Source organism: Haemaphysalis longicornis, unplaced genomic scaffold, assembly GCF_048455015.1.
Source record: "Haemaphysalis longicornis isolate Haplotype H1 unplaced genomic scaffold, Haemaphysalis longicornis Haplotype H1 scaffold_7, whole genome shotgun sequence".
NCBI lineage: Eukaryota > Metazoa > Arthropoda > Arachnida > Ixodida > Ixodidae > Haemaphysalis > Haemaphysalis longicornis.
This window is the reverse complement of record NW_027526422.1, coordinates 37,103,076-37,391,433: the sequence shown is the minus strand read 5'-3', so window position 1 is coordinate 37,391,433 and position 288,358 is coordinate 37,103,076. Positions and strand designations below refer to the sequence as shown.

At 48.6% G+C, this 288,358-nt stretch overlaps 1 protein-coding gene and 1 non-coding gene across 3 annotated transcripts; both read left to right on the top strand.

The window, feature by feature from the left end:
* The first annotated feature begins 107,444 nt into the window (after positions 1 to 107,444).
* Positions 107,445 to 272,167, top strand: LOC144147403 (lachesin-like). 2 transcript variants are annotated; one of them, XM_077679527.1, is made up of 9 exons: positions 107,445 to 107,851; positions 226,712 to 226,839; positions 236,322 to 236,529; positions 253,206 to 253,385; positions 256,673 to 256,801; positions 259,793 to 260,080; positions 262,575 to 262,658; positions 268,895 to 268,966; positions 271,949 to 272,167. In XM_077679527.1, exons 1-9 carry the CDS (start codon positions 107,770 to 107,772, stop codon positions 272,035 to 272,037), a joined length of 1,260 nt encoding a protein of 419 aa, XP_077535653.1. In that variant the 5' UTR covers positions 107,445 to 107,769; the 3' UTR covers positions 272,038 to 272,167. The 2 variants fall into 2 exon arrangements, with proteins under 2 accessions (XP_077535653.1, XP_077535654.1); XM_077679528.1 differs by lacking the exons at positions 107,445 to 107,851; positions 226,712 to 226,839 and adding an exon at positions 227,695 to 227,885.
* Positions 200,439 to 200,510, top strand: Trnar-ucu (transfer RNA arginine (anticodon UCU)). The gene has a single exon. It is a non-coding gene; the product is annotated as a tRNA-Arg (tRNA).
* Positions 272,168 to 288,358: the final 16,191 nt, after the last annotated feature.

Sequence of the window (288,358 nt, the reverse complement as noted above, 5' to 3'; positions counted from 1 at the left end):
CTATGCCAGCCGTGGTCTGTCGAAGGAGGAGAAAAACTATTCTGCCTCTGAGAAAGAGTGCCTGGCTATTATATGGGCGATTTCAAAATTTCGCCCATACGTGTATGGAAGGCCATTCAAGGTTGTAACAGACCACCATGCGCTGTGTTGGCTCGCCAATTTGAAGGACCCCTCTGGACGTCTTGGGCGGTGGAGCTTGCGCCTGCAGGAGTTCGACGTTACAGTCGTTTATAAATCCGGCAGGAAACACTCCGACGCCGACTGCCTGTCCCGCGCCCCCGTCGACCCACCACCACAAGACTCTGATGAAGACAGCGCGTTCTTCGGGATCGTGACGGAGAGCGACCTAGCCGCCCAGCAGCGTGCCGACCCCGGCTTACGCGTCATAATCGAGTACCTCGAGGGATGCAACGTTGCCGTTCCTAGGACCTTCAAACGCAGCTTACCAGCATTCAGCCTGAGAAACTCCGTCCTTGTGAAGAAGAATTTCAGCCCCGGAACAAGAGCGAATTACCTTCTTGTCATCCCCGCGGACCTTCGTGACGAAATTTTGGAAGCGTGCCACGACGACCCGTCTTCCGGACATCTGGGCACAGCCCGCACTATTGGAAAAATCAAGGCGAGGTACTACTGGCCCGGCCTTACCTCTGACGTCACTCACTACGTCCGGAGCTGCCGTGACTGCCAGCGACGAAAAACGCCGCCGACAAGACCCGCCGGACTTCTGCAACCGATCGCCGTCCCATCGAGACCATTTCAACAGATTGGAATGGATCTTTTAGGCCCGTTCCCTACGTCACGATCACAGAACAAGTGGATTATCGTAGCGACAGACTACATGACGCGCTACGCAGAGACCGCCGCTCTTCCGAGGGGGACTGCACAAGAAGTGGCGAAGTTCTTTATAAGCCAAGTTGTGCTGCGACATGGAGCCCCGGAAGTCCTAATCACATACCGCGGAACGGCATTTACTGCGGAGCTGATGCAAGGAGTATTACGCTACAGCAACACGGATCACCGAAGAACGACGGCGTACCACCCCCAAACGAACGGACTAACAGAACGTCTGAACAAGACAATCGCAGATATGCTGTCAATGTACGTTGACGTTGAACATAAGACTTGGGACGAAGTGCTCCCGTATGTCACGTTTGCGTACAACACGGCTATCCAGGAGACGACACAGCTGACGCCGTTCGAGCTTGTCTACGGTAGAAGGCCGACTACGATGCTCGACGCCATGCTTCCGCACGTAGAAGACGACGACCTCAACACCGACGTCCACGGATATCTTCAACGTGCGGAGGAGGCCCGCCAGCTCGCTCGAGTTCGTATAACGGACCAGCAGCTGGTGGATGCGGGCCGCTACAACCTCCGACGCCGAGACGCCGAGTACCAACCAGGGGATCGTGTGTGGGTTTGGACTCCCATCCGACGACGCGGACTCAGTGAGAAGCTCCTGCGACGGTATTTCGGACCCTACCAGATTCTACGACGTGTTGGCCAACTTACCTACGAAGTGATCCCCGATGGTGACTCCGGCACATCACGACGACGCACACGGCCTGAAGTCGTCCACGTGGTTCGCTTAAAACCTTTCTACGGACGATAACGAACTTTTATTTTCATTTGTTCGGACTGTCGCTTATGTTAGCATCGGGTCGATGCACTCTTAGAGGGGGGGTAATGCCGCGAACCATACATTGGGTTTGTTTATTTGTGTTTTGCTTTTACCGCCCGGCTGCGCCGGTCTGTGTTATCTCTGCGCCAAGGGAAGCGCGTGTTCCATTCTTTCTTTCTGTACTGCATGTGTTATCTGTTGTGATAGGGAGTGCATTCAGATCTAAACGTGAACAACCCAGAATAATCTTCTTGGATCTACTATGTTCTCGATGCGAATCGACGTTTCGAGAAGCACGCGCGCCTAAAGATAAAAAGCCTGCAGTGCGGACGCCGGGGCATTCGATTCTGCGACGCTCGCTGACGCAAGTCACTTTGTTGACCACTGCTTCGCCGCCTCTGTATTCTTTTAAGTTGTTAGGGGAGCACAAGTTCGCTCCAATAAACTTGTTTCTCCTGCAAGACAACTGCGTCGTCCTTGGCTTCGTGACAATATTAAGTTCTGGTGGTCTTTTTACTTGTCGAAGAAGGTAGAGTGCGGGTCAAGAGATGTGGCCAATTAGAAAATTTCTGCAGGTGGTCTGTGAATCGGCAATAAAAGTAAGCAATTCCTCGCCAGTTGTGGCAGTAAGAGTGATGGAAAACTCCTCAGCAGTCTCGATGGAAGTGGTGAGACTGGTCGCTGCTGCCAGTTCTGTGCCTTGCGTGTTAACGACACAGGCTGCATATGCTTTCTAATGAGGGATTCTGTGTATCGAGTGCATGGTAAGGGGTGATTGTTCTTATGAATTAAGCGCGCTCGTGCCGTGCTCCGTTATTTGTTGAAAACCGGGTGCATATTTCGGGGGTAGGAATGCTACGCGGATATACTGTCGTATGCCTGATGGGATTCGGATCTTCTCATCTTGTGGTGGGACGCTGTAGTGCAGACGGACAAGTGTTGCTCTTCCCTTGGGCGTGAGATTGAGTCGTTGTATCTGATATGCCTGGTTGGCCTCTTGTATTTCTTCGCAGATGTTGTAGACCCCTAGATGCAGAAGTTCCTTGGTTACCGTGCTGACTGGGAGCAGCCCCATAACGGTTTTGCAGGCTTGTCGTATGGTGGCGTCGAGCTTCCGTATTTCTTGGGGTCTGAGGGTCAAATATGGCGTGCCATACGCTCCCCTGTTGATGAGAACGGCTTGAACCAGAGTCCGAAGCGACGATTGGAGACGCGATGGATGATGTGACTGAGTTGGTTGATCGTGCGCTGTAAGTGCGGTAGGTCTTGTAAGCCAGATCGGTCTTTAGGTATTATGAGGCCAACCATCAGAAGATGGGGACATTCGGAGCAGGGTGATTATTTATATGCATTTCTGGTTCTGGTATTCCGTGCGCGATCTTGCGGGTAGTTTTCTTTCTGAGCGTAAGTAAACCGGACTTTTCGGGGGTGCACTCCAGTCCTCTGAATTGGAGATATCGTTGGGCGGTGTTGATTGCCATTTAAAGTGCGTCTTCCTGATCTCCGATTGATCCAGTGGGTGTCCATAGCATGAGGTCGTCCACGTAGGAACCGTATCGGAGATGCGGAATATCTTGCAGCCGGAGGGGGGGGGGGGGATCCTTCATGGCAACGTTAAAGAGCAAGGGCGAAATAACCGAGCCTTGAGGCGTTCCTTTGGGAATTGCTGGAAAAGTGGCAGATCGGAAATGGCCGATGCGCACAGTGGCGGTTCGGTTGGTAAGAAATGTCGCGACGTAGTTGTAAATTCTGTGCCCGCAGTTGGTCCTTCTGATTGACGAAGATATCGTCTACGTAGCAGAGCTAAACCTGCGCTCAATCGGAGAAGACTCTTAAAGAGTTGTTTCGAGTTCTCTTACACAAGTATCCCTGTGCGTCGAGGCACAAGTGGCAGTACTCAGTAAAGTCAAATACGCTTCTGGGGGATGTCGGGGCGGATTTGCTTTTGGGTATTTTGGTAACATATCGACTACCTTAATGAGACTGGTGGTTGTGTAGGGGGCAGCAACGCCAAGTGCAACTAGTAGAGCGTCATTAGGTACTCCTAAGCCCTTCTTATCGTCCCGATTATACGGAGAAAATGGGGTTTTCTAGAAACGAATGACAAAGAAGGGACGCAATATTTGACCGGTAATGGTTCGGAAATATTGACAGTGCTTCAGTAGGCGGGCTGCTTCTGGAAACTATAATTCTAAAATTCATAAAGTTCGTGCTGGAGCACTGTTCAAAGCCTGTACTGTTGTGTAACCGGTGGTTTGTAATAATGACCGGCCTAGTGAATGTTTATCGATTTTCGTGAACCATTACCGGTCTAATATTCCGCCCCTTATTCCTTCATTTATTCAAGACAGCGCGCATTTTCTCCGTAAAGTCCAAACGTTACATAACGTGACACGTGCACGTTGAGCAAAGGAAGGTTTGCAGGTTGCCCGCAGTGGAGTTACCGTATAAACTCGAAAGTTTGTCGAGAATTCCTTTTAAAACTATGCTTACAACGTGTGTTGTCGGTCGCAGGGCATCACGCGGTGTCGTCTCATTTAGAACAATTGGTTGGAATTACCAAGAAAAAACACTACGGGAAAACTGAACAGATTACTCGAAGCTGCACTTTGCAGGCTACGGATAGGACACACACGAGGATCACATTCTTACCTTTTAAACGGGACACAAACACCACAGCGTATAAGATGTGGACGACGGCTTACTGTTCTCCACGACCTTGTCGAATGCACAGAACACGATGTTTACAGACGCAAACATTTCCCAGAACTCTACAAATACCACATACTACTACACCTAGCAAACTTCATTGCAGACAAATCCACCTTTGCATGCATTCGCGTTATAGAATACTTATGTAATGTCGTTTTTATTACAAACTCTTTTCTATCGCATATAATCATTATAGCGATACTCTCAGGTGGGGTACCTGCAAGAAAAACCTATTAACTGCATTTCCATTAACCATCACTAGTTATTTAACAAGATGGCCTTGTACACTAATCATTTGCTTCTTGCTAACTATCAAACAAAAAACACACCTTGTGTGAATTGTGACCTTTCCCCTTCTCCTCCCCCTCCTCATGGGCACTTCCCCGCAGGGCCTCATGGCCTCTCGTCTTTAATAAAGTGTTTGACTTACGCACTTCGAAATCAATAATGTGACCACTACAAAACCCTGATACTTGACGCTCATTGACCAAGTAGTCCTTGCGCAAGTAAGCAACACAGATCAACAATATTCTTCCAAGTAAATCTGGATAGTCGTGTATAACTCCTTCCCTATCTACTGCGAAATAATTCATCACCTGGGGCAGACAAATGCCGCAAAGATTAAGTTTTAAACTGCAATAAAGCTCAGTCCGTGGCAGGCTCTGCGAATAGTGTCTTTCAGTTTTTTTCGACCCAGCTGATTTTGGAAATTTATTCGGGGTATTTTTGACATCCGTTTCCTGAACAAGTTGCGTTGCTTATAGCTTGTATAATGCGCACGAGCGTTCAGATAAAATTTCTGCTTATCATGTTTGCCGCCCCGCTAACGAACTTGGATGACGAAAGATAGTGTAAGCATTTTAAAACAAGACCCGAAAGAAAAAGGTAAAAGAAGAATTTAGACGCCACGTTTCCCAGAAAATATTCATCCGTATTATTTTTATTTTACTTTTCGTTCACTGTATTTTTTTTCGGTGCTAAAAACGGATAAATCTTAGCATAACGCTAGGTAAGACAGCGACGAGCCCCGTGAAAGCAGCCAATTAGAGCCCGATTAACACGGCTGGTCACAACATCATGCAGGGGTGCACTATCTGCTAATTGGGGATTTAAGTGGCTGCAGATATTAATTTTGTCTTTTAATTGATTAAGAGTAAATGAACGAAACTGAGACACGTGTTCTGCAATCGTTGCATCGATCGCCTTTCGCTTCTGCTTCCAGCAAAAGTTTTACTCGTATTTCAAATTCTGCTCTGCTCTCTAGATAAATTACCTACGTGGCACGGAGTTATCAACTAATGAAATAGTTATAGTTAAAACCTGGCCTCAAAAATTCGATATAGCGATTTTTTTTATTTCAAGAGTGATTTATGCTTGTTCGAGCCACTTGACGTTCAGTTTGTCGAGCGCTCGATTTGATTGGAGCCTTTGCAGTATTGGCATTGCATTGATTCCAGCCTTTGCAACAATGGCCACCGGCTTAGGGTGTTTATGCAATAATGTTGAAGTCACAACGTCGCTACGTCGTATTAACTTTGTTTCAAGCGAACCCCTTCTTGCTGTGCCCAAAGTTTTTCTTGCTTTCTTGCCCACATCTATTAACTACACTTTTATAGAGCTTCTCCCACCAAAGAAAAATCAGAATAGCCTCTTCTTTCTAAATAGCTTTCCGACGGCCTGCCTAGGGGAGATTGACCGCCTCTTCGAAACGGTTAAACAACGCACGAGGGGTCATGCTTTGGTAATAACAGGAGATTTTAATGCGCCACACACAGCTTGGGGATATCATAGGGACAACAAAAAAGGGCAACAACTCTACGATGCCATTAGAGGTAATAGCTTGCACTTGTGCAATGCCCCGGACCGGCTCAGGAATAGTGTCTCTCGAGACACTACCACAGATCTTACTTTAACACACGGAGGTAAAGATCCAACATAGGAATGTCTCTTTGAAACGCTGGGCAGTGACCATCCCTATATTCAATTGCAAATTTCGAGCTATCGCACAGAATCACAAAAGATCGGCACTGCCCGCATGACTGATTGGCAGAAATTCCGCGAATAACCGGTCTCATTCAAGACATCGAAGAATGGGCACAGAGAATGTTAGAAATTTTCCAAAAACAAACGAAAGTATTGCCTCTCACGCAAGATTTCCCCACTGTAGATGCCCACCTCTTACATCTGTGGGAGGCCCGAAGAGGGCTAACTAAGCGATGGAGGAAGCACAAAACAAATCGAAAAATACGTATCAGAATAGCTAAATTAACGCAGGATGCAGCTGAGTACGCTAAAACACTAAGCCAACAAAACTGGGCTCAATTATGTACGCAATTTCAGGGTACACTAGGTACCCGTAGAACATGACATCTCCTTCAATCCCTCATGGGAAAACAAGGAATCTAAATCATCCATAGCCCATATCGCTTACATCCTGCGTGGGAAAATTATTTGAACATATGGTACAAAATAGTCTCTCCCCATTCATTGAAGATCATGGCCATTTTCCAAACACTATGTATGGGTTTCGCCCACGCCTATCCACTCGGGACGTACTCACTCAAATTAAAGAAGACATTCTTGACTGGCTTCCCAAGAACCATAAGCGCTGCATCCTGGCTCTAGACATAAAAGGTGCTTTCGATAACATCAGTCACCACGCTATCCTTAAGGACCTTTCATCCATTGGTTGTGGGCAGAGAGTGTACAATTACGTCGCAGCCTTCCTCACGAAACTCACCGGGGTCATTGGAATTGGACAATTGCGGTCTGCCCCTTTCAAGGCGATCGCTCGTGGTACCTCACAGGGGCCAGTCATCTTACCACTTTTGTTCAACCTTGCCATGAAGGACCTCCCATCATTATTGCAAGATATCCCCCACCTTTGTCTCGCCATCTACGCAGATGATCTCACCTTTTGGACCCCTACAGGATCCATGGGTGAGCAACAAGAAGCACTTCAAGCCGCTATAGACAAGTCGCAAAGATACCTTCGAGAACGAGATCTTCAATGTGCCCCAGAGAAATCGGCACTTTTGACACTTAGGGCTGGTACCCCGAAACAAAACAAGTCCACCGTCCCAGACACGGACCTATTCATAAATGAGTAACCCGTCCCAACTGTGCCGCAGTTGAGAATTCTTGGACTTGCCCTCAAAAATGGCTCTGGGCTCCACACAATGACTCCCCTCCAGAAGATTGTCAACCAGCTGACACACATAATGCAGCGCGTCAAACATCGTCGATATGGTTATACGATCCCACCGGTTAAAGATAAGAAAACAAGCACACCTTTGAAAATTCGAATACGAGTGGCCCCAATACCAAGAGATATGCATGCGGAGTAAAAGGCCAGAAGAATCGCCCCAGCACGACCCATGTCCACCAGATATGCAAACGACCTAAATACCTGTTATGTGGACGCATCCCGTTATCCGCACCATCCCACCCACGTAACTTGTGTACTGAATGGACGGGGCCAAGAAATCACATCCTCCACAGTCAATATCACCGCAATTGATACTGCCGAAGAAGCCGCGAAAGCCCACGCCTCATCACTGCCCAATACCCAACCACCATACCTACCGACTCTCAGGCAGCGTGCAGAAATTACTTACAAGGTCGAATTTCTAAAACGGCACTTTGTCTTCTTTTAACAAGACGGAGCATTCCCGAAGTTTATATAGTTTGGGTGCCAGGACACGAATCCCTTGAGGGAAATGAGGCGGCTCACGCCACTGCCCTCACCACCTCTTCCACCTAGTGACCTAACCCGCAACCTCTCTTGCGCTACACAGATATCTTGGCGGACTACCGACACAAACGTCAAATTTTCCCAATTCCACACCACCAACTCACAAGGGATGAAGCAACAAAGTTCAGACGACTTCAAACTAACACGTATCCACACCGTACCCTTCTTCATGCAATTTATCCGACAGACTATCCAGCCACCTGCAGCTACTGCCCAGAGCTCGGTACCCTATACCATCAGGTGTGGAAGTGCCAAAAGACACCGGACCTGCAACCAATCCCCAATCCCTCCATACAACAGTGGACGGGGCGGTTGACCAGCAAGGACCCTACGTTCCAGCTTGACCTGGTGCAAAGGGCCCGCGCAGCCAGCCGCAGCCACGGGATCCCGGACTAGGGATCCCCTCCACCGGGCGAGTGCCTTAACAACTGCACCTGTTGTTGTTAATAAAGATTTCTTTCATTCATTCATTTATTAAATGCAGAGCATTTCTTTAACTCACGATGTCACCCGGCGTTGGTGTGCCTCGGCGTCCGCAACAGCCGTTCCAGGTGCGCCCTCTCCCCCACTCCTCCTTTCCCGCATCACGCTACCCTCCTCGCTCTCAACAACAGGTCCGCACCCCTCCCCCTACACTATATAAAAAAATAATACTTACCGGCGCCTGTTTTCGATCCCACGACCCTGCGGGCGGAACGCAAGGTACATGGTGCTCTACCCACTGCGCCACAAAGCCGACACAGAATGGAAAGCTACGAACGCGCCTTATATCCTTGACTCATTCAAACTACGTCAAGAAGCTGCTGATACAACGCATTAACTACCACCAACTCCCCAAACACTAAACGTTAACGCAATACACCCACCCCCCATGCGACGCATTTACTCGAGTCCCCCTCGCGGGGAGATGGGCCCTTTTGTTGTTCCATCCGTCCGTTTGTCCGTACTTTCTTCCAATAAGTTGTTCCTTCTGTAGCTGATTCGTTTGTTCGTTCACTTCTTGGGTCGTTGTTTTGAGGATTTGGGTATTCTTTTGTTTTATCGTACGCCCATTTGCTATTTTGTTCTTTCGTTTGCTCGTTTGGCTCCTTATTCGTTGATTCGCTTCTTAGCTCGTTTTTTTTTTTGCAATTCGGGTATTCTTTTGTTGTATCGTCTGCCCATTTGCTATTTTGTTCGTTCGTTTGTTCGTTCGACTCTTTATTCGTTCATTCGCTTCTTGGCTCGTTCTTTTGCGAATTTGGTTATTCTTTTGTTGTATCGTCTGCCAATTTGCTGTTTTGTTCGTTCGTTCGTTCGTTTGGCACTTTATTCATTCGTTCATTTCTTGGTTCGTTTGTTTTTCCCTTCGTTTGTTTGTTCGTTCGTTCGTCCCTTCACTCGTTTGTTCTTTTGTTCCTTCATTTGTTCGTTCGTTCCTCCATACGTTCATTCGTTCGTTCGTTCGTTCGTTCGTCCGTCCGTCCGTCCGTCCGTTCATCCGTACGTCCGTCCGTTCGTTCGTTCGTTCATCCGTCCATTTGTTCGTTCGTCCGTTTGTTCGTCCGTCCGTTCGTTTATCCGTCCGTCCGTCCACCCGTTCGTTCGTCCGTCCGTCCGTCCGTCCGTGTGTCCGTCCGTCCGTTCGCTCGTTCGTTAGCTCGTTCGTTCGTTCGTTCGTTCGTTCGTTCGTTCGTTTGTTCGTCCGTCCGTCCGTCCGTCCGTCCGTCAGTCCGTCCCTCCGTTCGTTCGTTCGTTCGTTCGTTCGTCCCGTCATTCGTTCGTTCGCCCCTACGTTCGTTCATTCCTCGTGCGTTCGTTTGCTTGTCCCTCGCGTGTCAGGCGCATGTGATATTCTATTCTACTTTCCCACTTCCCCGGCCGCTCCTCCCCGTCCCGCAAACCACAAGTGTAATCGGGCGTGGCGGACCTTGTTCGGAGAAAACGACCCGCAATGAGAGCTGAACGGCTCGAAAGTACAAAGAGGCAGGAAACGAAGGCTGCCGCCGGAGCAAGCGCGGAGGTGAGAGAAAAGGCGTTGAGGGAAAGCGGTGGCTGGGGCGATGGCGTGCCACGGTCACATTCTCCCGAGCGTCCCACTTAACGACCGCCGAGGCGCCGAAGAAGCGAGTGCAGCGCCACCTTAAGCGCGAGTCACTCTAGCGCGCCGGTAAGCGACGGTCACCAGCGTGCCAGCCGCGTCGCGCGCCTGGCTACAACCCCGGACACGTCAAAAAGCTTCACCATGGCCTTATTAAGGTACAAAGTGCGTCAAGCTTACCGTTGTAAAATATGACCGGAATAATAAAAAGGGGACAACTAAAATGCGTCTAAGTATACAACCACTTGGGGATAAAAAATAGAAACAAAAACGGGGCCAACGGCCACTGCTCAGGCTTTCCTCGTGTCTAGAAGGTGTTTCTCGTGTCCGTCGCGGTCCGAACGAGAGGGGGAGGTGGACCTCAATTAGCAGGACGAAAAGAAGAGCGGTGTGCTGTGGCGCTTTCTAAATACGGAGCAAGAAAGTACAAATTGGCGGGCAATGGGCGGCCTGCCCCCTCCGTCATTATTCGATAATTATCGCGCTCGCCGGGCGCCCTATCCGGTCCACATCACGTCCTCGTTTGTCGCCCCAGTGTACGGACGAAGATCGCGTGACGCGTGCCTCCTTCGGCATCTTGCGGGTCACACTGCGGAGTCGAGCCGACGCTTCGAGAGAGCGGGGGGCCCCTGTCCTTTCGGGTGAACAGCGCGTGGTTGCCAAAGAACTCCTAGTTCCTGTTGTGTACGAAACTGGACATCCTTGTTTCTGTCCAGCGTTCTCTTCTTGTAAGCTTCTTAACCTGGGCTTGGTAAGATGCGGCATAACTAACAGCCTATAATCGTTCTCTTGGGTGTCACGGCTGCTCTCCCGTGGTGGTTGGGTGGTGCCCTCAATTTATACCACTCAGTATTCACTTAAACGTCGGTCCAACACCGCTTCGAAGTCTGCTAGGCTTTTTCACTCATCTTGCTCTGCAGGCAGTTGCATAGCACATTTCTCCATATCTACCCATTGCTCCTCGTCGTTTCTGTGCGCATCGAGTTCTTGAACATCACCGCCATCATCTTCATCACGTCATCAACTGGCGTAGCAGGTTAGGCATTTTAGACCGGCTAACATCACCATACTTCATTAAAGATCGTTATCTCTCTCTCTCTCTATCTCGTCTACAGTCAGTGAGTGCTGCATAGTATTGTCTGATTGTCGAAGTCCCACGAAGAGTGTTTTTCCTCCCACACTGTGCTTAACCTGACGTAACTACGACGGTAGCACTTTCCCACTGCAAAAGGTGTCGCTGATTCGCAGTTTAGATCTTGGTGACAGTTTAAGGGCCCCACATTTTATCTGCGACGTGACTTTAATATCATGTGCGGCTTCGCGAAGTAAAACCTCACTTATCTGCTTGCTTAACTTAGCCAAACTAGCTTTGCGATCTCCATTGTGTATATAGTGCACGTGGTGAGAGTCGACTTCTGCAACTTCTGTCCCTGGAAAGCGTAAGTAAGGTGCCCAGTAAAGTGGCCTCGAACTTTTGGCACCGTGGTGCATAATCGCCCCTGTTGCAGTTTGTTCGTTCAGCCCCTGCAAATAAAACGACACAATTGGATTACAATACTTTTACGAAGCCAAAATTCCTTGAGAAATTTTGCGAGGCGGGGACAGGAAATATTTCGCCAAAAATTGTCCTTTTCGCTCCATAATAATTATTTACGGCAAAAATTTGATGGCCTAAAACCCCCTCCACCCCTTGGCTGCTTTCACCCTATTCTGTCACTAAACTTTGAGTAACCAGCTTGTCGTGATGCTAAATCCGGCATTGCTAGTTTCAAATCTCTCTCTCTCTCTCTCTCTCACCTCTTCCGTGGCAGATTTCCTATTTTAATTTTAAATGCGAAAGCATTAAATGGCCATTGAACAAACGAACCGCAATCGGCATCCGTAACAGCTAAACGGCAGCTCGAAGACATGTCTTTGACTTGTTTCATGTTGTGAGACGTTCCATACATACCAAGGGTTTTAAATTCGGCAGTAGTGAAAGGTGGCCATGTGGACAGATGTCCGCGCAAGTCTGACTCTCAGAGTTTGTTCTTACATCGCTGGAGTTGACGATTAGGTTGTAGGCGGTCGTATTAGTAATGGATGCATTGCTGTAGTCCGTTAAGTCAGCGAGTCCTTGACATTCAGGAATTTCGTGGTGCCTTACAGTTCACATTCCTGCAACCGTTGCAGGTCTCTGGGAAGGTTCAAGAGTTCGGCTTCCTTTACGAAGCCGCGTGTGTTGCCTCCGTCGAATCCACCCTGGGAACGACCAACATTCGCTCCCATACGACGCAGACCTGCAGAGGCGGAGAAGCGCGGGAACCATATTAAACGAAATGTAATTAACGTCGGTGGGAGAATTAGAGGAAATATCCAACGCTTCGACATTAAAGAGCTGGTATGCAGTACAAAAGACGCACTTGTCTCACACCCGCAGCGTGCTCGCCTCATCTTTTGAAGCTCACACAGTAAAGAGCTCCGGTTTTCGGGTATCACCTTTGCATTAGCTGGCACGGCTTGTTTCCATTTTCACAATTAGTTCGTGATTTCTTTGCTAACCTGCGTCGTATCGCTCACTGCCCTTGACTGTTCTAATAAGCGTCAAATGAGTTGCAGAGAACATCTACTTTTATGTCATTAGACGTGAGACAGAGAGAGAGAGAGAGAATTGCTTTATTGAGGTAAGGAGGCCAGATGCCCTGGGGGGAGAGAGGTAAAAAGGTAGGGGAAAGAGCAGTTCAGCCGGTGCTCCCTGTTCACACAGTTCTCTTTCTCTGCATATTAATGCAAATTCTCGCTGTTCATGTGCGGTTCACAGTTCACTAGCTTGTTTTCTTCTCACTTTTCGCACATAAACCAGGCAGATGGAGCGTGCTTGGTGCACTCTAGGGGAGTCGGACAAACTGCTACACCATTTTAAAGAGACCATTCTCAAGAGCGCATTCAGTAATCATTTCAAGGGTTGGTGGATCTTCCCGCACCCGGCGTATGTGTTCAGATTCGGATGTAGGTACCGGGCCAATGGCTAAAAGCTGCGCACGGCCTCTGTCGAAGGCGGGGCAGAGCCAGATTATTACTTTGTTGTCGAGAGAGTGAGAGTTTTGGAACGTAGCTAGTGCATTCACCATTTATTCTCTTCAAGCACCGAAGGGCAACTGAGAGAGCGAAATCTTCGAAGTGATTGCTTTGCATTCTTCTGCAAAGGACGCTTTTTAATATGTTTCACATTACCAGTGATGGCCGTGGGATGACTCTGGTTTGGCACCGGAAACCGACTGCCACTATGTTTGAAGATGGTTCTGGCGTGCCAACAACATTAGTCATCAACGGTGACGGAAAACAACGGCTCGTCTGCGCGACCATTAGCGTCAAGCGTACGGCAGCTTCTCGATGCTGCGTCACCGTTTCCTGTTATCGGCGTTGGCGTACTTACTGGGAATCTTGATGAGTATGGTTGATACCCACGATAACCCCGGACGGCTAGCGCCCCCTGTAAAACCGCTCAACGAGGTGGCAACGTTCTAGCGTTAAAACTAACTTATACTTCCTGTCCCCCAAAAAATCGCTCAGGAAAGATGCAGCCGTCTTGACGTCGAACATATGTCCTTTGCACTCTGATGCCTTACCTCATCGCGCGCTTACGGCCAGCGCGGCCACCGTCAAGGTATCCCCCAAGGTTGTACTCTACGCCCCCGCTTTTTTTCGCCGAAAGAGGCGACGTGTTCATGTAGCTGCGCAAGCCTTGGCTCTGCACTGCAGCAGACTCAGCACGCGTGGCCGCTCGCGTCCGTCCGCGCGCCACTTGGTTGCTTGATTCCCGGCGTGGCACAGGTCGATCGCTAATTGGGTAAACCTGATTCGCGTCGAAGGTGACAGTCGATTCAAAGCACTGCTCTTTGGAGAGCGCCGCGCTCACCGTCAGCGACGCATCGATCCCAACAGGGCAGCTCGAATCGAATTAGCGCCACGCGTCCCCTTCGCTCCGCCACAACCCCGGCGGAAAGCAGCGTCGACGCAGCTGTGCTTTTGTCCCTTCGCGAGCGTGGAGAACTAATTGGGCCGGCGGCCCGACCGCGCCAGACGCACTCGGTGCGTCACGCGCGTAAGAAAGGGCCACATACATAACTCTTCCTCCCAGCCTATGCTCGCCAGCCGTCAATATTGTACAGAAGCTTTTTCGCGGTGTTCTGCGAAACGGGCCCTTCGATAAAAATGGCTTGATTGCGTGCGAGCGAAAACAATTGTGAGTCGTTGCTTTTGATTGTGCATTGTAAGAACTACCGGAGACACCTCGCCTGAAATAATTGGCGTCTAGGTGGGCCAATATGCCGATTACACAAACATATACTTCTGTCTCGTAGCTTGTTTTGTTTTTTAGGTCGCTCCCAGAGTTTTCGCGATCACCACCCTCCGCGGATACTACATACGTTTGTGGAGCTGAAAATTCTCACAATGAGGGACACATAAAACGTTGTATTAGGCTTGGCATTTTTTCGCAATTACGAAAAAGAAAATAAACTCGTACTGGTCGCATGAAAGTTAATTGATGAGCTAGAGCGGTAAGTTAGCGTAAGTATTACTTTTTCTGACGAAAGCTGATTGCCAAATCATTTCAATAATAGCTTGCCATCATTCTTAATTTTGTAAGTCGGTTATCTATAACCTTACAAGTGACTAGGGGTATCTCTTGTTGTGTTGAACGTAATTTGGTAGGGCATACTACAAAAGGGGTGCGTTGAAATAGCTAGTCCCCTTCGATCTAACATTTTCGTACGCGTACGCTACATGCACACCTGGTGCCGTTATCTCGTTAGATTACTCGACTATTTCTAAATTACAGCGCGCGACAGATGAACAAAGCTGCACAATTCAAACATCCCAGGAACAGAGATGTAGGCCGACTTACTTGTACAGCACTGTAGCAATGTCCACTGGGCGGATCATCATTCGTTTTTCGGAAGTAGTTCCTCGCTGGAAATCAGGTTAAAATCAATTTTATGGGCGCTCAAATTCCTCGTGTATTTCAATGACTAGGCAAGAGAGATCAGTATCACCAAAAGTGGGCGTTGGTGCGTTTGTCCGTAACCAATTCGATCAGACGAATACATTTTTTGCATTGTTCGGGAACCCGAAAAGATTCACCGTGGCTCGCCTCCGTTTCTGCAAACACATTTTGTCCCGGTTATACTTTGTGGTTCTGAAGGTATCAGAAAATTTCATTACCGCGTAGGCTCGATGGTATTCCTTCCTGTAAAGCTTGCTTTGCGGCATTATTACTCTCAGTGCGGAAAAGCTACCGTCAAAAGCCGTAAGGGGGTCAATACCTGGATTTTCGCCATCACTGCTTCAAGGCGCTAGAAAACATCCATGCGATGGGTAACGAGATTGCTGGCACCATCCAGCTACGACTAGATAACGAGTAAGCCCAGGTGTCAGGGTGAAAACCTTTGGATGGAATCGACTGGCAAGGCCTTTTAGTAGTCTTTTAGCGTTTTTAGCTCCGCGGTCCTAAGGTGGTAGTCGTTAAATGCTTTTCGCATTTTTATTTATATGAGTTGCCTACGTTGGTGGGAACACCAACGCAGGCAACACATGTGTGGTTTTATTTCCAGAACAGGGCAGCACAGGATTCGCGAAAGTTTACAATGAGAGGTTTAGTGTGAGTGAGTGAATGGGTGAGTGAGTGAGGGAGTGTTGTTTTGTGAATGGGTAAGTGAGTGAGTGCGTGCCTGATTGAGTGAGTTAGTGAGTGAGTGAGTGAGTGAGTGAGTGAGTGAGTGAGTGAGTGAGTGAGTGAGTGAGTGAGTGAGGGAGTGAATGAGTGAGTGCATGAGTGCGTAAGTTAGTGAGTAGTTGGGTTGGTAGATGAGTGAGTGAGTGAGTGAGTGAGTGAGTGAGTGAGTGAGTGAGTGAGTGAGTGAGTGAGGGTGGGCTGGTGGAAAGACCAGCAAGAGAACAAGAGAGTTTCGTCAAGCGCACCTCGTCTCGCTAATGCAATCAACCTGGAAATGACACACTTCTCCCTACCTGCAGTTATTACCCCAGGCCCGTATTGCGCCCGAATGAATGGACGGGAAAGCTTTTGCCTGCGAAAAGTACTTTTGTAATGAAAAAACGTAGCCACAGGCGCGCTAGACCGGACGTACTCCATCGCAGGTTTTTCTGGCACAACACAGCTGGAGGCGTTCAATTAACCTGCCCATTGAAACGGAGCGGGTCGTACGTGATTTCTCAGTTCAGCTATGTCGGCACGTGTGACTACTATGAGGGCATGACAATCGAGAAATATCACCACTCGCAAAAGAAAACAATAAAAATAGCCACAATACCGAGTTTGTCGCTATTTGACCTGCAGGGGGCTGTGGTGCCCACGTGGGGACACGTGGTCGTCAGCTCTTTCGTTCTTTCTTCACCGCCTTTTCGTTATTTCAACCGCCGGAAAATTCAGCCACTCAGTTTCTTTTTTTCTTAATGAGTACGTGTCTTCATAAAAATGTTACGCTGTATTACTTCCTTTATGTAGAAATCAATTTAAATTTTATCCTGGTGTTTTTTTCTCTCTTTGCGCTTCCAATAAGCAAACTCTTTCCCTCGTGGTTACTTTCTTCTCAACGTGACGGCGAACAAAGACGAAAAAAGAGCCTAGTAGTTGGGGAATCTTACCGCACTGTCAAGGATGCTGCGCTAAGCAATCATCTGTTGTACGCGAACTGCTGGCAGACTGTCTAACTGTGAACTGCTGGCACACGCTCTAACCGTCGCGTTTATGCTTCAACGAAACATCAAAGGGACCCCGCAACACTTATTACTGGCTATTCGGATAGCCATTGGCGTCTAAGTCGATTGACCCCAAATGTCCTCCGCCAAGAATTTATGCAATCTGGTCGGTATCACTGGAGTAATACAAGATCAGTACTCGCATTCGTCGCATCATTCGCCGCTTCTGCTCTGCTCAATCTTGCACTACCGTGACGACGGAAGCGTGCAATCGCCCGGGGAGCTTCAGTAGGGGGCGCCCTGGGCGAGTGTCCGCCAACAGAGCCGTTTTCCCCGTCGCAGCGTTGAAGTAAGCGGTGAACCTCTGCGTTTTTTTTTTTTTTCGTGTATTGACCTGGCATTGCAACCTCGACTGGAGGAGATGACAACACAAATGGGTTCTGACCTTTACGCGTACACGAAGTGTCAGAAAGCCGCCAAAAGAAACGACGGGGAGCAACGCGGTGTCACCCGACCACTGCAGCGACGTGAGGGGGTTCGTATCCTACGAGCGATTCCAAATAGCCAAATATAAAGCAGGCGGTCGAGCATAGAAATCCTTTTTCAGCCTGTATGCATGTTTTGTCTACGCGGTACGGTTAGCCAGGCATGGTGGCAACGCAGTGGAACTTCAGGCTTTTTTCTCACTCCCCGTAACGAAAGCTCCAGTTGCCGGATTCGGGGTCTACACGTAATGATTGCCAGTGCGCTCTCTGGGGTAGGGCTTTATTATTTTTCTTTGCAACAACAAACCCTTCGATCGCGGCTGACTTATCTGGTTTCTTTATTCCTAGCCTAATCATCGCGAGATAGCGGTGAAGGCGGCAGCAAACCGGCCGCGATGAAACAGCACCCACGCGCTTGTCACCAGCCGATTTTGTTACTAGCAAAAAAAAAAAAGGAAGAAGAAAAAGAAAAAGAACGAACGAGCTATACGCACCACATTGCGTGACTGTCGGCTCGTGAGCCAGAGCGAGCACGAATGAAAATGCAGGCGAGTCACAGCGCATCTCCGAATTACAAATCCATCCCACCTATGCTTCCAGATGTCAGTGTGCTTTCACCGGCCGCAGCGAGATAAGTTCAGCGTTGTTTCACAGCTCCGACGACTGTCAGTCGTACTGAAACCACACGAGATTGATTGATTCAAACCTTTACTGAAGGATAGGGGCAGTAGCAAAGGTCTTCGTCACACAATTGAATGACCATTCTTTGAGCACTCATTTTGCGTCCGTGATGTTAATAAGGCTCTTCTCTGGATTGGTAGTCACCCCCAGTCTACACTAATCTCGCAAGGCCACTGCGTATACCATAATTGCCTAGTGCTTGCAGAAAATCCATGTCCTGATTTGGAGCCTGTAGAGTGTCCGTGTCTGGAGGGACGTGAGGGAACGAGTTCTGTCTGTGGAGCACGAAATGACTGCACACCCACGTGATGTGGTGAAGGTCAGACGATAAGTTTTGTTGGCAATAATGGCAATACGGGGGTGGGTGCCCATTCTGATGGTACCATTTCCTCGTAACAGAGGGCATGTAGGCACTGTTGGTGATACTTTTGTTAATGAATACCTTGGCAACCCTGGGTATTTGAAGGCTCTGTGGAAGATATTCTTTTGGAGTTTGACGTAATAGGGTCATCTTGCGTTGAACACGCCGAGCATCCAGTTCCAGACGTGGGTTCGTGCAAGGCACGACGGCAGAAGGGGAGGGAGGTAATGAAGCGCTCTCCCTATCAGCATCATGTGCTGCTTGGTTCCCCGACCGGAAATCCGTCCAGGCGTATAGTTACACCATTTACAAGAAAAAAAAAAACATTTCCTTTGCCTTTTAAAGAGAAGCTTTCTTGCTATAATTGATGGCGGCGTCGTAACCAAAACGCACTGCAGAAAAGCCACCTTTACACAACCAGAAGGCTCATGACAGTGATGAAACGAGAAAAAAAAAAAAAAAAAAAACCTTCCCGGGGTGGGAATCGAAGCTAGGTGGCTTGCGTTATGGCGCCATCCTGACACGGTCAACGACTGGAGGGAGGAGGGGAGAGGCTCAGGTTTCTCGCGAGGGATTCTTTTGCTGTCGTCCGTGTTTGGGCTTTGCCTCACAGGCAGTTTGCACCTTAATCGTCGGCGCTTGAACTTTGATTGCAGCGGCTTTGACTTCGGCACTTCGCCATTTGATTTTCGCGTGCGAGAAATCTTCGCGTTTCAACCATCGTCGCCCTTAGATGGCAGAAATTTTAGCTTTTTTATATTTTTTCTTGCAAATACTTCGACTACTGGGAAATAAAAACAATAAATGTGTTCTTTCAGTTATGAGCTCATTTTGGGAAGTTGTGACGTTAACTTTCTACATCCAATAGAACACCTGGAGGGTCGCCCTTACAGCTTTGACAGGTGCGGCCAATTTCGGGAAGTAAAGGGCGCGTTTAATTTTCGGGCATATTTTACATCAATAATTAAGTTTCCCGCCAACATAGATGTGTAACATGAGGGCCCGATCTTCCTGGGCGGTAATTAACCGGTACCGCAGGGAAATCGGGAGTGTTCAAGAAGAGTTTCAAGAACGTTTAAGGCCACACGCGCCCGCTGATAAGAACGGTGGCTGGTATAGCGAGACGCACCATGATGATATCCTGAGCGACAGTGGACTTAGCCGTGCCAGGTTTAAATGATGCACTCAAAAGTACGTTATTTAATTTTAATAATTTGAATAATTTCAATAATTTCAATGTGCCTTGTGTGTTTCTTGAAATGCCCTGCAATTCTGTATTTAAATTTTGTACCTGATTCTGTGGTTAACAATGTAATAAGTTTATTTTAAATAACTATTCAACTTTTTAGGATGTTGAAATAGTGCTTGCATATTGCATGCCTGTTTGAATTATTATAGTGAGTTCGGCGCTGAAAAATTCGACGTTTCTATAATGTTAATCTTTGGTATGAGTAATGTGAAAGACCTTGTATAAGTTCGCACTGGCTGACTCCCTACTGATGCTTCCTTTAACGGGGAACGTAGTCTCCCTGGAAAGGCGTTTTGCATCCCATCCCCGTAAGACCAAATAAAAAATACAAGCCCGACATATGTTGCAATACTTCGTCGTTAGAAGTGATTACGTGACACTCAATTTTTTCGAAGAAAGCGCTGCGTCTGGATTGGTAACGAAGTATTACAACAATTGCGCACATTTCGACACAAAGTGTTCGTACTCGACTTTCTCTGCGTGTACAACGCCAGACATTTTTTCATTGATTTGATAGGCAAATACATGTTTATAAAAATTCGTTACCGCAAAATAATTAATGAGGCAGTGTTTTTATGCTGCTGTTTGTGAATCTCTTTTCGTACAAAGACGCGTCTGCGTGGCGCAAAACTGTTCTTCTTCTATCTCTTCACGAAATCTACAAACTATATCTTTAGGGAACCATATCCTATTCACCATTTCAAGTGACTGAACCTTGACCTGTGCTATTTTTTTCGATTATTTGCTCCCTCCCTCCCTGTCCCTCTCCTTACCCGCCAGGGCATTCATGCCCCCTCTGACAATAAAGCTATTCTTCCTCCTCATTAACTCTCCCAACTTTACAAACGAACAGCTTTTCATAATTAGCAAGGGATGGCCAATCGATTGACTTTGTAAAGAGAGCCAATTGCCAAAAACCCCAAGGTTGGCATATGTGAAGCAGTTTGTACCTTCTCCGTGCGAAGAAGTGAATCTCTAAATGTTTGATAGCAAAGAAACAAACAAAAAGGCTTGCGCACCATGCGGAATCTGAACTTACAAAGTACGCATAGCGTGTCCGATGCTCTAGCAATCCAGCTATTGGAGCGACAGTATTCATTTACGTTTTCTAGTTCTGATACAGCCCACCTACAGTGGCCTCTATAGCTCATTCGGTAGAGCATCGGGTACCTTGGTAGAGCTAATTCACAACTCGAAATTGATGGAGCGAACGCACGCGCGCTCACACGCGCATGCATGCCGGTGTATGGGTTTGTGAGTGCGTGCGTAAACTTTCAACAACGTGCACGTGACATCGCCTTAATCCTTTTGCGCGAAAAGAGGGAAGAAGCAGCGTCTTCAAAACAACAGGCCGCACCACCGATCTTTCAATACGCGAGCTTCCCCCCAAGTTCGGGGACCAGCTTCTCATTGTACTCGTCGTCTCTCCTCCCGCAAGTGCGTCAAAAAGAGACGCCCAGGGGATGTGGCGGCGCGCGTGTTCACTAACGCGATTAAGCGACGCGATGCTCTCGGCGTCGTTCCCGCGCGGGCATCGTCTGAAGGATCTCCTCGACACGAGTAAGAACGCGCTCGTTTCCCCGGCGAATAAACGCTGACGCGGGCCACTGCAATTACGCGACGCTCGAGGACAGAGCCTCGGCCGCCGCACTGGTTTGCATAATCCTGTCTTAAATGGGCGCTGCGGGGATGAGCGCCGTGCGTGAACGGAGCCTGGGCTGTTGTGCCTCCTGTTTTTGTCTCAAGGAAAACAAAAAAAAGGGTAAAGTTTCGGAAACGGGTGGTTCTCGCGTGGGTTTAGTTTCACTGCTATTTATAGCAATAACCGAACGACAATGAGCTTTCAGTATGCGTTGTGGCTGAATGCTTTTTTTGCCTGCTTATACGCAAAGTCCGAACTCCTGCCGTTGTACTAAGAACGTGCGGAGAGAATGCAGCGTTGTCAGAAAAGCAGCTTAACGAATTACGGGACACACTAGACGTTAAACTAAAAAAAAAAAGGCAGACTTAAGTTAAACAAATAAGCTATTCGAAGAAAATGTCCCTTCTGTACTCTTTTTTTTTTACCTTTCATTTACCAGCGTACAAAAACTATGAAAAATGCCTTAGCCATCGTTCGAGGGACATGGTTTAGTTTAATGAATTGGCTAATACACTCAAACAGCGTTATAAAGAAGTTGAAGGGGAGAGGTAATAATTTCGTTATACCCATTATTTCGCTATATCAATTATAACAGTTTACGGACGGCAATGTATGCTCAGTTGGGTGCACAACTATAAGCATGCAAAGAAGGAAACCGCCTCGCGATCGACTGTACCGCTACGTGAGCACGCATGCGACGAAAATTAAATAGAAGACAAACATTTTCTTTTTCAATGCGTACACTGCTTGTTTTATTGTCCGCTAGACATAGCTGAAAAAAGTCCGAGGTGCTCCTTTGTCTCGGACATCGCAAGCGAAATACTTCCTTTTCAGTGGTGGCCACAGCGTTGATGCCGTTTTCGCCGTTGCCATAGGCGCCGAAGAAACGACGAAGGTGGTCAACCGCATGGAGTGCCTGCGACGACGTGGGCACGTCGAACGTGTGTGCATGGGAGACCACGGAGTATTCGTCGTCACATGGTGATATCTGCGACAATAGCGTCGTCGATCGGCTGATCCGTAGTGACCGCGTCGGCATCGGCGTTGACCTAATCCCACAAAAAAATCCCGGGTCACCTCCACTAACGTGAAACCTGGGGAGGGGCGAAGCATGCAGTGTGTAAGCGTATTCTTGTTGCCTTGGCCTTTTTGCCAACGGAGATGAAACCGTTGGGGGTAGAGGTATACAGCTTTGCTGTAAAAGTCTCTTGTCTTGAAAGCACGATGCTCCCTAGCGCGAGGCGTAAATGACTGTCCCGGTGTTTTTTTTTTTTTAGTACGCGTTACGTTCTAGCGCGAGGCGTAAACGGGTTTCCTAGTGTTTTAGTACCTTGATTACATGATACGAACGACGATTACGACGATGACGACAGGAGACGCCAACAACCCCAGCCCCTAAGGGGCCTCGCTCCTAAAAGTCATCTGCTGCAACAACACCGGCGTCACCCGCCCGTCCACTAACTCGGCCCCGCATGGCTGAGCGATGAGGGTGGCTCACTCAGCCGCGCGTGCGCGGGAGTTTTAAAACAGCCGCGCAGAACGAGTGTCGAACTCCACAGAATACTTCAAGCACAGTGGTCGGGTTTTTGGGGAGCAGGGAGAGACTAATATTGTAAATTATATCCACTGACAGGCCAATTTTACTTCGTTACAACGACGTTTCCAATGTGTGGGTCTCTATGGAGATTTCAAGGAGAATTTCATTTACTTCGTTATGTCCCGTAACGTTATAACGAGGTTTGAGACGTCTTAAGCTGGAAGTGTTATAATGCAAGCACAAAACTGTGCTACAGTGCGAACATAGTGTTACAGTGCGAACATAGGTACTGTGGGAACCTAAGAGCTTTCGTTTTCTAGCGTGCAAGTCAGTGCAAGCTTGTGGGATAGCGTCACGCAGCGCAGCAAACTAAACGGGGACGATGGAGGCATCGGTTAAAACAGACGTGTCTTCGCAATTGTCTGCACCAAGCTAGAAAAAAAAAAGGCAAATTTCGCTCGTATGCAAAGTCCATGGTCAAAATTTGACACCCACTTGAAATGCAGCCGTACCGTTACAAAGGAAAGCTTTGCGGCTTTCTCAGAAGCATCTAAGTTGAAGAAAAATTCGTCCTGGTCTAGGGTTTGAATTCGGGATCACTGCCTGCCTAGGGCAGTCGCTTTACTCACTGAACGAACCAGGAGGCAAGCCGTTTTTATCGCGAGAGAGAATTGATCGACCACTCGAATTGAAGGATCAGCGTTGGATCAGAGTGAGGGATCAGTGTCAATTTGAGACCACTAACCCCTCACGTTTTTTGCGCAAGGCGAAAATCGGCCCTGAAGCGGACTGAGTGGCCCCAAACGGTGTAGCCAAGTTTTACCTCTGGTAAGATTTCCCGCGATTCCGGCAGCGTATCGTTAGAAAAACGCTTGATAGCGCCGTCCAGTGCCCTCGTATTCCCTTACTCGAGAAACGGAGTATTTGTAGTTGGTTGGTTGCGGGAGCAAATATAGCCAACCGTACCTAAATTCTGCTCATATCTCAGCTGCCTGTCAACCTCTCGTAAAATTTATAGGCATTTTCTGGGGAGGGGGGGGGGGGGGGGGGTTTCTTTTTCCATGCCAGGATTTCTGTACTCTGAAGAAGCCGTTCCGTTTTGATGGCAGCGGAGAGCGCTGACTGTCCTCATCCAGAAATGAAACCACCCCTCTGAAATGATTATAGAGGAAAGCCTATTCCCACAGCACCTTCTTTCAGGCTGTATACCACACACAATAGCCCTCCTTGCCATGTTTGTCCAAGACAAGGCACCCTGTGCCACCTAGTATGGCAGTGCCAAAAAATTGAGACCCCCTCCCCTATACTCTTTCCCCTTTATCAAAGTTAGAATCAGAAGAGTGTTTTATTTGTTCATTAATGAAATGTACATGTGACAATGCAGAAATAGTTCCCAGTACCAAAGGCTGAAAGGGGAACTCCAGTAAGAATTGACATAAAAAATCACACTATGCCTTGCAAGAAGCAGCGAATGTAATGTCTTGAATCATCACCATTGAATATCTTAAAGGCAGTGAATAATAGATATAGCGTTGCTTAACCCGGACTTTGGATCCCAGCAATTCTTAGGCAAGAGGACTGTGACAACAAGCCACAACCTGAGTATCCTTAAGGTCCCTAAAATTACTGAGGTAACGCCAACTGCTCCCTCCTTCTCCGCTGCCCTCCTCTTTTTTCTTTACCCTCACCCGCAGCGCCGCGGTCCCTTGAACTCCGCGGTGGTGCCGCCATTTTTGTTGGCTGCTTCAGAGCAGACGCGCTCGCAACACTTCGGGCCGCTCGCTGCAGTTTTTCGTGCAGTTTGTTCTTGTTTTCGCGCCGCAATCGCTCTTTGGTAGCATTTATAGGATTTCTAGAGACCCGTTTTACCAACATGATCTGAGTGAGGGTGTTTTGCTTTATATTTTTGTCTACAAGGGGATATTTGCGGGGTGGATGCCGCTGGCGCATACGCACAGCGCGGTTTTTGTTTACGTGTGCGGCATGCTGTAACATCTCAGGGTAGCTCGTGAATGCGAAAGGATCGAGCGTAGAGATTTCAAACTGCTCTGTTACGGTAGTTCCCTTTTGCATTCGCGTGACTGTGGTTGTGCAATCACTGCACAGAGGGCTTGCGCACGGTTCGCGGCAGTATACAGAGCGCTTCATTCGCAAATGCCGTCGTCCGAGCGCTGCGCTGCCGTCCTTGCATTCGCCTTTCTTGCGATGGTTGTGAATCATTAGCGGCGTTCACTCTGCGCCCGCTTTTACTAACGACCTACATCCTACCTTAATTCCGCGCAGCTTCGAGTGCTTTGCCGTTTTTGTAGAAATGTTTCCTTCACCTTCATGTCATAATAGGCTGCTGTGAGTAGATTAAAAACATACACATGCTGTTGTGCGTGTGTGCACGTACAGCTACGTGAAAAGTCCCTGCTTCCCCGACTTCGCAGCCGGTTACACTAAACTGCGCTTGCGGCCATACGTTCATGTGCGAACCGAGTGAAAAACGCAGGCTTGTAATTCTGGGAATAGGCGCCGGAGAAGACTGGGATCAATCGATCGGGCAAACTGAAATTACAGATTTGTGGCCTCTGATTTCTCATACGAACCAGAGATCGAGTCCCTCTAGGTACAAATTATGTAACTAATTACTAGAGTTAATTAATCTTGCAATACGTTTTTTTACCGGGCGCGGTCGTTTACAGCCATTATTAATGGAGGAGCCTGGACAGAGTTGTTTTGTGTTGGGATATATTCTGGCATATCTGTACATTGCACTAACACAGGAATACAGCCGAAAGAAATGCGAAAGAGAACCAATGTCACGATGATTATCAAGAGAAAAAAATGACAAAAATAAATGAAACAAATGAAAAACGACAAATGACAAATGAAAATATCACAAAAATGAGTTGGTGCCACCAAATAGATATTTTATTGTAACAATCGTCCGTAATGACGTCGTGCAGGTGGCTTGTGCTGCTGACGTGGCTTCATGTGAGAAAAATGCTGGGAGTGGCTTAAACGTTTAAACCACACCGTTTAAACACGGTGTGGTTTAAGCGTAAGTTGTTTTAAAACACGTTGCATTTCTAACTGAACCCGTGTAATAACCTGCTTGCGATCAATAGTGGCGAGGCTTTATGATTCCATCAGTTTCCTCTCCTCGGGCACAGGCACGTGCTATTTTCTTTTAAAATCCTAAAGATTAAATTATAAATCATGTTTTGAACGGAGCGCAACTTCGGCGGTTAATGCGTGCTAATGGCACACACAACAGGGCGTTCGTTTTCCGATGCCTCGCGCTATGGAACGCCCCGGGCTTCAAATACACGTGGAGCCTGGGGAGTTTTTACACGAGAACATAGGTAAAAAAGCACGAAACTGTGGCCATACAAAGTTTCGCTTTATAAGGAAGGAAACAAAATGAAAGCAGTGCATGAGCAAGTCACTTAGTTTAAATTACTATCTCCTCCGCCGAAGGGAGAAAGAGGAACCAGAATTCCGTCATCTGTGCTGTGGGATAAATCCGCCTCGATTCATACTACTGCTCTCCTAACCTTCTCTTTCCCCACACGTCTTAGTTCAAGATCACCGAGTCTATGTCTGATAGAATTACCCATTTGCAAAATACGTTTGGTTATCATCACTCTGTCGTTACAAGACTAGCTTCCTGGGTACAGTTTTGCGTTAACGTATGTGCCCTCACCAATACAAGAGTCATGTTTTATGAGCGGAGAGTTAAGAAAAACTGCTTTATTAGCTTTAACCACCTGCGCCCTAGCCTAATCCTGGTGGCGTCGCTTATAACGCACTTACCTCTATTGATTGATTGATTGATTGATTGATTGATTGATTGATTGATTGATTGATTGATTGATTGATTGATTGATTGATTGATTGATTGATTGATTGATTGTGGGGTTTAACGCGCCGACACAACGCAGGCGATGAGGCGCACCGTAGTGGAGGGCTCCGGATTAATTTTGACCACCAGGGGATCTTTAACGTGCGCCGAAATCTCGTACACACGGGCGTTTTTGCTTTTCGCCTCCATCAGAAAAGCGGCCGCCGCGGCCGGGAATCGAACCCGCGACCTCGTGCTTACCTCTATCACACGCACGACTCGAACGGCACTGACAGCGTACGCTAAGGCTTTAGAATTCCGCTGTCTGCTGACACCAACGTCAAACAAAGTTTTACTGCTCGAGTTACAGGTACGTCCCAAGCGGGCTCGATTACACTGTAATGAGTAGGATGTTCGAGCGTATTTTCTTCACCATGCATAAATTTTGTAATGAAGCTTTCGACTGCCGACTGTTAAGCGCCACTTACACGTCGTTTGTGGGTTGAGACAAAAGCGCGCGTAAATTTCACACATTGCCTGTTTTCGAGACATCTTAAACCGCCTAAAGCGGTAAAATCTCCGTTGGCGGTGGTTGCTGACCGAATAAAAGAAAAACAAAATCATGGCGAAACAGACAAAGAATCAACGACTTTCAACAAGGTAGTGAATTCCAAGCTCAAGGGTTGCCTTAGCAATTGCAGCTTTGGTGTTCATTTAAACTTCAATCACACGATTGAGCGACAACAGAAGCTGGGACTGACCTTTGTTATGTGAACGCTCTCAAACCTATTTTGAAGCTGGCCATTCTGGGAATGCTCCCGAAATGCGGTAACTACGTTTAAGGCTTCAGGTCACCAGCAGACGGCCGTACAGTTCTTTAATGCAATCGTATGCGTCATCGCAAACCGGCAGAGCCAGCACGTAAGTAGCAGAAATTCTTCAGGTCGTCAGCACACAGAAGCACACAGAGTATGATCACATTTCAACCACACAAACTGGTATATAGCTGGAACCACCCAAGTCATCGTCACACACCCGCATCGTTATAATTACAGTTAAACCTGGATATAACGAAGATGACAGAAATTCGCATTTTTTCGTTACATTTAGGCTTTTATTACATGCAGAGAAGGCTCGCGGAACTGAAGCAGAAACGAAACCAATATGCTAGGCATCAGTGATGCTTAACTCACCCTTTTACAAAGATATATTTTACTCTGTAAAACTGCGTGATTTGCGCTTGCTGCTACATCATCATCATCATCATCATCATCATCATAATCATAATCCTATCTACGCCCACTGCAGGGCAAAGGCCTCTGCCTTTATTCTCCAATTACCTCGGTCCTGTGCCAACTGTGACCAATTTATCCCCGCAAACTTCTTGATCTCATCTGCCCATCTAACTTTCTGCCGCCCCCTGCAACGCTTGCCATCTCTAGGGATCCACTCTGTTACCCTTAATGACCAGCGGTTATCTTGCCTTCGCATTACATGCCCTGCCCACGTCCATTTCTTTTTCTTAATCTCTACTAATATGTACTTAACACGTGTTTGTTCCTTGACCCACTCCGCTCTCTTCTTGTCCCTTAATGTTACACCTATCATTTTCCGCTCCATTGCACGCTGAGTCGTTCTCAATTTAAGTTGAACCCTCTTAGTGAGCCTCCAGGTTTCTGCCCCGTAGGTGAGTACCGCTAAGATGCAGCTGTCATACACTTTCTTCTTCAGCGACAATGGTAGGCTGCTATTCATTATCTGAGAATGTCTGCCATATGCACCCCGCCCCATTCTTATCCTTCTAATTATCTCTGCCTCATGGTTGCGATCTGGGGTCACAACTTGGCCTAAGTAGATATATTCGCTTAGCACTTCCACTGCCTCGCCACCTATCTCAAACCGCTGTGCTGTGCCAAGGCTATTGATCATTACTTTAGTTTTCTGCATAATTTTCAGGCCCACGGTTCTACTGTTTGTCTAGTGCGGTAAGCATGCTATGCAATTCGTCCCCCGAGTTACTTAGCAAGGCAACGTCATCAGCAAATCTGAGGTTACTGAGGTATTCTCCATTAACCCTTACTCCCACCTGTTCCCAATCCAACGTTCTGAATACTTCTTGTAAACATGCTGTGAATAACATTGGAGAGATTGTGTCTGCATGTCTGACGCCCTTCCTTATAGGTATTTTACTGCTCTTCTTATGGAGGATGATGGTAGCTGTGAACCCATTGTAGATATCCTCTAGTATTCTTACATAATGCTCATCTGCCCCCTGGTTCCGTAATGCCTGAATGACTGCTAGTGTTTCGACCGAGTCAAATGCTTTCTCATAATCTATGAAGGCTATATGTAGGGGTTCAGTATACTCAGCGCACTTCTCTATCACCTGATTGATCGTGTGAATATGGTCCATTGTTGAATAACCTTTACGGAACCCTGCTTGTTCTTTAGGTTGACTGAAATCTAAGTTTGCAGAAATTCTGTTAGCGATTACCTTGGTAAGTACCTTGTAGACGACTGACAGTAAGTTGATCGGCCTGTAATTTTTCAAGTCATTCATGTCGCCTTTCTTATGGATTAGGATGATGTTCGCGTTCTTCCAAGAGTCCGGTACCATTGCGGTTATTAGGAATTGCGTATACAGGTTTGCCAGTTTTTCAAGTACAATTTCTCCGCCATCCTTCAAGAGGTCTGCTGTTATCTGATCCGCACCAGGTGCTTTGCCCCCTTTCATTTCTTTCAAAGCGTTCCTTACTTCTTCGGTCGTTACTGGTGGGATGTCTATCTCCTCTGAACTACTGTCTCGTTCGGCATTATCCTGGATGTCCCGGTTACTGTACAGGTCCCTATAGAACACCTTGGCCACTGTGACTATTTCATCCCTATTTGTGATGACATTGCCTTGCTTATCTTTAAGTGCATACATCTGATTTTTCTCCGCGCCAAGACGCCTCTTCACTGCTTTCAGGCTACCTCCGTTCTTTACAGCGTATTCGATCCTCTCCATATCATACTTCCGTATGTCAGCTGTCTTGCGCTTATTGATTAACTTCGAAAGCTCCGCTAGTTCTATTCTGTCAGCTGCGGTAGAGATTGTCATGGTTTGCCGTTTCCTAATTAGATCTTTCGTATCCTATGAAAGTTTACCAGTATCCTATCTAGCCATAGTGCCCCCGACTTCCACTGCACACTCCGTGATAATGAGTGTAAGGTTGTCGCTGGCTTCCTGTGTCGTAAGCTCGGCTTCATCATTAAGAGCTGAATATCGGTTCTGCAGCGCGATCCTGAATTCTTCTGCTTTACGTCTTACTGTTAGCTCATTTATCGGCTTCTTCCGTACTAGCTTGTTGCGGTCCCTCCTCAAATCTAGCCTAATTCGATATCTTACCATACGGTGGTCACTACACCTTACCCTTCCGAGCACTTCCACATCCTGCACGACGCCAGGGTTATCGCATAATACGAAGTCTATTTCATTTTTATGCTCCCCATTCGGGCTCCTCCAGGTCCACTTCCGACTCTCCCGTTTACAGAAGAAAGTATTCATAATGCGTAGGTTATTCCGTTCTGCAAACTCAACTAGTAGGTCCCCCCTGCTATTTCTACAGCCCAGACCATAGTTCCCAACTGCCTTGTCTCCAGCCTGATTCTTGCCTACTTTAGCATTGAAGTCCCCCATAACTACGGTATACTGTGTTTTTACTTTGGCCATTGCCCATTCCACATCTTCATAGAAGCGTTCCACTACTTGGTCGTCGTGGCTGGATATGGGCGAGTAGCCCTGCACCACCTTGAGCTTGTACCTCTTATTGAGCCTAATTACAAGACCTGCTGCCCTTTCGTTATTGCTATAGTATTCTTCTATGTTGCCAGCTATGCTTTTATTGACTAGAAATCCCACTCCCAGTTCTCTTCTGTCCTCTAGACCCCGGTAACATAGGACGTGTCCATTTTTCAGCACCGTAAATGCTTCGCCTGCCCTCCTAACCTCACTAAGCCCTATTACATCCCATTTAATGCCCTCTAATTCCTCGAAAAACACCTCTAGACTCGCTTCGCTAGATAAGGTTCGCGCGTTAAACGTTGCCAGGTTCAGATTCCATTGGCGGCCTGTCCGGATCCAGGGATTCTTAGCACCCTCTGCTGCGTCACAGGTCTGACCGCCGCCGTGGTCAGTTGCTTCGCAGCCGCTGGAGACTGAGGGCCGAGGGTTAATTGGCGTATTCATGGGAGGTTGTGGCCGTTACTACACCAGGGTGGCCAATCCTGCTCTGGTGAGGGAGTGCATTACCGGCAATGGTCGCCGGGGTCAGGCCGCACCCCAAGCCCCTTTGCGCAATTCCATCAAAACGCGGATTTTTTTTTTTATCCGGTGGGAATTGTTTGGCACCGGGATTCGAACCATGGTCCTTCTGCGCGTGAGGCGGATGCTCTACCTCTACGCCATCGCCGCCATGGCTGCTACTACACGACCCCCGAATTCACAAACGTAACTGAGTATCACTTTTGCTTTTTGATACTTTTCAGTGCCTTAAAACGCGTTTGAAAAACCAAACTTGTGCTGAAAGGGCACCTTTTTGCAAACTTCTTGCTCTTTTCTGCGGTCAAAATTGTTGAAGAGATGCTACCAGTACCTGGGACACTGTACCGAGAGGTAACGTTCTTCTTTCTCGCCGGGGGAGACGGCATTTAAAAGTGCGAGCTTGTCTTGAAAAGACAAATCTTTTCGTGTTCAGGCAGCAGAAATCATCCACGAATCTATACTACAGATATCAGGGTACACACGCGACTACACGCCGACAGGCAGGCCTAGCACCTAACCGACACCGCACTCACACGTGGAAACGCACGAGAGATTGCGGTGCGGGCGAAATTCGTAAATTAGTGCGTTTCGCCAGCCTATTTTTCAGAAAAAGGGCAAGAAACCTTGACTGATCAGCGTAGCGAATTCGTTACATAGAGGTTAACCGTCGCAACTCCTTCGTTACATAGACGTCGCAAACATGTGGGCTTGAATAAAGATGGAAATGGGGAATTGAAAAACTTCGTTAAAGCCAGGAATTCGTTACATAAAGGTTTGTTACATCCAGGTTTAACGGTACGAGGTCATATCACGGCGCGCAAAAGCAGTGGGTTTAATCGAAATTCGGCTGAACAAGCAGGTATGTAGCTGGAAGCTGCCGCGTGTTCGAGCAGACCAGCCTCGAGAGGCTCGCACAACCAGTGGCCCGACTTTGATTTCTTTCTTGGCCTGCAGCAACCGGCTACGTCTCTCTCGCTCGCGGATGCAAGGCGACGCGGTACTTGCGGCGTTGCGCGCGGCCGGCGCTGCGCTAAGCAGGTTCTCCGCGGGGGCGCTAACAAGCGCCACGGCGGCGCAGGTGCTCTAAGCCGATGATGAGCGCACTCATGAACCGGAAGGCGCAGCCATGTGTGCGCCGCTCATTTCCGCACACGCCGCGCCTCCTAAGACGCAAAATGATCTTCCGCCCCAACAAGTCCGTGGCGGCCCACTCGAGGGGAAGTAAGTGCGAGACAAGAAGAATGCGGCGCCGCTGGGGCGTCGTCGTCTTCGTTGCCCGGATTGGCTGGCCTAAACACGATGAACAAGATTGCACCCGCCTCTCCCCCACCCCCTTCCTTAACCCCGCTTTAGAACGGCTGCTACTTGTAGATCGCCACCTACAGTCACAAGGCCTTGTATTCTTCGCTTTAAGATCTTCCACAACCCGCATGGACTTGGCTGCCCGCAGAGATCGCGTGAAAACACGTCCTAAATGAAAATACGTAAAACACGTCGCGATGGTTTTGAAAAAAAAAGATGGTAGTAAGAAGGGTGCCAGCCCGCGCTTTCTCGACAAGGGTTACGTTGCAGGTCTTGCCCATCTTTCTCTTGTCGCACACATTCACGCGTGTCGCACGGTGTCCCAAACTTGCACAAGAATTCGGGGCGCCAAGCAACGGTTCTCTTTTGAGGGAAAGCCACGGGGCGAGCGGCCCGTGTCGGGCATCCTTCTGTGTGCGCACGGACACGCACGCTTTTGTGTGCGAGACGAGCTTTCTAAGGGTTGAGGCTGTAGATACTTTTACGAGCGGCGTGCACAAGACCTTCAGGTTACATGGAGATTGGGAAAATTGAAGTAATTAAACTCGTCGGAGCATAAATTTCGAGCAGGGAAGACGCTGATGTAAGGGCCGTACAAAAAAGAGGCGTTTACTTTGTAGCCTTGGCATGGGAACTCGATACTAGTGGTGCTGTTCTATCTGTTCACCCTGTTAGTGAGCGTTTCAATGTCTCACTGCCGGAGCAAGGACGAAGAAGGCGCAAGATAGAAGCTACTGAGGCGACAGTCAACTTTATCACCACTGTCCAAGCTGTGTTATATCACAGTTTCTCTAAACGAAATTAAATTTGCCGAAACGTGTGGTTTGTAAGCATCCTAGGAACCAAAATGGAACCTCGCGAAGTGCGCTTCTGAAGTAAGCAGTTTTATGATCCCAAATACGGCGCAGTTCAAAGCCTATAGCAGTTGACTTCCCTGCTTAATCATGTACTGTTCATCAGGATGTGAGTCTGGCTTGAAATTTGATCGGATCGAAGAGTACTCATGAACTGGTGCGCTTGCTTGCAAAACGGGGCTGTCATACACCGTGATTAAAAGGACAGTGGATTGTCCACAGTGGGCTTCGTGGCAATAGTGCAGGCTGCACCACGATGACGCAATTTGTTGGCTTTGCGGTAAAGCTACTTTGCAAGCTGGGACCGCATTCTGTGGAAACTTTGCTAACAGAAGGGAGGAGACGTGTGATTTTGCTCATGGTGCATTTTCCCGAGATATGTGTTTCCCAACGCGCCGACCCGTCCCCAAAACCTAACCGCAGCGATAATAGGATGGATAAATGCGAGCTAAGGCTGAATCTCAAAAGAGAAAGAAAGAAACTCGGGAAAACTAAGGGACCCCGTATGGAGTCAGTTAGAGCCAGATTGCAGGAGTTTAAAATAACTCTTCAAAACAAATTCGCGCTTCTGAACGCAGATCAACTTGCGATGTCCCACTAGTAACTATAGAGGAATTTGGAAAGGCTCTCAAAGGCACGAAAATAGGAAAAGCTGCAGGTTTTCACGGCATAACCGTGGATCTTATGAAGCAGGGAGGACATATAGTACTGGAAAAGCTTGATGTACTAGCTATTTGCGGAATGGTTGAAGACTCCAAAAGTGCCCATAGCCTGAGAAAGCACCAACAAACATTATTATGATTCATAAGAAGGGAGATCCCAAAGAGCACTAGAACTACTGAACCATCAGCCTACTCTCAGTTGTTTACAAGCTGTTCACCAAAGTTATAGTTAGCCGCATAGGTGACCGCCTAGGTTTCCAACACCTCCGAGAGCAGGCTGGGTTTAGAAAAGGCTCAACCATGGCTCAACCATGGATCACATCCATGCCGTCAATCAAGGGATAGAAAAATCCGCAGAGATAGTGTTTGGTTCCGTACTCACCGAAGCGGTGTTAGAAGCACTAAAAGACCACGAAACAGAGGAAACCTACGTAAGACTTCTAGAAGACATATACAAGGAATGCACGGGCAGCATAACCCTCCACAAGTAAAGCGATAAATTTCCGAACCGAAAGGGAGTAAGACAGGGAGCTACCATCTTGCCAAAACTATTTACAGCATGTCTGGAGGAGATGTTTAGAAAGCTTGAGTGGTGAAACATAGGATTAAGGATAATTGGGGAGTACTTGAGCCATTTGAGGTTCGCGGACGATATGACATAGTCTTGCTGAGTGGGACGGCAGAACACATGCTAACAATGCTTGAGAACTGCAATCAGAAAGCACGGCTGCGGGGCTAAAAATAAACATGAATAAATCTAAAGTAATGTGGAATAAGCATACGAAAAACGACCTCTTTAGCTTAGGAAACGAGATACCCCTACAACGAGAGAGAAATCCGGCGCAGAATAGGTACGGGTTGGTGAGCGCTCGGCAAGCACTCCCAAATAATCGAAAGTAAGCTATATCTGTAACTGAAAAGGAAAATTTACAACCATTGCATACTGCGGGTGATGACATACGGAGCTGAAACTTGGCAACTTACTAAACAACTAGAAAGCAAACTTCGGTCGACTCAACGGGCCATGGAATGAATAATGTTAGGAATAACAGTCAGGGACAGGAACCGAGCTACCTGAATGAGAGAACAAACCAGAGTAGAAAATATCCTAGCTCAAATAAAGAAAACGAAATGGACTTGGGCTGGCCATGTGGTGAGACGAACCGACAACCGGTGGACAATTAGGGAAACAGAGTGAATACCAAGAAATGGGTCCAGAAGGAGGGGAAGGCCGTTAATCCGATGGAGAGATGAAATAGAGAAATTCAGGGGTAAACTGTGGACTCGTGCAGCGCAGGACAGGAGGTCAGTGGGAGATGCTTTCGTCCTGCAGTGGACCTGAGCAGGCTGATGATGATCATGATGCCTATGATGATTATGGTGATGGTGATGATCTCTTTCGAACTGTATCCTTACCGCGGCTTTTTAACATAGTACCCAACCACGGCATTGAAATGAGGCACAACTGCAGCCAACAGGAATTATACTATCACAATTCTCAAATCCCTCAGACGTTCGATCCTGCTGGCGGTTACCTTAGAGAAATCAGCACTGATTTATGACTGGCTCTACGGGGTAATCCTGAGTACGAGTGTTGATTTTCATCGCACGAGGGCTAATGAGGGCTCTACTGAACCCCCTAGAAGCTCTTTTGTCTGCCGGCTTTAAACGCCTACGTGCTTCTAAGTGGCAACAAAAATAAGACACAGGTGACATTCGTTGTCCCTGTTATAGCCCTAAATGAAGCGTAATTCAGTTCCGTAGAGTCTGCTCAACTCTAATGTAATATAAAGTAATAACATTTAATATATTCAATCAAATCTTCACAAACCTAAATAAATGTAACAATACAAAGTCATTTGTACTAATCTAATATATGAGACTTATTAGCAAAAATAAATCGAATAAGATGAGCATAATGAAGAAATAGGAACGCACTGAAAGATTTTCTTTGACGGCGCACTCAATGCCTCTAAAACCAAGTTACTGGAGATAAATCGAATAATATGAAGCTCACTCGAAATTGATAATGCACAGACTTTGTTCTCTGAAGAAGCACTTAGTACGACTTCACTAATTAGCTATTTCCTCTTCATATAAAAATTATTAACTGGTACAAAGGTTGCCACACTTTAGGTAAGTCCAAGTAATTGCTATGGCCACGTGCCATTTAGGACGCAAGCTTAAAGCGAGCACTACGAGGTTCTTGCACTTATAAAAGATTCCGAGGATGTTGAAGTAGTTATGAGTTGTGACTGAAAAAGCATTAATGTCTAATTGAACGCCGCTGAGTGCTGTGTTGAATTTTTCGCTGAGGGTAAAGTTCTCGAGTTTCTTGCCGTCTACACCAGTGTACTGGTGTAAACGGCAAACGTTTGCTACTTTCGAGGTTGCGGCCGCCGACGAGTTGGATGCCTCAAGGGCGAAACACACGAGCGAAAGACAACGCGTCTGCGCACACGTCTCCCGCTCCGGGAACCGGTTTGGATGCCGGAACACCCCTGGGACCCGCATGCGCCCAAACGCCTGAATATTTTGCCGCGCCGCGTCGGAAACCGGATCACTCGGACGCACATGTGTCCATCGCGGTATGCTACGTATAGGTGACCGGTAAAAAGCGCAAAGGCTTGTGGGTATACATTGTTTTTTTTTTTGCGGATTGCCGCCACTTCCGGTTCAGAAACTCTCCTGGCCTCCCGTATACGCCGTCGGCTTTCACGCGCGTGTGTGCTTGTTGTTTATCTGTTTCCACCGGGGAAAAAAAGTCCATGCATCGGGAATTCCATAAATAACAACGATTGACCCTACTAGGGGTTTATCTGACAGGTATGCACCTTGTGACAAATAAACAACACGCACACACGTGCCTGAAAGCCACCGGCGTACGGGAGGGCAGGAGAGATCTCGAACCAGAAGTCGCGGGAGCAGACGACGTACCCTTGAGCTTTTGCACTTTTTACCGGTCACCTATTGCCACTCTGAGTGCCTGGATAGCGTGTGACTGTTGCACCGCTGGGTGAGGCGTGTGAGTAGGGTGGAACGCTGGACGTCGGACGCTGGACGCTGTCCTTCTCGCTCAATGAGCCATTTAATGGTTTAGCATTAAAAATAAGAACCCTACAAGCGTTGATTCATTGACCAATAAAAAACATTTTATTAGGAATTCACTCAGCAACGCTGGTAGGGAGCAGGCCAGAAGTTTCCCGGCAATTGGGCGACTTCTATGCTTTCCCCTTCTAACCTCCCACTGCCACTTAATTTACGCTACCGATTTGAAATACGCTGTGCAGATCTATGAAGATGAGGAGTAACAGCGTTGAGAGGACGGAATTTTATGTTTCATTTGCGGAGGAACGACAACAGGAATGGCAGCATTTTACAGTTATGTCACAAATCAACCCTTTCATACACTGACTGGGCACAGCAGGTTTTGGGAATTTAAAGCTTGCGGACAAGGCTGAATCTCACACAGTTCGCTTGCGTGCCTTGTTTTTGCCACATCCACACGTTTCATTGAATCCCGCGCATGCTTTTAGCTGAACTTTCTTTTTTGCCAAATGCCGGCGGGTGAACACCTTACGTTCTAAGGAACTGTTGTGAGCTGGGGACACGTTCGAAATGCACCGACGTGAAACGCACTACACGAAATCCCTACTTGTTTGTTACTCATCACATATGATTGACGCGCGAACACGAAAATATGAACTATAACGTGCGAAATTCGGTTATAGTTAGTGAATGTTAAATGATGACGGTGTCTGGTCGTGCGTAGGAAATTATATTATTGTACTTCATTTGCTCTTTGAGCCGTGCGATAATTTGAACGACATGAAAAGAAACCACGCATTCCGTGTGTTCTTGTTCGAATGTTCTTATTGCGCTTCACTTGTACAGGACTGTGCACACCCGCACTTCGCTCGCTCCACATGTGAGTAGACACACCTTGCGAAGTCCTGAAGCTACGACATCGTTTCCAGTCAAGGTTGCCTGGTATGGCGATCTGTCGCCAAGCTGACGACTTTTCGAGACTCGTGGCGACAGAAAATTCGGTGTGGCGAGTTGGCTACTTTCTGCCTTCTTTGGAAATAGATGATTTTATCTATTTTCGGGCCGACACCCCACATTCCATGAAAAGTGTCCTATATGATTTTTCAGTGCATTTCAGCCGTCGAGACAAACTGAACAAACAGAACATAACAAACCTTCAGGCAGATGACGGTGACCTGGAACAGTTTAGAATAGGCTCGAACGAATCAGTCGCTCAAACACCACCGTACAGCTCTACTTACTGGCACAAATCGAAATTTGCGTTGCTCCTTTTAGTATTTTAGTATCCGGCATGTGATGTCGTATGAATTGCGTCAAAGCCTTTAAGAAACACCGTATTTTAAAGTGCAATGCTTCAGAAGGTATTGGGAGCCCGAGATTTCATGCAGAGCACTCTAAGAAAAAAGGGTGAGGTTGAGGTAGTTTCTCCCTTAAGGGTGAAACAGGAATGTATCATATTGCTCCCTAAGAGGTAGAAAGATTCTCCCTTTAAGAGGGAGGAGCGCGTTTCTACCCCTAGGAGTGGAGGAAGATTTCCCCCTTTCGTGAGCTAATGGAGGAGCGTTCCTCCCCTGGCAGCGTCACCCAAGCAAGGCTTGTCATGCGAGAAAGGCCTAGCGAGCTGATCGGTTTGAGGATCGAGGAAGTACAAATACGTAGGTTACTGTGGTTGTGTGCGCTTAAAATGCGCTAAAATAACCAAGAAATTACCTACCGAGCACCAGAACTGCGGTTAGCAAGCGATGTCGCCAATCGTATATGCGCGGCTTCTTGCATTCGTCTAGCTGCGCGCCCCGCCTACGCGTTCAGAGCGAACGCGCCGCCGTAAACATAGTAGAAGTCATACCGATTGCTTTCAAAATGCCGCCTTTATTGCCGAAAGGCTCGTAACCCCGCCGTTCACCGCACACGAGATCACAAGCATCCAATGCGACCGTTTGAGAACAACCAGTTGTTGTTAGTCGTCTTACCTTGCTACAACCGATGCACCAAAACGCGGATCGTCTGCAATCGTAAATCTCAGCGCAAAGGCAATGCAGGCAACCCGAAAAACGTATCCGTCGCTGTCGCATCCTCGACAATGCTCGCCCTCTAGCGTGCTCGAAGTAAAGCCATCGTAAATGTTTTAAAATTACTGATAGATAGATGACGCAAAAAAAAGTAGGGGTGGGGAAGGGCAGCTACTAAGCATCGCCATCAGTGGGCACTTACATCAAGGCGTTTCCTTGGTTTCCTTTATAGATAACGTATGTTAATATAGCCAACATCACGGAGGCGCAAGTGGGCGGGCACATATTGGGAAGAAACGTAGCACAACACGGCGACATACACTTCATTAAAGGCACTGCCAACGCACAATACACGCAACACACAACATCGCAAGCATAATACACGGATACACCACCACATAGAGTACACTGCTAACATGTTCGCATGATCACAAGCCACAACTAAACATTGAAACGGCGACAAAGTATTTATAACCCTGATCGCCGAGAATGAAGGTAGGAACAGTGAGATCGTTGCTTGTTTCGATAACCCACGGCAGTGCGTAAGCTTTAGGTGGGTTTTGTTATTTCATCAAATGTAACCCGTGCAATTGCAAACTTTTATTAATTTGAGGTTTTGTAAGAAGCAGTAAAATAGCTCAAAGAAGAAAAAAAAAAACGTTTCACGAAACAGTACGGCAGGGATGCTCGGGTAATGACACTCATTGCCTTGCCTTCGCTCTTTTAGCGTAGAGCGCACAACTGGTCTGGCAACCATTCAGCCAAAATGTTACCGAATGGGGGCCTTTTGTTGTTGGTAACTGATGCGTCAATATGCTGCGGTCCATGCTCGTTGACGAAAAAAGGGGGCAGTTTGCTATCATCGCTGACCTCTTTTACCCTTGGGCGTCAGTATAAAACGTCCACAAATGCAGTGGTAACGTTGAACAGGGCGCAGGCGAGTCGCCCACAGCAAGCATGCAGCGGTGCCCCCAGAATGTGCTTCAAACACACGGCTGGGGAGCCGTGCGTTAGCGTAGCGGGCACATGGTAATGATAAAAAAGAAAGACAGTGAGAAAACAAGCAAGCAGCACACCGCAACGGAGGTGTTGCTCATAGTCGTCGTATGCGCCCGATCGGCGAAAGCCACAGTGCAACAATGAACGGTTTCGTTTTCGGCGTCGGCGCCGACAGCAGATTGCAGACGACAGGGGAGAATATTTCCTCCCCCGTTTCGGTGTTTCGTAGAGGCCGTACAGAGGGCGCTACGTGTAATTAGCTAAAGGGAGAAGCTCGCTGGTCCGGGGGAGAAAACCCTCGATTTCCTCCCTTTTTCTACCCTTTTTTCTTACAGTGTTTACGTGCGCCGAAATCTCGTACACACGGGCGTTTTTGCTTTTCGCCTCCACCAGAAAAACCCGCGACCTCGTGCTCAGCAGCGCAGTGCCTTAGCCACTGAGCCACCGCGGCGGGTGGGTGACTTTTTTAAAGACGATAGTCTTTCTTGGGCTACTTAAACCCAGAAATTTTGGTCTGTCTGTATGTCTGTATGTCTGTCTGTCTGTCTGTGACTCGATTCAGCCACCCGGCCAAAGCAAAACAATGCCAGCGCAATAGTCTTATATAGTCACAGCTAAATCTACCCGTCTATGTCCGGTGTAATGTTCATACTTGTCAACATTGTTGAAGAAGAACAAGACATTACGCCAATATGAGACAACAAATCAATACAGAAGTGATATTTGCAGTGTTCCTTTATAAAAAAATCAAACATGCTTGACTTTTGTGAAATTAAATACTTCATCAACTGCAGAAAAAGAATTCACTCCGCCGTCGCCTGCTGTCGCCCGCGCCACTATAGCTTCTGGCACCATTTTAAGAAATCAACCGGCAACAGTTACGCAATGTTCCACTAGATAGTTTCCACGTTCTGCTTGCAACGCACGTGGAGTAGGGAAATGCGGTTCTATAAACGTGTAAGTAGGGCGCCTCGATTAACGCGCGTCTTCGCCGTACGGCAGCGTTCGCATCGAGACACCCGGTTTGGGGCAGCGGAACGCGGGAAATTTAAAATGATTTAGGCAAACCTTTGGCGTCTTTACATTGGGAGAGCGCGATGCAAGAGGAACAACATGAGAGGTGAGCGGGAAAACGAAGGGAGGCATTTACTTCGCAAAAGCGGATAAAGACTATCGTCTTTTGACGGCATTTGCAACGAAAGGAGCGGCCAATTTTTTTTAGTACGCGTTGCGTTAGAGAGCAAGGCGTAAACGAGATTTCCGGTGTTTTGGTATCGTGACTACATGAGACGACGATTACGACGATGACGACGACGACAGGAGACGCCAACAGTCCCAGCCTCTAAGGGGCTTCACCCCTAGAAGTACTTCTATCATCATCTTGCTGAAAGTGGCTACTTTTCTGGCTTTTTCAAACATTCAATTCAAGGTGGTGGCTTTTTTGGCTACTTTCGTTAATTTCCCGGAGTCATTTTCTTCTGAGGACTTGGCAACCCTGTTTCCAGTGTGCGGCTACGCCGTCCATTTAGCGTTTATAATCAAGTGGAGGTCTTCCTACACCCCCACCAGGCGACGAAGTCCTGTAAACGCCCGTTTCAGGGAGCGCCTATATATAGGTGCTATCAAGGACGCAACCCGCACAAGGACGTTCCCTCAAACATTGCTTTAAATCTGCTCAGCTTCCGATCGTGTCGCCGCGGTTGGTTTTACTCGGCGTCAGCGCTGACCCGCGGCGACGCCAGGCGAAGGTGTTTTTCTTTTCGTCTTCTTTGGCGGCGGCGGCAGGCGGTGGTCGGAAAGCTGCGGTCGATGCTATCTGCAAAGGAGCAGCTCGAATACATTAGGTGTCCGCAAAGAGAGAGCGAGACCTTAGTAACGGGAGATGGTTTTTTTCCCCCTACGCGGCCACGCTCATCCATTATGCAGGCGGGTCATTTAGAAAACGGAGAAGCGGTCCGAACGATTTCGTCTCTCCGGGTTATCAAGGCGACGCTAACAGGCGGCCCCGCAATTTTAAGGGTGCGCCCCGATCGGGGAGAGGGGCGAGGGGGGAGGCCTCGTCCCGAAACTCGCTCGAGTGCCGTTACCCCGGCGCCGCTGCCTGTCTCACGCTACCTACGTCGCGCCCCTTCACGAGTACGGGAACCGTGCCTCCCCGTCTCCCTCCGTCCCGTGGCCTGCTTTCGAGAGAGAACTGCCGGGACCACGGCTCGTCTGGCCGGCCCGCGTCCTCACTTTGCCGCGACGCAATAGTATTGTCTAGCGTCACTAAATAAGCTACTCTTAGAATACCGCCACTTCGTGCACCCGGAAGCGCCTGGGGGCCATTTTGTTTCTGGCTTGCAGTGTTTCCATCTCTCCCAACGAAACTGCCGCCGGTTGCGACTGGCATCGTGTGACCGGCCGCTCTAGCGTCCGCGCAGCAGAGAGAGAGAGAGGGGGGGGGGGGAAGGCGCCCAGAAACAAAATGGCTGTGCCCATATGTAAACAAATATCACCACGTGGTGCCGACCGACCAAGCAAAATCCTGGCGGCACATAACAATGAGAGAAAAGATTGCCGATACTCTAAAAGCCTTTATTTAGTGACGCTAGCATTGTCGAAGGCGCGGAGTATAGGTGACCGGTAAAAAGCGCAAAGGCACTTCCGGTTCGAGATCTCTCCTGCCCTCCCGTACGCCGAAGGCTTTCAGGCGCGTGTGCGCGTGTTGTTTCTTTGTCACGGGGTGCTTACCTCTCAGAAAAACCCCTAGTAGGGTCAATAGTTGTTATTTATGGAATTCCCGAATAATTGGCGTTTTTCCCCGGTGGAAACAGAACAAGCACACATGCGCGCGAAAGCCGACGGCGTACGGGAGGCCAGGAGAGATCTCGAACCGGAAGTGGCGGCGCTCCGCGGGAGAAAACAATGTACCCATGAGCCTCTGCGCTTTTTTACCGGTCACCTATATAACTGGCCCCTCGCGGGGTTGCATTCGACGTTTCCGCCGGCGTTGTTTCCCCTATTCAAAACCAGTCCTGCGGCCTTCAAGTTTTCAAGCCTTCAAGCACGTCTTTTCCCAGGGAAAACGCGTGCGGAAAGGCGTCGTTCGCCGCACATGTGTTTGGCGTGGTCATCTCAGATAACTTTTAAAGACTCGGAGGTGGCTCGCCAGGAGGCCGCGTGAAGTTTCAGAGCTCTGCGACCCTGTCGCTACCTTAATTACCTTCCAGTTGGTCCGCCGCGATGAGACGTTGTGTCCTAATTAAATGGGTGAAGGTCACTAATACTTGCGCTGCTGAACGCGAAGTCATGAATCGATTTATTGTTCCACACAACGCTTGCTGCTAATTGAAAAACATCAGGTTGTAAACATTATTCCCGAGCCATTCATTCGGGGGGCCTCAGATATGTTTCCGCACGTGTTGCAGCTGTTTGCCAGCCGAGAAGCAGCAAAAAAAGAAAAAGAAAAGAATCCCCTGAATGACATGATTTCTTGAATTTTTGTAAGTTCGTTGCCTACAAAAAAGCTTGAACTACAAAACGAAAGAAACAAAGAAACACCCGTTCGCAGCATGTACTTTTCGCGATGAAGAAGGCAGGGCCACGACACACCACGCAAACATTAGTGCAAGTCGAAGTGTGCTGTAGAGCACCTATTAAGCTTCCTCGCCACCACGCCAGGCTTATTCTTTATGTTAATTTATTGAAGATAAGTGTGTTTATTGGGGAGCCATTCAGCTCAACAACCTCTTCCCCAAGACTGTCCCATTCTAAGTGATTGCGTGACATCTACGTTAAGAACCTTTCACTGTATACAGTATAGCCACTCGTTATTCATATATTAGCAATGGTCGACATTGTTTCGTTTCTTTTTCTGCTTTTTTAAACCTACGATCACGAATTATTCGCAATTATAACGAAAAAAAATTGATAAAGTACATCGGCTTTTTAAATTTCAGCGAATATTATGGTCCTACAGGAGCAAGAAGTGAATTGAAACACTAAATTCGAGAAATAAAAAAGCACGATTCCAATGGCTCGTCGAAGTATACACGCATCGGGTACCGCAGTAGTTGCATAACGGCTACGTAGCACTCTTCCAACAAGGCTTCGTCGTCAGGCTAATTTAAAGGTTTCGAGCTATTTGGCAGGCGTCAGCTGACTGGGCCATAACGTTCTCCGACATTTCTTACCTGAACTCTTTTTCTTCCTTTGTGTCTTTGCTGCCTTACATCATCTCAGCACACGACAGCCGAAAAGTCGGAAACAGCGGAGGATACAACTCGGGGAGAAAATTTAGTTGGATAAAGAACTTTCTGATCTACTGATACTTGCGCTGAAATTTTAGCACAGTTGCTGAGATGGAAGAAAGGAATGTTTTCACACGCATCTGCTACTGTTGAAGTCTGCCATTTCAACTTCCGCGCTGGCTGTCACTGTCACTGCCTTTTGCGTTCATGACAACATTTTAAGTTAAGCTATCGGTCAAACGTAGCATGATGCTGCCGGCGTCACGCCCTGAGCTATACACTGAAAGTCAATAGTTTTCGCCACGGCTGATGTCGCGAAAGAAGTCTAGCAGGAAACAGAACACAATTCTTTTGAGCACCCAACTTACCTTTAGAAAGTTGGCGACCAACTATGAAATATTCGAGACTTTAAGCTGCCCGAGACCGCGAAACGAGGATCTGTTAGTTCAAAGTAATGTTTCGGAAACGTCGTGACTAAGAGAAACGAACACCAGGGGCGCAGGGAAAGGGGGGGGGGGAGGGTACACGTTCTAGATTGACTCTGAACAGCCGACTTGTGATCTCGTCTGGAACTGTGGAGAGAATAGGCGTCTACGCTTCTCAGGTCCTTCGTTACTACCGATTGCCGAGACGAATGCAGAGCTATATACGTTGAAGGGGTCGCCTCAAAGGCCATTGGTGCTCGTTACACCGGCCCCATACCGTCACAGCAAACGTCTCAGTACTGCCTTTGCATCCAACGAGAGGCTAAAATTCTCATGAAGACAAAAACTATCCCAAAGTTTCAGCACTGCATAAAGTTCAATGGATTGCACTTGCGCTCCAATAAAATGCTACAAGAGAGAGAGAGAGAGTAAACTTTATTCAGTTTGCAGGATGTGTTGCCTAGTCGTCGCCCGTGAGCCCTTGGGCTCTGGCAGCGTCCTGTAGGATATGTAGGAAGCTCATACTAACGCGTCACACTTGAAAGTAGCGAAGCTGTACGCTACTTTCACAACCATCGCGGCGGTTTGAAGCCCATGGTTGCAGCTGATTTTCCTTCTTCTTTGCTGCCATAGCGACCTTTACTCCATCATTGTTGGTGTATGCGTGTGAGCTTCCTTCCCTTTTTAGATGCGAAGGCATCTCATTCACTCGCCTTGTCCCTGCATCCGGCGTCGTCGTCGGCGTCCACCCCTCCCCCATTCTCCTCGCCGCGCCAGCTGCGCTCTCCGCCGCTCACCCCCTCTCCTCTCCGATAGCGAGCACTCTCTTGCGAGGGGCATTGGATTGGATTCGATTGGATTAGCTTGGCTTGGCTTGGCTTGGCTTGGATTGGATTGGATTTGATTTGGATTGGATTGGATTAAAGTGGATTGTGTTGCATTGTGTTAAGTCATAGCCGCGGCAGACGCACTGGCGCCGGCGCGTCCCCTCATCGTTATGCGCGCTATAAAACGCGGTGCCTTCGCCGCTCCGCTCCATCGTTCCAGCGCCGTTCTTCCGCTGTCCAACGCTGCAACGTGAACCCCCTATGCGTCGCATCTACACAGGGGTTCCCGCGAGGGGAGGTGGGAGTTTTTTTTGGAAGTCATAATCATTGGACATCACCTTGGAGGGGGCGTACGCTATGGCATGTCTCTCATTCCGACCAAGTGTAGCCATGATTGCGGCGAACGCTACAGTCTTTCTCGTTCCGAGCAAGTGTTGCCACGGTTACGGCAAACGTTGGAGTTACTTTTTTTTGTGGCCAATCTTGGGCAATCTCCCTAAGTGGGTATGCTTGCCTTGACAAACATTCGCCGGGGACGCTGGGTGGTCTCCGCGGGACACACGCACACGAGCGATGGGCATATTCTTGATTTTTTACCTGCCGGGTGGTCGCCGCAATCTCGGCCATTCTCCCTATTGGGTATGCTTGGGTTGACCAACGCGCGCCGGGAACGCTGGGCGGTCGTCGCGAGGCACGCTCTAACGTGCGCTCGGCATATTCTTGGTATTTTTACCAGCGGAAACGCAAAGTAACGATTTGCTAAGCAGCTTCGCTGTGAAAGCAAAAGCAGACCGTGCAGAAGCAGTAAAAGAGTTACAAGAGACGCCCCCCGGGAGTTTTTTCAACAGACGCGAAGTATTTAATTAATCAAACGCGTGAATACACTTTCCGCGAGCAATTGTTAATCTTGTATGACAGAACAAGCATCTATATAGTGTTAGTTTATTTTCACGAGCTTCACGTCGAGGCGTCCTCGGGCCATGCAAGCGAAAAAAGGGCGCATGGTCAAGCAGAATATAGTCAAACGGGGCATAGACTGTAGCTGCCGAAAACAACAAGTCCGAAAAGAAAATGACGTCTCTGAGGAGACCGACTCCCTAGAGAACTTTGTCGCAGTCCAATAGAAACTTCGAACACCTTTTAAAGACACTCTGGACCTTTGATAAAGAATCACACTCACACTGATAGGAATTATGACTGCTGCAATGGAGGAACGAGAAACGTGTGATGCGGGACAGGTGTTAACCCCAACATTCGTTATTAGAAATCGCATCATAAAATGTGTGGCTTCGGGGCAGACAAAAAACCCATCCACATTGAAAGACTCAGCAAACCAGGAAATAAAGAACCACACAACCAAAGCCGATAAACTTGGATGGAATGCTTGAACGCTTCAATTTAGCCCCTTACCGCAAAACGAGGACATTCATGAATTCCTTCGTGAACAGAGAGAGAGAGAGAGAGAGAGAGAGAGAGAGAGAGAGAGAGAGAGAGAGAGAGAGAGAGAGAGAGAGAGAGAGAGAGAGGTCTTTCATGAAACTGCCGAGGTTAGCCTGGCATAGACGCCTGAGTTGCTATGCCAGATGGTTCAAAAATTGATGATACTGAAAGGTAAGGTTACGACGATGAGGATGACTCGCTTGGTTGGTTAGAGCTTTTAATAGGCACTGGTCCAGTCCTGTACTTCTGAGGAAAGTCAGCGGAGCTTTGTTCGCACGGAAAACTCGCCTAAAGCACGACCAGGGGCCCAAAACGTCGCTCAATTGCAATCTGTACGCCGAAAACTGCGCACTATCGCACAGGAACAAGTGACATAATTCGCATGCTCCTCAAAGAAATCACCTGCGGCTTGTTAGGGAGATGATGATCATGGATGGATGCACACCACTTCTCACATGTTTATCGTGGTCGGTATGATTTGCCACGTCTTCTGAAATAATATATCTGCAGCGAGGTTCAGTTAGGTACACACGTTTTTAAAATGTAGAGCTGGAGATTCCACTAAAAGGTTTTGGCCCTGAGGATCTAACGAAACGTATTTCATGCCATGCCTGCATGGCGGAAATGTGTAAAGCGAGTATAGAGCCCCCTCAAAGCAAGCAGACGAGACGTCCGTTTGCCCGAAACGGAGTAAGTGAAGCCGATCTAGCCAAAGCGTACCGCCTTGAGGCCGATTACGGGAAGGAAGAGAGGAAGCAGATCAGATACGTTTCTTCGTAAGCTTGACGCGCCCCTGTTTCCAGCGCTGATTTGGCTGACCAAATGACTGAAAAGACGAGGAAAAAAATCAAAAGATAAAAGCATGTGGGGACGAGCACCACACTTCTACGGAGTAGCATCCCATGGCCACTCGCAGCTGTGCCTCACTTAAAGCAAACGGGTGAAGTAAGAAAAAAAAGAGAAAACTATAAACTGCTCGAAGCGCCAAGGACTGATGCCGAGAGTCAATCTCCGATGCTTTCAGTGACAACGTTAAAAAAAAAGAGAAAGGAGCAGAGCAGCGGGAAATTTTTTTCCGCGCCAAAGATGGAAACGTGGGTCGTGAAGGCGACCCCTCTCTATCACTCGAATAAATGCATCTCCAAGTAGGCTCCCCCTCTCCCAACTCTTCTTTTAGGCCCACGGAACAGCAAGAGAAGCAGTCGCAGCCGTAATGGGGAAAAGCGCAGAGGAGGGAATGGCGCTCATGCCGGTGGCATCTGGTCAAGTGACCGACGACTCGACTGACAGGCGCGCTTACGGGGGGGGCCCTTATCGAAGGCCCCATCTCCATTCCCAGTCGGCGCTGGGACTATACCGGACCGCGGCCCGTTTCAGACGCTGTCGCTTTCACGAGCATCTCTTTTTGGCGGGGTTTCAGACGACGCGGCGTGTCTTGAAAGATGTGTGTTTACGCGCGTGCTTGAGCTTCCGTCCGAGCGTGGGGCTGTCATCCTGGCAGTACTGCGAGTGGCTCGCAGCCTGATCCCGTGTTTTTGCACTCGGGGGCTACAAGAGTGCTCGGAAAGCAAGATAACGTGGTCGTCAGTGGAAGGCCTCTCTATCCGCGTCATGCTTTCACGCAAGGGAGCAGTAGCGAGAGAGAGAGAGAGAGAGAGAGAGAGAGAGAGAGAGAGAGAGAGAGAGAGAGAGAGAGAGAGAGAGAGAGAGAGAGAGAGAGAGAGAGAGAGAGAGAGAGAGAGAGAGAGAGAGAGAGGTGGACACTCGGTATAACCTGCGGGATCAACACTTAAAAAGCAGGTCCGCCTAAAAAACAGGTTCGTAACACTTAAAGGCCGGTTTACTCCTGTCGCTGTCTTAGATTCATCGAGAGCCATACAAAAAGTGGATGGTTTGAGTAGGTATGGCGTTATGCAGCGGACTCCTGCATGATGCAGGAATCTAGCACATGAACTCCCCTCGAAATTAGTCAGGCGTTTGTTGCGGGCTGGTGCTTAATCCCGTCAGCACCCTTACGTCGCTTGGATACTTTTTTTTTCGAAAGCTCATATAACTCGCCTACCAAATATTTGATTTGGCCCCAACGCTTTGTGGAACTTCGTTTGTGAACTGAGCAGAATAAGCGTAGTGCAGTCCGCGTGGGTCGTGTTAACGGGGATCAGATTAGCGCATCGACCCGTAAGTCTGGCGTATTTGTCACCCGTTTCTCGAATGCAGCTAGATATGCAGGAGCGAAACAACCTGCCCAGCTCAGACAGTCTGCCACTCGCAACGATATGGGAAATTGATCCTTATTCTTGTAGAAATGGGGCAGACCTAATGCACAGCCATTCGTAAAGCTTTGTAATGACCGAGACGATTGGCCAAGAGCTCAGACTCGTTTCACTTGGAAGTAGTCATCGATCACATTTGCTCAGAGTGGTACCATCAAACCAGGAGCACTGCACGGTGAAGGAAGTATGACGGAGAGTTCTACAAAATACAAGTTTGATTCATTAAAAGACTTCTTTATCCCGGTAACAACAGTATTAGTTTTATCGCAAACTTCAAACACATAATGGAGATATCAAAGAAAACATGTGACGCAGTGGCTACTCTCCAGCTACTTTTTGGCAACTTATGTATGACGTTACACAGTCTTGTTTGTGCGATTGGCAGCCGTCAACCTAAACCATCGCCAAGGCACACGACTGGGAAATTGTGGTGGGGCTGCTGGTTTCGTTTTACCGCATCACTCGAAGGCCAACGTAAAATTAACACACTGTTAAAATGTTTTTAGAGCGGGCCCATATGACGTCACTTCTGTCATTAACACGTCGCTGTAGCGCGAAATTTGAATGATTTTCAATGCACCTTGAGTGTTCTCGATTATGGGATAAGGAGCTGAGTAATGTACTGAAGGCCAGTAGTTTTAAGTTAAACAAAGTTATATTTTGTCATCATGGTTCGCAAACCTTTTTTTTATATGAAACGGCTGGCCTGACAAGATCTTCAGGGTCACGAAATGTGAAATACAGGTTATTGTGGAGACAAGAAAATAAAAATCTGGTTGGCTGATAGGAGACGGATGAGTTTACCAGACTGACAAAGGAGGTTGAAGAAACAAAAAAAAAAAAAAACGTGCTGAGCATGAGGTCGCGGGTTCGATTCCCGGCCGCGACGGCCGCTTTTCTGACGGAGGCGAAAAGCAAAAACGCCCGTGTGTACGAGATTTCGGCGCACGTTAAAGATCCCCAGGTGGTCAAAATTAATCCAGCGCCCTCCACTACGGCGCGCCTCATCGCCTGCGTTGCGTCGGCGCGTTAAAACCCTACAACCAAATCAAACAAACAAAAAAACGTAAAACACGGCAAAGAGTCAGTTAATGAATGGTCGAAGTACGCGATGTCGATAGGTCAACTTGAGTTATGGAAAGTCTGGGAGGATGCGAGGGTTAATAAACCACTTATCGGTAGTATCGTCTTGTCCTATCACAGTTGTAGAAAGTATTAACTCGCCTGTTTTAACCTACCCGGTGGAGAGCGATGGGTGGTAGGTGGGGACGCACCCTTTATCAGACGAGGAAGGTTAAGAGAGGACGTTTTACGGAAGCAGCACAGTCATTCAATCCTCTGCTCCACATTATTGTTGGGAGCAGGTCCCTTTAAGCAGACCTGAAAACTGGGACTTCCCCGAGGTATCTCCAATAAATCTCTAGCGTACCACATAAGGAGCAACAACGGGTGACATTTAGATCTAAAGTACGGTGAACCAGGGAGGAGGGAGGAGGCCTATAATGATGAAGAGAAGTAATCCTGGCAGCGAGCTTGTCTTGCTACTCCACATGAACATGAGAGGTGCGAAAATGAGCCAAGGAAGCGAAGACACAAAAACTCATACAAACACACTAACAAACGCAAATAAGCCCACCGAAACCGACAATCGCAGAAACACACCCCCACAGCACACGCACAGTAGTAAAGTTTAAGCGAACGTTCAAGGGGTTTCGTGCAGGCCGGAGTTACGGAGAAATGACACCAAGGCCCTTGTATTCCGTGTTACCGCGGCAGTTGACTGATGACGTCTTAAAGTGTCAGTGCTGCATCAGCACGCAGTACCAAAGTTCTCTCCAAGGTTAGACGTGGGGTGTCACAACGGGGACACACACGCAGTACATGTTCAGTGTCCTCACAAACACTGAAAGCGCGTCTTGTGCAAGTTAAGGCACTTACCAGTCAATGTGAGCACAATAAAGTTCTCCTGCTGACCTGAACTTTCCATGGGCCTCAAGTTGCACCGCAGACAACGGTACATTTTAGATCCTGAAAGGGGCGGAGTTGGGCATGGTGGAAGCCTCCTTAATTTCTGATCCCCCCAAAGGTTTGAGAAGTAACCTGTACCGCATGCTACAGGTGCCCTATAGGGACAAGCCCCAGTTGTCTACAAGCGCGTAAAGGGGCATTTTTTTGTTCAAGTATTTTTTTTTCCTGAATTCCGCCTTCAACTGGGAGTCCTCGATGAAAGTTTGTAACAACTTTTTTGGGTAGCATGCGCGCATGAACGCCACTGCTGTCCAATGCACGCCCCTGTTCACTCTTCTAATGCTTCCATTTGCGCTGACTAGCTTTTCTTCGTTGAGTGATACTTCGATATCGTTTGGCGGGCATGGATGAGCGAGCGGCAAAGAAATAAACTATTAGATAGTTCAATTCCGAAACGCACATTGCGCGCCAATTTCTCTCGGCTGTATGGAACGCTGCACAGAACTTTGACGTAGAACTCGGCGTTCTACGCAAGCCTGGCCGAGATCGAAATGTTTAACGAACCGAGATGGACAGCCGCCTCTGCTACCGCAGGGGTTGTCGGGGCAGTGTATACTACACGGCTTATTCTTCAGCCGTCCGTAACCATGTCAACAGCGGCGTAAAATTGCTGCATTGCCGAGATTGTTTGACCGGAAATGACGACAGCCGTTGCCTGCAGGCGGAGGTTCTCGTCGTAAAAGCAGAGTTACGCAACGAGGCGTGTGACGAGAAGAGTGGCCAGTGCTTCGATATGGTTACCGTATTTTCTCAGATATAACTCAGTTCCGAAAACATGTTGGCCCCGTTACGTTCTGCGACTACGAAGATAGATCATTGCCACTTCCAAAGCAGTGTTTAGTGCGGCCGCGCGAGCGAGTGTAGCCTTAGCAGGACCACGAAAATGGCTCATTGAATGTAACACACCTTAAGTCATACCGCACTTTTTTTTTTGAAGTGAAAGCTTTCTTAGTGGGACCAATGGCGTCCTGTCAGAAAACTAATGCATTTCCCCATAGACTGGTTGGTCGACCGAAAAGCTCTAGCAAGATCTCTGTACACACGGCGCGTGCGTGAAACCGAGCTTCCATTGTGTCAAAACGGTTACATGAAAATCGCGAAAAAGGAAGGCTTCTAGATAAGACAATACACACGTCGACCGTAAAGAAGTACAATATAGTGCACCTTTATCTCATAAACCATGTACTATCGGTAAATATTAATAGCGGAGCTGTTGTTACTGGCCGTGGGTTCATAGTTGCACAAAAAAAATGCCAACAAAGTACCGAGCGCTCGTGAGGGCGTGCCTCGCGGAAACCGCCGAGCGTCCTTGGCACGCGCAGTGGCTTTAGCAAAAAAAAAAAATACTGGCAAAAACCCCCAGGAGCGAGAAAATGGAGAGCGCTCATAAGCGTGGGCCTCACCGCGACCGCCGAGTCCTTGGCTCGCACAGTGCCTTAAAGGGAAGCTGAAGCGCTTTCCGAAAAATTTGAGTTAGATTAACAGTTATATAGTTTCTTGCGCGCTGATTCCGAATATCACATTGAAATTTATCGTACATGAGTCCAAGTGGCATTTATCTTGCAAAAAGCGCGGCCCCGTTTGAAAGACGCGCGCTTTTCGTCTTTTCACGCCCCTGATTGGTTGCGCCCGTCATGACGTCAAAGGAGGACACCCTTCGGCCGCGCGGGTTGTCGGAAGCATTGCGAACGATCGCACGGTTGCCTTTGCGGCAATTTAGCTTGCAGTTTAATTTTCGCACATGACTGTAAGTTTGTTTTATAATTTCCCGTGCTGTTGGTTCAATTATCTTGGAGCCTAAATTTGCTTTACACGACAGAGAACCCCAAAGCAGTGACTGTGACGTCGACTAGTGGGTTCCATCAAAATATTTTTGAATTGGGCAACCAGCATAGGGGGATTTTATACCTTATGTTAATATTAGGTACTGCCTTAACTGTTTCTTGTTATACACAAAACCATTTATGCCGAAGATTAATGGGCGTTTTATAAACAATCTACCAGCGAAAAGCACGCACGTGCACTGCGCGAAAAAATAACGTTCATGCGCTGTAAACGTATATGCGAGACACATCTTGCTGGTAAACGCATAAACCAACAAGCAGACTCTGCTTCCGCATTTCCTTTGTTCGTTGTCGCCCACACCAGCCCCGTTACGCATCCCCGTATACAGACCCAGACGAGCGCGCCATTTCGGCAGCGGCACTACGGCGCCTCCGCGATTGCTAGCTGCACTTCGATGAGTGGCGTCTTACTGCTTCACATGCATTTATTCTGAAAACACTGCAACATACTAGTGGCTGCTCAGCATTATTGGCTGTAGTAGACTTGATTTTCGCTTGTGCGTTGCGCATTCTGCTACAATATTACGGCCACCTCGTTATAATTAACAGACCAGTCGGACAAGGCAGTTACGTTGTAGTTACGTTACTTTAGGTAACAATCACCAAACGTTTGTGATAATGAATCGTTGGCGTGTTTCAGCATTTCTAGATTTAAGCATTTACCGCGCTAGTCGGACAGAGGCCGTATATTTACTCTTCGCTCCTAATTTTTTTAGTATCATCATTATATATATCATCGACTATCACTGGAGCACACTTGAGGTTCAGTGATAACAAGTGCTTGCCAAGTTATAATATGCAGCCACACGGAATCTTGGGCAAAAAATTAGGCCCCCGCAGTCAACACAAATTATGGTACGGTGGTGGTTCGGAGTGGTGTTTTTTTTTAATTCCAGACAAACATCACCTTATCGTGACATGTATACTTGCAAAATAAGTAATCTGCTTGTCTTGGTTCTTTTACTTTGTAGGAATACTGTTTACCTCTTAGCCGGGAGAGAACTTCTATAAGGATTGCCCCTTGTTTTAGTTTCGCCAAAAAATTGTTTTTTTGAACACTGTCCTGAGCCCATAGGGAAAGAAAACCGACGGGTTTAACGAAACAAGTATTTCCTGAACAAATGTGACTTGGTTTCTGGAATGGAACGAAACATCCCCGGCCAAAGTACAACAGTATTCCCCATCCTTCCTAAATCTAGAATCTAATGTGAACATTCACGTCCGTCGCATCAAAAAAAAAAAAAAAAACCGTATTGGAGCTGTTTACAAAGTATTTAACGTAGTGTAGTATATTCTCTGTCATCAAGCACAGCCACCTCGGCTGTCGCTCCCGTATGTTATCAAGCATCCCGGCGTGGCATTATTCTGTTAAGGAATACGGCATGATAACGTATGCCTCATTTGGCGTTCGTGCATACTTTTTCAACACGAAAATTGTACAAATGAGTGCTATCAACCACAACAACAACAAGTATCATTCACAAGGAAACACGGCGAAAAGAGCATGGCCGAGGCGGCCGATCCGGCCGGAAGTCCAGGTATGACGTTTTTCAGCCGGTTTTCGCCCGCGCTCTTCGGTCTTCCGGCATCTCGCGGCGAGATGGGGGCGGGGCATCGGGCCATTTTTGTTTGCTCATTGCGTCGCTTCTATTGCATGTATTGCGAAAATATTTTGTGCACATGAACTATTCAATGTGTACTTGCTGCTAGTCAACTTTTCTTTTAATTCTAAAACCGCTTCACCTTCCCTTTAAGGAAAAAAAAAGAGAGAACTTTAGTGCTGTCATCAAGCGCTGCCGCGCATGTGACAAAAACAAACTCTAGCGCTAATGCTAAACATGAAAGGTCACCCGGCTTGGGAGAGGTCACCGCGGCCGTCGCATTCTCTAGAAACTATTTGGGGTAATTGCAGACATGGCTACGAGTATGCCAATCCTTCCCGAGACGACTTTCAAATGCCACCACCGCTGCCTCAACTCGATGACGAAGAGCTGGTGGAACCTGAAGTCTAGAATGCTGAGGATGACTTTGCATCTACCACTCACCGCGAAGTATACGACGACCTCTTCGATGCGTATGACAACGATTACTAGCACGGCAACTGTGCAAATAAACAATGGTAGTGAATCTTAACTATGTGCCCAGCAATGCTCACCTACTACAGCTTCGCCATTCAAGCCTTGCTCGTGAAGGCAAGCTTGCCTGGATTTTTTTAGATCGTTCGTAGATGCATTTACTTTACGGAAAATCGTTGCATGGTTTCGTTCTTTGTTTGCGATTTGGCTCTTTGAAGGTTTGACGATCGATTGAACGCACTTTTAGCCTTCGCGACTCTGCCAACTTTTTTTGGAAGGGATGGTAAAATTTCTCGCGGTTTTTTCAGTTCTCTGGTTTTTTTCACGCAACATATTTATGAACACGATAAATGAAGCTGAAGCGTCTGTGGCAACGCGTAATGCGCATGCAGACATCCCGCCCAATGGTTTGTTTATGCAGAATAACCAGTGGGAGGGGCAAAGTCGGCAAAGCATTGGCTCCGAAACCTAGGGGATTCAGGTTCGAAGCCGCCCCGACAGTGTTTTAAGAGGATCGCACAGACAAATGAGAAATCCAGGTTTAGGCTGCTAGGGCTTTCCCACTAAAATCTTCACGCAAGTTCCGTCATAGCCCGATAGGAGCGGAATGAAAGTTGCACTATGCCGGTGACACTCGGACACCCGGTTCCGGTAATGGGCAAACTCTGCATGAAAACCGCGATACAAATTTCAAAGTACGCGCCCGAGGGGATTTTACAAAACAAACAAACGAACAAACAAACAAACATACAAACAAGCAAGTAAACAAACAAACGAACAAACAAACTAACTAACAACTAACTAACAAACAAACTAACTAACAAACAAACAAACTAACTAACAAATAGTGGTTGCCTTAAAAATCGTCCTCCAATTCACCAATAGCAACATGTCTTCTGGAATCGTAAATACGAAATTCATCAGCCATTCCCCTCTGTTTGGGTGGTTCACCAGCAAAGCTCCTCGGTTTAGCAGACCGCGGACAATCTGGGACTGATAATTGAGGAGTCCCTGCATTGGCGACACGACGGTACGACAGTACGGCTATATTTACATCGCAGTTTAGATGAAGCTTTCCTGGTCGCAGCGTCGTCGCCGTCTCGACGCCGTTGTTGCACCCAGGGTAACGAGACCGCACTTCCTCCCACGCCTCCGAATCGGCGTGACTTTACGCTCGCGTTCGTGTCGCGGCCACGTTTTGCTTCCCGGGTGGGCCCGCCGGTGACGGTTACATTCGGCGGCACGGGCGCGCTCTCGTACTCTCACCGCCGCGTCGGCGACGCGATGGCGACTGTCGCATTTCCGCTGCTGCTCGCAGCGTCGTTCCCCGTACCAACGGCGATCCGCTGCGAGAGTGTTCTGGTCGAACACGTGGCCATAGCGTGCTTCACCACGAGAGGCCGCTACGGTCCCTTTTCCCTTAGTGCTTTGGTGCCCCTCGCACTCACTTTCTTTCGCGCATGCGCATTCCATGGTTCGGATGTTTTTGCTCGCGCACACGCAGGCGGTTTTCCCTAGCCATAGACAGATACAGCTGTAAACGTTTTTGAAGAAATTTTACCGAAACTCACATTAGCGTATGCATCACCACCCTTAGTTACACGCATACCAAAAAAAAGAGAAAGAAAACGGCACATGTGTTGCGCTTGTACAGCTTTTAAACCAAACTTTGTAGCATTCGAAACAAAAAGAAATCATGCATAGTTGCCATTACGAATACCTATCCACTGCAATGCTGACGTGGAGACTGCAATTAACTTTAAAGGGGTCCTGAAAGGTGTTTTGAGATCCGTAAATGAACAAGCGCAATCGCTACATTTGGTGGGCAACGTCATTTGTGCAAAGTATGAAATCTTTACGCGATCCGCCGCTGTGGCTCAGTGCATGGCTATGGCGTTGTGCTGCTGAGCGCGAGGACGCGGGTTCGATTCCCGGCCGTGGCGGCCGCTTTTCTGATGGAGGCGAAAAGCAAAAACGCCCGTGTGTACGACATTTCGGCGCACGTTAAAGATCCCCAGGTGGTCAAAATTAATCCGGAGCGCTCCACTACGGCGCGCGTCATCGCCTGCATTGCGTCGGCGCGTTAAACCCTACAAACAAAAAATCAATTTTTACGTGCAGCGGAAAGCTCAGAGTTTCGTTGAAAAACTTGTTGCCGCGTTCCGACCCTTTCCTGTGTGTTTTTTGGGCTCCGCCATCTTTCCGGCACGTACGTCATCGATTCTCCCACGTGAGTCACGAAGCAGAAATCTTGCAATTGGACGGCTTTTTCTCTCACTTCCGTCGAAGAGAAGCGTCGTCTGCTGAGCGTCGACGGCTCGCGGCGGCGCCTTTGGTTAATTAGCGCCTCCTGCATCGCGCTTAACGCTCTCGCGTTCGTTCATATTTATCTTTTTTAATGTATTACCATGCTTCCCGAATTAAGCCGCGTTGGCTAGGCCGACACGACGACGACACGACGACAACGCCGACCTGCAAGTTGGCAGACTGCATTGTCACACAATGGAGATGGTGACATGAACACGTCGGCCGATCGAAAGTCCGCGTGGTGTGACTGGCTCGCTGACGGAAGACGCCGACAATACCAATCGACCGAACGGTAGTCGGGAATCGATCGTGAAGCGGAAACTGCATGCGCCCTGACAACACTCATGCTGTAATGAGTGCGGCCCTGTTCTGTTAGTTCTTAGAGTGTTGTAAACATAGTAAGGTCCATGAAGCTCATGCAACTCATCATTAGCGCTAATGCGATCCGCATTTCGGCTTACAACGTTTCGGCCGTTCACTTTGGCGACAATTCGTTTCCCGGAGTTGCAAACTGCATATTCGTGTGCGACCAGCAATGCTTATAGAAAACATAAGCTCATGTAAGAGCAGGAGAGGAGTCACGGAAAGTTTGTGAGGTAATAGAATCAATATCGACAAAAGTTTTTATCGTAAAACGTAAAACCAAAGCACGGCGAGCACTATTCCCGCAGGGCAAAATTGCAGTCGCAGCCGAAACAGTCCTGTTGCTGGAGGTCAGATATGGTGGTAGCTTCACGGAACATTACTGCACGAGTGTTATTAAAGAAATGTTCAGAAATGAAGCAGAAAACATTGAAATGAAGCAGAAAACATTGATGTGACGCAACGGGTGGGTCTCCATCTAGTATACAGGTTATGTCAGCACAACTGCCCATTGTGCCGTGGCGCAGTGGGCTAAAGAATTGCTGATCGATTGATTGATTGAGGGGTTTAACGCGCCGACGCAACGCAGGCGATGAGGCGCGCCGTAGTAGAGGGCTCCGGATTAATTTTGACCACCTGGGGATCTTTAACGTGCGCCAGAATCTCGTACACACGGGCGGTTTTGCTTGGCTAAAGACTTGCGCTCACTCGGGCAAAGTCGCGGGTTCCAATCTCCACATGGCGTTTTTTTTTCTTTTTTTTTGTGTGTGGTTGTTTAATACCTGTGCTACACGAGCGTTGGGAAGGACATTTTAGTCGAATTACCTTTGAAATTTCAAATGCCATTCTAACTGGAAGGAGTTCTGTCGGTCTACACGACCATTCTCAAAGGCAGTTGAAAGTTTCCGTGTTCGCCCGCCATGTTTCAGTGTCGCCACTGCTGCCATGTTTCGTTCTCGGCGAAAATTTAATTTTAGAGTTAAAATAGGTAATTATTAGTGATCAAATTGATCACGATCTACAATCGCGCACAAAACATGCACAAGGCAGCCAGTTTCTTTTTGTATTTTTTCGCACTGCCAGTGTTGAGAGTACGAAGTTACCTCGTAATCGCAGAGCGAGTGATAGAGAACGAAAACAAGTGAAAAATTATGAAGATCTTGCACTTCAAACACCAAGTTTTACTCGTAAGTAATTGTTTTTGTTATTACGGCTTGGAGAAACTGAGCCCGAGGGTACGACCGTTCGTGTTTCAAAGGCCTTTCTTTGAGACTCTCAAAGGTCAGTTGTCATGCTCCTTTGACTCAAATGCCGTTTTAACAAAATGCCTTTGAAAAACGTCGTGTAGCAGGGCAAAGCTGTCATTTGAGTCAAATGAGATTCGACTCGAAGGCCTTCGAAATGCTCGTGTAGCACGGGTATAAGTGGCATGGTTTGCGTATCGCATTCGCGAATCCAAAAACAAAACTTTTCGGTTGAACTGTCGAACTACAATATCAAACGCCAATGCATCGTTTCAGTCAATGGCACAATTTGCTCATTTTAAACTCGTGCTTTGTATATAGAAAAAAAAGGAAGTTTTACTTTCAGAGTAAGAAATACTGATGTGTGGGTTTTGCGCAATTGGTATGTCTTTATATAGAATAAGCAGTTTCCTTCCAGGCGAGCGCCAGGATTGCCCATGGACTTCCGGACTAGGAAGGCACACCAGAATTTATTTTGCTTATTGAAGTTTCTTATTCCACTTAAGCAAGACAACAGGTGTGCTTGGGCAGGGGGGGGGGGGGGGGATAATGGGGCCGCGGCCAGCAACCAAACCCTCCACATATCGCAATTGGCAGCACTGAGCACGTAACAAAATGAACGAAGAGCCTTTATAGAGAGAAAAGGGCCCCAGGCCCCGAATCGAAAAAGCGAGGGCGGAATGTTTGTTTTGTGCAATCAAATGTAGGGTCGTAAAAAGGGCAGGCGCCACCCCAAAGCTCACACCACTCTTCCAAAACCACTCGTAATATCGGTTACGGTGTACTTGTCTAGTAGTTGATATACACTGGGTTGGCGTAGAAGTTTCCCGAGAAGTTGTTTGGGGGGAGGGGGGGGGAGTGGCGAGGGAGGCGGAGGGGAAATTGAATGCACGACGCACCCTAAAAATAGTCCCATACTGTGCAACCTTTCAGTTGCTTTTTTTGTTACGGTTATAAATGCTTAGAACCGATTGTAATAACGGAATAGAATATTACTATTTCCTGTGTACGCGGAAGTATGGCGTCACCCCGACATGACCGATCTCGATATTGGCGCGAACGAGTGGCCCAATTAGCAATATATAAACCGAGGTCGCTTAGGAACGCATGTACGTGCTCACTCAAGCAAATTTTGAGGCGATTGTTTAGTCTTTCGATCACATATTTTAGACTCCCATGGACAACACAAGTCGTCGCTGCGTACGCGCGATTACAGGATCCTTCTCTTTTCGCGCGATCTTTTTGCTCGGTGTGGAAGCGTGATAGCCCCGCCTCATTCCTTCTGTCAACTTTCCCAGCCATGAGAGGAGCGCGGGATTCATAAGCAAAATGATAAAAATAAACAAACGGTGCGATACGGAACGCAGAAAGGCAGACGGCCCCGTCCCAAAGCGATGCTGCGGCGCAGAACATCGCAGCAGCAGACGACGCCCGCAACCGTTTGTTCTTGCAGACGTCGCCAAGAGGCGAGGCATCATGGGCAATCATGTTCACGTGGTGCGAGGAGGTGGACGACACGAGGGAGAATCGCGGCGCGGGAGAAAATGCCATGTTTTGGTTTTCAAATCTCCACAGATCTCATCGTTTTAACTAAGTTCTTGATGGAGGTGATTACCAGAACATTGAATTACTTGAAAATGTGAAGACGCATGTATCGGCAAAACTTCTTTCAGGGCCCCTTTAATCGGCGTGTGCGTGTGGTGGTGTTTGACAGCAGACGACCATAGCGCACTGAAAGTGCCAGATACTTTCTTACAGCGAAGCTGTCCATGGGTAGGATCCAGCAGATTATCTCCGACAACATAGCGATGTAGACCGGAATCGCACACGAGCTTTGCGCCACCTCTAGGTATCCACTCAAATTTGCGGCATCGTAAAACTGTGTGCCAAATTTTTAGTGTATCAAAAAAGTGACAAAAGACATATACACAGGTACTGCGGCCTTATTATTTTGATATAAATATCATAGCCTTATCTTGCCCCTGAAAAATGTCCTTCTAGCAATACGTTTGTGTTCAGAGGGGAAGCCAACTTTCAGGGTAACGGTGTCAGCTTGGTTTTTGTAAGCTGGCCTATCCACATCTTGGGGTTGCACAGTAAAGCCAGGCCACCTACGGAAGCAGTATGATTACAGAAAACGGCGCTAACTCTTGTGTTATCTAAATTATACCGAAACCAATTATACGACACTTAGCTGCTGAGGCGGCTCTATCACCACACCGAGTTTCGTTAAGTACTTGTCAAAACTAGTTATTTCAGAATGAAGTTGCAGAAGTCAAGGAATTACGGTCTGCTGTAATGCAGGCCAACTGCGGAAGGAGCATCGAAACTATTCGTAAACAAATTATATGACAATTAGCCGATAATACGAGTATACCATTCCACACGGCAGCATCGCTGGTCATCCTTCTCCTCATAGTGGAAGGGCACGGAAGTATTGCTGCTTTCTCGCCGTGCTTAAAAAAAACAGTCCGCAATGGAAGGTGTTCCGTAAATAAGTTGCGCCTGGAGGAAATTCCGGGAAAACTGGTTTTTGCAGAACGGATCGCCTTCCGTTGGGGACCATTTTTGAAGCACGTTGGGAGAAGAAAACGGGATTTTAGTTTTTCGGGCTTATTCCTAATAAGCCTCTCTATTTGTCTCTCTCTGACATGCGTTCAGTCCACTAAACGGGAGTAGGGAAAACCACACAGCAGTTGCAACTCTGCCTTCACGTGAGCCCGCAGTCCACCCGCCTACTTAGTCGGTCACGGTGCTCGCTCACGCGCGGCCACTTTCACCGAAGACGGCTTCGGCGGAGGAGGATCTGCGCGGCAATCGTTCCCAAGGCGCTAAAATTAGCCAGTCGCTGTTGAGCTAACGGCAGTCGTTAATTTTCGCCGCCGTCCTCGCAGCGAGTGGAGCCGTTAAACGCGCCTCCTTCACAGTGGCCACGGATCGGGCGCCGTGTTGAGCGTGCCGCCTCAACAGCGCCGGCACCGCCCCGTATACGCAACGCGGTCTCTGTTCTGCGTGTGCGTGCGTTTTTCCCGTGCGCGCGTGCCCCGCCGCTGCCCTTCCCGACGTGATTGCGGTCACGTTTTACAGTTTCAGGATCCTCTAACCCGCGACGAGCGAGCCCTTTCCGTCCGCCCTCCAGCCGCAGCAGCGCGCCGGACAACCCGATAATTATTTTGATAGCGAGCGCTCGCCACCGCGACCTGACTTATATACCTCCCCGTCCGCGGACACCACCTCGCGTCGCTTCGTGGAACGGCGGCAGAAGCCCCCTCGTTTTCAGCCGACGATACCGCGCGACTCGAAACCTGCGGCAACGGAGCGACGGCTAGTTCCGCGCGGTTATTTGTCCATCTGTCGTGTTACGTGTCCGGCTGCCATTACGCTAATCGCGACGGAAAAGCGCGCGGAGCTCATCAAGTGGTGGCGCGTCGGCGCGGCCACGACGATTTCCGCGCGTGCCGCAAGGCAGTGCTCTGTCGCCGCCGCTGTTCCTGCGTGCACTGCGGAGCTTGATTCCCCGGCGACCGCGTTGATAAGCCAGTTACCGGCCGCGGTAATGCAATGGTCGCGCTTGGTGAGCCGCCCTTCGGAAGCTGACCGCTTTCGCCGCCCCTCCTCCTCGGCTGCCCGTGTTTGCGAGAACATTTATCTCGCGGCCTGCCTTTCCAGCTGTCCCGGGAAGGCCTGCGGCCTGGCCTGTTGGTCAACTTGCGTTGGAACGCTCGCATAATACCGGTGCTGTTGGTTGCGACAGCGATGGTTATTTTCTACCTGTATAGAAGTCTTCTTCACGACTCGAGGTTTGCAATGTTTTAATAGTTATAGTTGGCCGGAGACGCGACACGCACCAAATGTGAGTGCACTTTCGCCAACTTCACTTGGTGTTAAAAGTCAAAGTGCACCCTAAACTGCCGAGAGAATGAAATGACAGTGTAGACCTGCGAGATGTGGGAGAAAGCCTTGATATGCTGCACGGCTTCGAAGATCAGGTACGCCTGATCTGGAGGGCTGCTGATGTGGCCTGAGCTCAAAGCATCCTGGAATGAGGACGCCTCCTTGAAGCCCTTTCCAAATTTAAAGGACACGTTTATTCTCTCTCTCTCTCTCGTTGTGAGTGTCCGTGTTCCTGAGCCATGTGCAATTATAAATCGGGCACTTCAGTGTGCTTAACTGGTTTGAAGGCGAAAGACTAGCGATTATCAAAGGCTTCCTTACTGCTACATCGTATTTGCGTCTCCTTTTGAACTTCCGTTGTTTCGTCTCCCGACGCGAATCACTCCGACAGACAGAATGGCCGCAATTCACGCCGCAGCTTCCCCACAGTCAAAACTCTCCTCCGCCGGCGCCTGTTCTGCTCACGTGCCGTGACGTTACCCTATGGCGTCGCATGCATCAGGCTAACCCTTGTTCCCTCCTCGTGCAGGGTGCCAAATTATCGCCGTTAACGCATTTTACTCCTGCTCTTGTGAGCTGTTTTCAAATCCCACATGACACAAATGTGTTTACAATTATTTTCTCTTCACAGCGGGGGTCATATTGGTACCACTTGTGTTGGCGACGGCGGTCACTCTTGCATTTCAGGAAACATACAAGGTTTTCGCCTTGATAAAAATGCTCAAAGATGACAAAGAAAAACTGTGATGATGAAACGAGAAATTGCCCGGAACTCATACACAATGCTATCGCGACAATTTCGCGTTATTTAATTACTATGTTCGTGTAAACTTTCTTGTACGTAGTTCGTTACAGGCTAATAAATTTGGTGGACGACACTGGAGAAGAGCTGTGTTCAACCAACTTCGACTATAGAAACAATTTTGGTGTTTGGTGACACCGACAAGGGTACTTGTAATTTCTACACTGAGGTAGACTGACGCAGCTAACTTGAATTTGGTCAACGAACGCACTTTGAGTTCGGCGTCCCTCGCCGCCCGACAAAGGGAACGCCGAGCACAGAGAGAGAAGAGAGAGAAATAAACTTTATTGCGATACGTAGTTAGGAGGGGGAGGTGACCGGTAGTTGCAGTTTGCCGGTGACCAAGGCAGCCCGTTCCGTCAGACTTGTTTGCATCTGCGGGTCGGAGCTACCCAGCGCCGCCTCTCATTGCTCGATGGTACGGATTAATGGGAAGGGGTCGTTGTTGCATGCCCACATGGTATGGATGATGGTGTCTTTCAAGCCACATGCGGGGCAGTTGGGGGACTGATACAGTGTTGGATGAATTAGGTGCAGTTTGGCGCGACAGGGTAAAGTGTTTGTTTGAATGAGGCGCCATAAGCGTTCTTCAGAGTGAGAGAGGGTAGGATGAGCCGGCGGGAATATGCGGCGGGCGAGGCGGTAATGCTGAGTTATTTCCCGATAGCTAAGCAAGCTGTCTCGGGCTGATCGGGCTCCGTGTAAGGGTATGAGGCTTGGGCCTGCTCGGACAGTGAGTTCTCGAGCTGCTTTGTTGGCTGCCTCGTTGCCCCCCAGCCCTGTATGGGCAGGAGTCCAGATCAGCTCCACGGGGTCGGTAGGGGGATTTTGAACAAGAATTTGGAGCGCCTGGGGAGAGATGGTACCCCTGGCAAAGTTTTGAATGGCCGTTTTCGAATCAGAGATGATAATTGTGGGGGTTGGCCGTTGCGTTAGTGCTAGGGCGATTGCCGCTTCCTCCGCCGTTGCCGGATGACGGGTGCGTATTGTGAGGGAGGTGAGGGGTGGGGAGGTAGGGCTGAATATTGCTGTGACAGCGTACGCGTCGTGATGTCTATAGTCTGCTGCGTCTACGTAGAGGGTGCTCGGCTTAATAGAATATTTCTCAGTCAAGGCCCGTGCTCGCTGTTCCCTGCGTGCTTTGTTGTGCACTGGGTGCATATTGCGTGGGAGAGGGCGGATGCAGAGGTGCGCATGAATGCTTGGAGGAATGGGGACTTTGGGATCAGTGATTATCGGAGCTCGCAGATTTAATCTATGCATGATCTGTCGACCAGTGATATTAGTCGTAGTGCCTGTTCCGTTCATTCTCTGAAGCCACCGTAGGACAATAAAGGCGATGGAGGCTATAATCCGCCAAAACACGAGGATATTACGCCACGTAACCCGGAATTCAGCTCTTCTATACACTAATTTCCTCTCCATACCATGGCCCTGTGTGCATTTCTTGCGGCTACATCGTGCTGCATTGGCCTATGCGGCACCGCTGTTCAGAACGTGGTCTCTGATCCAGTCACTGAGGTAGTTCCCAAGTATTCACAGTGCTGGACAGAGTTCTGTAGCGAAGAGAAGTGCGGCAGCAGACGACGCGCTCAAAACGCTCCCGACTGGAGCTCCACTCACCGACGCTCCGGTGTCCTTCCTCGCAATGCGTGTTATTACTCGTACGGCATTCTTTTTCTTGCGGCCTTGATTATTAAAAGGCTTCACATTCCGACAGCGACAGAACAACTTCGCCTTGCAGCTCTCTTTCTTGGTCATGCCACAGTATTTCGCTCCGTGACCTTGATTGACAGGCTTCACAGACAACAGACACGATCTTACAAGTTGGGCACTACCGTTCTCGCTTTAAAAAAATCACGAAGGGTGCGGCAGTTTATCTCAACCAATCAATAAATTAATCACGTAAAAGCGTCCGTTTAGCTCCTCTCTCACTCACTCGCTCGCTCGCTCGCTCGCTCGCTCACTCACTCACTCACTCACTCACTCACTCACTCACTCACTCACTCACTCACTCACTCACTCACTCACTCACTCACTCACTCACTCACTCACTCACTCACTCACTCACTCACTCACTCACTCACTCACTCACTCACTCACTCACTCACTCACTCACTCACTCACTCACTCACTCACTCACTCACTCACTCACTCACTCACTCACTCACTCACTCACTCACTCACTCACTCACTCACTCACTCACTCACTCACTCACTCACTCACTCACTCACTCACTCACTCACTGTGAGGCGGATGGGGGACAAACAACATAAAGTGCGGTGACAGCTATGATTTGCCACTTTATTTTGCTCAAACAAATAATGTCTTGGCGTCGAGTCATACTTCTCCTCATGCAATCGGATACAACGACTTGTGTAGCTCCGGTGGCTCTATCAAGACAGGAGGAAACGGTGAAATATGTGATATTGAGTTTCACTATTTACAAAACGACTCCTAGCACGGTGACATGGTGTGATTTATTGTTCCATTGGGCCTCTTCGATTATCAGTCCCGGATCGTTCGCGGAGTGCTCGGCGCTCGTTTTTCACGTGTATTCTTATAGGACCTTCAGAGCGAAGACAGTTCCCGGAATACCCACCAAGCGTCCAAGACAGGCAAATCGAGGAGGCCCATTGTAGAACACTCGGCTGTGATCCGACGCCACTAATGAAGGTAAATTTAAAGCTGTCAACACGTAGTCATATACTAAAAAAAAAGAAAACTTGCAGGTTGATGGCGCTTTCCATCAAGTGGCAAAAATGCCTCCTCACATTTTCACCGTGCTTTGCAGCAAAACATACCTTCTTTTTGCCTGCTTTCAGCCTTAAATAAAGCTACCATGGCTGCAACCACAACTCGCACCGACCTCTTTAATAATAGAAAGAACAATATATCGCTGGCAAGCGTCGCGCCCCATTCATGCCTCCCCGCGTGCGTTGACTGATGCGTGTCATCTCTGCGCCACGATCGTTTTTAGAAGCCTACTCTCCATTTTGCAATAAGCTCCTCTGATTCATTCCTTCGGTGGCACCGGTTGAAACGCGCAGATGCCACGCAACCTAATGCAGCAGCTCCGGTTCGCAGATGAAGATTGGGAACTCCTACGCGCCGAAAGAAAAAGGACATCCAACAGCTCCACTTTGGCGTCTGGGGACAATAATGGAAAGTAACGCGTATATTTAAACTTTTAGCTGTCGGTCTTCATCGGCGGCGAGGGAGGCTGCAGGAAAAAGGGCGTACGTGACGCGTGCCTTTTAATCTTGTAGATGGAGCGGCGGGAAGCCGCGTGGCAGGGGAAAAAAAGGCAAACGCCGCTCCCCCCGGGGGGAAAGGAGTGAAATATGACCGCGGCCTAACAATGGCCTCGCGTCGTGTATGGACGCCCGGCGCGCGACGCGTCTCGGCCCAAACCGCGCAGCGCAATCCGCGGCCGCTCCTCGCGCACCGCCGATGCTCCTCCGAGCCCACCTGGAATCGATGCCCCGAGATCCACTCCGGCCACGTCCGACCCGCTGCCCCGAATGAAATGCCACTCCCGGCAAAGCGTTCCCGTGCTCGAGATGGGCGATTCTCTTCAAGCTACACCTGACCAGAAGGCCTGCTCGCCCCCTCCTACGCTTCAACTTTTGTCGACAGCTCATTGGTCCCCTCGAATGTATTCCCGGGATATCTCGCGGTGTCGGCGAATGAGAAGAACGTCAAGCCTGTCATTTGTCATGTTGCGACCATGCAACGCTGCGGCATTCTTCTCTAGGCGGTGTCGGTCTGTGACGGACGATCCGGTGGGCGGATGGCTCGATTCGGAACAGAATGCGTGAAGCACGGAGCGGTTTTCGGGAGCGCCGCAGGTTCCGTGTAAACAAAAACGGTTACTGAATGGCGTCACGAAGTAGATCACTGGCCCCATTGGTGAACGGCAGCGCATAAGCTTGCTCACGTGCAGAATATCGCCGTCGTGCACGACTGAGGCCTGATGCGACCGATCTTGAAGGAATACGAGGGTCCGAAGCATGTCCATTGCTATATATATTCAGAGTGCGTGCGTGCGAGCGGGTGTGTATGAATGTGTACGAGTTCTTTGTTTTTGCTTCATGCTTTATGGGATCAAAACAAAACAAAAAAAAATTCAGCGAGTCTAGACCGGCTGCAGGAAGTGTTCAAACATACTTAAATAAGGCAAGGTGACCCAAAAAAAGGGGCTTGATTTAGGTGTTCAAACGGCATCGTCGTGAATGGCGCGGTTTTATGCTAAAAGAATTCACCAACCCTTCCTTGAGAAAGTTAAGAGAAACGCGAAAGTTTTATCACGTCAAAACCTACTCTCAAAGTGCGTCAAACCTTCGCTGAAAGTGCGCCAAATCGATTGCCAAACTTTCAAAGACGCAAACCGCCAACGAAGAATGAACCCATGGAGGCAACGATTTTTCGCTCACTAAGTAAACGCATCAACGAACGACCTAAATGTATACCGATTCGTAGTGTATGAAATTATGAGATAAAGGTACACTATTGTACCTTTGCATGAGAGGAGATACACTATTGGTACACTATTGTACCTTTGCATTGTAACAGCATGAAAGGAGAGCGGGAAAGCAAAGGGGGGGCATTTCTTTGGCAAATGTCTACATAGACTATCGTCTTTTGACGACATTTGCAACGAAAGGAGCAGATACACGGCCTTTTTTTTTTTTTTTTTTACAGGGCGTCGTCGGACCCACTATGGAAGCTTTCGCTTTGCACCAGACGGACCAAATGAACCAGACAGACGCGTAAAGAGTCTGTCTGGTTCATTTGGAAAAATATGTCTTATCAAGCGGCGACTTTATAGTTCACCGCATTTTAAAATAGACGAACAATACGTGAATTTGACAGCTGCACCCATCTTTCCTTCTCTGACTTCGAATATGCCTAAACAGAAAAAAAAAGTCTGACTGCAACGATGCCGTAATTAGGGAAAAAATTTAGCTGCGTATGAGCGGGCGAGGATTGCCACCAGAAGCCATGGTACCCCACAATAAGGACGCCTTCCGCATGGCAAGTCCCGTAACAACCGCTGATTGCTCGTTTATATAGAGATATATTTAGCCAACCAGTTTTGCTATACAGAAAAAAAGTAAGTATTATCTCCAAATTCATCTGACGTACACGCGAGCACGACAACGACGAAAAAAGCCCGCCACCTTGTTGCTCGTCCTGTGCGCCGAAAATGCTACTAACTGTGCTTATTTCAACAACATTTATTCTTGGAGAATGATTATAAAGCAAGCGCGCTCTTTTCGCCCATTCCTCGTATGTATCGCCGTGACTTGACCGAATAATACGGGAAGTGAGTGAACAAGCCGTACTAAGGTGAATTTCGATTCATCCCGGATTCCACTGGTTTTGTTTCCTGCACAGTGTAACATACCTTGGTACTGAGCTCTTTTTTTCTGTACCTATCATCACTTGAATCATTCCTTTCTTTAAAGCTGGTGGGCCCTGGAGGAATTGTAAACAAACAAACCAACAAACAAGCAAGCAAGCAAAACAAACAAATGAACGAACGAATGAACGAACAGACAAGCAAGCAATCAAACAAACAAACAAACAAACAAACAAACAAACAAACAAACAAACAAACAAACAAACAAACAAACAAACAAACAAACAAACAAACAAACAAACAAACAAACAAACAAACAAATAAATAAATAAATAAATACGGGTGCTCGTAAGCCTCTTCTTATGATGTGATAATGCATGAATATCGCCTCTCGCTCAGTAATGTCAGCGGTTGTTCTACATTTTCTTCGTTATCCTTTTCCTTTTCCCTTGCACACTTTTCTTCCCCTCTTTGTCACTGTGAATAACAGCCTTGAAAATCTCCCTTGTTACCTATAGTTAGGATTAACGTCGAATAACCTTAGCGTTACTGTCGTTGAGCGCTACGATCCGTCAAGCAAAGTCAAAATCATTGTACACGTTAGGCCCCAAAGCGTGATGTCAGCCATGACGTCAGTGGGCCATCGCATCCCCCCTCCCCCCCCCCCCTTCTCCGCGGCTCCTCGCTCAATACTCAGTACCTTTAATTCGAGTTTTTACTTCAACCGCATGACGTGCCACCGCGCATGCCCACGTCCGCAGACAATTACAATTTTGACGGAAGCCGCTTCACTTCTTGGCTATTCGAATCTCAGCAACTGAGCCAAGTAATACTTGAGCGATGCTCACATGTCATAAATACATGAACAAAGGCTAACTTATAATGCTGCATTCGCGAATCCTCGCCGGACGAGTTGAAACTGGCGTAGTGGCGACCCCATGCCCCAAAGCTGTTTTTCTTCTAAAGAAATAAAATCATTGTCTGCGTAGTTTATGACGTGTATTCGTAAGCTTCGAGTACATTTCCGACATACGGAATACACTGCATATCTGGAAGCGATGCAGTGCTACGCGCGTCTTGCTTGCTTCCTTGTAGGTTGTGTATTAGCGGGCAGAACAGTTTTTCTTTAGAATTAAGAATTCAGCACACGCGCGGCGAGTCGAGTTTCGACACGGCGCTGACGGGACTACCAGCGTGCTGCTGCGACGGGAACCCAATCCAGGGGAGATTGGAGGCCGCGGCTACGACGCAACAGGAGTCGCTGCCGAGTTGCGTGCCTGGCGACGCTGCCGCGGGGAGAAAAAAAAAAGGGAGAGTAAAAAGAAAACAACGGTCCGGCAGAATTGGTCGTCTGTGAGCGGCAATTCTTGTGCGGCCGATTCCGAACTGCGGCACGGACGAAGCGGCGCATCTCAAATTTCGTCGCGTTGAGGAACGTGATTGCGTTTCTGCTGATATGAACCTGAACGGCCGTTTCTTTTGTTTCCCCTTTCTCCGCTCTCATGTAGCCCTGCGCACCGAGTTTCTTCGGCCTTCTTTTCCCCTTGTCCGTTTGTTTCTGCTGATCTCGTATTGCTGCTGCGGAAAGAGTCAACGCCGTGGCGAGGGACAAGTCTTCCAGGCAATCGCCAATAAGACGACGTGGATCTACCGCGATTCTGCCGATTTATTTATTCGTGTGATGGTCGAAGTAAGAAAACTAGCTACGCAGTGAATCACTTTGGACTTTACAAGAGGCTAGTGCTATTTGGCATAACGGCTTCGAAGTTCCTTTTCGCTCTGCCATTTGCACTAAAAAGAAGCATACTTTTGTCCGGCTGCTGTTATGTTGCAGCTTGTGTGGGCGCCCGGTTCGTTAAGAAGAAAGAATAAAAAAGACAGGACAGACAAACCTGGCAAAATATTATTAACGTAGCAGAACTAGAAAAAAAGTCTTGACTCGCTTAGAACAAGCTTAGAATGGAGAAGACTGATATGACAAAAAAGTATGGTCTCCGAAAGCCAGATCAAGGCCCAACCAGCTTGCAGACAGGCTTGGCTTGCAGACAGGCTGGAGAGCTGTGGATACCGCAGAAAGTGGAGAACACCCGACCCTCGAACACTCGACTCAAAAAAAAAAAAAATAGCAGTGGCTTAGCTCGACTATGCCAGGATATACGTAGCGTGAGCTAAGGTTCAGCTGGTTATTCTTAGGTTTCCTGGTTGTCTAATCCAATCCGATTTGATTCGATCCGACCCGATTCGATCCGATCCGATCCGATCCGATCCAATCGCGGCGGTGGCTCCGGTGAGCGAGCTGTGCGCCGTGAGACGTCACTGCTCCTCGCGCATGCGCAGCACAGCTCTCCAGGAGCCACGCGAAACTGCTCAACCTCGGCCAGTGTAGCTCACGCTAGAAAAAAGAGATCGGGTTGTTTCTTGTACTCTCAGCATTACTTTCTGGTGTGTGCTCCTAGTAATTAATGCTAATGTCCGTGTCGTTTGTGGATATCTTCCAAGGTGGACACTTGCTTTTAAGTGCGCGGTGTATAGCGGTGTGGACGGGTTTTACCAAGCCTTTTCGCAGTGTGCCTCAAGAAATGTTGCATGCCAGTTTGTGAAGCGTTTTACTTTGTATTCACACTTATCCTGCCGTTGTGCGAAGGTTTTTCGCATGTTATGCCTTGTACTGGCACACCGCTATTTGTGATTTGTGCAGGAAATGAACCATACGCATAGCAGGAGCTATCCACCAGGAAACGGAGAAATTGACTTTGGTCGTTAAAATGGCGTCCTGCAAACGTTTGTCACTGCAGTGGACGACTATAGGTCACTATTTGCGACTGCTTCGGCGGAACGTGTTACAGGATCCAAGTGCCTCAGCGCTGAGCTTCTGCTCAGGAAGTACCTCTCGCAGCACCGAGAGACGAGGCCTTGTCTCTGGCTGCGCGTTACACAGCACAGCAGGCACACACACGCACGAGCGCTCGGCGTTTTCTCGGTTTTTTAACTGCTGGGCGGTCCCCGCATTCTTGGCCAATCTCCCTGAGTGGGTATGCTTGGATTGACAAACGTGCACAAGGTACGCTGGACGGTCGTCGCGAGGCAAGCGCATACGAGCGCTAGGCATTTTCTTGGTTTTGTTAACTGCCGGGTGGTCGCCGCGAGGCCCGCGCTCACGTGCACATGCTCGGCAATTCCTTGGTATTTTCAACTGATTTTAAGTGCGAATGCACTTCTTAAGCGAGCCTGAATCGTCCGCCGCCGTAGTCCGCATAGCAACAGCTGCGGGTGCGCGCGCTCCTCGTCTTCACTAGCAACGGGGGGAGATGGGCGCGCGCTGCCTGGCCGCTGACATGGCACATACCCACGGGGGGGGATTGGCCAGGAATCGGGCGTGAGAAGGGCTAGTGCACCCGCTTAAAGGAGTACTGACACGAAATTTCAAAGCTGAGATCCGCTCTAGCAATCAAGTACAACGACAACACAAATAGGTGTCTGTGAATAAATGCATCTTTCTTTCTTTGTAGTTGTGTGTGTGTGTGTGATCTCTCTTTCGCGAACATTACCGAACCGCGCAAATTCAACTCGTGCATTCGCACTTTCACATTCTTCCCCTCGGGGAAATGCGGGGAATTTTTTTTTTTGCTAAACAGCTTCGCTGTTAAAATGGGCGAATCTTGCACTAAGTCGCGCAAGGCTTGAACCGTAGCGAAGCTGCAGGATTTATTTCTACGTGAGCACTGAAGGAGACACACCACAGTGCCTTTGTACAAGTTTGCAATTGTTTGTTTACATGTTCCGTCATCGCTTTGCACAGTGCTAATAGTAGTCATCGTCATGTGCATAGATATTATCGTGTTCCTGATGCCAAGCATTACATGCCCGGTGGCGGTTGATGACAGCTGTGGCGCAGCGACGGAGCGTACGTTCACAACGTATGCGCGGCGTTCCTGGAGTGGCGTCGAAGTTCCATGGAACAAGTGTTGCGCCAGCTGTGGCCCTGTTGGTTGCTAGGCAATGCGAGGTGCTCCTTGGGACTTTCGCCAGTTTCTTTTCTTTTCTTTTTTTTTTTTTTGCCACAGCCCCTGCGCGTGCCGGGGACGGTCGGCGGTCACGGCGAGGCACGCGCTCACGAGTGCTCGGCATTTTATTGGGAATTTTAACGCGTTACGAGACACAGGTTACGCCCGGCTACAACAGCTGCGCTGTTAAAAAACCTATTTTACAGCTTAAGGCCGCGTATAATGGTAGTTGCTGACCGACTTCGCCGAAGCGTCTGTCCTGTCTTGTATAGTGCACAAAGAGCTCCCAACATACTAATCCATAGAAGGAACACCAAGAATGACGAATAAAATACGTACGCAACAGTTGATCGTTGCGTGCAACTGGTTCTTTGCGGCCCAAACAATTTAATACAGCCACCTGGGGCCTGCCTATGTGCAGAACTGAAAGCGAGTAAAATCAAATTGTCGCCCCCTCAACTTAGGCAAGAACACGGTGAAGACACTCATGAGTTGACACAGGCGTGCGAATTGTCAAATTCGTCTTTCTTCCTTCTATCAGTGTTGAGAGCCTGACGCAGCAGCATAGTTTGTGCCGTTCCATAAGAGGCAGCGATGCCAGGAAGAAGAATGGGTCATACGAATTTTATTTTTTTGCGGTCCCTTATGTTCCTTTAACGTGCGAGCTCAAACACCCTTCCTTAGAGCATCGCTTATCGAAAATTGATAAGGGCAGCACCCGTTCTTCCTTTCCTTTCGTCTGTTCTCTTCAGAGAAGGAGGATAGTGTTGTGAACATTGCTTTTGTTTGAACGAACTCTAAGCTTTTGGAGGAAAAGCGCTCGAGGGCGCTGCGTTGGAGGTAACCGTCGTCAAGTGCATTCAAACCCCACAGTATAAAAAAAAAATTGACGGAGTGAGGAAAAGCGAGGGAAGATAAGCACTTTTCTAAATTTTGCAAAAAGTCAGAACTAAAGTGCGCAAAATTAGCGCTTGGTGGAAACATATTATATTTCACAAAATCCGATACATATCTTTGGCTACTGCTCTTGCGTAGAGGAGGTTCGTGGAAGGAACGTAGCTGTATGCGTATGTATGAGGTTGTTATTGCTTTGACTAACATGTTACTCAAGAAAACATAGTTTCAGATGTTTTCTTCAAGGTTGTGTAGAATAAGACTATGCTGAATTAAAGAGGAAATAAAGTACACTTGAGACATACCGCCATCTGTTTTCTGCGTTTACTCCAAATTCCCGCCCTCCTTCCTAGCCTCAAGAGTCAGTTTTAAATGGAGAGCGTCTTGAATTTTCCGGTATGGTATACGGATGCTTGTAAGAACTATAATGAACGACGCGATAGAAGCAAAGCCGATTATGCATGCGGTATCTGCTGCGCATAGCTGAAGAATGCGAATAGGAGCTAAAAATTTTATACTTAGCACACAATTCGATTTTTCGGGTGTTTTGGGGCACCGAAGCTGCACCTGGGTCAGAAGGCGCGTCGTAGTGGAGGCTTCCAGATTAGTTTTGGGGACATGGGCATCTTTACGGGCGCTGAAGCCTCAACATTTGGACGTTTTTGCTTTTCCTCAATTGAAAAAGCAGCAGCCGCGGCCTGGAATCAAACCCGCGTCCTCGGGCTCAGCAGCACAACCCTTTAGCCACTGAGCCACCACGGTGAGCCCTAATAGGGCTCTCCTACCAATGCACCTTCTTTTGCGATGATTCAAGCCTTCCGAAATTGCGATCTCAGTTTTCATTTGTGGAGCATATGTAAAATTTCAGATTCTCGCGACATTTCAGTACTTTTTCTGAGATGTGTTGTGTCATCTGTTCCTACAAAATAGAGTAAGACGCATTAGGTGTTGTCAGTTGATTCCAAAATTAAAATGGCGTACACTCCTTGTTTAAATTTGACTATGGCTCGCCAATATTTGATTCGAAATGCCATCAAGAGATAACAAAAGGGCTACGAACAAGGAAACTTTGAAGAAAGCTAGAAACTACAAACAAGCGTATAAAAACACCTCTAACAGCCTTTCTATGCGAAGAAACCCAGCGCAAACAAAAACTTGTGGTGACCAAGGAACCAGCGCTTTGCACGGTTCGTGGTTTATCCCTCCGTTCTAATACTCGCTACTTGTCCCCCTAATCAGAATACAGATATCCCGAGGAAACGTCGAGCTGCTTGGACAGCGCTGTCACAGGGAAACGCGAGCAAGGCGTGCATCTATCGAACTTGTTGCGCGTGCTAACACGACACAGCCAAGCATCGCGGTAACGGAATGTCGATACGTATACCGGAAGTGGTGGCGGGGCCAGCGTGATCAGAAGTGGCGGCAGCTTTGGACGCGGACAAGCTATCATTCCGCCATCTATCGGAGTATCGATTTCTCGCAGAATCGGTGGCGCCTTGTCTTCCCGCAGCTGTGGCGGGTTTCGAAAAGCTTTCTTGGAGCAAAAATCTTGCGGGCACTGAAGAGTTTTACTTTTTTTCCCTCCCCTCGTGAGGCGCCAGCCCTGAAGTCAGCTGTCGCTACACCCGCTTCACGCATTAGGAGGCGCGCCTCGCCACGTATGGCGACAACAGCGCATGACTGTTTCTAGTACCGTTTGCGCAAGCTGCTATATTTTTAACCGTCCTGACGCGTGACGCTTGCTTAAGACTAAGAATACGTGGTATAAGCTGTGGTATTCTTAGAGCACAAACATACGTTGAAAAGCAAGAAAAAAAAGCAGTTTTACGGGTAATCGCTCTGATTAAGACACGGCAGAGAATGGAAAAAAAAACTGTGGTTGTTTCTTCTGTCATAGGAATCGGTAAAGCACGAAAGTGAAACGTGCAGCGAAATCTGCAGCTGAGCATGATTTGCGGGTCGGCAGCTGTCTCGTGGGTGTTCTTGGCGAGCGACGTCCTGCTTGCGGGTCGCTTCGGCAAAGGTGTACGGGCGTCATTTCCGTGACGGATATGCCATCAGTGAAATCTTGGTGTATCCCGGCATCAAACACTTTCCCGTTAAAATATATAACCCGAAAACGAACAACCCTAAGTATAACGTACTCTTTAGTACTAAAGGTTGCTTCTCCGCAATAAGACCTTGTGTGCAGGGGTGCACCCTTTACAGGCCGCTTGTTGCGTTGTACTGGCGTCATTTCCGTGACGGATATGACGTAAGTAAAATCTTCCTGAATCCCGGAATAAAACACTTTCGTGTTAAAATTGTTGGTCATTAAAACGGGAGTGACGAAACCCGGAATAAAAAAACGCAAGAGCCACATTTACTTTTGTGGGAGGAAACAGCGTAAAAAAAACCCACGACAGTGTTTGTTACCTGTTCATCTTGCTTTGTGGGAGTTTTTTTGAGGTCATGCCATACCCAACTTGACAAACCGCGGAAAATATAAGGTAATTAATGCACCATGAAGCAACGGATCGTTCATGCAGCGATTCTCGTGCTTTATACCCGTAAAATAACAAAACGATCTCTAGAACGGAAACTTTTCGCATAAGTTGCTTGACGGTATTTGTATACTAGTGAATAGTATGTAACGCTACCAGCATTCCGCAGTTGCATCCGTCCAGCGTCGACATGACTTCGAATCACTAAAGGTACAGCGAAATGGAATTCTTTCAGTTAAGCGCGTGGCAACCAGATCGCGCTACTCTCGTGAGTAGGGGCTCCAACACGGCCTCTCAAGCGCGCGTGAAAGCGTAACCATAAGGCGGGAGCCCAGTCGCTGCGTCTCTCCAAAGGAAAGCGCTCCAAGTGAAAAAAAGGGGGGCTGGCCACGCTATTGGCCCTTTTACCCAGTGCTGCCTGGGTCGACTCCCCGCCCCTGTCTTCTCCTTAGTGATAAAGTGCAACGGAACTCGCGGCACGTACGCCACACTTCGATTCATTTTTGTTCGCGCCTTTCCACGCGCTTATACATATTGAATACGGCGCTCCTGCGGCGTTCGCTCGAGATTAACCTCGCTGTCGCCATATCGCCGGGCTCGACAGCCGCGCGCCTTCCTCGAGGATAAAAAAGAGAGAGAGAGCTAAAATGCACGCCCTAGCGCTGGCACGCATATCTCCGGGTTCGAAATTTAATTTTCAGTTTGAGAAATGTTAATTTCAACTCAGGCCGAGTGCCTTTTCTACGGCTACCAGCGCTGCCTGTTTCTAGGAAGGCGATAGCTCCCGTTGCCGTTCGTGCCGCTAAGATGTGCGCCTTTGAACTGCGCTGGTTCGCCGCCGTCGCGTATTCGCCGCGTGTCAGAGTGCGGCCGATAAAAGCGGTGAGACGAAAGTCAGTCCTTGCGCCAGTGCGTCCGACGCGACCCCCAGGTTCCCACCTGCAAAATGAATTAGTCCATTCCGTTCAAGTGATGTCGCGGAACTCTTAGAAGCGTCTAAGAAGAACAGCGCACATGTACTAATTCGTTCCTACATGCGTACGTACATCCACACACACTCACATACATACGTACCATAAGGCATGTATGTATGTACCTTATATACCACATATATATATATATATATATATATATATATATATATATATTCTGACGAAGGCCGGTCCCCGGTCGAAACGTTAAAACCTGTCCTCTTTCGACGTGTTTCATTTTCTTCATTATACTTACCGGTGTCCAAGAAATTGTTTCCCGCTATATATATATATATATATATATATATATGTATGTATGGTATGTATGTATGGTACGTATGTATGTGAGTGTGTGTGGATGTACGTACGCATGTAGGAACGAATTAGTACATGTGCGCTGTTCTTCTTAGACGCTTCTAAGAGTTCCGCGACATCACTTGAACGGAATGGACTAATTCATTTTGCAGGTGGGAACCTGGGGGTCGCGTCGGACGCACTGGCGCAAGGACTGACTTTCGTCTCACCGCTTTTATCGGCCGCACTCTGACACGCGGCGAATACGCGACGGCGGCGAACCAGCGCACCAGACCGGTATTCTGGAGGTCGTGGGTTCGGATCCCACCTGGCGGGCATTTTTTCTTCACTTTCTTTCTTTCTTTCCAAATTCTTAATCTGTTTCAATAATCTACCACATCCTCCCCTTTGCTTTCCGAGGTTTTCTCGACTGCCAACCCTTATTTCTGTGTTATATATATATATATATATACGTATGTACCTTATATACCATAGGGTATGTATGTGACCATACATACATACATACATACATACATACATACATACATACATACATAAAGTACCTGCATACACCATAGCAGTTGCGCATCATTGTTATTTGTCCGTTGACAATCGATGCCCTTCCCAAGAGGGCACATCGATGTCGCGTCAGCCTGGTCCATTCTGTGCCTCCAAATATTCTTGTTTTACCCGTCAAACCGACCCTCTGTCTGCCTCTGTTCATCTTGTATCGTCCCTCGGATTGCATTATTGCTAGTACATCATATACTTGGCCTTTACTCTGCGTATCGTATCTCCTGGAGTATCCACACCGCTCGAAGCAATAGTGGCAACTTATGTTCTTCTACCCCAGAAGGCTCAACCTACCCTCCTCTCATTCCACCCAAAAGTCTTCTACGCCCTATGAAAACTACATTTTAAGCGGGCGACGGACTCTGGACCGCTGATTCGTTACAGACGGTTCATTGCACCCTCCCCTTCCCCCGTGCCGAATCCAATGCAGGCTTCTCAGAACAAGCACGGTATTCACAATGCAGTTTCTTCTTTTGTTCCAGTGAGAAAGAGGGAATGACTCCACGAACGCGTATATAGATTCCTTACAGTGTTTTCTTCTACCGAGGCTTGTATGGGTGCTTTCCAGTTTAAATTTTTGAGCAAGAGAGCTCGGGTTTTCATTTTGGACAGCTAATTGCCGGATGTGTTCCAATCTCTAACGGGTGCATGCAGCTTTTGGCCGTTCGAACGAACATCGCGCGAATTCGACCGATCAATAAGGGAAAGTTTTAAGACGAGTTCGTGGCTCTGTTTATATCCGGTTGCGCGCGCCGGCTCGGAGTGTAATAATGTATTCGGTTCTTCCTCCCGAAGGTTTACTCACTTTGTTTTTCCTCAACTCATGCAGTGCACCCTCGTTGGAACTTTGTCCCGTTTAACAGGAGTTTTATTTATCGACAGCACTTCCAGCTCAGAAGTCCCCCTGAAAAAAAACACCCCTGAAATTGTTGTTCCATTTACGCGGCAATTCCGCTACACCGACTTCCGCTTGAGTCATTTCCGTACAACGAGATTTCACTGAACTTTGAAGCCAAAAAAGCTACAAATTGCATGTCGAGGAAAAAGGCGGGAGATTTGACGACGGGCTCTTGCTGTCGTTAAATGTTTTCAGCCGTTCCAAGCCTTGGCCTGGCAGGTATACACCCCCCTAAGCTTGTCTCAAATGATAAATTCACAGTTACTCAAAAGTTGTATTATTAAACGATTCTGTCTTTCGCGGTCATACAGCGCAACAAGCATGGCTAGTATTTTTTTTAAGCCCCCTTAACAGAATAAAAAAGTGTGATTGCCCTAACGTCGACGGAAACAAACGCACACAAAGGGCTTAATGATTCTGAGAACGGCCACCGGTAAGTCGGGCTTTAGGTTGACTCATCAGGCCTGGAAAGCACTGCGCTAGAACAAGCAATCTCTTACACTAAACCTAATGAAACCAAAAGCATAATGTGGACGAGATGATACACAATACACGGAGTTTACAACGAGACAGGAGGACGAGTAAAAAAAAAAAAAAGATTGGCTCCAATCCACGCTGTGAAGGTTGTTGGAAAGCAAAGCTTTAAAGGACACCCGCAACAATTCCCCATGCGACGTCACTTGAATTCACACACGTGGCTCTACAAAGAGTGAAACCAAATATTCTGCCACCCGTTTCCTGGCATTCGCGGGGGCGGCGTCCCGAACTCAGCAGCGGCGTCGGACATGGCTGGGCTAGAGCGGCGGACGCCACCGCTGTAGCCCGGTCGGGAGTAGGGAGAAAGAAAACGGAGGGGAGCGTGTTTCGAAGGGTGAGACAGCGGAACCTAGCCATCCTGATGTGCTAGCTTGGGGCTACACCACCGCGCGACACAAGCGCACACACTGAAACAATTCGGCATGTGAGCGTAGTGATTCCCATTTATACCGGTTTAAACTAGTTAGTTTGGTAAGTTTGAGAAGTGCGAGAACGCTGAGGGAACTTTTATAATCGTTATTTCCCAGAACCAGTTGCTACTTTCGCCTTTTGCAATACCTCTTAAAATACAACCGAATTGGTATTTACCAATTTATAAAACGGAGTCCCATTCGTGGCAAGCAGTGCACAAAAGGTAGCGTTTCTCTAGTGGTCAGATGTCGGTATGTGGGCTCGACATTTTGTTTTCCCACCCTGCAAACCCATCCTTAACGTATGTTTACCGTACGACCACTTAATTCCGCCGGGTGCGGGTTACACTGGAGGTGCCGTCGAACAAGTTAATCGAGCCGTGCGAAGGCAGCATGCAAAGGACGTGAAGCTGCGCCAATATAGGCCCAAAACAACCGTCGCTAAAGCAGACAACAAAACCGTACCACAGACGCCGCCGCCGGTGATCAGGCACTCCGCACTTCCGCGCGGGGAACGCTGGGTAACTTCGCCGCGCCATCTACAGTGTGCTCCGTGAGTCAAACCCCTCCCCCCCTCACCCCGCCGCCGCCTCCGCCACGTTTGGAGTTTTTTGTACCGCACGCCACGAAAGAGCCGTTTGCTGGTAGAGCTGGAAAGCTTTGCTTTAAAAAGGAACACGTACAACACGATGCCCAACATTCAATTAGCCTTCAATGCAAAAATGGCATTGCTTGCAAACCATGTGATATCACACCTTACGTCAACAACGTAGAAACGCTATTTTGGAGAGTGTGCCGAGTGTTCTATGCGTACCATGTGCACCGGGACCCGACTAGGCATGCGGGCATGCGTTCCAGTAGGCTGGCCTACTTCCGCTGACGGGCGCCGTCTCTCGCCTTGCGCTCGCATTCGTTGCGCTTAGGGGTAGCCCGCCTCGCCTTGTCCGCGCGCGCATCCGCAATCCGGTTCCGTGCGTCACGTGTGTACGCACGGAACACACAGTACATACGGTAAGTAAAGACTGTCTATTTTTTTCCCCGGCAGCATTGCTGAAGGGGCACTGACACTGCTGTATACGCTGCCTGGCTGATAAAGTACGCTTCCAGAATTTCACATTCAAGCTTCTCGCTGGCTTCTTTCCTTACCGTGTCGGAGTTTTCATAAACGTAGAACAGGGGCACATTCACCGCGCCGAACCGTGATTTCAGGGAAGCTGTGACGTGCGTCATTCTGCCCGCTGACGTTATTGGCGCCGTGAGACGAACAAATGAAATCAGAGAGAAACAAACACGGAGTAGCAGAAACGAAGCCGGTTGATGCAATCCACACGAAAAAACATCGAAATTGAAAATATAGACGCAAATATGATACCGCAGTAAAGATGTTGTTGGTAAGCATCACCAGGCTTTCGCCTTCAAAAAAAGTAAGCAGACTTAAGTGCCCCGAGAAATTTTTTAAAGACAATAGTCTTTCTTGGGCTACTTAAACACAGAAATTTTGGTCTGTCTGTTGTATGGCCGTCTGTGACTTGATTCAGCCACCCGGCAAAAGTAAAACAGAAACTGCGCAATTGTCTTTAATACCCACAGCCAAATCCAAACGTCTAAGTCCGGTGTTAAGTTTCATACTTGTCAACATTATTGAACGAGAACAAGACATTACAGAAATTTGAGGCAGAAAATCAACACATGAGTGATATTTGCAGTGTTCTTTTAATACAAAAATGACGGATGCTTGGTTTTTGGATAACAAATGAAATTATGCATCAACTGCAGAAAACCGTCACCTGCTGTTGCCCACGCTACCTGGCGGCATGTAAAAAATCAAACGGGAAGAGCAACGAAAGGTTCCAGTAGATAGGTTCCATGTACCGCTTGGAATGCTTGTCGAGAAGGGCAACGTGGTTCTATAAACGTCGCAGTAGGGTGCCTCGATTTACGCGCGTTTCCGCCGTACGGCAGCGCTGGCATCACGGCATCCGACTTGGAGCAGTAGAACGCGGTAAATTTAAACTGACTTAAGCAAACCTGTAGCGTGTTACCTTGGGAGGAACGAGACGGGAGAGGAACAACATGAGAGGTGAGCGGGAAAGAGAAGGGAGGCATTTACTTGCCAGGGACACCAGTCGACTATCATCTTTCGTCGACTTTGCAACGAAAGGAGCAGATACGCCGCCATTTTTTTCTTCTATAATCCCCAGAAAGTACAGTGACATCCTCGCCCACTACCGCTTGGGACGAAGAACCTTTTCGCCTCCAAATCTAGGCATCTCTCGCGAAGACACGGTCATCTACAGAAAGCTACAAACTAACACATTTCTACATGGTGCATTACTACATTTAATGCATCCGACATTGTACACATGCTCTTGTAAATTCTGCGTAGAGCCATGCACTCTCTACCACATGGTATGGGAGTGCCGCAACACACCATCCCCTGCCCCAAATCCAAATCCTCCATTTGAGCAGTGGGAGGGTCGGTTGATCAGCTTTAACCTGGATCACCAACAACATCTGGTATACCGGGCGAGAAATCCCGCCAAGACCCAGGGCTTCCTGGACTAAGGAGGTCCCTCACCTGGCGGTCAACCCATAGAGCTTCTTACAATATACACTAGAGAGGAATCGGACGCTAGCGTCTATGCGGCTCACATCAAGGCCGTCTGTGTCGTCATGGACCGCCATTAGATCATGCGCTCGCCTAAATTTCATGATTGGCTTGGATTGAAACCTTTTAGTGACAGCAAATTTAAACAAAGTTCCACAAAAAAAAAACGCGAAAAATAGTGTGCAATTATGTAAGTGGAAAATAAAACAGGCTGTTTTAAAACTAAGAAATAAGGAGGTAAAGCATATTTTTGCTGGAACGTTTGTTCCTGCTATTTTGCAGGCCAAGGTGGTAATTACGAACAATGTTAATATTTGGGGAGGAAACTCATTATAGACTATTCTTTTAATAACTTTACCATTATTTCAAATAATAAGTTGTTTGAAGAGTTTGGAAAGGAGGAGGAGGAGGAATGCCTTTAATGAATGAAGAGAAGTCAGCCTGGCAGCGAGCTTGGCTTGCTACTCCACATGAACATGAGATGTGCGAAAGTGAAGGGAAACGAAAACACAAAAACTCACACAGACACTACAAAAGCAAATAAGCACACAAACTGACAAATGCAGGATCACGCACACGGCGCACAAACAGAAGTGAAGTTGAGGCACACATTCACAGAGTTTCGTTCAGGCCGGAGTCACGGAGAAATGACACCAAAGCCCGTGTACTCCGTGTTGCCGCGGCAGTTGAGTGCCAAGGACCAATGGCGTCAGAAAGCTTCAATGGTGCATCAGCACGCAGTCCCAAAGTTGCCTTCCAGGTTAGCCGCGGGGTGTCATAACGGGGACACACACACAGAACATGTTCTATGTCCTCACGGACACTGCATACTTGACAGTGAGGGGAGGCAACCCGGCGCGTCTTGTGCAGGTAGTGGCTGGTAAAAGCGACGTTGAGGCGAATGCGGTGAACGACTGCTTCGTCGCGCTTTCCCAGGCCACACGGCATTCGAAAAGTGCAGGCGGGATCGATTCTGTATAGTGGCTGATAATTTTTTGTCCTGTCCGTCCATGTGGAGAGTTGTGACTGCCGCGCCACGGAGTACGCAAGTGTCGCGGCGTCACGTCTAGAGAAAGGAATCGGGATGATGACACTAGATTGGGTGTGGGCCGCGCAAGCTGTTTCGTCGGCCACCACATTCCCATTCACCCCGCAATGTCCAGGTAGCCACTGTAACACTACCTCGTGAAGCATTCTGGCAGCTTGTGTATGCAGGGTGTGTATTTCGTGGGCCAGTTGCTCGCGCGGGAGTGATGCTAGTTGCTGTAGCGCCGCCCGTGAATCTGTGAAAATCACCCACACAGAAGCTTCTTGCCCAAGAATGTACTGCAAAGCGGAGCGCAAGGCAGCAAGTTCTGAGGTCGTCGACGTTGTTTTGTGGCTTAACCTGGCCGCAATTGTGGTGCGCGTTGATGGAACCCAGATTCCGACAGCAGATGATGTGGCCGTCACCGATCCATCAGTGTAGATATGCTTGTGGTTAGGGTAGCAATTCCACATGTGCTCTAGAGTGAAGTACTTTAGGGCTGGAATTGGCAACCTTGATTTACTGCTGATGCCCGGTATTGTGGTGACGATTCGCCAGGGGGAGTACAACCAGGGCGGGAGATGAAGCGGCGCAGGGCACTTCTGACACAAGGGTGGTAGAGTGTCTTGTACCTCTAAAGCAGAGCTAGAACTCAGCGGATGTCCATGGGCCCTAGTCGCCAGCCGCAGATGTAGGCGAAGCTGCTCCTCTTTCACCAGTACACTGGGTAAGAAGCGCCTAGACTCTCGTATGGTCCCCAGCGTAGAAGTTGTCTTCGGAAGACCCAGACAAAACCGCAGAGCTCGGGCCTGCATACTTTCTAACAGCCTTGTGTTGGTCTTGGAAAGAGGGCCGAGTACTGGGAGGCTGTATCGGAGCAGTCCTTCACAGAGTGCCGTGTAGAGACGTAGGAGGGGCCCAGCAGAACAACCTCCTGAGCCGCTGGTCAGCATGCGTAGCACCTGAGCAAAGGAGCCCAGTTTCTCCTTCAGGAGACGAACGTGGGGGGACCACGTCATCGACCTGTCAAGTGTTACGCCCAGGAATCGGTGTGAGTCCACAAAGGGTATGGGGACCCCTGCCGCTGAAAGATGATAGCGGGAGACATCACGCCTGGTGAAGGCTATTGCCGCACATTTCCTAGCCGATATTTCGAGGCCACGTCTCGTCAAGAAGTCCGCTATAGAATTGATGGCTTTTTGAAGGCGAGCTTGTAAAACTCGCCTGTTGCGGCCAGAGCTCCAGATGCAGATATCGTCAGCATAGAGCGATATTTCGACAGTGTGTGGCACGCACTTCTCAATTCCAATGAGGCTGATATTAAAGAGGGTTGGGCTTAAAATGCCGCCCTGTGGCACACCTCGCGTGACATTGTGAGGGGCTGTTTCGCCGTCTTTCGTGGACATAAAGACGGATCTGTCAGACAGATAATCGGATATCCACGCATACATGCGACCTCCGATGCCTACCGACTCCAATGCAGATCTTATTGCCTCATGTGCCACACAGTCAAAGGCTGCTTTAATGTCAATGAACACTGCTAGAGTGATGCGACGCTGGGCTTTCGCACTCTTAACGTCATTGACAAGGGCAAGCACGTTGTCGATGCTGCTGCGGGACTGTCTGAATCCAGTCATCTGTGGGGCATACACGTTCCGCTCTGTCAAGTCCCAGTCTAGGCGAGCAAGGACCATCTTCTCCATCAGCTTCCCCACGCAGCTCAGGAGTGCAATGGGGCGGTAAGACTCAATTTCCGTAGGGATTTTGCCGGGTTTGAGCACGGGAACAAGGCGACCGCGCTTCCAGCCCGGTTCGAGGCGGCCCGTTTCCCAGCTGTGGTTGTATGTGCCGAGAAGGAAGCGCTTAGCTTTGTCTCCAAGGTGTGACAAAGCTGCATAGCTTATGCCATCTGGGCCCGGTGCAGAAGCCTTGTTTACGGAAGACAAGGCAGCAAATAGTTCTGCCATTGTAAATGGCTTGTCCATGACGGTTACACTTGCAGAGGGCTGAGAGACATCGGTCAATCTGGCAGGTAAGACTGGAGCCGAGAAGGCTGTGACCTTGGCGCAGAAATCTTCAGCGACGTCTAGATCACGGCGGTTCTGTCGCAAAGCGATAGAGAGGAAAGGATGCAGAGCAGAAGGTGGTGCACGTAGGCTGCGTACTAAGCTCCAAATTCTCGTAAGAGGTTTTCGGGGGTCTAATTTTGAGCAGAACGACTGCCATTCCCGCTTAGCCAGTTTCTTCATATGTCGCTGTACGTGCCTCTGTGCTCGTCTAGCGGCTTGCATATCTTCAGATGTTCGTGTTTTGCGAGCACGCCTTTCAGCCCTGCGACGCACCGCGCGGAGCCTTTGGTACTCCGCATCGGCCACAGAGAACCTCGAGGGTATACGGAAAAACTTCATACAGGAGCTTCTCGCCCGTGTTATGGCGTCTATTAGGTCGCTGTACGATTCAAAATTCCCATCGAGCTCCTCAATAAGAGCAGAATACAGAGACCAATCCAGGCAACGAATTTCTCGATTGAAGGGCCCTCCACAGAGACCATCCAGCAAGATATATGTAGGCAGGTGATCGCTCCCATGTGACTCGATGTCGACGTACCACTGGGCCCTACGTGATAGTCCGAGGGAGACCATGGTGACATCTAGTGTGCTCGATACTGCGCCTCGGCTGAACGTGGGTTCACCGGTATTAATGACCGCCAAGCCGTTACGGCAAGCCGCATCGAAAAGGCGCCTGCCTCTAATTGTGGTCTTAATGCTGCCCCAGGAGGGATGGTGCGCGTTAAAATCTCCAGTTAGCACGTGCGGTGCCGGTGTCGTGCGTACAATGTGCTGCAGCCTATCCACGTTAAATGCAGCATCAGGTGGAATGTATGCCGCTATAAGGGTAAACTGCTGCGCAGAACTTTTAATAGTCGCTGTGACGTACTCGTTTGTGTCGTCTGGAGGCAAGGTATGCTCCATGTACGTCAGGTCGTTCCTGATCGCGAGCAGAACTCTTGAAAGAGCCTCACCTGTTCTAGACTGCAAAACAGTATAGCCAGAGAGCCGAATGTTTGCGCGTAACCGCGTCTCTGATATTGCGATAATTGGAAAGCGGTGTTGCTGTATGAACCGTCGGAAGTCCGGAAGGCGGCTCCGAAGACCGCATGCGTTCCATTGAAATACAGTGGCCTTGTTCCGTATTTCCAGAGTTTTTGGTGTCACAGCTCCTATCGCCATTGCGTGAGGAGAGGCAATACAAGGTCAATGATTGTGGAAGATTGTGCAGCGTGCCTATGAAAACGTCACCTTCATGGTGAACCGGTGCACCGACCGTCAGCTGCCGTTTAACACGAAAAAAGAAAACGCGGCGTTAAACAGTCGTGGACTAGGACAAGATAGGATAGATTCAGGCGCCCGTATATGTCGTATCTTGTCTTCGCCGAAGTACCTTTTGTTTATTTTTTCGTCGGCTACAAATTTTGCGGCTGCATATTACCCGCTCAGTCATACGTTCTTCGACTGCGGCATGACCAACGTCAGGTGCGATCACGCACTGCCTGCTGTTTCACTGAAGCCGGCTACCACGTGGCGCGTAGACGTGTTAATGCATAGTGAAGAAAGCAAATCCCCAAAACCGCTTAAGAATTCAATTGTCATGCCAAGCCCAAGCCAAAAAGGGGGTCTTCCCATAAACCCCCAAGACGACATGGATTACCAGGCGCAGTTTCCTCTCTAGTATACTTACTAAGAAACTGTATGGGTCAACCCAATAACATTGACTGCTCAAATAAATGTTTATTCTTCCTCCTCCTTTTGACAATATATGGCCACATTCAACTGGTCTGCTGCCGGCTGCCGTGACGTAACGTGCCGTGACGTGACGTCGGCTGCCGTGACGTAAGTCCGTCTTTAAAGGCTGATTAGGCGCGCACGCTCGCACCGGTTTGTTCGTAAATTCATGTCTGCTAGCACATACCTAACATCTGACAGAAGTACCCGGAAAATATGCTCCGCCATCGTTGTACGCGTGGCACATCACTCTGTGCTTATGATTTCGATTTAGCTGTTTCTGACCTAATTATGCATCATTACACTGGCTTTCAGTGTGGCAGGGATTTAAAAAATAACGGAAGCGTTTACAGACCGCGCAGCGAACGATGACGCCACAGAAACGGTTAGGTGGGCGAGCAGTCGCGAATTAGTTCCCACACGTAATAACGAGTAATTGGGGTCGAGAAGGGGCCATTTGCATATCAACTCCGAGAAGCGAAAATAAAAAAAGTTGAAAAGTCAGAAGTAGCGAGAACAGAAACACTTCGGCGGCTACATACTAAGCACCTTGTTCCCATGCTGCCCCGTTGCCGTTACATCCCCCCTTTTGTTTTTGGTAGTTTTTCCCCCTTTTTCAAAACCAAGCAAAAAGTCACCGTGCCTTGGAGCAGCGCATGCACTATTGGTGGGAGCGAACGTCATGAAGAGAACCGGCCGGCTAATCCCCTTCGCAAGCGATCAGCTGGCTGACTCAGCAGTGCCGGGAAGCCTGGTCTGGCGAGCCACGGGTCCGCGTCGCGGTTCCACGCTGGACACGTAGGCAGTCAGCGCTGCGGCCCGGCCAAGCCGCCTACACGTGTATTTTGCGCTTTGCTGCTTCAGCTTCTGGTTAAGCAGCTCGAAAAGGATGGAAAAAAAAAATCTAGTGGCGATGGGTGGAAATACGACCGAAGGTAACCACTGCGTGCATAACTTGAGCATGCAAAGACAGCGAGCGGTGCACTCTGGGGTGGTGGTGCCGGGACTTAAGGCATATAATAACCTTTTATTAAGGTGAGAGGTCAGTCTGACTAGTTTAAAGTGAATATGCTTGAAACTAGTGCAAGGACACAGACGCCGAAAAATGCAAACTCGAGCTCACGTAATTTTTTTCGCAATTGCTGACGGATGCCTGCACCCTTTCTTTTCGCTCATTTTTCAACACGGAGACACTGAACACGAGGTTACGCACTCTTCGTAGCTATGCCTGAAAATATTCTAGCTCTCTTCGCAGTAAATGCGGACAATGCAGGTGGCAGGGCAATGGTAGGTTTTTTGCTGGAGTTTCCATCTTCTACAGATTATGATTTTTAACACGAAAGTGTTGTATTCCCGGATACACAAAGATTTCAGTGAGTCATCTCCGTCACGAAAATGACGCCAGTACAACGAAGCAAGCGGCCTGTAAAGGGTGCACCGCTGCACACACGGTCTTCTTGCGCGGAATCAACCTTTAGTACTAAAGAGTACGTTATACTTGGGGTTGTTCGTTTTCGGGTTTCCTATTTTAACACGAAAGTGTTTTATGCCGGGATACACCAAGATTTTATGACGTCATATCTGTCACGGAAATGACGCCGCATCCAAAGAAGAATCTCTGAATCGACCGCGAGCTCCGACGAAAGCTGACTTCATTACCCAGTCCCCTTGAGTGGCAATAAACGTAAGAATGTTAGGCTATGTTCAGCCCTAACATTTGGCAATCTTAACGTTGACCCGCAACGTAAAACTTCACGCCAAGTACAGTTTTGGGTGGCGACATTGGACCTTGAATTGTAACGCTAGGCGTAACGTTGGTGCGTCGCACACCTAATGTGGATGTTAGGCCGCCGCATATCTGTGTTAGCGGCCATGTCACAAGTCGCAGCCAATGAGGACGATGGGCGGTTGCATAGCCGCTCCAGCAGCCAATGAGATTTTTTGGGGCAATTTATTCTTGGTACCACATCGTAGCCACGCCAGCGACGCATTTTCGTAGAACGGGGATGGCAGTGCTTTAGAAATAGTAATTAGCCAGAACCTAACCGCCTTTAAGCACAACGCAAAAAAAAAAACGGTTTCTGTGTAAGCATTGACTCGTGTCCTGACGGACCACTATATTTTGTTTGTTTAATTCTAACTGAATGGTGACGCGAGAATATGAAAGCAAACGCAAACCTGCGAAAAGAAAAGCGTCATGTCCTTAAAATCAGCTCACAATTCAGCAAGTGTGCACCCCGCACAGAGAAGATAAAATGTGTAGCCCTGCACAGAGTGGTGAAGACAAATCCCCGAGGGATTTCGGGATTCCGTTCACTTAGTCTCCACCGTGTTTTCTTACTCAGAAGCTCTGGGCTGTCCGTCTAACTCGACGTGACAGCCGCCCTTTGGCATACCCACCCCCTCGTGGGTGGAAATCCGTAATAAATATGCCCATTCTTTTCGAGACACATTTAGGGCCGAACGCCTACGGAGATTAGCATGCGCAATCCGAGTCTAGTGCTGCGATCAGAGAAGTCATGATTCATAGGCGTAGGACGAAACAAATTATCACGTTACGAAGGCCTGCGTGGGGGCTTTCGGCTGGCTACACTTGGACGTGGGGTATTCCAACGCTTCCGGGTTTTGCCGGAACGCGTTCATCGCGTATGGTGTGTGAGGAAGCGGCCGACTCGCCCGTATCTTGTCGCCGCCGTTGTCGTCGCCGAGAACGCGACGTCGGCGGCAGGCCTCTCGAAAGGCGTGCGTGCATGAGCGATGCCAGCGAGCGCCGTGCTCGCGTCGCGCCGACGGGTCCCGGCTGGCCGATGCTATCGGCGCATGACGGATGAAGCTGCAGCGCCCCGGGTGCCGAGCCGCCGCCCTTCGCGAGCCCGCTTCGGGGAGGGCCCGTCACATAATCGGCTGCTTGCAGGGGCTCAATTAGGATTATCAGCCATAACGAACCTGGGCAAACAGCGCTCCGATGCGAGCGGGCTTCGTGCGCGTGCCGGAGACTTCCCCCGCAGGGAGATGCTGCTGCTGTTGCTGCCGCCGCCGTCGCTGGAGCCGATAGCGGCATTGCCTTCGGGGGCACGCAGCTCGGAGTTCCAAACCTCGTGCCGGCTGCGGGAGTTCAAATGCCGCAGTCCTTGCTTTGGCGTTGTAGCCGACGCGGTGAGATGATGCGGGTCGGTGAATTGGATGCGCGAGAAAAAAAAATAAAAAATAAAAGTGGCTTAGCTCGGCTATGCCAGGATATACGTAGCGTGAGCTAAGGTTCAGCTGGTTATTCTTTGGTTACCTTGTTGTCTAGGATTAGCTGATTATCATGCTTGCTACTGCTAAAACGATTTCCAATCCAATCCAATCCAATCCAATCGCGGTGACGGCGATTCCGGCGCGCCAGCTGTGCGCCGTGATACGTCACTGCTGCTCGCGCATGCGCAGCACGGCTCTCCAGGAACCACGCGAAACTGCTCAACCTCGGCCATTGTAGCTCACGCTACAAAAAAAAAAAAAAAAAGCGGCACATGCAACGCAGAGTGAAGAGTCTTCGAGGAACGCGTGTTAAGATAAAAGCCTTGGTGAAAAATGAAAATATTGGTACAAAGCTGAGCTTTCTACTCGTGGTTAGGCCGAAGTAGGTCGGGGTTGTGACCCAGCTTGCGAGCGTCACAAAAACGTACACTTTGTGAACTGCAAGTGCCGTGTTTAATTACATTCTCTTTAGCGATAATGTGAGCGGCAAAGTATATAAGCGAAACACATTTTTAACGAGCCTTAGCCCGAAGAAGCGCACTTCCGATGTCTGCTTAAAGAAGGGATTCGGTGAAAGCGGAGATTGTACCGAACAGGGACGTAAATATTGTTGTTGTAAATGCTACCTTGTTAGCAGTCACAAAGTCAGGGGATGGTATTTTTAGACCGGATATTTTAGAACACATATTTCGCATCTCTGTCCCAGAGAAATTATACCTATAAACTCAATGGACACAGAGCAAGATATTAAGTTACGCAAATCATTATTGCTTGCCGCGATTTTTTCTCTCGCAACTCACGAAGAAAAACCGTGGCTGGCCTTTGTGCAAAAATTTTAGTGGTGTATGGGAGCTGAACATTATTTCAATACCACTCCGAAATCGACCAAGACTCCGGTGCACACCACAGGCTGAAATCCGCAAAATACAGGTTAAATTTTCACTTCATGCCCTTCCTACGACACTACCAGTTGTTTAACTTCCCCATAGTAAACCGTGAGAATCTTGCCCTCAGAGGTTACTCGCCATCACTCAAACTCCTGCAACAATAATCATCACTGACTGCCAAGATGCTTGTCGGAGTTTCCTAAGTGGTCAGGTGGCCCTCACTACGTGGAAGCTCCTCACTGAATAAGCCCCGATTGCAAGGTGGACCGGGACACATTTCACTAAAGGGCGATAACATAGACTAGCCTGCGAACTTTCCTCTCAGACCTCTGAGGAAACTCTTAATGTCGTTCCCCTCATTACTTTCCAAGATATTACGCAGAATAAGCGCTCCTCAAAATATAATTTTTCACCTCCTCCCCCGAAGCTTACAAAAAAATTATGGCTGATTTCTCTGTCATAGGAATCGGCAAAACACGAAAGGGAAATGTGCAGCGAAATCTGAAGCTGAGCATGATTTGCGGGTCGGTGGCTGTCTTGTGGGTGTGCTTGGTGAGCGACGCCCTGCTGGCGGGTCACTTCGGCAAAGGTGTACTGGCGTCATTTCCGTGACGGATATGACGTCAGTGAAATCTTCGGGTATCGCGGCATAAAACACTTTTATGCTAAAATATGAAACCCGAAAACGAACAACCTTAAGTATAACGTAATCTTTAGTAATAAAGGTTGCTTCCCCGCAAAAAGACCCTGTGTGCAGGTGTGCACCCTTTACAGACCGCTTGCTCTGTTGTACTGGCGTCATTTCCATGATGGATATGACGTCAGCGAAATCTTTGTGTATCCGGGAATAAAACACTTTCGAGTTAAAACCGAAATCATACTCCGGAAACTTGAGACAAATAAATTTCCTCAACCAACTGGGCAACACTGCACGTACACCGCTCAGATTCCTTCCAAATGTAAATTCTGCCCTCACCCATTTAGCCAATCATGTTAGTCTTAAAGGGTCATATAACCCAGCCCACCCACCTATTTCCACTCCATTTCACCAACGCCGGCTTGGATACCCAGAAACCCCTGGTCTCCAGTGCTGAGGCAGCAGGGTCGTCGCATGGTCTCCTGGAATGAGGGATCACTCCCACATCACTAGGCTTAACTTATTAAAGTTTTTTTTTACAATAACAGCAACGCTTTTAGAACAATACGCTGAGCATGGAAATGGTGGCTAAGGCGGGCTAGTAAAAGTAACCAAGGGAAAGAACTTTCAAGGTTTCACTTCATACACCGGTATTACTCGCAAAGTACACGTGTACAAACTGCAGTGTCTCTTTTCAGCCTACCTAAGGGGGAAAAGAAACAGGAACTGAAAACCCCGCCTTCCTTTCAGCGGGGAAGCACAAAAGGAGTCTACCCGCTTATTGATTAGCGCGAGACGGACGGGCGCACCGGCGAAGTTGCTCAATAATCTCCTGCAGCTTGTCGGGCGGATGATATCTCGGAGGAAACGAAGGCTCTCCTTTGACGATGCAGCAGCGTCTCGGGGAGAAACCTAGCGGAAAAGCTGCTTACCGATGGCGATGCAAACTTGTTTGGGGAGGGCGCCTTTCATGAAGCCCGCGCGCGGATCCCGTGCCCGCCCGAAGGGGTCTCCGGCCATATGAAGCCGCTCTGCCTTTACAGCTGAAGGTTGAATACACGAGCTATGTCATTTGTCGTAGGGCTCCGCTTCGTTTGCGAAATGATGCGGCAGGGCCGTCGTAGAAAATTCTAAGCGAAACTAAGAGCGTGTCAGCGCACTCCGAAAGAGCGGAAAGCGATTTTAATGGGAAGTGTTCTGCGCCTACTGTTTTCGGTTTTAAGGACCTGTCTGTATGACCAGCTCTCTTTGTAGCCTCGTGTCACCGACTGGCTTGTACAGGGTGAACCTCATAGAAAGGATATTGGGGCGGTGATGCAAGTATTAGTAAAAATTTGGAGGACGCTTAAGCCTCGCCTAAAATCGTGGAACGCAATAGCGCTATCGGGTCCCATTTGCACAACAAGGAAATTCAGAGCGGTGAAAACTGTCCTTTCCTGCTCGTATGCCATCTTTTGGGGCCACTTTTTGCGATATTGGCGCTTTCAGCAGGCGCCGCAAGGCGGCGCTACAACATTTTTCGCTTAGGGTCAACGCCACCGACGGCGCCTGCTTTTCTGAGACGCGGGGCTCCTGACGCTACGGGATACGCCACGACTACTCCCTTCACTCCTGCACGGGAATTCGCACTACTCGCACTACGACTTGATTCCTTCCCTTGTAAAAATTCTTGGATGCCTATTTCTGGATGGGTGCAAGGTGACAGCGACAAATTCCGTCTAGTCAAAGAATCCTTAGCATTTGATTATAATTATTAGAGATGAATTCTGGCAGTATTTTTTTTACTCTTTTCGCGAACGTGCTTTTATTAGTTTTTGCGTCTGTATAAGAATTTTGTGCCTGTTTTTTTTTTTTGAAGGTTTTGCCCTTTTCCGATTTTTTTTCTCTGGTTTCTTGCGTCTGCCTTGAAACGGCATCTCCAATTGGCTATGCACTTGGCTCATTAAACGCATTTGTTCGAACAGAAAATATAAGCTTTTTTAATGCTATAAAAATATGCTCGTACATGAGAACTTGGTTGCGCGTAAGCTTGGTTGCGTGGAAGCTAAGATATTTGAACAAAAAACTAAATTATCAACTTCCATGCCATATTCCCCCGTTGTGTACTAAAATATTTCGGGAGTGATGCGTGCACCAAGTGCATTCACCGAGATCATACACCCTCGACAAGAAAAAAATAGTACTTATAAAATATTGTTAATTTAAAACAGATATAAAATTAGAATTTTGTTGCATTTAGAAATGCTAAATGTGTATATGTATGAAAAAATTTTGCCTAAGAGCGAAAAAACGACTTAAAGTTTTCCTGTACCGCCAACTCCCTTTGAATCCTATCACACGAACGAGACAGAGAGAAAGAGAGCAGGTCCGTAGAAGAACGAGGAGGCGGGCAGTGCTTACTTAAGCGAACACGAGAATAGCAACGGTAAATACCCCGAGTGGCCTATCTGTTTGCACGACGGCGGCGGCGAGAGGCGCAGCCTCACGTGCAAGCGGAAAGCAATGAGCGTGGCTGGGCAAAGCCATAATCATACGGCCAGGTAATGGCCTTCCAGAGGGACCGTGTCTACAATGCGCCTCAGGTTGGCCCCAGCCGATCGGCTTTACGTGAGCGCATGATCGAACATGCTCACCGGAAGGCTTTCCGCACGGTCGCCGCGATCCGTTTCTATGCAGTTTCCGGCTATTCGCGTAGCCGGCCGCGGGCGGCTACAATTTGTGTGTCGCGTGATCCGAGGAAGAAAGCCAGCGAAAAGGGGCATTCGAAGCAACGTTTACCACTCATTTGGCTGAAAGGTGGTCTCGGAGTGCTAGCCAAAGGTTTGCAGAGGTCTCTGCTCTTTACACCCCCCCCCCCCCCCTCCCTCCCTTATGGTTCGGAGCTTCGACACTACTCCGGTTCGTTAAACTTAGGAGTGTGCTACGAAAACTCAATGGAGCTTCGTTGCAGATTTCTAAAGACACTTTGATTCGCAGTTAATTACATCATATGGAGCTATAACTTTGGATAATTTAGGAAAAGAATAGGGATGCCAGAAGTGACGTCGGATCGTCGCCAGTACGCTTGTTAGAGAATAAATGCTGATGCATATTAGTAAGGAATTGGTGTCACCAGTTTGAATGCAATGCAGCTTGGGGTTATTTCTCCTTATTCGGGACAGCAACACCAACGTTCCAATGTGACGCCGATTAATGTCACAGCTTTCTAAATTTAAGCTGCACTGGAACTTTGTGTGCCGAAAGACAGACGGCAGAATGGCCACATTTATTTGTGTTCGAGGTCCACATTACTTCATTGAGCCTGTTGCAAAAAAAAAAAAGTAAAATAGACAGAGCTTCTTTTCTCCTCATACGCTCGAAGACAAAATGAATGAACCGCAAGAAAAAGAAACTCCGGTAGTTGCTGGAATTGCTAGCGCTTCTTTTGGAAGCATTTGCGAAATGCTCCGTCCAAATACTGGCCCTGGGGCGTGTAAGTGGCGTCAAAATTATTTGCTTGAGAAACTAAAGCGTTTCAGTCACAAGTGCATTGCACATAACCTAGCTTGAAATCAAGCGTTTGCGTGTTTCGATAAGCGCTCATTTCATACCACAACGGATGCTCAACTTTGACGTTGACGCCTTTTTCTAAGGCTTCCACGTGCTTCAATCTATATGCACTCGTGCATATTATTTCAACAGGTATACCTTCCTACAACTAAGCACTCGACAGATATCGATAGCAAAAGGGCTCTGACAACTGTCGCGTTTCGTTCATTTTTAAAAAAGTAAGGAAAAAGAACGAAAGTTTTCAATCTTGCCGAAAGCACCGCCTATACAAAACACCCGCATGAACGTTCATTGCGGGAACACCTACCGTTATACGAAGGAAGGTGTTTTGCGCGCGCAGTCAAAAGCTGTGCTTTGTTGCTAGGAGATGCATGCGGGGCAGTCGTCAGTCCGGGTCAGGAAAATGGGAGGGGGGAGGGGGGGAGTTCACTGCTAAGTCTTGGCAGTGAAAGAAGACGAAAGGGGGAGGGGGTTGGCAAAGGTCGTGCGTGCCGTTCAAGCGTCCGATTGGCGGCGCCCCCCTCACCCGGCCGCTTCTGATACACCTGGTTATTATTTTCCCTCGATCGGGCTTTCCCCTTCGATGTCGGCTGCGCGTTCGTAAATTATTCCACGCGGTCCCCGCGTGCATGCGCCTGCACGCTCGGGGCCCGGAAACTTGGACGACGCCGAGGCGTCGTCGGCGGCAGCGTCCCGGGTAGGGGGCTCCTCGCCGCGCCCCGAGCTAAAGTCACCGCTGCCGCGACCGACCCGGGGGTTTCAGAAACGCCGCGATCGTTGCCGAACGCTAAATCGATGCTGCACCCCACAGGGAGGCGCTTTTGTTCCGTTATTGTTTCCTTTGAACGGTTGAGCCACTTCTGCGGGCGCTAGAAGAGCTTGAGCGCAAGAAGTTGAACGATCTCGCGCGGTTTGACACTTTCGAAATCAATCCTTTTATTTTGCGTCACTGATCTTTTCCGCATGGATAAGTCAGACACTATTTTGACGTTGATGTGACAGATTTTCCAAAATTTATTCTCCGAATTTCTGTGTGTTCCCGAACTCGTTATCCGTCCTATACCGTAGATACGCTACGTTTTTCCAAGGCGAAGTTACACGTGATGTTGCCGTTCATGTGACGATCTTATAAAATTTTAATCTGAAACTTTTGTGCGTGCCTGGACTCGCCATGAGTTACATCCTGTGTATACGATACATTGTTTGCAAGGCTAAGTTGCCGAAGATTTCGATGTTAATATGACGAATTTTTTAAAAGTTGGTCTGCGAGTTTTGTGTGTGTCCGGGCTCGCCTTGGGTCTTGTCTGGGGATACGGTGCACATAAGGCTGCGTACCGATGAACTTTCGCTGAAGCTGGTTTAGGCTAAGCTCTACAAAAGTAACGAAGTTACCATAAAGCCTCAGTTCATCATGCAAGCTATTAGACGTAATTTGTTTCTCTCATTATAGCGACTGCCATTTTCTTCCCGTATATGTCCCGGCCGTGATTGAGCTTGCTTTAGGATTCTGAAATCAACAAGCCGTTTTTTGTTAAGAAGCAGAACTGTATTTTTAATGTTTAGGAGAATTTTTTCATCCTCTTGCTTTGCGAGCCCACACTTTTCAAATGCAGTTCTTATCAGAATGCCACTTCGGGGAGTACGCGTGCCGAAACCTTGGAGATGAGTCAGTAGCAGCCGTTGTAAAATAATTTGTAAAGTAGGACGGCCCGAGTCCTAATTGAGAAAAGGAAGGTGGGAAGGGTAAGTGAGGCTCACTATAGAAGCTTTATGGGCAGTTGCCCAGGTAGTTTCGTTTTCGCCGCCATTTCTACAACGCGGTGACGTCGCCTGTCACGACGTAGCCAGGTCGGGCGTTATTGATGAAAACATTGGCTCCCAGAAACAGCCCTCTCGGTAGGGGCTCGTCGGCTTCGGGGATGACAGCTAGAAAGTTGTTTCGGCGATGTTGCTCCCTTTACATTCTTTTACATCCTGGGCTTTGTTGTCGAGCACCCGGGGCCGAGCAAGTTAGCTGGGGGCGGGAATTCAGTTGTCCTTGCTTTCCCGCATCTGGGCCCGCTGGTTATCGAGGTTGCCTTCGTGACCTTACACCCACTTGATGATGGTTGAGATGCCGGTGTCTCGGAACGTTCGCCAGTGCGCAATCTCATTTCATGCGCCATGGTGAAGCCCCCCCGCCACGGCTCTTAAAGACATGAACTGCCATGGTAGTATCCGCGTAGACGTTATTTTAGGGCGCAGCCCTTCGTCGCCCGTCCCGGGACTCAGCCGCGTCGCCATCGTCGTTACCGGAAGACGAATGCAAAACCGAAGAGTGAAAGAAAGCAAAGGAGGAGGCTGTCGCGAAATTGGGAGGGGAGTGCAGTTCGCCGCGGCGGCGCGAGGCGCTTCTTCGAAGTGTGCAGGCGGGGAGGGGGCAGTATGCTGTGCCAGCACGAGGCGCTAGACTTCGCGACGCTTGGCGAAAACGTGAGGGGAGTGTGCGCGTGACGATGATGTGCGTTCGCTTCCTAAGACGCAGTTCGAGGTCCCTTCCTGATACGCACATCGCGCCGCCGACGCAGAGGCTCACCATAGCTGCCGTCGAGAGAACACACGAGTGAGTGCTGCCTCAGCGCACTGCAGCCATCAGGAGCGAGTGCTGAACGGCCAGTGAGGCAACCGGTCGTACGTATCGTCAGCCGCTGCAGCTAAACGAGCTGCCAGAGCGGAGGCCCAGCACCGTCGACGCCAGAACCCCGAGTGAGTGCTGAACAATGAGCGAGGCAACCTGTGCATGTGCTTCGTCAGCCACTGCAAATACAAGTTTCCTGTAACCATACAAATATGTCCGTTTGAAATTTTTTGCCTCAACATATTTTGCACAGTCAAAACAGCTACGCAGCTGTGACCAAAATCGCATTAGGGGGTCGTCACTCCAGGGGGTCGGCCATTAACTTCCGCGCAAGTCGAGTGCCGCCCAGATTTGCACGAAGGCCTATTTCTGCTGCTGCAGGCTGTTGTCATAGTTGAAGAACGTGAGTGCCGTGCTTTCCCCCATTTTCACAATGAGCAGCGTTTCCCACTGCATAACTGCCAGAGCGCCAATACTTCGCCAATCACATAACAATCTGACTGCGCCTCCTTTCATGGACATTCAAGCATGTTCGTGCCCGCACCAGGCGTACTTCAAGAATTTGTGGTGGTTTTGAATACCGGGCATGGACGGGAGTCCAACTGAAGCTTTAATTGAGGATTAAATATAATGTCGGATTCGCATGTTTGCGTATACAGGACATTTTGTCTTTACTGCACTACATTTATATTTTATAAGTTTTCTAGTACTGTCCTGGCACTCCTAGGATTTATCGTGTCCTTACATGCATTGGCGCCCAAAGAAGTTTTTAATGGCGTGTCACCGAGCTCCCGAACAGCGTCTTGCCTGCTCCGAAGCGCGTGCTCTAGTGTCTCACTACTGCTTCGTCATCTTCGTGGCCGGCGGAGGCAGAGGGCTGAGAGAGAGAGAGAGAGAGAGAGAGAGAGAGAGAGAGAGAGAGAGAGTAAATATTTTATTTGTCGAGCAGAGGCTGATGAATGGGCCTCGTCCCGTGGAAGGCATCCCTAATCCCTAGTCCTGGATACCCTGACTTCGGCTGGCTGTCCTTGCTCGGGTCACCAGGCTGAGCTGGGTATCCGGGTCTGGGCTGGCCAGAGAAGCCCTCCGCTGCTCGTAGGGGGTTGGGAAGTGGTGGCAAGTGCGGAGTGCGTTGGCACGCCGATAGTACATGGTAGAGAGGTTCACAGAGGGAAAGGTGTTGGGTGGGGAAGATGAGGTGGAGACGGGTGGGATGTGGGTAGGTATTCGTTTGGAGCCGCCGCCAAGTTGTAGCGTCCTCTCTGGAGAGGCGCCAGTGTGGTGGTGGGAGGCGACGGCGAGTTCGCCTGTAATCAGCGAGGATCTCCGTGTAGCCACCCAGTGGGTGGGGTCGATCTTGAGGGGGTAAACATTGGCCACCGTCGGCAATGGCTCGGTGTATCAGATCGCGAGCCGCGGTGTGAGCCGCTTCATTGCCGGGGATGGCGGCGTTTCCAGGAGCCCAGACGATGCGGATGTCAGGGGTCGTTGAGCAGTTTTTAAGGATGTGAAGGGCTGATGAAGAAATTCGGCCAAACTGGTAGTTTCGGCAGGCTGTCTGCGAATCGGTGAGGATGGTGACTGGATCAGGAAATGGCGGCCAGGGCAATGGCTATAAGCGCGTTTACATGAATGCGACAGTAGCGTATCGCGTTGGTTCGTCAAATCGGGCGAATTAGACGCGTTTGCGTTTACATGCATGCGCATTGGAGACTAGCTTCCCTGTGTCATATCTGGAAGTTGTGGGGTCGCATTTCCGTCATTACCAGTTTCCGGTAGCGGGCAAGTTGCCTGTGTTCGTTTCGGCGTCTATCGCGGCTGAAGCGAAACCAGCGGGTCGTTCCCTAGTTCACCCGTTCAACTACGACGATCGCTGAGCTAAATGTGTACATTCCGCATGTCGTTCGCAAGAAATGGATACAGCAGGCAATCGTGAAGCGTTTACTTGCCCTCTTTAACGGTTCCCGCACACGGCGGACGCGCCTGCCAGCACGGCCCACAAAGCAGCTACAACCGGCGCAGACCACGCTAGCAACAGCTTGTCGCCACTCTTCCAAATAAACCTGATCGCGAAAAAAAAGTTCCACAAGCGAGAATGTAGATGCTAGTGTGGTGAAAAATTGAGCTAGGGATTATCAGCTCTGATTTTAAAAGCGGCGATCAGATCGCGGCGATCAGATCGAGTATATTTTTTTTGTATTTCTTGCGAACGCCAACCAACCAAACCCAATCTTTCAACAGCCCTGCGGTTAAAAGGTTTCAGCCCTGTGAAAATACGGATGCTGGCCTCTTAGTTTCGGTGTGAAACTGGTTATAGCCCAGACTTTGAGGTAAAGTATAGGGAAAACACGCATACACATACACATGTACACACACAATCGCAATACACATACACGCAGAGACGATCGTGGTATATATAAAACAGACACAGCATCCGCGATGCATAGCCTATGCTGAACGGCCGCGGAGGTTCTAGACCCGGCACCGCGGCGCGCGGTGCGGGGAGCGGCGGAAAGATGGCGCTACCTGCGCGGAAAAATCAAGATAGGCCACGGCAGATGTCTTGGACACCGATCGCTCGAACGGCAATTATTGCGGAAATAAAGCTTCACATACGAGAATGAGGATGGTAGTGTGGCATAAAAGTTCTGTTAAGGATCGTCATCCGCAGTTGTATAGACAGCAGCGATAAAATATCCGCCACGATGCTAAGCCTAAAGTTCCCAACACCCGAGCCGAGCCGAGAAATGCGATGCGACTGCCTGTACATTCGTTCGGGAAGTCGCATTTGTGTTCTCGATCTACCCTGGTTGAGCCCATCGGATGCGACGCGCCTTCCAAGCGAATTGTCTTCTTACATGCGATGAGATGCGGTATGGTAATACGACAAATCCAATGCGATACGCTACTGTCGCATCCATCTAAACGCGCTTTATTTCTTCGGCGACATCGATTGAGCTTGTGGTAGTAGTGGCGGCATTGACACATTGGCCAGAATGAGTAACTACACAGGCTACGTGGCTGGTGGGCCCAGAGAAAAGAAGGCCTGCGGCAAGTGTGGTCATGTAATACCATTTGTCACTGCGATAAATAAGAATTAAACCGAGAAAAAGAGCCCGGCAAAACTTGCCACGGTCTGATAGGCCATGGAAACGCCAACTCGAAAACCTCGCACCCCCGTGCCACTCAAGCTACTAAAGGGCGGAAAGCGTCTCCGGAGCGCGAACCGTATTTACAAGCTGCGCAGGTGGCCGCTGAGAAGCGGCGATATGACGCACGTCATAGACAATAGCCTCCTTGTGGTCAGGCGACTGGTGCAGCATAGGTCGCAGCTTCAGTTATTAGGTTTCAGAAGAAAAAAATTCTGGCGGAATAGCTTTAAGCGGTAATATAGTCGCTGAAGTGACAAAATGTGTTAACCCTCGTACAATCTTAATTCATTCCTTTTACCCGAGTATGTTGTCAAAAGCAAATACATTAAAACCTCGTTAATTCGATCTTGGTTAATTCGAACTTCCGGTTAATTCGAGCTCATGCCCCGGTCCAGGCACAGCCCTGTATATTTAAACGTGGGAAAGCTGGCGATAATTCGAACGCGTCGGTATCCAGAACGGTTAATTCGAACTGTGATCCCCTGGTTTCCATCGGTCTTGGCAGAAGTCGGCCCAGAGTGATTCATATCCAGACCAAACGAAATTTGCTAGAGATTCAAAACAACGAAACAGAAAAACAACAGCGTGGCGCGCGCACTACGCTCCTGCAACAGCTTATTTCGCGTCTACAGAGTGCGCCACGCCACCGGCGCCAGTGCCCCGGCGCATGCCATTACTATTTACGAAGCGTTATTTCCGAAATAACCTGGCACAAACGTGTAGTAGCGCCTAATTTGCGATAACGAGTCCAGAGGTGGCTGAGACAAAATGACCGCGGCCACAATTCATTCCGAGGCTACACCGTGAAATTCCGATCGCGGCGGCTGCGCAGTTTCTTCTCCGCGACCGATGACGCTAGCTTAACCTAGGTCAAGCGCCTGTGGCGTTATCGTGCCGCCCTAGGAAGCGCCGTTCCACCTCCTGTCTTGTTCTCTTCAACGCAAAAATTTGGGCTAGTTGGTGATACGACTTCGACATGGTAAAAAGCGCACTAGACGAGGACAGAAGAGTCACTCTCTCTTCTTCTGTCCCCATCTAGTACGCTTTTTACCATGTCGAAGTCTTGTTCTCATTCCGTGAGCAGGGCTGGGAGCACGTTCCCAGACGAACCGGCGGCCTCGCAAAAACTGATTCTGAGACACACCGATAGAGGGCGCAGTGGTGTGGCAGGAGCGGGTTCTTCTCCCTCCCGCTAGGGGAAGTAGCCTTCCACCGCTAAGGTTTAGCTGCCTCTTCCTTTGCGCGAACCGCAGAATTTACGGAGCGACGGTGCTGCCGTTGACGGGTGAGCGCCCATTGACGTTTGAGCCAACGCAAGGGAACCACAACTCAGCGGTTTCAGCAGATCCCACTCTGGCTGGAATTGGGTGTATTTTTATATTGCATCTTATGACACATACATCTTCCCTACTTATAAATTATCCGTGCATTCGCACATTTTTCTCTATAGTGGGCACTGTAACGCACACAAATAAATTATTCTCTCTGTCGCATTAATTAACTCTGCGTCAATAATTAAGACACAAAATTTAAGGTTTATTTTCTTTTATCGGTAATGTATTGTGACAGGAGATGGGTCGCACAGGCGCGCACACACAAGTACACGCACACACACACGCACTCACAGCGACAATGCTCCTAGACATGGCGGGTGACAGCTTCCTTCTTGCTTCGTTTCGTCCCCTCGCTTTGTTTCAGTTCCCTTTTTACCAAGATATCCTCTTTTTATCTCCTCCCCTGTGCTACAAGCCTCCTAACTGAATGAAAAATCAATCAATCAATCAATTTTTTTCGTCACAATTTATTCATTGTCTATTTTAAATAGCCATGCGAGTAATGGTTATATACTCATGCTTTTACTCAGGTGGGCCACAGGTTTTCTTCAAGGAAAATACCATTGAGGTGTATAAAGGGCGGTACCCGCGCACGTAGTTTGAAAACGAGTTCGGCTATACATTTACTTGCGATACGAGGCTCAAAGGCCATCTAACCACCGAGTGAGGCTTTTGAAAGAAAGATTCATAGCCGAAAAAAAAAAAAAAAGCTTCGCATTACAAATGGCTAACCGCAAGCCAAGGTTCACAGGAAATGGCCCACGAACACTGACTTGAAGCAAGATATACGGCTTAACGAACACTGCGAGTAATGTAACGAGAACATTCAAAAGAGCATTTTTTTTGTTTCTGCCGCACTGCACGACTGTCTAATAGAAAAAGCACGCTTTCAAAGATAATTTGGGAACTAAATAGGCAAGAGCTTAGCGATGTTACAGACGGGTCCGTTCATTAATGTTATAACAGAAAGATTCTAATTATAATTTAGTCACATATAAGCGATTAATTAATTAATTAATTAATTGAATAATTAATCGATGGTTGATTGATTGATTGATTGATTGATTGATTGATTGATTGATTGATTGATTGATTGATTGATTGATTGATTGATTGATTGATTGATTGATTGATTGATTGATTGATTGATTGATTGGGAGAATCCTCTTCGTAGCGGCGGGAAGATATGCGTCATCTCAGCATAGAAAAACTAATCTACGTATGTTATACGACTCCTTTATTTTGATCTACTTTTATTGGAAGAGAGAAATCGAATTTCATTAGTAACAAGTGACAGCTGTCTTATGCTATAATCCTAAGATATTAGCAAAGACACTTTGATTGCGCAGCTGCCTAAAAAAACTTGCTTATGAAACTTAGCTTACGAACAGTAACGTGAGCTGTGTAGCCGACAAAAACCAAGAAAAGAACAGTTTGTTTCTGCCGTAGTGCACTACTACTTCACAGGCAAAGCACGCTTTACAGGTCGCAGTCCACGGTCATATTCAGTGAGGTGCAGTCCGCAACGCACATCACAAAGAAAAGAGCAACTTCGTCTCTCCGCACTACGCATCTGTCTAACAGGCAGCGCTCGCTTTGCAGGGTGCAAACTGCAGTAATGTTCAGCAGTGATAGGTAGCGCTCACCGGACAAAAGAAATGACTAAGTGGGTAGCTACTGTGTTGCATGCCCGTTTTAAATGCGAAGCATGCTTTTAAAGCGGTCGTTTTACAACGCTAAAGTTATCTTAGGTGTATCAGTCAATGGCTACGACGAAGAAATGAATATAACTGTTTTTTAACAGTGAAGCTGTTTAGCAAATCGTAATTTTTCGTGTCCGCAGTTAAAAATACCAAGAAATTGCCAAGCGCACCCACGTGAACGCGCGCACGTGAACGCGGGCCTCCCGGCTACCGTACGGCAGGTAAAAAAAACCAAGAAAATGCCTACCACTCGTGTGTGCGTGCTTCGTGACGACCGCCCAGCGTCCCCTGCGCACGTTTGTCAAGCCAAGCATACCCACTGTGGGAGATTGGCCAATATTGGCAAAAAAAAAGTTCGCCGTAACCATGGAAACACTTGCTTGGAACGCGAAAGGCATGTTATAGCGTACGCCCCTCCAAGGTGATGCCCAATTATTATTACTTCCAAAAACAAAAGTATCTCACACTCATAGCAACAATGAGGGAGTGAATGTCGTTGCGGCAGCAAAGAAGCAAATCGGCTGCAATCGTGGACTTAACCGTCGTGACGGTCGTGAAAGTGGCGTACAGCTTCGCTACCTTCAAGTCTTACGCGTTAGTGTGAGCTTCCTTCCTTTTTTCTGAAGAAAGGCTTTACTAATCTATTCGAGCCGAGTTTCGCCGTCGCCAGCAATTGGGCCTTCGTTTGATCTGAGCCGCGCCGTAGTCTTGGCAACACGGCAGCCGCCGCCGCCTAGGACACCGGCTTGGCGCATGCGCTCTCCGCAGCTAGGTCGCTGACGACCACGTGACTCGCCGCGTGCCTGGCCTCTCTCTCTCTCTCTCTTCCGTCTCTACGGCCAATAACTGTGCCCGTAGACAAACCTGCGACCTTTCTCCCAGGTTTCTGAGGAAACACCAAGTCTCGTTCTCTTCTTAACATTCCAAGATATGCCCCAACATTAGCGCACTTCAAGACCGCAATTCCAATCTCCACAGCCGCAGCTTACTAAAAGAGAAGAAGTAATAGTCTGGAGACTTCGGATAGACACCTTTTCTCACCCAGCTTGGCTATACCCCACGGAATGCCTTGCCACATGCAAATTCTTCCCTAACCCGTGCAACCTCGTTCATATGACCTTGGGGTGCGCACGAAACCCAGCCTTCACACCTTTATCCTCCACCCTTTTTTTTTTTTGAGCTGTAGGAGAACCTGACGACCAGCGCCGGTTAGATGCTAGCAAATACCTAGTCTGAGACAGCATGGTCGTCCGATGGTATCCTGGAATGAGGGACCGCTCCCACATATTCAGGCGCACAATCCAGTTTTCCTCTCCCTCTCCCCATCCCCTCCCCTCTCCTCTCTCTCTCTCTCTCTCTCTCTCTCTCTCTCTCTCTCTCTCTCTCTCTCTCTCTCTCTCTCTCTCTCTCTCTCTCTCTCTCTCTCCCCATGGTTTGCCTATGCCTATTAAAAAAAACTTTAAGCACGACATTGGAAACTGTTGCCTTAAGTTATGGTAGCACTCTTGAAACAAAAACGTTTACCTTAAGGAAGAGAAATGCATTAGTGGTGACCAGTTCCCTTGATTCCATTTCTTTACATTTCAAATAGATGCTTTGCGATTCTTTGAATTCACCTTCATTTTTAGATGGGGTTTAATTGATGTCTACGAAAATTTTATATGGCATTATGATTTGGAATTTACTCAATGCTACCTGTGAGGTGGGTGGCGAACTGGGGTAAATATATCTGGCACATTTGCGGGAAATTACCCTTAAAAGAAAAAACCACTCTCCCCCCCTCCCCCCCCCCAAATGGCTTCTCGCAAGACTAAAATTCGAGATAACCAGCCACACTATAAAATATATGTAGGTGGATTTTATTAACCATAGGTTAGGGCGTGACTCGGCATTCATCAAAACGGCCTGCAACGGTTCGAGTTTTTTGAAAAACACTTCCACCTGCTCTGTTTACCGCAAGTGTGACGTCAGAGGTAGCCATAGCATTCTGTGAGGTCCCCGCTAAAACTCCAACTGTGAGGGAATTGTACAAGGGGTAGCTGATATCCACCGTCATGAAACTTCGGCTTTGATTTGTAATAGCATTATTTTTATTCTGTAATCCTTAAGTTTGTCGCAGTGTAATGTCTGAAGCCTAATTGGGGGGAAAGATACGTTTTCTTTAACATTTTCGTGTCAAATTAGGCATAAAAATGAACAAATATCCTGTTATAAACAACGGAAGTCCAATCTGATTTGCATCGTGCACTTGGACGTTAACGCATCCCAGCTCTCTTTGCACAAGCTTTATGCTGTACACGCAGGCTGTCTAGATTTCTCCTCGGTTTTGAAATCAATAGCTGATTGCATCTGCTGCACGCCTTTTCGGTGGTGTGTTCTGGCTGAGCTCTTTGTGTTGCTTTTGTTACCAGTGCATTTACCTAATTATGGGATCCAGAAGGCTACAAAAACCAGCGTGCGCGGTAAAATAACGAAAATGAAACGTTATTTGGGAGATAACACTGCAGGCATCTCGCCTAGAGCCACAGAACCTTGGCGGGCTTAATAGTTTTTTGCCTGCCGCTGTCTGGGCCTCCGCCCTACAGGCTGCCGCTTCCCAGGGACCCGGCGACGTGCCGCGGCCAAACAGCATGTTTCGGGAGCAACAGCCGTCGCTCATGTGGGCACAGTACCACGTGTTCCGCTTTCGAAAAACCAGCGTGCACGACGCTTTCTCGGCCGCTCAAAGTCACGTGACCTCCGTCTCGGCAAGGCCCCTCCCCCTCACGCTCTCGCGCCTGCGCCGTGACGCGCGCGCCAGGATTTGAAGGGGAAACACGAGAAAGGGAGAGAAGGTGTTTGCGGCGCCTCTCTCAAACGTCCCGGCTACCGAGCGCTCACAGCGCGTTTGACGCTCGACGCGCGCGCGTCGCCTCAACCCAGAGTCGCGTCCATCCTCGAGTTGACAGCCGGCCGGCCGGACACTCGGAGCCCGGACGTCCTCATGCCAGTGCACCCTCCACGAGTGCTCGTCCTCTTTGTGCGATGAATATGCTGGAGCTGCGGTGATGAGCTGAACGAACTCTTGTGGCACGTGCCTCGACGACCTACCTGAGAGCTCGGTTCAGCGATGCAGCACTTGCGGCAACGTGACTCGTCCTCGAACAAGCGCCGCTCTGCCGCGAGTCTCAACAGCTGGGGCTGAGGTGCCGTCACGAGCAACTCTGCAGTGGGACGATCGCCATGAACTGGATTAGACGGCGAACGTGGTGCGGCACTCTTTTCGCGTACGTCGCCGGGCTTGCCTTTGCTGGCGCACTGCGAGGTAAGAGAGCCTTGTTCGGACTAAACGACACCTGCATGGCGTTATTTCTGCACTGTCGGCTGTGCTAAGTCCTACTACGACTTTAAACCAATTTTAAAGCGCCCCTGCCATCGCTGCCATGTTCTCATGGTAAATAGGATGCCCCTACCAAGAGGCAGTTACAATACTATTAGTTAGAGACACGTTATATTGTCTGGCATTTAATATCTGAGGCCACAGCCATAAACAGCGTTTAATTTATTTATGCTCGAGTACGATTTCATGTTCCCTGTTAATCACTCCCCAGATTGTAGGAATGCAAAAAAGAACGGACAGTTATATCTAATTTTCTTCGAAATTTGACCCTCTCGAAGGCTTGGGTGGAACCATCACAAATTTATTTTTGCCCAACAGTGATGGGAAAATCACGCACTAGTGTGTCCGTAAGCGTTATTGAGGCCAATGTTTTCGTTTTGACGGCTCATATACTTTGAACATGTCCCCATAAAAGCGTAATTGGCGGTAATTTTAAACTACTTCTGAAATGCTCATGACAAACACTAAACATGTCCAAAATATTCAGGGAACACAGATCAAAAAAGACTCAGAGGAAACAAAATAATAAACGTATATAGTCTTACAAAGTCTTAACTGTGGTGCTCCCTTTTACGCGCGAGTCGAAATAGAAGTGAGAAGGGCATCGGAAAGCCGGCAAAGTTATACAATAATATAAGCGACTTACTTAGACCTTGGTGAGTAAAAAAATGGATCAAGCGTTAGAACCATATTTCGATTTTGTTCTCCTTTCTACGTGTTCCTTCGCTATCAAAATTAGAGCTACCTGATAAAAATCTTACGATACCTGACAACATGGTTTCTGAAGAACATTTATTTCTAACTTCTTCCTTTAATTGATGGCGGATGTCATAGATTCCTGATGAACCTGACAGCTATCGAACCCAACCAATTAAAACATGACTTGTCCTAAAAATAACAAGTTATTATAAAACACATTTTAGCCTGAACACGGTAATAATACATTTAAATTAAAGACTACATATTATGCGCAACGTTTCTACAAAATATTTCACACCAAGGCACTAAACGTTATTTACTATAGGCAGCCGAACAAGCGGTTTCCTTTTCTGGCCACCCACTGAAAGGCTAAGGCTAAACAAAAGAAAGTTTGTGTTCAAAATGTCAACACAAAAAGGAATAAAATGCAAAGAAATTACTAGAATAATCAAGCAGATGGCAATACATGACTTGTACGTGCATGTTTTGCGGTAAAAATAAAACGCAGAAACGAAAACAAGCGCTTGTGGCAATCCGGATAGAATAAGAAAAAATTCAGTGAAGTTTTTGCTGAAACAGGCCCCTCTTTCGCCAAAACACAGCGCACGCAAGAACACCGGAGTCGCTCCAGTTGCCGTACAATGTTTCTTTTTAATTGTACGTGTTTGCATCGAAGCGGCCAAGGCTGGGTTTAGTCATGTCGGAAAGCGTGATGTTCTGGTGCCGGGGGACCGGCTTCCCCATTTCTTTAAGTGAACGCTTAACAAAATAGCCTCAAAATTCAGGGGCTGCATTGACGCTCATGCTACGATGCAGAGTTTGCCGCGCTAGTACGACAAACAAAAATCATCGAATTCGTCGTGAGCTGTGACGTCGACATTTGATCCCATTCGACTGGCAGCCAGTGGAAACAACGTGGAAATATAGTCACTTGCAGAGCTTCTTAATAGTTCCCCTCGCCAATCAGTGTTGCATCACTGCCAACAATTCCTAAAATAAATTATCATTAACATGGGCTTGTGTATTTTCTGAAGAGCTGAAACGCACAACGGCATACGCTTTAAAAATACCGAAAATCATCCTCATAACGTGATGTTTGGCCCCAGTAAAACCAATACTGTAGCGGCCTGCACCCGGTAATCGAACAACTATTTTAGCAACCTATTTCCGATATAATGTAGTTTGAGTTGTTATCATGATTTTTAAACCAAGAGGAACTGTTGAATAAAACAAGGTGGCGTATGCCACTATCCCGACGACATCCAGTGCCTGGACCTCCTAATAATGAACCAACGCGATAACATGCCAACACTAGGAGAATGGTGGCGTTTCTACAAGTTGAGAAGTGTAAAGAGGGGGGGATAAGAACTATGTATTTTCAATTCTAAAAACATGAAGTCCTAGATCTTGCAGAAAAGTATATCCGTCTATCAAACGGACTGCACTCACAACTCCGTCTTTTTTATGCCACGGCCAAGCACACTCACGCTAAAAAAAAATGCTAGTACTCTTACAGTTCAATACGCAGTTATTCGAAGGGAAGTCCGGCCATTTTCTTGTGAACAGCGTATGTCACGGTAGTCCGCTACGTACACTGTAACTGCCATAAGGAGTAAAGATCACATAAAGTACCAACTGGAAACGGCGGAGGCCGAGCACCACCGCAAGCATTACTATGCTTTTCTATCGTACCATACTCAACGAGCGACTACGCTCAACCAATGGCAGTTGTCAAAGATACTTCGCCTGAAAATATGGGCCGATGGCTGCGTCAAGCCCCGCCAATAGCTCCCGTGCTTTGTGCACCAAAACCTACAAAATTGGGGGTCCGACAAAGACGCCTACGAGTTCATCTCGGCTGAAGAGCATCATGAATAACCTGGGCGAGAAGCTTACCGTCGCGGAGAGGAAAGAGATGATCGGTGAGGCCGACACTGGTAAGGACAGCCAGGTCAACTACAGAAGGTTTCTAACAACGCTGGCTTCAACGTAAAGAGGATTTTTTTTTACACTGAAGCTGTATGTAGCAACCCTCCCGGTGGTGGTTCATGTCCGTCCGTCTACGTGTGGCATTGACACGAAAAAAATTTCGTGTCCATTTTCTCACAAATGCTCCGTAGCTCTCAATATAATGTTATCTCTCAATATAATATAATACGGCGCAATATTATCATCATGAATTAGTGGTTCGATCACATCGAATAAAGAAGCACGAGGGCTCCGTCTAGGGCTCTGGATCCTTGACTTGCGGCAGCTTCCGCGACAGGTATCATAAAAACATTATGTTGAAATTTCCCGCTGAGACGACTCTGTCACAGCGCCGATTTTCTTTTACTTGTAGTTATTAGTTAGTGCACAGTGACGCTGTAAATAATAAGAATTCCCGGATGTTGTTAATAGATGGTCACTTACAGTGGGAGTATGGTTATAGAAACCTGATTGATTGATTGATTGATTGATTCATTGATTGTAGGGTAAACTTTAACGCGCCGACGCAACGCAGGCGATGAGGCGCGCCGTAGTGGAGAGCTCCGGATTAATTTTGACCACCTGGGGATCTTTAACGTGCGCCGAAATCTCGTACACACGGGCGTTTTTGCTTTTCGCCTCCATCAGAAAAGCGGCCGCCGCGGCCGGGAATCGAACCCGCGACCTCGTGCTCAGCAGCGCAACGCCTTAGCCCCTGAGCCACCGCGGCGGGTGGTTATAGAAACCTCCTGTAACTGTTGTTTTATCAATACCATTTAGAAACAAATTATTCGAAAATGAGCCGCTAAAACGACTCTACCATTACGCCGGCTTTCATCTGCTTTCTGCAACTATGTATTTCACAGTGAAGTAATTAGTATTGTGGGATTGACTTCTGCTGCCAATACATCGGCTTCTACCGGAGAAAAACGGACCGCCCATGTTTGCCGGCTTGAATAAAACTGTAGTCTCGAGCTTAATTAAGTAGGAAGTGTGCTCACTCGCAAATTACAAACAAACGTGTTTTTGTTTCGTGCACTCTCGCCTTAAACTGCGTCTCGCTCAACGCACATAATCATTCCAGCTTTGCTGCTCCCCTTTTTCGAAAAAGAGAAGAGCTGGGGAGCTTTATTTCTCCGGAGTAACGTTGCGGGTCAAAGAACCACGGAGTTCCTGTAGTACCGCAGGGCTTACTACGAAAAAGAAACATAGTTGTAACTTTTGCGCACACAAAAAACGAGGACTAAACGGAGACACGAAGACCAGCGCAGACTAACAACGGAAAGTTTATTCATCACTCAACACATATATACCCTCTTTGACCCGCCTTTCAGTCTTATTACGAAAAAGAAAATTCCGGCGAGTGCGCAGACTTTTCTCTGTAGAAGAGGTCTCGTCACAATTGTGTCAGTAACTGCATTACAAAAACAGAAAACAACATCAAACACTGTTTGATGTTTTGGCATTAATCGAGAACATGTTTTATCGCAAACGTATTTAACCCCCATTGCGCAACAGCCGTTTACGCACATCAATCGGATTTGTCTTTTAAAGTCTACAGAGCGTGCACTCTACCACATGCTTTATAAACGATACACAAAAGGTACCAAATATCCCTCGCCGTCACAGAAATGCAACGTGAATAACTTTGTGAAAGTTAATCAACTGAGTGGGAAAGTCGTGGGTGCGACAGATAACTGGTTGGAAAATATTTGCGGAGAAACTTCAGGCAATAGGAAATAAGATTAAAGAAATCTAAATAAACTGAGAATGCTAATTCCTCCAAAAGCCTGTCTTGCTGCTCCGTATTAGAAGTCATGCAGAATGAAACGAACATGGGGCTCCCGCAACGACGGGGAGTTGTTCACAGCACGCGATCAACACCGGTGTTTGACCGGAAAGGTTGGACGCGATTTGTAGTAAACGATGGAAATTTCGACTTCTATGACAAACCGATGAACGTCCCTCATCTTGGGGTGCGATTTCCGAGGTAATGCCTTGCTCTGAAGTCAATATTTCAGGCAAGGGAGTTATAATATGTCGTGGTAGATACTCTTAAGGTATAGAGAGCAAGGGAGTTATAATATGTCGTGGTAGATACTCTTAAGGTATAGAGATTAACGCGGGGTGCATATTAATCTGGTGGGGCGCGTCCCCACAGTGGCTTAGTGCCTGAGGCGCCATGCTCCCAGGCACCAGCTCATGAGTTCTATCTCTTCCGTGGTGGCCATTTTATCGTGCAAGCAGTGCATGCCGGATTCCCTCGAATATTTTGGTGTTTGAGGCCTCAATACCCGGCGTCGGTAGTAGCGCGATCAATGACTCAGTGCTTCCAAAACAGTAATCGCGGTGAAACGAAACCAGAAACAAAGTGTAGGTTTTAAAAAATATAGTCGAACCTCGTTATAACGAAGCAGAATCGGGACAGCAAACTAGTTCGTTATAACCGATATCGTTATAACAGTAGAGGTAAAAATCGGCTATAGCGAATCGACAATCTGGCTCGCGCAAAAATACGTGATACAAAAGCGCATTTTTTTAGGCTTCGAGCACACTACGCCCAAGGTAGCTCTTACCTGTCTCTTTGCTGCGTTTCGAGCTCAATGAACCGGTACATGAGTACGTGAAATTACAACAGAACAGGGTTCACTGTGTCGTTATTTATTCGATAAAGGATGTGACTGTCTGGTGGATACTCACAGCACTAAGCAGGATGAAGTTTTCAACAGTGTCCACGAACATAAGGGCCTTTACACTTCTGCAGTTTAGGACTACGGGGGGTTTTCCAATTAGCTTCTCAGCCTGCTGGCCCCACGTGTTTTCTTTATATCCGATAACGCGCAGCTCTCACGGTTTTAGTTTCATTATAAAAGAATAAGTGTCATTGAAATAAAGCGTGACCAACCAAAGTTTGTATTTATTTCGCTATAGCCGATAATTCGCTATATCAGTGTTCGTTTTAACGAGGTTCAACTGTACAATCATTCGTTCCAGATGTGAATGAAGCGCGCTCGAGAATTGCGGGGTAAAACACGCTGGGCAAGTCAAACCACATCACCTTTCGCTAGTCGGCTATAACCTCGCTTTCTGGAGAAAGGGAGGGGTTTGGCGACCGGGCGGTCGCCTTAATTGAACGCGATCCTCCGCAAAGCAACAAAGGTGGCGCTAGGTATCCCGCGCCACTCGTCCACCGAGAAGCTGTTAGGCATGGCCAAACACAACACGGTGGAAAAGTTGGTAGAAGCTCATCTGTCTACCCAGAGAGTGCGGCTCAGCCAAACCTCGGCGGGCCGAATGGTGCTGGCCAAGCTGGGCTGGCAAGAGGCCGACCACAAGGAAATGGGACCTTTACCCAAACTTTGGTCTCAGAAAATCGAAAGCAAACCCCTGCCCAAAAACATGAGACCGGGTCGCAACGACGGGCGCAGAAAGGCCAGGGTCAAGGCCCTCATCGAAACGCTGAGACAAGCGGAAGAACATGAAGATGGAACGGGGATCACCCTCTACACGGGCTCCTCTCTACCCAAGTTTTCGACACGAGCCGCGATATCGGTCACGACGAAAGACGCGCTGGTGACGTGCGCATCTGTCAAAACGGCGTTCCCGGAAGAAGCGGAAGAGGCGGTAATAGCCTTGGCGCTCACGTTGCCCAACGCGGGCAAAATAATCACGGACTCGCAAAAAGCGTGTGCCAGCTATAGAAAAGGGCAGGTGTCTCTGACGGCACTCAGAATACTAGAGGGAGCAATACGCCGCATACCCGAGCAGAAAGTCGAACTTATATGGACACCGGCTCACTCAGGGCTGGAGGGCAACGAACTCGCCCACCAGCTTGCCCGAGAACTTGAACACCGGGCGGACAAGCACGAGCCGCAGGCCATAACGACTTACAAGGACATCGCCAGCCACTACAGGGAAGGCAGACGGCGGTACCCTGACCCGCACAAGTCGCTCAGCAGAGCACAGCAAACGATCTATGGCCAAATACAAGCAGGATCCTTCCCGCACCCCTATCTCCAAAGGAGAATGTACCCTGAGATATACGAGAAAGAGTGTAGATTCTGCGGGCAATTGGGTACGCTCCGGCACGTCATCGGAGAGTGCGATTTCACCGAGGCAATCCCCGCACCCCTTACCCAACCCTCCATCACCCTTCCCACACCCCTTAACGAGCGATGGGAGACCTTGCTAACCAGCCCCGCCTTGGAAGACCAGCTCGTCCTGATCTCCAGGGGCCAGGCAGCCGCGGAAGCATATGGGTCCCGTGAAGAGGGAACCACCCCATCCGGCACGTAGTCGCCGCAATTTTGTGTGGCTAAATAAAGTTGTTCTCTCTCTGTCTCTCTCGTCTTAAGTATCGAATCATGCTAGTAGTTGTGCGTAGTTGTAATAGCAAGAAGTAGTCGTACAACGACAACAAAAAAGACAAGCGCATCAGCTCATTTCAGCGCCAACCCAACCAGCGTTGATTATTTAACTAGCGCTCTTTGTTCCCGCAGTCCAAAATTTCTTCAGCAAAGAATTGTTACATTTTCTTTCGATGCAGGCGAAAAACGAGAGCGGTGCCTGTGTGTTGATATTTCGGCACATTAGCTATCCGAGGCGGTGTAACTTAGTCCGTAGCCTTCCACAGAGGTGCACCTCTTAACCAAGGTGTATACCTTCGGCTCGTAGAACTTAACTTTGAATTGAAATTTGAGGTTACAATGCATCAGCATTCTGCCTAACTGCATAATTTTAAAATAAAATTACGAAATCTACTGGACAGATCTCTGCAATTTCGGGACTACGCCTGTCCGCGCCTCCGCACTGTATGGCATACCGCGTGAAGGTAGTGTTCCCACCAAAAACAAAAGAAGAATCTATGATGGGAGACGTTTAGCACGCTCAAAAGCAATAGACTTCCACTTAGTCTAACCCGCTGCGGTGGCTCTGTGGATAAGGCGTTCTGCTGCTGAGCACGAGGACGGGGGTTCGATTCCCGGCCACGGCGGCCGATTTTCTAATGGAAGCGAAAAGCAAAAATGTCCGTGTGTTCGAGATTTCGGCGCACGTTAAAGATCCCCAGGTGGTCAAATTTGATCCGGAACCCTCCACTACGGCACACCTCATCGCCTGTGAAGCGTCAGTGCGTTAAACCCCACAATCAAATCAATCCACGTAATCTAAGCGGGTACTCAAGGTAAACGTTATCTTTTTACGATCACTTGACAAAAGAAACGCTAAAAAATTACTGTGTAACGTCCCGCCGATGTTTTACGTCCGACGCGTGGGCTACCAATTTCGAAATAACGAGCGACCGGTGTTCGCCATTGCGCCGTTGACGCTGATCCGCCCTCACTACCGCCGCCATTGTCGCTTGAGCTGTGCTTCAGGCAGTAGCTCGCTGCGCGAGCGCCCCGCTCTGAGAGAGACGCTTGTTCGCTCCCTCCGAAGCACCGTTCTCACTTACCCCTATCGGAATATAGAATAGTGTAGCTACGTCTTATATAAACGCTGGCAATCTCTCTCGCTTTACTGCTAACTCCTCTCCTACCTGGTGTTCTCGCACATGCGCCGGAGGAGTTTTCTGCTTGCGCGGGAAAGAAACATTTTGCTTTCGCCTTGCCCCATAGAGATTCGTTTTTTTTAAAAAAAATTGGTTGATTCCTTTGTCATAGGAATCGGAAAAACACGAAAGTGAAATGTGCAGCGAAATCTCCAGCTGAGGATGACTTGCGGGTCGGCGGCTGTCTTGTGGGTGTGCTAGGCCAGCGACGTCCTGCTGGCGCGTTGCTTCGGCAAGGTTGTACTGGCGTCATTTCCGCGGTGGATATGGCGTCAGTGAAATCTGTGTATCTCGCAATAAAACACTTTCGTCTTAAAAATTACACCATCTTCCCGTGAGGAACCCTGATGAGAATGCGAAGCATCGTGGCGGTTCCGTGTGGTTTCATTGTGTTGCCGTTATGTTGAGTGATCTGGTTTTTACTAGCGCCAGAGGGAATTCCGCGTCCGGGTCCACACCGGTGGCAAAGGCACGCAAGTACTGTTGTGTTACGGTGAGTAGGCGGTGGTTCTCGATGCGCCGAAACTCGTCTATCATGTTCTTGTCGATGTTGTGTCTGTGGTAGAATCGGTAGTCTCCGTCAGCGTTGGTGAGGTAAAAGTTGTTGACATTGGTGCACCGGCTGAGAGCAATGTACACGCCCTCCTCTTCGCAGCTTTGTCTTCTCCTTCTTCTTCTTCGGCGGTTCCCCTACGGGAAGATGACGACGGTGGGTAAACGCGAACCTATCTCGTGATGGATTCTTTGGTTGGCCAATTCCTAGGGGCATCCTGCCACAATCAGCATCAGAGGCGCTCCGGACGGGGCTGGTTGAGCTGCAAGGCGCGTGGCGCTTCCCGCCACAGCTTTCCCACGGGAAATTCAACATCCTCCTCTAAAGTTTTCAGGTTGTCGTTTCCGTTGGCGTTCAGCTTCGCGTGCGTTCGTTGTATCAGTAGCTTCTTGACGTAGTTTGAATGAGTCAAGGGCATAAGGCGCGTTCGTAGCGCTTGCTCCTGTCCCGGATTTGTAGCGTAGTGGGAAGGCACCGCGTACCTCCCGTTGCGGCCAGAGAGTCGTGGGATCGAAACCGGGTGCCGCTAACTATTTCTTTTTTTATACAGTGTAGTATCGCGCAGCTGTGGGTGTAAGGAGGAGAGTTGCGCATGCGCAGTGTGAGCGCGGACGCCGACGCGGGACATGCCGAGACCATAAGATACTCCGCATCTAAAACTCACTGCTCTGGTGCAAAGGGCCCGCGCAGCCAGCCGCAGCCAGGGGATCCCGGACTAGGGATCCCCTCCACCGGGCGGGTGCCCTAACAACTGCACCTGTTGTTTTAATAAAGATTTTCCTCCTCCTCCTCCTCCGTACTATCACATGAAAGAGACGTGATGTTCAAACACGATCTGGTCTCGTATCACGTGGAAATGCGTTAGGTGGCACATTACTGCATTGAGCTCAGCGCGTCAACCAACATCAGGGACTTATTTTGTCGGAAGTCTATGAAATGTTAGAGAAACCGTCACTAATAACGCACATCCAAACAACGTGCAAGTTGCACCGCGGAATGATGTATATAAGAAACATCGCGGGAAGTCGAACGTATTTTTGGGCGTTTTGGAAACGACGAAGCGCCGCTATGCGAACATATTGTTACGTTGCGACAAGGTGAAGATGAGCCGAATATTGCACGATGGAGCAGCGATGTATTTGCATGAATGAACTATGTACAAGCGGTCATGACAGCTCGAGCTGAGCCTGTGCCACACACTGCTTCATCGTCGTTCCCGTGAATCCCTTGGAGCTATGCGCCATCGTCCTTTTTTAGCTTCCCGTAACGATATTTCAAGCGACCGGCACATCGAACAGGCGTTTTAGCCGCGAGACGTTTGTGTTGCACCAGCTCTTTCGGCTCTTCTAGTAAAGACATAAATAGAGCATGCACACCCCACCGAAGAAGCAAGATAGCAGCTTTCTTCCTGCTCCTTGTCTTCCTCCTCCTTGTCTTTCCTTCTTGTAGCAAAACAGTAATTTTTACTTTTGCTTAAGGGAAGCCTGCAACACTTTCTTCAACTTTTTTTAAAATCTTAAATACTCCCAGAACGTAGTAACCCAACACACCCAGTACTTAGATTAGGGGGTCGCAAAGTACCTCAGCCAAAAATTACTGCTCTGTGCCCATCAGATAACTCGAAAACTCGCTCAAAAGATTTTTCTCTCTTTAGCGGTGTTGACGTTCTTCGACGGCCCGAATTACGTCACTGAGGCCATGTTGAGGGCTGCTGGATGGTTTTCCTTCAGTTTCAGCAATGAACGCTTTCGGATAGCAACTTCAAAAATACAGCTACAATAACAAAACAAACGGGACGTGTATCTGGTGCGACGAGCAAATCACGCATGCAGGTCCCTTTAAAGCATGCAGGCGACAGAAAAGCGCTCTTTCGAACAATTAACCCTGCCGAAGATCAACTTTGACCCTGCAACCGCGTTTATTGGGTGTCTTGACCTGCACGGTGCTCAGAGTCGTTGGACGAGCTCGAGCGCAGCACCAAACGTGCGTGGCGTGCGATAGCGACGGAGGTGCGAGTGAGCGTGCGCTCCACGTTGTGTAGCCACGCGGGCCGCTTCCCCACCCGGCAATCTTTTAGAAACCACGGGCCGCGGGCGAAAGAACACTTGCCGCCGCCATCTATCATGCGCGACACGCCCGTCTACGACGGACTCGCACTTTCCAGCGCAGCGCCATTTTACACTTCCCCTTCCCCTTTTTTTCTTCCCTCAATAAGGACCTCGGAACAAACGCCCAACCTCTCGATCGCCGGTTGCTACAGATGCTTGGCTGTTACTTTCTTCCGTGCGGACAATTCGATGGTTTTCTTCGGGTTTGTGCGTACTGTGAGCAGGCCATATGTTTCAGTGGCATTTGTTTGCGAATGCGTGTTCCTGTCAAGGTGAAGTCGTTTCAACGGCTGCGGCCGATGTGGCTATGTGGCCCCTGAGATTGCTTCAATAAACTCGATTGAGTTATGGCTGATATCAGCTCCACTTTTAGGGGCGAAGCCCCTTAGGGGCTGGGGCTGCTGGCATCTCCTGTCGTCACCATCGCAATCGTCGTCTGATGTAGTCACGGTACTGAAACACCGGGAAACTCGGTTACGCCTCTCGCTTAAACGTAACGCGTACTAAAAAGAACACCGGGATACTCGTTTACGCCTCACGCTAGAGAGCTTCTGGCTTCAAAGACAGGAGACCTTTACAGCAAAGCGTTGTACGTCTACCTCCCAACGGTTTCATCTCCGTTGGCAAAAACTCCAAGTCGCCAAAAATACGCTCACACACTGCATGCCTCGCCCCTCCCCAGGTTTCACGTTAGTGGAGATGGCCCGGGATTTTTTTAGGTACTATACGCTCAACCGATTCTCTGCGATGAGCCTAAGAAGATTTAAGTAATTTAATAAACGCTTTCATAAATAGTTTGCCTAATTAGGAGAAAGAAGAAAAAGACGAAGTTCACAAAATGCCGCTTGCGAACTAGAAACGCTTATGTTTCTCATCTTCAGCCCTAGATTCGCAAGAGTAAAGGACTTTAGCTCTGCGCTGTGGTTAAAGGGCTGTACATGAAATTTGAATTCTCATGCCAGAGAGTACCTGAACTCATTTGTGCAGGTAATGTATTATTTAGAGGAAGTGCGAGGGTCGTTTGATACGTTCGGCGAATTTGATCAAATGCGCCACAGTTTTTGTGGTGTCGTGATGAGTGGTAAAGTCACTCTTTAATCTAGGTCGGGCGAGGTATTATCGGTGCGTGTGGCTTAATTTTTGTCTCACTTATGCCTGAAGCGAGCAGTTCGCCACTTGCGGCAAAAGTGGAAAGAAACGTGTTCCGCGCAGGAGGAAAACACTTTTCAAAGTAATGGGTGGCTTTGAAGATCAAAGCCGAGCAAGAATAACATCACGGAAACTGTGAACCAGCATTAAAGCTTGTTTTCTTTTTATGCCTGAGCTTAAAGCTGTCCCAAAAACAACTCACCATGAAACCTACGCTAAACGCCTAGTTGAGATCTTCACTCTAGAGATCGTGAAAAAAAAAAAAAACTGTAGTTGCATTCCTCTGTCATAGGAATCGGCAAAACACGAAAGAGAAATGTGCAGCGAAATCTGCAGCTGAGCATGATTTGCGGGTCGGCGGATGTCTTGTGGGTGTGCTTGGTGAGCGACGTCCTGCTGGCGGGTCGCTTCGGCAAAGGTGTGCTGGCGTAATTTCCGTGACGAATATGATGTAAGTGAAATCTTCATGAATCCTGGAATAAAACACTTTGTGCTAATAATCAGCCGTCGTGGTTGTTATGCAGGACCGCTGAGAAACAAACGTTGCGCGTGATAGCCAATTCAGTAGGCATCTAGACTTCGGTGAGTGCACGAAGAATAATTGCAGAAGAACTTGTGTGCGCTATGAGAGCAGCGCCTGTGCCAGTGCGGACAGCGCCAGATGAAGGTGCTTCAGAGAAAAGTTGGCATTTTTGGTCAAAAATGTAATCGGCACTGCCTTTATAGACTACTTTCAGTATGAGAAATAATACAAGCCTCTTTGATCGACACGGGCACCTCATCCCTCTCTCTTGCGAACTTGAAGTTCGGCTGGATGTGGACGCGCTTCTCCGGATTTAAAATCTCGCAAAACGGAGTTTCTCGCACGCCCTTCGCACACCGCGCCAACCGTGCGTTGAGCTCTAACCGCCTCAGTGGTGCCACTTACACTGGCTGCATGCTTTTTTCCCACACCAATATCGCCACATTGTCGGCATCGTTCCGATTGCTTCATTTTTGCCGCCCACTCGGCCGTGCATTCACCACACACTTCATTTCACAACGCATAACTGGACGCATCGAAACGTCGTTTGGCGGGCGCGTAGTGCGGCAAAGGGGGCGAGCCTGGCTTCGACTTGACGTCTCCCCAGCAACTATGGCTGCGTTCCAATTCGCGGACAGTTTGGTAGACAGGTTACGAAGCGGACTAATTATACGTCTAAAGGAAGCTGAATTGGAACGACGCAGCGGTCACCAACGCAGACGACAACTTTGTAGCCGACATGTCGAGCAACGTAAGCAGCAAGTTTCGTAAATAATATTACTGGTATTATTTCAACCATTATGTGATTTAAGAACTAAACAAAAGCATCTTCCCCGCCAGTAAATTATGTTAAGTATTCCAATAAAACAAGTTGATTTGTCACAACATTAGTACACAAAAAGGTGGCGCTGCCGTCACTTACTGGATCAAGACAGGAAGGTAGCTTGCATCGTTCGAATTGGAACGGGGCTTAACATGGCGGACTGTCCGGGAAGACGGCAACGAAGCCGTCTAAAAGAGAAATTGGAACGCACCCTATGTCGCAGCGATGCGAACGCAGCGCCACTGTAGCCAATACCACAACTGGCTTGGCTTGCGCCAACTCTCCTAACGCGCTTTATCGTTCTCTATTATTCTGTAGTCGAACTAGTAAAACATCAGACGCGTGCTCGGAAGGTTGTGGATTCGGGTTTCACCGCGGCACATTTTTTTCTTCGATTTATCTTTTCAGTAGCAATTTTGCAAATTCCATTTTAGCGCGAAAAAAGGCCGATGTGCATCTTCTAAGTCCTTACATTCTACCTCCTCTGCTCGTACTTTCTATAGGCATGGCGCCATTCCCCCAGTCGGTACTGTCAGAGTAAATGACAATGACGATATAAATGGTCCCAGCATGGCTGTGAAGCAACTATGAAGATGGGTGACAAGGTACAAACCAGACATGTACACTCTTTGCCAAAATTTTTGGGCCAATCCTAAAAGGCTTAGGATTGGCCCAAAAATTTTGACTTCAAAGAATTCAAAGAATCGGCTTTACCTTTAAATGTGGCAAAAATCTTATAAGACAGTGAGAAAGAAAGGTGTTTTTTCTACCTTTCCTGCATAAAAAGATTCATCCTCGATCAGGACGTAAGCTTGTGCATTGAATTTTTTGCAGCCTGCGCGTTTCCGGCATGGCCCACAAAATTTTGACAAAGACTGTTCGTAACGCGTGACAAGAAACTAGTTACTTTTACCTAGTTACTATTTTCGGTAAAGGGTAACCTATTTAGCTCATTTTAAGGCCAATTACCGAGTAACAGTTTCTGGTTACATCTAAGGAGCAACATGTACAGCACCGCTTAAATGTATGTATGTATGTATTTATTGTTCTTCGGAAAAGGAAGATCCACCAACAGGCGTAAATTGGGTCGCCTAGGGGGCGGACACCGGAACGCCAGCTGGTGTAGGGGGGGATAGAGAGAAAAGAATACATAGGAATATGAGGATAGGGGAGAAGGTTGACATTACAATGTATATAACACACACAAGGGTAAATGGCCTTGTTTTTATTCAAACCTGTACATGCGTCTATAGGCACATTGCGCTGATGTTTGCCTCGAAAGCAGCAGCGCCGTCGTCTAAACTCTGGTGGTTCGAGGCGTCATTTCTATTGTGAATGATGCCACGCTCATCACGGCCTCTTGTCATAGCATTCAATTTACGCAAGTGTCGGCGCTCTGCCCGAGATTCCAACAGCCGGGATTATCTCGATCCGAACACGGGCACCCACACAAAAAATGCATGTGGATAACGTCATGATAACAAAGGCCGAGACGAACGAATAGTTTAGGTGGCGCACATGAAAAGACGTTAGTCATTGATATTGAAGCCGACCAATCAAATTGCAGATAATACAAACGGCGGGAAGGAACCGCTGCATTCATCACGGGCCGTGATTCACGGCTGAGGAATCAAGGCAACATAACCGATGAAAACTTCCAGAGGTAGGTACTGCTTAAAGCGACCCTGCAACACTTTTTTTCAACTTTTTTTTTGAAATCTTAAATGCTTGCAGAACGAAGTCACCTAACACACCCAGTACTTAGATTAGGGGTTCGCGAAGTATGTCAGGCAAAAATTACTGCTCTATGCCCATCAGATAACCTGTGAACTAGCCCAAAAGATTTTTCTCTCTTTCCCGACCTTGACGTTCTTCGACGGCTCGAATTACGTCACAAAGGCCATGTAGCGGCTGTTGGCCGGTTTTTCTTCAGTTGCAGCAATGAACGCTTTTCGATGGCAACTTAAAAAAGCCACAAAAACAATGCAGAAATGGAATGCGTATCTGATGCGACGAGCAAATTTCACAGTTCCGCTCCTTGCTGGCGATAACTATAGCGTTTGCAGTGGTTCAAGACGCGAAGGAAAGAGTGAAAGCGCTTATCTAAAGTGTTGCAGGGTCCCTTTAAGGGCAACTACTAAAAAAGGAAACAATGAACCATGAAACAAAACAGTCGTGCTTTTGTTCGTCAAAGTAAGGCGAAAATAACTCGTTACTTTTCGGGTAATTCACGCATTCCTTTTGAGAATCGGTAACGAGTAACGTATTAAGTTACTTTTTGAGCGAGTAACGAGTAACCGTATTTAGTTACGTTTTTTGGGTAACGTATACATGTCTCGTGCAAACCTTCCGACGCACATAACGCCGGTGAAAGTTGATCCTTCTATGAACTGCTGCTGCAGATAACACTGAAGCTGTGATGACAGAGGGGGTCATTGGGGAGCAACAAAACGGGTCAAAACTCATGCTCGCCCTAATGAGGACGGTTATAACAAGCGTCATTTTCCGTCAGTCGGTGCAAAATTCAGCTTCCTTCGAAGAAGACTACAGGTTCCCGTTTTGATACATGGTACTCGAGTGGTGGAATAAAACTGCACAACCTTCCGAAATTAGCCGGAAAAATTCAGACAGGCATAACAAAATATCGAAGTTCTAGCTCCTCGGGCCTACTTTTAAATGTCTGCAGTGCTCACCAATTTGGCAAAGTACTTCTGCGAACGTCCGTTTTGCCTATCACCCCAATCCCTATTTGGACTGCGCGTTTCTCGTTTAATAGCTAGACCGATAGAGCATTAGAAGACTGACATGCATTTACCATGGTAATAGTGTTCAACTGGTGCTTTTGAACAGCGAGAGTAGACGTCCCACAGAAGTGTGCTCGTTAACGGCACTTAAAATATATGTTATGACTTAGTATGTCCCAGTACTCTTGACCAGGGAAGCTTAGAAAAGGTTTTCGTGGCGAAGCCTTCACAATTCGGCTGGATGGATAAATTGATAGTATATCATCATGGAAGTTATAACGCGAAATAAACACAATAAAGAAGTAAGTAGCAACTTTATTTTTCCCATGAGAAAAGGGGGCAGAGGGAAGAGGAGGAGAGGTATTATGCGCTGTAGGCTCCCGCTACCCTGTCGGCCAAGTCCAGGATCTTGTCCTGGAGGTTAGGCGATGGGCAGCGCAGGACAGCCTCTCACTGCTTCTTACAATGAATTTGAATGGTTTAACGCGCCGACGCAACGCAAGCGATGAGGTGCGATGAGGAGGGCTCCGGAATAATTTTGACCACCTGGGGATCTTTAACGTGCGCCAAAATTTCGTACACATGGGCGTTTTTGTCTTTCGCCTCCATCAGAAAAGCGACCGGGAATCGAACCCGCGACCTCGTGCTAATAATAATTTTCAAAGAATTTGGGGGTGGGGGTGGGGCAGGGGTCACTGAACCACAAGCCGGGTGGGGTGCATTGTTAGTCGCCCACCATAGACAACGGGTTAGTACGGCATCGTAAACGGCGCTTGTATAGACTGACACGTGAAGAAACTACTTTCTACATTACGCCACGGGGACTTGAACTGTGGCCTGTAAAGCGTGCTCTGTCTGTTAGGCAGTCGTGCATTGCGTGAAAACAAAACACGACAAAATAGTTTTCCCGCGAAGGCTCTCGCTTGTCCCTCGAGAAGCAATAGTGTATCATTTCTTGAAAGGGAAAATTTCCCTCTACTGTCTGAGATGATTGTTTTACTGCGAAGCAGTACATGTCTAACCCCCACCACAGTTTTCATTCCGGTGAAGCCGCCCCACTGGGTGCCGCTCCGGCGATCCTTTTCGCGACGGCCGACCCCTCTTTCACAACTGTTATTTGCAAGTGTCTTTCACGTTTAAGCACGTGCCCATAAGCAGTTGCCGGTTTATACGTGCACGAAAGGGCATGAAAGCTATAGCTTTCATGCCCTCACTGATGGCATGTCGGTTGTGCTGGTGGGAGGCTTACACGTGGACGTCAAACAGCCGAATGCGACCCGTCTGGTTTCTTCACTGGTCGAGAGTACTGGGTTGTGTGTGACACAAACGATGAGATGCCTACGACGCTAGAATAAAGATCGAGTCCTTCCAAGTTTTATTGATTGATTGTAGGGGTTTAACGCGCCGACGCAACTCCGGCGATGAGGCGCGCCGTAGTGGAGGGCTCCGGATTAATTTTGACCACCTGGGCCTTCCAAGTTTCATTCAATAAAATGGCTAGGAAGTATGCTCAGTCACAGAGTACAAACAAACGTGATTCGGTTCGTGCACTCCGTCGACTGCGTCCAGCCTCGCAGGTCATCCATCTTCCCAGAAGGGAAGGGCACTAATTCTTTTCTGTAATGCAACACATGACTGTCTCCGCTGCAGCACATTGTTGTCTAGAATGCACGTCGTGTTACTTGACTTAGTTCACGCGCACTAACGCACTCTCATATGCAGCGCCTGACGGACAGTACAAAGAAAGGAACTAGGCAAAGTCGATAGCAGCGTTTGACCTATTTACGGTATTAATGCTAAATCATTAAAATGGCCGACTGAGCAAGAATCCGGCGACGATGTCATAACAGGAGGCCGGATCTCCAAGACTGCGAAACGTTCCATAGCACGAGCCTCGTTAGCATTACTAGAAACACATGTAAAGGATCGTTCTGCTGGGAAACGCCAGATGGAGATTCGAGAGGGCAGCTCTGGGTTTGAGCGCTGTCTTCAACGGAATATCGAGCGCACGCTCCGCTGACCTGGTACAGCGACGCAACAGCGACTATTATCTACAACGCAAAACTGGGAGCAGCAATCACGGGCGTTCAATTGGACATTTATGTTTTCGTATCCACAATTTATATAAACTGTGTAGGTATCCTCAAAGCCTTTTTTTCCCCACCATAACTACTTCTCGTCATAACTTTTGTTATTTCACAACTTAAATTTAGCCAAAAAGTCAATTGTCCCACACAAGAGTCTGTTCCTAACTGCTCCCTTTGAAGAACGGTTTCGCGGCAATAGCTGCATTGAAACGTGTTGCAGCGTCTGAAATAATAGAAACGCTCCATTTATGAATGGAGTGTTTGGCGCTTATCACAGTAATGCGTATATATTAGGTGCGTTTGGTGATACATTCCGCCCATATCGTCGCCGCTCCAAGCTTGGCTGACTTTGTTGCCGAGATGACGCCTACTGGCGGCAAAGAATCTCCCGCCATCGATGTTCCAGACCCACCGTAGCGTGACGCTGTACTAACCCATAAACGGACTATCCGAGCGTACAGAGCATGCGCAGTGGTGATGAGAGGACCTCGTAAGAATGCACTGTGTTGGCATGATTACTAAAACGGTGTTCGGAGCTTACGTTGAACGTACACTCTACAAATTTATATGCCACGGCGCGTGTCGCCAGGTGCCAAGCGTACGATTGCAGTTCCTGGGCGCCAGGGCACCTTAGTGACCTATGGCTCCAGCCCTGCATTGATTTGCCATGCAAACGGGTTCTTCACGTAGTACGGCTGCTACGTGAGGCGTGTATTCTGCGGAGTGTTGAAAACATTGTCGCCTCAAAACGCCAAAAGCGACAACATGCGGGTACAAAAAAAAAAACACAAATAAGGAAGATGCCATCGATACGTCTAAAAAGGAGTTTCAAGGTTCGTTGTGGCTTTATACAGATATCGTTTTTTTGTGTTTTTTTTAACACGACGCTTTACGGCATGACCAATTTGTGATGATGCCACAGCCAATCGGTTGGTCGGTCGGTCGATATACTCCAGCCGAACCCAGTTTAGCCCAGTACAGTCCTTCTCAATATACTGTCCAGCACAGTTAAGAGTAGTCAATACAGTCAAGTGCAGTACAGTCCAGTTGTCAGTTGAGCTCGTCCAGTCAAGTTCAGTCCAGCCCAGTCGGTTGGTCGGTCGGCCAGCTATCCCTTTTCCGCAGTGCAGAATATATGTGACTTCTCGTAGGAGCACAAGTTGCATTACTTCGTGCAGCGCCTGTATTTTTAGGGGCGAAGCTCCTTAGGGCGTGGGTCTGTCCATCCTCGACGTATGTATGTAGCCACCTCTAGTTTAGTTCTTGGATTGTTTACTAGATGGCGTGGCTACCTCTAGTTTAGTTCTTGGATTGTTTACTAGATGGCGGGGAGCGTTGTAATAAAATCCGTTCGCTGTTGGCGCGTGCTCGGAGTCGCCCGATGGATAAGGCTGCAGATGTGCGAGCCCGCGAGGCAGAAGCGCTCCGTGAAGCTGCGCGACGCCGCCGCCAAGATCCTGCCGTACGAGAGCGGGAGGCCGAAGCGTGTCGTCTGGCTGCGCGACGACGCCGCCAAGATCCCAGCGTTCGAGAACGAGAGGCACGGCGCGAGGACCCTGCCGTACGCGAAGCGGCACGGCTGCGGCGCGAAGAGGATCTCCAAAACGTCAGAGAACGGGAAGCGGCGAGAAAGCGCGCGTATCGGCAGGCAGACCCCGATGCAGTGAGAGCTCGTGAGGCGTCTGCAAAACGTATCAGGCGAGCTCAGCCCCAAGGTGCCGACGCGCGGTTTAAGCGAGACTTTCTAGACGTTACGTTCGGACACAGATGTAGTGGGCGAACTTTCACGGAAGAGTCACGGTTTTACTGATGATTTCCCCTCAGGAGCTTCGCGCACTCATCATCATTCACCCCGTGGATATGCTGTGAATTTTTTTTAAAACAATATAAACGTTGATGAAAAGAAGTAGAACATGACTACTAAAAACATTTTATGTCATGTTCACTGTGCCTTTGTAAGGACTTTTCGTGGGCAATGTTCTGCTGAAATGAACGTGTGACTGACACACAGACCACAGATTGCTCGACGTTGTATAAAATAACAGTTTTTTTGCTCAGTGATCGGTTTTTTCTAGCTGTTAACATTCTGATTTCGTCATAAGCATAACCGAGAGGGATAAAACTTCTAGGCTTGATTCCCTCAATGTGCAAAACGGGACTATGTATTTGCGCAAGGCAGGCTAGGTGCTGCCGTTTACGTCAGAGGCTGGTCAGGATTGCTTTTTTTAATGCAATGTGACGTTGGTACGTAAAATCGCATGAAGCAAATTAGCTGATCGTGTTGTACTAAGTAGCGAGAGTATCTTAAGACGTAGAAAGAAATCTGGATTGTCGCCAAGACAAGCACTGACGATGGCGTCGACTGCTTTGTATTTAAGTAGAAAACCACCAGTATGGTCGGTGGCGTAGGAGATAACGAGGCGATAAGTAAAATTTCCCGCAACGTTTGTCGAATTATGACGAATGTGACACTGTCACTGGGTTTCTTGATGAATTGTGCGTGCGGTATTTCATTTCTTCGAGATATCTTCTGCCCATCTCAGTGATGCGCTTGCGTCTAACATATCGCTTACTGTGACTTGGTTGCATTCAAGACGTGGGTCGATTACTGAGCTCACATTATAACGGTGCATTTTCATCCCAGGTTACCCGTTGTTCGGCTAAAACGCTCATTCATGATTTATTTGTAGGGGCTGTCACCATGCGCTGAGTGATGGTGCAGATTGCGTGCAGAGTCATTTCCCAGGTTGCCGGTTAGCGTGCTCGTTGAGCGAGCGACATTCAAGTCTGAGCGTATCGACCCGGCCATCGTGAAATAAACATGCCAGTCGCTTTTGTTCGCACTTACCCTCTACGAATACGCATTCTGTTAGGTCAAGAGACAGAAAATTGGGGCCCGCCGCCACTGCACTCAATTCGAATAGAGATAAATATATATTCTTGCTTCTAAATAAGGTCTAGCAGACGTATATGGAGTACAAAAAAGGCAAGTGGAGTTGAAAAAACTAAAGCAAAGCTATGAACAGGTGAGAAGGCGCTATCAATTGCGCAGCTCGAGTACACACGATGACCCACTTTTTCTCAGGTGGAATAAAAATTTCGCAACCATTCTGTTAACCTTTCAGCTAAAAAAAGTCATACATCCGTCTCACTTTTTTATGCACTCCAGTAACGATGTCGATCACAACTAGACGAGGACATTGAAGAGAATCAAATAGCAAGTTTACAAGATGCGCGAACACTCGTCCTCTTGTTCACATCTCCCATAAGCCTCTCAGGAAGGCGCTCCTTAATCCATGTGGCGCTAAATCATATCCACGGGAAAGGGAGGTAGGTATGATTGCCCTTGGCCTAGGCCTAGAGCGTTGGGCTTTTATTACTGTCCAATATAATCCGTGTTCTTTGGCACGTACGCACTCAAAGGATTGTCCACTGGCGTAGCATCTCTTTACACAATCGAGTCCGTCATTTTTGTTCTGCTATGGCTGTACCCTCTCTCTTGCCTTGACACGCCAATGAGGCAAGTCTATCAAGCCAAAGTTGTTTATGCTTCGGTCATTTATCGCACTGCACGGTTCATTCTGCTTCTGCGCCCATCACTAACATCCACTAAGCACACTGAGTGCCGTGACTGATAGGTCCATTTGCAAAACGTACTTTGCGGCCCTAACGTAAACACGGAAACCGTAATATTTCGTCATATTTACATGCGGTTCACGTGTATAGTGCGGCGAATATTTTATTATCGTCACGCCTTTTGGGAACAGATTCGAGACGAGAATTTTCTACTCTTTGTACCTTAGGTCTGCGCCATTTTGTTTCGCGTAATCTTTCTCTTTGTCCTCACTTGCCAGTATACAGATAAGCTGATAGCGCGATCTCAATAAAAAGCATTGAATTCTGTTGCCTTGTGGTGCGTTTACAATATTGCTGTGAATAAATCATGAGTCATGATTATTTTGAAAGATGAAGTGAAGACCGATCCTCCCGTGTGTCCGAATGAACAGTGCTTCTAGCTACCGAGGTCACCTTTTTAGCGATCCCGACCACCAGGAAAGATCTGTTGTGTTTTTGTTCTGTATATATTCTAGCGGCTCGATCCCCTTGAGCTGAGATCAGGATTGAGGAAGTCGCAAAAAAATAGAGAGAACTCCGACGACAAAAGAATTCAGAGAAGCGTGCACTCACGCTCAGTACTTGAATGACGAAGCTGTTGTAGGTGAGCATTACCGGACACATAGTTAGGTTTCAGTATCATTGTTTATTTGCATTGTTGCGGTGCTAGTAATCGAAGTCATATGCATAAAAGAGGTCGTCGTCTTCTTCGCGGCGAGTGGTGGATGCGAAGTCACCCTCAGCATTGTAGACATCCACAAGCTGTTCATCATCGACTCGAGACAGCGGTGGCGGGGTCTGCAAGTCCTCTCGGTAAGGATTGGCACACTCGTAGCCGTGTCTCAAATAATCCATAATGGCTTACAGAGAATGCGGCGGCCGCGGTGACCTCCCCCAAGCAGGGTGTCTTTTCAACTTTAGCGCTAGCGCTGAAGTTTCTTTTTTTACATGCGCATTAGCGCTTGACGACAGCGCTAAAGCTCTCCTCCTTGTCTTTTTTTTTTTTTTTTTTTGAAGCCACTGCGCCAGCCGGAACTCGGCGGTCGCCGCGAGGCACGCACTCACGAGCACTCGGAATTTTCTTTGCTTTTCTTCCTGCAAAGGCGAACTTACGGCTTATACACCAGGTACGCTGTTAAAACAAAAGTAAACCAGCCCGAAAAACTGGCGACAAAAACTTTTTGGTGTTTTTTTTATAGGCCGATGCTTTTTTATTGCTTCTATCGGTGTTCTCGGTGCAAGCTTAGTGAATCTATTGCCGGCTCTACTGTGTTGTGCATTCCAGTAACACTCCCCTTTGAGGCACAGCTGCGCCACCTGCGTCAAACCGGTCTTCACTGGTCTATTGTTGCAAAGTGTTTGAAGCGGATGCGCCAGAACATAAGCAGAAATAGGGTCTATAAGGGTGAGTTAATAGGAATAAGGGGAATAGCGAACATGAGACAGAGAAAGATGGATAGATGGCGGGACGAAGAGGGATGTGGGGGATAGTTACGGCGCGGGTTGACCCTACAGATACGTAAAATTGTTCCGCTACCTTATTTTCCTCTTTTCTCGCTTGTGTTTCTAATGGCCGGGCGAAGAATGATGAAATCGGCGGCGGGCGCTGCGCGCGTAAAAGTTTGAGCAGGCAAATGGACGGCGTCGATTGTAACCGGGGTGTCGAAAAATACAGCCCGAAATGCCGGCCTGCAAAGAGGAATGGAGCCTCGCGTGGTGGGGGAGGTGGCTCTTGAATGGAGGAGGCTGCCGCGGCCGCCGCCGTTCACGGACGTCCCTGGGGAGAGCACGGCGCGAGAAGCTGACCACTCCATCACACGGCCGCTTAGTCAGCGCCTTCGGAAGAGACGGGGGACCGCCACCCCCGAACGCGGTAGCGGAGGCAGAAAGAGGGAGGGGAAGGACGCTGGGGGAGAAGGGAAGTATTCCGCGGGGGCCAGTTCCGCTGAGCGTAACGCTGCGCCGTAACTCAGCCGGGCCGGCCGAACCTCGCTCACTGGCCGAGTGCTGCAGAGCCTTGTTTACTTCCACGCTGTCGCCATCGGCCTCAATTCGGGCGCGCGACGGGAGACGAACGCTGCCGCTTCTCGGATGCGTTACGTCCTGCTACGGGGCAATATAGCTGTCCGTATACGTTCCGCTGGCGGCCTCAGTGCAAGAAGCGCCCGCGAGACGGCTGTTGCTGGCGCGGGCTGACCAGTCGTGGTCGGTGTGTTAGTGGAATGGGCTCGCGCTTGTCAATGCAGTTATTCCCTTCCCTCCGAGATGCGAGCGTTTCGTACCGGAAGTAGAAGAAGCTTTCCTACCGGAATACACAAGCACGAAATCTGTCGCAATGGCTACTTTTTTGTTCGAGGAGTGTGGTGTATGCCAAACTCGAAGCTACAGGGTTCATCACGGGACATTGCCATCGGCATGACCAGAATCTCTCTAACGCCGAAGCAGAATAACGGGCGAATCACAATCCCTCTCTTAATAAGAGACAGTGGCGGATAGTTGTGTATAGTAGAATGGCATGTCATCATTTCTTTTGCCAAACCAGATATTTCACATTGATGTGTTTAGCCTTTTTTTTCTGTTCATGACATCTAGAAGCGACGTACAGCTACGGCACATTCGAGGGTTCTAAGTCTTCTTATTTGATCACCCTCCAAGAGTCATCTAAATCAACAGGACGTTCGGAATGTCACCCCTAAAAAATTGCAGGATGCTTTAGCTTCCCCTTAAGTGTCGAACGCGATATCGTTATGTGACCCCGTTCGCATGGGATGAAAACTTCCGAGGGGTGAAAACTTTCCGCTCCTGCCACCACGCCATCAGCTTGGGCAGCGCCCTACGGTTCCTTGGGGGTTCAGTGGACTTCGCAAAGTGGGGCTACAAGAGTGTCCGCCCACGGTCGCGGAACACCTTGTCCTCAACCAAAAATTATTAAAGGCTGCGGTGATATGACCCAAAGAGCCTGAGTTCTTAGTCGGGTGGTCTTCCTGGGTGCAGTCCCACACTGTTTAAACATTTCACACAGTAAAATACTCAATTTCTCAATTTACAAAGTGCGACTATATTATAATAATTGCACTTTGTAAATTGAGAAATTTATTTCGTCGTTGTATAAATTTACATGGGGATTGCTAGCGTCGTTGTCCAAACATGAAGTCTCCTACAAATGCCAGCGCGATATTAGGTAGGCGAAAGCGGCTGCTATCCATCTGGTCTGGGAGTGCCAACGATCCCCATCCCTCACACCCAATCCCCGTCCCACGTACGAGCAGTGGGTGGACCGGCTGTCCAGCTCAGACCTCTCGACCAAGCGCACGCTCATAGAGAGGGCACGAGCAGCCAGCAAGGACCAGGGCATCCCGGACTAGCGGACGCCCCCACCGGTGTTCTTACCATCCTGCACCATTAAGCTCGAAATTAAAGATGTTTATTCTCTCTTTCTCTCTTTCTCTCTCTCTCTCTCTCTCTCTCTCTCTCTCTCTCTCTCTCTCTCTCTCTCTCTCTCTCTCTCTCTCTCTCTCTCTCTCTCTCTCTCTCTCTCTCTCTCTCTCTCTCTCTCTCTCCGGATGAGTTTCCCCCTTAATATCTCTGAAGGAAGAGGGTACAACTTCCCATTTTGGATAATGTCCCCATGGCCACCAAATGGGAAATGTAAGCCCCTAGCCTGCATGAGACGAGTTGGCGGCTTTTCACGGAACCAACTCCGTCGTCCTGTTAAACGGTGAAGGGACGAGAAGAGAGTCGCACAAATTCCTGGTAGCAGAAAAAGCCCCCGATCGCCGTCTGGTATGATCGGCCTGTTCACCGAAACGTTGTCTTAGTGACTATGGTCCATCATAAAGATGGTGAGAGGTTATTAATGATTAGCACAGTTACTTCCGGTCGGACGTTTAGAACGTGCGTGGAACTGTTGCTGCATAGTTGGCTGCAGTTCAAAGTTGGCTCATAGTTGGCTGCAAGCCTAATCTTTGAAGCATATACCTACTGCCCCCCACCCTTACACGCACGCAAACGAATGCTCGCAGAACAACAATAAAACTAAAACGCGAGAGAAACACCATATGCTGAAGAATACTGGAATTTATTCAACCCTGTGCGCCGTCAGAAGCCCGCGCAACATGGTCACCGGCTGTCACAGCGGAACGGCCACACCAAGTCGGAAGACAGGACGTTCTGCTCCTTCGGCCAACTACAGCTATAGCAAGCAATACACGGGTAAGGCGGACGTAAACAACGAACACCGCAAATTTTCGAGCGATTGACCTTTCCAACCTTCGATAGGCCGATTTGTGTTCACCGCTTCATCTCCGGAGAAAATTACAAGCCTTCTCCCGGACCCTCCGGCGAAGGCCGGCGAGGTATCCCTCCCGCACGCACGCTCCTCGGAGCCAAGTGCACGGATCGAGACGCATCATAAAGGGACGCGGCTGCGGAAGCGGCCGGCAGGGTTAGCGGAGGCGAACCGTTAATGCAAGCGGCCAATCTGGCCGCAACGAAAGGAGAGCCCCGCGGCCTCCGGCACGGAGAACAGCTGCGGACGCTGTAATCATGATCCGGCCAAGCACCGCGCTTCATTCATCTCGGCCCCCGTTTGTTCTTCCCGGCTCTATCTGCGCCGATACCTCTCCCGCTGTGGGGGAGGAGAGCCGTCCCACTGCCTCGCATCCCCGAAGACGTGGTGGCGGCGGTGCGCTGCCGCCGGCCGGTCCGATTGCGAGCGCTCTCCCTTCCCCTTGTTCCGGCCATTGAAAGAAGCGCGCATCATTAGGCCCCTCGCATCGCCGGAGTCGGCGGAGAGGTGGTCCCATCGTCTTGCTCTGCGGCTAACCCCTTGTCCGGACGATTGGCTCGACTGCTGGATGCTCGGGGGGACGCGATACAGACCGACGGGTGCATTCCTTCCTCCGCGCGCTCCCTCCGTCGAGTCTTTTTAGCTTGCCCGCACACATTTCTCTCCGGTCTCCGCCCTCTTTCGAGCGCCGTCCGAGGAGTGTTTGTTTCGTGTTTGGCGCCACTGGTGTCGCTGGTTGCACTACAATACCGTACCCGTGTTCTGCGGTGTGTAAACAAGGTAGAGAGTAAGAATCAACATCTCTCAAGCTCTGGGTTGAGAGTTGTTTGCTACAGAAACCTGAGAAAAAATAGGTCATGGCATATTGGAGGTGTTTTGTCTATTTGCAGTGACAACGGGCGTCTCACAGATCCAGTTAACCGGTGCTTTACTTAAAGGTTCGAGAAATGGGGCTGACAAACACCTCAGTGCTTAAGCATGGCACCACTCTGCGACCCGCTTTTTACTGCTGCCAGTGTTACATATTACCTTGTTAATATTTAGACTATCGACAGTAGTATCAATTGAAAAAAAATGAGGTGGTAAGAAATGTGAAGTATATCGAAAACAAACAACGCAGGCTTTTTAGTACACTTTAGATCACGAAATTTCTCGCTCTATGTCAGAGAAAAACTTTTAATTTGCCAATGAAGAGTTCAGATTTCGCTCCCAAATCGCCACTTCTTGAATGAAGATGCCGGCAGTACGGCAAAGCACTATCAATAGAAGAAATTTAAAAGGAGGTTTTTATGGTGCTATGAATACAAAGCAGGTAAGTATACAGGGTGATCAAAGTTAAGTCGACAAGTTCAACTTAACTTTGATAACCTTGTATATAAGAGCAGTAGCTACACTCTATTCGCGTATTGTCATTTTTGCGGCGTCTTGTGCACAGTCTACGTTATCCCATTGTGGTTGCAGTGAAACGCATACACATGATGGCTATAACTATATCTCAATATACAGTGATATGAAAGTGATATGAATACAAAGCAGGTAAGTATACAGGGTGATCAAAGTTAAGTCGACAAGTTTATTAAAAAAATCGACGCTTAGATTTACGTGAAGACCAATTCTACAGTGAGGTTATGCGCCCAGTGGGACACATAAATAAGAGGTAATTATTCATTTTGGAGGCTTAATTAACTCAAATTGATTAAATAACTTTTTAGTGGCTACAGTAAGCAGGCATATTTGTATTGGAAAGTTAGACGCAATCATTTTTCTACGCGGTAAGGCGAAAAGCAAAAACGCCCGTGTGTACGAGATTTCGGCGCACGTTAAAGATCCCCAGCTGGTCAAAATTAATCCGGAGCCCTCCACTACGGCACGCCTCATCGCCTGCGCTGCGTCGGGGCGTTAAACACTACAATCAATCAATCTATCTACGCAGTATCAATTGGCAAAATCCTTCTAGTGCATCCGTGGTTCGAGATATCAAACGGCGAAATTTAATTTCCGTTCGCATGATTACGCATGCAAGACAGTCTGCACCGGCGCAAAGCTCCTCCCTTCTGTGACGTACCTGCTGTGTACGGTGTTTAGTTCGACAAAGGGGTGGAGGCACAGGAAAAAGGGATAACTGGCACCCATTCATTCTTGGCTGGCGTTCTCAATCTGCAGTACTGGGAACCACTATCGAAACACAGAACAAAAGGAGGGAGCTGTGCGCCGGTCTTCTCTGTCTCGCATGCGTAATCATGCGAGCGGCAATTAAACTTCAAGCCGGCTCTTGGCGCTGGCACTCTGGTCGGCAAGAGTCTGGAGAAGACGGGGTGAAGGGCTACAGCAGGCAGCAATACAAATGGTCAACAAATAGAACACAGCGCAATATCATCAGTATAAGGAAGAAAATGCTTTCGCAGTTCGATATCTCGGAGTACGGATGCGCTAGAATTCTGCCAAATGAAACTGCGTAGAAACACGATTGCGTCTAACTTTCCAATACAAACATGCCTGGTTACTGTAGCCATTAAAAAGTGAATTAATCAATTTTACTTAATTAAGCCACCTACATCAATAATTACCTCCTAATTATGTGTCCCCTGGGCGCATAACATCACTGTAGAGGTGGTCTTCACGTAAATCTAAGCGCCTATTTAAAAAAAAACTGTCAACTTAACTTTGATCACCTTGTATATAAGAGCAGTAGCTACACTCTATTCGCGTATTGTCATTTTTGCGGCGTCTTGTGCACAGTCTACGTTATCCCATTGTGGTTGCAGTGAAACGCATACACATGATGGCTATAACTATATCTCAATATACAGTGATATTTCGCTATAAAGTTTATTTTATGAAGGTTTCACACTCCCGCATTAAAATTATCCCACGATAAAACTCGCTTTATTTTACCAATATTCAGCGGTAGCAGAAAATTTGAACCAAGACCGCGTGCAAACTATCCTAGCGTTCATTACCTGCAGTCATCGGGCTTCTAATGAGCTCGGCCATATGCTTTTCCAAGCCTAAGTGTTACATATGTTTCAGTGAATCAGTACATACCTGTACCCTTCGCGATTAAAGCCGCACCTTAGACGACCACTCCTACCGCTACTAAACGTAAAACTTAGCTCGCGTACTAGCAGCCAATTTTTAATTAATATTATATGGGACATTGAAGTGGCACGCCTGCTCTGTTCTTTTTCTTTTCTCAAAGTGATTCTGCGGCGTAGAAATGGGCACCCTTCCCTAGAAAGGCTGATTTTCCTTTACGGCCTAATCTAAGCACCCTTCTCCGGTCCGAAAGCAGTCAACCCTAAAAAAAAAAAAAAGATTCAACTCTTCCGAAACAAAGCGGTCGCGCCGCTGAAATGTGCCTAGAAATAGAGATGCTCTAAAGTAGAGCACTTCCTGCTGCATCTTTCTTCTCAAGTGTTCGTGCCCGAGGCCTGAGCGCCGTTTTACGGTCACTGGCAGCGGACAGGCCGTAAAGGCTTCAGCAAGTAGCAAAGCATTCTTGCTGTAAAGGAAACCCTCTGCTTTGTCCGGAGGCTGCATGAAGTGCTCGTTAGGCTGGTCTCACGCGTAGCGAGCGGTTATTGTGGTCTAAAATGCGTTCCCTCACTCGCGCATGGCAGGCACAACGTATGTAATATATAGGAAGCGCTGATTTTTCGTCTGGATGCGGCCTAGCCCAACGGCATAAAGACTGTGGAAGGATTGCGTAAATAAGAAAACAGTGAACAGGAAAATACATACTCAAAGCAATGTAGACAGCTTACATGGCACAGGAACACGAGCGACTGCTTTCCGCGCACTGGGATGGTTTCAGTTCCTATGGTGGCTTTTCAGGATGCAACCATGTTGCGGGACAAGCCAGCAATTTCGAGGGATAGCGGGTCGCAAGTGCATGTATGGGGTAGACCACCAGTCCCACGACGGCGGTCTCTACCAGCCCATCGTCGTACGGGCAGTCTTTTTGCACAGCGGCGTCGCCTTGTTTGGTACCGTAGCAGCCGGTTTGGGAATTGCCAACGTTTGACGGACCGTTTGTCGTAGTGAGCTTAGCGAGACCAACCAGACAATAAAACTATCGGAAAAATCTGGAGTGATCACTCAGAATGCAGCAGCTAATGCCTTGAGGAGCCTACCGGCTCCAACTACACAACAGAGCTTTCAGAAAGCGCTGGAGTGATCCCTTGGGATGCAGCGGCCAATGTGGCAGAGTTTCATGGCCCCGACCGTATCTTCTCAACAATGCCCTCGTTGAATGAACAGCTGACTCTGGCTTGCTCTAACAGTGTTCCCTGTAAAATCATGGAACACGTCATCTCTTCCCAAATCATTTACTTTCTTGACGCGAACAATTTATTCCATTCTGCTCAGCATGGGTTCCGTAAAGGTTACCCACTTGCTAAACCCAATTAGCCTCTTTTGTCCAGGTTTTGCATACAAGTCTTGATACTAATCAGCAGACTGATGCAATATTTTTGGATTTCTCGAAAGCGTTTGACAGGGTACCTCATAAGCCACTGCTAATAAAACTTAGATACTTAAATTTATATCCTTATATTCTAACTTGGATTGAAGAATTTCTAACTAACCGCTACCAGTTTGTTTCCCTCGATGCAGTGCGATCTCCCTTTCAGTAACATTAGGTGCCCCACAAGGGTCTGTTCTCTCGCCCCTTCTCTTCTTAATTTACAATATTAACCTAGCTTCGCATGTCTCCTCCAGAATCCGTTTGTTGTCTCCTCCAGAATCGCTCAATCCCTAACACCACTGATCAAACCGCTATCCAATATGAACTTAACCACGTACAAGAATGGTGTGACCGTTGGCTTATGAAACTTAATCATAACAAATGCAAAACAGTCTCATTTCACCGCCGCCACAATCCTTTTTCTGGTCCCGTACGTAATTGATAACGTCGCCATCGAAGAAGTGCATTCATATAAGTATCTCGGTGTCACCCTATGCAACGATGTGGCGTGATATCATCTGCAAACAAAGCTTTGGTTTTCTGAAACGTCACTTTCAGCACGCCCCAAAGAACGTGGAAACTGCAGGTGTGCAAGTATCTTATGCGGTCTAAACTAGACAATGCGTCCGCAATCTGGAGCCCACACCAAGCATATCTAATCGACTAACTCAAGGCAGTTCAAAACCGAGCTATTAGGTTTATTCGTTCTTCGTATTCGTATAATACCAGTGTATTATACACACCTCAAAAAAGAATCGGCTCTTTTAAACCTTGATGCCCGCGGCCGTATTTCCATCCTCTGCCTTTTTCACAAATTCTTTCACAGCCCGCTCTGTCATCCCTATATTATTCCACCAGCCCGCATATCTCTCCGCTCTAGTCATCCACTTCAAGTCGCCCAACCACGTATAAAACTACCACTTTTTCAATGTCTTTCTTTTTAAGGACTACAAACGACTGGAATGACCTTTCTCATGACATAGTCGCCATTTCCTGCCAATCAACATTTTTGGACCAGTTGTCTACTTACCTTTCACAATGAAAAACTCGGGGCGAATAAAAAATTATACCGTCAACCCACCCCTATGTATTACACCTCTAGGGGTCTTTAAGGAAATAAAGTGATGTGATGATGTGATGCTTGGCGAGCTACTCGAAAATAATTAATGCGTTAACACCCCAGAAATATCCAATTTTCACTGCTTTTCCAATGCCATCTTCGAGGTTGAAACACTCAAGCCCTTAAGACGGTTTTTGAGCGCCTGGCCCGACATTGGTCTTTTCCTGCCGCCAGTATACACTGACCTTGCGGTTGCTGTAGCCACTGCGAGATGTGTGAATGTTATTGCGGACGCCACTCTACCAGGTGCGGCACTTCGCACATCGTGGCAATCTGTCAACGCCACATGAGATCCACAACCATCCGCACATTAGAAGTTCACTCAGCCCTGCGTTCAAGCAATGGTGACAACAATGAAGATTGTGTTACATTGGCGAAGGCGTCCCCGTACCAAGTTCTGTCGCCTCCGTCATGTAGTGGTAGAGTGGTAAATGAGCGGCGAGCAGAGAGCTGCCTTGTTGTTGACGACAAAGAGACGAGAGCAAAACTTCACTGGTTTACTGCATGACGATAGGTGAACAGCGACGATACAGCAACAGCATGGAGCCGACGGGCAGAGCGGCGCTCTTAGTTCAACCCCAAAAGTCGACTGATTCAAGCCACTTAGAGGGCGGATTTGTACACAGAAGCGGCAAAGGCCCCGCCGCCTCCCCCAGCGCTTTTGCACACGGCCAGAACAAAGTACAGACACACAAGAACACTCTTTCCCGGGTTCGCGAGAGCCGGTGCACGCTGAATCTGAGGCCTGAGAGAGGGGGAAAGGAGATCTCGGCGAGCGCAGTCTGTTCCTAGAGTCAAGCATGAACACGCCCCCTGCTTGCCTTAACTTGTTTGAGGAGGTCAGGCTTTTCGGCAACATACGAAGCTTCCCCACACTGCACCACACTTGCATCTCACGCGCACAGGGTAGCGGCGCGCTGAATCGTAACAGTTGGCTTAAAACCAGCGCACAAGCATCATTGTGGCAGCTTTGGCAGCATCTACGTACCGTCGAAAGCAACGGTTACCACAGCAGAAGCTTGCTGTTGCTGAACCCTTTCCGGGGCGCTTCCTCATGTTTTATTTATTTATTTATTTATTTATTTATTTATTTATTTATTTATTTATTTATTTACCCTGACTTTTAGAGATACACAGTAAAAGCAAAAACACAGCGAAAACAAAAAAGAAAACTGCAATAATACTTACACAGTCAGTACGTTTCTGGTCATACAATGTTAGCTATTGCGTTCTTGAAAAGGTTGAAGTCGTGAGTGGTTGCTGTTGGGTTGGGAAGGCCATTCCATTCCTTTGATGTACGTGGCATGAAAGACTGCGAAAAAAAAAGTTAGTTCTGCAGGAAAGAATGCCGACTTCGAAGGCGGGCTCCAAAGAGTCGGGAAATGGGATGTGGACGTATTACGAATTTATTATGTGAAAAGGTGTGGCGATAGAGCTTGTGAAAAATATATTAGGGGGAACCTTTACGGCGTGATGCAAGAGATGGTAGGCTAATGTCTGCTTTCATGGATGATATGCTTGCTGTTCGATTGTAATTAGATGTAATGAAACGAGCCAAATTATTCTCAACCATTTCTGGCGACTGTATTAAATTGACCTGAAATTGACGTCATTGGCGTGCAGTGACGAGGATGTTCGCCGAAGGTGCGGGTGATTGGCTACCGTGCTCAAAATTTCGAACATCTCGTTGGATATCGGTGCCTCTGTAAGCATCACACAACAGTCAGTTGTTTCTCCCGTGCAACACCAACTGCGGGACCAATAGGAGTCCTGCCCCACCCTGGCAACCGCAGCTGTCAACACCTTTAATCTTTGCCGTTATCTTCCAGACGATCTTGCTTCTCTTCTTGGGTGTTCCTGGTGCCGTCAGACAAAAGCGCAGGCCGAATTCAGCGGCGACAGCGTTAATTCTGGGGGGCACGCGATGCAGGATACGCAAGTTGAAGACCACGAGCCGAAGGACGAACTTTCGCTCACATCTAATACAGGCCACTTCGCCCGGTCACTGGTTGTGCTTCGGGCGCAACTTGCTGATAGCCGTTCCGGTACTTGTGCGTCAGCTTAAGCATCACGGCCGCAGCGTGGACTGCATTGTCTCTGGAAGGGTTTAAAAAATGTTGGCCATACTCTATAGTGACACCCAAGTAGAAAGCGACCATGGGTATGTTTCCAGTCTCCGTCCCTCATAGCCTAATAGTTCTTGAAAATGATACTTCCTGGGTACGTGTGAAGGCCGTTGTCGGCATGTCTAATTTCCGCCTCGTGTATTTCTCTTTTCCGCTACTTTAAAAAGATGTTCAACCAGTGCCATCTAGATCAAATCCCTTTTATTGTGGAATATGCATAGCATGTTTGTGTGTGTCTATCAATCCAAAAGTATCAAAAGACGCTTTCTACAGTTACACTACTTTCGACATGAAACTGCGAGACTGGAGGACGCAGCCCTTCTGCTGTTTCATTGTAATTTATAAAGCTTTATTTTCTTGTTTCTGTCGTCGTAGCGTAAAGTTTCTAGTCGACGTTGGTACGTTCGTGGCAAAGCTTTATTTGTAATCTGATATCCACATAGCGTTCATCTCGTTCATATAAACAGAAAACAAATATGTCCCGGACGCATGTCCGCAGTGATGGCAGCCTTCGAAGTTTCGATGGCTGTGGTTTCAAAAATTGTCCGCCTGCAAGTTTGGTAGGGAGCTTTGATTTATTCGCGCGCCGCATGACAAACTGTGAGCAGGGACGCGTGAGCGCTAATTGCGACCAAAGCCGGAGTCCTACGGCCGCGGGGACTTCGGCATCAAATCCGGGGCTCCATTGCAAATCCGCAATTAATTACGACGCGTGCATGCCTGTCAGTTATGATGCGCGAGTGCCCACAGCACAGTGGGTGATACATTGGCTTACGTGGGGCGATGCGTGGGCTGCGTTGATGCACGGTCTCCAGTGCTGCAGATTACTGTGGCGCGTGTACACTTCTCTAAAGGAGACTTTTGAAATGCCCTAAACCGAAACTTCGGGGACATGCAGCTTAGGCTGGTAGTCCAAAGCCATTCGTCTTGCCACGCACCCTATATCAGAGGATGCGCTTACGCATGTTCGTCGCTTTTTTAACCGTTCTCCTTGCTCTAAGAGGTGTGCTTAATTCTCAGCCCAGATTTTCCCACATTCGGGCCTAAATCGCGGCAGTCACGCGTCTTTATGTTCATTCGAGTTGAAAAATTATCTAGCTGCTTATGTTTTGGGAACCAATCCATACTCGTAGGTGAAAAATGGCAGCATCTCCACTCCGTGGATTATGGCGAGGGTGCGGAGTACGGGGACTTGAAATTACATTAAAATTCCGCCCCGAGTGACATCCTATTTTCGCCCCGACCGTCATACGATTTGAGCGGTGAGTTGCACCTTGATTATTCCCTAAATGAAACTGCAACTCAAGGCTCAAATCGAGTTTCGCTTGTTTTTCGCTTGATGGTGGTGTGCGCACGTATGGACGCGGAAGGACATTGGGAGGTCCTAAGGGACTCCGCACCATTACAGGGGAGGGAGTAAGCCGTTTGACTCTCGGGTACACTAACTCACTGTAGTAGCCCAATGGGTAAGACGACTGACACTAACTTTGTCTGGTCTACCAGACACAGGCTCGAATCCTGCTGGTGCCTGTGGGATTTTTCGCGATTGTAAATGCTATGCTCACGGACGCTGACGGACATTGTGCGGTACTAAGGTACTCCGCACCTAAGAGAGATTTATATTTTCGCCGTTATAGTTTCCGCTTGATCACCGCTCCACAAATTACCAGGTTTCAGCAATTGCTAGAGCAGATTTTATTCTTGTCCTGCAATAGGAAGAATCTAGAGGGGGGAAAGTACTTAGCGAGATTTATTATCACTTGAAACTAATACCATCCCGTCCGATAGCTTCATGTCGCGTGTACTGTGGTGATTCCTCTGCAACATTACTCGATGGCATGACTCGACAAATACACTTTGTAGAAGGGATAGAGGCAACCAACATAATGTGCTCAAAAGGACGGGAGCGTTGAACTCTGTTGCGAAGGGCATTATCAAAGTTGTGTGTATTACGGCTTTTTTTTCTGCGCGGTTAAATGGCGGTCAGCATCCCACGAAGCGTAAATTGCGAATGCTTTCGAGTATCGCTATGTACGTAAAATAAAATGGAGCCAAATCCGCGGACGATTGGTTGGTGCACTTGTGCGTACTATTGTTCGAAAGCGGTGGTACTATTCGGAGGTAAAATCAGGCCTGTAGCAGCTACCTGGGAACCCGACGTCCGTTCTGAAAGAGGCAGATCTTGGGTTACTGGCCTTCGTGTCTAGCGCAGAGGCGACGAAGGTGCTTCATGCGAACGACCGACCCTGCCCACTCCCCTGTATTTTCAAACGGAATGCCCTCCGCAGTTACACATGGCTATCGGAGCACCTTGGTCGACATACGTATCCACCTTCTACTGACGTTGTATGTTTCGACCTGTAGATATCTCACCTACCATTTTACGTTTCATATACTCACCCAAGTTTCCCTTTTTTATTCTCTCTCTCTCTCTCTCTCACTCCGCCCCTCTCGTGCATCATGGTCAACTTAACTTCAGGCACTCCCTTTTAGCGGAGGTAACCTGTAACGGCAAAATCACGCCCCCCCCCCTCCCCCCTTTAGCCCTACGCTTCACATTCTGATGCACCCACGGCCCGGAAAGCCCAGCCCGGTCCGCCACCATAAAAGGTGGAGAGGTATGCGTTGGATGACTTTTGAGTTCTTCAGCTATTTTAGCGAACCGATGGCGGTCGCAACGTCCCAAGGGCCCCGATTCTGAGAGAAAGAACGCGATTTTTCTTCCGCATTCGCTGAAATGTGTGTACGCGGGGTTACTAAAATCACTGTTATCCCGTCTTGTTGAGATCTCTGCACGGACTTGCGGGGGCGCACCAACTTTTGCTGTACCGTCCACCCAGCAGCATTTGCATAGCGTGAATTGCACGAGTCCAACTGATGCCAGTGCTGCCCTGTCCATCATGACATCGAACTTTTACGCAACGGCACTCCTGGCATCGAATTTTTGCACTATGGCGACCCGTCTAGTTTGGCTTTCGAGCTGTCAATGCTACCCCTCACCATCTAAGACACCGTAAAAAGATTCTTTCGCACTATGCAAAGTTGCCTTCACACGAAGATGTTTTGCAATACGTAGCGGCTGACGAGCGTGGTCAAAATGGCGCGGCTGTATCGTATTCACACAGAAAACAAGCTTTTTCGGTAGTCCGAATGCGTTAGAAAGGTTGGTCAATGTGGAGACCAGCTACGTGTGGTTAAACTGGGGGAGGATGGCGAAAGTTGCTCAGGCATAAAGAGAACATGCTCGGATGAAGTGGAGAAGATGACAGAGTTTTCAGCTGTTAGTGGCTTTATGTTTCAAAACGCACTACTCTAAATGGCAAACCGCGGGCACTAGAAGCCAAAAACTATATGCCGCCTGCCTTCCCACCCTATAACACGTTGCGTTGCATAAGTTTTAGCCTCTTGGCGGGAAATTCTCATCCGTGGGGAAAGTCGGCCCCTGCGATGATAACATGGTGGGCTCGCTGGTAGGCATCTTAGAACGCCGCTGAGTTCTGTGTTTTTTTTCCTGTGTCCTTGTCTGAGTGCGCTGTACCTCCGATTTTCTACCCCTGCGTCTGAGCCTTGGCGTAGGTGGCAATGCTGGTCGTTGCGGCGTTGCTGGCGAAATGAACAGATGTTAACATGGTACAAAAAAAAAAAAAAAAACGCGACACAAGAGCAAAAAAAAAAAAAAACACAGAATATGAGAAATTACATACTCTGAACATGAATGACCAGCGAAGCTGCATAAAGTACATATCGCACTTAGGGTTAAAGAAGGTACACGCGTTTTTTTTTTCTATCTCATCACTTGGTAGCAGTAGTCACAAAGGTTTTGTGATTACTTATATAATAATACTTCGAAAGACTGTAGCTTTATCCTAGCGGACAGACATGGGGCTGCCTGTTTCTCTACTGTAGAATCTGTGTATTGACAGCACGTTCGGGAATTCTATAAATTCTACAATTTCATTGTGAACGAATCTTGACAAATAACAAAGACTCGACGCTATAATAAATTCGTCTTATCGAGCAGAGTTCGTATTAGTTTTGTGAATAAAGTTTCGGTAGCACGAGTTAGCCGTTTTCTGCAAAGACACTCCTCCCGTATCGGACGGGAATTTCGTAACGTTCACTACTTCACTGTGAACTAATTAGTTGCGACAAGCTAATAAAACCATGAGAAGTGGTATAGTCGTCTTAACGCGCAGTTGTCAGATAATTGTTTTGGGGAAAGTTTTGATGAAAGGACAGTTACAGTCGTTTTATGCTGGGCATTCACGATAAAGTTGGCTTTGCCGCAAAGCGTTTTCGCCCCCCTTAGATTTGTTGACTGACACAAAAATCCTCAAAACTCTAGCCATAAACAGCTTTGCTGTAAAAACTTGAGTCATCGGAATTACACTTGGATCATCGGGATCGGGATGGGTCATCGGGCAACACACGATGTTTTTGTGTGACTGCAGCTAAGCGGAAGACACAAGGTCTCTTCGATTTGGCCTGCACTTTCTGCATGAGTTCAGAATGAGTTCAGCCAGTTCAGCGCAGGCGCCGCCACTGCAGAACCGGTCCTGCACTTTTGTCGTCTGCTTCGGCACCTCCTCCCTGGGAAGTGCAGGGAAGGCCGTGAACTCATCCTGCACTCTGTGCACCGTCGGTAAATCGAAGAGAAAAGTGCAGGCGCCGCGCACGGCAGTCGAAAATCCAAGAGGCGTCTGTTGCACTACCTGAATGTGTGCAGCGAGTGCAGCCAAATCGAAGACACCTACAAGTCCGTCCGACCAATCCTGTTTTCGATGCGGTGCGTCATAATATCTAGCAAATTGGATGCGCGCGGCAGCGGCTGACGTGGCGGGTCATTTGGCAGCCAAACCGGTTCTCGAGGCGGAGACGCGTACGGGGACGCGTCCCTCTCCACTCATGTGTTCGACCCTTCACTTAAGAGACGTTCGCGATCTGTCGTATCGGGACGACAACGAATGCAGGTAGAGTGATGGTGCAGCTCAGGACAATTTTTAGAACGTTTCTTCCGCAGTGCCCCTCGAGTATTTCGGGCCACGAAAGAAAAGAATTCGCGCATCTCCACGAAGTGAATCATGACGAGTGGGCGAAGCACTGGGGATCCTTATTACCGTAAATCGCCCGTGACATTGCTCACTCGCGCGTGTAAATGAGTGACAACGCGTGTGTGCAGTATATACAATTCCAATCCAATTCAATTTAATCAAATTCAATCTAATCCAAATCCAATCCAATGCTCCTCGCGCGTGCGAAACACTGTGTACACAGACGCCAAGGGACAAGCCACGTACAAAGAGAGGTCCTAAGGTGCTTCGCCCCTAAAACAGACGGGCTGTTCGAGCCCCCTACACGGGCTGGGTATGGGCATCCAGGAAAGCCCGGGTTCGTGCACACCCCTGCCTTGACATGCGAGCCGAGCCATGCGCCCTACATTTTCTTAGGTTTTAATCACGTCGGATGGTAGGAAACAAAAATTCGACCTTACTGGTGCAACATGAAAGACCTCGCGTTAACTTCACGTAGCATGCCGAACTCGACGTCTGCATGCGTGAGGTTCATTGCGTCAAAACATCATGAAGTTGCTCACCCTTGAGTGGTACGCAATCAGGGAAATTCAGCGAGATCGCAGAGAAAAAACCATGGGCGGAAAAATATTCCACGTCGATTACTGTTAGAGGAGGGCCGAAAATTTAGACAGGGTATAGCCCGATAAAGGACAACGCTAAAATTTTACTTTCAAAAATATCTTGTTATTTCCATTTTATTGAGTTCAAAACATTGGGAGCCATTTTCTTCCACAGAGACCCTACGCAGGTAGAAGACACTCGGAACCAATTTCTTGTTAGCGACGTTTTGAATCCGCACCTGCACAAATATGTGCAGCGTATGTATAGCTCCCACTGAAAACCCATTCTGTCGCACACCTCACCCGAGTAGTCGAACGGTTGTTGGCACACATGTCTGACGCGCACGTCTGTCGGTTTGTCTCCTTTTACGCTAATAGAAGTTCTCATGACGTATTCCGGCACACAGGTGTTAGTAGCTGTAGTCCAGAAAGCCAGTCAGGCCATTGATACCGATATTAGAAGGCCAGGAGTTATTCCCATTAAAATCAACGAGGCCAGCCAAGGACTACTCATAATGTAAGGAACACCAAAGCTTTAGTGTCAAATTACAAAACGTGTCCTGTTATCCTCACCACCATTCTCCCTTCGCAACTTTCTTCTTCCTCCACATGCAGACACTCTCTCATCCTACTGTCCTTTACTCCACTTGCACCATAGGCCATAGTTTTCGCGATAAATTTTATTCAATTGAATTCAAGTTTTCTCCATTCGCACTGCGCGCGCCATCTGTTGGGCAGCACGCGCAGATTTATCTTTTGTTTTTGTTGGGCTTGGAGAACCTCGCGGCGACATATTTCGTTTTGTGTTTCTTTCTATGTCGCCTCTATTCGACGCATTCTGAGCCCTCCCCTCCCACTGTTCTTTTATTTACCATCATAAAAACCAATACAACATCTATTCTTATGTAAAGAAAAAGCGCTGGTAATTCCGGTTATGTAGTGAAGTTTTCCCTCAAATATGCGTAACGTTTTTTTTTTTTTTTTTTACTCTGAACAATGTTGAAATCTATGCTGTTTCAGTAGTTCTGAACTGTCTTGCCTGCACATACTTCGTGTTCAAACACTTTTTCGCCTGTTCTAAGGCGTAAACGTCCAGTAGCCCCTTCACAAAAAACTGAAGCCTTGTTTTATTTATTGGTGTTGTTGACCGGTAAATAATATGGCCGCTGTAAAGAGCAAACAAAAACACAGGGGTAATTCGATGAGTCTTAATACCCGGGACTCCACCACAGCATCCCAGTGCGCTACCACTGAGCTATCTGTGCACTTTCTTTGTGTAACAGTAACTTTACTTACAAATATTGATACAAAGCCACATCGGGTGATTGCAGTGGCTCCAGAGTATACAAGAGAAGATCTATTTACGCGCACACGCAAAAAAAAAAACGCGTTCGGGAATCATGCCAGCATAAAGTCAGCATGTTCGGCCAGGGAAGTGTAAACCAGTCGAGGATTAATGATAACAAAGCCGCAGAGCGTTGGTGAAATTTACCCTAGAATGATTGGCGACGGGCTGGTGGTGTCAGTTCCGTAAAGTTTGACTTGAGCGGGATATATGCAGAGGGAGGGAAATCGAGCTCTTACGAAAAGTCATTGCTAAATCCGTAGCCTTCCACTACGGCGTACGTCATCGCCTGTGTAGAGTCGGCGCGTTAAAACGTATCAATCAATCAATCAATCAATCAATCAATCAATCAATCAATCAATCAATCAATCAATCAATCAATCAATCAATCAATCAATCAATCAATCAATCAATCAATCAATCAATCGACAAAGTTCATTGGTGGGTGGAAGTGGGCTCCACTATTTCCCGGTACCATCCCTCAAATTGAGTCCCATTTCCTCTGCCTTGTGGAAGCAGAGGAGGAGATGCCGGGGGAGTTCTCTGAGGACCTTTACAGCGTCAAGAGGAGATCCACTCTGAGCTAGAAAAAACGATATTGCGGGAGCTCTTGAGCGGAGCACGGACCGTGGCCTCCGCACGGACAAACGAGTGGTGTCCGAGGCACAGCCATCCCAGCCACGATCAGGTCGCGCTCTCGAAGTACCGCTTTCACAACACTCGCCGAAGCGTTCACCACACTCGTAGCACCTGCCCTGTCGCTGGCATTGACAACGCAGTTAAAGTCACCCGCTCTGACGAGGCGGCCGGAAACCCCAGAATTTCCCGAATAGAGAAGTCGGCACGCGCTGCTCTGTGCACGTCGCCACCGGTGGAACAAAAGTTGTCGAAGTTGTTATTCCTTTCTTCATAACACATACCAACTTTTCAGACCGGCTAGGAAACAGAGCTTGGAGTGGCCAGTGAACCGCTTCACAAAATTCATGAAACTCTGAATTGGAAACGTAAAAGTTCGCGAAAAGTGCGCACCGCTTGGCACGAGAACGCGATGACACGTAATCGCAGAACCCTGCAGAACCCTGATTCTAGGGAAGCTGTTGCCTGTGCCAGTCTGCTTGCTGAGGCAATTCGTGCCGTAAAACGAAGAAACTAAAGCGAATAAAGAGACGCAAACATTGTGTAGCAGAAAAGAAGCCGGTCGAAGTAATTCGCGCCAAAGGACAAAGAAATGGAAGCGAAAAAAGAGAAGCAAATACAATGTTGTGATGGTAATGAAGTTGTTAATACGTATCATCAGGCTTTTCAGCGGTTCGCTATTTATTCGGGCACCAGTAGGGCATTTTTGGCGGCCATTTTGGGAGCTATCTCTAGAGCATGTCTCGAGATGTTTTACCTGTCAAGTTACTCAACGCTTCCAGATCAACTGGCAATGGAGAAGAGTGCTCGAGAACCACCTCGACCATGCAGCACGTCCGACCCTCCGATCTCCCGTTGCAACTGCCACTGGCTCCAGCGCGAATTAGTGCATTGCAGTGTAGCTGGGAGAACAGCCGTGTGACGAAAATAATTATTAACCTTCGTTATGAAACTGCTGCAGTGGTACGAGACAGAAATGAAGAGCGTGGCGTTCATAAGAAGCACATTCAGGAAACACAAAGAGACGCAGACACGCGTGGAGGCGGCTGCGTCTGACTTTTGCCGACGGCGACGTGATACGGTCGCTCGGTTGCACCCAGCTCGCGTCACCCGGAAAGCAGCAACCATCCGTAACGAACAAAATGAAACAAAGTCCGATTTTTCGCTGCACTTGTTGGTGCGTGTCGCTTGCTCTTAACCGTCACCCCCCCCCCCCTTTTTTTTTTTCTTTGTTTAGTAAACCATCTTTTCACACCCAAGCTCTTACTTTCTTTCTACAAGCAGCATTTATTTACATTTGTTATCACACTTCTGATATTTATTAAAAAGAAGTGGGCGTCTCAAGTTTATCCTTCTCAGCGGTAAATGTATCGCACCGCTGCATTTCACGTCCTTGGAGGCGTTGCTCAAGCCAATCGTAGGCTGAGCAGTCATCACACGCTTACACATTGTAGGACTAATTGCACCCTGGACAATTTTAAAGGGGCCCCAGCAGGTCACGGTTTCAAGCGCGCTATCGCGAAATAAGCGTTCTTTTCTTTCCTTAATTACATGCGATGTCTTGCCCCCACTCGACTGAGCTTTAACGTAGTCTCTATGACGCGGCTGGCGGTGACTACTATGGCGCCGATATTGACGGGTTCTATCAAGTGCTGCAGCCAATCAGCGGTTCCGGCTCTGGGGAAGCCGGAAGCGCTGATAAAGGGGCCATGCAGGCAAAATATAAGTTTGTTTTATTGGAAATATTTAGTATTTTATGGTGCCCTCAGGGCCTGTCCGGCAGCAAATAGCTTTATTCACTAAGAAATTAAACATTTTAGGCCAAAATTTCAGTTCTCCCGCTAAATCATATGTTTTCGTAACGTCGACAATGACGTATCCAGAGCACGGCCTTAAAACTAAAGATAGCCTGCTGACCAGGGCTGCTACCATCTCATAAACGGCCGTTTGGCTATCTTGTTTATCACTCACTTTCATAGATGGCGCCGCAGTACAGCTGAACTGCTAGTGTTCGCACTTTGCTTCTGGCCAGACTTCTATACGTGCCGTATTTTTTATTAGGGTTCATACTAATCGTTTTGAATATCAAGTTATGACTCGACAAATATGGCCATGTTTGTCGAGTCATAGCCGCTTATGTCAGCTGGTCAGTGTTGTGTAAGACGAGTCCGACGCGTCCAACGACTGTTAGGCCGTGACAGACGGCAAAGTGCCGCACTAACCGCTGCGATGTTTACGCGTTCTTTCGTAACTTTGATTGTTCACCCCACAATTCTTACTGCTATAAAAAGAATGTGCCCTAAATTTAAACGCAAATAACTCGTTCGGCAAGCTTATAAGCCCTGCCTAATTTGCGTTTACTTTTGCCGACGTAAGTCAATCGCACAGCTGGGCATATGGTATCGTAGGTCCTGTTGCGGGAAGTGAGCTAGTGGGTCACAAGGCCATTCCCCTTTTTCCTAATTATATAGCGTATTTGAGCGAAGTTCACGTTAAGGGTGCTGTCAGTGTGATTCTAGCGAGGCAATCTTTCGAATGAATCAATCTTGTATTTTGTCTGTAGGACCCCTTTAAGGAACAGCTATTGCGTGCGACCACTCACAATATCTGCTTTAAAGGGCACTGATGGCAAGCAGCAAGTTTGCTTCAAACGAAAGTCTGACCTTTCCATAACCATTTTAGCCTTGATTCGGTGCCGAAAGATGCCTTAAGTACTGAGAAATCACTAATCAAACACTTATCAAATGTGACGCAAATAGCGACTGCAGCCGCTGTTAGCGCCACGATAAACCGGAAGCAAGCGAGGCAGTGGTGATGTATAACGGTATATCAGCAACCGAATACAGCGCCACCACGTACCGAGCGGACTGGTCAGTTTGGATCAAATCAGTCGTGCTTTCCCGAACTCCCACGTGCTTTGCAGCTCTGGGCCACTTAGAAAAATGTTCTTCATGGCACTCGTGATCAGTATTGATGCTTTCTCGAAGAAAAGCGTATTGTCTCTATGTTTGAGGCCCCTATATTATCTCTATGTTTGAGGCCCCGCGAATGTTAGCGTCCAACCAACTGCTCGTTCGTACCTTGCACGTTTCTTCGAAAAGCGGTACCATCGCCCCAATAATGGATGAGTAGCGCCATCCAGTGGCAGCCATGAAAGACGTTGCGCGTGCCAGACGCTTTAATCACTTCCGGTACAAGTTGAGCGGTATAGCCGTATAGCCAGTGGCTGTGTGAAGGAAAGTTTGACATCCACCTAAATGCAGCCATACGGCTACAAAGGAAAGCTATACGGCTTTGTCAGAAACTTCGCAGTTGAAGAAAAATTCGTCCTGGTCCAGTATTCGAACCCGGGACCACTGCTTAACCGGATCAGTCGCTCTACGAACTGAGCTAACCAGGAGGCTAGTCGTTAGTAGCGCGAAAGCGAATTGATCAACAACTCGAAGTGAGGGACAGGTGTTAATCGATGAGATTTAGGGGAAAATCCTGGACCAGGACGAATTTTTCTTCAACTGCGAAGTTTCTGAGAAAGCCGTATAGCTTTCCTTTGTAGCCGTATGGCTGCATTTAGGTGGATGTCAAACTTTCCTTCACAGAAACTTACTCCACCTTGGGGATTTCCCCTAAATCTCGTCGATTAACACCTGTCCCTCACTTCGAGTTGTTGATCAATTCGCTTTCGCGCTACTAACGACTAGCCTCCTGGTTAGCTCAGCTCGTAGAGCGACTGCTCCGGTTAAACAGTGGTTCCGGGTTCGAATCCTGGACCAGGACGAATTTTTCTTCAACTGCGAAGTTTCTGAGAAAGCCGTATAGCTTTCCTTTGTAGCCGTATGGCTGCATTTAGGTGGATGTCAAACTTTCCTTCACAGAAACTTACTCCACCTTGGGGATTTCCCCTAAATCTCGTCGATTAACACCTGTCCCTCACTTCGAGTTGTTGATCAATTCGCTTTCGCGCTACTAACGACTAGCCTCCTGGTTAGCTCAGCTCGTAGAGCGACTGCTCCGGTTAAACAGTGGTTCCGGGTTCGAATCCTGGACCAGGACGAATTTTTCTTCAACTGCGAAGTTTCTGAGAAAGCCGCATAGCTTTCCTTTGTAGCCGTATGGCTGCATTTAGGTGGATGTCAAACTTTCCTTCACAGAAACTTACTCCACCTTGGGGATTTCCCCTAAATCTCGTCGATTAACACCTGTCCCTCACTTCGAGTTGTTGATCAATTCGCTTTCGCGCTACTAACGACTAGCCTCCTGGTTAGCTCAGCTCGTAGAGCGACTGCTCCGGTTAAACAGTGGTTCCGGGTTCGAATCCTGGACCAGGACGAATTTTTCTTCAACTGCGAAGTTTCTGAGAAAGCCGTATAGCTTTCCTTTGTAGCCGTATGGCTGCATTTAGGTGGATGTCAAACTTTCCTTCACAGAAACTTACTCCACCTTGGGGATTTCCCCTAAATCTCGTCGATTAACACCTGTCCCTCACTTCGAGTTGTTGATCAATTCGCTTTCGCGCTACTAACGACTAGCCTCCTGGTTAGCTCAGCTCGTAGAGCGACTGCTCCGGTTAAACAGTGGTTCCGGGTTCGAATCCTGGACCAGGACGAATTTTTCTTCAACTGCGAAGTTTCTGAGAAAGCCGTATAGCTTTCCTTTGTAGCCGTATGGCTGCATTTAGGTGGATGTCAAACTTTCCTTCACAGAAACTTACTCCACCTTGGGGATTTCCCCTAAATCTCGTCGATTAACACCTGTCCCTCACTTCGAGTTGTTGATCAATTCGCTTTCGCGCTACTAACGACTAGCCTCCTGGTTAGCTCAGCTCGTAGAGCGACTGCTCCGGTTAAACAGTGGTTCCGGGTTCGAATCCTGGACCAGGACGAATTTTTCTTCAACTGCGAAGTTTCTGAGAAAGCCGTATAGCTTTCCTTTGTAGCCGTATGGCTGCATTTAGGTGGATTTCAAACTTTCCTTCACAGAAACTTATTCCACCTTGGGGATTTCCCCTAAATCTCGTCGATTAACACCTGTCCCTCACTTCGAGTTGTTGATCAATTCGCTTTCGCGCTACTAACGACTAGCCTCCTGGTTAGCTCAGCTCGTAGAGCGACTGCTCCGGTTAAACAGTGGTTCCGGGTTCGAATCCTGGACCAGGACGAATTTTTCTTCAACTGCGAAGTTTCTGAGAAAGCCGCATAGCTTTCCTTTGTAGCCGTATGGCTGCATTTAGGTGGATGTCAAACTTTCCTTCACAGAAACTTACTCCACCTTGGGGATTTCCCCTAAATCTCGTCGATTAACACCTGTCCCTCACTTCGAGTTGTTGATCAATTCGCTTTCGCGCTACTAACGACTAGCCTCCTGGTTAGCTCAGCTCGTAGAGCGACTGCTCCGGTTAAACAGTGGTTCCGGGTTCGAATCCTGGACCAGGACGAATTTTTCTTCAACTGCGAAGTTTCTGAGAAAGCCGTATAGCTTTCCTTTGTAGCCGTATGGCTGCATTTAGGTGGATGTCAAACTTTCCTTCACAGAAACTTACTCCACCTTGGGGATTTCCCCTAAATCTCGTCGATTAACACCTGTCCCTCACTTCGAGTTGTTGAACAATTCGCTTTCGCGCTACTAACGACTAGCCTCCTGGTTAGCTCAGCTCGTAGAGCGACTGCTCCGGTTAAACAGTGGTTCCGGGTTCGAATCCTGGACCAGGACGAATTTTTCTTCAACTGCGAAGTTTCTGAGAAAGCCGTATAGCTTTCCTTTGTAGCCGTATGGCTGCATTTAGGTGGATGTCAAACTTTCCTTCACAGAAACTTACTCCACCTTGGGGATTTCCCCTAAATCTCGTCGATTAACACCTGTCCCTCACTTCGAGTTGTTGATCAATTCGCTTTCGCGCTACTAACGACTAGCCTCCTGGTTAGCTCAGCTCGTAGAGCGACTGCTCCGGTTAAACAGTGGTTCCGGGTTCGAATCCTGGACCAGGACGAATTTTTCTTCAACTGCGAAGTTTCTGAGAAAGCCGTATAGCTTTCCTTTGTAGCCGTATGGCTGCATTTAGGTGGATTTCAAACTTTCCTTCACAGAAACTTACTCCACCTTGGGGATTTCCCCTAAATCTCGTCGATTAACAGCCAGTGGCTGTGGCCGCTGTCTTCACGTTTTCGCTGTTTTCTACTTAATTGCTAAAAAGTCGACGCGTAAGAGGGGTATATTCGTGTTCTCGGTGAGCTATTCTATCCATCTAGAGTTGTATTTTTACTTCAGTGTCCCTGTAATCTTTAGAGAAAAAAAAAGCGATGGTGTGGTTAAAATGGTCAATTTCCTAAAGCAAGGCTAAATCCGTTGTTCTTTTAGATAGAGTACGGACAGCATGGGAATTCCAGTTGAAAATTTTTAACGCTCTCACACGTTTGCCCAACCTTTAAGCGTCTCTTCATCGCGCTAAAGCGCAATGACATTTAAGTGTCGACAGTTTTTTTTTCAGTTCTTGGTGTTGTTTCAATGGCTGCAGAACTGATGCTGCCTTACCTATTTATGCTGCTTTTACTTGTAATACCCCCCCCCCCCCACCCCCGCCAATGTAAGGCCTCAGGCACTGTGGGCATCGCGTAAATAAATAAATAAATAAATAAATAAATATCAAAGAAATAAACAGCAACGGTAAGGTAAAAGGGTAAGTCACCTGTACGTAAGTAGCACCTCTATTTGTGACCGCTAAATTATAACGAGCGTGACACACCATTGCGTGCATGTTGTAGCAATCACCACCTTTGTCGCCTCGCAGATATTTTTGAAGTTTTTGCACACAATAGCCCCTGTGAGTTTCAACGGCGCGGGCACCAAACAGTAAGATTTCTACCAATGATATCATACAAAAATGGGAGTCGAGTTCTGCTGGTTCGCTCGTTGTTCGGGCGAAAGCACGAGCTCTCGTGGCCTGTAGGGTCAACAACGCGTCCTTTCAGTTCACAATGGGATATTTTTCACCCACAGAGCCTCTTCTATTCAGAAAAAATTTATGCGAGGGGGCCATATTCGCGCCTCCAACTCTGCAAGCATCGCAACTAGAGAGAAAAACAAAGGCACCCGACTTTTACTATATGACTTCTTTCTCGATGCGTGGCTGACCTCGAGATTACTTTCCTCCGAAGCAAAGTATATAAGGAAGTTTTCCCGACGTTTGTTTCGTTTTGCCATCCTGCCAAAGCTGTGTGTGTCTTGCCTTAGAGGAGAAAACTCTCGGAGGCAATATGCGTTGGCGTGGGCTGTGCCTGGATCTCTCAAGAGTCGCCTACGATTCCGCTTTCAACGGCGTTGTTTTCTTGTCCAGCCCACGCTTTGCTTCATTCAGAACGTTACGCACTACATAAGCAACACGAGCGAAATGGATAAAAAAAAATGAAGCGCGCTCGTGAGCACACCCACGCACGCACAAGCACACAAATATTAAGGGAAAACAAAAGTGGGCGAGGTTTTTATGCCAGAGCGTGATATTACCTCCTCTTAATAATCTTCGCTCTCCCGTCCTTTAACTCCTTATGGTCTACACGGGGGCGGTGGGAAATTAGTGGGCGTTTCGCGACGAGCCTTCGCTTGTGGACAGAGCACTTTTGCGAGACTGATCACGTACTCTTGTATGCCCAGTACTACGGAAGTGGCTCGGTGCTTTAGTCGCCGCGAGAAAACGGAGGAACGCCGCCCAGATGCTCGCTTTAATTCCATTAAAACGAAAGGAGCAAATATTAAAAAAAATGATATTAACAACGGGGAGCAATTTGTCATAAGGAACGCTCGTTTATGCTGTCACCGCATCGCGAGGCTCATTCATTAATAATTATGAGTACTACTGGGCCTAATAATTTGCCTCTTGGGGAACAGCGCGAACTAACAGAGACACAAAAAGAAAGAAGTGGACAGGACTAGCGCTGTGTCCCTGTTTTTGTGTCCCTGTTAGTTCGCGCTGTTCCCCAAGATGCAAGTACACCAACTCGCCCAACTCGCCACCCTGCTAATAATTTGCATTCTATTAAGAGTGGTTGATTTGGTTGAGGAAATTATGGTGAAGAATTTGTTTGTCAGTGTGTGTGCCTGCCTGTTTGTGTAAACCTGTTCATCGGTTTATAAAAATGTTTAGGTGCAATATAGAGGCCACTATTTCGGCGGACGTGGTAAGGCGGGGGAAAGGATGACATAATAGCTCCCGTGGGAGTGAGAATGGCCTAGGAGGACACGCATGCGTATGTGTGCGTGTGTGTGAATTGTGTGTGTGTGTGTGGGGGGGGGGGGTCGTTGCGCCTTATCGACGCACTAGATCCTCCGCTGCCCACTGCAGTTCGTCCTTTTGGCATTTCCAGGCAAAACCCTCAAATGCCGTGTTTCGAAAAAACAGTCATTGTTATAGCTGTTGTCCGTTCAAGAAGATGGCCGCCGCCCTAAGGAGTAAATAACAAAATTAAAGCCGTTCCACTCAATGTAAAAGCTGTCGCATAAAGGGCTGTGCTGCCGTTATCCGCTCACTCTTACCATCCATCACGCTCTTCGCCGCCCTGTCTCAATCCTCTCTTGATGAACTGAACGGAGGTTTGTCCAATGCAATTCAAACTTTCCCCCTTCGCAGTGCTCGCGCAGCCCCTGCCTGCTCCAGCGGGAGTCTAATTTTTTTGTGCTTGCTTTTTTCCTCCCGCACGTGCCGGCGTCGCACTGCCACTTTTTCTCGCTTACTCTCGTAAAAACCAACCCAACCAGCGTTCCTCACTAAATGAACGCGGGCGCTGCTGGTTAATTACGTATATTTTGCCTCAAATGTACCTGCAGTTTTCTTCGCGCTAAACAACGGGGAGATGTATGACACGCGCCAGCGTTTCACGAGTTTCGAACGCTTATGACTATATAAACTGCTTGGCTTTCGAAGCCTCTGTGGGACGCCGCGACGACAGAACGCCGTGTGGATCTATTTGGGTCCAGCGAGCGAGCTAAGGCGACAAGGTGGGCCCCTAAAGTGGTGTGCACTTCAAGAACGTGTGTGATACGGTAGAAGTGACCCGATATCCAAAGTATACTCGGTTAGAACTCAAGAACGGCACCACCTCATGTAGTGTATCACTCCGCCAAAGCGCCGGACCCGTGACGTCAGTGCGCGTGCGTTTTGAAAGGGGTTTGCTATGAATGCGTGATATCGTTTGTCAGTTTGTGCGTGAGTTTGTTTGTCGTCACTGGAGTCGTTTATAAGCATATTAAGTCAAAAAAATCAAGGGAACGGCTCACACCGTGTTCAAAATATTCCCAGTAACGCCCTACTTGCGCCGCGCGGAGAAACATCCGGCTACGGTGATAAGGCACAGCGGCAACTTCCGGTTGCACAGCGGCAACTTCTCAGGAATAATGGTTTTCAATGACGCTACCACCGACGTAGTGTCTATCCATCAAGGCGAATTACCTAGAGTGAAGGAATATAAATATTTGGGAGTGTGGATAAACGAAGGGGATAACTACTTAAGTACTCACGAGGAGCAACCTAAGGTAAAGGGAAAGCGAAACGCAGCTATAATGAAGCATAGAGCTCTGTGGGGGTAAACAAATATGAAGTAGTAAGAGGAATGTGGAAAGGAGTAATGGTTCCGGGCCTCACGTTTGCGAATGCTGTACTCTGCTTAAAATCAGACGTTCTATCAGGCCTTGATGTAAACCAGAGAACGGTAGGACGTTTGGCCTTAGGCGCGCATGGAAAAACAACTAACGAAGCAGTTCAGGGAGATATGGGCTGGGCGTCGTTTGAAGTTAGAGAAGCTCAAAGTAAAATATGCTTTGAGATGAGGTTGAGGGCAATGGATCAACGAAGGTGGGCAGCTAAGGTTTTTAGGTACCTATACTTGAAAAGCGTGGACACGCAGTGGTTAAGGAAGACTAGACGGCTAACGAGGAAATACGGAAAGAACAGTGGGGAATCCAAAACAGCCAAGGTAACCAAAAAAGAGGCAAGGCAGATTGAAACGAATAAATGGAGGGAAAAAATGGAAGCTAAAACGTCGTTAGAGATGTACAGGGCTGAGAAGATGAACATCAGAAAGGAAAATTTCTACGATAATTCCCAGGGCAGTGCTTTGCTTTTTGAGGCTAGAGCAGGTTGCCTGCGAACTAAGAGTTTTGTGGGGAAGTATTCACAAAATGATGGGGTATGTGTGGTCTGCGGAAAAGAAACAGAAACTATGCGGCACATAATGTTAGAATGTGAGGGTATCCATCCAAATCTACATGAAGGGAATATTGGGCTTTCAGAAGCCCTAGGATTTAAGGGTATCAGAGAGGAAGTTATCTTCAAGGCGGTCGAGGGGACGAAAGGAAGATTAGAATGCTGGTGGACGAAAAGCAGAGAGGGGAATATTGCCTAGGACAGTTACCACCTGTAACAGGGAAAAGAAAGTATTTCGGGCCTAATAAGCTTTAGGGCCTGCCATAAGCAGCGCTAGTATTAAACCAAAAGTGTAAAACATGGTTATATTAGTCCTTTTTGGTAAGATGACATGTCATCACCCCGCTTCAAAGGGGAAACCAATAGGAATCATCATCAATCATCATCGGTGCCGTTCTTAAGTTGTCACAGAGTATAGCAGCTCGATGAGCTACCACTGTGCTACATCCGCATGTTGCCAGTGGTAGAACAAAAGTTATGGTTGCTGTTTTTCCTTTTTGTGCACCAAATGCCCACTTTGGGGACCGGCCAAGAATCGGGAGCCCTGACTGGTTAATGCGCCCGCTTGACGCAATTCCCCAAACTATGAATTGGAAACGCCAACGTAGCCGAATATTGCATGCCCCGTGACACCCGAACGTGATGGCACGTAAGTAGTGCACATTTGCTGAGCAAAATCCTTATTCTAGGGACGCTGGGGCGTCTGCCAGTCTGCACGCTGACGTAATTCACGAAGGAGGAGAAACGAAAGCGAATACGGAGACGCAAACACGGTGTAGTAGGCCCGAAGCCGGGAGAAGTAATTCGCGTCAAAAGCAAAGATACGAAAGCAAGGAAAGAGGCGCAGATACGATGTAGCCGCAAAGAAGCCGGGGGAAGTACTTCCCGACAAAAGCAAAACAAAACTAGAACGAACAAAGAAAGAAAAAATACGATGTATGTGCAAAGAAGTTGTAAAATAGCATCGCCGGGCTTCCGCCTTGAAAGCACGTAAGCAGACTTTTGTGCCCCGAGGATTTGTTTTCAGTGACCGCGTGATGCCTGTTTCGGCCGTTACAAGCTTGCGCGCCCTCTCACAGGACGGTATCGCTTATTGTATTATGTCATCCGCCAGTGTCAAGTGGCTCAAATATTCCCCGTTTGCTTAATTTCTGACTCCTCCCTATCAAGCTTCCTTAATAGCCTGTGAAGACGGGCTGTAAATAACACTGGAAAGATGGTGTCTTCTTCTATAGCGCACTTTGTGATAGAGATTGACCACCTGCTTTTATGAATGATCATCGTTTATGCAGTCTCTTAGTAAACGTCCTGCAAAAAATCAATATGAGCGTGCTGACCTTGGCCTATAAATCCTCCCACTACTGCGGGAGCGTCAACTGAGTCAAACGTTTTTCAAAATATAAATTCCATGAAAAGGGCTGCATCGTACTCCGCGGATGAAAACGTTGGTGAATGGCATGAATGTGATCCGTCATTGAGCAGCATTTCCCAATTCCTAACTGTTTTCTAGTTTGCTGGACATTTCGAGCGTCACTTATGCAATTAACTACTACCATTACAACAGTAAGTAGGCTGTTGTGCCAATGATTCTTAGGCTCTTAAACTCATGTCCATTTATGTGAATTGCAATTAGGTTTGCGTTTTTAGAGACTGGTGGCACCTTTTAATTAGTGAAAAAAATCTGAGAATAATGTTGCGAGCTTTCCTTGACCAACATCGCCTCCTTCCTTCGGAAGATCCGCGGTTATTTCGTCGCCCCCTGCGGCTGTCTGTCTAGTCCCCTCTTCGAACGCCTCATCCACACCATGTTTAGTTTACTACTGCAACCTCGCGTACCAACGTTTTCTGTTCAGTACTATTTCGTGGGACAGCGCTGCGGACATACAGATGCGCATAGAACCTTCCCGCTACTTCTATTATCTCATCCATGCTGTTCCTTACGTCCCCGCTTTCGTCTATCAGTGAATAGATTTTATCCTTGCCAATAGCAAGATTCTTGTTCGTTTCCCCTAAACTCCCACTTCTGAATTTCTCTCTATTCCATGCCCCGTTCTAAGGCGGGGTACCCCGACTCTTGCCCGCACAACGAATAGCAGAACGACACGTTAAGGGTTGTCAGCTTCACGCACCCGGCTCACCCTACGAATCGCACTGTGTTAATTAAGACATCCACTCAGAGCACCGCCATCACTAAATGAAATGTTTGAAAAGGACGAAAGAGACTTAGAACGTTCAGCTAAAGGTTCAATCTATTACGCGGAGTGTTCGGGGCGTCAGCGCGTTGACAAGCCTCGTGTGTGTGGGCGAAGAGCGGAGGAACCGTGCGGCTCGCGCCCGTCTGCGTGCCGGAGTCGCCCGCGTAGGAGGCGTGCCGGGCTCCTTATTAATACGGCTAATGCCACTTGAGCCTAGCGCTCCGGCAGCGGGCCCGATCCCGGGCTATTAATAAGGCTCTTCAGGCCGATGGCTCACTCAAAGGCCGAGGGGAAGAAGAGAGCAAGAAAAGAAGAGAGAGAAAAGCCCGTCATTGCCGATCGCGCTTCCCGACAAAACCGGTCACCGAAAGCCCCAGAAAGCGCTGCAGGGGAGTGCAAAAAGAGCAACGCGAGAGCGCCGTCGTCCTAGTGGGTGTTAAAGAGGGAGCGGGAAGAGGTGGTGGGGGGCGCCAAAGAGAAGCGTGTCCACACCGGCGGCGCCGTGTTGTGTACCAGTGTGCCGAGGGAGAGACTGCCCTTGTTCAGGTAGGCAGCTCACGTCCACGTTTTGTGCCGTCGTCGACAATCGACTGGCGCTCTCCGGGCCCGCGGCTTCAGAGGCGTTCCATCGTGTGGGGCCGTGTAAACACGACCGAGCGCGCGGCACTGGAGGGGGAAGGGAGAGGAGGAGAAGACACCGACCCTGCAATGGACTAAGGAGGAGGAGGAGGGCCTTCTCCTCCTTCGCTGTCCATTTTTCGGGCCGCGGTCACCGCGAGCAGCTCAGCGCGGTCAACGATCACTTGCGGAACGCCCCAGCGGAACTGTACATATACGGGGCCGCTGTATGTATACCCGTCGCTCGATGCTTTGATCGCGGTGGTGCGCGCGAGAAGTAAGGACAGATGTTGGGAGTCCGCACCTTCGAGCTGTGGGTGCGCTCGTCAAACGTTGACCTTCAACAAAACGCCTTTTTGTTCCGTCTGATTCTACGTCGCCCGCGATTCCGTAAACCAACTAGCACTCAGACAGGAGAAAGCTTTCAACGTGGGGAGTGATCGTAAGTCTGCTCACAAGAAATCTATCGACTGCTTTTAAAGAAAGGAAGATATTTGAATGGAGAAAAAGAACGCTGGTATGTATAACAGTCCGGGGTAAAAATTAAACTCGTAGTTTCACTGACTGTGGTAGCATGCTTGACGGACGAGGCTACTCGTAGTATTTTCCTGGGTCTTCGTGAAAAAAAAAAAGTTATTTTGCTTCAACTCCACAGCAAATCATTTAGCGAGATTCTGATTTCGCAATAAAATTTGAAAGTTCCTTTGTATGGTTTCATGAAAGGTCAATGCTCCCATCTTTACTGAGGAGATTTGCCTACAAGGCTCAAGCGGCATCTAACTAACCAAGGCACTTCCGTCTATTTACAAACCACGAAATGCCTTTCGGAGTGGGGCGACTACAAGTTCCGTATAAACAAATGCGTTCCCCTGACCTGAGCCTTTTTGCCTCACTGAAGAAAGTGCCCTCCTCCTGAAGAACTGCCTAGTGCAGGTAAAAAATCTGAAGTAGTTTTAATCGTTAAAACAAAACAAAACGTTTAAAAAAGTGATCGCCAGAAATGCAAATAAATAAATCATTGATGGGAGAGGCTATCCACGAGGTGAGGAGACGCGTGTTCGTCTTTCTGTAACTGCCGCTTTGCTTCAAACTTGCTCATAGCAATGACATCGAAACTATTTATACTTTAGATCCACAGAAGTAACCATCATAAGGGCCACCATAATACAGTAGCCGACCGATTTCTCGAACCTGGAGGGGAACGAAAAACACACCGAACAAAAGAGCAGTCCGAAAAGTTTGCGAGTCATTACTCCTATGGGTCAACTGGCGCTTCATCGGGAAAGTTCGGAATATCCAGCATGTCCGAATTTTTGGAGTCCGAAAAAACGGTCGCCTACTGTACAGTCCATGTTTTGTTTCCTGCACGGCGCAGTTCGAGAGAGAGATAAACATTTTATTGACTCGTGAGCAAAATGACGATGCCGGGGCCTCCACCCAGTGAGAGACATTCTTAGTGCAAGGCGCCTTAGTGCTGGCTGGCCGTCCCGGCCCGTTCCACCAGTCGGCGCTGGTTCGAGGGCTCGGAGCTGGTCAGCTGCTCCACTTACTTTTCGTAGGTACGGTTGGGGTTAGGGGTAAGAGTAAGGGGCGTATTTAAAGGGAATTGTGGAGAGATCAATCTCAGCTACGTTGAATATGGGAGACGAAGAACTGCGTACGTTGTCCAAACACCTCCGTGAAGATGCGCCTCTGCAAACACAACATGTTTATTCGCCCTGGTTACCAAGCTCGTTGTTTCGTAGATTTAAAACAACTCGCCTGAAGAAACACCTAATCAGGCGTATACTGCCCAGAAGCATTTCGTACGAACCACTTTGTCTATTTTTAATAGAATCTTTTCTGATGCAGGCGAAAAGCAAAAACGCCCGTTTGTTCGCGATTGTGGCGCCCGTTAAAGATCCCCAGATGTTCAAGACTAATCCGGAGACCTCCCCTACGGCGCACCTCATAACCTGTATAGTTTCGGCGCGTTAAACCCCATAATCAATCGATATGTTTAAAAGAACGCCGCTAGCATCGATTATCTACTTTTGTTTTGCCTCAAGTGTTCTCAAGGCTTCTCTCACGCTAAATAACGTTCACATATAAGAAACGAGCCAGCAATAATAGTAGAAGTGAAAGGTCTACGCCTACTTGTGTTAGGTATAGCGAGAAAAATCAAACATTCAGGCTATTGAAACCGAGATCACTAGGCACATAATGTGTCGAATAGAGACAAAATGTTGCCCAAGCGTGTGCCGTAGCTTGAAGGCGAAACTCCTAACAGGCGCACACCGATACGAGTGACCCCGACGGTGTGAGCAGTGTTCGCATTTCGTCCCATTTGCCGCTTTCCAACCGCAGCGCGGCATTGATGCACCACGTCCTGTGGCGGGCGCAGGATTGTGGCGTAGCCGTGGGTGTCACGCCGGGGCTCATCTCTGCGAGCCGCCGCCTCCAGCGGTGGGTGCATAGCAAACACCCCCCGACTCGGTCCGCAAAGCGACGTTTTAGCGCTAATGTGCCGCATGCGATTAGTCTAAGCCGCCAGCCGGCCCGACCGCCCGCTCCGTAGGAGTCGAGGGGATCCTGACGAGTCTCCTCCTTGCCCCAACTCGGCACTCCGCCGAGTCGTGGCGGGGAGCAACAGCCCGATCGGTAGTGACGACGAAAACCGATATTCCCCGACGCCGCCTCGCTGACAGATGCGCCGTGCGCTGTCACCACGGGGCTTCTCACCAGCGGAGCTTCACTTATCCGGGAGTCCCATATTTGGCGGCCGACGCTTCAGATTCTTCCATCTATTCCCCTCTACATTTGCCCTGTTCTTCCTGTCGGAAAACAAACATCTGGAGCCTACGCACATGATCCAGCAGTGCTGTCGCAGAAGATGTGTCTCCTTTTCTTTGCCGTGGGTGCCGATTTGAGTAACAGGTCGTGTCTGACTGGCGTGCTGGGGGGACACCGCGAGAGAGGGCGGCGGGGGATGGGTCCAGCCACTCGCAGAAAACTTCGATACAGCGGGAATTGGCCCAACGTGTGGCGCTTGTCTGTTCACACGCCTATTGTCCAGAGAAAATAATGAAAACAAGCAGCGACGATGCAAAAGAAAAATGCGTTTGAGTTTCGCAAAAGATAAATTTGAAAACCTGGTTTTGCCATAAATGATGACCACTACGTAAGAACGCACAGCACAAAGGTGCCATGCCACTCAAAGCGACTAAATGCCATCCAAAATGTCTTTAACACTGTGAGGCGTCGGGCACAGAAAAAAACGCCGCCTAATAGCTTAGTTTTGTAATTTTATCACTCAATTATGAAATTTCTTCGGCTCGTGGAAAGAAGCATGACAGGGACAAGTTGCAGGTCGAACAACCCCGTTTCATTTTTCGATGACTGCGTTACAAAGGGTGATTGATTGATCGTGGGCGTCAACGCGCCGAAGCTGCCCCTGGGCTATGAGGCGCGCCGTAGTTGATGGCTCCGGATTAATTAATTTTGGAAACCTGGAAATCCTTAACGTGCGCCGAAATATCCACAAACGGGTGTTTTCACTTTTAGCCTCCATGAGTGTTCCTAAAATGCATCCGGAATGCTTCGTAAATGCGCGGCTGCTGGATTACCGAGTGAGAACGTCGGGAACTCTATCTGTTTATATTGTTCGCCCTCATCAGACTAAGAAGAGGGTGATATGCCGCTGCTCTCAAATTCACATTTTTTTTGTAACACACGTTTTTCGTGTAGCGCTGTTTAAAGTGCGCAAGTGCGATACGCAAAATGAACAAAAGTTAAGCGGAAGATAACAACTGTCCCATCAGGCGTTGAGCCGTCGCTATTAACCATAGCATGGAAAATCAATGCACTTCATTCTAACTCCTACATAATATCTCTCCTGGTACAGACGTGAAACATATTAAGGCGAAAACGGGATTTATTTGTGTCGACCTGACTGCTTACATTAGTCATCTTGGAAATAACCGTGCATGCGTCAACACTTAAATGAGCTAGAGAGATTATCTGAAAGCGATCTGTGATAGATCGTAAAATTTTATTTTCCTTGGAAGTGACCAGAAGATATAAGGAAGGGAATTGTGAGACTTTTGCGAATTTCGCAAACAAAGCAGTGATATTATAGTGACTACTTGCGTGAAACGTGCACTAGTTTGGCGCCATGCACGTATTCACATAAAAAGCACTACTGAAACCGTGATTTTCAATTTAGAAATTCTGGAGGCTTTTCCATCTTTGATTTTCTTGCACGGGCAGCTTTGTTTTTCTTTTTTTCTTTTTTTCTCTTTTTCTCTTTTTTTTTTCTCGCTACTGTTTAGCGGAACAAGCAGCTCCATGTATTCCCTTCACCACATCACAACAATGTTTGCTGTGGAGCACGCTTTAACGGCGAACAAGTTTTCGACCTCGGTCCGGTACGGCTACAGCCCAACTTTCGCTGGTAGCGTGAATGCTGCCGTATAGGTCCCTCATCACCGCCAGCGAAAAGACACGCACTTACCCGAGAATTCTCTCCGGGTCTGTCTATGTTTTGGCCAGACCCACATCTTTTCAAAAAAAAAAAAAAAAAAAAAATGGGCAACCATTATCGCAACTCCGAACATCAATGCTAATTTCATACTCCTTACTAGTTGAAACCTGTGCAATCGCTCATGTTTGTCGTTTCTTTTTCTGTGCTTTTTTTAGTCTTGTAACTGAACCTGTGTATTCGGTATTAGTTTTCTCTTATCTGCCTTTTTTTGTTGTTAGCTGTGCTGAATGATGCATGTCAGTCACTTTTTTTTTTTTAATTTTCGATGCCCAGAAGTACAGTAAAAGCTCGTTAATTCGGATTTCTAAGGACCGGAAAAAATGTCCGAATTAACCGAATGTCCGTATTATCGAATGGTCGAAATAAACACAATAAATGCAAGTTTTTTTTTCTACATACCTTTATTTTACGAAGTAATCGCGTATGCTTGTCTGCTTTCGAGCAGAAATTCGCGCGGACACAATTTTTCTGAGCCCTTCAAGGTGCTCAGCAGCTCGCATGCTATCTTCAGTGTCATCTTGGCCTCGTACTTGGCCTATCTTGGCCTCGTACTTGGGCCGCTTCGCCGGCGTTGCCATCGGCGGAGAGTGCGGTCACAGGAGAAAGCTAAAGGAGCCGCACTGAATCGTTCCACGTTAAAACGGCGTTCAGCGATGCTGCACTCCAACGGGAACAAAGCCACAAAATGGCACCGATGGCACCGCCAAACCTACACGCGAAGAAAAGACGTTCAACCAGTCTCAAGTCAAGCCAAGTCGATAATTGATGTCCATGGCGATGCTGCGTTTGAGCTTCACTTTTGTTCCGAATTGTTCTTTTTTCGTTTTTGAGCCTCGCCAGCGGCCTGAAAGTCGCCGAATTATCCGATTTGCGGTCAAATCTGTCCGACATAACGAGCGCCCTGTCTCATAGAGTGATGCGTATATTTACAGGGACCAGATGACGTGTCCGAATTAACCAATTTTCCGAATTAACGAGAGTCGAATTAACGAGCTTTTACTGTATTTATCTTATACTTCTTCATTGTCTTCCCTATATGTATTTGTCCCCACCCCCCTTATGTAATGCCTTCGGGCTTTTAAGGAACTAATAAATGAAATGAAATGAAAGTATGTATCACCCTGGCATTCAAAAGGTTTCAGATCGTCAAGCACGCCGACGGCATCTTGAAGCACTACGTGCCAGTGGGCAGTGTTTTCCAGTCCCCCGCCCCACCTTTCCCCATAAAACCGCATCTGTGCTCCGGAAAGCACAAACCTCCTCTCTTCTCACGCCACCCCGTGTCCACTATAAACATGTGATGCTCCCCCGCCTCCCTTGCCCTTCACCCAACTGCCCTTCCCAACCATCAGGATGTCACCTTTACTGCGAGCGCCATCCATCAGACCTATAAGAACGCCAGAAGACCAGAACGACTGGCTGAACACGAATCATGGCGTGGATGTCAAGTCGACACAAGAAATCCTGGTGGTCCACTGCCTTCGGGTCAGCAAGGAACTCTGGGAGATCAACGGACCGGCCGCTTCATAATGAAGACCCTGCGGCACTACATCGCGGACTAGGGCTGTATAGAAAACAAATTTTTATTTCTCTCTCTCTTTCTCTCGCTGGTGCCACCTTATTGTGATGAATGGCCATGTAAGTGATTGGCCGCGCAAGTGAGCCAGCCAGAACGACAGAGAAGACAAGGAAGAGGGGCCGCGCGTAAGGGATCGCGGAAGCTGGTACGCGAACGGCTGGAAGCCAAGCGGCGGAACAGGGCGAGGTTGCGTGGGAACTACCCCGTGGGACGCTCCGGAACACCTCCGCCACCAAGCACACCAGGCCCTGAAGTCGTGGCCAGGACTTAGCAACCCGGCGGTCCGAGCAGGAGCATGGGGCCGCTGACGCACCACGAACGTCGGCCTCGCAGCAGCAGAAACCCTGGCTCGAGACGGAACGTGACGACGCGGCAGAGCCTTGCGATCACTCGTGCCCGAGCCGCACCCAGACGGAAGCTCGCCTTGGTCACCGATGGCGACGGTCTCGTAGCGGACGGCACGTCGACCGGACATCTGACGTGGGAATGCCCGTCCAACCGTGCCCTGTCTCGGTCGCCCTGCGCTTCCCGGGTTCGCAGCGCTTGCTCGCACCACGCCTCGTCTTCTTCTTCTCCGTGGCGTCTTTTCCCCAGCGGCCGCTTGGTGTCTGGCGCGAGTGAAATATTCTTCCACTATTTTCCCCGTGCCCCCTCCGAGCCACTCATCACACTTATAACTGCAGCTCTTTGTCCATAAAAAGTAAATACTTCAGAAACTCCTAGGCCTTGCATGTCTAGCTCCGCGTTGTTACTCTGTTCTGACAGAGTTTAATTTTTTTACCATGACCAGTTCAAGGCGGGCGCCATCATTTACTACAGTCGAACGTTCGTGTCTGCAAATGGGCCTCCCCGGAGCAGTGACGCTTCCGGTGCTACTGGTGGTCATACGAGCACGTTTTTTCTGGCCCACCAGACGCGCTTCTTTTTCTCGGCTCGACCTATAGACGCAAGCGTAACTTGCCGAAGGCCTGGGATTTCTTGGGGGAAAAATTACGGGGGAGGCTTAGAACTTTCTAAAAAAAAGTGAAGGAAAACCCCTTTTTAGGCTTTCTGTTTATCCGCTGTTGACCAGCCCCCAGACAGCACCCTGTGAAGCTCGTTCCCCTCGCTATAGCCATTGCCAGGATCCCCCTGTTCGCCCCCCGTCCGTGCCTACACCTCTTAAGGCTGCTCGTACGACCGCAGACCGTCAGACTGCGGTCGCAGACTGACGGTCTGCGGTCGTATTGCGGTCGCAGACTGACGGTCTGACGCAGACTGCGGTCGTATTGCACGTACGACCGCAGACTACCCTCATTTGAGCTGATGTTTTCCTTTCCCGCAGCGCGCTGCGCCGCCTTTTCCCGTGGCCCTCCCCGGAACGGATTTCTCTTTCGTGGGCACGATCTCCGCCTGCGCCTCGCATTCCGATTTTTCGTGCGATTTTCTGCGCAAATTTTCTGGGCGATTTCTTTGTGATTTTCGGGCGATTTTCTGTGCGAAAAACCCCACAAGTTTTTGTACCTCGAGCCTTGCGTGAGACATAGGTATTCAAGGATTTCGCATTAAAAAGCTCCCTTCCGTGGTCCGGGAAATATTTTTTTGAGAACTCGAAATCAAGCTTAAAAATGTTCCCTAACCATAAACTGATTTCACGAGGTGCGGGAAGGATTGCGGTGTGTGTGTGTGTGTGAAGTGGGGGGGAGGGGGGGGGCAGAAGAGGTATTCGGCTGCTGAAAATGGAAGAGCGTAAAATACTTATTCCCTCGCTTGACGCTACACTACCAAATGAAATGATGGTGATGCTGATGATGTCAGCTTAACAAAAATAGCCACAATATTGTAGGTCAGACCTAGATCGGTATCTGTGCAGTGCATAGCCAGTAGGCTGGAGTGAAGGCGGTGCAGACAGAACAATCCTTAAGGATGGTCTTAAACAAACGCATACAACAAATTTCAAGCGCTCCGACTAAGTAATGCCTGTTAAATACGAGAACAATTTTTCTTTAAAAGTGCGTCTATGACTGAGGCACTCATAACACTCATTTGAACAAGATGATAAAACGAGCCCATAAAAAGCGCATGGATGTGTAACTACAGCCTCGGCGCCATTCCTTGTACAATGGGTAGCGGGGGGGGGGGGGGGTGCGAATCGCCGATGAAGTCAGCACTTTATTCTTGACTCGAATTACCGGCGTTTCCTCTCGGGAAGCAGTGCCACGTCGCGCAGAAGATAAGCGTTGTTCAAATGCCCCCGGAACCGAATTTCCGCCCTTCCTTCGTTTTCGGCGCGCTTCTCAGTGGAAATTAAGCGCTTACAAATGTAGACTCCAAACGGAAGGGGAAGGAAGTAGCGGAAGTAGGGGGGAAGTGGTGAGCGGTTCGCAGACAGCGCGGAGAAAGGTCCCTTTCTATCTAAACGAGCAGCCGCGTTCACAAGCGCCAAATGTGCACGTGGGGGAACGCGGTGGAACACGGTGACGGTGTTCGGATATCCTGAAGCCCATTTTGCATTCGGCGCGTCGCGAGATCCCTCCCCCTCCCTCCCTGGTCTGACCGCCGAGGTTTCGGGGAAAGGGGGGGCCAAATGACGGCGCTCGCTTGCGATGATCGCGACCCTAGATAGTGCGCTAATGGATTCGTCAGAGATTGCCTAATGGCACGGGCGCTCGCGCGTGGAGGGCAGGTCGGCGTGCGCGATTGTAGCGTCCTCTGCCCGGGCGACTACGACCGTTGCCTCAGGTCTTCTTCACCCCACCTCAGTGCCCTGAGCACCGATGTCTTCTGTGCCGCTACTAGCACGCACTGCGTGACATCGAGTCAAGAGCCACTGAAAGCGGGTCTTTGAGAAATGCGCGCACGGCTCATCGCGCAGATGAGCGGTCAAAAGATTGCCAAATTGGGTCAGCATTCCTTCGGGGATTCTAAGCGCGCTGCTGGCGGTGTGAAACAAAAATAAATACAGGTCGACAAAAATTTGTTTAACTCCGCAGTTGGGAACGCCGATTTTCTTCCCTTTTCATCTTATCTCGACTTCCCCCCCCCCCCCCCCCTCATCCTTTACCCAAAACCTCACCTAATTGCCAAAATATTCCGCGATTCGAGTCCAAAATTGTTTAAGTAGTTAAGTGAATTCTGTGCGTATCTGCAATGCGCATAATGTGTAGGGGGAAGTGAAAATGAAACTCTAACTGGCTGCCATTACCGACTTGGTTGTTGAACAGGCTGCATCGTTTTCTTTCTGCTCGGCGTCGTTGTAATGCTGCCTTTGCACGTGCTCGTTGCTGAACGGCAAGAAAAATTCCCCGCATTTCCCCGAGGGGAAGAATGTGAAAGTGCGAATGGACGAGTTGAATTTGCGCGGTTCGGTAATGTTCGCGAAAGAGAGATCACACACACACACATAACTACAAAGAAAGAAAGATGCATTTATTCACAGACACCTATTTGTGTTGTCGTTGTACTTGATTGCTAGAGCGGATCTCAGCTTTGAAATTTCGTGTCAGTACTCCTTTAAGCGGGTGCATTAGCCCTTCTCACGCCCGATTCCTGGCCAATCCCCCACGTGGGTATGTGCCATGTCAGCGGCTAGGCAGCGCGCGCCCATCTCCCCCCGTTGCCAAGGAAGACGAGGAGATTCCTGGCCAATCCCCCACGTGGGTATGCTATGCGGACATCGCCGGTGGACGCAGGTTCAGGGTCGCTTAAGAAGTGCATTCGCACTTAAAACAGTTTTCACATTCAAACAACGTTGAGGTTTGTATACAAACAGCGGACGGCGCTTTTCACCCGCCGAAAACGGTTAATGTCGCCTTTTTACAAGAAACTACTAAAATACTTCCGTGACCTCTAATTTACAATGTTGAATGTCGTCAAGTGCGCGAAACGCTAAAATGACCAGTCCGCCGGGGCAAGCGAACAGGCAGCCAGTTTCGTGCATACGTGACGACGACGCGGAGGTCAGTTCAGTGAGAGGTAGTGAGTGAAAGATTTGAAAACTAGGGCATATAGGGTACTATTTGCTCAACTTACACCCAACTCACAGAAATTTTTGAGCGTGCGTGCGAGGACGCATTTAGCGTAAAATAAAGAAATACGCGCACTTATCAGTGCCATAAGGCTTCTTGTCATTATCATCATCACCATCATCATCACCATCATCATAAGCCTGTTTGGCCACACTACAGGACGAAGGTCTCTCACATTGACCTCCACAAGCTTCTGTCTTGCGCTATCCTAGTCCATCCTTTGCCTCTCGATTTCATCACCATCATCATCAGCCCGTTTGGCCACACTACAGGACGAAGGTCTCTCACATTGACCTCCACAAGCTTCTGTCTTGCGCAGAACCATTGTGCGCATGGCTACGTCTGTACGCGTTTGCGTCGTTGTGAACGCTTTGACTCCTTTTTCTTGTCAGGCGCTCTGCGCTTCCTGGGCTCCATTCGCTCAATTTTTCTTTTCTTTTGCTTAACTTTATTTCGAGTTTTTTTCCTTGCACTACATTGCGTGCCATTTTTATTTAACTTTTGTTTTCTCTCTATTGCTGCTTTCCCGATCTCTCACATTCACTTCACTGCATTGTAATCATCCCCATCTGGCGTAGCAAGCACTGCCGCTAGCAGAGCTGACCTCTCCAGCCCACATTAAAGAGTTCTCTCTCTCTCTCTGTCTTGCGCTATCCTAGTCCATCCTTTGCCTCTCGATTTCATTATTTCATCCCTCAATCGGGTCAATGGCGTTCCCCTTCTTCTGGACCCTGTTAGGAATCAGCGCGCCGCTGCGTTTCAAGCTCCGTGCAGCACTCTTCCGCTGTGTGGCGGAGCCTCCACTACGTGCGCCGTTCGAGTAGGCGCCAGGGTGTCGAACCGGAACCGGAACCGAACCGAAAACCGGAACCGAACCCGAATTTTTGCCCGGAACCGGAACTGAACCGGAACCGTATTTTTTCCGCCATTTTGGAACTGAACCCGAACCGGAACGAATTGAAGGAACCGTTCCGAACCGGTTCCGGGGCCTCAAAACTGTGATTTCTAGTTTTCCATCCCGGTACCCTACCTTGCATCCGAAGATATTTTCACCATTCGCCAGACGCCACCACGCAATATTTTGCATAGTCTCCAGTTCCCAAGGCCCATAAGGTTCTCATCTTATTATTACCCTAAATTTAATGTATTCCGTATACACTATTAGTTTGCTTTAGGTATTGCCCATCTCCCCAAATTATCTTTTTGCATTTACAATACCTTAAGTTAGAACGCATATTCTGTGGCAACATATCATGGGGTATTCTTTATGGTTTCTATCTGCAGTGTGTTTAAAATCGTGTGAAATTTTCACGTTGTTAATTCGAATGCATCCGTGTCCGCTTGTGAAGGCCTTCAGGGACCCCATCAACAATAAATCCGTATCTTATACTTATTTTAGTTTGAGTGGACACTTATATAAAAACAGCACTGAGACACAAACACTCAAAGTTCTCTACGTCACCATCACTTTTTCTTGTGCAGTGCCGTTGTGTGCTTTGGTTACTGCCCTAGGAGAACATAAGAATTGAAAAAAAAGGGGCCTTCTCATTTTCACTTTTAAAGAAAATGCGATAGCATTTCGATGCATGGATTTAAGTCGATTAACGCGGATTAGTGGGTAGACTAGGGTGGTTTAGTGAGATGAGTGAATGAACTAATGTGAATTAGTGGGACTGCGGTGTTGATTAATATGGATTAGAGGAATTAGCGGGTCAGTTAAGACGGATTAGAGGGTTGGACCAAACATGATATATTTGGGGTCCTTTGCATTTCTAAATTGTGCAGCGTTCTCTTTCTCGACCAATCAGGAAATTTAGTTACGCACAGAATAGCCGGAAAGTTATGTGTCGATCACCTGAATGCTATAAAAGACCTTTTTTATGTACGTATTACGCTCTTATGTTATTTCTTGCGTAATATTTACATCTCGCAATGAAGTTAAAAACTAATTGCCTAATGCATGTCTTATATTCACCAAAAGGTTCTCAAAATGTGTATATATATGAGGTAAGACTAGGAAGCAACTAAACTGAAAGAGAAAAAAAAGGAACGATCAACTGGTTTGATGCGAAAGACACCCGATAGCATTCTCCGATACCTTCTCTTTCTTCGTGCTACCGTTCTGCAGCCTTCCACAGATGTAGCATCTCAACCCCCGAACACAGCCCCTTCCAAGCTGAGGAAGAGGCGATAGCACGTGCGCTTAGCCAAAGGGCCGCCAAAAGTCTAATAACAAACTCTTATCAGGCGTGGCGCAACTTTGCCAATAGTCTATTGCATGTTACAACATTTCGAATGAACAAGCAGAGACCACCAATGAGAGAGAGAGAGAGAGAACTCTTTAATGTGGGCTGGAGAGGTCAGCTCTGCTAGCAGCAGTGCTTGCTACGCCAGATGGGGATGATTACAATGCAGTGAAGTGAATGTGAGAGATCGGGAAAGCAGCAATAGAGAGAAAAAAAAAGTTCAATAAAAATGGTACGCAATGTAGTGCACGGAAAAAACTCGAAATAAAGTTAAGGAAAAGAGATAAAAATTGAGCGAATGGAGCCCAGGAAGCGCAGAGCGCCTAACAAGAAAAAGGAGTCAAAGCGCACACGACGACGCAAACGCGTACAGACGTAACCATGCGCACAGTGGAAGAATTACAAAGTTTTGTCTAGTCCTGAATCTCGCAAAAAACGCAGAAGAATTTTTTTCCCTAAATATGAGTCATTGTTGTTGTCCCAGGGTCCAAGAAAGTGACACAACTGAAGGCTTGCTCCGCGTCGAACACGAGACAGGCAGCTCGCCGCTGTAACTCGCGCAGCGGAAAATCGCGGGCATATACACAACAAGTGCTCGGTAGTCTCGCGCACAGCGCACGTGGGGCACAGTGGTGAATCCTCCCACCCTATTTTGAACTTGAAGCTTCGGGTGTAAGCCACGTTGAGACGCACGTTGAGAAAGGGTCAATTCCATGTAGAGGTGGATATCCGCTGCGAGGGTGCTGCCACTTCAACATTTGCTCTCTCCAACCAGTTCGATAGATAAGGGCACAACCATCCTCTCGAGAGAAAGGAAGCTGTGTCGTGTTACGCAGAGAGTGGCCAGCGCTGGCGGCTGCATCAGATATTATATTTCCTTCTATTCCCGAATGACCAGGAAGCCATTGAAGCACGATGTAATGGCCCGCGTGCACTACCGCTGTGTGCATTTCACTGATTTCACACACAAGCTGACTGCAGTGGTTGGACAGCCTTCTTAGAGCTTGTAGAGCACCCCGTGAGTCTAAGAAGATCACCCATAGTCGAGCTTGATGTGGACCAATGAAATGAAGGGCAGCCCTTACAGCCGCTAGCTCAGTAGCGGTGGATGATGTTTTATGGCTCAGTTTTTTCCTGATTGTGCACTGGACCGACAGAATCCACACGCCAATGGCAGATGATTCTTCGGTCACTGAGCCATCCGCATAAACGTGGGTGTGGCTTGCGTACGCGGTAAATAAATACTCAAGTGTGAAAAACTTCAGTGCAGGTGCGGGCATGGACGACTTTTTGCTTATTCCGGGAATTGTCGTTATTATATTCGATGGTGCAAGTAACCACAGTGGCAATGCTGGCTTCACAGGTCGCTGGAAATTTGCTGGAACGAGTCTTTATTGGGATGCAGTGGTGGCTGCCAGATGATGCACATGGCACCGAGTGCCGTGGCGTAGTGACGTTCGAAGGCACTCTTGATGTTGAAGCACTGACGCAGAGAGGCACCGAGCTTCCCGCAGTGTTCCAATTGTCGACGTGCATTTGGGAAGACCCAGGCACACGCGTAGAGCTCTCGCCAGCACTGAATCTATGACCTTCAAATTTGTAGAAGACAGTTGATTCAGGGCCGGCAGGCTATAGCGGAGAAGGCCGAGAAAGAGTGCTTGATAGAGTCCAAGAAGAGAGGACATGGAGCATCCCCAAGATTGTCCACTCAGCATGCGCAAAATGCGCACAAAAGACAAAAGCCTTTCTTTCAGCTGCCGGATATGAGGAGTCCAAGACATTGAGCGGTCAAAGACGACGCCGAGAAATTTGTGACATTTGACATAGGGTATCTGCGTACCTTCTACACTGAGCGTGTATCGTCAGACGTCACGCCGAGTGAACGCAATCGCTGCACACTTCTGAGGGGAAAAGATCAACCCGCAGCATCTCAGGTACTTTCGCATCGCCAGGATCGCTCTCTGAAGTACGGCACGAATGTTTCGGCGGTTTTTGCCTGAGGCCCAGATGCAGATGTCATCTGCGTACAGCGAAATATTGACGCCTTGGGGAAGAACCGTTGGCAGGCGTATAAGGCATATGCTGAAAAGAGTCGGACTCAAGACGCCGCCTTGAGGAACTCCATGTGTGACAGGATGCTCGGTCGTTGCGCCATCACTGGTGACCATATAGACGTACCGATGTTGTAGGTAATCGCAGAGCCACTGGAACATACGTCCTCGCAGCCCTACGAACGTCATCTCTTTTCGGATAGCTTAGTGTGCCACGCTGTCAAACGCTGCCTTGACGTCCAAAAAAACAGCTATGGTGATGTTTCCAGCTGCTTTTTGTCGCGAGATATCCACCGCCAGGGAAAGTTTGTTATCCATGCTGCTTCGTCCTCTCCTGAATCCAGACATCTGCGATGGATAAACACCTCGATTTTCAAGGTCCCAAGCAAGCCGTTCTAACACCATCTTCTCCATCACCTTGCCAATACAACTTAAAAGTGCAATTGGCCGGTATGAATCTATATCGGTTGCCGGCTTGCCTGGCTTAAGGACCGCAACGATCCGGGCGACTTTCCAGCTGGCCTCAAGGCGCCCTCTCTGCCACGATTCGTTGTACACGGAGAGGAGCTGATGAAGAGCTTTTGGGCCCAAGTGGCCTAGAGCTAAATACGTGGTGCCATCAGCGCCAGGCGCAGAAGACAAATTGAGATTATTCAACGCCCTGGTGAGCTCTTCAATGGTGAAAGGTTCGTCCATCAGCGTCGCATTTGTGGTGGAGTGACAAAACATGGACACCTCCGAGATCACAACGCTGCAGGGAGAAGTGGTGATCTTCATGCAAAATTCTTCTGCAACACTCACTTCACTAACACCCTTCTGAAGAGCAACCGTCGAGAACGGGTGAAGTGGACTTGACGGGGTTCTTAAGGTGCGAAAAATTTGCCATATACGTGTTAGTGGCTTTCGTGGATCCAGCCGAGAGCTGAACTGGCTCCAGCGCAGTTTAGCGAACTTGCGGATGTGCTTTTGGACATGTTTCTGCGCACGTCTAGCAGCTCGAATGTCGTCCGGAGATGACGTCTTGCGTGCTTGCCGCTCTGCTCTCCTGCGAAGGGCGCGAAGGCGCTCGTACTCACTATCTATCGCTGATACTTCTTTGGGAAGCAAACAACGTCTCTCGGACGCAGCCCTCGCGTTAGAGATAGCGTCAGCAAACTTTTCATGTGTAGTAAAAGTCGCACTGCCATCCTCCAGGATACCTCTAAACTTCTCCCAATTCATGCTGCACGCTGTGAGTGTTTGCGGACCACCACCAATTCCCTTGATTACTGTGTAAGTTGGAAGATGGTCACCGCCAAAGACCAGCCAGGATTATATGGGCACCAGCTCATAATTGCATCGCCGGCAGACAAGATCACCAACCTCATGGCTGGACATTTGACCCGCTTAGCCAGCGCTGATGAAGCCGAGCCCGAGCGCATGCATCCTGTATACATACCAGGAAATTAATCAGCACTATAGGCTCTCCCGTAGAATGTATTCCTTCCCGCACAAATCGCTACCGAATAACCAGGAAAGATTATTCCCTGCACTGCGGATTAACACCTTCCCACGCATCACCAGTCTTCCCCTCTTTGACCGGACACAATTCTCTCAATTTCGTCGCTTCTGTGGGGAGCCTGGGAACCTCATACACACAGTAGGCGGCTGCGACAAGTCCACCCTAGATCCACCCAACATACACGTTTCCATAGAGATTTGGGAAAAAGCCTTGGCCAGCTCCGGCCTGGAAGATCAGTTTCTCTTGATGGAAACGACTGTCGACTCTACCCCTTGAATGAGGACGCCTCTCTGAAACGTTTCCTCGAATTATTTAATGTTCATTTTCCCTCTCTCTGCGAGGGATAATTACTGCTGCTTGTGACTTCACTCAGCTATTATCTTTCGTAGAGCCCAACCGCTCTCACCTGTCGCTGAAGTGCCATTTAGCAAGTTCCTATCTCCAGTGGTTCCCTATCTGTCACGATTTAGTCCCGCGTTCGTGAACCTGGGAGGGTAGGGGTACCCTCCAGCCGAGAGACGACATGCAGCGTGCTGGTGGTGACGGTGACTGACCCCCGAGCAGCTGTGCTCGGAGGTGTTTATTGCCCGGCCACACACAAGGTTGCCCACCGAGCCTGGTGGGGCCACTGAACTTAGCGGCCAACGAATATCAGGGATGGGGGGCGCCACACACTTGTCACACCCCTCACCCCCAAGTTTGTTTATCCTACACAAACACAAAACACCTGTCCCCCCGGCGAGTACCGGTCCGGAGGTCTCCGCAGCCTCTCACTCCGCCGGAGCACAGGTGTCGAGGCCGTTGTGGCAGCATTAGGTGCTGCCTGTGTCACACTCGCACCAGCTGTCAGCCTTCCCGGTGTCGAAGGACTTGCGCGTGGTGCCGCAGTGGCGCGAGTAGCACCAGCCCCTGGTGGTGTGCTGGCAGCGGTCGGTGAAGCTGGCTCCCCTTGAAGGAGTCCAGGCTGAGGCAGTGCAGCGGGCCCGTGGCCAGGCAGCCCGGCTGCGCCAGCAGGGGCGCAAGCACCTACTCGGGCGCGTACGGGTCCCCGCACAGCATCAGCCGCATGTCCAGCCGGGGCCCCGCGACCGCGGGCAGCGCCTGGTAGATGTGCAGCCGCTCGATGCTCTCCACCAGCGCGCACAGCGCCTGCTCCAGCCGCACGGGGTCCAGGCCGCCGCCGTCGTCGTCCACGAAGGGGCACTGCAGGCTCTTGGCCCGGTTGATGCCCTCCTCGCGCAAGCAGTCCCCCTGGCCCGCAAACACCATGACCAGGGGCAGGCCGTGGAAGGGCAGCCGGTCCTCCTGCTCCAGGTTGGCCAGCAGGGTCTTCTCGAGGCTCTCGCGGATGTACTTCAGCTCCGGCTGGCTGGTGTACACGCACAGGCAGCCGTGGGGCTCCGTGCGGAACAAGTTGTGCGGCAAGCCCACGTCGCCGTCGATGATCCTGACGACCAGCGCGTACTGGGCCTTGTCGTCGAGCCGGAAGCCCTGCGGAAGCACCTGCCGCATAGCATGCGGCACCTGCTGGGCGCTGGCCCTGGCACTCAGCACCACCAGGTGCAGCAGGCGGCCGTTGGTGCCCAGCACCCCGCCGCCGTTGGTGCCGGCCTCTCGCCGGTGCAGCAGCTGCTCGATGACCCCGTCCATGCAGTCGGGCTGGACGGGGCAGTGCTCCCTCTGGCACCTCAATGCTTGCCGCCGTGCCGGTGAATGTCCCCACCCCGGGCTGGAACAGGGCCTCGAACTTGGTCAGGAGGCCGGGGACGTCTGCCACTGCATGCACTGCTTCCTGGTACTCCGGCAGCCTCACGCCCAACGCCTGGATCCAGTTCCGGCCCAGCAGCGTCGGTGACGGCCCCTTGGTCAGGTACAGGGGAAGGGTGGCCTCCCTGTCGCCAAGGCGGACGCTGACCTGGGCTTGACCCTCGACTTGGGCGAGCTGTCCGGAGTAGCTGCGCAGCATGACGCCCGACGCCTCGACGGCCACGCCAGGGAAGGTGCGCTTGAAGGCTTTCCCGGCCATGACCGACACACTGGCCCCTGTGTCCAGCTCCATGGAGATGGGGCGCCCGCAGACTTCGACAGTCAGCCAGTATGGTGGCACCGGCGGCTGCACTGTGGCCGCGTGCCACATGTCGAAAATCTGCGGGTCTTCGGCCACGGCGTGAAGCCTAGCCGCTGCACCCGAAGCTGCTGCCGCACGCCCCCGCCGCCTACCCTTGCGCCGACTCCCTCGGCCGTGGGCTGGCGCGGAACCTGTGCTCGGCGCCGGCTGCTGCTTCCGTCCGTCCGCCGTCGTCCCCCCTCGGCACGCCCGAGCAATGTGCCCAGTTCTTCCGCACGCAAAGCACTCCGCTTGCGCGAACTGGCACTGGGAGGGGGGGTGGTCACCACCGCAGCGAACGCACCTGCCATGCCGTGCCGCCATCTTGTTCACCGCCGCCTCCGCCGACGGTGCGCCGGCCGCACGCGCTAACTCGCCCGCGTCCTTGGCCGCAGCCTCCATCGCCAGCGCTGCCTTCACGGCGTCGTCCAACGAGAGGTCGGGAAGCTCCAGGAGTCGCGTCTGCATGGCGGGGTCGTTGATGCCGCAGACGAAACGGTCCCGGAGCAGCGAGTCGAGCTGCTCCCCGAAGGCGCAGCCGCTCGCCAACCCTCGCAGCGCTGCGACGAACTCCCCGAGCGTCTCTCCGTCTCGGCGGCTCCGGTTATTGAAGCGAAAACGCTCCATTAACGTCGACGGAGCCGGGCTGTAGTGCGAGCGTAGCGTCGCGAGCAGCTCACCCAGCGACTTCTCGTGCGGCGTGGCCGGCTTGAGCAGGTCGAGCAGGAGAGCGAAGACGCGGGTCCCGCAGCTGGCCAGGAAGATGTCGCGCTGTTTTGCCTCGGGTGTGTCGTTCGCCCGGAAAAACACGCCGACTTGCTCCTCGTAGACCGGCCAGGCGGACCCTTCACCCTCGAACGGCTCGAGCCTCCCGTACAGCGGCATGGCGTAATGGCGGCTGGCTTGAGGGGGCGGTGTCTCGGCGTTCTCGGTGGCGGCGTTCACGGTGGCTTCGGCCGCTCCGCGGGCTTCTTCCCTCGTCGCCAGTGTCACGATTTAGTCCCGCGTTCGTGAACCTGGGAGGGTAGGGGTACCCTCCAGCCGAGAGACGACATGCAGCGTGCTGGTGGTGACGGTGACTGACCCCCGAGCAGCTGTGCTCGGAGGTGTTTATTGCCCGGCCACACACAAGGTTGCCCACCGAGCCTGGTGGGGCCACTGAACTTAGCGGCCAACGAATATCAGGGATGGGGGGCGCCACACACTTGTCACACTATCCAATGCCGTCCTGTACACGGCGTCCAATGAGTCATTAAAGCCGTTCTTTCTTTCTAACTGGTGTGTTAGCATATGAAAGATGAGCAGAAGGAAATCGCTTTAAAGGGACACTGAAGTGATTTGTAAACATGCGGGATTACGAGCACAAACTGTAGTCCGCAGTCCCTGGGCCCTGTTTCGACCACTCTGTGCGCGTTTACGCGAATTTATTTAGTAGAAAAATCAATTCGAAAATGCTGTCCTCCTCTCTTTACGCTCGCCTATTTTCTGTGGCGTTTTCGTGTGACGTCAGCAGGAGAGGAGCTGACAATTGGCTGCGCTACTGCACGGCTCGCCGACCTTCCGCGACCGAGTCAGTCGGCCCACCGTTTAGTCCGCCGGCCGCCGACGGGTCGCCGCAATTCGCTCGATCAGTTGAAACTAAGCCACAACACGTTTGGGAATGGAAGAATGCGCCTTTCTTTACTTCGTTAGTTTGTACTCTGTATCTAGCTCCAAGTCAAGGTCGCTTCACTCAAGCGCTGCACAAGCGCACATGCGACGCTTCGCTGACTGATAGGAAAATATAAGGCCTCTTGAAGGGGGAGAAGAGTGAGCGAAGTCAATATAGGTACTAAGGAAATAAAATCAACTGATATTTTTACCGTAAAGCGTAAACCTAGGTTGCGGGAAGCACTTTTTTGCGCTGGGCGAACAAGAGCGGTCAGCAGCACGACTACGCATCTGCGAACGCTTTCCCGTCTACGAAATGCAATTGCTAGACGTGAGCTGTTGTGGAAACTCGGGGACGCTTACTGCACGAGCGCAATACAAGAAATAGTCCCCTAAGCTGCTTGAAATACTAAAACTAAATAAAAGTGTAAACTGGTTATACATTATATACCTTATATTTTCCATCGCCGCCAGCGGCCCTGCGTGGTTTAGTCGTGTGGTGTGCTAGGTATGTCAAACCAAGTGTTTTGCCGGTCACAAGTTCGAATCGCCGCGGGTACATGCTTTTTTTTTTATGAGTTAACTTTTTCGTTTTTCGCCGATGTTTTCTGTACTGGGTTCACCTTTTTTTTTGGGCCGCAACGTTCATTGCTCCACGAACTAGTCCACAGAACTCGCGCAGGCTGGCACTGGCGCGCTAGCGAGTTCTCGTTGGCGTGCTGTTGCCAAAAGCACCGACTGCTTGCGGGAATGGGGCACAGCCCAGAATCAACAGACCCTTGGCCTGGTGCGAACACGCTTTTTACGATACAGGCATGAGCAAGGCAAGCTCCAAATATGGGGGAAAAGCGCATGCATTTGAGCGTCTTCGGGGACGCGGAGGGCGTTCATGCACTGCGTAGGCCTCAGACAGTGAATGCTACGATTCCAAGCCGTCCTGGGAGGCTTATCTTATGCATTTTACAGCCGACAACATGGCAGAAGCGCGGTACTACGATAACTGGGATATTGAGAATGCCCATCCAACGACGCCATCGAATGTCAAACATGGTGTTTTACAGACCGAAACCGAAACCGAAACTTGTTTGATTGCTAACCTTGGGCATCGTTCGATCACGGCGCCCCCTCCTCCTAACGTCACAGCTTAGTTTGTGCGGCCGCCGCAAACCGCGCATGGTAGTTTTTCTTCTTTCGCGCTTTGTAAAATAATTACCGATTTGTCAACCGGATAAACGATGAAAAGTGTGCTAATTTGAGCCAGTCTACACAGTGCAAGTAAAAACGGGAGCTTGACAAATTCACTTCAGTGTCCCTTTAAACGCCACCAGCCACGCTTGACAGTCGGAGGTTGACGCCGACGCGGGACTGTTTTCGACTTATAGCAGTGCTAATGATTTCGTGTTAAAGCTAAAGCGCCGTTGAAACAAGGGGTACATGAAAAGCGTAGCAGACCAATCAATTTATTTAAATGCAAAATTATTTGGCTCATTGTGCGAAAACGGGGGTGCATGCGCGCGTGCGTGCCTAGACATTTGGTGGAACCAAAAAAGATGTTGGGCGCTCAGGCTCTCCTGTGCGCCAAAAAGACTTCCCGCTCGCTAGTAAACTACCTGCCTGCCTGGCTGCCTGCCAGGCAGGCGATTCCTGCGAGGATGCGTGATTTCGGGACGAGGGGCGGCCCGCCACTAGAAGCCCGGGCGGAGAGGGGAGGCGGCGGAGACGCAAAATACTGTGCCATGGCAACACTCCAGGGTACTAAAAAATTTATGCCGAAATTCAAACAATTATCTACTAATGCGTAGCATTCCTATACCGCTTGTCCACGTGTGAGTTTGTACAGCCAATTTTTTGGTCTTTATAAATCCTGTCCGACCAATTATCTCAATTGACGCTGTTATAATTAGAAATGGAATATTCGCGAAATCTCCAATACTGTGGAAATGCAGGCAGTTTTACGGTTCCCTATTTTCCTTAATTGCTTAATATTTTTCTTATTTTATAGTTTTTTCAAAATTTCGTTCGACCAATTATTTCCATTTGCGCTATTACAACGATTACATTTGTAACTCGCGAAATCTGCCTTATTGTGGAAATGCAGGGTGTTATACGGTTCGCCAGTTTCCGCAATTATTTTACATTTTTTTATTTTTTACATTTATAAATTTTGTTCGACTAATTATCTCCATTTACCCTATATAACGATTACAGGTGGAAATTTCCCGAAATCCTCATTATTGTGGAAATGCAGGGTGTCACACGGTTTGCCAGTTTTGGTGATTACTTTTTTTATTTTTTAGTTTTTCATCAATTTTGTGCGACCAGTTATCTCCATTTACCGTATTTACCCGATTCTAACGCGCACTTTTTTCCCGAAGAAATAGGCCGAAAAATTGCATGCGCGTTAGAATCGAATACAAAACCGAAACTGCTGAAACAGCGGAAATTTCGTCCCACCCATCGCCATCGCCATCTCAAGATGGCGCCAAAGCTTTTAGCAACGATTTTTCGGACGCAGCAAGTATTCTATAGCAGTAAGCCTAGGCGCCTAGGTTTTTCTATCGGCGTTCACAAAAATCGTCAAATCGTTTCACTTGCGCGCTTGATAGCAGCAATGGCAGCAGCGGCTCCCACGCGTTCAAAACGAGCGGTCGGCTGAAGCGTGTACCTCTGGAGAAGCTCTCGGGATGGGCGTGCGAGTCGTGGGCCATGATCCCATCGGCCATGGTTGAACGTTCGTTCAGAAGTATGGCATCGCGAACGCGCTTGAAGGCACCGAGGCCTAGATGTTGTGGTCAGCGGAGAGCGACGAGGAGTGTGATGAGTGAGATTGCTTCGGGAAATAAATCGCCCGTTTCTCTCGCATTCATTGGTCTGGGTCACAAAGTCCAGTGCGCGTTACAATCGGAGGTGCAAGTTTTTTTCGTTTTTTTTTTTTTGCCAAGAAAATCGGGTGCGCGTTAGAATCGGGGGCGCGTTAGACTCGGGTAAATACGGTACGCTATTATAGCGATTACAGGTGGAACTCCCGCGAAATCTGTATTTTTGTGGAAATGAAGGGGGTTACACGGTCCTTGCTGTGGGCAAAGAATGGTGCGCATTAAAACGATTGTGGACGGACGTGTCGTCTGCTTAGTAGGACGGGGCAATAGGCAGTCTGCAGGGAGGCTGCCCATTACCAGAAGATTCTAGCGAAGATGCCCCGAGTGGGAGGAGTCGTCGTGTGCTGCCCACAGGTCAGGAGACTAACTGTTTGCCTTCCAGAAGACTGTGGTGTGAACGCATTATTTGGAGACGATGTGCGGCCCGTCACTTGTCGGCGAAGGGAGTGGATCACATGGCTGCACAGTGGCTACGTAGAGCCATGCGTTAGAGCGCAGCCCTTAAGCACCCGCTCTGTGGTTTCGCGTAGTCCCTCAGTGTTGGACTCGTTGTAAACGAGAGAACGAAGACGCCACCGAAGATAGAGCTGGCAGGAAAACGGAGGTTGCAAGTATGACGAACGTGTAAGGGGGAGCGCGTAATTCCGTGACCGTGCAAGACGTGCTTCACAGTGGCGACCCCTTACGAGATAACGACAGAGTATGCCGCGCGCCGTCGTACATTAGCTGATGACGCGATCACTTCCTGAGGCACAGCATCTATGCGCCGTCGCCGAGAAGACTACAGTTTGCGCTGCACTCAAATTTCGCATTAGTGAGTGTCGTAATCGTCCGTCATTTTCTTCCTCAAGAAAACAACTGCGGGGTATAAAACTGCAGTGTTATAATCCAAGAATAAATTAAATTAAATTATAAAAATGAAAGAAACTAAATCAATAAAAATAAACTTGCGGCCATAAAAAGCAGGGATTTCAAAGTCATACAAATATGCAGTCTTATGTGTCCGAGCGAATTTTTCATTTCGCTTCAGTTAATGTTGTAATCCTGGACCTACTATAGAAAACATTTTGCAGTACATTTTACAGTTAAAGGAACTCTTCAACCCTTTAGATCAACGCTTTCACTCTTATCTTCGCATCTGGAAGCACTGCAAAAGTTATAGCTATTGCCAGCACAGAGGAGCAGTGCTCGTCCTAGCGGATACGCCTTCCGTTTCTGCTTCGCTGTTGTGGTTTCATTTTAATGTCGCAACTTAAGGAAAGCCGGCATATAGCCGCTACATGGCTGTAATGACGTCATTCCAACGGTAGAAGAACGCCAAGACTGGGGAAGAGAGAAAAATATTTCAAGCAAGTTTGTAAGTTATCTGGTGGGGACAGAGCAGTACTTTTGTCTGAGGGACTTTCCGACTCCCTGATCTAAGTACTGGATGTGTTGGTTGACTACTTTCTGCAAGCATTCACGATTTCGAACAAAGTTGAAAAAAGTGTTGCAGGGTTGCTTATTTTTGGCCAAAACAAACATTTGCACAAAAAAACCTACGTTATGGCTTCGTTTTTGAGAACGAAACCTGACAAGGAAACGAGAACCCAGCACAAAAAAATTAACAGAAAAAAAACACGCTTGCTTTTTTTTCCCCCGAACCCGTTCGAACCCGTTTGAACCGGTTCGAACCGGTTCGAACCGGAACGGAATGGTGCGCCGGAACTGAACCCGAACCGAACCCGAAAGGCTTGAACCCGAACCCGAACCGAACCCGCAAAAATTCCGGTTCGACACCCTGGTAGGCGCCTCTGTTGGTGACTCATACTTGCAGCGACCGCCAACGGATCCCAACATGCCGCAGCACGCCTGGGAAAAGCCGGATCGCTGGCGCCTCGCTATCGGCGGGATTCAAACTTCGGCGGTGGCAGACGAGGCATGTAGAGACAGCTCTGAAGGACGAGGAGAACGTTGTGGAGACCTCCTCGCTCCCCTCGCTCTCACTCAGCGTGCGCCGCTACTAGCGACCACTCACGCACTCTGGAAAGAGTGTTGTGTGTACTGTTCGCGCCGTCTGCAAAATCTAGAGGGAATGCTTGTTTGACTGTTAGGGCTTTCGGTATAAATAAGACCCCCCAAGCGCTGAAGCTCATTCCTGTTGAAGCAGTGAATCAATGATGTCACTCTGCTCGATTCCTGTACTGTGACCTCGCTCGTCGGGGCATTGTTCGTGTCTTGCTTCGGCTCATCTCTCGCTATGCAGTAAACCAGTTAAGTTTGCCTTCGGCTTCTTGTCGTCATCTTCAAGGCAGCAACATTGGCTGGCCGCTCGCTTCACCACGCCACTATCCGCATGCTGGAGGCGACGGAGCTCGGCTCGGATAAGCCTGCCCGTATGCAACAACCCATCTCTTGGTATCCACTCTGTTACCATCGTGATCCACCAGTTGTCATTTCGTCACTCTAGTCATTTTGTCACTCTTTTTTCTTAGTTTGAACTATATCTTCCACTCGAGTTTGTTCCCTGATTGACCAACAGTTCTTGTTTTTAATGGAAAATGGGAAGAAAAGACGAGTTTGGTTTACTGAAAAGCCTGAATTATCCCAATAACAATGATGCGAATTTTAACGCTACCTTTTAACAAATATTCTAGATAATGATGAATCAAATACTTCCTACACGCTTCAGACTGCTTGCATGCCGGAATTCGAAAGCATTAGAGTCCGACGGGCCAACTATTTATGAGTCATATGTTCCTGCTTGTATTATCAGCTCAACGAGATATCCGTCCTGACGCTGCGATTTCGCGGGTACGCACGATATTTCAGCGCAAGCACTTCGCAAAGGGCGCATCTACGGCTGTAAAAAAAACCGTCTTATCTCTGAAGTCAGCCTAACCGGATAAAACCTGTTTAACCAGAATTGTTATCGAGAAGAGCGACAGCTGAAAGGTGTTATGTCGCTCAGCAAGCGAGCTCTGGCGGCCATCCGCTGTCACAGTCGCCGCCACAGATGGGAACGCTCCGCCCTTCCACGTGCCCTGCGCATGCCCAGGCGTTGCCTAGCAATAGAGGCGTACGCTCCTTTCCCTTGTACCTTATTTCTGAGGCGCAGCGTGTGCTTGATGACAAATGCTTATGACCACCCTTCGGTCGCAAAAAATTGGCGCAGCTTGAGCTAGTAGTGATATGCTGGAGAAGCAGCGGAGCTAAAGGTCGACCTAGCTTCTTCCGGTTTTGATAAGTTCTTCTAGGTTTTGCTAGGCTCTGTTAAGTTTGGTAGGTTTTGCGATGTTGTTGCTGGGCCAGGCTAGGTGTTGAGGGGCGAGGCCAAGTTTAGCCGGATTTTTCAAGGTCGCTCCGGTCGGTCCCCCACACTGACAGCGCATCCTAGGGAGAAGAAGTCCAGTAGACCCCCAGCTAGTGCAACCACTAGTGGAAGTCACGAAAATTTTTTGCCGCTTTAGTAGCCCAAGAAAAACTATCTCCTTTAAAATGGTATAGTAACTGGTGCGCACACGCTTATGCCCCTTGTACTCACACTCGAGCAGACGCGAAAGCCGGCTTCACTGTTATAAACTGCTGAGCACGAGGTCGCGGGTTCGATTCCCTGCCGTGGCGGCCGCTTTTCGGATGGAGGCGAAAAGCAAAAACGCCCGTGTGTACGAGATTTCGGCGCACGGTAAAGAACCCCAGGTGGTCAAAATTAATCCGGAGCCCTCCACTACGGCGCGCATCATCACCTGCGTTGCGTCGGCGCGTAAAACCCTACAATCAATCAATCACCTTTATAAAACCCTATCTGAGGCGGTATACCGTTCACAGGCGGCGCAGTTGTTTCTTGGTATTTTTTAACACGAAAGTGTTTCATTCCAGGATTCGCGAAGGTTTCACTTACGTCATATCCGTCACGGAAAGGACGCCAGTACAACAAAGCAAGCGGCCTGTAAAAAGTGCGCCCCTGCACACAGATTGTTCTTGCAGGGAAGCAACCTTTAGTACTAAAGAGCACGTTATACTTCGGGTGATTCGTTTTCTGGTTTTATATTTTTACACGAAAGTGTTTTATGCCGGGATACACCAAGATTTCACTGACGTCATATCTGTCACGGAAATGACGCCAGTACACCTTTGCCTAACCGACCCGCCAGCAGGTCGTTGCTCGCAAAGACACCCACAAGACAGTCGCCGACCCGCAAATCATGCTCAGCTGCAGATTTCGCTGCACATTTCACTTTCGTGTTTTACCGATTCTTATGACAGAGGAATCGACCACAGTTTTTTGCTAACGCCACCGGAGCAAGCTCCAGCCTAAACAGCTTTGATGTTAACAGCACCGCCACCTCTTCTTCTAAAACGACTCAAGGAAATTTATGAAGCACTGACGACTCATCACCCCTTGCCTAGTCAAGATGTTATTACGTCACAGATGTTGTTATTACGACGGCATGGCACGATTTGTAGCCGCTGACCGAAACCACATCACCGAGAAAGATGACTGTGTTTGTAGTGGTGCTTCTAGTTTTCTTAGAATGCTAACATGGAGTTAACGCACATGTAAGGCTAGTATTTCCCCTATAAAGTCACTGGCGGTGTCTCGTAGCGCAAGATTGGAAAGTGTTTTTTTTTTTATATTTCACGCCCCTTTGGCTCAACCACCACCGTTTTCTCTATTAAATATTTCTTCCCTCTCTCTCACGTCCCTTTGTTTATCAAAATAACGTTGTCGGAAGCCGGAATGGTGTAAATGAGCGGGTAACGGCTAGCCTTGTCAAATTAAGCAAGGTTTTACTTTTTTTCTGTGGAACCTTTTAGCAGAATTGTGATGTGGTTGTGAAGTCCAGGATAACAAATAATAAAGAATCTACCAAGGTTGGTACATTTTGTCTCACTTGTTAGTTAAGTTAGACGCTTTATTTTCACATTTTATCCTCTGGACGACCTTCCGAGGGTAAAAGTTTAGTATAGAATGTTGTTTCGATGTAATTATTCGTCTACCGACCAAAACAAAGGTATATTTTTCCGTCTTGGGCTATTTAGTACCCATAAAGCTCTGATACAAATTCCCTACAATGACGGCGTTGTGGGTTTAAATGCAGCTTTGAGAACCATGGGCAGTTGGTCTGATGGTAGTGAGCTTCAAGGAATTTCAAGGTACACACTTACGCTCGCACAACAACTGGAAGCAAGGATTGCCTCCCCTAAATCTGATTAAATCCCAGAACTTGACTTTCTCCGAAGTACAATAGCCCGTGAGCCTGGTACATGGCCAAGTTTATTTCATGTTGCTTTCTTGCGACCCGAGCGAAAGTAGAACATACTGTTACGAAGCCAAAGGCGACGCAGTTGTCTTGATGGTAAACAATCGTGAACAAAGACAAAATAGCACGGATACAGACGCCCGTATCTGTCATAGCTCGTCTTCGTCGAAGTACGTTTGGTTACTCCTTTTTCGTCACCTTCAACTTTCGCGGCGGCATATTACCCGTTCAGCCATACGTTCCAACTTACTTCGACTGCGGCATGACCAACGTTAGGTACGATCACGCGGTGCCTGCTCTTTCACCGAACACGCAGTTGCCACAGCTGACGGCTACCACAGAACAGGGAGTATTTCGGCTACGTCGTAGTTCGTGGACGTTTTCATGCATAGTGATGAAAGCAAATCCCAAAAACCGCTTAAGAATCCAATTGTCATGCCAAGCCCAAGCCAGAAGCTGTGGTCTTCATATAACCCCCTGCGATGACATGGATTCCCAGGTGCAGTTTCTTCTCTAGTATACTTACTAAGAAACTCTACTCCCCTAACAACTCAAAAAATACACATTAGGCGAAGCAGCACTCAACAAAGTGACGAGCGCAGGCGAGTGTCGGTGAATCAAATGCCGCCGCGTCTGCTCTGCGGGCATTTACTTCCGGCGCGAGTGTTTTTCGAACTGTCGAAATACATCGCGAACAGTGTAGATCTAAGAAGATTATTCTAGGCTAGTGACGGTGACGTTAGGGTAAAACACTCTCACTATCAAATGAGATAACCCGTGCGGCATAAAGATGAAAGACCGGGCGGTACAAACAAGACATGTATGAACACACCCAATGCATGGTTCGCGGCAATACTGGGACTATTTTTGCGAATGCAACTGCTACGCTGATTGTAGGCGGACCAGTTGTTAGCGCTGTGCCTAGATGCTCCTCTGTTGTCTTGTATTTTCGCTCTGTTTACCGCTCAGAATCCAACTGCCTTGTCAATCTACTCTCCCAGGTATTACTGGGCGCGCATACGGACTTGCAAACCTTGTGTGACCTAACACGGTCTTCGGGCAACGCAATGCAGTGCTTTTATAGCCTTTCTGGCTGCGTTTCATGTCCCCACGCTACTCGCGATACAATCTACCACTTTCCTTTAATACTACCCAAGGTTGTACACGTAATACCTGCTCCTTTCCTGATAGTTATCGCAGTCAGCTTTGCTTCATTAGTCGTACGATAAGGTTAACCTTCTAGTATGTCCACGACAGCGGGGTATCAAACGGACACAATGAACAAATTTCGGACGCACGACTCTCGCATTTGCGCTAAATGAATGCAGTCAATTATTCCCTCAGAGTGGATCGCCAGTGCGTGATCAACCTCAGCTCATATTCATTGCTAGCATACAGAACGTGGCCGATAAACGTCTGCTTAGCCGTCAATGAAAGGTCCGGTGAAGTGCTCCGCGCATGCGGAAGTTCTACGCCAGCATAGGAAGAGGAACGGAACGCGTTGTAATATTCGATTGACACCGAGTGTGGGCAAACAGACAGAAGCGCGTCGAACGTGCAGTGCAGCCCGATATCGAATGCAAATGCTTGCCAACGAAATGGAAATGGCCCCCCCAGGTATGCGCTCGGAGCGACAGTCATGCCAGACTACCCGGGCTTCGTCGAACGCGCTTGATATGCGCAAACCGGCACATTTATCACTGCCGCTAATGGTTTGTTGCGGTCTCACTTCACTGCTGGGTTCGGTGATTCTTGGGGCTGGAACGGTGTTCTTTTTTTTTTGCCTCTGGAGGTGCACCACGGGGCGGAGAGTGTTCTTTACCTGACGCGAAAAGCCTGGGCGGTGAAATATGTCCCCCGTTCTTTGAGAGAAAGGAAAATACCTTGACTATTCCTTCAGGTCTCTTTGCCGGGTTTTATTCTGTTGCCCTTTATTCCTCTGCGGCTCCCCAAATCGGGACCCCCAGCGGTGTTTTCCTCCGTAAAAGCAAAACACCCCTGGGGTGTTGCGAAGGGCGCACAAAAAGAAAGATGAAGACAAAGGAGATACATACGACCGCGGCAAGCCTACATCGTAACTTCAGTGTGAGGCTGCGCTTCAGAAAGCTAGCACCAATCTCAAACAAACGTGGCGTTTGATGTCGCACTTTTTTTTTTTGGCTGAGCACGAGCAGCCAGGCGTTTACCTGTACTTGAAACATAGCCCACTACTGAGGAAAAAGTAGAAACACGGAACGTGTACAGCCTCTACTTACCTTTAGAGACTGTTCAGCGAAAAGAGGAGAAAAAATAAAATAAAGGTAGCGTGTATTATCACGGCAGCCGTGAGAATTACCGTCAAATTTCTCACGGCCGGCGCCTCTCATTGGCAAAGAACGCCACCCGGGGATCCCATGGGATAAATATTCCCTACAAAGCCGTGTTTGCAGCTTCCCCTTTAGCGCTGTGGTATAGTACTTGGTTTTAAACGAGAATGCTCAGGTTTGAGTCTAACATTCTTTTTGTTTTTTTTAGCTTTCGGAATTTTTCTGTCATCGTGATTTTGTTAATTCTTTTTTTTACTCTGATTTTTACTATATCCAGAAAAGATATCGACGCACAGGTCTTCTAGGATAAGTTGAATTACGTTTAATATCGGTTGTGTTCTGTGTCGTTGGGCTGGGTTAGATCCGGTTTGTTGCAGTTGGTCTGGATTTGGGTAGGTTATGACGCGTTCGGTTAGGTAACGTTAGGTTCGGTGAGGTTATGTTACCTTAGGTTACGTTAGGACGCAATATTATTCAGCAAATTTTAGGCCAGCCAGCTTTTACGGAAACTTTCGTGAGAAATTCCCAAAGGTAATTCTCACGGCTGCCGTGAGATTAGACTCAGTCGAAAATAAATGCGGTGGGGGACGTAGGGACTACCGGTCGATGGTGTATGGAGGACGTGACCTAAGTAAGGTGCAAGCGCTCGTTTCAATCATGTAACAATGCATTATTTATACACCAACCGGGAATTATTGATTTATTGTCAGGCTTAAAGCGCCGAAGCTACACCTGGGGTATGGGGCGCGCCGTAGTGGAGGGCTCCGGATTAATTTTGACCAATCGAGGATCTTTAACGTGCGCCCAAATCTCGACACACTGACACCAACCGGCACTATGGATAGCCTACTATACCCTAAGCAAAGCACGTCGGAGGAAGAGATGGGTACTCTTCGTACCCATGACCAAGAGTACGAAATACAGCTATGGCAGGAACAGATCTCGAGCTGCGTTATGGGAGTCAGGCCGGCGGTCGGTTCGAGGAACTGCCGCTTGCCCTACAACTCCGTCTCGATTTTTGCACCGGAGTATGGGCTTGTGCTGCAGTTATGGATTGCCCCCATTGTAGATCCAATTTTCTTCCGGATTTTCCACTTTCTCAACCATTCGCACATTATCTACAATACACCAAAGTACAGTACTTACCACTCTAAACATATACACACCTTCTTTACTCGTATCCGTCTACAAATCCACCACAGTTTCCTCTTGGACGCTGAGAGAGGCAGCATCCCTATTGTGTATTATTACGTGCTGCCTTCCGAAGCTTTTTTTTTTCTAAAACTATGCTCAATAATTTACAACAAGACGGGTCGCAAGTCGGTTGCCAACTTGGCAGGGATAGGAACTAGCGTGCTCCTGGGACTTAAATTCAGCCGAATCTGAATCATAGATCCGCATTACACTAGTTTTGATACTAGCATTTTAATTATTTGTGGCGCAAGACAACCTAATTTGAAGCTCTTGAGGCACAGAATGAAACAAATTTCCACAAACAAACAAATAAATAAATAGCAATACAATAAACGAGTAAACATTTGGATAACGTCTTATACGAACATGAACTAAGGCAGCAGCTGGACATAGATACGTAGATTTTCACCTCGGATACGATAAAGTATCCAAGGTGAAAATTGATGCTGGTATTTCCTGTTGCGATGGTTACATTTTACACTATTATGATTATGCAGCTGTCGAAATTCAACCTCTAGAACGAAGAAAACGTTTTTCTTCAGTATTTTTACTCATTGTTATTACGAACGTAAGCTATCCGCCGATCTTTGCCATGTCAGGCTTTATCCGACGTGAAAACTCTGTCATTCTTACCATTTTTACCATCGCATCCCTACCAGTGTAGGATAAAAAAAAACGGCTGGGACGAGGGGAAAAGATGGCATATCTGTCACGCTGATAAAAAAGGAATAAAACATACACGCGTCCTCCTGCAGAAACGCTGCCTCCAAAATTGTCTGCGCTGTGACTCCAAGCACCTCCTCAATATCCGGAACAAAATCCAACCGAGGAAAAGAACGTTTAGCGTCAGTGAAATCGAACATTCAGTGAATCGAACTTGAATAATTCAAAAAAGGATGCGCCACACGTACAAAATCGACAAGTGAATGAATAAAAAATAACTGCGCGGCTACCAGTCGAATATAGCGGCAAGTAAGCCCAGGCCAACGTGTTGTGGCACGCGAAGCCTGACGTGGCGGGTACATGATCCGCATACTTAGAGCCTGTCAAAAGTGTCTCAAATGCCGCGTCCGGACCGGCAAAAACGAGGGTCCTACTTGCGTCCTGTTTCCACCGATGCGGAGCCCATGGCTGGACCCTTCCCTGGAGCAGCGGCAGCTTAGAGCGAGATTGTTTCTTGGCGGACTCAGCCTGGTGCTAGTGTGGATAACATATTGTGCAACGCTTACTATGCCACTTTTGGCCCGTTGCTGGCATAGTTCTCATGATACCGGGAAACATGTACGCACACGCAATGTAACGTTACGTTTTACCTTTGTTAAAGGCACTAGGCAACACTTTTTTCAACTTTTTTGAAATATTAAATGCTTGCAGAACATGGTCCCCCAACACACTCAGTACTTAGGTTAGTGGGTCGCAAAGTACCACAGCCAAAAAAATTACTGCTCTATGCCCATCAGATAACTTGGAAACTCGCTCGAAAGATTTTGCTCTCTTTCCCGGTCTTGTCGTTCTTTGACGGCCCGAATTACGTCACTGAGGCCATGTAGCGGCTGTTGGCCGGTTTTCGTTCAGTTGTAGCAGTGAACGCTCTTCGATGGACTCTTTAAAAATAAAGCCGCAAAAACAAAGCAGAGACGGAAGGCGTATCTGGTGTGACGAGCAAATCACGCAGTGCCGCTCCGGCGATAACTGTAGCTTTCGGAGTGCTTCCAGACGCGAAGGAAATAGTGAAAGCGTTTATCGAAAGTGTCGCCAGTGTCGCAGGGTCCCTTTAAGAAGCCCCGACTGACCGATAATAGGTGTGACTTTCCTACCGTAGAGTTGCGAGAGAGCGCGCCCTCCCCCAAAACATCGCCCACCTACCTTTAGCTGTGAAATATTCAATTTACTAGAAGACCCCAAAGGGCGCTCTCTAAAATTGATTACTTTCGCACCGATGAGTGAACAAAATAAACATCGAATCATCTATCGACGTGTTGATTCGGTCCCTTATTTGTATTATCCACTTTTGATCCGAAAGATCGCCCATCTCGTATTTTTCTTGAAATCTCCGCAGTTGTAGTTAGCGGTGCGATCACTTTCTTTGAAGTTTTTCGCACGTGACCCGAAAGTTCACCCATCCCGTAGTTTTCTCTTGATACATCTGTACTTTGGGTGGGCGTTCTTTTATAGGTGGTATTCGCTGAAAAGTTCAGCAGGCGATTTATTCGCCTGGCAGCACTGAAAACCGCCATGACCGAGGCCACTGTGTCTGCGCATGCGCTCTGCGTTCGCATCTCGCAGATAAAAAAAAAACACCAGCATGCATCGTCTGCCGCGTTTCAACCCGATTCTCGGCGGTGGCGTCAACGGATATATTATTAATTGCACTCACATCATGTGGTGGCGCTCTACTTGCCATCGAGCACTTCGCATCCGTCGTCTCGGCCGTGGCGTCACTAGATACGAATAATAGCAGCGACATTTTGAATGCGAATACATTTCTTAGTCGAGCCATGTCAGGCGGCGTGCGGCGTCCACGTGCCCGCAGGTGTTATTTCTCCGCTCTCACCCCCTCTCCTATAGCAACGGCTGCGAGCGCGCGCACTCCTCCTCTCCCCTAGCAACCGGAGCAGGTGGTGCGGGCGGATCAGCGGCGAGTGAGTGGAGAGGAGGAGCGCGCTCGGGCGTGTGAGGGCGCTCGCATCGCAGGAGCTCGCCGGAGCTCCCGCGTGTTGTTAAATAAATGGTTACGCTACAAATCACCGTCTCCTCATTAATTATAAATTCCGCGCACTCTCGCGCAAAAGAAATGCATTCGCATTTCCTCACGATTCCCTTCGGGGAGGTGGGGTGAATTTTTAAGTGATGCTAGGATAGTATAGAGAAAAGTAAGAGATTAGAAAGGCGAGGAAAGAGTAGAGAAGAGTAGTCCCACTGTGGTTGATCCCGTCGCACACAACACGCCGCGAACAATGCTGGCTGGCGTCATGCTGCGTCGCGGAGACGAGAAGCCTCGAAGGGAACGGTGAAGCCTGGAGGCGAGAGAGCTTGCTCGGACGAGGAGCGAAGTATGCGGCGGTTCCAACCACTTCGGAGTTCGCTGGAATGCAGTGTGGCCGACAGACGGGCACTGGGGAGCGGAGAGCTGACACTCTGCGGCCCACACCGGCAAGACGAAGAAGGCCAGGCGTCTTCCAAATCCAGGGCGGCGGCCCGCGTAGACGACGGGCAGCCGAAACGAAGTCCCTCCGAGAGCGCCCGATGGCGAAAACAACGCTACGCGATACCAGCTGGCTCCGTAATCGAATACTGGCGGCGGAACCACGTGAGAGCTACTGGCGCATCCCGCCGCGGAGAGGAACACTTGTGGTACGTCGCTTAGAGTGAAAGGAATAAAGCCATGTTTCTCCACAAAGTAATGCTTTTGATCTCGGTGGGTGGGCCTGATGCGTGTGCCGCCAAACTACAACTACCAAAAATAAGGCAGAGCTTGCGTTTTAGTAAAGGAAACCCACATTTCGCAAACTACAACTACCAAAAATAATTGATTGATTGATTGTGGGGTTTAACGCGCCGGCGCAGGCGATGAGGCGCGCCGTAGTGGAGGGCTCCGGGTTAATTTTGACCACATGGGGATCTTTATCGTGCGCCGAAATCACGTACACACGGGCGTTTTTGCTTTTCGCCTCCATCAGAAAAGCGGCCGCCGCGGCCGGGAATCGAACCCGCGACCTTGTGCTCAGCAGCGCAACGCCTTAGCCACTGAGCCACCGCGGCGGGTACCAAAAATAATGCAGAGCTGGATTTTAGTAAAAGAAACCCGCAAAAGCCTAATTCAAGTAATTTTTGGGTGGGCCGCACTTATACACTCTAAGAAGTCCCGGTAGGGCGTCTTCACAACAACGTTTCAGAATGACCAATCGATGTGGCCTAGTCGGCAAATCGGGTGAATGAGGGAGCCCAACGCATGATTTGACTAAGAAGAATGATCGTGCGCAGGGACAACACACAAGGCGTGGAAGGTGTTTAGCATGGCGAACTGTTTCAGCCGGAGGCCGCCATATATTCACTCAATAGTACACTCACTCAGACCCATTGGTGCTCACACTCACGTGTGAGTTTGAGTGTGAGTGAGTGGCAGCCCATTATGACACCATGAATATGATCCGAGTGAGCCTGAACCACGTGATCCTGAGACTGGGGAAGTTTGAGCCCACGCAAAACTGCGTGAGCCTAGGACTTTGATAGACTGAGTAAGCCTGGGTCCAGGTGTGATTGTTCGAGCGCGAGCCAGCAAAAGGATGTGAGTCTGATCAGCCTAATTCTGCGTAGATCTGAGCCCGCGTAAATTTGAACCAGCGTTTGTGGTCGGGACCTGAAATGGCAGATCCCAGGGTAAGATACCCAGGGCAGATACCCACATGTTCCGATCAGTCGAGTGTTCATGAGAGTACGCGCCTAGCTATTGACCTCATTTATTCCAAGTAAAGGCTTATGCACCAATCCCATCACATTGTCTTGTTATCTACACTGCCGTTATGAGCGTCGACAGGTCTTTAAACTTACAAGTAGCCTTGAGTTTTCGACCCGAGCGACGCTGCCGTGAAGCTGAGTGGTAACTTTTGAGGCTACGGCGTTCCGACTTCTAAAGCAAGGCCTTAGTAATCTCGTCGAGCGGTTTCGCTGTGGCGCAAAAATTTGACCTTCATTTGACCGCAGCTTCGTCGTAACCTTGGCAGCGCATCACGTAACTAACTGGGCCGTGCTCCACCAACGGCCGCGTTCCACGCTGCCGGCATGGCGCATATGTTCTCACAGATGGTCTGACCCTGACCACGTGACTCACCGCGTGCATTAGAGCTTGGCCATAAATTAGAACTAGGCCGTGCCGTCTTCTCTGAGCGTCGCGCGGTAGCAGCACACATTTGAACCAGCAAGTGGCGTCTGACCGCCCCGCAGATATCGCCCGGCGATCCGGCAGCGGCCGCCGGACGATATCCGCGCAGGACGCGGGACCACAACCGTTGACGAAGGCGGGATTTGGACGAATAGTATAATAATTACAGTTGATTGATTGATTGATTGATTGATTGATTGATTGATTGATTGATTGATTGATTGATTGATTGATTGATTGATTGATTGATTGATTGATTGATTGATTGATTGATTGATTGTAGGGTTTAACGCGCCGACGCAACGCAGGCGATGAGGCGCGCCGTAATGGAGGGCTCCGGATTAATTTTGACCACCTGGGGATCTTTAACGCGCGCCGAAATCTCGTACACACGGGCGTTTTTGCTTTTCGCCTCCATCAGAAAAGCTGCCGCCGCGGCCGGGAATCGAGCCCGCGACCTCCTGCTCTGCAGCAGAACGCCTTAGCCACTGAGCCACCGCGGCGGGTAATAATTTCAGTTAAATCAAAGGAAAATCATGTCAGCTGAGTTAAGCCCCAGCCTTTTTATTTCAAGCCCTTCATTTCAGATTTCTAGGGCGGTACTATTGTATTATCCCCGAAGCCTTATGACTGCGCACGCCAGTTTGCTTTTCATCAGCAGGCTGTAATGCGTGCTTCTTCGGCGAGTGTTTGCGTCGGTAGGACGCGGGTTCGATTCCCGCGGCCGCGGCGGCCGCTTTTCTGATGGAGGCGAAAACCAAAAACGCCCGTGTGTGCGACATTTCGGCGCACTTTAAAGATACCCATGCGGTCAAAATTAATCCGGAGCCATCCACTACGGCGCGCCTAATCACCTGCCTTGCGTCGGCAGTTTAAGCACCACAATCAATCGAGTGTTAGCGCCGGGTCGGAGGTAGCTGCAAAAGATAGCCAATCAGTTTCCGGAGCCGCTTCAGCCTTGGTCGTCGGGGTACGTGCGATGGAATATAAGTAGGGTTGTTCGTTTTCGGGCAAAATTTACCCGAATTTCACACCCCGCACATATTTTAGGAGCATTGGGTTAAATCCGACTTCTCTCCGAACGTACCTTTTCCGAGTAGCGATCTGCACAAACGCGGGCTGGCGGTCCGCTGCTGTCAACCAAAATTGCTGGAAGAAAGCCCCACAAACACAGTTTTCGAACTAATTGAGCATTGGCATGACACTACTGTTCTCTACCCCAGGCTGGGAAACGCTGCCCTGACATCGTTGTGCCGAGCAAATGGAGGCTGTGAGGTCGAAAGAACTTTCTCCCGGCTGAGATACGTTCAATGACCGGGCAGGTCTCGAAGGGAGACCGACATGTTGCGCATGCAGGTGATAATGAGCGTAAACAAAGATGTGGAATAAATCGATGGCCATCTTTTAGTGAATAAAATGTTTAATTTTTTAAAAGTTACCGCTGCTCCTTACTGTCACCATTACTGATCTATTACCAAGCTAACGCCAAATTTCGGACAGTATTTGGTAGAAAACCTTGGTGTCCCCCTTGAAACAGCTGTAAGAAACACCAGTTTTAACGCGCTAGAGTTAAGAAGGTTGGGAAACCTACTTTTAAAATAGACTCGGTGTATTACTTCGCACATCTGTGTAATTAAACCAAAAAAGCCCGAACTTCGGAATGGTTTTAAAATAACACCCGATTTGTCGCCGATTAGCAGTTTGGAAAATAGCACCTGACCTTTACCCCCCTCCCCCCATTACAATATATATATATATATATATATATATATATAGTTAGGAAATGAGGGGCTCGTCAAGGGAAATACAGGAAGATAGGTTGGCAGTCTACAACGCCAAACGCTGGCTACCACCCTCAAGCGTCAGATACAGTTCTAGTAAATATAACTTCGCCAGAAAGTGAAGCAGAACACAGTCGCCCAGATAGCCGAATTGGTAAGGCATTCGATATCTAATCGAAAGGCGTGGGTTCGGTCCCCACTCTGGGCGCGTGTTTTTCTTTCTTTCTTTCTTTCTTTCTTACGTATATTTAAAAAATGTTAACTTCACTAACTGTAGTAAAAAAAAAAGAGCTTAACAACACCCCTATGCCCCTTTGGCGTTGTGGACTGCCGACCTATTTTTATGTATTTCCTTAACGAGCCCCTCATTTCCTAACTATATTATTCTGCGAAAGCCTAGCGAGGGTCTCGGTTCTGGCAGCCTTGATGCCTAGGTAGCATAAGAGGGCTTTCCGCCAGCATAAGAGGTAGCATAAGAGGGCTTTCCACTCATTACGGGCTGTAGACGTTCGAGTCACGCCCCGGGGGTTGAAAAGAAGGTCCCCTTCTCCCCGTGTAGTCAGTGTGGCGCTGGCTACCACACTCAAGCGTCAGATACAGTTCTAGTAAATTACCCAGAAAGTGAAGCAGAGCACAGTCGCCCAGATAGCCGAATTGGTAAGGCATTCGAGCTCAAATCGAAAGGCGTGGGTTCGGTCCCCACTCTGGGCTCGTGTTTTTCTTTCTTTCTTTCTTTCTTACGTATATTTAAAAAATGTTAACTTTACTAACTGTAGTAAAAAAAAAGAGCCTAACAACACCCCTATGCCTCCTTTGGCGTTGTAGACTGCCGACCTATCTTTCTGTGTGTGTGTATATATATATATATATATATATATATATATATATATATATATACGTTCTACGTCTCCCGCGGTAGTCGAGGGGCGGCGCTAGTTGACCGGCCTCAGAGCTCTTGTAAATATAAACCCCCGCTTTAAAGTCGAGAGAGAAGCCGCTGTGGGGATAGCGTAATTGGTTAACGCACCGCACCGGTTATGCGGAGATGTGGGTTCGAGTCCCGCTCCCGGAAAACGGCGGATTTTTTCTCGACTTATATTTTCGCTTATTTATCAATGAATCAAAGAAACGTGACAAGCACACGTCATTCGCCCCTATTATATATTTCGAAAAAAAGCCGAATAGCACTGGCAATGACGACTGCAACCTTGATATGTATATATATATATATATATATATATATATATATATATATATATATATATATATATATATATAGGGAGTAGTAGAACTTTGAAGATGGTAGAGAACACAAGAGAAGAAAAACTTCGAACAAGGTAAAAGCACGATTGTGGCCTACGTTTCAGCAAAGAGAACTTGCTTTCCTCCTCAGGGCCCTGAGGAAAGCAAGTTCTCTTTGCTGAAACGTAGGCCACAATCGTGCTTTTACCTTGTTCGAAGTTTTTCTTCTCTTATATATATATATATGTATGTATATATATATATATATATATATATATATATATATATATATATATATATATATATATATATATATATATATATATATATATATATATATATAACCCGGAAACGAAGAATCCTAAATAGAAGTTACACTTGACGTTATGCGGTGGGGCCCGATATTCTAGAGTTTTCTGTATGGTTATGACGAGGGCCGCCGATTTCTCGCCGCCATTTAGTACCCCATAGACGTGAGGTTCGCCTTCTTTTGACGTCACGTGCGTGCGTGCGTGCGTGCGTGCGTGCGTGCGTGCGTGCGTGCGTGCGTGCGTGTTCCTGTGCGGGTTAGTTCGTTGGCAGGAGCACTTTAACTGCACGGCTTTGGAAGTTATGAACACGTATTTTCGCCGCAGGCAAAGCAGTGAAAGTGTAAGCACGAAACGCCGCTTTCTCAAAATCCAATGTTCTCGCCACGGCGTTCGAGTTCTTCGACACGGTATTGGTTAATAATTTTGCGCTATCTTCTCTTCCGCGCCCCAGGATAGAATGCCGACGAAAAAAAAAAAAAAAAGAAGAAGCTCGAACTGAAAGCCTCACAAAACTTGTGGTGATCGTTTTGTTGCCAGCTTTTGCTTTATGTTCTGGCTGGCTCACGCGCGCTTTGAGCCCTGTCACACCCTATCATTAGAGCTGGAAGCGGGTTGGTGCCGGCACAACGTAAATTATTACTGTCGATCAGCAGCTCGGATTCAATATCCCTAAGAGAAACGGCGGCTCGTGTTTTGCAGGGCTGTTTTTATCCTCCGCCGGGCTCCATGCTCCCCTCCCCCGCTGCCCCTGAAGAAAAAAATACTCCTTTTAGGTTTGTATTGGCACCAGATTCGCGAATTTTCAAAATCTAGAAAAAAAAGCTAACGTTGCTCACCAAATACGTTCAAGTCATGACAGGAAGATAAATTTCTCAAAACAGCGCACGACTAATGTTCTCTCGAGAGAGCCCAGTTATTTGAGACTCGATTCACGACGAGGCGTTTGCTTTTTGACCCCAGTATGGTCCTGATTCAACAGCGAGCGCTACGTTTAGTGAAAGCAAACATAATCTATTTCTTCCGGTTCCTAGCAATTTCAGCCACCAGCATTATTTGCCAAGATGGGCAAAATTAAACGCTCAGAAAGCCGAGGGATTCGCTAAATCGCAGTTGGTCTTTTTATTTCAACGTTGAAGCATCATAAACATTCGCACAATTCCAAAGCAAGTAATATGGTGTACAAAGAATGGGCGGGCCATCTGCCGTTCATCTGGTTGTGAAGCTTGAATATCGCGAGCACGGCTTGCTCGAATAATAGACTCAACTTTTGACTTCATACACTCTTCCGAAAAGTGCGGTCAGGCCTGAATGATTTCTGGTCCCTAATTAATTTATACTTGAACGACTACACAGCCTGTACGAAAAAAGCAAACCGTAGCTTACATGCTCGTTAAAAAATTTATTTACGTTTTCTTTCTTCAGTTTTTGGGAGCTATAAACTGAACGAAGTGCACTCACTCACTCACTCACTCACTCACTCACTCACTCACTCACTCACTCACTCACTCACTCACTCACTCACTCACTCACTCACTCACTCACTCACTCACTCACTCACTCACTCACTCACTCACTCACTCACTCACTCACTCACTCACTCACTCACTCACTCACTCCTTTTATGGAGGGGGAGGGGGGCGGATGCCCCCCGAAAGAACATTAAAGCAGAAAAAGGTAAAGAACAGAAAAACAATGATAAAACAAACAAAAAAGTGTAAAAAGGTGTCAATTTAAAATCAACAATGAAAACATTGGGAGCCATGGGCGCCCTCTTCAAACATTTCGATCGTTTTGCTCATTTTTGTTTTACTTCATGCGAATTTCAAGACGGCTTATAGGGACGCGAAGCTCAAGTTTTCCGGGCGAGAGCAGCTGTGATTTTCTCGCGAAGTGGTGGCCTTGGCTTTTCCACGGCGTGGTAGGGGTGCCCGCCTCGCTTTGTACGTGCCGGGATGACCGGTGCGGGCAGCTGGCGGGCGTATCTTTCGCACTCGGGAGCAGTGTTCTGGAATGGGCAGTCCCATTACATTCCAATTGCATTCCGAGGAATTGAAGCTTTCCGCAATTCAATTTCTTTCGACTCTGCGGAGTGCCAAACTTTTGCCGACTCCCACTCCTGGAATGACCGGGAAGTTCAACCCCATTTCTGTAATTCCTCGAAGTAGAAATTACTTCTTGGTGGCTGTATCGGGTTTACGAATGCAACACAACGCTTGCGTTATCAGAAGCACTGAGCGCTGCAAAAATATGCATGCACGTACGTCGCCAAAGTCGAGGGATGGCAGCAGCTTGCTGACATCTCGTGCAGCGAAATGTATACGAAAAAACAATCGCGGCAACGATGCTTTCTCTTGGTGTGAGAATGCGTGAGCATCAGTGCTCTTTGAGTTGTGTCATCAATTTATGTCGCCAAATTTAGTGTCAATAAGTTTTGTGATGGTCGAGTTTAGCATTGCGAAGTGTATGATGTCGCGAAACAAGCGACACCGCGAGCAGACAATATTTCGAACTTTTTGATCATTACCATTTTTCCTTTGCGTTATTTCCTTCTTCTATCTCTTGTTATGACCAACACTCTTTGCCAATATCTCTTGTTAGACCGATGTTGTTAGACCCTCGCATGATCATCAAGTGGACCTAGCCGCCACGTGCCGCGCTTGCGCAGCACGGCTCTCCAGGAGCCACGCGAAACTGCTCAACCTCGGCCAGTGTAGCTCAGGCTACAAAAGGTTTCCATGCGTGCCACCCTTCCACTACACCGCCTGGCGGGAGTCCGCGTCCCACACCTGATAGTTGCTGTTGAAGCCGAGTCCCCGTGCTCAGCATCACAACGCCTTAGGCACTGAGCCACCGCGGCAGGTGCGGTGGCTCAGTGGCGAAGGCGTTGAGCTGCTGAGCACGAGGACGCGGGTTCGATTCTCGGTCGCGGTGGCCGCTTTTCTGATGGAGGCGAAAGCGAAAACGCCCGTGTGTTCGAGCTTTCGGCAAACGTTAGAGATCCTCAGGTGGTCATAATTCCGAGCCGTCCACTACGGCACCGCTCATCGCCTGCGTTGTGTCGGCGCTTTAAACCTAACAACTTTATTTATTTATTTATTTATTTATTTATACATACATACATACATACATACATACATACATACATACATACATACATACATACATACATACATACATACATACATACATACATACATACATACATACATACATACATACATACACACATACATACATACATACATACATACATACATACATACATACATACATACATACATACATACATACATACATACATGCTGCAGCCCATCTTAGGGCTATTGCAGGAGTGGACATACAAATGTTCAATTGATAAAAAGCAGAAACAAAAACACGAGTGCATGGCACAGGTTGTATGGTCCACAATACTACACGAGATACAGAATGAACAAAGGCAAGACCAAAGAAAGCAAGAGAACGTAGAAATATTTAACACGCATTTCATATTGCACTCAGAAACTCATCTAAAGGGAGCCCGCGAGTATCACCGGGTAGCGAGTTCCAGAGCTCAATAGTCAAAGGAAAAAAAACTATATTTCAACAAATCAGTTTTGGGGTGAAATGGAGTAATATTTTGCGCATGTTGGCTTCTAGTGTGAACAGAGGATGGTGTGGCAAACTCAGATACCTGTGAAGCGACAGCAAGCGCGGTGAATTATTCAAGGTGTACAGGAATTTTAAGCATTATGAGTGACGCCGAGCAGATAACAGAGGTGGTAAGTTGGGTGAAGGCGAAAAATCGCGATCATATCGTCGGCAGATAAAACGGACTGCTTTTTTTTTTTTGTATGGATTCTAATTTTGCAATGACGGACGCTTTGTGTGGATTCCAAACGACGGAACCCTATTCAAGTACTGGCCGTATTAAAGTTTTAAATGTTAATAGCTTGGTTTCTTTTGGCGCTACACGGAGAACGCGCTGTAGGAAACCTAGGGCTGTGTTATATGTGATATCAATGTGCTTGGACCAGGACATGTTATGAGTAAAATGAAGGGCGAGGTACTTATATTCTGTTTTTTCTTTGTAAATAGCAACAATTGAATGAGTAGGGAAATAGGTGAGGGTATGACCGAGTAGAAAATCTCATGCGCACGTTTTTTTGCAAATTTACATTCATTTTCCAGGTTTGGCACCAAGTACAAAAACTAGAAAATGAATGATTTAATTTTGCGTGATCCTTAGCAGATAATTTTTTGATAAATTACGCAGTCATCGGCGTATAGCCTAATCTGAGACGTTATGTTACCGGGTATGTCATTAATAAATAGCAAGGAAAGGAAGGGTCCAAGTACCAAGCCTTGCGGAACACCTGAAGTTACATCCGCGGTACTGGGTGCCATTGAGTTAAAAAGTACATACTGTGAGCGGTGCGAGAGAAAACAAGATATCCAATCTGCTAGTAGCGGATTTTTTAATATGTAGTTAAGTTTAAGTAAAAGACCCGCCGCGGTGGCTCAGTGGCTAAGGCGTTGCGCTGCTGAGCACGAGGTCGCGGGTTCGATTCCCGGCCGCGGCGGCCGCTTTTTTGATGGAGGCGAAAAGCAAAAACGCCCGTGTGTACGAGATTTCGGCGCACGTTAAAGATCCCCAGGTGGTCAAAATTAATCCGGAGCCCTCCACTACGGCGCGCCTCATCGCCTGCGTTGCGTCGGCGCGTTAAACCCCCACAATCAATCAAGTTTAAGTAAAAGTTCGGAATGAAGAACTGTGTCGAAAGCTTTCGATAAGTCAATAAAAATACCATCTACCTGGCTCACTCACTCACTCACTCACTCACTCACTCACTCACTCACTCAATCAATCAATCAATCAATCAATCAATCAATCAATCAATCAATCAATCAATCAATCAATCAATCAATCAGCGACAAAAGCACGAACCAGAGCTGCGTCAGCCCCCGCATACGCGCGGACACTGGAGACTGCAGCGCCCTCCTACGACCTTTCGTTAGCCTATTGTCGTAGTCATCTAAGCGGCGTAAGCTTGTCGCGTAGCCGGCGGAAAATTAAGTATCAGTTCCTTTTTTCGATGGTGGGCAGAGGTGAGTGACCTCGTGCATTTCTTTGCCACTGCTGCTATAGAAGAAAACTCGCGTGAAGCTGCATCAATCGTGGGGTTGATTTATTACATCGAACGCTGTTCGACTTGCAGTAACAGCCTAGTACGTGTCGAGCGTAGGCAAATGCGGCTTCGGGTGGCCTACGGCGAACAAGTAAGCGCAACTCGTTCGTGGACTAGTACGATGCTTGGGCGAAGAAATATACACGTACAACACCACCATAGCGGGTAACGTTTTCACAATTTAGCGTTGTAACAAATAACGACAACAGAAGGAAGACCAATTATCATCAAATAAGGCGCATAAAAATTTAAAAAATGCGAAACTGCATACACAGAATTGGAAGTTGGGCGAGGTGGTGCGTATGCATTTTGAGGTGTAGCAGCGTGGAAAAAAAAAACCGTTGAGGGACACGATAGAAATTCCCAACCCGCCGCGGTGGCTCAGTGGCTAAGGCGTTCTGCTGCTGAGTCCAATGACGTGGGTTCGATTCCCGGCCGTGGCGGCCGCTTTTCTGATGGAGGCAAAACGCAAAAATTCCCGTGTGTTCGAGATTTCAGCGCATATCAAAGATCCTCATCTGATCAAAATTGATCCGGAACCCTTCACTACGGTGCACCTTATCGCCTGTGCAGCGTCGGTGCTTTGAATGTAATCAATCAATCAATCAAAGAAATTCACACGACGGGCGTTGATTCGCAGCTAGTATTTTATTGGAAAGAAGCACAGATGTGTAGGCGACACGTACAATCTGGTGTGGTGGAAACAAACAAAACTTAGAAACACCAGATAAAACCGGATAAAGGCATGTGAACCGTTATCATAGCTAGGTGTCATCCAGTTGCGAGTCAGCGCCCGTGTTCTGAATTTCTTCCGCATCCCTCGCCGTTCTTTTTTTTTTTCGCTTCGCGCTGTTACACTTCAACTTGAAACTGCATAAGTTGAAGGACAAATGAAGCTGCTGTGAGTTTCAGAAAAACTCACGGCCGCTGTTCTCACTCTCCATGTCATTTTAGGCAACAAACCGCAATGGCAAACATTTTCGCACGACAGAAATGTGAACAAACCAATCACTCACGATAAGAAGACTCCGAAAATTCCCAGTAAGTTATACACCCCAGTGTTCCCGCCTGACGCTCTCTGGCACACTGGACGCACGTAGAGGACGACAGCACTAGCGTGCGCGTCGTGTTGTGGCGGGCCCGGGTGGAGCTGTGAAAGATGACGGAGCCTCCCCTTGAGTGCGTTCAGAGCAAACACGACGCGCATCACGGCAGCGACAGCGACATCACCACTGTCACTCCCAGCCCATCGGTACACACGCAAGGAGGCCCCTGGCTCACCCAGGGTCAGCGCTAGGGCTCGCGTGATGCACGCAGGGCTGATGCTCGCCTTCGCAAAGCCTGGGCCAGTCTGCCACACAAGCGGACCCATAGAAACGCCTGCAGGTTGGCAGCCGATGCAGTGGCGCAGTGGCTAAGGCGTTGTTCTGGTGACAACCAGAGGACGAATGCAGTTCAAATGCAGCCGAGCTGTTGTACATGGCCGCAATGTGTGGCGCGTAACGCGTTAAAAATACCAAGAAAATGCCGAGCGCTCGTGAGCTCGTGCCTCGCGGCGCTCCTTGGCTCGCGCAGTGGCTTTAACAACAACATGAAAAAGCTGGCAGAAACCCCGAGGACGCCTTGCGTTGCCTATACTAACAACGCAAGAGCCATTGAGTCAAGCAACAAGACGGATCAAGCATGGGCCATCCAGCAGGTCTTCATTGCGCTCGAAAGGCACGGGCTCCGCAAAGGGGCTAGCGCTTAGTAGGGCCGCAAAGAAGATGCGACGGTGGGCCACGTCGGGGCGGGGGTCGTAACAGACCCAAGCCCACTGCAGGTTTTATTGAAATAAAGTCATTTCCAGTCCAGTCCCACAGCTGGCGCTACATCTGCTCCATGGAACCTCGACGAGACTGTAGGAACACCGCGCATGCGTTGTGCACGTACGCACCGCCGCTGCGCCCCAACTGTCAAGCGCTACCGCGCATGTAATGCTTGGCATGAGGAACAACATGATAACGGTGCATATGACGACGACTACTACTAGCACAGTGCAAAGTGACGACGGAACATGTAAATAAGCAATTTAAAACTTGTACAAATGCATGGTGATCTGTCCTTCACTGCTCACGTGTACAAAAAAATCCTGCAGCCTCGCTGTGGTTCAAGCCTTGCGCGACTTAGAGCAAGCTTCGCCATTTTCGCCAGAATGGGTTGACTGAGAAAAATTCAGCTAATGACGAGGCCCACCATTCAATTTGAGTGAACTTTGGCATTCACGCAGGGATATTTCACACTGCAAAACGCCATGCACGTCCTTGGGCTCAGCAGCGCGACGTCTTAGCCGCTGCGCCACTGCGGCGGGTATGATTGAAAGGCAATTTTACCATTTTGCTTTCCGTGGTGCTGTAGTGGAGTGGCGTAGCGCCGTAAAGGAGGGCTCCGGATTAATTTTGATCACCCGGGTATCGACACACTGGCGTTTTTGCGTTTCGGCTCCATCAGAAAAGAGGCCACAGCAGTTCGCGAAGCTCGAACCCGCGACCTTGGGCTCAGCATTCGTAGCTTAAACTGAAAGTGCAAGCCGCACAGCACAGTTCCTGCCACCAACATCAATATCGACAGCGTCCGACTCATGGGAATGAGCATAATTTTTGTAAGTAAACAGTTCAAACCAAAATAATTACCCATCATGAAATATGAGGGCGCTGTGTTGCCTCATGACAACACAAATAACTTATTGGTAAACATACTTTTATGATTATACATACAAACACACATACTATGATCCTGACAATCTTGAAATTTGAACAGTAATGGAGAGAACAGGGGTGCGAATGAATGAACTGTCTGTATTATATTTGCCGAACGAAGCGATTTTAAATACCTCGTTTTTTTTTTGCCACGAATACTCCCCGGCAAGAAACATGGAACTTAATTCCAACAGTTTCACATGATAACTTCTGCAATTTTTCCTCGCAAAACTAGGGCATCTGAAAGTCTTTGGCGGCCGCGAATCACTTGCGGTGTTCCTTTCCGAACTCCCCTGCAGACGTGTTTTTAACATTAACACGTTCCCTAACGTGCGGTAAAATTCTTCCGTTATGCCACTCACGCTAAAGCAAAAATAGCCCACCAAAGATACTCTGAACCAAGATTGATGGAGTTGTAGACTGTATAATATACAAGTGTCCGACACGCGATTAGTGAAGCGTACTAGTTGAAAGGCTGGCTTTGCGGCTTCCTTGTAGCTTTTAAGTACGTCGTCGCCCTGCTTGCTCTTTAAGCGCCTTAATGAACCTGTTAGTGCGTTTGCGTTAAGCATTTATTTCGTCTCGGTATAAACTTTCCCCCATAAATGTTTTTATCAGTTTGCTGTATGGTCACGCACCACAGCGGCCTAAAACACCGTTGATGCACTGCGATGGTTTTATAATTGCAGTTCTTTCATACGTCTTCACAACGCGAGTCTCTGTCGTTTCTAGAATATGAAAGAGCGTCAAAATCGAATATAAACAGTGGCTGTCTCAGTTTAATATTGTTGTTGTTGCTGTTATTCGTTTATCTGTTCCTATAGACTACAATTATTATGAGAAATATTAGTATAAAGAAAGTGCACACAACAGCGCGGCTGCGCCCGAAATTCTTCGCCGAGGCAGAAAAACAACGGTGAGAAAAAAAGAAACGCATTGAGTTGTATCTACGTGTAGGTAATAATCACACGCTTAAGAAAATGATAATTTGTTTAATGGTGGCGGCGATGTTACCCGAGCCGTTGTGCCCTGCTTGCTACTCCAAATGAGGAAAAAAAAAAAAAAAGAATGAAGAAGCGGGCCATTGAAGACGAAATTATATCTGGCGATACGCATTAAATTCTCAGTCACATAAACAGGGCCGCGGAGCAAAGTTTTTTACAAAACTCTGTCCAGTAGTGGGCTCTGTAGAAACACAAAAAACATTTGGTTGCTCATACAGCCTGACTAGGATACCGCAAAGATGATGGGCAGTTCACGCACACCTGTATGACAGGCTCGATGTCCTCTTGTGTGTCGCATGGGGAGAAAGGTGGTGAAGAAGCTTGCTAATTTCGAACATTAATGCCTCGTGAAAGCCACGTTCAAACGCGGTCCATGTAAGATGGCTTCCCCACGAATGTTAAATCCAGTTTGAATCCCCAGTGTTCATTTGGAGTTGATTTAATTGGAACTTTAAATGGAGCGAAAAACAAATCGCTGACACGTCGTTGTAACTATCCAGAATAGTTCATAGCAGGCACGTCTCTACTATACTCCGAGCACCTAGTTATTCACATTCAATTTATCTTATAAATACACGTTAGGAAATTTCTGTTCCCTAACGCGATGATGCTTGATATGACGTATATGGTGATCGAGACAGCAAACTAGTCTTTTGATTTTGTTATTTCATCTTATCGACGCAGGTTAAGAGAAGTTCGAGCCTCCGGTTCGTTCGTTACACTTTGAGCTTGTCTGGCTTCCATGATCGTTTCTCCTGATAAAGCAGTATCATGCTTAAAGCCGCGGTGTTCGTTGTCTCCACGGGAGCTTTCTCGCTTCTTTCCTATGATATTTAAACTTTTATATGAATGTCTTCGTCGCACCTTTATATTTGCTTCTGCGTGCCTATACGCCCGGCGCTAGGTGCAATAAATTATTCACGTGTTCATAAATTGGTCGAGTGAGGAGCTGGACGAAGTTTTCGGAGCACTAACCTGAGGACACAGGAAAAGCATTAGTCAAGTGACGTGTCTAATTTCGAGCGTTGCGAAGCTTCAGTGAAAGTTTTAAAAAAGACGAAACAGGCTACCGGTACTTCGACATCACTCTAATGGTATCATCCGAGCCAACAGTTTCATAAAGTCCGGCCACGCCCATGGTCCCTTCTACACTTTCTTGCTCAAATGAGCGGCTGCATTCCAATAAGCTCTCCTTTATGGGTATGTGACGCGGAAAAGGCGGTGTATACGAGGTGGAAGCTTGCGCTTACCAGGAAACCTGATGTCCTAACACTGGGTTATGGGGGTTTATTTTTGTGAGATCCAAGTCGCTACATTCGTGTAAGCGTTACGTAGATTGGCGTCTCCAGAGAGTTCTTCGGGACCGCCTGCACCCAGCTTCTTTTAAAGGGGCCATGCAGACAATAGTACAACTTTCTCACCCAGCTTCATTGCAGCCCCGAAAGACGTTTTCTTAACCAAGAAAAAGGCAAAAAAACGTTAAAAAACTTTCAAATTTCGCGCTACACTGACGTGTTATGGGCACGAGTGGCGTAATAGTGGCCGGCAATAAAAAGTGTGTCACGGAGCGTTAGCTTTCAAGTAATACTCTCAAGCTGAATTAGAGGTGACACTACAATCGCCGCGACATGTTTTTTGGTGGTGGCTTGGTCGGCGGCCGCCAATCGCGAAACGAGCTTCTGTGACGTCATCTGTGACGTCATAGAGGAGGCTCCACTGCTTCGTCTGTTTTGTTTGATAGGTCGATTATTTTTTCAAAATTGGCGCTAAAAATGACGTCATTGTTATCGAAACAAAACAGCCTCTTTAAAGCAGCCATGCAGACAAAATACAAGTTTGTTTTATTCGAAAGATTTCGTGTTTTATCGTGCTCCCAGCGCTTGTCCGGCAGCAAATGATGCCGTTTTCACAGTGAGAAATTAGTCAATTTCGATTAAAATTTTTGTTCTCCCCCTAAACCGCGCGTTTCCGTGACGTCGGCCTTGAAGTAATAAGTGCCCGCATTCAAACGAACTTCCACTGTGTCATTCGGCTCTGCAGCCTTGCTTGCCGTCAGACCTCCCAGATGGCGCTACCATACTCAGCCACGGACCGTTTTTGACCGTATTTGCACCTGGCTTGTTTTTGTTACTGTAGAAAGCAATCGTTTCATGAAGCATGGGGTATTCTAGACGAACGGGGTCACGTAAGACAACGTCGCTTACGTCAATCGCCCAGTGTCGTGTAAGACAACTCCAAAGCGGCGGAGTGCTGTGCAGCTAAAGCAAGCATAGTGCGCCGACTACAAACAGCAGTGCGCATCGGTGTTTCTATGCTTACGTGTATTTTAGCAACTTTCATTCTTTACTGCACCATCTTTACTGCTGTAAAATGATTATGCATTACATTTAAGTGCAAATAGCTCGCTCGGCAAGCCTATAAGCCCTGCCTAATTTGCGTTTGTTTTGGACGGCCTCAGCTAATCGCACAGCTGGGCATATGACATCATGGGTTCTGTTCCGGGAAGTGAGCTAGTGGGTCGCATGACCATTCCCTTTTTCCTAATTATGTAGCGCTTATTTGAGCGAAGTGTGCATTAAAAGTTGTGTCAGTATAATTAAAACGAGGCAATCTTTCGAATGAACCAAACTTGTGTTTTGTCTGCATGGCCCCTTAATGAACCAAAATTTTGTCTTCATGGCGCCTTTAATGCAGATAATGCTTTAGCTACCTCTATCGCGGTGCGCCTTCTGGAGTAGCAAAAAGAGAAGAACCCGCACCATGCGTGCGCAGCGGTGAGGCAGTGCGCAGGCGTTCACATAAACACCCAATCTACGAAGCAGTCACTCAAAATTGACTTCGAAGTTGTACGCTACAGTCACGATGAAGTCAGTTAGTGCGTTTTATTTGTTTATAAAGCCTTATTGTGAGCGAATCGTGGATTCAGGTGAGATGGGGCCTCACAAGCGACCACCATCCACGGAAGACGAGCTCCTTGAGGCCAAACTTTTCGCTCAGTGTCCCCGTGCCTTCACGGTCTCTATACACCTCAGCAACAGTAGAACATTTATGGAAATAAAAAAAGTCGATAAAACGCAAGACATAACCGAACCTCCGAACTACCACCAAAAATATCGACTATAAATTCTGTGCGAGATACAAGTCCAGTCATGGGAGTTATTCCGTCTAACCATATCCCTCTTCCTTGAACTACAGGGTTCGTTTGCGCAGGTTTCGTGGTAGACGTCACAAGGCGGAAGGGCTTCCGCAGTTTCCTGCGAACCGTGGTGCGTTATGCATGCATTTGAGGCGCTCATTTCGCTTCCGTGAAGTCGTCCCCCTCCGCTGGAGATGACAAGACGAGACCTTGACGAGCTCGCGCGCGGATCAAGTACGGCGGCCCGTACAGCGGAGGAAAGGGGCACATACAGTGAGCGCGTGCTGCGATTACGACTCGGACGAGCCAAGCCGGCCTTTCTGTGCGCGCGCTCCCAGGTCGCTTCATTACGCCGTGCTCTACATTAGAATCTCGCGCTCCAACGCCTTAATGAGGGAGCTCGCTGGTGTATACGGATGCTCGCAACTCGCATCCGACGAGCACGATGACGGGAGTGTCCCCGCCACGCTTGAATACGCGCCATGGTTTGTGCGAGGAGGAGCGCATATATCCGGATTTGATATGTGCACTGGTTGTGCGTGCCTCTATTTAAATATGAAGTTCGTTGTTTTTAGTTTGGTACACCTTGCGCCGGAGATACAATCTACAAAATGGCTTTCCCAAGTTTTAACAGGGCAGCGGACTTCTTGTTATAAAATGCAAACAATTTGTAGGGCGTAGAAACGGGCGAGTAACAACCACAACTCTGTGGTCACCCAAGAATGCTGCCTACAGTACACACCCGTTCTGACAAATATTGCTTCATTCGAAGTATTTCACGCCCAGTTAAGCTGCAGTGCAGAAATTGCAAATTTCCCCCGTTTTTACGAAGCACCGGTTATAACAAAGTCATATTTCTGTCCCCCTTTGACCAGGCTTCGTTAAAACGAGGCCAGGCTCACGCCAGCCTGGCCAGCATCGCACTTATGTATAGCCGCTTAACGATTTGTTTGTTTCTGCTCTACCAAGTATTTCCCAACACTAAGTCAGAAGGGAAGGATCACGGGAAATTCAGGCTAACTTACCTCTTAAAGCGCCCATGACAGCACAAAACTTGTTTGCATTCGGTATGCGTTTGGTCAGGCGTACATTAGAGGGACTCTGCAACATTTTCGATAAACGCTTTCTCTCTTTCCTTCGCGTCTGAAACCACTGCGAAAGCTATAGTTATCGCCAGCACGGAGCAGCACGGCGGAATTTTCTCGTCGCAGGAGATACGCCTTCGGTTTCTGCTTTGCTTTTGTGTCTTTATTTTTAAAGTTGCTGTCGAATGTGTTCATTGCTGCAACTGAAGGAAAACCGGCCAACAGCTGTTACGTGGCCTTAATGACGTAATTCGAGCGGTCGAAGAATGTCAATGCCGGGAAAGAGAGAAAATCTTTTGAGCGAGTTTTTTAAAGTTATCTGACGGGCATACAGCTGTAATTTTTGGCTGAGGCACTTTGTGACCCCCTAATCTAAGTACTGGGTGTGTTGGGTGACTACGTTCTGTAAGCATTTAAGATTTTTAAAAAAGTTGAAAAAAGTGGTGCAGAGTCCCTTTAAAGGTCCATAGGTGGTTTAAATTAATCCAAGGACACATTTGAATAGTGAGCGAATCGTCGAGTCATGCGAGATGGAGCCTCACAAGCGACCACCATCCACGGAAGAAGAGCTCCTTGAGAGCAAAATACGCCCAGTGTCCCCGAGCCTAAACTGTCAGTATACACCTCAGCAACAGTAAAAAAAATATCAAAATTATGAAATTTGAAGTCTGACGTTCGTCGTTATATTTTACTGTACGCTGCTTCAATGTGCTGTACCAATGTAACGTCTGACTAGGTGTGTAAATCGCTGCTGCGACTTTTACAACCGAACGCAAAGGTCAGTGCTCGAAGAATTGTTTTGGGGCATCTATCGCCACCGTATTGTTTCGTCTTTGCAAGTATTGCAAACACCAGGAAATCTTGTTAGCGCCAACAATTATTCAACGTTTGTGTAAAACTGCGCAAATATCTTCAAGAGCAAAGCATTTCTGCTCGAACATTCTAAAATATTCATCGCCTTTTTTGGGAAGGGCGGGGGTTCTTGGTTACATGCCACCAGATGAAGTCATAAAACTGTTCTGTTTGGGTGCAAGAAATACTGCCCATTATAACCACAATAACGCAGTAGCAATACTTCGAATTGTCGTGAGTGTCTCTGTGGCCTTCTTTTTCCCTCTATCGTGGCTGAATAATGGTCAGTGATCACTAGGACACTCTTTTGAGTATTTGCCGAGTTTATCGTTCGCAACGCTCCTATTCTGCCCCTGAAGTGTGTAAACGTCAGGTTATGCAAGGGCTCACAAAAGCATTGTAATCAACTACTGGCAGGCAATCGGCACGACGTCAGCGAATTTACGTTCCTGTAACATGACGTTGCTGTCGAGATCGACAAGGCTTGAATAGAATACGGACACCTTCTTCTCCCAAAGATACTCTATTGAGTTTTATTTAATAGTTGACTGACACAAGAGAAATTAACTGCGCCGAAATTTATCACATAGAAATGGAAAAGAAAAAGCTATGCCGGTCATTAAACTTTTAGCACCACTATCACCGTCCATTGAAGGTCAGGCTTGAGACGGATATCTTTTTTTTTCGTTCTTTTACTGCCTTCGTTCGCTATTTCCCCCGTAAATCACTTCATTAATACCGATTCAACGAAAACTTTTTCCACCGACTGTCTGAGCGAAGAACGGTGTAGAAACTGAACGGCGCGCACTCCCCCGAGCGCCGGCGTAAAATTGGCTGGAAATCGAAGTAAGCGTTCAGAAAGCGCCCGCTAAAGACATAAAAAAGCGCGACGGGGGAAAAAAGATGAAACATTAGCGCACGGCATCTTAGCGGCACCTTTGAATGACCAACGTCACCCCTGGCAGCAAAGAAGCGAAATAAGAGAAACAAAGGCGTCAACGACAAAAACGTGCTCCGGACTGAAAAACTGGCGAGAGAGCCGATCGGGGCAGAAGAAGCCTGGACGGAGGAGCAGTCAAGTGATTCCCGTCAACCCCGGGGAATCTCGGAGCCGCCTTCAAATGAACGGAACTCCATAGCCGGGGCCCCAACTCCACCATTTGTTTCAATTTGGCGCCCTTTGCAAGGAGCTGCCCCCCTTTCCTGCCCCGACCCCCGCCCACCCCGAAGTCCTGCCCGGCAGCTTCCCCGAAGCGAGGGACAAATAATCCCGGCGGGAAAGAAGCCCGCACCGCCCGGCCGTTATCTGGCTGCGAGAGGACGATGCGATCGCGATACGGCTTCCGGAACCAGTCTTCGTCTCCGTTGGAAACCTTTGCGGGCCGGGAGCTCGCCAGTCAGTCACCCCTAGCACGCTCATTTCATCGCTTTGCTCGTCGTTGCCGTAGCGTAGCTGTCGTCGTCTGGGCGCGCACAACAGGATCTGCGCGTGAAATTTCACCCGGCATTGAGATTGTTTCCGTCGCTCGCTTTGTTCGACGAGATGCTCCGAGGCCGCAGAGAAGGAGCGCGCAGTTAGCTTTCGCGTGAGCCCTAGGGGACGCGGCGATTTTAAAGACGATAGTCTTTCTTGGGCTACTTAAACACAAAAATTTCGGTATTTCTGTCTGTCTGTCTGTTTGTCTGTCTGTCTGAAAGGATAAATTTATTATAAAAAAATCCTGGAATCAATTATACAACGTAAAACTCAGAAACAATTAAACAAGTTCAGCGCCTGTTGCTACAAAACTAACACAGCCCGAAGGCTGCCAGTTACAGACACTGACAGAAACACACAAACAGCTTCAAATTGATTTATACAAAAGATTAACGTACAAACAATTTTGAGTTGCTTCCCCGCACGGGGCACCTTAGTAATCTTGGTGACGGTATTGGCGACACCGCGGACCCCGAGCCCTCAACATAAGCTGTAACCTACGAGTGGTGATGTGTTTTAAGGTGAAGGGTAGAAACATCAAACGGAGGCCGTCGGAGCCCAGGTAAAGCTCCCGCGGATGGGCTCCCTGTCTGTTTACCAGGCAGGGAGCTCCGGTACCTCTCTCGGTATCAGGGTAACCCGAGCGAAGAAAGTACCCCCGTCCCCTGCTTCTATACTATGCTATATGGTATTTTCTACTCCCCCCCCCCCCCCTCCCCTCAAAACGTGATCGGTTCCTGAAAAGGGGCCGCACCGAAGTTTCTTTTCCTCCTTTTCAATCAATCTCGCTCCCAAAGCCCGATCATTTCTCGCAATTTCTGATCATGGAATCTCTTGATAAGACAAAGCCAATCACTCCCCAGTCCGTGTTTCTAATCTCCAAGTATCTTGAAAGCCTTGTCGGCAAGTCGTACAAGGCTAAGAAACTGAAAACTGGAGAGCTCCTGATTGAGGTAGACAATAAACAGCAGTCCGCTTACAGCAGACCGCAGATCACGCCCCATCGCAGCATTAATAGCTGCCAGGGCGTGATCTCTGATTGTGGTCTTATTAGTGAAATCGTAGCCGATCTGCTCGAGGGCCGTCGTGATCAGGACGTGACGGCAGTGAGGCGAATAACCATACGCCGAAACGACCAGATAATACCAACCAAACACATATTCTCGACGTTTGACCATTCAACACTTCCTGAGTCGGTCAACGCAGGCTTCATGAGACGCCCGGTCCGACCTTACGTGCCGAACCCACGCCGCTGCTTCAAACGTCAGCGGTTTGGGCACGGCACAACCTCTTGTCGAGGTAAATTGACGTGCGCAAAATGTGCACCACAAGATCACCCAACTGACAATTGCAAATCCGAGAACTTCATCTGTGCAAACTGCCAGAGACCGCACGCTGCCTATTCCAGGAGCTGTGAAAAGTTTAAGCAGGAGAAACAGCTCATTGCCTTGGAAGTCAACGAGAACATCACCTTCTCAGAGGTGCGAAAGAGGTTCGCCTCCTTCCCCCTGGGAAGGTACGCCGACGCAGCTCTCCGGGGGGCGGAGCGGCGTCTGGTTTCGGCGGGGACCCAGTACCGAGAGTCGGACTTTGTCCCGCTCCAGCCCCCCCCCCCCCACTGGGTTGCCTCAGGCAACCCAACCCGTCACCACAGCGCTCGCTGAGCCAGCAGCGGCTGTGGTGGCAACAGCCCTGCTTCCTCACCCTCCCTGCTTCCACTGGAGGCCGGGGAAGTGATGGACACCGGGGGTGCCGCATTGGCTCCCACCCCTGCCGAACCGCCCGTGCCACCTGTGGGGCTATCGACACCTTCGGCGGTAGCGGGTCAAAAAACAAAGGGCGCCCGAACGGGAGCCAAGTCCAAGGGGCCTGGTCCATCGGGCACCCCTAGGACATCTGAGGATGAGATGGACGTGGGACCGTTCCTGTTTGCGTCGCAGCAAAAGGAACGGGACCCTGCATCCAAACCTCTAGAGAGGCCGAAAAACCCCCCTCCGAGAGTCCAAGCCCGGAAAGACGATGCATAAACAACACACTCTAGTAGCTCCGAACACTTCATAATGTGAAGAGAAAACATATTCTAATGAAACTGCAGAGGCCTCCTTAAAAATCTTCACGATGTATACGAAATACTGCATGCTAATCAGGCAAGCGTAATGTGTGTTCAGGAAACACATTTGAATTCCAAACACACAAATTTCTTGTATACAGAAAGGACATGGATGGTTGCCCACACTCTTCTGGCGGTGTGGCCATAATCGCCCGGAATTCCTTAGCATGCCACCCTGTCACTTTGAACACTGTCCTTGAGGCTGTAGCAACCCGCACAATAATATTTAATAGGTTGATAACGGTATGCTTCATATACATTCCTCCCGATCTTGCACTTTCGAGCTCTGACTTGGAGGCACTGGTTGACTAGCTGCCCGAACCATACATCCTCACAGGCTACCATAATGCACACAATTCTCTTTAGTGCTCTTCTCGCACGGATGCCCGAGGTCGCCTGATAGAGAAGTTTTTAACATCCTCTGGAGCATGCCTTTTCAAAAAGAAACAGCCTACATAACATAACATAGGACACAACACATACTCATATCTTGACTTGGCTATTGGCTCCGCAGTTATATTTCCTTGTCTTAAGTGGGGCGTGGACACGGATTCATATGGGAGTGACCACTTCCCCACTTCACTAACATATATAGGTAAAGGCCCATGCAGTCCACCTTCCCAAAACAGGTTCAATGAAGCAAGAGCTAACTGGAATACATGTACAGAGACATCAAAACTACACTACAGATCCATAGGACACCTACATGTTGAAGAAGCTAACCAACTCCTCACGGCGCACATCCTCGACGCCGCCGATAAGTCCATTTCCCACGCCTCTCGTGCCCCGCGCAACCAGAGGAGGCCGTGGTGGAATGAGGAATGTAGGCGGGCGCGAGAGGCCCAGAACAAGGCGTGAGGTATCCTTCGTCGGTACCCCACGTCGGGTAACCTTTTATTGTTTAAAAGGGCCAATGCGATGGGAAAACGTGTACGCCAAGAGGCAAAACGAGATAGTTGGCGCTCATTCATAACATCCATAAACTCATACACCAACACTCACAGTCTGGACACGAATACGCAGACTAAAAGGACAACAGACACACAGCCTGACCCTGGTTAGTACAACAGGGGATACACTGGAAGACCAGGCTAACACGCTCACACATTTACAACATGTGAACAGTTCAGCACACTACACTAACATTTTCATGAAATACAAACAATCGGCCGAAAAGAAGTCTCTACTTGATAACGACAAGTCAACCTCCTCTTATAACTGAGTTTTTACTTCATGAGCTTAGGGCCGCTCTGAGCAATCGTAAACCCTCAGCTCCAGGCCCAGATCACATCACATATACAACGATACAGCACCAACACTCAGACACTCTTCTAACACTCCTGCACTTATATAACAGGGCACATTCCAAATTCTTGGAGGGAGGTTATAGTTGTAGCTTTCCTGAAAGAAGGGAAGGACCCTTCCTACCCCGCTAGCTATTGACCCATTGCCCTGACCAGCTGCCTGTGCAAGCTTCTCGAGACGACGATAAACAGGAGGCTCGTGTACTTTCTGGAGTATAATGGTATTATCGAGAACTGCCAGGCAGGCTTCAGGGTGGGGCGACCTACCAACGATCAACTTGTTGCGCTGGAATCCTTCATAAAAGATGCATTTGTACAAAACCAGTTCTGCCTTACGGTATTTTTTTACCTTGAAAAGGTTTACGACACAGCCTGGCGACACGGCATCCTTAGCGACCTCAAGTCCTTTGGTGTGTCAGGTAACATGCTAAACAAACATCCTTTCTAGTTACATGTCCACGAGGACATTTCGTGTTAAGGTTGGGTCATCACTGTCCGGGATACATGTGCAGGAAAATGGTGGGCCTCAAGGCGGAGTTTTAAGCTGCACATTGTTTATAGTTCAGATGAACTCCCTCCGAAAGACACTGCCGCCATCCATTTCCTGTTCCATCTATGTAGACGACGTACAAATATCTCTTAAATCCTGTAAGCTGTCAATTGGCGAGCGTCAAGCACAGCTCGGTGTTAAGAAACTTGCTGGCTCGGCGGACCTTAACGGTTTTAAACTAAACCCGGGAAAAAGTACTTGTGTTATGTTCTCCCGCAAGCGCGGGATTAAGGCGGACCCTCAGATTACCCTTAATCGTGCATCTATTCCTGTAAAAAGGCAGAAAGAAGTGGCACTTTTGCACGCACGAAGACTGCAGCAGGCATGCGCAGGAGTTCGGAACGCTGCGCTTGGACTACCGTGCACGGCTTTGCGTCGCTCTCTTCACGGCGCCAATAAACGCCGAATAACGGCTTTCCCTTTTCGTAACATTGGTGCCGAAAATCCTGGAAGCAAGCCAGCATTGCGGCGAGCCTTCTCCTGACGAGCTGGGTACTCCATTCTTCAGTTACAACCGGCATGGACCGAATCAAGAACAAGCGCGCGTCACGGCGGGCCATGAACACGAAGATCATCAGCGAGGTGGACCAGCTGCTGAAGTCTCAGCAGTTGGGCCTTTCCACCCTTCGTGTCTCACGGGCGTCTTCGAGCGAGCAATACAGCATTGTCCGCACTTAACGCCGAGCTTGAAGCCCACCTGACTGACGAACAAGCAGCGGAAGACTACGCTTCGGTCATGGAATATGACGACGCAGCGACCAGCGCACTGGCTTTCATCACGTAGAGGGGTTGAAGTCATTTTCGACGCTCCAGACTGCACCTCCCTTGGATGACGCCAGCGGTGACCGCATGGCTGCGACGTCTACCAGACAGCCCATACCACCGACTCGTGAGTTTGGAGCACGTCTCCCGAAGCTAGAACTGTTGCGCTTCGACGGAGCTAAAACGCGATGGCAACTCTTTTGGGACATGTTCCGACATTCTATTCACGAGAATCCCCGGCTGTCTAATATTGACCGCTTTCACTACTTGCTTTCGCTTCTTGACGGAGCTGCTGCTGAAGCCCTTGCTGGCCTGCAAATGACAGAGTCGTGCTATCAAGATGCTCTTGATATTTTGAAGAATCGTTGTAGAAATTCCAAAAGTGATAGAGCAGAAGCATTTTGAAAATCTGCGGAAGCTCCGGCCTGTCGACTCAGCCAGCAACGTGCCCGCTTTGAGGAAGCTGTACGACCACATTCAAATGAACCGGCGAGGACTGGAAAGCTTGGGCGTTGGAATTTCTTCTTACGCGGCTATGCTAAATGAAGTGCTTTTAAAGGTGATACCTGGCGAAATTACTGCCGATTACTTCAAACAGCAGAGCCTTGCTGCCAGCACCACTTCCACGAGCAGTCAGACTTCATCTGCCCAGGGCGTAGAACATCTGCTGTTTTTCCTGCGAGTGGACGTCGAGTGCAGGGAAAAAAGCTTCCAGATCAGCAAGCCTCAACGAAGTGAGGAGGCTGAGCGAGGGCCCAAAAAGCAGCAGTCTATTCCGACCGCTGCCGTCCTGCACAACAAGGCAGACTTCGTCTTGCTTCTTCTGCTCCGGCAGCGATCACAGAACGGAAGAATGTCCGAGCGACATCCCTTTGGCCGACAAGCGAACCCGCCTAGCAAGTGACGGCCGATCCTTCAGATGCACGGCCACGGGACATCTCGTACGGAGTTGCCGAAAGAAGGTCCGGTGTGGGTCATGTAAGCGGCGCCATGCTACCACGATGTGCACCACGGACCCCGCTCGGAAACCATCGGAATCGGCTGCAGAAACGCGGCATTCAGCGATGCACGTCAGCATGCGCAAATAAGCCATCCCGCGACTCTCCAGCGACGTCCTACTACCGACGTTCCGGGCCTGGATTATGACTTCGTCGCATTGCTGGTACGTCCGTGGAGCTTTTGATAATGGTAGCCAGCGGACATTCATCAGAGCAGACGTCGCCTGTAAGCTCAAGTTAGCGGAAATTGGCGAAGTCGATCTGGCCATCAGTGCTTTCGGCCGATCTGGAGGTCCCAAGAAGAAGTTAAAAGTCGTCAGAGCGACCCTTCGCAGTCAACATGACAGTACGTCTGCTGAGGTTGAAGCCATCGTTGTGCCTTTCATTTGTGGAGACGTGGCTGAAGCACCGAAGGGCAACACGCTTCTGCAACGCCCCGTCGCCGAGGGGAAGCCACTGGCTGATACCATTGCTTTCCCAGGCATTGAGTTTAAACAAGGAGTTAGCCTTCTCGTTGGCTCGGACCAGATCTGGAAATTCGTGTCGAAATCGAGTGAAGTGCATTGGGGAGAGAAGAATACTGCTTGCTTTGGTTGCTGTCAAGCATGGGATGGACAGCAGTAGCAACTGGTAGCATTAGCAGTAGCATTAAATGGTAGCAACGCTCGTGCATGTATCAATGCACGTGTATCAATCTTGTATTTTGTGTGCAATGTTCGATGCACTTCTTTTTTTTTTTCGTGCTCTTTGTCGTGCTTCCTTTTTTTTATCGTGTTCCTTCTCGCCTTCTTTTCTGGGTATATTTCGAAACCCGCGTAATAAACCAACCAGTTGTTAGACAGCGCCTTGTGTCGTCGTTTCCTTGTCCCGTCTTTTTGCGCTGTTTCGAATTTCAGTATGCCCCACCAACTAGCCCAAACCACCGTTCTAACGCAGTTCATTACGGATAGGCCACACACACGCGACACACTCCCATCTGCTCACTGGATCTCCAAGATCTCTGTGTAGCAGGTGTGGGGAGGGCTTATCCGTACTTCACATCCTCATTATATCCAAACCATTCCACACAACAAGACGCAAGCACTTTCCTCAACTCTACAGACAACACATTCCACTACACCCAGCACTCTTTCTAGCGAATGATTCCATAATTCCTCTACAACGTACCTTTAAGTTTCTGGCCGAAATCGAATTTTTACCCCTCATTTCCTATCACGTGTAGTTTTTTAGACCTAATTTCATCCCACGCACAATCACAAACTGTCCTTCTAGACCAGCCATCTTCATTGTCTTTTACTGATTTTACTTTTGCTTTTGTTTAACGATTTTAGAGTTTACGTCTACATCCTTCATACGTAACTACTGTTTTAGCGCTCTTTCCCCAGTTGGCCTTGCGCCATGAACATCCAACATCATCAATTTTGAGTTGCTTACAACCAAAAGATTAACATGCGAGGGAAACAAGAATACAAAAGCATTCGCTTTAAGAATGCAGCAATATACAGAACAAGACTGGTGTTAATGTCACATCGAGTACTGTAGTGCACTAGCACACAATTCTAACTCCAAAATCAATTGTTACAACTAAAATCCCTAAGGACACAGGTCAGGAAGGCTGTCATGAATAATAACCCTTCTGTTCAAAACCTCAGTAAGCTGGGTAGACCAATGTCGCAGTCTCGCAGAAACTCTTCCTTCCAGAAAGGTCACGAGGTGTTACCTTCCAGAAAGGTCACGAGGTGTTGTCTGAAAAAGGAAAGCAAAGGCCACTGCATAACGTAGCCTGCGATTCTGTGCAACGGCCCCGCAGCGATTACGCCATAGTACATAATCGCCAATTACTACGAATAGTTTGCCTTGGTTAGGGTCAGGGAACTCACTGTTCTCAGTCTGTGACTCGATTCAGCCACCCGGCCAAAGTGAAACAGAAGCTGCGCAATAGTCTTATATACTCACAGCCAAATTCAAACGTCTAAGTCCGGTGTTAATATTCATACTTGTCAACATTGTTGGACAAGAACAAGACATTACGCAAATATAAGGCAGAAAACCAATACATGAGGGATATTTGCAGTGATCTTTTATTAGAAAATTCACGGATGCCCGGTTTTTGCGACAGGAGGAGGGAAAAAACGTTTATTGCTCCCATTGAACGAGAAGAAAGGAGCGCGGGATGGCTCTCGGTCATCCATGGTGGGTGGCGTCCCTAGTCCGGGATGCCATTGCCAGCTGCAGCTCGAATGGCCCTGGTCACCAGGCCACGCTGGTTTTCCAAAACATCGCTTGTCAGCAGGACCTCCCACTGGTCCTGTGTCGGTGCGATGACTTCAGGTAGTTCGGTGACGCCTTTACCATCCCACACCGTGTGGTACAGGGTGTTGTGCATCCCAGAGCAGAAGTTGCAGACGTAGCTGGAGAGCGTGGGGTGTATATTGGATAGCTGTGTGGCGTGCAGAAATGAATTTGCGATAGCAAATGAAATACTACATTAACTGCAGAAAACCGCCGCCTGCTGTTGCCCGCGTTACCTGGTGGCATTAAAAAAAATCAAACGGCAATAGCAACGAAAGGTTCCACTAGATAGGATCCACGTTCCGCTTGAAACGCTCGTGGAATAAGACAACGTAGTTCTGTAAACGTTGTAGTAGGGTGACTCAATTCACGCGCATCTCCCACGTACGGCAGCGCTGGAACCGATGCATCCGACTTGGAGCAGTGGTGCGCGGTAAATTTAAACTGACATGAGCAAACCTCTAGCGTGTTATCTTGCGAGGAATGAGACAGGAGAGGAACAGCCTGAGAGGTGAGCGGGAAAGAGAAGGGAGGCATTTACTTGCCACAGGCACCAGTCAACTATTGCCTTTCGTCTATATTTACAACGAAAGGAGCAGAGAAGCGGCCATTTTTTTCTTGGGCCGCAAAATTCCGCTCTATAGTTGTTGACACACAATTGTACGTGCGATCACAAACGGATTGAATGCGTGAATATGTATTACGCGCACGCAAATTAAACATCCGGCATTGTAAACAAAAATTATTTTTGTACATGTTACCTTTTATCAAGCAGCATCTCTAACTTTGATGACAAGCTACTTGTCGATAATATAATTGTGCGGCAGAGAGCTCGTTCAGAGGAGGGGCTCGCCGCACAAACCGGTGCTATCCGTTTAGGCTCCGTGGAAATGCAACAGCTTGTGCTGCCTCGTTCCCGGCAAGGCCCGGGTGCCTTGAGTTTCACACGATTGCGACGGGGCCGTTTTCGGAGCAGGTCCGCAGAAGGAGCAAAGGCCGGGTCGCGACCCCCTGCCCTCTTGGTAGAGCCGGCAGACTTGTTGCGGGTCCGATGTGATTATAGAAGTTTTGTTTAATTTTCAGAGTCACCTTTCCTGTCTGTATTTGTTGCAGCAAAAATTAACTGCGCTGATCAGTTTAGGCTGCATCGGTTGCGATTTACTTCTTTCCCCTGCATGTTTCTTCCTGTACGCTTTTCTTTGCTTTTATAAAAGCGCATTATGTTCTAAACGCTGTCTAGGGAGGAAATTATATTCGACAAAACAAATATAATCCAGACACCATAAAAGTGAGCGGTTTAAGCCCTGTTACTGTGCGTGATTAATCCCGAACTTTAAAGGGAAAATTAATCTACCATATTTCTCCCCCTCTCCGCCTTCGCAGGCACCGCCGAAGACATCCAGGACGAAGAGCTGCCGCCGTTCTTCGCCGAGGTGATCCCCAACGTGACCGTGCCCCGAGGACGAGACGCCAAGATTCCCTGCGTTATCGACAACCTGGGCTCTTACAGGGTACGATGTGTTTCCTCGACATCACTTCTACTAGGCACAGGGGCGCCTGCACTAATGATTTGTGGAGTCGAAAATACGTCAGTAAAAATGCGATAGGAACACGAACGGTCATGTTATAAAATTTTATTTCAAATGAAGAACAATCCAAACAATGTGCTTTCGTCGCGCAACAAACGCCGAGAATATTGTCAGAGATTCGATCTGAACGTTGAAGCAAAATCAAAAGCCGCAAATATATTTAGCGAACGATCAACTCGCTACGCAACTGGGAATGGTGATTTAAGAAGGAATTTGGCAACCATTAGACCAAGAAACGAACTCCGAAATCTGAAACGCATGCCATAACATTTCACGTAAACAACGCTGCCTCTGCAGCGGGAAGTAATCTTTTCTGGAAGTATCGCCGTTTTATGTAACGGGCGCGATCTACTTGGCGGTTACATCGCGAAATTTCGCTCTTCGACGCTGACGTAAAATGCAACATAACAGGCGCACATTGCGCAATAACTGACCACCTCGCGGTCCCTCTTATACCTTTCCTGTCCCTTTTAGGGCCCGAAATAACTCACTAAGATTTTGAAACGTAACGCGTTTCTGCATTGCGCTAATATAAGCGAGCTGCCGCGTTCGTTCCCGCTGAATGCTTAATCTCTGCTTCGCTTCTATCTTGCTCTTCGCAGTACTGAATCTGAGAGGTAGCAGAGGAGTGTAGATAAAAACAGAGGTAAGCGAGGACAACATTGGCTGCGGCGGAAACAATAGGTTCGCCCCGAGACGCTATACATCACGTCCGCGGAGAGATAAGCGTCGCACACATTCCGCCCTCCGCTCGGATCGTTGACGAGCGCGGGAAATTTATTGCCGTAGCGTCAGCAGCTCAGCAAAAAGTGATGACACGCGTGCGGCGGACAGGACAGGACTGCAGCGTGCTGTTTGACAGTTTTTGGGGCGAGCTTTATCGCTTGACACTGCGGACTCCAGCGCACGTGTAGGTAACTATCTGGGAACATTTGCCTCGACTTAGCACGACGACCATGGACGAGCCGGTGAGACGGGGGAAATGGGGAACGTTGCAGTCGACGCCAACACGACGCGGGACGAAGGCATAAAGATCCGCACACTTACATTGGTATTCGGCTTTGAATGAAAACGCGTGTTCCGACCTGAGGCTTTGTAATACCCTAGTTACACGGCGGAAGTAACCGCAGTTACGTTTAACCGTAGTTACTATAAACTTTAGTCGCGATGATCGCAAACTGCGGTTCCGGCTGTTACACGCGAAATTACAAGTGGGTCGACAACGGTCACTTGGTTGTGAGCGTAACCAAAATTAATTAGCAAACTTTTGACGTCACGATAAAAAACAAAAGAGAAGCAGTGTAGACAAAAGGGAATATCGTTAGGACAGTTGCCTCAGACCCAAACGCGACGCACTCGCGTGCGGCGAGAGAGGGGCTTCCCCAAGAGCTCGCAACCGGCTGTCGGCTCGGTGTTGGGAACTTCAGGCTTAGCATGGCGGCGGATATTTGACCGCCGATATCTCAACATATTGCGAATTACAATACATAGCACAATTTTTTAACCACACTAACATCCCCTTTTCGCATGTGGAAGTTTTTTTCCGTGATCAGATTGATTTCGAAGAGCGGTGACAAGCTGTTGCTGCCGTGGTCTGGGCCGGTTCGAGCCGCTTCCAGTGCCGTGCGGGAAGGAGCGTCAGCGTGTTTGCAGGCACAGTCAACATGCTTGTGCATCGTTTCCGAGTGCTGAAAACGCTTCATGATTCTTTGTTTTATCCGTTTTTTTTTCTGGTGAACGACGCGCGGAATTTACAAATTTAGCATGGCTTTGTCGTAGTTGATGGGGTGGATCAGGAAATGAGCCGTAGCTCACGGGCAGTCACGCTGACTGCGAGAGCAACGCAAAAAAACGCAAGCGCCCCTTGGGGGCAGCAGCTTTGGGGCGCCCGCTATTTGAGGGTCTTCGTCTCCTCCGAGCGCCAGGGGATTTTTTTTTTTTAACGCAGAGCTTTACTATTTTCGTCCAGCGATTTCGTGGAGGATGCGCAAGTGACCTTTTGACCAGAGACACACCCCCGGCGACACACCCCTCGAAGCGCATTGCGTGATTCGCCGGGCCCGCTGTTTGCCCCTGCGGACGCCGACCGCGTTCGCCACCGCCGCTGCGGCCGAGGCAGCCAACCACCCACGCAGCCTCCTATGCATGCGGCGCTGGGTCGTTTCGGACAGCGTGACTCGTCTCGCGCCCGGAGAAGAGGACCGGTGCGTTCCCCACGAATGAACGCCGCATTCGGCCCGGCGAACGCCGCGTTTGACCGGCCTCCTTCTGTGAGCGTTGCACGGAACCGAACGGCTTTGAGACGTGGTGGGCAGTACAGTTAAATCAAAGGTTTAACCAAACGAAACGAAGACTCAACCAGACTAAGCCAAGCTTTCACTTTGAATATCCAAGGTTATCTGAGCTAAGCCGCCGCCATTTTTTTTTTTTTTTTTTGCCTCCGCTGTTGCGCCGCCACTTGCGTTCGAACTGACTTGTGCGATTTTGAACACTGCGGCTGCGGCAACTGCGGTTAGCGTGACCGAACTGAGGTGGCCAAGCTCAGTTTGAGATAACTATGGTCAGCGGGGTCACCGCAGTTTCGTCTGTCGTATAACGCAGAAAACTGCGGTTTCGTCTAACCGCGGTTTACTAAACCGTGGTGAACTGTGCCCGTGTAACTAGAGTATAAGTATTCATCTCTCGCTTTTACAAATATAATTTTATTGGTGTAGTTTTTCTTTCGCTCAGGAGAAAGATGCAATTCTTGAAGAGGTAATGCTGGGATTGCTACTTCAGATGGTTGGTGATTATGTAATGGTTAAGTGCATAGAGATAATATACTGACTCTAGAGGGAAAGCGCGCCGCTGAGCCAATGCATTGGAACCGTACGACACACAGTGGCAGACATGATACAACGATTTGAAGGTTGCCAGCTGAGCTTTTGCTTACTAAAAACGGCGAAAGCGATGGGTTGTAATCTGGCAACGTGCTACTGTGGCGTTTCCGCGTCCGGCTAGCAAAGCATGCCGGGATTAATTGTAACATGGTGGACCGCTGGCCAGGCGGATTTTGTGTAGGCGGCGTCGACAGCATTGCGTAGTTTATCTCCTGTGGGTAGGTAACCGACGTGTTTTCGGTTTAGCGTACGTGTGACTTATATGTACTGAGACTATTTGAGCAAGATGTGGCAACGCTCACACAACAATTGCGCGCAAGCTCGAATGCGACTGATCGCATGCGCGAGGACGCCGAGGAGTCAGCTGATCCGTACTGGGCGCACAGAAAGATGAATCTCCGTATGATCTGCTTGCATTTTTGCGCTGTGCCGCTTTATTTGCCATTCTGTGACATATTGCGAGTCGCTCAATGCTTTTCAAACGCAGTGAAGTAACCTGTGGCTTTAGCTCAATGTAAAACCTTTATTGACACACACACACAAAAAAAACATCGCATGGGCCAACGCTGATATTGCCGGTGAGTTGCGGCGCTTTGAAGCACAGGAACGAAAGAGCGCGGTCGATCGCAGGCCAACGGAGTGGATGAATGCATGCCAAGGGAGTATGCGAAATACAGTCCGCGGCGTGTCCCGTTTTCCTTTCTGTCTGTATTCGTCAAGTTCTAGCTGCTTTCCACCACTTCAAAGGGAAAGCTTGCGGGACTGAAAGCGCGGTATTGAATGGGCAGTAATTTACCTCACAGAGCGCGCGAGGAGAGAACATTGACTTATTTATTTGTTGTGACTGATTAAAAAAGAAACCGCATTTCGTTACCTATTGTTTCGTTCTACCTTCCCGAACGTTTGCGCGAAAGTTCGAAGCACGAAGAGCTGTAAGAAGTTCCATGAATAAAACAACTGGAACCGAACGATTATAAGAGCTCCTTTTATTTCTCTTCCAACGGGAACGATCGCTGGCTGCCACTCCGTAGCCTGTAGTGAACTTGCGGTAGTCAAGGTCAGATGGGAATCGCTGTTCCGGCGTCAGTTCAGGGGCAATAGATAGGGTGCTTAACGTGAAGAAAGAATGACAGCCTCGCAAGCGACCGGGGAGGCACTTGCTCAGCGCGTGCATCCGAGTTGTATAACTTGTATACGTTTTGCACGCACGAAGATCTGAGCCGGAGACTGCACACACACACATACTGCGCAAGTCAGGCGCAAGGGCCTCGCCACTTTCTAGCACACTTAAAAAAAATCGAAACCAAAACTGAACTACGCACTTACTCTTTCTTCGCTAATTAGAGCTTAATTACACTAAACGTTTTTTATTAAGCCGGTTTTAATTACTGAGGCAATAATTTGTAATTATTCTGCTTCAGTTCTTTGTATTAGTTAAATAATTACGGCAGAACTTTTTAGAAGGCTGAATACAATTCATCTGGCAACCATGGGAATTGTATCATGTCAGCGCCCACGATTCGTACGGTCTCGGAGCTCGCTTTACCCCCCTGGTTAAGTGCTAAAACGAATATCCATAATACAAACGAAGGAAGCTCACACTAACGCGTAAAGGCACGTTCACACTAGCGACGAAAGCGAGCGAAAGCGATGAAAGCGACGGAAATTTCTGTCGCTTTCGCCGCCTTTCATCGTTTCCGTCGCGCGACGAAAGCGATCGGTCTCGACCAAATTTTGTCGCCTCCGTCGCGCCGTCGCTTTTGAAGCGGAAGCAGGAGGCGAGACTTCCTGACGTCATATCCTGCCAAAGTACCCGGATGCTGTGTCTCCACAAGCGGCGAAGCTCCCGTGAAGTCTCACTCCGAGCGCGAGACAATAACAAGAAAAGCAAAAAATAGTCGTCGCCCGTCGCTCGATGTCGCGTGCAAGTGTGAACAGCAAGGGTGGCGCTCGCTTTCGCCTTCGTCGCTTTGTCGCGTCGCTTCGTCGCAAGTGTGAACGGGCCTTAAGACTTGCAGGTAGCGAAGCTGTACGCAATCTTCACGATTATCACAAAGGTTGAAGTCCAGGATGTCTACCGATTTGCTTTTTCGCTGCCGAAACGACCTTTACTTCATCATTTTCCCTGTAACTCATTGTTCCTTTGAAGTTACAATCATTGGACATCACCTTGAAGGGGCGTTCGCTATGACGTGTCATTCTCGTTCTGAGCAAATGTTGCCACGATTACGGCGAACGCTGGAGTTTTCTTGCCAACCATGGCCAATCGCCATAAGTGGGTATGCTTAACTTGACAAACTTGCGCCGGGGACGCTGGGTGGTCGCCGCGAGGCACGCACGCACTAGTGCTCGGCATTTTCTTGGCTTTTTTACCTGCCGGGCGGTCGCCGCAATCTTGGCCAATAGCACTAAGTAGATATGATTCGCTTGACGAACGTGCGTAGAGGACTATGGGCGGTCGTCGGGATGCACGCACACACAAGCGCCACGCGCTTTCTTGGTTTTGTTAACTGCCGAACGGTCGCGCGAGGCCCGCGTCCAGCGCACGGCAATTTCTTGGTATTTTTAACTGTGGACACGAAAAATTACGATTTGTTAAAGAACTTCGCTGTTAAAGGAAAATAAATAAGAAAGAATGACTGCAATGATTTGTACGCTGCGTGCCAAGGAATAAAACCTTTAGTCTGCAGTCGGCGCTCTTTTGGTGCCTTCTTTCAAGTATCTACCCATCGCTTGCGCTGTGCACAACCACCAGTGTCGCAACAGAACAAGTTTGCCGCTTCTATTCTTTGTGAGGCAGTTCGAAGAATTTGGGTACTGACAGACTCTGTGTGGCATAACAACGATGTGGAAACAAAGCAAATTGGGCCTGCATGACATAATATCTCCCGGTACGAATTTAATCATGCCCTTGAAATAGGCGAAAATGCAGAAATTTCCACATCGGATCGTTAAAGGAAAGATTTAGCACGATATGGCTTTAGCATTACATATTGTTATATATTTAGCGCGAGGGAGGAGGGTGGGGGGGTTGCAGGACGGCGGGCGGTAACAAGTTTACGATAACAACTAAGCAAAGTAAAATAAAATGGGTCGCGTTTAAACAACAATCTTGTGAAGCGTGCTACTGTGAGTTACTGCCTCAATTTGTCTAAATGAATGTTGAAAGTCGCGAAATGTTGAAAAGTATAGCTAAATTTTCATCGCCGATACTAGGAGCGACAATAGCTTTCAGGTTATTTTAAATGTCAGCTAACAAGGCCCTTAAAACGTTGAAAAATCGCGTCAAGAAACCAGTTGACCATCAGCACTTTTGCGTATTACACTTGTCCTCGTTTATTGCGCTGTAGCTTAAGTTGAATAGCTCACCCAAAAGTTATAGTTATTTATTCTGATGTGTTTATTCTTCTGGAGCTATTTGTTCTGTACAAATTTCTCTTGGAATAGTAAACATGCAACCAAAACTGGACTGAATCGCCCAAATTCAACCATAAACGCTATGCACTATATGCCAATTCCTCAACGGGAAGTTCAGGGAAATGTTTTCACTTGCGGAATATCGCTCATATCATTCACACAATTTTAAAGACGATAGACTTTCTTAAGTTACTTAAACGCAGAAATTTCTGTCTGTCTGTCTGTCTGTCTGTCTGTTACGCGATTCAGCCACCCTGCCGAAAAGAAGAAAATTCTGCGCAATAGTCTTATATACCCACAGCCAAATCTAAACGTCTAAGTCCAGTGTTAGTTTTCATACTTGTCAACATTGTTGAACAAGAACAATACATTACGCGAATGTGAGGCAGAAAACCAATACATGAGTGATTTTTGCAACGTTCCTTTACTAAAAGGTTTACGTATGCTTGATTTTTGCGATAGCAAATGAAATACTACAGCAACGGCAGAAAACTGTCGCATTCTGTTGCCAGCGCTACCTCCTGGCGGCATTTAAGAAATCAAACGGCAATAGCAACGAAACGTTCCACTGGATGGGATCCACGTTCCGCTTGGAACGCTCGTGCAGTAGGGCATCGTGCTTCTATAAATGGTGTAGTAGGGGCCTCAATTCACGTGCGTCTCCACCGTACAGCAGCGCTGGCAACGAGACACCCAACTCGGAGCAGTAGAACGCGGTAAATTTAAATTCACTTGAGCAGACATCTAGCGTGTTACCTTGGGAGGAACGAGACGGGAAAGGAACAGCGTGAGAGGTGAGCGGGAAGGAGGAGGGAGGCCTTTACTTGGCAGGGGCGCCAGTCGACTATCGTCTTTCGGCGACATTTGCGACGAAAGGAGCAGATACGCGGGCATTTTCTTATCGATTTATGTGTGACCTGCTGCCTTAACGATACGACGTGTAACTAGGCAAGTAAACAAGTGCCGAATGACACAAAGGAAAATGAGAACCCATATTTTAGTCCATGATCTTCCGAACTGCGGTGGATTTCGTGACTTCAGCACTTCCCCCGGTCACCACCCACAAGGCTTGGTCCCATTAATCATTCACAAGCTCCACAGAAAACGACGTAGTAACCATTTGTGGCCAAACCTGGCAGGAAGCATCGTATCTTCGACGTGAGGCACATCTGTCGTTGTGTCCGAACTGAGCATTGTCGTCGTCGCAGCGCTGCCGTGATCAATTCCGTGTCCGATCGCATTTCGATCGTACCGCGCCGCCAGCTGTGAGAGGGGCTTACGGCGGCTGCGGGGACGGACCCCGGCCGCAAATGAAACAGTACTCGGGCGCCCCTTCGTGAAATATATAGGCAACTAGAATTTCAATCGAACATAAGGGTAGGCACGACGATGGTCGTTTCGGGTCTTGACGATGGCCAGCTTGCTAGGAGAATAAAACCAGCAGCGGTGCTGTCACTAATGACGTCTCTCTTATGGGTGGCTTGGCCGCGGGCCCCTCGTAGCACCAGTAGTTCACTCGCTGTAACTGCACCGCTGAGTCAGCGCGTGCGGGATTGCACTTCCAGACTCTTGGGAGCTGCTGGACATCGTTTGCGGCAGTGAGCGTTGTTTCGTGTTTCCATCGAAATCCCAGTCGAACTAATTGGTGAACTGTCTTTTCTACGTGGATAATCTTCTGTGACATATCTAGTTTCCTGTCCCCATTTGTGCCCTCACTCACACAATCTCTCTCTTTCTCTCTCTCTCTCTGTCTCTCTATCTCTACCTCTCTAGTATATAGGATGCCTTGAAAGAAAGACAAGTCCTTTTGTTGAAACGTTGGCAGAGGTCTGAGGCCGCTACCTTCTACAAAGTATTCTCTCTACCCCCTTCCTCCCTCCTTTTCTCCCACCCTCCCTTCCTTTCTGGTGCTGCTGCTGCTGCTGATAATGATGATGATTGATAGTGGTATCCCCTTTGTAGCAGAGTGATGACGCGTCATTTTACCAAAAAAACTAAAAAGAAACTAACATACCTATGTTTTACACTCTTCGTTTAATACTAGCGCTGCTCCTAGGACAGGCGCAAAAACTTTATTAGGCACAAAATACTTATTTTTCCTGTTACAGGTGGTAGCTGTCCTGAGCAATATTCCCCTCTCTGCTTTTCGTCCAGCAGCATTCTAATCTTCTTTTCGTCGCCTCGACAGCCTTGAAGTTGACTCCGTCTGTGCTACCCTTAAATCCTAGGGCTTCTGTAAGCCGAATATTTCTCTATAGATTTGGATGGATACCCTCGCATTCTAACACTGTGTGCCGCTTACTTTCCGTTTCTTTTCCGCAGACCACGCATACCCCATAATTTTGGGCATACTTCCCCACAAACCTCTTAGTTCGCAAGCAACCTACTCTTGCCTCAAGAAACAAAACACTGCCTTTGGGATTATCGTAGAAATTTTCCTTTCTGATGACTAATTTCTCAGCCCTGTACATCTCTAACGGAGTTTTAGCTCCCATTTTTTTCCTTTCCATTTATTCGTTTCTATCTGCCTTGCCTATTTTTTGGTTATTTTGGCTGTCTTGAATTCTCCACTGTTGTTTCCGTATTTCATCGCTAGTCTTCTAGTCTGGTTTTGCCACTGCGTGTCCACGCTTTTCATGTATAGGTATACCTAGAAACTTTGGCTGTCCACCTACATTGATTCATTGCTCTCAACCTCCTCTCAAAGTCTGCGCTATTTCTCTCTCTCTCTCTCTCTCTCTCTCTATATATATATATATATATATATATATATATATATATATATATATATATATATATATATATATATATATATATATATATATATATATATATATATATATATATATATATATATATATATATATATAAAATTCAGGGAGCAATAAAACTTGAAAGATGGAAGATGGTAGAGAACACAAAAAGAAACCGCGATTGAAAGAGAGAGAGAGGCTTTCTTCAGGGACAATGGTAGGCTGCCACTCATTATATGAGAATGTCTGCCGAATGCACTCCACCCCATTCTTACCCTTCTAATTATCTCTGCCTCATGGTTGGGATCCGGGCGAATGCCGCGTGCTTAGGCCAAGCTTCCCGTTTCGTGCGCAGCCCGCGTGGATCAAGGTGGAGGACAAGGGCATCCTGAGCATCCACCAGCAGGTGATCAGCCGCAACTACCGCATCTCGCTGAGCACCAGCGACAACCGGCACTTCGTGCTCCACATCCGAAACGTCCAGGAGTCCGACCGCGGCGGATACATGTGCCAGATCAACACGTCGCCCATGATGAGCCAGGTTGGCTACCTCGACGTGCTCGGTGAGTTCGACGCATGCACTAATGGCTCCTCTGTGACGATGTATAACCATTCGTCACACTTTCTCTGCGCGGAATAGGAAAAAAAAGTGAAGCGGCGTACACGTGTTCTTCTTTAGGTCCTACCACCCTTTAGACTTCATTTTACTGGAGGTTGCTGAACCAGGACAAGCGATTTATGTTCGAACAAAAGGAAAAATACAATTCTACATGGGTACTGCTGCTAAGTATAAAAATGCCGACAGCGCCGGAACTCTTCAAGTTTTTTCTTGTCCACAAAATCTCGGCCGCTTGACAAATTTACTACAGTCGAACCTTTTTGTAACAAACCTCTGCTTAACGAATTCCTGGATTTAACAAAGTTTTTCAATTCCCTATTGCTAGACCCACTAAACACATGTATTTGCGACCTTTATGTGACGAAGGCGTTGCGATGGTTAACCTTGATGTAATGAATTCGCTACGCTGATTAGCCATTGTTTCTTGCACTTTTTCTGAAAAATCGGCTGGATAAATGCCCTAATTTAGCGAACTTGGCCCACACCGTGCGTTTCCAGTATCAGTGCGGTGTCTCTTAGGTGCTAGGCCTGTCTGTCGGAGTGTAGTCACGCATCTACACTGCTATATGCAGTGTCGGTTCGTCGGTAATGAGTTCTCCTGTCAGAAAACGAAAAGTCTCGTCTTTTGAAGACAAGCTCGCAATTTTAAATGCCGTCTCCGATGGCGAGAAAAAAGAAGGGCGCATCCCGGAACGTTATCCGTATTGTAGCGAAGTCCAATCAATAATTTTGAGGTCGTCAAAGAGAATCAAGTTCGCGGAAAAGGTCCGTTCAGCATATACTGCGGTCCTTGAAACGGGTTAAGGCACCAAAAAGTGCCAAACGGCAACAGTGATACTTACGTTACGTTTGCGAATATGGGGGTAAGTGAGCTGTCTTCTTTGGAGTACCGTGTAGTGACTAATTTCATTAGAAAGCTGCAGGTGTAAATCACGCAGTTTTCACTGCGAAATAAATCATTTAAGGGGGAGTTCACCACCATTGATGCCTAGCATTTTGGTTTCTTTTCTGCTTCATTAACGCGAGCCTTAACTCGAAACCTGCATATAACGAAAACCTTAGTGTAACAAAAAACTTGCGAACATTTGTCAACTTCCTTATATCCAGGTTTACCTGTAGTCGAAAATGAACTGAAACATTTATAACTCACGGTAATCCCCTCCGCTGTGTAGACGCTGTAATATGCTATAGTAAAAAAATTTGGTAACAACGAAGGTGCACCGGAAACATGCGGCTTGGGCTTTAGGAAGGAAGGAAGGAAGGAATGCCTTTAATGCTGAGGAGAATTCAGCCTGGCAGCGGGCTTGGCTTGCTACTCCACAAGAACATGTGAGGTGCGAAAGTGACAGGAAACGAAGACACAAAAACTCATACAGACACTGCAAATCCAAATGAGCACACAGAAACTGACAGACGCAGGATCGCGCACACAGCACATGCACAAGGATATAGTTAAGGCAAACGTTCACAGGGTTTCGTTGAGGCCGGAGTCACGGATAAATGACACCAAGGGCCGTGTACTCCGTGTTGCCGCGGCAGTTGACTGCCATGGGCCAATGGCGTCGCAAAGTTTCAGTGGTGCATCAGCACGCAGTCCCAAGGTCGTCTTCAAGGTTATCCGTGGGGTGTCGTAACAGGGACACACACACAGTAAATGTTCTATGTCCTCATGAACACTGCATACGTGACAGTGAGTGGAGGCCACTCGGCGCATCTTGTACAAGTAATGACCGGTAGAAGCGATGTTGAGGCGGATGCGGTGAACAACTGCTTCGTTGCGCTTTCCCAGGCCACGCGGTATTCGGAAACTGCAGGCGGGATCAATTCTGTACAACGGCTGATGATTGTTTGATCCGTCCATCCATTGTAACTGCCGGGCCCCGGAGTACGCAAGTGTCGCGGCGTCACGTCGAGAGAAAGGAATCGGGATGATGACACTAGATTGGGTGTGGGCCGCGCAAGCTGCTTCGTCGGCCACCACATTCCCATTCACCCCACAATGTCCACGTAGCCATTGTAACACTACCTCGTGAAGCAAGCTGGCAGCCTGTGTATGCAGGGTGTGTATTTCGTGGGCCAGTTGTTTGCGCGGAAATGATGCCAGTTGTTGAAGCGCCGCCCGTGAATCTGTGAAAATCACCCACACAGAAGGTTCTCGCCCAATAATGTACTGCAAAGCGGAGCGCAAGGCAGCAAGTTCTGAGGTTGTCGATGTTGTTTTGTGGCTCAACCTGGCCGCAATTGTTGTCCGCGTCGATGGAACCCAGATTCCAATCGCAGATGAAGTGGCCATTACCGATGCATCGGTGTAGATGTGCTTGTGGTTACGGTAGCAATTCCACATGTGCTCTAGAGTGAAGTACTTTAGAGCTGGAATTGACAACCTTGACTTATTGCTGATGTCCGGTACTGTGGTGACAATTCGCCAGGGGGAGTACATCCAGGGCGGGAGATGAAACGGCGCAGGGTACTTCTGACACAAGGGTGGTAGTGTCTTGCACCTCTAAGGCGGAGCTAGAGCTCAGCGGATGTCCATGGGCACTAGTCGCCAACCGGAAATGTAGCGAAGTTGCTCCTGTTAGACCAGTGCACTGGTTAAGAAGTGCCTTGACTCTCGTAGGGCCCCAGCGTAGAAGTTGTCTTCGGAAGGCCAAGACAAAACCGCAGAGCTCGGGCCTGCATACTTTCAAACAGCCTTGTGTTGGCCTTGGAAAGAGGGCCGAGTGCTGCGAGGCTGTATCGGAGCAGTCCTTCGCAGAGTGCTGTGTATTCCTGAGCATGCGTAAAACCTGAGCAAAGGAGCCCAGCTTCTCCTTCAGGAGACGAACGTGAGGGGACCACGTCAGCGACTTGTCAAGTGTTACGCCTACTAATCGGTGGGAGTCCACGAAGGGTATAGCCACCCCTGCCGCTGAAAGATAATAGCGGGAGACATCACGCCTGGTGAAGGCTATTGCCGCACATTTGCTAGCCGAGATTAGAAGACGCGTCTGGTCAAAAAGTCTGCTATTGAATTGATTGCTTTTTGAAGGCGAGCTCGTAAAACTCGCCTGTTTCGACCAGGGCTCCAGATACAGATATCGGCATAAAGCGACATTTCAACAGCGTGAGGCACGCACTTCTCAATTCCAATGAGGCTGATATTAAATAGGGTTGGGCTTAAAATGCCGCCCTGTGGCACACCTCGCGTGACATTGCGAGATGCTGTTTCGCCGTCCTTCGTGGACATAAAGACAGATCTGTCAGACAGATAATCAGATATCCACGCATACATGCGACTTCCGATGCCTACCGACTCTAACGCAGATCTTATTGCCTCATGTGCCACACCGTCAAACGCTGCTTTAATGTCGATGAACCCTGCTAAGGTGATGAGACGCTGGGATTTTGCACTCTTTATGTCGCTGAGAATGGCAAGCACGTTGTCGATGCTGCTGCGAGACAGTCTGAATTCAGTCATATGTGGGGCATACACGTTCCACTTTGTCAAGTCCCAGTCTAGGCGACCAAGGGCCATTTTGTCCATCAGCTTCCCCACGCAGCTCAGGAGTGCAATGGGCCCGTAAGATTCAATTTCCCTAGGGATTTTGCCGCGTTTGAGTACAGGAACAAGGCGACCGCGTTTCCAGTGGGTTTGAGGCGGCCAGTTTCCCAGCTGTGGTTGTATGTGCCGAGAAGGAAGCGCTTAGCCCTGTCTCCAAGGTGCGACAAAGCTGCATAGCTGATGCTATCTGGACCCGGGGCAGAAGCGTTGTTTACGAAAGACAAGACAGCAAGTAGTTCTGCCATTGTGAATGGCTTGTCCGTAACGGTCAGATTTGTAGAGGGCAGAGAGTTAGTTGTCAGGCTGGCAGGTAAGATTGGAGCCGACAAGGCTGTGACCTTGGCGCATAATTCTTCAGCGACAACTAGATCACGGCGGTTCTGTCGCAAAGCGATAGAGTAGAAAGGGTGCAGAGCAGTAGGCGGTGCCCGTAGGCTACGTACTAAGTTCCAAATCCCCGTAAGAGGTTTTCACGGGTCTAGTTTTGAGGAGAAAGGTTGCCATTCCCGCTGAACCAATTTCTTCATATGTCGCCGTTCGTGCCTCTGTGCGCGTCTAGCGGCTTGTATATCTTCGGATCTTCGCATTTTGCGAGCACGCCTTTCAGCCCTGCGACGCACCGCGCGGAGCCTTTGATACTCCGCGTCGGCCACACAGAACGTCGAGGGTACAAGAAAAAACTTCATACAGGAACCTTTCGCCCGTGTCATGGCGGCTATTAGGTCGCTGTACGATTCCAAGTTCCCATCGAGCTCCTCAATAAGAGCAGAATATAGAGACCAGTCCGGGCAACGAATTTGTCGATTGAATGGCCCTCCGCATAGACCATCAAGCAAGATATCTGTAGGCAGGTGATCGTTTCCATGTGACTCGATGTCTACGTACCACTGGGCCTTACATGACAGTCCGAGGGAGACCATGGTGACATCGAGTGTGCTCGATACTGCACCTCGGCTAGACGTGGGTTCACCGGTATTAATCACAGTCAAACCGTTACGGAAAGCCGTGTCGAAGAGGCGCCTGCCTCTAACTGTGGTCTTAATGCTGCCCCAGGAGGGGTGGTGCGCGTTAAAATGTCCAGTTAACACGTGCGGTGCCGGTGTCGACCGTACAATGTGCTGGAGACGATCCACGTTAAATGCAGCATCAGGTGGGATGTATGCCGCGATAAGGGTAAACTGCTGCGAATAAATTTTAATAGTCGCTGTGACATACTCGTTTGTGTCATCTGGAGGCAAGGTATGCTCCATGTAGGTCAGGTCGTTCCTGATCGCGAGCAGAACTCTTGAAAGAGCCTCACCTATTCTAGACTAAAGAACAGTGTAGCCAGAGAGACGAATGTTTGCGCGTAACCGTGACTCTGATATTGCGATGATTGGAAAGCGGTGCTGCTATATGAACCGTGGGAAGTCCGGAAGGCGGCTCCGAAGACCGCAAGCATTCCATTGAAACACAGTGCCCTTGTTCCGCATCTCCAGAGATTTTGGCGCCACAGCTCCTATCGCCATAGAGTGGGGAGAGGCAATACAAGGTCAATGATTGTGCCTATGCCCTTGGCCACCGGAGATGAGAGCGGATCCAGGAAAACTCGATTGACCTCCACAACTGAAACGATGAGCGTACAAATGTTCCCAGAGTTTTGGTGAACACGGCACCTGGGCCTGTTCTGGTTTGCCTGCTGATCGGAAGACCCCGCTGGCGCTGTCACACTCGACGACGCAGCTGCCGGCGCTGTCACGCTTGAGGAAGCAGCTCGCCTTCGCCACCGCTTCTCTCGCTGCGAAAGTGGACTACCCCATATCCCCCTGCACCGCCTCCGTCGTACACTGCCCATGGGTGCCCAGTGCCAGTCGCCTCACCCATCGCAGGCACCGTTCCAGGAACTCGCGGGTGCCCGAGGACAGACAGAGCACGGCGTTCCCGTATGTGATGCCCGGCATGACGACCAACTTCCATAGTGCCCTGGGGCCGAATTCTCTAAAAAACGGGCGTCGTTTTGAAACTACGGGGTAGCGCCATGCAAATGCATGTGTTCTGGGGTTGGGGCCGTCGCTTTGGGGTTCTCTGCAGGTAGAATGAGCTGCAGAAAAGCGCTGTGGCAAGAGCGCGAAGCGACAAGTGAAACGACGGGGGGGCAGTGGGTGTCGCGTCGCGCCCTTTCCACAGCGCTTTTCTGCGGCTCATTCTATACCTGCAGAGAACCCCAAAGCGACGGCCCCAACCCCAGAACACATGCATTTGCATGGCGCTACCCCGTAGTTTCAAAACGACGCCCGTTTTTTAAATGCATAGCATTTTAGTAACTCACAATGTCACGCGGCGTTGGCGTGCGCTGTCGTAGTCCGCAAGCGCGCCTTGTCGTAGTCCGCGTCCGCAGCCAGGAAGAAATAACAGTTTCCGGCGCCCGGTTTCGAACCCATGACGCCGCGGGCGGAACGCAAGGTGCCCGGCGCACAACCGACCGAGCCACGAAACCGACACAGATTTCGATGCACCGAACGCGCCTTATATCCTTCACTCATTTCTCGTTTGTTTCGAAAGCGCCACAAGTTGTCCCGCGCTTCCAAAAGATGGCGACACGGGTCCCGCGATCAAGAGATACGACTTGCCGGCGCACCCCCTCGGAAATGCTGTGCATTTGATCGTGCCCCTCGCGAGGGGGATGTCTTTTTTACTCAGGGCTAATGTGACTTCATTTATGCAAAAACCAAAATGAAATTTCAAACCAATCAAAAATTATTAAACGCATAATGTAAGATACCGTGGGCTCTTATGCTATCAACTTGCCAGCTGCAGAATTGGCTTGTGGTATTTGAAGAAGCAGTTGCGTTGCGTGTTCAGGCGGAGATTGACATTGCATTTCGTGTACACAACTGTGCTAAGCGTGACAGCGCTTGGTACACACCTCCTGCATCGAAGTCGCTTGCTTGTCACAAGTGGAAGATGCCTTACCCTCGTATCTTCGAACGTCGCCTCTGGGACGACTGGGCGAGACCTTCGCCTTCTTCACGGAAAGAGAAGGACTGGTCGGCGGTCCTCTTGGCGCCTCTCCTGTGGAGAGCAATCTTTCTGATATGCTGGTAATGAATGTCTTCAGCTTGAGTGGCCACTCCTTCAACTGATGGCTCTGGCGCCTGACGACATTCGGCAAATTCACGGCTCAGATCAAGATGGCATCGTTTATGAGATAAATGTACCAGCGCCTGAAGCAAATGGTATTCTTGGGCTGCGATACCTGACAGTTACGTTGGTCAATCCCCCCCTAACTGTTGTACCTACGAAGAATTCCAGAGAAGGAGATGTCAGCGTGGATTTCGGCCACGCGTACGCTGGCCACGCGTACTTCGTGTACACTGGATAACGTTGTCTGCACTGTTTCGCGGTGGCGTACCACAAGCCCTCTCATTGTATTTGCATGTAAATAAACAACGCACACTCCTGATGTGCACCTTGTTGTACGCAGCCATAACTAAAGCCAATTTGTGAAGAATGAAATCTGTGCCATGCAACCTGAAGAAATTACCCACGTTGTGACCCTCCTAAACATCCTAATACACATTTGTGACTGTGTACAAACAAAATAAAGCGTTGGGCACAGAAACAAAAAAAACATTCATCTGATCCAAGCCAACAACAACAAAAGAAATAGAAAACAGCCGTTTTCCTGCTGTGCGCTTTTTGCGCGAATGTAATCAAAATGCGCTCACTAGCATCGCCTTGTGGAAAAGGGCGTCTTTTCTGGATCCTTTACAAACATTCACGTCAATGTGGCGACTTTTTGGGGGTATTTTCGGCGATTGTTCTGAGGAACTCGCAACCCTGCCCATGGGCTCCTCCCTCAAATGGGATTTCTACATAACGACGCCAAAAAAAAAAAAAAATCGACGTTAGAAAGGCTCCCTCGCTTCGCCAAGGTATGTGCTTCGAATCTCATACGATTGAGCTGCATAGCGAAGCAGGGCGCACACGTATACACGCTGGGTATTGGGTGGGAATTATTTCAGGCTCCGCGTTCAGCCTTCGGAATGGCAGCTTCCTTGCAGGCTTGCCAAATCAGATGATTAATTTTAAGTTTTATTCACTCCGTGACTTGATTAAAGACTACAGTTATTTTCATTTTTAATTTATGCCGAGAAGTCCAATGCACGTGCCAAACAACGTTGATCCGGCGTTAACTTTTGTGCGTTGTTGCCTGGACCCCTCCAGAGGCTGCAGTGACAATCCGAGTAGGGCGGTAATTTAAGGCTTCAGATTATTTAGGACCACCTGATGTCTTCCAAGGCACAGCGAGGGGTATTCTCGAGGCCGGTTTTGTACTTCGCGTCAATCTGAAACACCATCGTACAAAACCCCGTGATTTTGAGCTGATCAGCGTAATGCCTTATGTGCTGATGATGAACCGCTCCCACATCATCATCAGCCTTTCTACGCCCACTGCAGGGCAAAGGGCTCTCCCGTTAATCTCCAATAATCCCGGTCCTGCGCTAAGTGCGACCAATTCATCCCCGCAAAACTTTTTGATCCCATCTGCCGATCTAACTTTCTGCTGCCCCCTGCCAAGCTTGCTTTCTCTGGGGGGGTCTCACATCACTAGGCCCAAATTATACAGTTCTCTCCCACCTCCTCCCCCCCCCCCTTCCGAAAAAAAAGGCGTGCATGTATTATTATTACTGAATGAACCCAATCTCGACGTGGACGTCTGTGAATGCATTGCGGGGCGTACAAACGCGCGCGGTTACGAGCCTCGAAAGCGCTGAAGCATGAACCGGGTGGCGCCATCTCAGCGGCGCGGAGCAGAAGCAGTGCGGTGAAGCCCCTGTTGAAGTGTCGCGAATGGATGGCAGATGCCGATACGGTATTCATCGTCGCCGTTGTACAATTTGTCAATCCAAAGGAAGGGTACGCGTGTTTTAGGCGCCAAAAACAGTCAGGCATAACAACTTTTTTAGAGAATTCGGCCCCTGGTCACCTCGTACCTGTTGAAAGACCACAGGGACTGGCGGACCAGCATGCCCTTACTGCGGGATGCCCTCGCCTTGAGCTCACTCTCAGGCTCGGCGAGGTAGCAGCTGGTCCCAGTGGTCAGCCTCATGCCCAGGTATTTCGCCGTTGGGACCAAATGAATTGTGGGTCCCGGCAGGTGCCAGGTGGAGGTTGTCTGCTGTGCCTCCACACCCCACGCCATAACGACACACTTGGCTGGTTTAAAAACAAGGTGGCGCTCGGTCATGTCCATGGCACAGGTGTCCAGCAGTTGTTGCAGTTCCTGCGGGGATCCAGCAAGGACAACAAAATAGTCCGCGTACACCAGCGCCGGAATGTTGTCCACCACTGTCTGGCCACCATCCTTGTGTTCCAGCCTGAAGCCCTGGCCGGTCCCCTCGAGGCGTCCTATCCCTCCCCCAACATACAGTATGAAGAGGAGGGGCGACAGAGGACAGCCCTATCTCCGTCCCTGCGTGACCTCGACCGGCGATGCTGTGTGACCCTCACGACCACCTGTGCGTAGATGGCTCGCAGCAGGTCCACGTCCCTCTCCTCCAGGCCGTACCTATCCAAGATGTTCCACAGGAGCTCCCGGTCCACACTGTCACACGTCTTGCTTATGTCGAGGAGAGCGACATACAGGGGAAGGTGGGTACGCTGCGTGATGCGTGATCTCCACGCACTCGGTGAGCACATATAGGCAGTCATCAATGCGCCTGCCGCTCGGAAACCCATCTGCAGCTCTTTCAGCAGGCCCTTCCTCTCTGCCCAACCCTGCAGTCCCTCCCGCACCACCTGCATCGCAATCCTGTATAGCATGGGGGTCACTGCATTGGGCCTGTAATTCAGTGGGTCCGTCTTGTCCCCAGCCCCCTTCTACCGTGGCCTCAACAGACTCCGATCATTCCTCAGGAATGGTAGCCTTCTCCAGAGTCTCAGTCAGGAAGATGCCCACTTGTGTGCACATTAGGGGGCCCAACACCTTCACCAAGCTCATTGGGACGCTGTCACAGCCAGGTGCCGTTCCTGAGCTCACTTGACTGCCCGTTCCAGCTCCCTCGCTGTGGGAGGAAGACGGAATTCCACTTTACACTGGGATGACTCCTCGCTGCTGCAGTGAATCCACAGATCCGTGCACCCACTTTACTGATCCGGGGGGCCCCTGGGTGCTTGCAGTGACTGCAGCCAATTGTTCCACACCGGCAAACAGCCCTTCTCCTCTACAGTGTTGCCCTCTGGTGCCCGCAGAGATGTGCCCGTTACCGTCCGTGCATCCCTCTTGATTTTCTGCCAGAAACGCTTAGGCGCCTGACGGCCCGCCGCCTTGAGCTCCTCCATGAACTGCTTGTTGGCCCTTCTGATGCTGGTCTGCACCAGGGCTGCTGCTGAGCGTTTGCAGTCTAGGAAAGTCTCCCATGCTGTGCGAGTAGCCTCAGGGTTCTCAGCCTTGTTGAGGTGTCACTGGAGGCGGCTGGCCTTCCTTCTTTGGTGTATTGCAGCAGCCACTTCAGCCTTCCACCACGCCTTTGGGCAGTGTGACCGTGCTCTCAAAGGCACCTGCCTGCTCATCTCATCCCGTATCACCCCCATCATTCCTGCGTATGTGCTCGTCTCTTCCGCCCTCGTTTCCAGCCGATCCGCCACCTCTTGGAGCTGCCGTTCATTTAGTCGCGTCTTCGTGTGCCCCTGACGTCTTGAGTGACTGTTGCGCCCCCGGAATGTCAGCACGATACGGTTGTGGTCACTGCCCAGATTCCCCTTCCCGTCCTCGTGAATGATCATTGAGTCCAGCTCTGCATAAAGGCCCTCAGACATCAAACAGTAGTCAATGCATGACTGTAGGTCACGTACAACCCATGTCACCCTGCTGGTGCATTTGCCTGTGAGGTTGTCTATCACTAGGCCCTCGTCTTCCGCCAACCCCAACAGCAAGTTGCCACTGGCATCAGGGCGGTCACCAAGATCCTTTATGTGTGCATTGAAGTCACCCACCATGAAGATCTCGTGCCCCTCTCGTAGGCTCTGGATATCCTTTCGGTGACAGGCACTTATTTCCGCGCTGTGTTCTATCGAGCTGCCTGTCCACCAGTAAACCACTGCTAGGGCAACGGGTTTACCAGCAATGGTCCCCTTCAACCACATGTGTTCCCGGCATGTGGTGAGTGTTCTAGTCCATCGCTGGGGTTCTGTCCATAGGCATCCTAGGTTACCTCCACGGCGTTCCGAGCAGGCCCTGTTACACCCCTCCTACCCCAAGCCTGGCTCACTCGGATGGGCTTCCTCCTCCCGTAAGTGGGTCTCTATCACTGCAAATACCGCGATGTGTTCGTCTCGCATTTGCTTGGTGAGCTCCCCCCACTTCTGTTCACTCCTGGCTCCGTGCAGGTTGAGAACAGCCACCATCATCTCCTGTGCCTGCTTCCGGCGGGGCCTCCTGTGTCTGCGGTGACGCTCTTTCCAAGCCCAACTGCGGCTAGCCTCTTCCACCACCACTCGTAGCCCGGGTGCACTTCCCCAACCTCCCGTTGAAGGGCCATGGCGCCCAGTTTTCTGAGCATTTGGCCCAGCTGGCGGATGACGGCGTGGGTGCCGCTGTAGCGGGTGCCGCAGGTTTCACGGGTCCGCAAGCAGGTAGGGGCGGGAAGTCATCGTCGAAGCTTGCATCTAAAGTGTTGGAGACTGGCGCTTGCCTTTTGGCGGCCTTCTGGGTTTCTGAAGAGGACTTTTTCCACGCAGCACCTTTCCACCGCTGCTCATGCAAGGTCGCCTTCGCTGACTTGTACTCAATGTTTTTTGTCACCCTTGAGCTTCTTGATGCAGCTACGCATTGGCAAAAGTTTCAAGATGCTAGCCTAAAATGTTCTCCACGAAAGCCTTAGCAACCCTAAGCATCGTAGGACCGTGACTGTGACATGGGCGTTTTTTTTTCTCGCTTACGTGGCGTCGACACGGGGCGTGATTGCACGCTACGTGCGTGTGTTATGGCGAAGTGGCCGAAAAAAAACTATAGCTAACAACAACTAATTTCTGCGAATACTGAAACGTACATTCTCGGAAGTAAAATCACGCATAGATTGCACCTTTAATCGGCAGATTTAGGGGAAATCCACAAGGTGGAGTAAGTTTCTGTGAAGAAAAGTTTGACTGCTCCGGTTAAGCAGTGGTCCCGGGTTCGAATCCTGGACTAGGACGAATTTTTCTTCAACTGCGAAGTTTCTGAGAAAGCTGTATAGCTTTCCTTTGTAGCCGTATGGCTGCATTTAGGTGGACGTCAAACTTTCCTTCACAGATTGCACCTTTGTAAGCGAAAAATAAAAGGGAGAACGAAGAATTGCGTTGGTCTTCTTTTCATGTTGCATCACTACAACGAAGGCTTCACGACTGTTCTCATTGCGCGAGCTTCAATTAGGTCCCCCTCTATGGCCCTGTTTACAATCCGTCATGGTAACAAACTTTGCCGTCCATTGAGACTATCCCGCGTTTGTACTCAGTAGCATTTCTACCCAGAAAAACCTCGTCCTCGTATCTAGGGCGTAGTGATCAGTCGCTGCCCTTTCACAAGATTTCAAATTATCAGTTAAAAATGAGGACGTGTTTTGATACCATAATCTGCACCGTTATTTAAGATGGCCGGCAAATGTGGCTTTTTTCTACATATATCTGAACGGTGCTCTCGGCATTCCGAGGCAAAACTACTCACTGTACGCAGGATTAACCGGCTTTGATTTTTTTCCCCGGCCTTAACTAACAGACTTACTCACGTACATGTCTTTAATGCTAAGCTTTGCAAACACATAAAAAATTAAAGCAGTTCCACTCAACGCTAAATCTGTAAAGTGCGGAGCAGTGATTCGTCAAAAAGGGCTCTGGCACCCTCTCTCGACTAGTCTCGGCATCAGCCTGAAGTTGATGGCGTTGATACCGAAGTAGTTAAGAGCGGCCACCGCAGCCTTTCAAAACGCCGATAAAGAGAAACGTGACTGAGTTTTCAATAATTTGAGGTAATTAATGCGTTAGTTGATAATTTTTTCCGTATTTTATTTTATGGCGTACTTATTTGCGACCTGGCAGCGACAACTTCCGTGGCAACGGCGCAGCGCAAAGATCACCCCCAACACTTTTTATATGAGTAACGTACGTGTTCCTGTGTAGCGCAACTGGATTGACATCGGCTTCGTAACGCGAGGGGCACAGGTTCTATCCCGAACAGGGGAAACGGTCATCTTTTCGAAGCCTCTATTTAGGTGCGTGACATCGCGGGACTGCTTGTCTAGATACCGTGACCCGATATCTACGACAAGATACGACGACATCCGGGAACCTAACATGCTCCGCGCTTAAACACGCCCAGCCAACTTGCCCTTTTTAAGGCATGTATAGAACACACTTTCGACGAAACTAATTCGATACGGGCTAACGAGTGTTGATACGGGCTAACTGGAACAACGCGGGGATGTTCAATTAGGCTCTCAAACTCGATGAAATACTACCTGAAGGAAACGTTAGGTCATGCATTGAAGCCCGATCTACCAGAGTCTTTATGTACCGGCTTGTTAGCCTGTTATACTAGCTTAAGGCAATTAATGGCCAACCGGGACGTCGCCCTATAGAGCACCAGCTCAATGCTTCTGTATCTCACACTGGTCAGCCTTTTTCATCCATAATAAACTGCATAGGCCCACATATCGCCATTACCAAACACCTATTGAGCTGTCTGTCCGTTAACCAAGTGTTTCACGAAAGAGGAACTCCGCGTACTGCATGTAATGCCCGAAGTTCTATAGTTGTGTTGGTGTTTGGTTTCCGGCAGCAAGGCTCAGGTCCTAGCAGTTGAGTGTAGCCCGCACTCGAGGTTCGCCTGCATAAAGATATTACGCTGTGCTAATGGAGAATCTATGTTCTCGTAGTTAATACACAAAGTACAAATTGTTTGAAATTGATTGATTGATTGATTGATTGATTGATTGATTGATTGATTGATTGATTGATTGATTGATTGATTGATTGATTGATTGATTGATTGATTGATTGATTGATTGATTGATTGATTGATTGATTGATTGATTGATTGATTGATTGTAGGGTTTAACGCGCCGACGCAACGCAGGCGATGAGGCATACCGTAGTGGAGGGCTCCTGGTTAATCTTTATCGTGCGCCGAAATCTCGTGCACACGGGCGGTTTTGCTTTTCGCCTCCATCAGAAAAGCGGTCGCCGTGGCCGCGCATCGAACCCGCCACCTTGTGCTCAGCAGCACAACGCCTTAGCCACTGAGCCACCGCGGCGGGTAAATTGTTTGTAATTATGACACGGAGCAACTTAGTTCTCCGTGTGGTCCCATATCACTTTTGCAAGCCCTGAAGAGGACCGCGGCCTACTCATGATTGAGAACAGCTCCACTACTACATTTAAAAGAACCAAAAGTCTGGTATTCGTCACATTGTGTAAGGGAGGCCGCTAAAAATAGAGCCGATGCAATAGACTGCGAGCGACATTTAAAAGATGCTGACAATACTGCGAGATATAGGCGTACAAGGTTACGTCGCCCTTCAACCAGCTCTCGGCTCTGATGCCATGGCATTGTGGCGAGCCAGCTGAGCCTCTCGGTCCCCTCCTCATGTGATAGTCACGCGCTGTGCTTCTAATAAAGTGAAGTGCAGCTTGCTGAGCCAGTTGGTACATTTTGAAGGTTCGGAGAAAACAGCTAAGAAAGACACAAACACCAAGGAGACACGAGAGCATACACACGGTGAACTAGCAACTGACTAATTGAAAAAAGCGATACACCCTGTGAACAACCAAGCCAATGCATGCGCCAACAAGTGCACATGATTCAATGAAAACGCTGTCGTTCACTTAACTCTTCTACTTCCGCTCAGTTTTGTAAGAATGTGATCTCTTTATCGCTGAAGGAAATGGACGGTACGCTCATGCAATTTCCTTCCTGCTGTTGGCTTATGTCAAACGCTTCAAGTATTTCCCTCTCTGTTTTAGCCCTCCTTTTCCAATATTCGTCACAGTATCAAACAATGGCTAACACTTGCACTGACACCACCAGTGATAGGCAAAATGACCAGCTCCTTGAGAACTGACCTACGCGCAGTGCTCCCTCAGCCTCTTGTTGATGTATCGGCACGTTTCGTCGATATAAACCTTCCCGAACCTCAACGGAATTTTGTAAATGACCCTGTCCTCACCCCTTACGTATTTGTTGACATATTTTGTTTTGCAGGCGCGTTTCTTTTTTCCAGCATTTTCGATGCGCGCACACGGACCGGACAGTAGGAAAACCTCAATTGAACACCATGTCGCAAAGCAATTTTCTTTATGTGTTGCCTCGTCTCTTTTTTTGTGTTTGGGTCTTTTTTTATCGCTGGTTTTTCACAACACAATAAATTGCTTCCAGTATGGGGCGTTGGCATGAGGATCGCCCGGCTTCATCCCGAGTGGTCAAGCGCGAAGATGTCCAGTTGCTAACGTCGTGATGATCGAAAAAAAAAACACGAACAGTAGAGCCTAAGTACCTTCTAAGCAACATCCTCAACGGCATGTTCTCGCAGCTTTCTCTTGCAGCCTGGCAACGCCAGCCAGCCACCTGTTACAAGAAAAGAGATCGGCGCGCGGGGTGCCATCAAACGATGCATTAAAAGTGCTCGGCGGCTTGTTTCGGCCCGCGGAATGCCCGTTTGGCCACAATCTGATTATGAATCCGAGTCAATAAAAGGGCGGCAGACGCGGGCACGGCGGCGAGAATAAAAGCTCATCGCGCGTAGGGAAAGCTGCCATTAACGTGATTAAGACGCACACAGCTGACGGAAAACAGCGCTCTTCGCAAAGAGCAGGCGAGATCATCGGCGTATGTTGTGACGCGGTGGAGATGCTCCTTTTCCCCAAAGCCTCAGTATCGCCAATGGCGCTTGAGCCGACAGCGTTCGCTCTGATTCATGGGCTCGCCTCTTGGCTGTAAGCAAACGTGTAGTGAGATAGGCAAAGAACAGCGGATGCGGGAGGTGCTTTGAGGAACCTTGCGGGATAACCGCAGATTTGCGCATGACTAGCGTAGACGGAGGGCGAGAAGGTTGATTAGCACCGCGAAAACACATAAAGCGGCAGGTCCAACGGTAAAAAAACAAGCTACGATTACCGTCATAAGTCTTGTTGCATTAGGCTAACGTAGTGTGCGAACAATCCCGATCGAAGCAAAACACTTTGTGCGGGAAGGAAGGTCAGAATAACCATATGCCGTTTTAGGAAAGCATGCTAACTAATGTTTAGTGACCGCTTTTCATGCCTGAGACGTATACACTGTTGCAGACGTGCGTCTGTTTTTGTCACAGAGGGGTATGCGCATCTCTTGCGCGTCGCTTTTGGGAAAAAAAAAAATACTTCGGCCGCTGTTGCGAGTGTCCTGCTATTCAGCCAACACTTTCCCACACATGTGAGGAAGTGATTCAAATCTCGGCGCTCCTGCAAAGTAGGCTGTCCAACCAAGCAGCGAACATCCTCTGGGAAGCGCACTGCAGCAGCGTAGTTCCAACGACCGTAGGGGAGCGACTTTGAGAGGCGAAGTCGAGCGTTTGCTTCAACGGCAGCCCGACGAGCGTCACGCGGGAGTACGGCGCAAAGGTGCAACAACGATTCAAATGCTAATTTAATCGTAGAAGCTGAACGTGCGCGCGTAATTTTTATGGCCATCGCGGATCACCGTATGGGGTTTCCCTGCCAGTCCATTTCCTTCCTGAAAATATGCTGTTCCCTTCTACCTGCCCACCTTTTCATCAAGTCAAAGGCGGCAGTTTTGGTGATTGATTATGGTGTTTACCGTGCCGAAACTAAACACGTTATGAGGCGCGTCGTAGCGGAGGGCTCCGGATTAATCTTGGCCACCTTGGAATCTTTAACGTGGGCAGAAATCTTGAACACACGGGCATTTTTGCTTTTCGCCTCCATCAGAAAAGTGGCCGCCGAAACCGGGAATCGAACTCGCGTCCCTGGGCTCAGCAGCACAACACCTTAGCCACTGAGCCAACGCGGCGGGGTGGCAGTTTTGTTTCCTGCTATGTTAATGCGTTACGCACGCGCATGCGCAGTTCCTCCAGACATCGTGGTCGAAGAGAGCAGCTCGGACGTGGTGGTTCGCGAGGGCTCGAACGTGACGCTGGTGTGCAAGGCCCGCGGCTACCCGCGGCCGGCCATCACCTGGCGCCGAGAGGACAACGAGCCCATTCCCCTGGGCGCCTGGAAGAACGGGAAGAAGACGCAGACGCTGGGTGAGAGGAGCCGTACACGTGTGCATCACGAGTGGTGGTCTGCATACCGCGTAGCTTCGAGGGAACACGTGATGTTGTCAGGGGACTGTGAATTAGTTGTTGAAGTAACGCTATTGCATGGGTTTGGCAATGCACTAACTTCTGTTATGCGCATATTTGAATGGTTGTGGTGTCGGCGGCGGAGGCAGTGGGTGGCGGAGGTGGGTCATAGAGTTTCATACTAATATATACTAGGGGGAAATCTGGCGCTGCGATCGCTGGCCGCCGTGGGCGGCGTCATTGCAGCTAGCGACGTTCCTCGCATAGATTTTCATACTAATATATACTAGTGGGCAATCTGTCGCTGCAGTCGCAGGCCGCCGTGGGCGGCGCCATTGCCACTAGCGACGTTCCTCGCCTACTTGGCTTAGCTAGCCATATGGCTTCTTTTGTGTCTCGAAGCCAAAATCTACAAAAAAGGATAACATTTTTTTCTTGTTCATCGTGCATGAAGCTTCTGCATAATCACTGACAAATTAATCTTTTGGGGGGTTCAATTTTATATTAACAAAACAAATTTGATTAATATTTTAGAGTAATATTGTTTCTTTTTGCCGCCAGAGCCAATTTTTCAGCCTGTTCATGAGCCATGCTAAGGACAAGTGGAACGCGCCTGCCCGGCACGTGACGGAACGCTCGCTGAAGCGTGGCTCCCTTTGTCAGTGGCGCCAGATTACGCTCTAGTATAAATTAGTATGCAACTCTATGGGGGAAGGGGGAGGGGGGTAAGTCCACAATTTTCAAAACAGACTGTGTTCACGTTTCGGCTCGTTCAAAAAGAACTGAGAACCGATGAGCTGGCTGCTTGCTCCTGACGTTATCGAGGTCTGTCGCTGTGGAACCTGTTCATGGTTTCTTTTAGGAAGGTTTTCCTTTTTTTTCCGACCAAGGGTACCGCTTCTTCTGAACCCAGTCGGCAGCTGTAGCAGACGGCACGAGACCCCAGTGGAGTGCCGCCCAACCACCCACAAGAAGACCTGTAAATAGACGTTCCAGTCCCAAACCAAGTGCATGACCAGACTTTTAGAGACCAGAAATCAAAACTGTTCTCAGTTATTACTGCTGTATTTGATAAAGTTTGCTAAAATGACGCCAGTAATGCGCTCAGTTGTGCTTTTTAATGTCGTTTTCTCAGCACAGGCGAGATGAGAGAAAAGGGAGAAGCAAGCATAACTGCGGCGCGGTGATGAAGAAGAATCCCGCGATTAGAAACAAAAACGAAGAAGCGCGACCGATCGGGACAGCGATGAGGCTGCTTTTGTTTCAGCGAGTTCTCCGCGTGCACCCTTATCAGCGACGCTTCGGCGGGTCTTCTTCGCGCGTCCCGAAGAGGAACCAGCCGCGTAGGCGTGGGGACGCCGGCGGTAGGCGAACGGGTGTAAATAAGAAGCCGTACAAGGCGGCGCAAAGTGAAAAGGACATAATCCTTCGATCCACTTACGGGCCGACCGAAGACAGGCAAGCGCTACACGCAAGAACAAAAGGCGCTGGCCGGATCAAGTCGCAAGAAGCGAGCGGCAAAAAAAGGGAGCCACGCGTCGGGAGCTCGGAGGGGAGCCGATTTCTTGACAGAAGCTCCGGACCGGCTTAGAGAAAGGAGCCTCGCCGCCAACGCTGCCTTCCAGAAATGCGCCGGGAAACACTGACACTGGCCGAACACTGGAGTGGAGGGCGCGAGGGGGAGTTTGGGAGGAATGAAACCTGCTGAGCTTGGGCCTCCTGTAATAGATTGCTTGCTCGTCCGTCCGCCAGGAGACCTGGCGCAGGTTTCGCGCTGTTCTGACCTCGGGATCACTAAAGCTTACACGCGATCGAGTGCGCGGAAGGCATCACTTTCGCTCTCCTCCAGCTTTGCTTTGTGTTTTTTCCCCAGCTGAAAACCGCTGGACGAAAAAACAACAACGCAGCGGCAATCGCTTGTATACTGGAGCAGGTCAAGACGGGAATCGTGCCCGGCTCAAGGCGCGGCTGCCGACGCTTTTTTTTATTGTTGTTGGGAGAAGAGGCCAGTGAGCGAGGGCTGTTGACAAATTGTCATTAGGTCGCTCTGCTCACGGATGAGAACTTCTTAAAACGCGACGATAGCCTCCAGAGGGGGAAGCGGAAGCCCACTACCTTGTCACGTTCACTGTTGGGCGGCCGGGATCGTGAAGTGCTGGTTTTTTTTTATTTGTATGCGAAATTTTTAAACGAGTTAACACCTCATTTTAGTACTTTTTACTAGCTCTTTTGCCAGCAGGAATGGTCAGTTTAAAGGCATCCAGTGCAACTGCAAAGGTGGCTACCTGAACAATGACGTCAACATATTCCATGAAAGAGCCAGCGACAGAGTGTGATGGCAGTTGTGATATATGCTTGAATTCGTCATTTTGCCCGAACGATATTTAATCTATTCTACGAAAATGCGGTTTACTTTAATTTAAGGGCGAAACTTAAAGCTTACAAAAAAAAATATGGCTAAGTGTTTGCCTATAACTGTGGTATTCCGTGCGAAAATGGACAGTTTGTATGGCCAGTGTACCGATTTCCCTCAAGTTTATCGATATCATTCAAAATAAATAATTTCCTTCAGACCCAAGCTGCGAGTTTTCAATGCCGCATGGATCTGCCATTCACAAAATTAAAGCCATTTTACTCAATGTAAAAGCTGTCGGAAGTGCAGAGCAGTGATTCACCATAATGCGCTGTAGCGCCGTTATCCGCTCACAGCTACCAACCAATGCAATTCAAATTTCCCGTCTTCTCAGTGCTCGCGCTCCCCCTGCCTAAAACTGCGCCAGCGGGAGTTCTGTTCTTTCTGTGCTTGCTTTTCCTCCCGCACGTTCCGGCGTTGCACTGCCACTTTTTTGGCTTACTACCGTAAAAACCAACCCCACGAGTGTTCCTAACTAATTGAACGCGGGCGCTGCCGGTTAATTGCGTATATTTTGCCTCAAATGTACCTGCAGTTTTCTTTGCGCTAAGCAACGGGGAGATGTATGACAAGCGCCAGCGGTTCCCGAGTTTCGAACGCTTATGACTGTATAAACCGCTTGGCTTTCGAAGCCTCTGGGCTACGCCCCGACGACAACCGCAGCGACGGAACGCCGTGTGGCTCTACTTGGGTCTAGCGAGCGAGCTGCGGTGACGAGGCGAGCCCCTAAAGTGCTCTGCACTTAAAATATGCCAGCGCTGAACAATTGTACAATACACGCACGCCTGGCTATAATAACACCGTTTTTTGTGTCCCTCTCCCTGTGCGCTCGCAGTGCAAACGTACGAGGGCGAGTTCCTGACCGTCACCAGGGTCAGTCGTGTCCACATGGGGGCCTACCTGTGCATTGCCAACAACAACGTACCTTCACCCGTCAGCCGCAGGATCATGCTGCACGTGCACTGTGAGAGCGCCTCTTCCCCTCCTTTCTCTCGGTGCCATCAGTGTGCGCATGCGCATTTAAAGGTCGATAAAGACAGCATTCAACTTTGTTCAGTTTGAAAGAACTAGCCTTTAGTAATTCACTCAGCTCCGCTCCAGCCACAAAAAAACGTTATGTAACCAAAAGCACGCAAAAAAACTAGTGAGAACTTTCAAATTTCCCGCTGCAGTGACCTAATATGGGCAGTAGTAACGTAATATAGGCGAGCACTAGAAACAGTTATCAGTGTGCGAACTTCGCGTTAGCATTAGAGTGAAACGATAAAACAGAACTAATGGCCACACTGCAATGGCCTGGTCATGTTTCTTGGCGGTGGCTTAGGACGCCGGCCGCCAATAGCGCGAACGAGATTCCGTGACGTCATTGAAAAATCGCCCTAAACTGGCAAAGAGATTTAATTGATCGTAGGGTTTAACGCGCCGACGCAACGCAGGCGATGAGGCGCGCCGTAGTGGAGGGCTCCGGATTAATTTTGATTACCTGGGGATCCTTAACGAGCGCCCAAATCTCACACACGTGGGTGTTTTTGCTTTTCGCTTCCATCAGAACAGCGACCGTCGCGGCCTGGAATCGAACCCGTGCCCACGGGCTGAGTAGCACAACGCCTTAGGCACTGAGCCGCCGCGATGGGTAACTGGCAAAGAGGGGTGGCTTCATATGTTGTATTTAATATGTCCGTTGTTTGTTTGAACTTCGCAATAAAATTGGCGTTACTGTTATAGGAAAAAGCAGTCTTTTCAATGAACCAAACATGTATTATCTCTTCATGGCCCCTTTAACGTTCAAACAGTGATAACAGAAAAAATATTCACTCCTAAAGTTGCGATAAACACATGTGTAAAATCAAGCTTCTTCTTTAGTAGGCCACATTTGTCGTACGTGATAAATTGCCGAGAGATTTCTGTCGACGCATACGGTGCCCACGTGAAGGCACATTCGCCAGCGAACTGATGCGTTTCATGGGGTCAAATTTAAACCCGAATGACTCTACCCAGCCTTCCACAATTTCCGGCGTCTGAAATTTATCAAACTGATAACTATCGGAAAGAAAATTACGTAACAACATTCCTCTATAAAACTCGGGTGCTTGGTTACCTCCGTTAACAGATGTATGTAAAGCTTACCGTGGGCAAAGTGCACGTCAGGCCACAATATAACGAACACCGCCCGCATTGGCACGGTTCTAACGCGCGCCTTTTTTCGATAAAATAAGCCTCAGAATTTGTGTGCGTGGTACAATCTGGCGCAAATACATAATAGGCTTCAAAGTGCCCCGCGGCATCGCCATGGACAAAAACTCCTCCCAAAATCTAACGCAATTCAATCCACAACAATCAGCCAACGTCACGCGAGTAAATTTTTTCGTATGGAGAAATGGGCATAGTTTAGTCAGCTGTTGCACATCTTTATGTATAATTTTTTTTTCATTATGAATTATTTTTTCACATTTTTATGGGTAAACTTACGTGCGCGTTACAATCGTGGGCGCGCTAGAATCTCGCAAATACGGTATGTCACACATTGCGAAACAAGCTAGGAAGCTGCCCTCCAAATGTTTAATTTTATTTATTGTTTAATGTGTAATGTTTAATTAATGTAAATTTAGCAGAGTATACTCTACTAAATTTAATTTAATGTAAAGGCGCGTTGCAGGTTCTCCTTACATTAATGTTCCTCGAAAGCGCCATTATCACCATCGATACGTCATAAATTAGTTATCGTTAACACAAAACGATGTACATAGTCCGTAAACAGGGCAAGCTTCTTTCAAATATCGTTTGGAGTAATCTGAAGTATCTTCATGTATACCGAACTATTTTTCTTTGTGATGCTTTGCAGAGAAGCGGAAAAAAGTACCGTGAGGCCGTCATATTGCAACACAATGTTTTTTTTTATTGTCCTTTATTTGTCATTTTACACTCCACAGAACAGCTCCTGAGAAGCTCCGTATTTTTAACGCGTAGCATTCTTTGCCGAGTACTCCTACAGCCAGGACCATGCAACACCGTGCAAATGATAATGCAGATGTCTAGAAGTTCCACCTTTAATCGTTATAACAGCGTAAATGGAGATAATTGGTAGAACAGAATTTTGAAAAACTGAAAAATAGAAAAAATATAAAAAATACTGAAAATGACGAACCGTGTAAAGCCCTGCATTTCCTCAAAAATGCAGGTTTAGCGGAAGTAACACCTGTAATAGTTATAGTTGTTGGCGGATGCGACGTAAGGAGGGAGCCAGACAGCCGGAAGCCCTTTCGCTGCGCTGATGAGGAACCAACTGCCCCGAGCACGAGGCGCGAGCTAGGCCCGCACCCCCGTGCCCGTGCAGCCCTGCTTCTTTTATTCCTTATCATCCTCAACAATAATAGCGCGAATTGGGATAATTGGTCGGAGGGGATTTATAAAGAAAAAACTGGCGGTAAGGAACTCACACTCAATACAAGCAGCTTAAAATGCTGGCATTAGGAGACAATTCTCTGAATTTCTGCAGATTTGTTTTACCATAAAGTTTCTATTTCTAGGGCAGTTTGCGACTTCCCACGAGCTGCTCAAAACTGTTCTAGGCATGCAAATAAGAGAGACCACATGTGCACCTGCCTCCCCAACCCCCACCACCACCACCAAAAAACAAAAACGTCCCCTCGTACGTTCGCGTCAGGAGCAATCGTGATACCAGAGTCCTTCAATGCTAAAAAGCATTGAACGACTGTGGTAATACTCACGACACACTCTTTAGTAAGCGGGGCACAACTGTCCTCACGAGCGGGAAGCGATTATGATGAGTGGGGTCATGGGACAGAGGATAGGGCGGCATCCATTTCTTGAAAAGGGGATTTAACCGTGCGTGTTTCGCCATGTGCTTGCCCGCGAGGATATTTTAAAAGATTCGCGTAACATCAGCTGGGCCTGTCTCGCTGCCCCTTCCTTCCACCGGCCCAACACGGCGCAGTCCCCCCGGTGATCTGGATCCCGCTGCAGCTGGTGGGCGCCCCGCAGCGGGCCAACGTGACCCTGGACTGCCACAGCGAGGCGTACCCCCCGGCCGTCAACTACTGGGCCAAGGACAGCCACAAGATCTTCCTGGACAACGACAAGTTCTCGCTCAGCGTGCGCAAGGGCGGCTACAAGGCGCACATGCAGCTCACCGTGCGCCAGCTGCGCGAGCGGGACTTCGGCGCCTACCGCTGCCTCTCCGAGAACCTGCTCGGATCCACCGAGGGCTCCGTCAAGCTCTACGGTGCGCGGCACAGGCGGCTTGCCACTCTTGCTCGATTCTGCCACTCTGAAACACTTCTGGGGCGGTGTTCTCGTGTTTGTCCGTTTTGAAAACGTCCGTTTTGCGTCCGTGCAACACTTCTGGGGCGGTATTCTCGTGTTTGTCCGTTTTGAAAACATCCGTTTTGCTTCCGTTTTGTTGTGACGTATTTTCAGTTGTAGGCGGGCTTCGGGTTGACTTTTGCGCAACGGTTCTTGTAAACACATTTCAGACGACTAAACCTATTTCAAACTATCGTTTATGTGTTTATTGCTCCGCCAGCGAACCAATAACAAGGCGACGAAAAATCGTCTGCTCCAAATCGTCTGTTACGAGAAGCCGCGGCTCATAGCTCCGCCGTGCTTGCATGGCGTCACATCCGGGTGTTCGCTTTTGGCCACTCAGGGCTTGCTCAAAACGGGCACTTTTGATACGGACACAAAACGGAGAAGACACGAGAATACCGCCCCCGATAAACGCTTTCGCTCCTGCTTTCCCGTCTGGAAGCACTGCGAAAGCTACAGTTATCGCCAGCACGGAGCGGCACTGCGTGATTTGCTCGTCGCGACAGATATTCCTTCCGTTTCTGCTTTGCTTTTGTGGCTTTCTTTTTAAAGTGGCTACCGAACGCGTTCATTGCTGCAACTGAAGGAAAGCCCGCCAATTATCGCTACACCGCTGTAATGGCGTAATTCCAGAGGCCGAAGAATGCCAAGATCTGGATTCAGAGAAGTATCTTTTGAGCAAGTTTCCAAGTTATCTGACGGGCGTAGAGCAGTAATTTTTGTCTTAGGTACTTCGCGACCCCTAATCTACGTACTGAATGCGTTGGTTGGCTACGTTCTACAGGCATTTAAGATATCAAAAAAAAGTTGAATGAAGTGTTGCAGAATCCCTTTAACGGGCACCCGAAACGGGTTTCAGAGAAGCGTTTCAATCACACAAAAGGGGCTTTTTCATTTGGGCAATTTTTTGACTGCGTTTTGAATAACAACGTTTGTAAACAACTGAGTGTCGCCTGTGCGCCTTCCGGTGTCGTCGTGTTGCTACAGTGAAGAAAGTTAAGCGGCACCGGCCCATAGCAAGCAGCGAGAGGCATATATGGTTCCGCAGAAAAACTCCACCCGGGTATTTCCCCACAATTCGCTCTCGCGGAGTATCTGCTCTCCGTGCCGTCAGTCAGTACAACCATAACGCGGCAGTTTCAAAAAGGCGGCAACAAAGCGTGATCACTCCGCGAGCAAATTGTGGCTAACCGAATTGCGGAAAAATCAGCGATACCTCGTTCAGGTGTCCAGGTGCCCATGAACACGCACTTTAAGGATTGTAGGGCCCAACCAGTCATGTAACAAAAATGTATGATGCCCTATTCTGAGGTGGAGCATTTGCAAATTGTATTTAATAGAATAAATCGACTACCTTTGCGGTGGTATATGATCGCTCGGCCTGTCTGTGTATCCGTGACCGACGTACCAATCTTATGCAGTCCGCAACGTGCTATGAGGAATGGACTGCGTCATTCTCCTATACTCAGAACGTCCTCCCGCATGGATTTCTCTTGGCAACATCCGTGAGCGCGTACCAGACAAACGCACAAAAATCTCGGGCACCAGATTATATATATAACTGCTAATGACCTCTTCTAATTTCTTTCCGGCATAAGTTTCGAAGCGACTGGCCTTGCTATTGCGCTAGCACGTTCGATAATTATGAGTTTCATAGCAATATGCACGGGTGGGAGCAGTAGAACCAAAGCCTTGCTCATACTCGCCACATGAATGGTAGGATACAAAAAGTCGTGCACCCATCCGTTTAACGACGACGATGGTTGAACGTGAAGCATTCTCGTGAACGATTCCTTGATCGCCGTGTCAGTTTGGACTTCGACTCGCAGACGGTTTAGACTTTGACTCCTTGAGCTTCGAATTTTACTGGCACGGAGTTCGTGTTTATGATTGAAGCGGCTTTGACTCTCACCCCCTCCCATTTGATTTCGCACGCAGAAATCTTCCGGTTCAACCATAGTCGTTAGACGGAGGTGTGCATGATCTTTTCTGTGTAATTTTGCGCGTCCATGCACCCATCTCAAATACAAACTGTCTCAAGGGTGTCGTAATGGTGCAATCGGATAGACACCGGCTTCATAACGCGATGGACCGAGGTTCGATTCCGACAACAGGAAGCGTTCTTTTTTGTCACCACCCATGATAATCACCATGGTCAGATACAGCTGGCTTTCCTGCAGTACGCTTTCGACGCGACATACGCCATCAGTGAGACATGGAGAGCTTCGCTTTAAAACTAGACTAAAACACGTTTGCGCGTTATAGTTTGGCAGGCAAGCATCACGCATGGCTGTAAAACTAAGGCCAGCACTGGGTTTTCAAACGTGCCCAACTTTTTCGCCTGCGCTTCCTTCGTTTCCTATTCCATGTGTCGCTATTTTAACTTTGCTCTGCTCCTCTTACCCCCGCAGAGCTCTCACCACATTCTCGACAGCAACAAAGCTTGGATCCGCATCAAGCTGACAGGCACCCTTACGGCCGAAGTTCCTATCACGGTAAGCCTGTCCCTCAATGTATTTCAAGCAGAGTTGTTGGTTGCGAAGTACAGTCGTCAAAACTGTTAACAACAACAAAGAACGAGGTACCAGCGTATGCACAGAGCAGCAGCTTACGATAGCGCTCGGGCTGCTAAGCCAGGCTGTGCGCATGCGCTGAAGCACCCCAGTGCAGCAGGGCAGCATCGTGAGTGCGGATAACCAGGCGCCAAAGATGCGGCTGTAGCGATCGTGAGCTGCCACTCTGTGCGTAGGCAGCCACCTCGTGTTTTGTTGTTGTTAACAGTTTTGACGACTGTACAAGTGCCGCCAACATTTATTACAATCTTAATTAACAACCACAACTGTTCGTACTACCTCCACAAAAGAAATCGTAAATGTAGGAATACAAGACAGGACAAGACGTGAAAGCCCTTGTGTAATAAGAATTGAAGGTGGGCCTGTTGGCACATCACTTGGCGTGAAAGAGAGCGAAAACACGGGACAAGAGAACTAACATTGACGAAGCGCTGTGTCTGCGTTAGTACTGTCGTCCCGTTTTTTCGCGCTGTTTCACGCCAAGCCATTGTATCACATGTCTATCATGTGGGCCACAACTTAACTGTGCACCATAGAGTGCACCTTACTTGGGAAGGACAGAAATGCGCCCAGCAGGTCAACATCCATCGGGGACTGAAACAGGGATGCCCTTTGAGCCCAATACTGTTCATGCTTTACATGGCAGGGTTAGAAAAGAAACTGGAAGAAAGTCAATTGGGGTTTAGCCTAACCCATATGCTGCAATGCGAAGTGGTACAACAGCATATTCCGGGAATGTTATACGCAGACGACATTGTTCTTTTAGCTGATAACCAAACCGATATGCAGCGGCTAATAAATATTTGCGGCCAGGAAGCCACTGACCTCGGGTCAAATTTCAGTGCAGAAAAATCAGGAATAATGGTTTTCAATGACACTACCACCGACGTAGTGTCTATCCAGCAAGGCGAATTACCTAGAGTGAAGGAATATAAATATTTGGGAGTGTGGATAAACGAAGGGGATAACTACTTAAGTACTCACGAGGAGCAACTTAAGGTTAAGGGAAAGCGAAACGCAGCTATAATGAAGCATAGAGCTCTGTGGGGGTATAACAAATATGAAGTAGTAAGAGGAATGTGGAAAGGAGTAATGGTTCCGGGTCTCACGTTTGCGAATTCTGTACTCTGCTTAAAATCAGACGTTCTATCAGGCCTTGAAGTAAACCAGAGAACGGTGGGACGTTTGGCCTTAGGCGCGCATGGAAAAACAACTAACGAAGCAGTTCAGGGAGATATGGGCTGGGCGTCGTTTGAAGTTAGAGAAGCTCAGAGTAAAATATGCTTTGAGATGAGGTTGAGGGCAATGGATCAACGAAGGTGGGCAGCTAAGGTTTTTAGGTACCTATACTTGAAAAGCGTGGACACGCAGTGGTTAACTCTTTCGCTACCGCGCCTATCAAAATCGATCAATTTGATCGATATTTTTGGGAGCGCCTTTTCATAGCGTTCCAGGCGTTTCTCGAACAAGTAAAGCTGTTCGGAGTTAGATCAGAAAATGGCCTTTCAAAATCAGTTTTGTTTTCATTTTTGCAACGGAAACGTGATTTTTGACACGCTTTTCAATCACCTGGTTGTGGAAAAGGGGCGTGGTCATCGCGCCTGAAGGCTACCAACGAAGAATGCGTGCAACTCGTAATTACTCTGCACCAGCGCTTGTTTTTTGCTATCAGGGCGTGAATGGGGAACTAGCAAACGATTTTCAATCGTCAGGTTCACGCTCTGACAGTAATAATCCCAGAAATCGGCTGAAAATGTCAAGCAGTGCCTGGTTGCAAAGCTACTTTATGATTTTAGGTAGTTTTATTGCCTTTGCGCAAGTTTTCCTAAGTACTCTGGTAGTTCTACTTACCCCAGGACGTTTCCCAACAAGTTTACAACAGTTTCGGTTTCGTTTCTGCATCGCGAAATTCATATTTAGCGCAACTACGCAGTTACCCAACTTCAAGGCTAACTGTCATGGCGCCTGAAGCGTCCGCGACTGATCCTCGAACAAAGCACGCCGCTCCTCATTTCCCCCCACCCTAACCCGATTTCTGCGATAAGAACTTCAGATGCAAGTCAAAAGGTCACACCCAGTCGCCAGATATCTGTTCCGCCGAGGACAGCGCTTCAAACCGGCCTTACACTGCCAGCTGTTCGCCTTCCAGTTTCGTTTTCATGCGAGGGTATATCCGGGTGTCTAATGTTGCTGCTTAGTTGAACTGTCTATTCGGACGGAGTCTCTGATAAGTTTTTGTACTGTTTCATTTGAAAAATGTTAAGTGGCGCTGCAATAGAGGAGGCTCGTTGTGCTGATCTTTTTTAGCGCGCGACTGCTACTCGGCCAAAGATCGCAGGGGACGATTTTAGCTCATCGTACCTCATTTTTGCGAGCAAGGCTACAATTGCGAGTAAGAAGATGATAATAAAGCTCAGCTTTATGTTTTGAGAGATAACTGACCGTGAACGACAACAAACATCAGCCACGGCGTTCCGTTTTCAACTTCATGCATGTTTTTTTCTGCATCGCGTGCTTGTCACAAATATTGTGCTCGCTGTAAATGCAAAGTCAGCCATTGACAAGATGTTTTTACGTTATGTGGGGGCAAATTCGTGCCTCTGATAACGTCAAACCACCAGATTTATTCCAAGGAACCACCCAAAATTGAACAGTTTGAATTAGAGGTTGGGCTTCACCGCATGACACGAGCACCGTGCGTGCTAACATTTTTTTTTATATCTGAAAAACTGTTCCGCGCAAGTCGACATTTTTTTTAGGGTGTGTTTTTGAAATGTTTCCCTGCAAAATGTATATTCTAATTTTTTTCTACTACCGATGGTTTGATATACACAACTCCTTTTTTATCATTTTTTTCGACAACTTGACAAAACTTTTGATTTTGATATTTTTTTTCACAACTATGATATATGAAAACCTTTAAAAAACTGGTGTTATTGGAAAGGCCGTTAAATAATCTGCATTTTGTGCTCCTGCAATTAGGGCCTAAATAATTTTTTAGCAGAAAAAAAAATGTTTTCTTGGACCCCCCAAAATTGGTCAATTTTCTGTGGTAGCGAAAGAGTTAAGGAAGACTAGACGGCTAACGATGAAATACGGAAAGAACAGTGGGGAATCCAAAACAGCCAAGGTAACCAAAAAAGAGGCAAGGCAGATTGAAACGAATAAATGGAGGGAAAAAATGGAAGCTAAAACGTCGTTAGAGATGTACAGGGCTGAGAAGATGAACATCAGAAAGGAAAATTTCTACGATAATTCCCAGGGCAGTGCTTTACTTTTTGAGGCTAGAGCAGGTTGCCTGCGAACTAAGAGTTTTGTGGGGAAGTATTCACAAAATGATGGGGTATGTGTGGTCTGCGGAAAAGAAACAGAAACTATGCGGCACATAGTGTTAGAATGTGAGGGTATCCATCCAAATCTACATGAAGGGAATATTGGGCTTTCAGAAGCCCTAGGATTTAAGGGTATCAGAGAGGAAGTTAACTTCAAGGCTGTCGAGGGGACGAAAAGAAGATTAGAATGCTGGTGGACGAAAAGCAGAGAGGGGAATATTGCCTAGGACAGTTACCACCTGTAACAGGGAAAAGAAAGTATTTCGGGCCTAATAAGCTTTAGTGCCTGCCATAAGCAGCGCTAGTATTAAACCAAGAGTGTAAAACATGGTTATATTAGTCCTTTTTGGTAAGATGACATGTCATCACCCCGCTTCAAAGGGGAAACCAATAGGAATCATCATCATCATCATCATCATCATCATCATCATCAGAGAGAGAGAGAGAGAGAGAGAGAGAGAGAGAGAGAGAGAGAGAGAGAGAGAGAGAGAGAGAGAGAGAGAGAGAGAGAGAGAGAGAGAGAGAGAGAGAGAGAGAGAGAGAGAGAGAGAGAGAGAGAGAGAGAGAGAGATGGTCTTTAATGGTGCTGGTTAGGTTATCCTGGAAAAGGCGCCTAGCGTGCTACACTAGCTGTACTACATGCGGAGCAGCAAGCTAGGCGCCAAGGTAGGCGCCTTAGTAAGAAAAAAATGGATTTGACGAAGGTCATGATGATGACTATGGTGACGATGATGGGCAATCTTGTGAAACCTTGTTTAGAGACTGATCAAATCCTGTATTTCGCAGGAAAGTCAATAGCTCATTTGTTACTCGGGACGGATTAGACCAGAGGCCTAACACGTCACTTAGTTTCAGTCCTCGAGAGAGGCAAAGGCCGCAGCAAGTGGCAAGAAAAATAAAAGGAATCTTGGCCTCTCAGCAGAGCTTAGTCCCAGGGCGTGCGTGGAAATAGTTCGTTAGAGCTGCGATTGAAAATATATCGCGGCGGGAGAGTTTTGGGGCTGATTTCTTAGAGCTCGGCATAAACGGAGGACATAAGCGGGAGTTACGTACTTTGAGCGGAAACAACGGGGTTGTCGTGAAGGTGAGATAGCCACGAATTTGAATTTTGAGGCGAGTAAAACAACCTTTTCCCTTTGTATACAATTGGACGTGCGGATGCACATTTTTTATTATTATTTCAGCCCAAGAGTGTGAGTTCTTCGTGCTCAAGTACATGTACCCATCACATGATATCATATTCCATGTTCTGATCAGATCCATCGGATGAGAAGTTAACATATTTTTTCTATTCTTTCTACACAAATACACCGTAAAAGAGTTCTAACTTTGATAGCCAAGACGATCAGTTCACTCAAATGTACTTGGAAAACGCTAAGAGGGCTTGAGTTGCAATTCGAAGAGCTATTTCCCGACTTTTGAAGTTGCCGCTACTTGTGTCGAAATGCTGCCCATACGAAATTTCTCTGTCCTGATGGTTTCGCTAAAACATTAGCTCAGCTACTAATAAAAGTGATTGTTCCTGAAACAGTTACGTGATCTTCGCCTGACGTACGCTATTTTTACAGATAATTTGTAATATGGTAGAAAAGGTAAATGACTACATAAAAGAAGAATGAGGAAGAATTCGACTTTTCTTCGATGAATTTTCGTAAAGATCTATCTGTATTGATGGGTCTTCATCTAACTGAAATAAGGTAACTATTCACTCATGAGACCGATTCGAAGTGACCGATGTTTTTGCCGTCTACCAAGCTTGTTATCACGTGATTAGAGCGTGGTGCCATAGGAGCCCCTGGGAAGCACGAACGATTTTTGCAGGCAAAATGCGTTTTCTCTCTTATATTTGTTCCGAAGCATGTGCTGAACTTCGAATCGTCAAAAATGTCGGGAATTGCACAATCCTAGTTCTATAAAAAAACTGCGGGGTATTCCTGTCATAGGAATCGGTAAAACACGAAAGTGAAAAGTGCAGCGAAATCTGCAGCTGAGCATGATTTGCAAGAAGGCGGCTGTCTTGTAGGTGTACTTGGCGAGCAACGTCGTGCTGGCGGGTTGCTTCTGCAAAGGCGTACTGGCGTCATTTCTATGACAGATATGACGTCAGTGAAATCTCGGTTTATACCGGCATAAAACACTTTCGTGTTAAAACATAAAACCCGAAAACGAACAACCTTAAGTTTAGTGCTAAAGATTGCTTCCCCGCAAGAAGACCCTCTGCGCAGGGGTGCACCCTTTGCAGGCCGTTTGTTTCGTTGTACTGGCGTAATTTCCGTGATAAATATCACGTCGTTGAAATCCTCATGCATCCTGAAATAAAACACTTTCGTGTTAAAATGAGCGATTTGTTTAGCGCCGTAATTAACGTCGCCAGATGTTCGGTGAAGAGAAGTATACGGCTTACAGCTGTGAACGAAGGAGTGGCGCTAGAGGTGATTACTGTCCCAGAATTGGATTTGAGCCCAGTATAGGCCCTTAATGGTTATTAGGCTTGTGAATAATCTGGCCATCAACTGTAGACATGACATCAGAGTTCCCCTTCCATCAGATGCTATTCGCCGGCGGTGTTCACATCAAATAGCGCTACTGAAGGCTTCTGTTTTTGCGAACATCTATCAACGTACGTATCGCATCTTCAGCGCAGTAGGAAGCAAAAGCGGCGTTAGTTTCTCCCCAGTGATCTTGATCAATAATCGGCGCGCATTCATAACGAAGTCTTGTCTGTCCAAAAGTGACGACGCAGGTAGCACGATACTGTGAATGCGCAAAATTTACTGCTTACCATATTGCTATTTATTTCACCGTATACCATTGTCCACTTTTCAGATGGGAAATATTTCGCATCCGAAGACACGTTTTCAGAAGAGGAGGAATCTCAAGACAGGATACCAAGGCTCGGTAGGTTCAAAAGCAGCATCTGCTCCATAGTTCCGTCTCTGAGCAAATAAGTTTTTGTTCTGACGATGTTGTAATTTTCGTTAAATTATTTCAGGCAGAATCGTCGTCCGGTGTTTTATCGACAAACTACTCACGAAATCTTTCGAGCAAAAAGAGGCAAACTGCGCTTCGGTATTAAATTTAGTCGGTTAAATAAATGTCACGTTTTAACCCGCTGCAGCCAGTGAATGTCCTCAACTAAACGTTTAGATGGTAGGCAATAAAATACAAATTGCAGGTAGTCGTGCCCACCGAAGGGGTTCAGGCAACACCCTCGCCAAAACATTACAGCAGAGAACGTTGCAATGCGAACGCAGGCTTTACTTAAGCAGCGTGAAAGGAGCACAAAGTGGGGCAGTCGAGCGAAAACAAGAGCCAAGGGCACAGAAGCGGCAAGCGGTCATCTCACATCACGGCGGAAGAAGGGGTCGTGCGCATGCTGCCGTAATCCGAGGATGCTGGCAGCGCCTGGGCCTTGGCTGGATGGATACTCCCTCGGCTGACGACTGCCCCACTGACGATCGCTCCGCTGACCACTCCCCGGAGCGGAACCACCCCTGCGCTGTTTTCTGCCACATCCTTTAGACCGCAGACCTTTAACGGCCGTCTCTGGGCTGAGTGACGTTGTCGGCGTAACTGACTGAACGATGGCAGGACCGGCGACTGAAAGAAAAAGCGAGTGGTGAAAAAAAGCAAAGGAGGGGAGTGTCGTGAAATTGGGAGGGGTTTGCCGTGGCGGCGCGAGCCAGCGCTCTCCGAAAATATGCGGTGGGGGAGGGGAGGGGGCAGTATGCTGTGTCCACACGAGGCGCTCAACGGCGTGACGCTGGGGTGAACACGTGAGGGGGCATGCACCTGACTATAGTCCGTTCTACATAGTGCGATTTTCCACGCGAATTCGCCGATTCGGCGCCGCTCGTGCGGTGAAACGGCCTTTTCTCGTTGGTGAGGCAAAGTGCCAAATGTTTTGAACGGTCGAGCGTCCCCCGCGAACGCCGGTCGTGCGGCGTAGAGGGGCCGGACCTGCGGCCAATAGGAACACAGCTAGGGGAACGTCACGGCATCACCATTTGCACACTTAGCAAACAGATGGCGTCGCTTGTACGAGTGCAGCATAAGCGCGGGCGCACCAAAACAAACGTACGTGCGTTCACGACACGATGTCGCACGCCGTTTTCAACGGATGCTTAATCGGTGTCCGCGCGAGTGGCGGTCATCACAGCAGGGAAGTAGTGCAGAAGAACCCATCAAGAACCGTCCGTGGTACACCAAAATGTGCTAGGCAGTAGGCACACAAAACAAGCGAACCCAGGGTTGCTTGCTGTGTTTGTCTTCTCTGGTATGTGCGCGTACATTGACAAATAATTGGTGATTTTTATATGAAATCGCAAATAAAATCATATTTACTGCAAAACAGTCTAAAACAACTAGCCCAGAAAGTACAATAAAACCTTTTTTTTTTAATCACAACAAGCTTTGCTTGCGGCAGACTTAATTCAGTCTTCAAACAATATGCCTCTGAAATGCAAAAATCGTGCCATTCGCAGGCCATGTAGACGACATTTCCAGGCATTGCAAACTTCGCGAATGCGAATGTTCGTTCCAGCGAATTCGCAGGCGAAAAACGCACTATGTACATAGAACGGCTTATGATGTGCGTTCGCTTAAGACGCAGTTCGCAGTACTTCCTGAGACGCACTTCGTGACGCCGACGCAGGGGCTCATCATCGCTGCCGTCGAGAAAACCCACGAGTGAGTGCTGCCTCAGCGCACTGCTGCCGTGCCCAAATATCGCATTAGGGAGTATCGTAATCGCCAGCCAATTTTTAACACGAACATTTTTTATGCCGGGGTACTCAAACCTCACCGACGTCATATAAATCATGGATATGACATCACCAGAAAAAGTTCTATTGACGCGGCGGCGCGAGGATTCGAGCCCACGATGAGTCGGGCCGCAATGGGAGGTGTGAAGCGCTCTCCCAACTGAGCCATGAAGTCATGCCCCGATATGTGTACGAACGCGCCTTTAGGCCTTCCCTCTAAGTTCTCCATTCAGATGGTGCTGCTTTCTAGGAGAGCCGAAGCGAAGTAGTGCGTCATGACAATAATGAGCGCCGATAGTTGGCGCCTTTATCCGTCCGCCGCTAGGGTGCCTTGATGCTCGCGCGCGCGCGCATCGAGGCACTCTTTCCGCCGCTTATGTGAAACGCCGCTCAGCATGTGCAACGCCGCCGCCGCGTTCCACAAGTTTCGCAACGCAAGCGTCTGGCGTACACGCCACGGATCAGCACTAATGTGGTCGCACTTTTGAGGAAGCGACCCGCCGGCAGGACGTCACTCGCCAAGCACACCCACAAGACTGCTGCCGACCCGCAAATCATGCTCCTGTCGCTGTAGCGGATCGTGACTTCACCAAACGATTCGCTGACAACCCGTTCGGTTTCGTTCGCACGGTTTGCGAGTGCCTAGGGTTTCAATTGGATTTGCGCAATGCTCCGGCGCGTGCAATCCAGTGTCTAATGTTGATGCGTCTAACGGTGCCATACCGACGAAATACAAATAACGATGTGCGAGTTCATATCGATGCAGAATTAACATTCAAGTGCTCCTGTGAAGGCACATTTCCCTCTCGTGTTTTACCGATCCTATGAAAGAAGGATCAACCAATATTTTTACAGACAGTCCATTTCGGACGACCGGCGATAGCTGGCGCTGGTCGCCCGCGCGGGGTGGCCTAAATGGTTGGGCGGCGCGACACGAGAGTTCACAAGGGAAAATCCCTACAAAATTTAGCTTGTTGGGTGCAGCTGCTGTAATGGTTTTCAACGAAGCTTCAAGTTCGTCGATTTGAAAAACTTTTTTTCGGGACTGGTGAGCCAAGCTAAGATGTGTAACTCGACTTCTCTACTCTGACCTTCAGCACCTTCCTTTCTTTTCCAGACACAAGCGATGGCTCCCTGGCGTCTGCCGGCCTTCCCGTGACAATGGGGGCCATCCTGGTTTCCGTGACACTTCGGTGTTCGAACTGATGCCAGTGACGAACTGTGTGTGTGCAGCAGCATGAAAGAGGTTATAGCAGCCCTGTGCTCTAGTCGTTGGTGCGCGGACACTGGACACAGCGACGATGACTACGGGCTCTTTTGTTTTAGTGTTTATTAAAAAAATCCTAGATGTTCGTTTTCCTCCTGTCTCCATGAGCGACGGGCAGTTGCCAGTTGCACGCGAATTTTGTGGCTTTTTCTTGATTAGCAGCTGAACCAGAGCTGGAGCTTACTCTGAAAACAAAACTTCATTTGCAGGCAAAGTATGTAGAATCGCGCAGAAAATCAGAGCGCGAGCCGGGCATCGCGCGGCGTGGAAGGATATTAGCAGTGAGGAAGAAGCGCCGCAGGAGGGCTCTGAGGAAAGATGGGGCAACGCCCCCTGTCCGGGAAAGAAAAACAGCGCTAATGCAGGGCAGGCGTGAAAGTGCAAGACGAGATGCCTTGATAGGTGAAGTAACGAACAAGGGCGAATAGGAGGCTCCTGGCGACGTCCAGCGAGCGGAACGAGCTTCTTGTGGCGCTGTCCGGGGAGCTGGTTGAGTGGCGGCGGGCGCAGCCGCGAAGTTCAACAGATGGATAAACAGCAGAAGAGCAGAAGGTCTAACTAGGTTTCTAAGCTTCTGAGCAGCCCGCGTAATCTTTCTAACGCGAAAGCATTAGCTAACTATTGTCACGTAGCCAAGGACGACGCAGCTTTCTTCAAAGAAGAAAGTTTATTTGATCGAACTTGTGCTTCTTCAAGAACTCAAAGGTTACACAAGCGGCGCCAAGAAAGTGGCGTGCACAGGGAAGTGTCGGAGAATCGGATGCTGCGGCGTCTGCCCTGCGAGCATTTATCTTTCGGCGTGATTATTGCTCGAACAGTGAAATTACATAGACAACACTGAAGATCAAAGAAGATTATTCGAGTCTAGTGACGGCACAGCGAAACACTCTCCCTATCAAACGAGGTATCCCGTGCAGCATAAATGAAACAGGAGGACACACGGGCTTCACTTGGAACAAAAACAGCCGGGCGCAGCAGGGCGGCAGAACAAAACAAATGAGCAAACAAACACAATGCAGGGTCCGCGGCACAATGTAGGTCGAAAGTCCGATAATCACGGCACACTTAATCGCCGGCAAATGGTACATAAAATAACCAATTCCTTCAAGGCTGAAAAACAGGCCAATGAGAGCTGGGATTGAAGCCGCATTTCTCAAGGAAGCACCAATAAACGAAGTCGAAACGAAATTTGAGTACATAGGGCTTTGGAGAGCTTCGAATCAGGATCCTCGGGAATCCGAGAGGAGCGCGGGACCCCTGGAACACCACAGTTCCATGATTCTGGGTGAATAAAAGTGCACAAAGTGAACGGGCTATGGCCTCCGACTTAAAAACGTGGGTGTAGAGACATGCACTGCGGCCTACAGAAGCAATTTCGGACTGTAATTTAGAAGTAACATGTAGGCGACTATAGCAAAGCCCGCCTGCACTAGCAATGCTAACAAGGCCATTTGCCAAGGCTTTCATTCGTAGCAACGAAGAGAGCAAGAAACAGAGTAAAAACAGTAATGGCACAAATAAGAAGACGCAATTGCACCAAAGTCCCGTGCTGTCCAAGCCGATATAAAGAAGGTCACGTCACCTAACCTTTATTGTCAATTTCTGCGTAAAAAGGGTTGATTCCTAGGAGAGTGGTGTCAACCGCTTCCCGCCAGACACCAGCCAATGCTACGCGGCGTCGGCCCTGACGGCGCCTACGGTGACGCCACTGTATAGGCACCACCTCACGACTGTACATGAAATGAGCGCGGTTTCTTCCACTCGACGCTTAATTGTTATTGAATTTAATCAACGTGATGTGTACGCATACCTCGGCAAAGTTGGCACGGCTCATTCAAGCTCACTCACAAATTCATTTTTGAATCCCCACTCACTCAAACTCAGACTCATTGCTGAGCAACACATCTGCGCTCACTCAAGCTCAAACTCAGAGTGAGCGCAAGACTCCGAATTCACTCCGACGCAAAACTCAAAATGTACTCAGAACTCTAAATGTACTTCCACTCAAAATGTACTCAGAGCTCAAAATGAATGTGCTCAGAACTCAAAATGTACTCAAGCTCAAAATGTGCTCAGGACTCAAAATGTACTGAACTCAAAATTTACTCAAAACTCAAAATGTACTGAGAACTCAAAATGTACTCAAACTTAAAATGGACTCAGAACTCACTCGGTATCAGGCGTACTCAAACTCAGTCGGGCTCAAACTCACTCAAGCTCAAACTCGCCATGCCACACTAGCCTCGCGCTCACTCACTCTCAAGCTCACGTGTGAGTCGGAGTCCAAATGAGTCTGAGTGAGTGGACTCATGAGTGAGTCCGCCGACCTCTGTGTGTACGGCGATAGTCTCTCAACCGTCTGCACACGCAGCAGCCGTGAAACGGGGTCGCCCACGGCAATGTGGTGCTGGAGGTGAGGTGTAGCGGCGGAACTGGGAGAGCAGATCCAAACCATGCAGAGGTGAGCCCAAACGCAAAGGGACTTGAAATAGCCCACCATAGCGAAAACACAGAGCGGAGCAGTGCTGATGCCGGGAGGTCCGACAGCCAAGAAGCTGAAGCTACTGCGATGGTCTACGAGACGCCTACCTCACCAGCAGCTGTAAAACAACTGCGATCATGTGGCTCTGCGCCCCCCCCCCCCCCCACAACAGATGGCGTGCAAGGAGTGTGATGTAGAAAATTCGGCAAAAATTCAGAGAATTACCTACTAATACGTAGCATTCTTATGCCGCCTGTCTTGATTATGCGTTTTCTCCATCCAAATTTCTTGTTTTTTTTTTTCTAAATATTGTCCAACCAATTATCTCCAATTAGTCTATTATAACGATTGCAGGTGAAACTTCTGCGAGATCTTCATTATTGTGAAATTCCAGAGTGTTACACTGTTCGCCATTTTGCGTAATTATTTTATATTTTTTTATATTTTTTTTGTTTTTCAAAATTTCGCAATTATCTCCGTTTACGCCATTATAGCGATTACAAGTGGAACTTCCGCGATATCTGCATTTTTGTGGAAATGCAAGGCGTTACACGATCCTGGCTGTGGGGGTACTCGGCAAAAAATGATACGCAGTAAAAGTCACTGGAAGAAGTGTCATGCATAAGGTAACGCACCGCTACGTCATTCCCAACACAACATGATGCCGCACACGATACAGCGTATCCATTGGATAATTCAGCAGGAATGCTGTCGCATTCATTACATCATAAGGAGCGCTTAAGTGCCCTAGATTTTTTTTTGTTTTACAGTTGACGAAAGCTAATAAAATTGGGCCCATCATTCTTCACGCCTAAAAACAGAATGGGTAAACATGCATGCCGCAGTATTTCTTTCAGTGCTAGTTTCACAAAAAGTGAGTTCAATATGTTGCACTGTTACATTTACGCTATCGAGCGGAACCGAATTCCTTTCCGTAAGATGTTGCGAGCTGAATACCAATGACGGTCATTGGTATTCTAAATGCACGTTTCATGAAGTGAACTGCCAGAAATAGAATAAGAATTCCTTCATTATTCTTTGCGAACGCGGAAAGCAGTTTTTCGCGGCATGTACTTCCCTCTGGCGTGTAAAAAAAGCAAGTGTAAACAACTGTGAAGTGACAGTTTTGCCTAGTGCTTGTTTTGTTAAGCTAGTGAGTGTAGTCGTTGTACCACTGGTTGGGCTGTAGTTTGCTGCTTGGCACATTTTACAAACTTTTGTTTATACCTGTATAGTCTATAAAATATTACAGTTGAACCCTCGGCCGAGTGCATTTATGAGCTTGAAAATTTACTTGAATTTCATATATATATACTGAAGCAAATGAAAGAAATAGGATATGCCTGTAAACAAACAAATAAAAAAGCAACCAAACAAACAAACATAACTGGAAGAAGCTCACGCCCGAAATCGAACGCGGGGACAGTCGCAACAAAGCGACCCTTCGTAATGTCAAGAACCACCCCGAAGGTAATGAAAACTAACATCGTTCGTGCGTTGACAAGTTAAAGTCAAGTAAACAAATGAAGGAAGCTCACACTAACGCTAAAACTTTAAGGTAGTGACTTGAGCTGCACGCAACCTTTACGCACACCATGAAGTTTAAGTCCCCGATTACAGCCGATTTGTTTCTTCTTTGCTGACGCAACGACCTTTACTCCATTATTTTTGCATTGTTGCTATAGCTTGTCTTCGCTGGCGAGGCACGCATGCAGGCAACCATGTGAGCGCGCCATCACTGGTTGCGTATGGCCCCGCGGGATGGCGGTACTTGTCCGTGCTAAGCATATATGGTGTGTGTTGGACGTTCCAAACTCTACCCCGCCGAACGCAAAGTAATGCTTCGAGTCCAATGTGAGTGCGTTTAATAACATCTCTGTTGAACCACCGTTTAGAATCGGGTTGAAACGGAGCAGACGACGCACGCCGGTGTTTTTTTTTGTTTTTTTTTGCCCAGCAGCGCAAGGGCGCAAAGGCACAAGCCGCGCCACGTCCGTTGCGCTTCGGCCATGCCCGTGGCCGTTTCTAGTGTTCACGAGAAGAAACTGATGGCTAAACGTTTCAGTGAATACTACCTATAATTGTGAGCTTTTTTCTTTCTTTTTTTGAAGTGGATTGCCTTGTACATTGGACATCACCTAGGAGGGACGTGCACTATGACGTATCTTTCTCACTCCGACCTAGTGTTTCCACGATTACGGCGAGCGCTGGAGTCTCTCTCGTTCCGAGCAAGTGTCGCCACGATTACGGCGAACGCTGGAGTATTGTTTTGCCCTTATATTGGCCAATCTCCCTAGGTGTGTATGCTTGGCTTGACAAACAGGCGCCAGGGACGCTGGGCGGTAGTCGCGAGGCACGCACACATGAGCGCTCGATATTTTTAGGAGCGAAGCCCCGTAGGGGTTCGGGATGTCGGCGTCTCATGTTGTCGTCTCATGTAGTCCCGGTACTAAGACACCGGGACAGTCGTTTAAGCCATGCGCTAGAACATAACGCGCACTAAAAGAACAAACCGGGACACTCGTTTTCCGACGCCTAGCGCAAGAACTCTTCCTGCTTCAAGCAAAGCTGTATACTTCTAACCCCCAACGGTTTCATCTCCGCGGGCAAAAATGCCGAGGCGTTAAGAATACACTTATACTACCCAGGTTTCACGTTTTTTGGCCAGGGTTTTTTCTTTTTTTTACTGCCACGTGGTCACCGAAGTCTTGTCACCGAATCTCCCTGAGATATTTCGTTCACTACGTGTGCGCAGCGACCGTTCTAAGATTAGAACAAGGCATCACGTTTAAATTCCGATTATGTAATAGTTGCACTGTTATGTTAGTTGCGTACACAATTAGCGAAATACTTAGAAAGCGCGTCATAACGACTTAAAGGCATCCTTTCGTTAAGGCAGCTGTCATCGTGCTCTATCGCGTTGTCTCCATTGGCTGAGGTCACAACGTCGCCTCGGTAGATATTATTATGTGGCCATCAGGCTGCTCTCTTGTGTCCTCTGCAATAAAATAACATGGGAGAGCGCGCTCGCAGGCGAAGACACAAATATACTGGTACCACAAAGGCAGGATATACGATATGTTAGCAGGCGCGATAACCCAGCAACAAATCGATGACGTCACACAAAGGGGGTGCTATGGTACATCCTCGAGGTGAATACTCTTGGCGGCTGGTGCTTGAATAAGACAAATAGCGTCATTTTTTGCCACCGTTACGTGTCATTCTTTTAATCTCAGAAAAATAACCTTTGATTCCGTTCTCTGCTTAGAAAGATAAGTGGCCAGGAATGATTCTTCGCTATTCCATGTGGGGGAGCCCCTTGTTGAAAAGAAGACGCACGCAAAACAAGCACGCTCCACGAGCTGAAAAACAGGAAAGAAGAAGCGAGGTCCGTTGATTTCCTTCACTGGTATTGTCCTGGTTAAACTAACAATGAACATTTTCAAGAAAAAGCGGCACTCCAAGGGCAAAAGAGGTCGTAAGTCAACCAGAGGCCAAGATCCACAGATCGTCAAAATTCCGACGCGCTCGGTGGAGAGCGACGCGGCGCCTGCGTCCAGCTCCATGTTCACGCGGAACGAGACCGTCAATTTGGACCAGAACTTCACGTCCACCGTGGAAGAAGGCCCAACGCATATGACGTCTACACTGCGGCGGCCAAGGAGCAAGATCAGGCTGAATTTGCGGCGGAAGAGGAGCCGCACGCAACGAGAAGACCCGCCCGGTCTCGCACCAAGTATCCAAGACTACAGAGATGCCAGCACAGGCCCGTCTGCCGCCGCACATCTGAGTGACCGGCGTGACTCGAGATCCTTGACCGCAAGCTTGGCTCGTCCCATTCGCAAACATTTACTTGGCCTATCAAGGGGCGGTAAGCGCAAACGCCAAGACATACTCCCGGATGGAAACCGCGACTCCGCACAGAGCCAGCTGCAGGCCACTGGCCCAGACCAGGACAGGTCACAAGAGCTTAGCCAGCCCGAGACGAACCGATCAAGTTCCCGCCCAACCAATCGTGCTCAGAGTAGCGCCGCCACACTTGCTCGCGAGTCCACGGACAGCAGTGCACGGGTTCCGGCAAAGAAGCTGGGAGACCATTCCTCGCGACGAGATGAGCAAGTGATGGTCAAGCCCCGCATTCCGTCTATCAACGCTGTGCAGCAAGCGATGCGTTGTTCCGCATCTGAGGTTTCAACCGCAGCTGCCGCAGAGGCCAATAACCACGCCGAAATAGAAGATGTCACACTTGCGAAGGAAGACGTCTCCAATGTTTCGAACACCGGCGTCTCAGCCAGTGCTGCGAGAAAGACATGCCCGACGCTGTCCCCAGATAGTACGCCATCCGTTCAATCCAAAGCAAGGTCCCTAGGCCAGTCCTGGATCTCTCAGGTGTCCAGGGAGATGGCTTGCGTCAGGAGTCCCCAGAAGAGCAGCTTCCTTATGATGTTCAAGGAGGAATTGGCTGGGAATTCCCTGGAGAAAACTGCCAAGGAACCTGCGTCGGGTGGTTGCCCCGATGTCGAGAAGGGCCCCGAGGTTACTTCGGAGATAACCTGGGCTTGCGAAGACTCGGAGGAGCTGACGGCGGCGTGCCAGAGTAGCGTCCAACCGACCCCGACTCGGCAATCATCGCAGCATCTAAAAGGACCACGTCAAACGAATAAAAAAACGCGGGTCACGGTCGCGAAACTCATGGATAATATCACCGAAATTTCGGATGTGCCACTGCTCGCCTGCTCGCCTTTTCAACGAGCTCGTAAGTGACCATACCTTCTCCCACTATACTGTGTCAGTCATCGTTGCCGCGTGGCACGAAAATTAAAGGTGGACAGGTTATATCTTATAAATACACATACGTAATAGGGGCTTAATTTTATACCTGAATTGGCAGCTGCATGTTCCTAGTTTTTTTTTTCTGCGGTAAATTCTGTAAAGAAATTGTATGACCCATTTACATCATTTTTTCTTGTAAGTTCTTGGTTTACCACATCGAAAATACGTTTACAACATCTAAAGCACGCGCGAATAAACGTTATAGACAAACTAATTCTTTAAAAAACAGGGTTTCTTTTTGCAATTTCAACATTCTGATGAGCATAAGGTTTCATATGATGATGGGGGAATCTCCGCCTCAGATGTATTAAACGCTCTACAGTTCCAATACCCAGTGTGTAGAGCGCCGTTCGACGGCGCTGCAGCTCAGCGTTTCATCATTGGCTGTAGTCATTGAGACAAGAAACTGGATAGAGTGCCGTCCCACGACATTTCAATATCTAAAGGGGCCCTAAACAGGGTGCCAAAGGTTGTGATTTTACGCGAGCAATCGCTGGAGTACTATCCAAGATACGTCCTGCCGCAAAACTGATTTAAAAGCGTTGGGTATTAGCCGAGTTATCGTTCAATTAAAAGGGACAGCAGTAAAAGGCCTGGAGCTTTTTCCCTCTCGTCGCGCCTCCAAAGCACTGCGGGAGCTGTGACGTCACCGACCAGGCGCAAGACCACCTAGAGAAACAGGGGCAAGGCCCTTGGTGGTTCGAGATGCGCGCAGCCATTGTCTCAGCTCGGCGGTACGTCACGCTTTCTTTTTTAGCTGTCTACGGGCATGCTCCGCTTACTACTGCCGATAGTGGTGAGCGGGGCCAGTCTGCCGTCGTCCTGCATCGAATTACCGTGTTGCCGAGCTCCTGGTGTACGCCGTGCTCGCGTCGGAACGTCAATTTTAGAATAGGAGAAATTAGCCTTTGAAGACCAGATATGGAGATCCCAATACCCACATGCTCCCTCACGACAATAATTGAAGATTTCTACGGACGACTAGTGGCATTCTAGCGTTTTTGCATTCGGCGCGGCAGCGGCGAATATGTCCTTCCGATGTCGGCAGAAAGGGCTTAGCATCGCCACAGTTATTCCTTCGCCGCTTTACGAAGCCGCGCCGACGACGATCACAATCTTTCACTGCACAATCCCCCCCTTTCACGCATTCATAAACTGATTTTCAGAAATAGCCCCGCTCTGGCGGGCGGTGACAAGATTTAGCTGCTGCGGTGTATGCCGCATCGTGCATACACCGCACAGTGGGCTCCTTGTCGATCATGATGGCAAAAGCTTGCCGCGATCGCGCGTGTAGCGGCGCTTCCGCCTGCAGAGACGCTCCGTGTTTTTCAGCGTTACTCATACCGTGTAAACGACCCGCTATACCTTTCGCAGATCCCCCTTCGCGTACAAGGATTTCCGCGCCCAGGGACTCCGGCGGTGGCGGTCGGTGCGGCGAAAGCGTGCTCCTGCTCGTGCTACCCGTGCTGGTCATCCCCGTGCTGATCCTCCTCTCTTTCCTCATCGCCTTCCTGCTGCCGCGGAAGCCCGCCCGCAACAAGACGCGCCTTCCCGACCAGCTCGCTGCGGCCTGCAGCGGAAACGTGGCCTGCGTCCGAGCCGTGCACGCCATGGCGGACTCGATGGACCTGACGGCCGACCCCTGCTCCGAGTTCGAACGCTTCACCTGCGGCAACTGGCGCGCCAGGAACCCGCGCAGAAGCAGCTACCGTCGCGAGATGATGCGCACCTACACGCGTCGCATCCACGAGGCCCTGCTCCTCCGCATTTCAGCCCCCTCCGGCAGTCTGGCACGACGCAGTCACCACGAGGCGAATGGCGGCACGAGTAACATGGCCGCCTTCTACGGCAGCTGCCTCGCCTTCCTGGAGGCAAGCGCGCAGCAGAACGCCACGGTCACTGACGTCATAAACGCCATGCGCCTGCACCCGTGTCGGGAAGCGCCTGGGAATGAGAGTGCGGAGCAAACGGCTTTTCAAGGCTTGCTAGAGTTTATCGTCACCACCAGCTTTAGGAGTGGCCTGGCGTCCGTGGCCTCGGTGTCTTCGAGGGGCGGCAGTACCTATCTGGACATGGGAGAGACTCTGAACTCAACGTTTGGCAGCGTCGCTGTAGTCGAAGAGTTCCTGAACGCAACGTACGGAGACTTTACTGACGACAATTACGCGACCTGCGCACTGCAGAGCTTGGACCATCGGGCCCACAAGTGGCGGTCGCAGGTCAACAAGTCGAGCCCTTTCGTTCCCACTACCCTCGGAGAGTTGCGGCCAACGTTTCCCAATATCACCTGGGAGCACGCCCTGAACTCGATGGGTGATGGCCGCGCATACCAATCGTTCAGTGTCGTGTACACGAGGGGCATGCGAGAGGTTTCGGAGGTCATGGCCTTGCTTTCCAAAGACAGCTTGCAGCGGGCCTGCGTCTACGCGTCGACGGTGCTGCTAGCGCAGGTGATGAAGTACGCCTACATCTTCTGGGAAGACTGGGCCAACAACCGGACCTTTGTCGAACGCGTCGAGACGTGCCTCGGCGTGGCTGGAAGCTTCTTCAAGGACCTGCTGCCACGCTGGATCGCAACGGCCTTGATACCGAATGGCACCGCGGACGCCTTAAGGGACACGGTCGAGAAGCTGAAGCACGGCGCTCTGCACAGCCCAGTCTATGAAGACATGGCGTGGATCAACGGCAGTGACTTCATGGCCCTAAACGTTACTGTCGTTGGTAAGCATTGATAAGCGAATTTTCACAGCCGGGGTTTTGAGAATAGTGCTCATTTTTTATTACATTGTGCGACGCAATCCAGTTTTTAGGCACACTTCATCGGCCTTTAACCGACCGTAGGCAAAACAGCCTACATACAGCCCCTACTAACAGCTTCTGCACACGCTTGCTCCGATTAAGAACACAGCTGCACGCTCACATACCGCAAATGTGCGCGCATTCATTTATATACACACATCATCGCCGCGTGGTCACACTTGTGGATAAACTGCAGCAGTGACCGATATGCGGCGCTGGAGGCTTTTGAGTACTCATAGATGTCTACGGGTGAATGCCTTTGCTTGTATACGCGGTCACAGACAAATACCCGTGGTGTCCCATTAATGGTGGTACAGCATAAGGAACTGTCCCTTTCCTCTCGACATGTTTAAAGGAGTCCGCGCGAGGAGGCTTTCGACATGGCAGAACTAGTGCAGGAGTTGAGGGAACATACGTAGATCTGCTGAACTTCTTTCGTGGTAGAGGAACGTAGCGCAAACGTTTATTCAAGCGGAAAAAAAGCTACGTATTTTTAATGCGACCTTCAGGCATTTTTTTGCGTTCGCCTAGAAGCTTATTATTGTGCTATTTGTCGAAACGCATTGTCAATGTTCACCTGTCTACAACGTTTCAGGTGAGAGCCGGCTCACGGACATCGGAGGGAGACAGCGGACAGCACCGGCTCCGACAGACTACAGCGAGCAATTCCTGTTGAACGTGGTCCGCGCTAGTCGAGACCACGTTGGCGTCGACTACGACGAGGGTGCCGCCGAGCGACAGCTAAAAGGCGAAATATCCTTCTTCCAACTGGACGGCCAGCCGTTCGTTGCAGTGCCGGCGAATTACCTCATCGCGGACGCGTTCATTGGCGATGAATCTGCGGCAAGCCTCGACTACGCCTCTATCGGAGTCCGACTGCTCCTGGACTGGGTTGTCGACAAGACCGGCCCCGAAGCTGGGACAGCGAGCCAGTCGACTCCGCTGGGACGCCGAGTTCGCTGCGTACGCGACTCGGCGTCGGCGCTGTTCGGTAGGCAGGTCGGAGACGAGGAGGGCCAGCTCCTGGTCTTCGCAGACTGGGCTCTGCACGTGGCATCCATGTCCGCTGAGGCGCACCGACAGAATCGCATCGGCGACGCCTCCGCAGTGGGCTCGGCGGAAGAAGTCGTCGAAGACACGGCTCTTCGCACAATCAGCCGCAAGCTTTTCTACCTGCGCTCCTGCCACACTCTGTGCGGCGAGGAAGGTGCGCTAGCGGGCGCTTGCCGATTCAGCACTGCGCACTCTCGTGACTTCGCCGAGGCATTCGGCTGTCGTCTGCAGCGGGTGACGAAGTGCTGAGGAAATGTCACGCTTTTTTTATTATTCGTATATGATCCTTCGTGTTCTATTGAAAGTGAACGCTGGTTCTTTGAAATACTTCCAAGCTAAACCTTGATACAGCGGTATTGAACGCAGGAACTCTGCATGTAAGCACTCAACGCCATTATACTCGAACTTTTTTCCCTTATTTATATGATATGCTTTTTGGGTCGTTTGCGTTTTGTTTCTATATATAGTAATTTTGATAATACCACCACTGATAAATGCACCCAAGATGCGTCAAGCTCATTGCAATGGCGCAATTCACGTGATATTTTAGCTAAATTTTGTGCATTGCCTCACAAAACAAACACTGCGCAGAAGCGCCCACGATCACACATTGACACTGAAAAGCTCCGATTGGTAGTCACTAGTGTCACTAGATAAGGTCGGCACTCTTTTCTCCTATTGTTGCGCGTCACCGCCGTGATCATTGGCCAGTTCGCATCACGTGCCCTTTGTTTACACTGCGACGGTTCATGGGCACCGCCATTTTTGTTGTTCATGCGTTCTCTGTCGGTCAGCTGTGATAGTCTCAGATTGTCCTCCCTGTTCGGCGGCTGCGGGCGATGGCGCCGTTCCAAACGCGAATCAAGGATAACGCGGCTCGCAGCACTTCAGCTGCAGAAGTGTGTCCGAAGATGCCGTGTTTGCTGCGTCTTCGGCAGTGTTGACAAATGACCCCGTCAGAGTTAACGGTGAGGCCTAAGCGGCAATCTGGCAACATTGATAAACACCAAAATGGCCGCCGTTGCTCACTTGCCTGCCTCGGTGATGGTACTTTGCATCTTATCTAGTGACACTAGCAGTCACCGTTGGTACTAATCGCTTCGCAGCGGCCTCCAACACGGCTTATATGTATATGCTCCATGAATACAATGTGAGGGCGAGGTGCCTTCTCCTTGAGATAATCATGTTTCAATTAAGGCTCAAGTTTGTTGACAACGTAGTCCGCAACCTTATGCTTCGACAAGTATACCTTTCGGTTATGGCGTTTAAATGTTAAACACACATTTTTAGGCGACGCAATAAAAAAGGCTTACCAGGTAAACTCCGCTAGTTGGTATCAGATCAGAGGGCGTTTTTTGTCGTAGATACCAATGCGCACAAGGTTTCGTCTGCGCTAAATGTTCGCATGTATGAACTATGCAACAAGTGTTAATACTATCATTTCATCTTCACGCATATGCAAGGATGCAAAAAGTTTTAGAGAAAAAGCACTATAGTTATTCACCCACCCCTGCCGCTTTCGCGGGATATTCTAGAAGCCTGTCTTGTGATGCCACTTTCGTGAAGCCTCATTTGTGAAGCCCATTCGTGGAGCTTCACGTATTTTCCACTTTATAACTAGCTTGCCCGGACGTTAATGTGCAGCAAAGGGAGGGGTAGGCACGTACACGCGACGGCTCGACATTAGGGCTATAATATTGCGCTTTGAGGTCCGACGGTGTCAACCAGTACTTTCAATTCGACGTAAAATGGGTAACGCTGCTTGGCATGAAGTTAGACCCACCGTTAATGCTGCCTAACGTTAAGCCTGACAAGTGTACGTTAGCCGTAACGCCACACATTAAGTTCTGACACCGTCCACTGGTACCCAATGGGAAAAAACTCGGTGTACTCCAAGCTACGGGTACCGGTTGACCTCGTAAGACGTCTACGCTTTACGTTAGGACTAAGCTCCTAACCCGAGAAAGCCCAAACATATTTCCCAGCAAATACAAATTCCAACTTTTACAACTTTTACTCAGGGCTAATGTGACTTATTTATGCAAAAACCAAAATGAAATTTCAAAGCAATCAAAAATTATTAAACGCATGATGTAAGATACCATTAAACGCATGATGTAAGATACCGTGGGCTCTTATGTTATCAACTTGCCAGCTGCAGAATTGGCTTGTGGTATTTGAAGAAGCAGTTGCGTTGCGTGTTCGGGCGGAGATTGACATTGCATTTCGTGTACACAACTGTGCTAAGCGTGACAGCGCTTGGTACACACCTCCTGCATCGAAGTCGCTTGCTTGTCACAAGTGGAAGATGCCTTACCCTCGTATCTTCGAACGTCGCCTCTGGGACGACTGGGCGAGACCTTCGCCTTCTTCACGGAAAGAGAAGGACTGGTCGGCGGTCCTCTTGGCGCCTCTCCTGTGGAGAGCAATCTTTCTGATATGCTGGTAATGAATGTCTTCAGCTTGAGTGGCCACTCCTTCAACTGATGGCTCTGGCGCCTGAAGACCTTCCGCAAATTCACGGCTCAGATGAAGATGGCATCGTTTATGAGATACATGTACCAGCGCCTGAAGCAAATGGTATTCTTGGGCTGCGATACCTGACAGTTACGTTGGTCAATCCCCCCCTAACTGTTGTACCCAATAAGAATTCCAGAGAAAAAGATGTCAGCGTGGATTTTGGCCACGCGTACGCTGGCCACGCGTACTTCGTGTACACTGGACAACGTTGTCTGCACTGTTTCGCGGTGGCGTACCACAAGCCCTCTCATTGTATTTGCATGTAAATAAACAACGCACACTCCTGATGTGCACCTTGTTGTACGCAGCCATAACTAAAGCCAATTTGTGAAAAATGGAATCTGTGCCATGCAACCTGAAGAAATTATCCACGTTGTGGCCCTCCTAAACATTCCTAAACATCCTAATACACATTTGTGACTGTGCACAAACAAAATAAAGCGTTGGCCACATAAACAAAAAAACATTCATCTGATACAAGCCAACAACAACAAAAGAAATAGAAAACAGCCGTTTTCCTGCTGTGCGCTTTTTGCGCGAATGTAATCAAAATCCACACACTAGCATCGCCTTGCTGAAAAGGGCGTCTTTTCTGGATCCTTTACAAACATTCACGTCAATGTGGCGACTTTTGGGGGGTATTTTCGGCGATTGCCTGGCGACCCCCCTTTTTTTTTTTCTGAGGAACTCGCAACCCTGCCCATGGGCTCCTCCCTCAAATGGGATTTCTACATAACGACGCCAAAAAAATCGACGTTAGAAAGGCTCCCTCGCTTCGCCAAGGTATGTGCTTCGAATCTCATACGATTGAGCTGCATTGCGAAGCAGGGCGCACACGTATACACGCTGGGTATTGGGTGGGAAATAATTAAGGCTGCTACGAGTCGGGAAAGCCGATCTTCAGGGTTTATTCGCGCCTCGAAGAGGGCGACGCAAAGCCGTGCACGGTCGTTCAAGCGCAGCGTTCCGAACTCGTGCGTGTGCCTGCTGCATTCCGCGTGCGTGCAAACCCGCCACTTCTTTCTCATCGTCTCTAAAATCCTCATCATCGTCCATGTTGGCGGCAGATTAGAAATCCGCAACATCCTGCGCGCCCACCAAATGCTCACTCGCATAGTTACCAAAGGCACAGGCACAACATTTGCACTAGTCAAGCAAATTCTCTACTGCATGCTAGCTGCAGTGGCTCGGTCCATGTTCCCGTTCTTTCCTATACACTTCGCCGATTGTCCAAGTTTCCAAAGCGTAGCACGCAGGCATATCGATGACTCCGTCAGTCGGTAATGGTGAAACTGGAGCAGTTTGCAGCTTGAAAAGTGCGCCCACTTCGCAACGTCCGAGTTGTGTCTTCACGGATTTTCGGCCGCGAACTACCTTGGAAACATTGCGGCCTTCAACGAGAGTATCGCTGACCCCACGGTGAAGTCGCTGATGACCGCTGTAAATGGGGTGGTTATAGTGATGATCTTCGGACAGTTGTACCGGACATCTTTCTTTGTCCGATGTGGAGCTGAGATTCGGTTCTATTTTATGGTTACTATTAAAGGATGATGCTCCTTCGAGGACGTCGTTCAAGGACGACGTTCTCACAGTGTCTGAAAATGCGTCAAAAGCGTCACGAAGGATAGTGGTTCTTGACGCCTCTAGGAGGGCCTCACGATGCGGCGAGTAGAAGGCATGATCCGGAACACACGTTCCCTCCACAATATTTTCTGCGAGGTCACCCCACTGGCATTGCCTCACAGCACCTTCGTGCAGTCTTATCACGTCTTCGTTTGAAGAAAGTTGTCGAGGTACTCTGTGAGCTCTCGAAAGGGCATTCTTGCCATCGTCGTCCATGGAGACCGGTGTGGACTTCGGCGGGAGTTGTGCCTCATAACGTTCATTTTCAAACACAGCTGAGTCGGTGGATCTGCGTCCGAATCGTTCACTGGGATGCAAGTTCGGCGTGTTCATAAGGCCAACTGCGTATACCTCCGGAAACCGCCAAAGAGAAGAAGAGAAGTCTTCATTCGCGTGCGCGTCCGTGCGGAGAACGCACACGAGGCTAGTACCTTTGCATCTATTGCTATCTTCCCGAGATAACGGTCCTTGTAAGGTCCATCTCAGGCTTGTGCTGACGGCGACCAAAGCAGGATTCGTTTCTTCCCACTGTACTTTGCTCGTTTTTGGTGTGAACTTCCAGATCTGGTCGGATCCAATGAGAAGGCTTGCTCCTTGCTTGCACTCCATACCTGGGAAAGCAATGGTGTCAGCCAGTGGCTTCCCCTCGGCGACCAGGCGTTGCAGAAGCGTGTTGCCCTTCGGTGCTTCAGTTACGTCTTCACAAATGAAAGGCACGACGATGGCTTCCACCTCAGCAGACGTACTGTCATGTTGACTGCGGAGGGTCGCTCTGACAACTTTAAACTTCTTCTTGGCACCTCCAGATCGGCCGAAAGCACTGATCGCCAGATCGACTTCGCCAATTGCAGCTAACTTGAGCTCAGAGGCGACGTCTTGTCGGATGAAAGTCCGCTGGCTGCCATTGTCAAAAATTCCACGGATGTAGCAGCAATGCGCCGAAGTCATAA

Bases quoted from the DNA above. Each gene is read 5' to 3' on its own strand.
- LOC144147403 (XM_077679527.1), top strand. From the start codon at position 107,770: ATGAACTGGATTAGACGGCGAACGTGGTGCGGCACTCTTTTCGCGTAC. The intron at 262,659-268,894 runs GTAAGCCTGTCC...TCCACTTTTCAG, and splicing joins CGGCCGAAGTTCCTATCACG to ATGGGAAATATTTCGCATCC. The intron at 268,967-271,948 runs GTAGGTTCAAAA...TTTCTTTTCCAG, and splicing joins AGACAGGATACCAAGGCTCG to ACACAAGCGATGGCTCCCTG.